At 43.0% G+C, this 288,358-nt stretch overlaps 2 protein-coding genes across 5 annotated transcripts; one reads left to right on the top strand and one right to left on the bottom strand.

The window, feature by feature from the left end:
- The first annotated feature begins 2,458 nt into the window (after positions 1–2,458).
- On the top strand, positions 2,459–71,962 carry RIPOR3 (RIPOR family member 3). Of its 4 annotated transcripts, none has more exons than XM_077832413.1 (22): positions 2,459–2,864; positions 28,365–28,493; positions 32,849–32,995; positions 35,636–35,714; positions 36,523–36,546; positions 36,700–36,753; positions 38,501–38,650; positions 39,700–39,763; positions 40,180–40,223; positions 40,967–41,092; positions 43,840–43,985; positions 53,187–53,316; positions 54,386–54,970; positions 56,862–57,001; positions 57,986–58,109; positions 62,661–62,796; positions 64,154–64,315; positions 65,748–65,906; positions 67,073–67,275; positions 67,668–67,751; positions 68,917–69,007; positions 70,254–71,962. In XM_077832413.1, the coding sequence occupies exons 2-22, from the start codon at positions 28,393–28,395 to the stop codon at positions 70,352–70,354; spliced, it is 2,850 nt and encodes a 949-aa protein (XP_077688539.1). In that variant the 5' UTR covers positions 2,459–2,864; positions 28,365–28,392; the 3' UTR covers positions 70,355–71,962. The 4 variants fall into 4 exon arrangements, with proteins under 4 accessions (XP_077688539.1, XP_077688540.1, XP_077688542.1 ...); XM_077832414.1 differs by having other exon boundaries at positions 2,459–2,860; XM_077832415.1 differs by lacking the exon at positions 2,459–2,864 and adding an exon at positions 3,340–3,353.
- A 1,261-nt stretch (positions 71,963–73,223) lies between these two features.
- PTPN1 (protein tyrosine phosphatase non-receptor type 1) lies at positions 73,224–134,690 on the bottom strand. The gene is made up of 9 exons (XM_077831842.1): positions 134,521–134,690; positions 94,176–94,266; positions 91,832–91,932; positions 87,890–87,988; positions 84,474–84,611; positions 81,113–81,322; positions 80,356–80,517; positions 79,272–79,498; positions 73,224–76,794 (listed from the first exon to the last, which is right to left on the bottom strand). Exons 1-9 carry the CDS (start codon positions 134,677–134,679, stop codon positions 76,587–76,589), a joined length of 1,395 nt encoding a protein of 464 aa, XP_077687968.1. The 5' UTR covers positions 134,680–134,690; the 3' UTR covers positions 73,224–76,586.
- Between the last annotated feature and the right edge of the window lie 153,668 nt (positions 134,691–288,358).

Consider the following 288,358-nt stretch of genomic DNA (forward strand, 5'->3'; position numbering starts at 1 on the left):
AGATTTACTAGGATGAAATCATACATGTAATCTATTCAGAATGAATGTTAAACATATTTGGATTATGTGAGTAGTTATTATGATTGATGTTAAATATAATTTTACTTTGTAATGATAGCATTAGCCTATGTCTATAAAAACAATTGTTTCATTGTACAATAACTAACCTTATAATTAAGATTGTTTAGTAATTTATCTGCTTGTTATTTAAATCATAAGCCAAGGAAGCTAATAACTTTTAAAAAGACTACATAAAACCATGGATTATAAATTTTTAGTTCAGATCTGTGAAGAGTTTATTTCTCAATGTAATTTATAAATATACATCAAAGGTCATACCCATTTTGAAACAAGTAAATTTAAATGTGGGAATACACATTTTTACACTGAAATAAACTTTTACTATTTACTAACCACTTTGTAACCACAATAAATTCTCTCTTTTTCTCCATATGTATCTATATCTATCTCATACAAAACAAAATCCCATTTTCCCCTACAGGTAACTTTTAAGACACATTTGGTTTATGGGAGTTCAGCCATTGTTGCAGCCCCCTTGGGCTTTCAAAAGATATCCTGACCTTCCCTCTGCTCCAACTCATCCCTTTCCATATAGTCCAACTCCCAAGAAAAGACATGAGCATAAAAAGGCTCCGATTCAGGAAGGTACATAAGCAAGTGGGATTTTTCATGTAGTTCTGGATGTGCTTAACTACCTTCCTGGATCTGAAAGTCAGGATCCCTGTCTTTATGTTTAAGATTTGGTACCATCTCCCCTTCTGCCTACATTTCAGCACAAATATCTTCCTCCTACTTTCCATACCCCTTCAGCCCTTGAGCTCTTTTCTCAACCAGAACCTCCTGCCTTTCTGCTTTCTCTTCCCACTCTTATTTCCATGGCTTCCCTCATGCATTTCCTTGTGCCTGAAATGCCCTCCATAGCCAACTTCACAAGAAGAACCACCCCTCTCCTATTTCAATTCCTTCCTCAAAACACACATCTCTCTGCCATAAAGATTGACATGAAGAGAGTATTAATCTTCTCCTCAGGGAAGCTTGTAAGAAAACAAATAACGTTGTCCTACTAGGTTCTTTTTACTGGGCCTGTCCTCACTAGGTGCTTTGAGAGTCTTCCTTGGTGGATTTTTATTTTTTTAAGGTTTTAAACTCTGGGAGACAGGATGAAACATCTCCTGTTTGTTCTGAATGGTGCTGAGCCCACCAGCAGGGCTGAACAAATCAAGAAGGCCCAAACTTGACAGGTACTGAGCAGCCACATCTCCCATGAAAGGCAACTCAGTTACCTCACAGGACCAGGACCAGGACCAGACTTCTGTGGTGACAGTGAAAGGCCTGTTACTTGGCTTCATTGTAAAAATGGTGCAGAAAACCAAGGTGAAAGCAAAATTGCAGCTCCAAAGCCTGGATTTAGATTGGGAGGCGACCTGCAAAGAGGGAAATATTGGTTTGTGTGTTTGGATCTGTTATTTATAGGGTTTTGTTAAAAAGAAAAGGGGTGTGTGTTTGTGTCGGAGTGGTCTGGGGAGAAAGGGTTGGGGATGGGAGATATGCTGTTGGTATTGTATGTTATAAATGCAGGCTTTTAACCGGCGAAGTCTCTATGAGATCTACGAAAGTGTGACATGACAAAAGACAAGAAAGAGTGAAAACTGAGCAAAACTGGCCTGTCTGCAGAAGGAAACTGGCCTGTCTGCAGAAGCAAAGGTGCCTGTTACTGACAATGGGTATAGGCCAGGAGTGGCCAACCTGAGCCTGAGAAGAAGCCAGAATTTACCAACGTACGTTGCCAAAGAGCCACAGTAATACATCAGCAGCCCCCGCATCAGCTCACCCACCCCGCTCCCAGTGCCTCCCACCCACCGGCAGCCCTGCGGATCAGCGCCTCCCACTCCCTCCTTACACCTCAGCACTTTCCTGGCATGCAGGAGGCTTGGGGCGGGAGGGAGAGGAGTGAGGGCACTGCAGGCTCAGGGGAGGGGGCAGGAAGGGGTGGAGTGGGGGCAGGACCTGTGGCAGAGCCAGGGGTTGAGCAGTGAGCACCCTCCGGCACATTGGAAAGTTGGCTCCAGCCCCGGAGTCGGTGCCTATACAAGGAGCTGCAAATTAACTTCTGAAGAGCCGCATGTGGCCCCTGGTATAGGGAATGGGTGCAGTGGAACCTGCCCCAAACATGCGCTAGCTGCAAGGGTAGTGCAGGGCAAACCAGGTTCAGCACCCTTTCAGAAGGGGGGATTAAAACCCAGGGAAAGGAGTGGGGTGGGCCAAGGAGAGGGGAAGAGTGTGAGACTAGGGACAGGGGAGAAGGAGGTGGGAGAGGTAGTGGCTAAGGATGGGGGGAGAAAGGGGAAGAAAAGTTGGGAGAAGAAGGAAATGGGCAGTGAAAGGCAGGGGCCGGGGAGAAGGCGAGGTGGGAAGAGGGGCAGGAACGGGGTGCGGGCGGGCAGGGAGTCCGCCAGGGCCCAGCCTGTTTGCCATTAGCCTGCAGCACGGTGGGGATTGGAGGAGAGAGCGCCTGGGATGCTTCCTGATGAATAGCAGAGGGTCCGGGCCGTGACCGCAGGCTCAGCATGTGCTGGAGTCTCGCTGCACTTTCCCAGCCCCCCTGCCAGGATGGGGGGAGAGAGGGGGAGAGAGGCAGCGAACGGAACAGGGCGATCCGCATCCAGCAGCGCAACCAGCAGCCCGGAGCCGCCGCTTCCTGGAAGGAGAGGCTCGGGGGGCGGACGGGACAGGCAGCCTCGATAAGGCGGCGGCTATCGGGGCGCCAGCTGCGGGGCTGGGCAGCAGACAGCGCGCGCCCGGCGGAAGGTTCGCAGCCCGCGTCCCTCCCGCGCTGAAGGCAGGTAGGAGACACCGCGCCGCGCGGGGGCAGAGCCTGCCGGCGGCTCCCCAGGTGCGCGGGGGGAGGGTGACCCGAGCTCGGGAGGCGCTGCCCGCCGGCGGTGCACCCGCCCCTGTGGAAAGGGGCTAGAGACACCCGGGGGGGGGGGTTTCCGGCAGGGGTCGGTGCACCTGCAGGGCGTGTGCATGCGGCTCCCAGGTGTGTAGCCACTCCGAGATGTGCCGGCCCCTCTGTGTGTGTGTGTGTGGGGGGGGGGTACAGTCACCAGCCACGCTCTTGCATCGAGCTGTAGGAGGGGCACAGGCGCCGAGGGCTGCAGATGCACCTACAGGGGGTGCACAGCCGCGAAGACGCGCAGCTGCCCTTGAGGAGGGTGTAACTGCACGCGCAGGCGAGACCCGAGGAGCCGGAGGAAGCGGGTGGCTGTCTGCGGCAGGTGGACAAGCAGGGCAGAGGCACAGGACCCGGCTTCTTCCGCCGTGTGCTCTGGGTGTGTTGTTGCCTGGGCTGGTTACATTGGAATGACTCTTTTTTGGCTGCATGGAGATTGTTTTATTCACTCATAAATATAGCCTCGGGTGTTGGGTCTCAGGCCGGTTACATTTTCCCGTTGACAATGTTTAGATTCTCTGTAAAAAATGTGTCGATTCAGTTGGGCCATATGGAAATTGAACTGGTCATCGACTAAGGCAGCGCAGGGTTACTGGGGGAAAAATAAAGTTTTGTATTTGTGTTGGAGAGCGTATGGGATGGTGGTCGGAGCACAGGGCTGGCATTCAGCACTCCTGGGGTCCATTCTTGGCCACGGAACCAAGTCTTAAAATCCCTCTGTGTCTCCGTTTCCCCAGGCTGTAAAATGGGGATAATTATCAAACCTATTAATGAGACTTAATTATTTTTTGTAATGCATTAATGAAAGGCTTTATGGGAATGAAAGGAGGATTATATAGAAGGATAACAAACTATGTAAAATTCCCCTTGAGGGATATTTGGTATTGAACATGGTGACACATGTCCTAAAAACAGCTATTTGACAGTGGAGGCTAATGGAACCTGAATCTGAGAACACCTCACACACGAATCTAGTCTTGGTGTTGCTATTGATCCTCCTCATGCTCTTCATGTCACTGCCTCTGCTCTTCATGTCACTTTGCTGAGTGAGTGACACATGTGCTGCATGCAGAGTAGAGAAGAGGCTGCACAATACACACCAGGACAAGATAGACCTGATGTTAATGAATGGCAGCTCAAATCCCACTTGTTTGCCTAAGGGATGGGGAAGTGAGTCACTAAAAATACACACACCCTGCATATGATATGACATTGCACAACTGGCCTGGTATTCAGTGGGGTCTTCTGAAGGATGAAGTATCCAGCCAGCATACTGGATCGGGAGGATTGGTGGACTGTCCTGGGATGGGTTTCAGAGTAGCAGCCGTGTTAGTCTGTATCTGCAAAAAGAAAAGGAGGACTTGTGGCACCTTAGAGACTAACAAATTTATTTGAGCATAAGCTTTCGTGAGCTACAGCTCACTTCATCGGATGCATCAAAGCTTATGCTCAAATAAATTTGTTAGTCTCTAAGGTGCCACAAGTCCTCCTTTTCTTTTTGTCCTGGGATGGCAGCTCCAGTATCCCTATCTTGTGCTCTGCCTTGGAATCGGTTTGTAGCAGAAGCAAAATACTAATATTTCTATGTGGATGACATAGAGTCAAGACCTGGGAATCATAGGCCAAACAGTGGGATGTGTCCAGGGCTTCTCTATGAGGGAATGCAGGAAGAAGAGGATTCCTTTCTGTCAGACAAGAGCCCTCTCTGTTCCCTAAAACTTCCCTCCACAGGGGCAATGGTTAGTGGATCCATGTAGCTGCTGTTCTACCAACCCCACCCCATTTCCCCCCCTTGAAATCTGTCCCTTTGCAAATGCAAGATCTAGTTTCCCAAAAGAGAACCTGGTAGGTGTTTTCTTCTTTTTTGATTGTAAAGCACCTACAAGATCCAGTTTACTTGGAGGGAAGGATGATGGATTACAGGAAATGTGTCCTGTAGAGATGCTTGAAGGGTGAGAGGGTGAAAGTATGGAGGAAAAGGGCAGGATGGGGGTTCCCGTCATATACAGTTGTGTGAAATAAGGCAAGGAGTTAAGTGTGGGAGAAGGACCCAAAAAGAGTTGTTCATTATGAAGTTTGGGTGGAGCAAAGGAGAGGGGAATTGGAAGGAAAGAAGATATTTTATATATATAAAAATGTCAATAAATACATATGTAATATTAGCTTTACTAAACATTTTAAACTAATGTTAAAATTATCTAATACACAGGTTAAAAAAAGAGTTTCTATACATGTGGGTATAATGCTTAAATTATCCCAAAGTCCAAAGTTTGGTTTAAAAAGTCATAAGGCCAAGAGGAAGTGAATAGTCAGAACGTAATTATCCAAACTGTAGTTTGCTCAGTACAAGATTTTGAATGATGACTGTCTGATGACAAACCAAAGTTACACACAGAGTAACTCTTGCAAAAAGCATCAGCAGACCTTTACTCATTACACATCCCTTTACTCATTACACGATCCTGAGTTTCATTTTGATCTGAAGACGGCACTTCCAACAGCACAACAGGGACATACAGAGCCATTTCTGAAATACCAATTTTATCCTCTTTTTCTAACTTTTCCATTTATGTTGCCAGTTTGTTCTCTCCAAGCACCAATATTTAAACCAATATGTCTTCAAAGACAGAAGGCCTATAGCCATGATTTCTGTGGAGTATGGCTGCAAGGGAAAAATTGATATTCAGCCAGTCATTGAATTTGATCATTAGTGATGGAGGGAACTCTGTGATGATTTTGTTCTCTTCATCACCGATCCTGGAAATGCTATAATCATAGTGTACAGATCCAGTTTATCTTTTAATTGAGAAAGAAGTAGGTTCAGCTGTTTCAAGTTAGGTGATAAAATCTGTTTCACAGGGAACTTAAAGTGCTATAATGGTAGTTGTTTTCACCGTGTTTTACTACTGCTACTCCACGCTGAGCCAATGAGTTAAGTGAAAGAGAAACGGATTCTGTTGTGGCTCTTGCATTATGAATTAAGTTCCAACTCCATTAGTTTTTGCCTTGAGGTGTCCATCTCAACTGCAGCCTAACTACATCACTAAAGGGCCTCATTGGGTCATAGTCACTGGTGATAATGTATTAGCCTGAAAGAACCTAGCTTGCCTTTCAAAACCCAAGCTGAATTTGAAGGGCTGGCTGGTAGTTATAAAACACCCCCACCCCTCCATCTCTTTACTTGTTAACTGAGCAAATTTGATCTCAAGGCACTGGGAGACAATAGTTTGACCTAGAGTCATTGGGATGCTATTGTTAGCGACATTTCAGAGCAGAACTATATGGTAAGTATACTTATTGTGAGGTTGCTTAATTATAACAACCAACAGGGAAAGAAGATGGGAAAAGATCAGAATAAATCTCTACCAAGGAAATGTAGCCTTACGGTTAAAGTACATGATTGGGAATCAGGGTTACTGGGTTCTACCCCTAGTTCTGTCCTGCTCTTTCTGTGTAACTTTGAATAAGTTGCTCAGGGTACAACTTCTTAAGTGTTCACCAATTTTGAGTGTCTCAGTTTCTGGTACCTTAGAGACTAACCAATTTATTTGAGCATAAGCTTTCGTGAGCTACAGCTCACTTCATCGGATGAAGTGAGCTGTAGCTGATGAAAGCTTATGCTCAAATAAATTGGTTAGTCTCTAAGGTGCCACAAGTCCTCCTTTTCTTTTTGCAAATACAGACTAACACGGCTGCTACTCTGAAACCTGTCAGTTTCTGGTGGCTCAATATGAGATACACAAGCCATGAGTTTTAGTGGTGCTCAATACCTACAACTCCAGCTAAAATCAGCGGGATCTGTGGATCCTCGGCACCTCAGTAAATCATGCCCTACAGGTGTCAAGATAAGCAACCAAAAATAGAGGCACCCAAAATTAATGGCCACTTTTGAAAATTTTGGCCTAAGCAGTGTGCCTCAGGTTTCTCATCTGTGAAATGGCGATAATACTGCAGTGCAGTAAGGGTTAGTCCATGTTTATATAGCTCTTGGAAGAAGATAAGTACTAAGTATTGTTAATTTCTCCATTATCCAGGAGGACTTTACTCCTGAGAGCATTCTGCACCAAAAAAATTAAAATTCTGCACCAAAAAATTAAAAATTATGTGCACAATATTTTAAAATTCTTCAAAATTCTGCAAATTTTATTTCTCAATTAAATGTGGAGGCTCCAGCATGGCACTGGGGAGCACAGGCCACTGGCTGCATGGTGGTGGAAGAGTACTGTGCAGCTCACCCCCAGGACACAGACTCAGCGGTGAGATGGCACCCAACCCAGAAACAGTGCAAGGACCGTGCCCGCCCCAGAAACATCCCAGGCCCTGCCCCTCCATGCCAGGTGCACAGGTGTGGGCAGGCAGGCTCAGTAAAGCAGGATCCAAGTGTGGAGGGACTTAGTGTGAAGGGTTCCAGCTGTGGGTTGAGAGGGGTCTGTGTGGGGCAATCTGGGTGCAGACGGCTCAGTGGGGAAATCCAGGATGGGAGGGATCTGGATGCACAGGGGCTTGTTGGGGGGTTCTGGATGCAATGGGACTCTGCGGGGGGTGGGTCCAGGTGAAGGTGGTTGGGACTCAGCGGAGGGGGGGTCCGGGGTGGGGGCTCAGTTGGGGGTCCAGATGCTGGGAGAGTGGGACTCAGTGGGGTGGGAATCCAGGTGCAACTGGATGGGACTTGGTGGGCTGGGGATCCAGGTGTGGCTGGCTTATTGGGATGGTCCAGGTGCAGGGGGAGTGGGGCTCATCGGGGAGGTTCTGAGGGCGGAGGAGGTGAGGCTTATTGTGAGGATCTGGGTATGAGGGGGTCTGGACGCATGGGGGTTGGGAGGATGGGGGTGCAGCTCCCTGCACAGGGATCCCTCTCCCCGCAGCTGAGGAGCAATGGGTGCAAGAAATGGGGTGGGGGAAATTGCAGAGCTTCCTGCAGTTGCGGGAGAAATCTGGGGTTGGGTCTGACCTGGCCTTAGATCCCCTGCCCAGCACTGACTAGTAGCTGAGCCCGACACAGGGTAGGAGCCACCAGCCATGTCTTCTTCAGTCCTGCCCCCAGCCCCACAGTGATTTACTTCTCCGCCACCTGCCCTGGTCACCCAAAACATACTGCTGGGGAGGGTTGCATGACCACTCTTGTGGCTTCCCTTTGCTTCCCTGTCATAAAGTCATTTTTCTGTGGGGAAGCAAAGAAATCTGCAGGGGACATAAATTCTGCACATGCGCAGTGGCGCAGAATTCCCCCAGGAGTAGGACTTCTATCTGTGATCAGGAAGAGATCTTTGTTTCTCTCAGCTGTGAAATAACATGAGAGTTTCTCACACACTGAGCAGAAATGGTGATAACTAAATGTTCTTAATTTTGTTTAAAAATACAGTCCCAAAGGATTTTTTTTCCCCCAAACAATCCCAGGAACACTTTCAGCCTTGTTGTTTATAGTGAAGCATGAGAATCAATAGCAAATATTCTATGTCATTGTGGAGGCAGAAGAGGGTATGTGATCACATGTGTCTGCAGAGCTATCTGTGCTTCACATTCTTGCAGACAACAAACAACAACACAGCTCACTCTTCCAAAATAGTTAACATTCTGGCCCAGAGTTACAGTACCAGATGTGTTGCCACAGAAACAATTTAAAGGGAGAAGGACCTTCAAGTGAATAGTCTTTATAGTGGTAAATATAAAAGTTATGTACATATTTCAGAGACTGTAGGGGTTTTTTTTGTATGCGTGTATATGTGAGACAGAAAGAGTAGGGGGGAATTGTACTTTTCCTTTCCTACATCTGTTAGCATTTTAAGATTCTCCATACAGGACTGGAAATTGAAGAATACTCTATTAGGGACATGATTTATGCACCTTAGAGACATTTTTATTAAATCCTGACTGGATTTTATAAACTTTTTTTCCTTGAAAAGCTGTGCATTTTGCTAGCTGATTTATTCAGCCCCATTTGCAACGTGCTTTGGAAGCAATTTCAAATAACAGTTGTTTCTTTGAAAGCAAGGAAGCGTATCTGACTACATAGAACTAGACCAGATTTTGATGCTGACAATTACTAGCACATTCTAACCTACAACAGTTGACATGTTGATGAAAAGAGGGAATCTAGTTGGGAAATAACTTTGTTTTATCTCACATGGGAAGGCTTGGAATATACGTCACTGAGGTCCCTATAACAGTTGCAGCATGGGAAGGATCAGGAGTATGAAAATGGTGTTGGAGGTGGCACGTGCAGAGAGGAAAGGCAGATGTGTGCGAGCATCTCTATGGCACTGGATAGTTGCCACAGGCAACATGCCCTCCTCTCTATTGCCACAAACTCATATTGCAAAATGTGACATAGGTTGCTTAATTCCCTCTGCATGGCTTTTACATGCCACAAAGGGGGCATACGCTTCCAGGAGCGGCACACACTGCCTGGGGTAGCATAGCAAGGAAAATAGCCAGGAAGGCCAAATTTACATTAGGAAAGGTTTGCTGATATAGCTGTGTCAGCAAGCCATGTTAATGTAGACACAGCTTATATTGGCAAAAAAAAGTGCTTTTGCAGGTATAGTTTATATACTGTATAGCTTATACTGGTTTCCTGAATGAAATAAACTATATCAGCAAAAGCACTTATATGTCAGTCTGCAGTAGGGCTTTTGCTGATATAGAAATGTCATAAAAAAAATCACATCCCTAACTGATGTTACTATACTGGCAAAAGTTTCTAGACCTGTAGGCCTGGCCAAAGAGTCTGGAAATAATGTAAACAGGCCAAGCTCCACAAAAAATGGCTCTTTTGTTTTCACATTTATTTGTCATTCTTGCCATTGAAAGGCCTTGCTCCTTGCCAGCTTTGCAACCCTACTATCTCCGCACTGAAGAAAGCAACATCAGTGATTTCCCCACTGAAATCATGGGTGAAATCCTTGCCCCATTGATGTTAATGGCAAAACTCCCATTGACTTCAGTAGGGCAAGAATTTCACACTCTGTACTTTTGGTGATAGGACCTCTCCTTCTGTGTGTCTGGAAGATGTTAGCCTAAAAGCCTTAAACTGAGAATGGTTTATCTCATTTAACTCCCCTCTCCTTAAATTTAAAACCTGACTTTACTTTACTATCATAAACATGTCCCTCAGACATCTCTATACCTCTTAAATATCAGACATTTTAGACCCTAAGTTACCTGGATTGGACGCCATTTTGGTGTTCCCTCACTTTCATTGTTGAAAATTATTTATATCAGAAATAAGGAATCAGGAAACTGAAATTATACTCAGAGTTATTTATGCTTCTGGACAGAATCCTGCATCATTTTAAGCTTCCTGCATGAATAACTTTTTTGGGATCTGTCATTTTTGGGACTGTCACATTCAGTATCACACATTTAGGCCTAGCCAAATTGAAAGGCCTGTACATCACAATGTGAGATCAGCTATAAAGATAAGAAACTGGTCACTACCCTTCATTCCTTATTCAGATAAAAATTTCATTGACTTCTGGGGGAGTTTTAGGTATGCAAAGAATTCAGATTTGGGCCCACAGTTGGTGTCTGCAAGGTTAGAAATAAGTTTGGGGTACAAAATTTGGGTCTAAATCCAGCTCTACACTTCTCCATAAATACAGAGATGTTGGGATTTAGGATTTTGATTCAGCAGCTGCTTGGGACAGAGCCAGTCATGACGTTAGCAAACAGATCCAAACTTCTCACTAGTTTGTTCATATCTCTTTTGTTTGGGCCCTTCAGTAGATGGGATATGTCTTTGTGTATGTGTAGCGCATCCCCACTCAGACGCTATAATTAAATCTTTCTATTGAAAATTTCTATTTCAGGTGCTCATAATTTTCTCAAAAATTGTCCTTTGGGTCTAAAATTTCCTGTGGTTGTTTTCAACCCAAAATATAATATGTTTGGAAAATTTGAACTATGTCCACTCAATTACCTTTTGAGTTATTCAAATGCATTTTTTTAAAAATGCATGTTTTCAATTTACATGTTTTCTATATTTTTCTTTGAATTCACATAACTTTTTGTTTTTATTATTTAAATTGTAACACACTTGAAATATGCTGCACCCCCTCCCTCCCCCCATATGAGTACCCATCCATTCCCCAACACCAGGACTGGACAGATAAACCAAAGAAGGGAGCAACTGAAAGAGCTCAGTGTGCTAAAGGATTTTCATTTAGTGCTCTGGTGATAACATGAATAGGTTTACATTTCCATCAGTGCAGGCGAAATACAATTTAAATAACCTTTAGCTATTTGTGCTCAAGATTTCTGCAATATTTACATTCTATAATTGAAATAGCACAAAAAAGTTCAAAGGGTCACTCCAAATTATAAGAAAGGATTTGTTTTATGAAATCTGTAGAGTTAAAATGAGAGGCCAGCATTTCTGAAAGATTTAGCAAATGGTGTGGAAAATGCACATAATGCTGGATGAGCAATTACCACTGTTGTGTGAACAAATTGGGTAATTGTGTGTGCAAATGTGGTTAAGATGTAGTCTACATACAAAAAGAAAAGGAGTCCTTGTGGCACCTTAGAGACTAACCAATTTATTTGAGCATGAGCTTTCGTGAGCTACAGCTCACTTCATCAGATGCATACCGTGGAAACTGCAGCAGACTTTATATATACACAGAGAATTTATATATAAAGTCTGCTGCAGTTTCCACGGTATGCATCTGATGAAGTGAGCTGTAGCTCACGAAAGCTCATGCTCAAATAAATTGGTTAGTCTCTAAGGTGCCACAAGGACTCCTTTTCTTTTTGCGAATACAGACTAACACGGCTGTTACTCTGAAATCTACATACAAAGTTTCACTGCTTTAAGTAAAGGTGTAAAGTTAAACTGATAATGCAACTTTGTGTCTGGACACTGTTACATTAGTTTAAATTTCGTTGGTTTAGCTTGTACCTTTTCTTTATTACAAGTGAAAGGTAAACCAATATATACCCAGTTTAAACTGATGTAAGAGCGTCCACACATACAGTTGCACCAGATTAACTGCATTGCTTTAATATCAGACCTGAGGCCTGATCTACACCTATAAATGAGATTGACTTACACCTCTCAGGGCTGTCAAAATTTTTTCACCTTGTATGATGCAGTGAGATTGACCTGACCCCCACTATAGACCCAGCTAGGTCAACGGAAGAATTCTTCTGTTGACCTAGCTACTACCTCTCTTGGAAAGGTGGATGTACTACAGCAATGGAAGAACTCCTCCCATCGCTGTTGTAAGTGTCTACACTACAGTGCTACAGCAGCACAGCTGCAGCACTTCTATAAAGAAAAGGAGGACTTGTGGCACCTTAGAGACTAACAAATTTATTTGAGCATAAGCTTTCGTGAGCTACAGCTCACTTCATCGGACGCATTCAGTGTGCTTCTATAGTGTTTCTAGTGTAGACGTGCCCTAAGCTATATGGGTATAGGTACTTTTATACCAGTATAACACAGGGAGCAGGACCTGTAATGTGCAGGGCTCTGAGACCTTTCAAAACTACACTTGTATTGTTAAAGAAACAAAACTTTCTACTGTAGACAAGGTCTAAGAATGGATTCTTAAAAAGCCAAACAGTGACCATACTGTGAATAACTGTTGGTTGCAGTGAGAGTTTTGAGTGCTGAAAGGAGTTAAGAATTGGGTTTATAGATTTTGAAGGACTTGGGGACAAAGGTGCTATTGACTGTGTGCACAAAATTCAAGGCCATTTTGACGTATGTTCCCCTAATAGTTTATGCTGATGATACCCATAATAGTTCAAAGTACATTAAAAATAGTTTCAGCTTTTTAAATAAATGTTTTAGGTGGTTTGATCCTAACTGGTTCCATTGATGAAAACACTGTATCCATTTGCCAGCAACCTCTGTCCAGGACTTCCAGTTATGTTCCTTCCTTCTTTCTCCGTAACTGACTCTCTTGTTTCTTAGACTCTTCTTAAATTGGGTCTTGGGTGATTTATACTGATAAAATGATTAGAAGAGTCTGACACCACTGTGAACTTTCTATCTCTGGCAGTCGCCTTGCTACTGGTAGTCATTGATAAGCAGAAGAGTATGTGCTGGCTGATGAGGCACTATACAGCCAGTTCCTTCCAGTCCAGTTTCCTGTCACAGTGGTTAATGACCCCCAGAAAACCAATTCTTTCACCAGTTTGCTCGGATTTTTTTTTTAAATGATAGTTTATGAGGTCAATTACCATTTCTTTGCTTCTTAAAGGGAATCTGTGGAGGAAATTGTGCCCTCTATTGCTTCTCTTTGATATGTAAAGAAGTCCAAGAAAGTTTTGTAAATAAACTTTTATTTTCATCTCGTTTTATAACCTTGGAAGTATCAGGCACATCAAATCTTGTCTTTCTTGTTTTTATTAGAGGATTCCTTGGAGGACCAGAGAAATAGCATGGGGAACTTTTCTCAGTGCTTAATTGAATATGCAAAGGGCGTTGAATCTTTCACAAAGATATCTTTTCTCCCAACTGTGTGTCAGATGTTTGAGTGAAATAGATATTAACGAAAACAAAACAACCCTGCAAAGAATTATAAAAAGACTGACCACTCACAACTGCTCAGATTTACTCTTTTGGAGCCTGTAATGTCCTTCCAGAAATAACAGACTAGAAAAGGCTTCAGAGTAACAGCCGTGTTAGTCTGTATTCGCAAAAAGAAAAGGAGTACTTGTGGCACCTTAGAGACTTTCCACAGTATGCATCCAATGAAGTGAGCTGTAGCTCACGAAAGCTTATGCTCAAATAAATTGGTTAGTCTCTAAGGTGCCACAAGTACTCCTTTTCTTTTTTAGACAAGGCTTGAATTTCTAGTTAAAAATAAAGAGCAGAATAAAAATATATTAAAAACAAATCTTTCAGGTCTTTTTACTTCAAAAAGAAAAGGCACATTTTTTAAAATAACTTTTTATCTGATTACTGGCCCAACCCAATTCCAGGTCATGCATCCTGGTAGATAATATTCCTTTAGCCGCTGCTTCCCAAGTCACCATGCTTTAAGATCTTGTTAAGTGTATAACCTTTACGATATAATTTATTGTATTTCATTTTGTGTGGATCGTTTGCAATTAAGCATTCTTTCAGGTGGGCCTTGTTTAGCTACATCCATCACAAAAATAAGCTCTGGGGCAAGGAGTAGAAAAAGGGTCTGAGCCAACCAATGTTTATTTTCATTATTAATCATTTACATTATGTTAGCTCCTAGATGCTCCAATCCAGAACCAGGGCCCCATTGTGCTAGACTCTGTTCCCTTCCCATCCTCCCTCTCCTTCACCCTCACAAAGCTGTATATTTCTTTTGCTGTTGTTACATTCTAATGGAGCAGGCAGTATTTCTTGTCAAAGTCCCAGTCTGTAGTATTAGTGAACAGGTCAATAAGAAATTTATAAAGACAGATCCTGGATGGATTTTAGGCAGGCTCTAAACTATGAATCTGAGGGAAAATGGTGATGCATCTTTTCTATAGAAGCCCATAACTAATGCATTTTTCCAGTGTGTAAGCCAGCTTATGATTACAGAGGTCTTCCATTGAAGTTATGGCAAAGCTCCCAGTGACTTTGATGGGAGCAAGATTGGGCAGAGTGGTAGTGTCCTGGAAACCTTACCTGTTGCTGTATTAGAAGCAGAAAATACTTTATAGTTTAAGACACAACTGATGCACAGAAGTAGTTTAAAGAATTTTACATTTGGCCAGATTTCCATAGCCAGTCAGAGTTTTAGTTGCATCTGACCCTAGATGATCTGCTTTGAAATATAGGCTTTAGAGTCCTTGTTTTGCCTGCTAAATGCAAACCAGGTGCAGGGCCAGATCCTCACCTGGTATAAATCAGTGTAGCTCCATTGACTTCAATAAAGCTATGCCAGTTTACACTAGCTGAGGATCTGGCTTACTGAAGTGATGTTCCCCTTAAAAGACCAAGCTTTGCTTCCCTCACTTACGTGAAATATGCCAATGGGATACTTTTGTAAATTAGGTGAGTAGCATTTAGGTCACTGTGGCTGGGCCTGCAGTCTAGTTTAGATGTGATCTATGACTCAGAGGGGCAGATCGTTGAAGTCAATAGAACTGTAACAGTTTGCACAAGCTGGGGATTTGCCACCTAGTCTGGAAGCACCATGCTTGTGCGGCTCTCAGTAATTCAAAATCTGGACAGAACTTTTACTGAATCTGGCATGTTCTTCCCAGACTCCTACCTCATTAGTTCATCTTAGAAGGGGTAAAACATCTGTTTCTAAGTAGAGCTGTGTGGTTACTGACTGTTTTTTTCCCCTGCAAAATCTCTAAATCTGGCCATTTAAAACCAATGGTTTATAAGAGCTGGAGTGGGCCATTTGCAAACTTCATCTCATTAAAAACCAAACCAAACCAAATAAAATCAGGGAGTAACAGCATAAGAGAATATGGGCTACAAATGGCAAAAGCTTGTGTGCCAAGATTGGATAGGAACAATGCTTTGGTGTGCTAGAAATGAAAGGGCAAAAAACACAAACACACCCTTGTATTGGCAGAGATCCTTATTGTCCCCTGTAAGGAAGATACCATGGCTGGGAAGCCTTTGTGTGTCAGCAGAGAAAACAGGTTACACAGAACATAATGGCAGAGATTAGTACTGCAACAGCCAATGACTAGACCTCTCCACCCCTAATTCATTAGAAATCGTAACTTTTCAAGGCTTGCCTGTTTGTCTTAAGAGATATTGGGCCAAATTTGTCCCCAGCAAAATTTCCAAAAATGATTAATGATTTGTGGGACCCTTAACTTCTGGGTGCCCAACTTGACATGCCTTAAATGGACTTAACTCGCAGAGGGTGAGTTTTCAACACTTGCTGAAAATCAGCCCCCTTTAAGGTGCCTCAAGTTGGGCACCCAGAATCACTTGTGAAAATGCTGACCTCTTTTTTGTAACTCCATCATCACTCAGAACTTCACTGGATTGTGCCTTAAGGAAATCATTTAGCTTTAGCTGTCGACAAAGACAAGTTATAGAGTAACTCCATTCCCAGTGACCTGATGTTTTGTATTCATTTCCATTTCTCTGTCTGCCATGTGCTTCTGGAGACTAACCCGGTTTTATCAGACTCATTATTTTCTAGGGAGCAAGAGTGGAATGGCAGAATGTACTGTACATCCCACATCTCCCATGGCCTTACTAGCTGCCCATCACACCAAGTGTCCTGGGGTCCTTGAGGGATTAAAGCCTTGGTCATGTGGCTGTCATAATGGCTAGGATCCAAATTTTTAAAGGTACTTAGGCCTTGCTGCGTTCATCATTGCAATGCCTAAATGATTTAGGAGCCTAAATCTCAATGGCAAAAGGAAGCCAAAATCCCATTGACTATTGAGATTTAGACTCCAAAGTGCCTGCATTACTTTTGAAAATGAGATTTAGGCTTCTAAATCAGTTAGGTATTACGATGTTGAGCGCAACAACTCCTAAATACCTTTAAAAATCTGGACCTGAGTCTTTAGCAAGGGAGGCTAGTTTTATAATGTCAAGACTAAATGAGAAGTATAATGGCTCCTTCTTATATTGCCAGAAGTCTGTCCTGGTAGAAATTCCCATATAGTGTGATTTGCAGAGCTGGCCTTTTGGAGATATTTAAAGGAGAGGCTGAGGGAACTGGGGCTATTTAGTCTGCAGAAGAGAAGAGTGAGGGAGGATAGCAGCCTTCAACTACCTGAAGGGGGGTTCCAAAGAGGATGGAGCTTGGCTGGTCTCAGTGGTGGCAGATGACCGAACAAGGAGCAATGGTCTCAAGTTGCAGTGGAGGAGGTCTAGGTTGGATATTAGGAAACATTTTTTCACTAGGAGGGTAGTGAAGCACGGGAATGGGTTACCTAGGGAGGTGGTGGAATCTCCATTCTTAGAGGCCCGGCTTGACAAAGCCCTGGCTGGGATGATTTAGTTGGTGTTGGTCCTGCTTTGAGCAGGGGATTGGACTACATGACCTCCTGAGGTCCCTTCCAACCCTGATATTCTATGAAAGGCACCTCATGCTGCTGAACATCAAACTTCATTACTGCTTAGGCATACCTACCCACTTTGGCTGCAGTGTGTATGCACATATATGTAGGTGCCCATGGTACATTACATCACCATGGTTTCCAGCAGGGGTTAAAAGAACCAGGAGAGTCTGAGCCCTAAAGCCCCAGGGCTTTCATAGTAGAGCTACAGGGGAAGTTTTGCTCTGAATAAGTAGCAGGCTGTTGTAGCCTCTGGGACCAGCCACTAGAGGGAGACATAATCACATGCACTTAGCCTGTTTATTACATTTGTACAGGCATGCACTTGGGTGGGCTGAGGGGAAAGGAGAAGTGTGTTACAGGAGAGATGTTTGACGGAAATACTCAGGATTTCCCAGTTGACAAAGGGAGCTTATCTGTGGCAGTGGCTGTAGAATTTAGCGCATCAGTGTTAGGCAGACTTTCCTTATCAGAACTAGAAAGGGCTGTTTGTTGCTTGTAAATAGTTCACTTTCTCAACTCCATCTGCTTATTCTCTTGGTAGGATTTTTTTAAAGTATTCATTAGAATCCATCTAACTGCAGTCTCAGATTCTGCCAAAGCAGAACAAGCTATGAGTCAGGCTAGTGTGTAGAGCCTGGTGCATTCCAGAATCCCTGGTTCAGGCTTTAAAGTTTGTCATCAAGCTTGAAATTGAAACCAGAGGCGCAAGCAGCGGGGACTGAGCTCGTAAATCAGCCGGTAATGGATGGATTGTTCCCTGCCTTTCCCTGAGGAAGAAAGCAAAACTCCAGGGAGGGTGCCAGAGCAGCCTCACAGCGACACCTCAGTGCCACGGGTGGAGCCCTGATACAGGCAGGCATGAAGCCACCCCACAAACTGTGGACTCAACATGTGGATGAATGAGCATGCCACATAAGTATGCCAAACACCGGGGAGGGAACTAAACTGCACAGGGCCTGTGGTTAAATCCAAACCGATTCTTGCCATAATATTCCCAAAGCACTTTAAAAATAACAGTGGGATTTACTGCCTGCCCTGATTCTGGCGAACAGTCTGGCTGGAAGAAGTGGGAGCTTTACAGCCAGCATGTGGCCTGTAACTTCTCTTTTCTGCTTCAACCATCTAATATCCTGCCACTAGGGGGAGAGTCAAAGTGAACCTCAAAACTAACAGCTACACCTCCCACTCCTGAAAAATGATTTCCAGATCATGTTCAAATAGGGGTCAAATTCTGCTGTCAGGGAATGCAGTGTACATCTGGAGTAATTCCACTGACTCTGGATTCACACCAGTGTCACAGGCAGAAGAATTTGGCTTTATGTGCTTAGACTGAAGCCAATTAGAAATGCAATGGCATTTTGAATACATTACTTGAAAAGCAGGTCACATTGTACTTGAGAGGCTGGGCCTGAGATCATGGTTGTGCTTTTTCCCTGCAGCAGCTGGTTATCTCACAGATCCATATGCAGCCCAGGGATAGCTGTCTGAGGGGGCTGGTTGTGATGCTATGCACTGGTGCAGGGCAAACAAAGAGCCCTGAATTTGGCTCTTGGAAGTTGTGTAAGGCCCCATCTGCTGTGCCCTCAGAGCTGGGTTTAAACTCTTGAAGCTAGCCAGTGTGGGTGGGGCTCAGCTGTATGATAAACCAGTCTAATGTGTTCTTAAATATGCCTGAGGGAGTGGCATAAAGGAGAAAGTGATTTCAGATATTTGGTCTTAAAATAGATATTTAAGGGTTAAATATATTTTATGGGTAAAATTTTCAAAACTGCCTAAGTCCCATTTGCCAAAGTGAAGTAGGCCCTTAGGGGCCCAACTCAAAGTCAATATGATTTAGGCACTTAGGAGTCTAGGTCACACTGACTTTCAATGACACTTGGGCTTCTACAGACCTAACTCACTTTTGAAAATGGGACTTAGGCTCCTATGTCTCCTAGGCACTACTGAAAATGTTACCTTATACCTAGAAGTCTGTTAGGGCCTGAGTGAAACTGGCATGGGGCAGGGAGTTCCACAGCAGCATGTGTATGGGTATTGGTGTAAAAAAAAATCTTCCCCTTACAGGCTGTGGATCTGTAGCAGAATTGCCCTGTAACCACTGCTCAGCCTCAGGGCATGAAGGGGTGGTTGGCTTGTGAATCTGTGTAGTCACAGAGCCACTGGATACCTTCTCTCTCCAGACAGCTTTAGCTTGGTCATGCCAAGCTGCTGCCAAGCACAGCTCTATGACAGGCTCTCCACATCCTGCACAGCAGACTGCGCCAGTCTGGCTGCCTATGTTGCATTATGCTCCTGGGGAGTGTGGGGTAGAGAAGGTGCAGAGGGGAAGAAGCAGAATTTGATCCTCAACATGTTAGAGGCAAGATGCAAAACTTTGAGTGGATTGGGGTGGGATTTTCTAAAGCTCTCCGTGTTGTGCTAACTCTGCTCCCATTGGCTCCAGGGATTATATCAGTCTTTGATTAAAAACCAAAAACAATAATTAAAAATTGTACATTTTACAAGCTCTTTGTGGAAGTCTGTAAGGATGTCTTACCTCCAGCTTTCTTGGAAACCTGGGTTCATGCTTTGCTTGCCAGTCTGAGACAACAAGCTTCAGTGCCAAAATAATTATGTCTATCAATTAGATCTTTTGGACTAAAACTGAATGGCATGTGACCTTTCTGTACTTGTCCTGCACTTCCTTATATCTGTAAGTTTCCAAGGGCAAGTATACGCTTGAGGAAAGGAAGTCCATTTGTATGCAGTATACATAATGCTGTGTGAAAATGTCCCTATGAGAAAGGATTAAAAAGATGACATTCCCATTCCAGGAGTTAAAATGGCCTTTCCAGCTCTAGAAAAATAACGAGAGAAAGGTTCTTTAGTTCTGACATTAACAATATTATTGCCATGACTGGGTAATAATATAAAAGGAAAGTTGAAAAGTTAAGTTTTTTAATCATAAATTTGGAATGTTTATCCAGTAAAGTATCTAGTGAAGGAGACATTGCTACTGAGGTCAGTGGTCTCTCTAAAGAATGCTTGGGAGCAGAGATTACATATAGTGTGTACTTTCCCAGTGGATTTTACACTATGTTGTATGTAAAATGGAGCCTTAATTTTTTGTTTAGTTTGCTTGCTTCAAAATAACTAACGGCTGATTTCTGAAGCTGTCATACATCAGTAGACATGGGGATTTAGGTGAGGCTACTCATGTGTCCCAGAACTGCAAGACTGGGCCCTAAATCTAAGAATGTGTATTTAGCACCTGATCTGTACTCACTGAAAGTCAATGGCAAAGCTCCCCTTCAACTCAGTGGTGCAGGATCAGGCCTATAGTCTCTCTACAAAATGTGTTGGAGTCCATTGTTCCCAAGCTTTTCAATTAATGAGGGGGAGAAAACAATCTTTGATCATATGAATGTGATGTGAGCAAAACGAAGCATTATTTGCAAAATGAGATGTAGGCCAGGTCTATACTAGAAACTTTTGACAGTAGAATAATATCAGACGGAGGTGTGATTTTTTAATGGCATTTTTATACTAGTGAAAGCCTTAGTGTACATGCAATTATTTGGGGGCAAGGGGATAAGACACACACACACAAAAAGCCTTTTGCTGGTATTTTGTTCTAAAAACTGGTATAAGCTATGCCAGCAAAACCACATTTTTGCCAGAAAAGCTGCACCTCCAGTAGGTCGATTTGCCAGTATAGCTAGCTATATCGGCAAACCTTTTCTAGGTGTAGACTAAATATTACCAGAAGGTAATTCGTTCTCTTTACTTAGTTTTGGTTCCATCTATAATGGAGATTGAGTTTGGTTAAAGATGGTGTAGAAACCATTCCTGCCAGCACAGTTTGTCTGGCCAGCGTGCAGCAGGCATAAGTCTGATCCATGTACTTACTGTAGGCAGATTCATGTGAAGCCCCATTGACAGCCACAAAGCTCCAAATGGGCACAGGGGCTGGCATATGTTGATCCAATTTCAGAATCAGAGACATAGTTCCTTATGTAAAGTGCTGGGCACACTTGAGGCTACTGCATAAAAGGATTAAATTGTGATAAGACAAAATACAATTACTCCCTTTGTCTTTCACAAACCTGAAGAAAGAGAGTGCCTTGTGTATCCTACCCAGTCAATGCCACTACCATACAGCTAAAGCAAAATAATTTATCAGGAATAATAAATACTAGTAGTAATCAAAATAAAGAGAGGGAAAAGTAAGCATTAAGCAGTATATGACAAATTTAGAGTGATCTATGTAGGACCAAAAAAAAAAAAAGTTTTTTGGGTACTATGTGTCTAACAAAGTTAACATCCAAAGTAAAAGACAAAGTACACCAGTGACATAACACATCCTCTGCTCAGTCACTTGTGTCTCATATTACAACATTATGGAAGGATGGCACAGAATGTTCTCAGTCTACACTATTAGGGATCTGAGATGATGTTCATACTTAAGGCCTGATATTCATCTTGAGCTCAATCTGGCCTCCATTTTTGTGGATAGTATTTTGTAGCTGTAGATCGCTGAGGCCCACCTTTTGTTGCATGCAATGAACTGTGGGTGCAAATATTTATTAATTATATAAGTAGCCATCTGATATGTTGGCACAAACAGGTCAGGAGAGATCTAAGTACTAATATATGTATCCACAATTTATTGCAGGAAGCAAAACTCAAGTACAATTGTTTTCAGATATACACTAAATGGAAGCAAGTGTGTTTCTTTTAATGAACAGAAATGGGATGTTTTACTATTTTATACAGGCACTAAAGCCTTCTCTAGCGATAGTATAATGAATGCAAATAAATTTCTTGGAGTCATTTAAAAAACCATAACTACTAGTTTAAAAGGACAAAACATCAGTAGAAATATTTGCAATCAGTCAATGAGTCATATTTTCCTCATAAAATTGTTGAAACTATTGTGCCCAGAAACAAGCAAGAATGTGACTAGGGTCGGAAAAGTTTAGGCATAAACACAAACAGAAACCAGGTTTTTGTTTGCGGGGGATGAGGGTAGTTTGGCTTTAGGAATATCCTAATACTAACAGATTCTGAGTACTGCAGGCAACCTGAGCTGAGTTTTAGTACCTATTGCTGAGTATATTGGAACCTTTGGTCCTGTAGTCTGGTTATATGAGCACGGTGCAGCACAGGGTTAAAGTGACTTTGCGGCATTGCAAGTTGTTAAAATTGGGACAAATTAGCTTATTCCCTTAAATCAAAAAATACAAAATTGATTATGAGGGAATTAGAATCTCAATCCAGCAAAATCAGACACTTAACATTTGACTGAGTTAATCTCTGACAGTTTGGGAGATTTGCTTAAGCCCCAACAAAATGTGGAGACTTAGGCTTTTGTCTACACTACTGGGTTAGGTCGAATTTAGCCGTGTTAGGTCGATTTAAAAATGACTGTGTCCACACAACCAACCCCGTTCCATCAACCTAAAGGGCTCTTAAAATCAACTTCTGTACTCCTCCCCGACGAGGGGAGGAGTGCTAAAATCGACCTTGCTGGGTCAAATTTGGGGTAGTGTGGACGCAAATCAACAGTATTGGCCTCCAGGAGCTATCCCAGAGTGCTCCATTGTGACCGCTGTGGACAGCACTTTGAACTTTGATGCACGAGCCAGATACACAGGAAAAGCCCCGGGAACTTTTGAATTTCATTTCCTGTTTGGTCAGCGTGACGAGCTCAGCAGCACTCAGCAGCACAGAGGACCATGCAGTCCCCCCAGAATCGTAGAGTGTAGAGCATTTCTACGCTCCCCCTATCATCTCCATCCCTGAGGTTATTGCAGATTAGAAGGTGAAAAAAAAAAGCACTCATGATGACATGTTTTCTGAGCTCATGCAGTCCTCCTGCACTGATAAGGTACAGCTTAATGCATGGAGGCATTCAGTGGCAGAGGCCAAGAAAGAATTAAGTGAGCGCGAAGAGCGGAGGCAGGACACGATGCTGAGGCTAATGGAGGAGATGGTATGATGAGATAACATGATTTTGGTAATTAATTGATCTTTAAATATTCATGGTAAATAGGCCTAATGGCCTGTGATGGGATGTTAGATGGGGTGGGATCTGAGTTACCCAGGAAATAATTTTCTGTAGTATCTGGCTGGTGAATCTTGCCCATATGCTCAGGGTTTAGCTGATCACCATATTTGGGGTCAGGAAGGAATTTTCGTCCAGGGCATATTTCCTCCAGGCCCTGGAGGTTTTTCGCCTTCCTCTGTAGCATGGGGCATGGGTCACTTGCTGGAGGATTCTCTGCTCCTTGAAGTCTTTAAACCATGATTTGAGGACTTCAATAGCTCAGACATAGGTGAGAGGTTTTTCGCAGGAGTGGGTGGGTGAGATTCTGTGGCCTGCATTCTGCAGGAGGTCGGACTAGATTATCATAATGGTCCCTTCTGACCTTAGAATCTATGAATCTATGATGAAGCATCTGTTGGGGGAGCAAACGGACATGATGAAACATCTGTTGGAGATGCAGGAAAGCCAACAAGAGCACAGACCCCCGCTGCATCCACTGTATAACCGCCTACCCTCCTTCGCACATTGCATAGCCTCCTCACCCAGATGCCCAAGAACGCGGAGGGGGAGGCTCCGGGCACCCAGCCACTCCACTCCAGAGGATGGCCCAAGCAACAGAAGGCTGTCATTCAAACAGTTTGATTTTTAGTGTGGCTACAATAAGCAATGTGGCCTTCTCCTTCCCTCTTCCCCCACCCCACCTGGGCTACCTTGTCTGTTATCTCATTTTTTTTTAATTAATAAAGAAAGAATGCATGATTTCAAAACAATAGCTACTTTATTTCGAAGGGGGAGGGTGTTTGGTTTACAGGGAATTAAAATCAACAAAGGGGGTGGGTTTGCATCAAGGAGAAACACATACAACTATCACACCGAAGCCTGGCCAGTCATGAAACTGGTTTTCAAAGCCCCTTTGATGTGCAGCACGCCTTGCTGTGCTCTTCTAATTGCCCTGGGGTCTGGCTGCTCAAAATCGGACGCCAAGCGATTTTCCTCAACCTCCCACCCCACCATAAACATCTCCCCCTTACTCTCACAGATATTATGGAGCACACAGCAAGCAGCAATAACAATGGGAATGTTGGTTGCGCTGAGGTCTGACCTAGTCAGCAAACGGCACCAGCGAGATTTTAAACATCCAAAAGCACGTTCTACCACCATTCTGCACTTGCTCAGCCTATAGCTGAACTGCTCCTTACTACTGTCCAGGCTTCATGAGCCATGGGAGCAAGGGGTAGGCTGGGGTAGGTGCAACCGCGTGCTGCTGCCAGCTGGGAAAGCAGCCCAAGGCAGAAGCCTCCAGCTCGCATGATATTCCAGGCAGGACTGAATCTCCATGAGATGAAACTTAAAGAAGAGAATGACCTGGAGTCTCTGGCTCCCATTTGGTGCTCTAAGAGGAGAATAGCCATGCCTGTCCAGGCACCCCGATAGACCTCACTGAGGTCTGCCAGGAGCACCCAGGAGACGTATGTTGGCTATCAGTCCTACTGCACCATCTACTGTGAAGGCAAGGAGCTGCTGCTGTGTAGCAATGCAGTACCGCATCTGCCAGCAGCACCCAGGAGACGTACGATGACAGTGAGCTGAGCGGGCTCCATGTTTGTCGTGGTATGGCGTCTGCACGGGTAACCCAGGAAAAAAGGCACGAAACAATTGTCTGCCATTGCTTTCAGGGAGGGAGGTGGGGCCTGACGACATGTACCCAAAACCACCCATGGCAATGTTTTTGCCCCATCAGGCATTGGGAGCTTAACCCAGAATTCCAATGGCCAGCAGAGACTGCAGGAACTGTGGGATAGCTACCCACAGTGCACCGCTCTGTAAGTTGATGCTAGCCACGGTAGTGAGGACGCACTTCGCCGACTTAATGCGCTTAGTGTGGACATATGCAATCGACTGTATAAAATCGGTTTCTAAAAATGGACTTCTATAAAATTGACCTAATTTTGTAGTGCAGACATACCCTTAGACTCTCAGTCCCTGTCCTTTTTCCTCTCAGCCCAATCCTTCTAGTGCCCTTAGATGTATTCCCCTAACTATTCCATCACCCAGCAGCAGGCTCCTTACATTTGGTCTGATGTCTGGTATTTTACATGTGCTGGGCCCCACTCAGCTGCTGTCATCACATCTTATGCTTTCTGGGACTTCTGTGATTGGAGAAGTACCTCTGAGTCTGACCCCAAGGGTTAACTCCCAAAATTTTGAGATTTGAAGACATTGATCCATCCAGCAGAGATTACCAGGTTAGTAAACTTCTGAGATTGATTTTCAGCTAAGTTTTGCTGGAAGTCCTTGTCTGAGCTACTCCTAACTTAAGGGAAGAACTGGTTTGAGATGTGGCCAGGTGCTTTTTTCCAGGAGCAGTTGTAATGCAGTTCAGCACTTTATATAGACACACTGGCTTGCAAAACTCTGTGAGCCTCTTCTAGAGAACTGTGTTTATAAATCTTCCCTGCTAAAAAAAGATGCTACCATGATATCCTACTTAAGGCCTTGTAGTCAGAAGTGTGAACTGAGCTATGAGGTCTCTGGGTCACCACCAAAAATATGTAAACATTTTTTGTACCATGAGATGATTTGACTTTATCACAGTTATTTCAAAGTAAAAAAATACCCCCCATGATGTTTTCTCTGAGGTTATTTCAGTTCCCCTTCATTCTGATGAGAAAAGCTTCTGTTTTTGCAAGTCCTGCCAGTGATTTTCTTTGAAATATAACTCTAAATGTTGTAACTAAAGGGACATACTCAATCCAGCTGAGAATTGAGCCCATGTGAGTTTAAATAAGCCTGACAGTGTTTCTTTAAGTTCAGGGCTGAGCATGAGTCACAAGGCCTGGTTCTCCTCTCATTTATATCCACTTTGCACCAGTGTAACTCCTTGGAGTTCAATAGTGTCACCTGATTTACACCAGTATAATTGAGAAGAGAATCAGGCCCAAGGTTTTTTGAAGTATAGTTTAGTTACAGCATCAAGTGTGATTTTGTGATCTGTAAGTTTCACACTTCTTAGCCCTTCAAATTTAGGGCTCAGACCTGCAAGTCCTTTCTGCACGGGGCCTCTCACAACCTTCCAACCCCCACAAGTCTCCCTCCTTTTGTCTGTGGTTTATTACCCCCTCCCTCAAAGCTTGCGAATCTCTCTTTAAGAGCTCTTTAATGTCCATTACCAAACCGGCTTGAGAAGTAAATAAAATAAGGCAAGGTTCTCCTCCATACTTCTCCACCCCACTGTCAGACTCCCAATCCCAGGGAGTGGAAGACTGGACCCAGGACTCCAGTCCAGCTTTCATGGGGTATGCAGGCAGTAATCACAAGGCCATTCCTTTTGTTTCTTCCCTAATGACTTGTTAGGCAATGACATTTTTCAGTAAGTTGCATGTTTATTTCAGCCCGATGATCACCATAATTGTTGATTGTTCACAGAGTTATGAGCTTCTGAAAACTGTAGGCAAGAATGAAAGCTGTCATGCAACCTTAAACACAGTGATGGCCACCAGACACCCACTCACAGCCAAAAAAAACAAAACTCCCATGGTGTCTGGTTAAAATGTGAGTGGGGCACACCTAAAGCGGCCATGTGGGAGGGTTTCCATTGACTTCACTAGGAATTGAATGAGACCCTTTGAGATATTGTGGAGCTCAATGTACTAAGAGAAAAGATACTTAGCGCCCAGGCCCTTTTGCCTTGAATGACTCTTGCAAAGCAGGCTATTTGGCCCCGCTGCTTGACTGTTGGATCTTGTTCTAACACCTTTCATCTGCTTTCTATTGGCTTACTCATGAACTCCCCAAAGCCTGGACAAGCCAGTGAAACATGCAGGGACCTAGAAGTCTTAGGACTCAAGTAGTACAGGCAACAATTAGCTGAAAAGCTGCAGGTAAAATGTTCACTTCTCATGCAGGTTCACATGATCAGATGGAAAAATATATATGGGCATGGTTATGTGAACTATTTATATAGTTACTATTGCTGCAGATAATATTTAGAGGCCTAATACTAGGAAGGCCCTTAGCTTAGCCTAGAATTCAGGAGACACATTCAAAATCTCTCATCCCTCCTACGTAAAGCACTTGCGCTTTCCAGGAGGATCAGTATCCTCCTACTCATCCATTGGGAAACTGAGGTTAGGTACCATGCCTGCATTTGCACAGCAAACCACTTGGTAGAGTCAAGAATAGAACCCTGCTCTCTGGACTCCAAGACTGCTGTCCTATTAAGTGAAGCCATGCTGCTGAGGTGGGAGCCACAGCAGAGGCACACTAAGCTTGCGGGATCTTGGCTCTGGAACTCATTCCACAGTGCAAGGCACATACCTCTTCCCCCATGGAGTAATTTGGTCACAAGTCCATGAGGGCATCCTTGTGGTGTTCTCCTCTTTCGCGGATATTTCTGCAGAAGGGAATGCTCTGGCTCTCACATTTTACTCAAGCAAAAATTCCCCACTGACCTCAGTGGGAGTTTTGCCTGAGTAAGGAGAGAGTAAGAATGGAGAGAAGATGTCAAGGTTTGGCCCTCTGCATGGCCCCATTAAAAAAAAGAAAGCAAAGCTGCTAGCTATGGTGTTTACATTACACCAGCCTGGGGGGGGGGGGGCGGGAGGGGAATTCTTCTGTATATTAACTGCCTAGGATGATTTTCTACAGCTGTTTTGTGGATGTGTCTGTTACTTGTATTACAGTATGAATTCTATACATATACAGTGGAGAACATAATTCTCCAGGAAACAAAAGAGTATGACTGATGGGAAACAGAAGTGAGGGATCCCAGGGAAATTAAACTCGCCAGAAAGGGAGAACAAGCCTGAGTTTTACTGATGTAAAAAGTTCTGCCATGGGCTCAAGCACCACAAACGAGGGCTCCGATCCTGCCATTAGCTCCATGCTAGGGTGTGTGTGCACACGCTTCAGCCATGTGGCGCCCCATTGGCTTCCATGGGGCTCTGTATGGATGCAGGGCTCTGTTTTCATGTCCCTGCTTGCAGGACTGGGGCCCGAGTACTGTTCTGGTATCCCAGACTGACTTGGGAGTTCATGGGTTGCATCAACCTCCTTCTTCGACAGTAGGGCTGTTGCAAATTGTAGGAAGTAGTGGATGAGGTACTGGGAGCCCTCCAGCCCCACTGGCTTCTGCAGCAGTTGGCTTCTGATAGGATAAGGTCTAGAGTTTGCTACACCAATCAGCCAATACCTGAGGGTGTGTGTGTGTTTCAGATGACTCCGTTGTTTATTAATTATATTGTGTGAGAGAGAAAAATGTGTTCAGCAGACAGATCTTTTCTTCTAGCCACTCCAGTGCTTGCTGTATTGCTCAGTGGTTTCTCCTCACTGCAGTGCAGCACTGGTTTAATCTGAACTGCCAAGCAGGTTTTGACTCATCTGTTGTTCTGTTTATTTCAGGAGGGGACAGACTTCCTGAGCAGTTATCATGTCAGTGAAATTGACATTTGTCTCTCCCAGCGATGGGGGTGGAATCAGCAGGAGCTGCTCCTTTGCTGGATTCAGCACAGTGCAAAGCAGAAAACTAGCGTAAGTAGAATAAAAAGTGAAAACAAATATATGCACCCTGAGCAGTCAGATATTAGACACAGGTCAACACTTGCCAACCTAAATCCTCCCTGCATAAGGTGTGCCTTACATTTTTTGTCCTAAATGGACAAGTACTGTTGTTGTGCACTGTTAAACAGCTACTTCATCATGCTCTAGAGATGGCTGCACTTCACTGGTGGATGAAGCAACCTCTTCTTAGTTTGCATATCAATTTTAGTCTGCAAACTGCTTTGGGATGGAAGGTGCGTGTAAATTACTATTTATCGTTATCATGTCACCCAACGTTTCTGCAGAGTCAAAAGCAGATCAGACTGTATGGATCATTCTTCCATCTGGCAGGAAGAGCACAGCTGAGTTCCCCTAAAATGGGTCTGGCGTGTTAAGGGCAAAATTGTACTTACAAAGCAATACCTGCAAAATCTATTTGCAAACTTGCCACTAGATACTGATTTAAAGGACATGGATGGAAATTCAAAGGGAGCTGCTCACATCTCACACAAAAAGCAGAGTTGTGACAGATCCATGTTTGGTTGGGATCCCAAAGAGAACACCGAGTGCTGCAAGCATTGGTGTTAGAGGGAAGAACCCCCCTACTGAAGCTCTGAGTCTGTACCGAAGCAACAATTCTCTCCCAGCAGCGTAGTAGTGACTAACATGCTTGTGCCAATGCTATCTATGAGAAGAGACGTAAAACTTCCTGACTCCTTATAGTCATTAAAAATCTCATGGCACTTTTCAGTAGAACAAGGGTGTTAGCTCTAGATCCTGGTTAAAATCTCACTGAGGTAATTACATTCATCATACCTAAATTCCTCCTGGAGTTATTTATATTAAATGGCATCTAGAGGCCCCAGATGAGATTGGGATGCCATTATAATAGGGACAGAGAAGGTCTCTTGCAGCTGAAATAGACAAGACAGACAAAGGGTGTGCAGAGGCACAGAAAAGATTAAAGAAAAGGAGTACTTGTGGCACCTTAGAACTAACAAATGTATCTGAGCATAAGCTTTCGTGAGCTACAGCTCACTTCATCCATCCAATGAAGTGAGCTGTAGCTCACGAAAGCTTATGCTCAAATAAATTGGTTAGTCTCTAAGGTGCCACAAGTACTCCTTTTCTTTTTGCGAATACAGACTAACATGGCTGCTACTCAGAAAAGCTTACGGGAACTGCCCAATGTCACACAGCAATTCAGTGGCACAACTGGGACTAGAACCCAGTTCTCTCAGTCTCAGGACCGTATCATCAGTGTGGTCCAGTAATCTTACTGATTGTTCTAAATTATTGTGTAACATTGCTAGGTAGTGTTAAATAGCTGCCACTTCCACCCAAGAGTGGCTCATGTTCTCGTGCTGAATTAAGTGATTCCTATATAATCTGTGAAATGTTTTTAGGATAATAATGCTATATAAATGGAAGATTGTCATCAGCTCTGGCTGTCAACATATCCCAGAAAAATACCAAAAGGGAACTGATTTGAATCATATAGAAGGGCTGAAAAATATGTCACTAAAAGTATTCCACTTCTTAAAGCAATCCTTGAGAGTAATTGCTTGTATCTCAGTAAAGCACCTGGCACTTCTTATACAATACTTTGTATTTTCAAAGCACTGAACAAACTAATTAACCTTGTCACCAAACACAGCATTTATAAAATTACTAGTTGAAATGAGAACCTGACACAGGTTGGTAATCTAATCTGGAAGTCTTTGCACATGACTTCATAAAATTTATTATGGAACATGCATAATAACAGTCCTAGCACAAGTCAGATGTCTAAAGTCACACTGATAACTAAACTGTCGAGAAAAATACAGACAGTAAATTACATAAACGGATTTGAGCTTGACATACATAGTGGGAGTTCTTACAAGGAAGGAGTCTAGCAGGAAAAGAGTTGAACAGCTGTTTCTATAACCAAATCACCTCCAGCAGGCTAAGAAAGCTCCAAATAAGCAAGTTTAGATTTCCCCTAAGATTACTCTGTTACTTTCGGCTATAAAGCATTTCTAAACAATCAGCCTTTATGCATTTTTTTCCTATTTGCAAAATCCCATTGCCTCTTAACTCTTTCAATAGAGGAAAGTTTTGCTCAGGAATGAGGATTCAGACATTTAAGAAAGTATTTTGAGATGATGCTAAGTGTTAAGAGCAAGACATTGTAAACACCAGAGGACTTTCCCCAGCAAAGTGAACGTATTTGCTCATTGCCTTTCCCTTCATAATCTCTCACTAGCACTTTAGAATGACACAGTAGGAGATCACAGGGAGACTCCCTTCTGAGCACACACTGACCATACATTGCATTTCTATACCAGCTTCCATCTAAAGCTCTCAAAATGCTTTAGGCACGTTAATTAACTTAGCTTCCCAACACCCTGTAAGGGAGATAAATATTGTTATTCCCAACTGTAAAATGGGGAAAATTAAGACACAGAAAGCCCAGCTCCTTGAAAATATTTAGGCACCTAACTGAAGGACCTACCCAAGGATCATAGAGCAAGCCTGTGATACAGATAGAACCAATCCCCAGGCCATCCTTCCTCACACCTTGAGTTTCATGCACATTCTTTATGGTAGCCCATGAATTATAAAATGGGCCACCTCTAGAATCCAGATTTTTGTCATTTCCCCAGGTGCGTCCAATCCAGGATTTACTCAGCACTCTAAAGCTGAGGGAGCCTCAACTCAACCCAATGACACAATATGAATAAATGTCAGGAGTGGGGAATTTCGCTAGAGTAACTTTCTCAAATAAAGGCTTGGTTTAAAGGAGGAAGTTAAAGCAAATAGAAGGGGGAATTAATTAAACCAGCTACAAATAATCAGGGTTTATGAGCCTATAAAGAGAGAGGTAAACCAGCCAGGAATCTATCAACAGGAGATAAGTGTTAGCAGTGGTTTCAAAGCCTATCCTGGGCTCTGCTTACCCATCACAGGTATATGACTAAAGACTACAGATGCTATTGTTCTTCATATTTGCACAGCAGGCCTATTATGTAATGACTTTTTACAGAATTTCTGAGCTAAGTGGGATTTGATTTTGATTTGCTTTAAAAAGATAGCCAGTTTGGGTTAGGAACCCCTTCCCTCCTCTTCCCCCCTCCCCCCTTTTTTTTTAAATCGTTTTATAATCTGGGCCTGGTAGACTGCTGGCATGTTTCAGATTCAAAATATAAATGAGTGACTATTTAAACAGATGTTGAGAGCAGCCAAGCAGCAGCTATTTCTGAAGTCCTTTTATAACATATCTTTGCTAGACTGCCTAATAGCCCAGAACTGATCTGGTCTGTTAACATACTTTTAATCATGTATATGATCCCTAAGTGTTTAATCCAGGGGTTCTCAAACTGGGGGTTGGGACCCCTCAGGGGGCCACTATGTTATTACATGGGGGGGGGGTCATAAGCTGTCAGCCTCCACCCTAAACCCTGCTTTGCATCCAGCATTTATAATGGTGTTAAATATATAAAAAGGTGTTTTTAATTTATAAGTGGGGGGGTCGCACCTAGAGGCTTGCTATGTGAAAGGGGTCACCAGTACAAAAGTTTGAGAACCACTGAATCAGTGATTTAGTGGATACCTTTTAGTTGATGAGAGTGGACCATTTGTCAGGGGATTAGTGAAATTTGGAGAACAGCAGTGCCTGAGATCTAATCCTGACTGTGACCCTACTTCTTTACTGACCTTGAGTAACCCACAAACACCCTGCCTTAGTTTCTCTGGATAATAACAATTGGGTCCCAGTTCTACAAACCTACCTTGTTTGAGTAGCCCTGTTATGTTTAACAGGGCTACTTGTATGAATGTGTTTACAGGATCAGGGCATAAGCATAAGCTATTTTGTGAGCAGACCACAAGGATTAATTACTCAGTGTTTGAATGGCAGTCTGTGAATCAGTAGTATATAATAATGATCCCTTTCTGGTTCCCCAAAATAATGGGACATTGTGTGTTTAATATAAATTAACAACAGAAGAGACACACTTGACTCCTAGTGGTCTCCCTTGAAGCCAGGAAATTCAAAGTTAACACTCATAACCTAATCTTCTCTATCTTCCTTTGGCCTCTCATCCCAGTGAGCTGTAGCCATTTCTTGGCTTTGATGTGTTAAAGACAAACACTGAATGGCTCTCTATTATGGCTCTAATACAGGTCCTGATCCTGCTTTCCCTTACTCACTTAAGTAGTCCCACTGTTTTCAGTGAGACTGCTCCTTTGAGTAAAAGCTTGCAGGAACAGCTCTGTAACTAGCATTGTAGTAGCTATATGTGTGAGACTTTCTTTCAGCTCTGAGGTGGTGCTGATTTTTTTTTTTTCCCCCTTCCCTACAGAAAGTCTCTCAGCAGGAATTCAGTGAGGTCTAAAATGTCTGTGAAATCCTCCAAAATGTATCCGTCCCTGCAGAGAGGGGCTGTTATCTGGGATCCAAAACCACAGCAGGTGAAGAAAATTTTTGAAGCTTTGAAGAAAGGACTTAAGTAAGGACTTTTCAAGTATTAATTTGTTGGAATTTGCTTTCTTTAGTGTCTCTGTTACTGCAAAAACTTTGTTCCTTATACTCTAGCTTAATGGCCCAATACAGTAACCTTTCTAATCAATGGCAAAGCTCCTATTGTCTTAATTAGATACAGAACTGGGCCCTTAGTAAATACACTACCTAGTGGCAAACAAATTTATTTGGGACCAAATCCTCCCTCACGCCAAGGATTTTATCCTGCTTCTATTAATGGTAATAGTTAAACTCCATGATATCCATAGGTCTAGCATGGAGCTCTAGGAACTTCATTAGGTACCTGGCCATTGCTGAATAGACAAAGAGTAAATGAAATCATCATAACCTTCGTGTGGCTTTATAATTCCTCTCAGTGCTTCTAATCTGTGGGAACCATGCTGGCACGCAGCTCCTTCAAATATAACATTGACATCTCCAGGATTTTATTACCATGGGATTTTAAGATAAGAACATCATGAGAAAAAGTACTGAAATTATTTGTCCTAAACGTAAACACCTCAACTTCTTAATTATGTCTCACATAGTTAAAACACACTTGGCTTCCCTCGAGGACTGTAATGTCTTAGTCTTTAAAAGTTTACGCCAGTGACTAGTTAATGGAATTAAATTAACAATAAAAATTCTAAACCTAGAAAAAAGAATAGATTTGACACTGATATTTTATTAGGGCTTGGGGAGACTAAACTGTCAGATGGATTAGAGTTATTGTCCCAATTCTGTGAGGAACATCGCACAGTCAGACTCCTGCAACCTCCTTGCAGAACTGAGTAACTAATTAAAGCTGCCTGCAGAAAACAGCTGCATCCAATAATTTAAAGGCCAAATTTTAAGCAGATTCAAACTAAATCCATTTGTTCTTGCTGGAATGTTTTTTGTTTTAAGGTAGTAACAGCAACTAGCTCTTAAGTCTAATGACCCTTCTGGGTGCCTCCCCACCAACTGAGCATCTTAAAATGCTGCTAAAACCTAAAATGACTTTAAAAAACAAAAACCCAACTCTGACTACCACTGCATTGAGCTGTTATCAGCAAGTGTGGAGAGAAGAAAATTGAATGCTGGAGTCACTTTTTGTGTATTAACAGGAATGTGTTCATAATAGTTAGAAAATAAATGACTCTTCTGGTGTATTTTTGGAAAAGTGCAGGCTGCTTAACATAAACACATCAAGCTGCTCAGGTTCTGTGTCTTGTAAAGCAGCATTTTTCAGAAGGTGATTGTCTACAGCTCTTTAAATACAAAAGAGGAAAATAGACTTACTCAGGTCTGTTCTGAATTAAAACAAAGTTGGAAGAGGTTCAGCTCAGGAGGAGTTTTGTCTTCTGGGAGCTGCCATGGGGCTCACTGAAGCCGATAACTGCTGAGTTCTCAACACTTTGCAGGGTAAGGCCCCTGCTTTTTAATGGGGAAGGGGAAAGCAACGGTAGTATCAGGAAGGAGCCGATGGCTGCTCTAGGGGACAGCAAAGGTGGCATTCAGTCCCCAGCTGCTCAGATAAACAAAGGGCATGTTTAAGAGGTGCTGACTGAGTACTGATTGCTCCCATTGACTTTGGCTGGAGCTGAGGATGCTCAGCACCTCTGAAAATCGGGCCCAGAGGGCTGAAGTGTTCAGTGTCACGATCCTTTGGCCTTGTGAGCTACAGCTGGCTAATGAGCTGCTCAGTTCTCAGTCAGCTCTGCAGCTCCTCCCTCCTCAAATGGCAGCTACTGCTCCAGCCACAAGGGTACAAAGAGCACAGAGCTGCAGAACACCATCTTCCCTACCCCAGTGCTTCTCTGGGAAGCTGAGCAGGAGGCCAGCAGCATGGCCCAAAGCCACCTTCCCCCTCTAAGGGGAGACAGAGGCTGGGAGACGCCTCCCTCTCCCACTTCTTGCTTTCCCACTGTGGGTGGCCAAGCAAAGGGGAGGTAGTGAGACATGGGAGCAGGCCCAGACATGAGGGCTCCTCTGAAGGGATTGTGGCTTGTGCAGGTAAAGGGTTGTCCTGAGGGGAAGAAAGTTAATGCAGGGAGGGTCCTGCTGGGAGAGCAGGGGCACACAGACATACAGTGGGGGCATAAGGAGACGTACTATTTTGTTTCCTACGTACAGCACTTTTCAGCATTAGGAGTCTCCTGGGTCCCGTTCCTCCTTTAAATGCCTCAGAGCAGCCTGTCCCAAGATGGCGGCTGTTGCAGTGAGCTGCATGCTGTGCCTGCTCACTTGCACTTTTGCTGTTTCTTGTTTTACTTAATCTAAAACAAGTCTCTTGGAACGAGGCTCTGGCTGTGTTCTCGGTGTGAGGGAAACAGAACAGGAAGTTCTTGCAGCTTGGAGGGCACATGAGGAAATACCTGGGGATGAGAGGTAGCAAGGAAGAGGGCAACAGTTCCTAACCCACGTGAAGCCCATCTTGTTTTCCAGCTGCCATGGCTCCCCTTCCCATTTCCAACTGTTCCTTCAGCTGCACAAGCTCAGCCCTTCCCAACCTCTGGCTACTTTTGACGTGGGGGCTCAGAAAATCTCTCTCTTCCCTCCCTCCCCCTGGCCCTCTTAAACTTCTCCCTGGGAGTATCCTACTGCACATGCTAGAAGAAAATATCACTTTTGGGTTTTTCCTCTCCAGTGAATACCTGCAAGTGCATCAGGCTGAGTTGGATTATCTGTCTGCTCGACACAAAGATACAAAAAGGAACTCCAGACTGGTAAGATGCTTCTCTGTTTTAATCGCTTAGATGGTTTAAAGAGGGCAGAGTTTTAAAAACAACCACTGTCTCTTGCCTTTGGGACTCAAAGGGGTTTCCATTTGTTAATGCTGAAAGTGAGAGGCTAGTATTATACCTATTTGCTAAATTCACCAAGTAAGTCAAGGCTAGATGTGGGGAAAGAATCCAGGAGTCTTAATTCTCAGTATCCTGCTGTGTTCCCGGCTTGCACTCCTTCCCTTTTGGGATGGTAGCTGCCTGCTGATTATTATCTGGGAAGTAATATACATGCCTGGCTGTGTCTAGAAACTGAGGAGAAATAAAGATTAGGCAAAACTGGTGAAACATTGATAAGTGGGTCCAAGCAACTCTGATTCTGCCACATACAAAAATCCCAACAAAATCTTTGCTATTAGTAGTGCTAAGGTGTATAAAGCACTTCAGACTCAGATTTGGGACTGTCCTTGGGAACACAAAGTAACCTTCCAAGGCTGGATAAAGGATTCAAAAACCTCCCACCTACCTCAACCAATTTTCAAATCCTTACTATTTCTGAAAAATCGTACTTGAGGTGCCTCAGTATGGGCACCCAAAAGTCAAGACACTGAAACGCAGAGGGTACTTTTGAAAATGTTGGCCTTGCTATCTGCCCACTGTATTGTACAATGCTGCTTACAACGTTGTAACTCTCCAAACAAGGACTTGGTGCAGCATGGGCAGTTGTTCTGCAGCAGATTTGGAAATGTCTTCAATATGTGCAAATGAATTCACAGGCAACTTGTCATATTTGTCTTTCATTGTCTTTCAGGCTTTCTATTATGATCTGGATAAGGTAAGTACTCATTCTTTTGGAGGGGTAGGGATGGACATGTCACAGAAAGCAATGAACAGTGAAGTGCAAGCACTGATACTATATGATCACTGAATAATTTAATGCCATATTATGTGAATGTTTAAATAGCTTTTAATCTTTCCCTTTCTAAAGCAAATTCGCTCTGTTGAAAGGTACATCAGAAAACTGGAATTTCATATAAGCAAGGTAAGGGGTGCTCTATTTATATTCTGTGTATAGGAGACTTACACTGCTATATAAAAATTATGATTTAGAAAATACTTTCATGATATCTTGTTTGAGGGGAACTAGCTTTCATAAGAGAAGAGGAGGAGTGGGGTTTTTTTTTTTTTGTTTGGCTCTATTCAGACTGAATCCTGGGCACAGCCCAGCCTCAGCCTGCAGAACCAGTTTCTATATCCTACTAGCTTATTCAGAAGAAAGGTGTTGTTGGGAGGAGTTGTAGAGGGTGATTCTTTTCGTTTTGTGTGGTTTTTTTTTTTGCTTCCTGGAAGCCTACGTGGTGGCACTTAATGGATTCTGCCAATCTCCTGTCTGATTTGAAGGGCTCAAAAATCTCTCTTACATACTTGGAGCTCTGTGTGTGTGTGTGTGTGTGTGTTTTCCAACCCAGAATTCAGTGGCTGCCCCCTACACCCTTAGTCCATCCCCAGATTAAACCATGTCTCCTTTCACCCTCCATGCCTCGTAGCTTAGTTAACAGTAGAACGAACCTGCTTTCTGGATATCCCTGGTTTGAGTCATGCCCTCACTAAACACACACTTGAGAGTCTGATGTATCCTACACACCCATTTAAGGCCATTCTAACATGATTTGGATGTAGGTAAGGATTGGTTAGCTTGAGTAAGCAGAGCCTTTCTCTGGGCTAGCACTGAAGCATCAGTGCCATAGGTCTCCCTATATAGTCACTTTATGAGATTAAACAAATAGAGCAGCCCCATCTTTAGCCACCTCAACATGCTCCCATTGACTCTGTGGATTGCCTCCTCCGTGTAGACTTGGAGATGGGAAGGATGGCCCAGTGGTTATGGTACTAGTCTAGGACCTGGGAGACTGAGGTTTAATTTCCTGTTCTGCCATTAACTTCTTGTGTGACCTTAAGCAAGTTACTTAGCCTTGCTGTACCTCAGTTCACCGTTGGTAAAATGGAGATAATAGCACTGCCCTGCCTCATGGGTATGTTGTGAGGAGAAGAGCATTAAAGATTGCAGGGCCCTCAGATACAAGGCTCACGTTACCACACTGAGTACCTTGGATAGAATTCTAGGTCTACATGTTCTGTGTCTTGTATCTGGTGATGGTGGTTTCCAAAGCCTGGTGCCCTAGCTCTTTAGAAGTAGTGCTGGAAGAAACTTGGCTCTCTGCGCAGATTTTTGGAGTCAGTGGTAGACAAAACAAAGTGAGGTAGGGAAGCCCGTGTAGCTAAAACAGCAGAAAAACAATACCCCCAAGAAACTATTTACCCATAACTTCTAAATGATCAACTGAAGGTTATCTGCAGAACAACTAATTAGAGACTTTCAGGCTCTGTGGTGGATTAGTAGTTTTTGTTGCTGCTGGCTGGAAATGAACTTTTATTTAAGTGTTTGGCCTTAAACCTGGGACAGACTGTTAACAGTGACATGTTTCAAGGTTATGTAGGACCCTCTCATTAGCATGCTTTTCTTGTACTGTATGAAACATCAAAAAATCTTTAGCTGGTGGGATTAATCCTTCACTCACTCTTCTCTCCGTCTGAAATCTTGGATCCACTTGGTTAAAAAGGCTTCTTATAAGAGTAGGGGGTACGAGTCGGTGCTAGAACGATGGGATTTGCTCTCTTACAAGGGGAAACGTCAAACTAAAATTCCTCATGTTACTTCCCTCAACTCACTAAAATTGGAAACCGACACCAGAGTGGTGTAAAACATGGAGTCCTTTTTTCTATTAAAGGTAGAAGAACTATATGAAACTTACTGCATCCAGTGCAGGCTGCGAGATGGGGCCTCTAATATGAAACATGCCTTCTCCTTGACTCCCTCCACTAAAGCCTCCAGAGAGAGCCTGGTAGAACTTTATAAGAACCTCCAAGAATGCACAGAGGTAGGAGAACTCCTCAAGCATGTGACAAAGAACTGACTCTTCTATCTAAACTCAAAGCAGTGGATACTGTACCAAGACATGCTGTTCTGAACTGTTGGCTCTCCTGTGGCCTGGGCTTCGAATGTAACATAAAATTAGATGAAGATGCATAACATCAGCTACAACTCACAGCTTCCTCTATAAAAGTATTTTGCTGTCTAACTTCCCGCTTAATATGCAGTGAAATTCACAGGGTAATGCAGGTTGTTTGCTTACAACCAAATGTGTTAATGAAGGGTGCATATAAAGTCTCTTGAATTTGATCTGTAACATTAGGGCCTAATCTAGCTTTCATAGGAAGTTACTGGGGGTGTGTGTTTGGGGTGTCTTCCCATTGACTTCTAATGGGAGTCATAGTTAGTAACCTACTGTGTGAGTAAGTCTGGGTAGGTCTAGACTTCAAGCTGGAGGTGTAAATGTCGGCTTGAGGAGACATACCCACACTAGGTCTGATGGCGCTAGCATGCTCAAAATAGCATAGCTGTAACAGCGGAAGCAGTGGGAGGGACTACCTGTCTGAGTATGTGCGTAGGGTCTTGGACAAGATTGTTCTTTGGCTGGTTAGCCCACCTTTCTACTTAGACCCTAGCCACAGCAGCAGTACATCCCTTTCCCTCCTTCTCCCCCCCACCCCCCGGGTGCACTAGCTCCATCAGAACTAGCGCGAATGTCTCGTCAATCTGGAATTTACACCTCCAGCTCCATGTCGCTGTACCCTAAATGGGGAAGACTGTGGGAAGCCTATTACTTAAACCACCTTGCTCCTTTGCAGAGCTGGGATATAACTTCCCATCCTGAAAGTGGCATTTAAAAAAAAAATCTGCCTCAGTTTGCAGAAGTGAAAAGTGTTAATGGCATGTTAAATGTATGTTCTTTTGCAAACCGCCCTAAACTGGTCTGTGATGTGTTTTTGTCTTCACGAATGGAGACAAATGGCCGCCACTTTCTCATGGTACCATTTTATTCCGCTCTTCAGTCAATGTCGTCGTTGCTCTGTCTTTGTCTTCCAGGATATGTGTCTGATTGAAGGGGCACTGGAGGTGCACTTGGGAGAATTTCACTTGAAAATGAAAGGTAGCCCACAGCATTCATCACTTGAGCCAAAAGCTTTTCAGCTTTGCTGTATAAAGGCCTGATTCAAAGCTCATGGAAGTCTGGGAGCTGGGCTTTGGATCGGGACCTAAACTGACTCTTAATAAAACTTAGTTTTTTCCCACTGATGTGAAACGAACTTGTCCCTGCTCTGCAGCATTCTTTTATATGTGAGTGTTGAAGCAGGACTTTCCTCTTCCCCGCCCTTATGCAAAGCTTGCAATGTTAAGTAAGACAAATGGCTTGACTTGCTAACAACTCCTCCATAGATTTCGCTGTAAGGGGAAGTTAATCAGAGTGTCACCTGGGTGTTTAATGCAAGCTGAGGTTTGTTAGTAGATATTTTTGAAACTCTCTCAAGCTACAAACATTGGAAGGGGTTTTCCTTCTCTTTTCAGGGTTGGTGGGCTACGCACGTCTCTGCCCAGGGGACCAGTATGAGGTGCAGTACACAGCAATCCATTTTCTCTTACAACTTGCAATTATGGGCTTGCACCTGTAACATGCAGGTGGGGAGTGTGGGGATGTGTAGGCTGAGCAGGAGAGAGTGCAGGGAAACCAGAAGCTTTATGGGTGCTGCACAGCCACTGAGTTATTCCTGCCTCAGTGTGAAGCTGAAGGACTTGGCTAAGTGCCTTGATAGAGGGCAGGGCCCAGGTACCTGGGAGACGGGAGTCTTCCAGAATTGCTCCTTGAGGGACCTGGCTGGAGTCTAAAACCACCTTGAAAGAGGGTAGCAGCAATACTGTTGCCTCTTCATAGGATAGATCCCAATTGGCACAACTGCCCTGAAGGGCACAGGACGGCATAACTGTGTATAAAGCCTATGGCTTTCATCCCAGTAGTTTCAGTTCTAACACACTTTTTTTTTTTTCTTCCTGCTGACAACAAAACTCCAAATCACTTTCAAACATGTCCTGCATCAGAGCAGGACATTACACATCAGTAACTCACTCTCTGCATTACAACAACACGTACGCTTTGGTATCTGACTTAGCCACCCAAGTTCTTCCAGGACAGATGGGGCACAGAACTACTTGGCACCTCCACCCCTGCTTCTTAACAAGCATAGCAATCAAAGGAACAGGCCCCAGCTCTGCAGTATGGGGAGGGAGGGATGGTGCAGTCCCATATGAATCTTGGGATTTGCTGATTCTAGCCTCCTCTTCCCTGTGTGGCTTCTAGGTGTTTGTGCGACTGGGACGCCAGAAGTGGAAGCTGAAGGGCAAGATTGAGACGGATGACAGCCAAACATGGGATGAGGAAGAGAAGGTTTTTATACCCAATCTTCATGAGCAGTTTGAAATAAAGGTAGTTGGCTCCAATCCAGCCACTCAGACATTGGTTAGCAAGTAGCTTGCTTTCCCACTCTGCTCTCTGCCGAGCACACTTTTAAAAAACAACATGAATTTTCACAGCTCCATAGAAACAGCAATTAATCAATGTTCTGCTCGCTGAGCTGGTCTCTGATCTTTGCTTCTGCTTTCTTTCCCAGGACTCTGGGTTAGATGGCAACTGGGTTAATGCTTCTGATTTTCCATATATTAGAATGACCCCTTTTTAAGATCTGCATCCAAGATTTGGTGGTTAGGGGTCCACAGCTTGGATAGAGTAATTATATTGCGTGCAAGATTTTTGGGATTTTCTTACCCTGCTCCAAAAAGTGTGTGTGTGTATATGTATAATATATTTATATAAGCCAAACTTGCCCGTTCTTGGGGTTTCCCTACATGACCTCTTCTGTCTCAAGCCCTAATTACCTCTGCCCCAGAGATACTCAAACCCATGTATATCCTATTGGAGCTAATGAGATCCACCTGCCAGTGTGAGTTGGCCATAATTATTCAGTATCTTTGGGCAGGATTCTGCCACTCGGCATTAGAGTGACTCATTGGAGGACCCCTGTATTCTTTGTAACAGAGTCCTAGACTCTGTTTCCCTGCTATACCGTACGGATGCATCCTGTTGGGATCCAGGAAGTGGGCAGGCCCCCACTGCTAAAGGACCTCCCCACAGCCTCCGGGGATGATCCACAGGTCTGGGATTCCAAATGATTGCGGGGGACAACTAAAAGTATAACAGGAATGGGAGTGAGGTCACAGGGCTAAACAAAGAAACCTAGTAGGTACACCAAGCAGAGAACCCCTGACAGCGCCTACTGCTCCTCGAAGGCATCGACGGAGCCAGCGGATTCCGCCCAGGTGCATGAACAGATTGAGGAGCGGAAATAGGCCCCACAGTCACAGGAAACCTTGTCGGCCAACCGCCTCTCCCTGGTTTTGTAGATGGCCATTTTGGCCAGGGCTAGGAGGAGGTTGACGAGGAGGTCCTGCGACTTTGTGGGGCCACGGATATACAGATGCATTATAGGCACTTTATTCTTTCACTGAGGTAAAAGTTGGATCCTCCTGTTACTATTACTACTGTGGCTTCCACCTGTTTTACATTCCATCCTGACCTGGCTGCTGCTGCTTAGGAGCAAACTCCTGTTGTGATCTGGAATCCTCTGAAGGACAGATCCCGCAGTCATGACTCCCATCAACTTCGATGGGAGTTGGGACTAAATAGACTGCAGGGTTGGGCTGGACCCTTCACTACACGAGTTAAACACATTATTTTGTAGTGCCAACATAGGGCTTTCAATGCCTGGAAAACATGTAAAGTAGCTATTGCAACACCCCATCCTTTCTGGCAGCATGTGAGTTAAATAGGAAAGAATTCCTGACTTCTAGCCAGTAGAGCTTTTAAAAATGTTCTTAATGTTTTTCCCTACTGCACAATGAGAATCAGGAGAGAAGCTAATTCAGATGCATGTTTTCTCATAATATTTGCAAAAACATTAATTGCTCTGTATACCAGTGAAGATGACTTGCCTCAAAGCTCAAGAAAGAGGTTATTTGATTTGGGTTTCATGCCAGTTCATTAAACCTAACTGACTCTCTAGTTTCTTTGCTTTCCCTCTCCAAGTGTGTATTGGGTGAAATTTTCAAAAGTGCCAGAGTCCCACTTCCAAAAGTGACTTAGGCTCCTAATTACCATTAATTCTCAAATGAGACGTACATGCTTCTGAAAACTTTACCTGCTAAATCTTTCCCCTGATCCTAAAGTATGACAGACACCTTGATGCACAAAAGTAGTAATATGCCTTTGTCCAGCAGCATCTTGGTTGGGAGTTTTCCAGCCCCACTTGTCAGGGCTGCAGACAGATTTGAGAACTGGGAAGCTGTCTCTCTGGCATTGATGATCTCAGCTGTGGCTAAAGAAGCTGTGGGTCAGGCTGCAAAGCATGTGTAATGGGCTAGAACTGGGATGAGCGACTGACAAATTACGGGGGTGCTGCTTGTGAACCAAGAGAGGAGGGACGCTGAAGACCTGTAGGCTTTGATTCTGAGCTGCAGCTGAGATCAGCTCGGCCCAGGAGGGAGTGGTAGACAAGGGCTGTGTCCACATTCTGGAGGTAGTTGGGGACTGGAACAGCCTTACATTACTAGGGAGATGGACTAGATAATCTAATGGGTCTCTACCCTAGATGATTTTTGGGTCAAATCCAGGGATGGGGGAGGCTTGCTGTAAAACATATATCTTACAGCAAAATGGGCTCCAGGATTCCAGGTTGTTTGTCTGATACAATTACTTGAATATACACTAAAACTAGAATGTTCAGGGTGCCAGAGTTTAGGCTCCTAAATAAATGGAATGACTTTCACTTTCAGAAGTGCTGAACACTCCTAGCCCCCACTGGTGTGAATGGGAGCTGCATATGGCTCAGCATGTGTGGAAAATCAGCCTATTACTATTTAGGGGCCTAAACGTAGGCACCCAGGCTTGAAAAACTTGGCCTATGACCTCAAAGAGCTGATTCTAGGCTGCTATGTTCAGTGCACACACAAAGTGACATACTGGCCAGTTCCTCATATGGGTGGTAGAGAATCTGTGTGTCACATGGGCATGAACTGGTCTCAGCCAAATCCCATGTGTCCAGCCTCCCTAAACTCCTCAACTATCCTTCATGTGTGTCAGGTATCTGGTAAAATGAAAATGGGTTTGTCCCTCTGTAGGTCACAGAGCTGCGGGGACTGACCACGATTCTAGTTGGCGTGGTAACGTGTGACAGCATCGACTTCTTTACAACCAGGCCTCAGGCGATCATTGTGGATATAACTGAGCTAGGCACCATCAAGTTACAGTTGGAGGTCGTCTGGAAGTGAGTATAACTTCAAATGCTAAACATGGGGGAGAGGACTGTTAACATGGCCTTAGTACTTGTGATGGGTGCCACTTTAACAGCACTCAACACTACAGTCCTCTTTCTGTTCGCATAACAGGTGCAGCCTAGGTAGCAGCAGCGCAAGCCTCCCCACAGCACCCCCAGCCAATGTGCCTGAACCCTGATCTGGAGGGACCAATCCCAGGGAGGAGAGGATAGCCCCTATCTCCATAGCCCTTCAGTTCTTTGCTCTGTGTTGAGGCTGCCAACTATGGAGCCAGCTGCGTCTGGCTTTTATTTAGGGCTCTGCTTTGTCCAGAGTCAGTGTTCAGTTTGTGGTGTAGGCACATCTCTGAAATGCAAAGAATGGACTTAAAGAGGATGAAATGAAGCTGTAAACAGCAGTTAGACACCACCATACAAATATGGTTGAGGTTTAGAGAAATCACTACAGTTAGAGGGGCCAACCCCTCCTTTAAAAATGAGGTTTCCTCAAAGGTTTGACTGCTGTCACACTTGACTTTTTGACATGGTGATCACAGTTGCACGTTCTAGTTTTGCTTGTGCCCGGTTGTGAAACACTATTATGATCCCAGTGTGACTGCTTCTATGGTGCATCGCACACACCCCGCCCCTGAAGAGTTAGGTGGTACCTGTGATTTGATGCATTGTTTTACATTTTAAATTTGTAAAGTTTTATAGTAAATTACCACTACTATTAAAGGAAAAATTTCATTTTATGGGTGCTGCATTGAGAGAGTTCCTGAATTCTTTTCTGCAAGGTGCGCATCAAAATCCTCACTCCAGAAATCTTTTGCATCTTGAGCTTTTATCTGGGGCTCTCTGATGCAGGTGTAGATGCCCGGAAGACAGAAGCTGCATTTGGTATCCTCATATGTGGCTGAGGCTGATCTATACAAGATGTGGCCACATGCTGGTCTTGCCTATCTGACTGTAGGATGGCTGTTTTAACAACTGTTCTCTTCTGATGTCAATTGCTGGCATATTTGAGTTGTTGTAGCTCTCTTCTGCTGAAGAGAAGGAACAAATTATTTTTGTGACCATGGCCACAAAAACAAAAATAATTATTTTGTTTTTAAATAGCCGTGACCTGCTCTTCTGATAGGGCTGAGGGGGTTGGAAAAAGACTGTCACTAATCTATGGATTTTTTCACTAGCACAGGTGCACTCCATAACTCATCTAAACTTGAAATGGAAAACCACATAAAACTGGTGCCCCCAACCAATATGAGAAGGAAATGGCTTGCAAAGCAAGCCAAGGAACAGACCTAGTCCGCATTTAACAGAATGTGGCAGAGCTTCAATTTTCTTGAGAAGCCAAGGCAACCACTGTCATCCTTTGGATCAACAGTTCGGTGTCTGTAATGAATCCAAACTACTCATGCTGGGAGGCAGCTGTGTGTGTGAGAGAGCTAGTCAGTGTCAATGCATTTCATATTTCAGGGGTTGCAGTATATTGCAAATCTTATTTTATACTTGCAAAGTGCTGGGTGCCCCTCTGGTACAGCAGAAAGCTGGGTTTGAGGTAGCGGAGAGTAAGTTAGCAATGTTTGTGAAGTACCCATCAAATCAATGAGAGCAGCACCTTTACTGCTGGTTCTCAGCTCCATCACCATCAGGGCTGGAAAAGGGTCTTGGAATATTTGGTAACAACTCGAACTCTGATGCAAAGTTCAGATCTGAAGGACTTGTGGGTTTAGGCCCTTCTTCAGGAATGGGAAACAACCTGACTCTAATCCTCTTGGGTTCTCAAACCCTAGTTCTATTTCTAAGAATAATTGGAAACCTAGCTTGACTTCTGCTTTGGTGCTGTCTTTGGCTACTGACAAACAGGTGAAATACTGTGAAGCGCCTTCCCATGAGTCTTCCAACCAAAATGTAGCTAAGTAGCTGGCCTTTCAGGTTGCTCTCTGGAACATACAACATTCGTGGAGTATCCTACACTGTTTTCCAATGCCCTTTTGTGAGCAAATGGTTTCTCACACATCCTGCAATTTTCTTCCACACCTGTTTAGCTCAGGGTTGTTGCTGAAGTTCAACAAAATATCAGTCTGGTCAAAAGCATCTGAAGTTTTGTTTTCAAGCACTTGAAGTAAAGGAAAACATGCTTATGTAGCAGAGCTCAAGGCCTGCACCTGTTTATAATGCTCGGGGGGGGGAACCGCTAGCTCATATTATTTTTGGTTGTGTTTTTGTTTTGTTGCATCTGCTCTGAGGTTTTGTGAGGGCCCTAACATTTCTTCTTTGGAAGCTTGAGCTAGTAATTAGCTTGACAGCAAAGCATCATTCCGCAAGCATTGACTACTGTGGTTCTGATTGCTGATCTCTGCATTATCTGTCACCCTGGGATGCTAGAACAATTTTTAGGGGGGTGGGGGGGGGTCTGATCATGGAAACCAGGGTTTTCATCTATTTGGTGTTTTGTTACTATTTCAAACTAGAGAGACACCCCCAGCACCCTTACTTCCAGCATCACTAGTTATACCTATGTTTGGATTTACATGCATGCCAGTTGTAAGCAAAGGCCATCAGGCTAGAATTGGCCAAAATTTTTAATGTGTTTATGACTTTAATGCTAAAAATCCTTTTTGTCAAAATGGAAACTTCCTTGGTAAATGTAGGGTTGGTTTGGTTTGGTGTGTGTGTGTGTGGTTTTTTTTTTTTTTAATTGACAATTTTTTTCAGGTTTTTGCTTGAACACTAAACACATTTATATTTTTAGCAACTGCAAACTAGTTTGAGAGTGCAGGAGCAGCAGCAAGGTATTTTCAGGCTTTCAACAAAAAAGAAGAAAACAACAAAACAACTACTCGCTTGCAAATTTCTTTGCAAGAACAAACACTTCCCTACATACTCTACTTCTGGGCCTAAATGAGTAAGAACCTTGCATTGGAAAAAGTGATCTGAAGCCCTGAGTGCATTGTTGGAAGTGCTTTTGCTATGTTGAATGAGTCTGTAAACCTTCTCTTGCCATAGTATTTCTGTCAAAATCTGGGGGGCACGGTTCTGAGTGTAACTACACAGAGCTGAGCCTGGAAGAGATCTCTTCCAATCTAATTTTCCCTATCACCAAGGGCAAATAACTGCCAAGGATGAACACCATTGCTTTGCGTTTAATCCTGCTAGTGCTGTTTCTATAATTGCGTGCACACAAACTCCTGCGCCTCTGCGGGAAGGAAAGGTGGTAATGCACCTTCTTGTTCTGGGAGTTTGTGTTAATCCCTCAACCTCATGGACTATATTTAAAAACTCCACTAGGCAAATGGCACCTTTGCCTGACTGATCTCCCTGGCATGCTGTTGCTTCTCTTGGCACTTAGCAGCAACTGCAGTGTGCAAATGACATACTAATACCATTCTACATACAAACCCACTCAATTCTGATTAAGGCCAGGTCTACACTGAGAGTGCTTTGCTAACAGAGCTATACCAGTTTTCTGTGTTCCTGGCACAAGAACAGTTTTGCTGGTATAACCATGTTTATGCTAGGGACTTTTGCTAGCCTAGCTACATTGATCAGGGATCATGCCCCTCACTAATGTAGTTATGCTGGCAGAACGTGGTAGAGTAGACCTGGCCTAAGGCTTTCAGTCTGTCTCTACTTACTTCAGACTGTATGAAGCCTCTGAGGATCAAATGCTGCTGTTTTTATGCTGATTGAGGGGGTCTTTTCTTTTTCCCTTATAGCTGTCTACTAACACCTCAGTTCTAAGACAGTGGCCTGAAGAACTGAATGAAAAATACAACCAATAGTCAAGCCTGCCTCTCAGTTTATGAATTGTCTGAGCAGATTCCTAATTTCTCTGATTTATTCTTTATTTAAAATTATTTGCTTAACAATTCCAGCCCAGAATCCCTTTGAGCTGTGTGAATTCAAAACGTGGCTCACTATAGTTGGACACTGAGGTCATATGGTATGGTTTCTGGGCTGTGACTGGAGGAGTAATTCAGAATGGAAGCTGGCAGGGTTTGTGTTTTATGAATTAAAAATTCACTTTCTGCAAATATTTCACAATGGGAAAACTTGCTGTTTTCTACTAACGCTTTTGGCAGCTATTGTAGTGAATGCAGAGTGTGGCATAAACCAACATACAGGAGCCATGAATGTAAGGGAAGTGACTTGATTTTAAAAACTCAAATAATTACCAGGAAATCAGTGGTGCAAGTAGAAATCATTTCTTGCTGGTATACTGCACTCATGGGATGGACACAAAGGCAAGGCACGTGACCTCTTTATGTGACTTTTCCCCATCCCCTTCCCATGATCCACATCCATCCCACGTTACCTGGGGGGGAAGCTCTGTCCTCCCCCTGCTGCACTGGAGACTTCTGCTGTATAGACCCCAGCCAGAAGGACTCGGGAGATGCAGCTGCATCTCCTGGCTGGGGGCGGTACAGCCATGCCAGAGGAGCTGGTGGCATGGGGCCATCTAATTGCCCCACGTTCTCCTCCTTTTGCCACTCGGTTCCTGAGAGATCAGGGCTCTCTGGAACCACAGCAGCAAAAGGAGCAGAAGAACGTGTGGCCGCTGGGCAGCCCCGTGCCGGTAGCTCCTCCCACGCGGCTGCTGTACTGCCCCAGCCCTGTCCTCGGGCAGGGCTGCTCTACAGACCCCAGGAAGGAGGACTCAGGAGATGCAGCTGCGTGGAAAGGCAGGGCTGGGACAGGCTCTTCCTGCGTCTTTCCCGTACGCTGTACCAGCTATAAATATCTGACTGGTACAGCGTACTTGCACCACTGATGGCAATATTTGGCACTATTGGTCCAGCTGTAACACTTTTTTGCCTCCAAGCAACGAAGTTTTCAACGTGGCGACTGCCCAGCTGGGAACAATGTTAATGGTGACATACATCCCCTGTGAGCTAATCCGCACCCCCAGACGGAATCGTGATGCTTACCAGATAATTTCTGCCATATTTCTCTGTGTAAGGTTTGTGCAATACCTTGGTATCCCACCAAGCAGCTTCTCTAGGGCACTTGCGTGTGGAATGGGCCAGCTCCTATTCTTGACAGATTATCTGCTGAAGCTGTTTTTATACAGAGGAATATTTGCACAGTGATAAGATAAGGGTGTTTCCATTTTAAAAAATAAAACCACTCAAAATAACAGCTCTTTTCAGAGCAACAGCAGCTTTCCCCCCTAAAATGATGACTGACTAATCAAGTCCAATTGTGACACCCAAACATCCCTCCTGGGCCAGCTTCCACCCTAGTAGCGGTGGAGTGAGAGGTCTAATGGCACCTTGCTTTTTTTGGTGTTGAACTGTGCATGCTCTTTTAGCCGAGATAGCTCTGATAAACCTCCTCCAGCCTCCTTTGCAGACCCCAGTTGGTTGGGGTATTTCGACACTGCAGTCAGAGGTAGTCAGACCTGTGCTAGTGTTAATCAAGCTAGCATGGCTAAACATGACAGTCAAGCTGCATCATCGAGGGCTTCATGATGGGCTGTACTAGCCCAACCAGAACTAGGGCCTCAACTCTCAACTGGCGTTGCTAGCCCCGGCTAGGATTTACAGCACCTCCTCTTCACTGCTACTTTTAGCTGGGCTAGGCATGCCTGCACTAACTAGATTAAAGTTAGTGCAGGTATGCCTACCTGAGCTGTGCTCACACCTCCAGCTGTGAGAGAGATGTGCCTTAAGAGCTTTGTTTAGGGGAGGAGGATCGGAAGTTTGTGGGGGAGAGAACGCAGATGCTCTGCTGGCTTGGGAAGGGGACCTGGTCACCAGGCCAACCCAAACAGCAACGAGAATCACAAAGGGAACATTCTCCCTCAAGGCTGCACCCCTCACTGGGGTGTCATGGCACCGTCTGGCCCATGACGATTCCCATAATGGCTGCAAGTTTGTTGGAGTGAACCCCGCCAAGGCTGCCTCATTGTTTGAATGGAGTGAAGGGGGCTGGGAGGAGGAGGAATACAACCCTGACAAAAAGCTTTGGTTTGACAATACCTGCCTTTTGGGACATTCCTAATGGCAAATGTGGTTGGGAAAGAGCGAATCGGACTGAACCAAGGATCCAAGCCACCCAGACAGCTCTGGACCTTGGCAAGTAGATGTAAATGTAGCACTGCTTCCCCCTGCAAATGGTAGGGGTACGGTTTAGGGCTGTGGCTGTTTCTGTGCGCTTCAGTACTACATGGGAACGGTAGGGCTAAAACTCAGATCCTGCTGCTCTAAAAGCTCAGGCTCCTACCACTTGAGATAAGGAAAAAATCTGCCTTGTTTGCAATATAGGGTCTGGCCCAGAGGTAGGCAAACTACAGCCCGCAGGCCACATCCGGCCCACAGGACCTTCTGCCCGGCTCCTGGCCCAGGAGGCTAGTCCCTGGCCCCTCCCCTGCTGTTCTCCCTCCCCCACAGCGTCAGCACACCGCGCCACAAGCACAATACTCTGGGGGCCCGGGCAGCGCAGCTGCAGAGCCGCAGCCTGACCCGGTGCTCTGGGCAGCACGGCTGTCGCACCGCCAGCCACTGGTGCTCCAGGCAGTGCAATCAGGGGGAGGAAGGGGGTTGGATAGCGGGGGGGTGGGGGGGTGGTCAGGGGGCAGGGGTGTGGATAGGGGTTGGTGCAGTCAAAGGGCAGGGAACAGGGGGATTGAATGGGGGCAGGGGTCCCAGGGGGTCAGCCAGGAAGGGGGGGTTGGATGGGGCAGGGGTCCCGGGGGGGGGGGGCAAGTCAGGAATGAGACGGGGGTTAGATGAGGAAGCAGGGGCCACTCATGGGTGGTGGAGCAGGGGGTGGTGGATGGGGCAGGAGTCCCGGGGGGGCTGTTGGGGTGAGAAGCGGGGGGGGAGTCAGATAGGAGGTGGGGGCCGGGCCACGCCACGCCACGCCACGCCTGGCTGTTTGGGGAGACACAGCCTCCCCTAACCAGCCCTTCATACAATTTTGGAAACCCGATGTGGACCTCAGGTCAAAAAGTTTGCCTGCCCCTGGTCTGGCTCATAGTTGAGCAGCTCCCATTCTCTCCCATTCAGTATCATGGTCACTCTCTCTCTCTCTCTCTCCCTCTCACTCACATGAGCCATGTCATCAGTTCACCCCTGTACTTCACAGTGTTTTCTGGCTGATACCCTGAGATGTACTCCATAAGGGCAAATGTCTACACTGCACATTAAACCTGGGCCTGTATGACCCAGCCTTATGGACTCAGTGTTTCCAAGTCTGTGCTTGAGAATCCACAGTGCATTGTAAAGCTGGGTTTACACTTACAGGACCTGGGTCTCTCAGCCATGCTAATGTGTCCATACTGCGCTAAGCAGACCCTCTGACTTAGATCTGTAGCTTGAGCTGTGTCCATACTGCAATATGACAGGGCTTGGACCCAAGTCACAGCAGGATTAGGGCTCTGACATAACCCCCTAGCAGGATCCTAGGACCCAAGTCCTTGCTAACCTGAGTCAGACTGATTTGTGTGTAGACGAAGGGGAGCTGGGCTCAAATCTGAGTCAGAGCCTGGTCTTAATGTGCAGTGTAAACATACCCTTAATCTTTTTTTCTTTACTATAGGATTATATCAATCTCCTCACAGGAGGAGAATAGCCGTAGGTTGATATCATTATATCTTTACTCTGTATTCTTTATTTTTACTGCTTTGTTGCTGTATTAAAAACTAAAACTGAAAGTCTTAAATAAAAGGATTCCCCAGCCCCAGCCCTCCTCCTTCTAAGAACAAAATGCCATAGATGAAAGCAATTTGCCTCTGTCAGTAAGTCCATGACGTTCTCTGGATAAAGTGCTCTTGCTGTCAGATACCCGATTTAGTTAATTTGCTGCAAAATGAGAAAGTACAGATGGCTGCTAATCTGGCTCCATAGAACTGGCCTGTTTGACAAACTCCAGCTGTGTGACACTGGTTAATTTAGCTAATTGACATGCATTAGGCTGACACTGTGATAGTGATACTTCCATGGTGGGATGACAACAGCATGTTCCAATGAGGGACACTGCTGTCTGTGCCTGAAATGTTTATATTCAGCCTTCGGCCCTTGCAATAAAAGGGAAGTAGAACTTGGCTTTGAATTGAGGGCAAAAGTCTCCATGGAACTAATTTGTGCCCACTATTGTTTGGATCGTTTCAGAACTCCCAGGGGCTCCAGTTGAGGGCAGACACCTTAGCTTTGTGGTTGGCCTTCATTTAAAATATTGCCTGTGGGATCAGAGATAATATGAATGATACATTCCCCTTGTGCACAAAAGTACACCTGAGAGGGGAACAAATTTAATTAAAAGTGCCCTAGCTCTATCAAGAAGGGGGGAGTCCTTGAATTTTCCTCTCTTCCTCTGCGTTGGAATGCATTGTGGGTGAAGCTTTGACTTAGGGTGCTTCTCTGAGGAAAGAGTTCCCAGCACATGCATCTGCTGGAAAGGGGAAGAGTAGTGATCTTCTCTGGAGAGTTGAGGACAATCGGCAAGTGCTTAGAATAAGGGTTGTTGGGCTCTTTACAGCACAGACAGCATCTTATAGGGATAGGTGTGTGGAAGCTCCCTTCCCTGACACAATTGCATGAACTGCATCTCCTGCCATGCACAATGACATAACATCCCTGTGGCAACTACAACCATTGTGTCTAAGTGTATGTAGGATCAACACTGTATTTAATACCTTTTTACTGGCTTTTCAAGTCACAGTGTTTTGTCCTTTGTGGAAAAAGTTAGTTACACACTCCTTTTATGCTTCATTTAATATCCCCTGCCCATTTCTGGAGCGCCATGAGGTCAATATACCATTCTGCTGGCCACCTGCAAGCACCCTGCCGTTCATGGGCCACAGATGGGGAACTACTGTGTGGGATATAAGACCCCACAGAAAGAGAGGGAGCTCTCATCAGACTCTGATCTGATTCTGGAAGAGAAGCCAGCTCAGATTGCTCTGCATTGATTAGGCTCTGCTGTGATAGCCATGCCTGAAGGATGAGGTTAGTCAGTACTTCTCTCTATGCAAAAGGATGATGCCCCACTATCTCCCTCTTGCAGCTCAGGTGTCAAGGAAATAAGTCAGAGGGGCTGCTTGCCTCCCTCTTCTTTTATCCTAGAGCTGAGTATTATTTAATAAACTTCAGGGACCCGAATGATGCTACGAGGCTCAAATCCCAGTGGCTGTTCCTGTTGCTAAACACCTAAATGCTTCCTGGCCTTTGATAACACTTACCCTTTTGTATTCCCTGCTCATAGCCCATTTGACACAGAGAACCTGTTTCTGTCCCCTGGAACTACTGCCAAGTTTTCTCTGGGTAGTAGGAAAAGCTCCTTATACAACTGGACTCCGCCAAACACTCCAAGCTTCAGGGAGAAATATTATCTCGTAAGTATGATGGGGGAAGTAAAACACTGTGCACAAACAGTGAACTGGGGCTGTGTGTGAGGCATCAGATTGTTGCAGAAGAGAATTGGACAGACCACAGACACAGGGCAGTATGGAGATCATTATGGGGTGTTTTATTTTTTTAATTTAACTCCTGTTGTTTTCAATCCTATTTTAGACTCTTGAAATGCAAACATTTTTTTTCCTGCCAAATATTCCCCATGTGCAGCCAGGCATAAATTAGAGCAGTCTACACTGGGAACTGGCCAATCCCAGGAGCAGTGAACCATAGTGGTGGTTTAAAGGTGGAGTATAAAACATCCCCTTCTCTCCCCCCTCTCCCCAGTCTAGTGCCAAGTGCAGTTCAGTTGGACCAGAGAATCTCCTGTGTTTCGAACAGAATTTACACTTAGTGTTGCTGCTTTGTTCCGTATGCTCCTGCCTCTTATTAGCACAGGCAATATGTAGCAAAGGCATGGTGTGCGTACACTCCCCTAACCTCAACACAGGTTCCCATGTCAGCCTGACAGTCAGGTTTGTGTGCTCCTGCCAAGCCAGCAGAGGGAGTACAAAGCATTGCTTGTAGATAAGTCTTCTGCAAACAGTGGCATTATGGGGCTATGTAGTTATTTAATGTGTGTGCTGTATTTATTAATAACTAATCATGAAAACGTTTTCCAGCCAATTTAATATCATATTGTACTGGGCTGAAGGGGGGTCAGAACCGATTTGTTAGGGCCCCTTTGGAATGAAAAATGTGACAGGCAGTGAGTGGCCTCTTACACTATTTTTTTTAACATTCAGTTTAAAGTTCTTTAAATGTGGAGTCATCTCTGCCTGTCTTCAGCTCTTCCCTGAGGCGAGATCAATGTAAATGTTGGACCCATGCATGGCTTGCCCTGACAGGTCCTCCTGCTCTGGTCTGCATGGGGCTCAGAGATTTCTCTGGCCATTATAGCTGTCTGTCACCCCAAATCTCTGCAGAAGGGCAAGGCTGAGACTCTCCATCTCTGGGTAAATCTTGTATTTATCAAGTAGCTGTACTTACACTTGACCCTGTTTGTTGCAGTCTGTTTCGCAGCAACGAGTTAACCAAGGTGGCATAAATGATGAGGCGCGAGCCCCCTCCATACTGAGCTACTTGGCTGACTGTGACTTTGATGTGCATGTAAGGAATGACAACCACAGCTCTGCAGAGACTGATTCATTCAGCTTCCAGGATCAGAAAGGAACAGAAACCAGAAATGTGACTCCAGCTTCAGACCACAGGACCCTGCCATTGGTTCTTGTACAGGACACCTGTGCAGAAGGAAGACAACACAAGTCTCCAAACCACACAACTCTAGATATCCTGAAAGAGACACCCACCGTGGATGGAGCTCCAAATAGCCCATCCAACCCAAGGGACATTAGCAAAGATGGCAGAGATTCCATCAGCCAGCACTGGAGTCACCAGCCAGTGGAACAAGAAAATGTCCTGTCTGTTGGTCGGAAAAGCTTGAACACTGAAGATGACATAAAACCAGCTGGAAGTGCCAAAGTAGTTGAGAAACTCCTTCAAGAAGTGTTTAATTTGCTGAAATCACAGAATCCAGGGCAAACCCGATTGGAGGAATTGGAGTACCAAGTTTTATGCATCAGGGACAAATTAAAGGTGTGGTGTTATTTTCACCTTTGTGCAATAAGCTGTAGTTTTTGCTGTTCATCATTTTTCCTCTTACTATTCTAAAGGGCTCAAAACCACATGATGAAGTATCGATGGCTTCAAAATTTTCAGTGGCACATTTCCAAAATGTTGGTTTGACCACCAGAGCTCAGGCATTTCTCAGAAATGGCTGGAAGTCAAGAGTGCTAGCTAAGTGCAACAACATTTCAGTCTGTATAACATCTCTCATGCACTTTATCCCAACATGCTTTGCAGAGCTGAATAACAGAGGGAAGGAGAAATTAGAAAGCAGAGTATAATCAAGGCCCTGTGTTCTCTGAGCCAAACTGGACCTAAATTCTGTAGTAAGGTCCCTGCATTGTGGGACACTGGTGTGGGATTCCACAGTCATATCATTTAGATGGAGGTTTTAATGGGGAAAAAAAACCCAAGAAGATTAATAAGGCAATCAGGATATTAGCCACTGTGTTTTATTTTTATATTAAATTCTACATCTGATGATACAGTCTGGGATTAGAGGAAGCACATTTCATGTTTTTTTTTCCTGCTAAAATGATCAGCAGTGAAATTGTTGACAATGTTGGCATGTATGTTGTCATCTATAAGTTTCAGAGTGAACACCCCCTTGATGAATGGGTCAGTCCATAAGAGCTAATGTTTAAGGGCTTCTGCACCCTCAGAAAGATGACAGTTATGCAGATTAAAACTCAGTTTCTGTTTAAGCATGGGCTGCTGGTGGACACTCCCTCAGGCGAGGCTAGCCCCTGGCCCTACTCCTTCTGCACAAGGCCCCTTTCTGTCTCCCCTTGGCAGAGCCCTGAGGGCCCCCCTTTGTTCCCACCTCCCGCGGCTCGCCTGGGCTGTGCTGGCCGACCGACCTGAGCCCTGGGCCAGCCCGAGCAGCCCGTCGCTGGCCAGAGAATGGTAAAGGCTGTGTGCCTCCCACAGCTGTCCATCTCTGGAGTCCAGGGAGATTACTGAGGAACCCGGAAGCTGAATAGCAGATACAGCCTCAGCTGCCCCGGAACCTGCATGACACATAATAATAAGTAAAACCCCACAAATGGCATCCCACGGCTATTATACCCGCCACCCATGTGTTTAAGGATATCTTCACAACCATATGAGACTAGAAACATTTTTCCCCCTACGTGAAAGATTCTGGAGCACAACTATGTGGCAAAGGGTGGATTGCACTTGTAGTCCCACAGCTGTGGAATACATGAGGCCCTGTGTGTAGGCAAGAGAGAGAAGACACTGTAGGATTTCAGCTAGATCTGAGATAAGAATGTCACTGATACTGCTTTCTACTCCTAAATCTTTAGCCCTCAGAAAAATTAAAAGAAAATTAAAAAAACATAAACACCCCCCAAACCAACCCAACCCCTTTCCCAAAACTTCTACCCCAAGCAGAGAAAGGGGAGAAATGCCAGACACCCCATGAAGGGGTAGGAGCACGCTATTGAAGGTGCTCAGATACTATAGTGATGGGTGGTAGTATAAAACTGATAGCTCTAGATCTTAAGAAGGAGAAAGACAGGAAAGTTGTACCAAATGGCAGGAGCTGCAGAGAAGGAGGGTCTTACACTCACACTGGTGAGGTTGTAGGAAACCCAAGGAGAATTTTAAAACTGGATAAACCTTTTGAACTAGTTCCTGAAATGAATTGGCAAAGTTGTTTCAGGGTGGGGGCGATGTGGCTGAAGTGCTTTGTATGTGTGAAAGGACCAGCTCTTCTGGTGTGTTGTGGATGAGCTGATGGGAGCAAACTGTCCCGTGGTTGAATAGATGGTGATTTGTAAATCCGTATGGGTGAACTGCTGGGGGGGACACCAGGATCCTTGCAAAGAACAATAGTTTATTTCCTATCTATCAACAGCTGAAGACATCTCATCAGAAACATTCATCCATGGAGAGTCTGATGGTGGAGATGGTGCTGGAAAGTTTTGACTTTTTAAACACGGACTGCAGTGCTGATGAGCTTTCCTTATTTGGAAGCATAAGGACAGACAGTACCAGGTGAGCAGACCAATGCATCCCATTGAGGGGCTGGAGGGATTGACAAGAGGAAGATTAGGAGTTAAATACACTGAACTCAGTTAGGCAATGACTTTGTAGTGGGGGGAGGTTGGTGCCCAGGGTGTGGACACCCAGGAGAGAGAGGAATTGTTTAGGATACTAAGAAACTTACAACTCAGTCAGAGCAATAAATGGGTTGAAATTTGGGAATGTTTAGGCTGAATATCTGGAAAACCCTTCCTCCTACTAGGCTGAAGAATGGGATAGTTGGGATATTTAAAACTTCAGCAAACAGATGTATGGGTATGATGAGGAACAGTTTTGCAAGGGAACAGGCCAGGAGCAGCTCACAGGTCTCTTCTACTGGGTTATGTTTCATATTTGTAACCCTTGCTCATAACACTCAAACTTACCCTTCGGGGTTGTGGGCCTGATCCTGCGAGGTGCTGAGTAGCCCCAGATAGACCAGACTGTAAAGCATCCTTGTGTTGGAGTTGCTAGAGAACAAGGTGTTTTTATTTTGCTTTTGCAATACGTCATTCCAAATAGGCCAGCCAGTCAACGCACATTATCGATGGCAGTGTCTTGTTTGGATGGTGGTCCTCACAAAAACGAGGTCACAGGATTAGCTGACATACTGTTGCCTTCCTGACATGAGAATTAGAGATTTAAATCCCCATCTTCACCTTTGTAGGAAGTTTACACACAACCAAGATTGTTAACAGGCTTACTGCTTCTATAGAGCATCAGTTATTTGTCAAAAGTGGTGACCACTTTGGTGAGTTTGGGGACTATTATTGAGAAGACAGGAAGAGAAACTTTCACATTCATTTGTTGAAGATATAGGAGTTAATGGCTAGAGGTGCCTTGTGGGTTTTAAACAACTTTTAATGTTTTCTTGGTGTTTTAGATCCTTCTGCTTCACTGCACACAATGGCTGGTTAACATTAACTACTTGTTCCCCTTTCTTAACTTCTCTAACAGCACTTACAATGACAATATACTGGGCTATGACAGGAAAACAGAAACGAAAGAATTAACCACAGGGAATGATGATTTAGACAAACTTCTGATAGTTCATCTGCAGTTGTGCAAAGCTCTCTTGCAGGTAAGGAATGGCGTATGGTGAACCCATTTGCAGTGGATTGATACTGGCCCAGATCCCGGGATGCAGGGCAGGCACTTTGCACTTTGCAACAGGCACAGAGCTGGCATAGCCAGCCCTATGAGAATCCCCCTAGCACAGACTTCTCTGGTAGCATAGTGTGGGAGTAACGGCTTCTATGCCAGACCCTTCTTCTCTGGCTGTTGGTGAAGGGGACATGGTTGGAGTGAAAGCTGGCATGGCTGGGACATACTTCTGCCCCAGCACTTGCTGCTCTATTTGCCTCTCACATCCAAGGGCAGCCTTCAGGCTAGTTTAAGGCAAGCATAAGGCAGGCTTCAGGCTACCCTGATTGATGCTGGAAACCAGCCCTTCACTCAGTTGGTGCAGCATCAGGGAGCGCAACACCCATCTTTTCCGCCATTCCTGAGTTGCACTGTGGACTCCATGGCCATAGCTGAGGATCTGGGTCATCATTTATAACCACCAAGCAAAGACAGAACTGGCGATTTATGAGGTTATGTTATAAAGTAGAATGACTAAGAATGGAACTGCAGATCACTTGAGCCAGATTTTCAAACTACAATGCACAGACCTATGTAAAGGGAAATCAGGTGGGCATAAACGGCTTCTGCAAAACTGGACCTTTTTTGCTGGAGTAGGAATTAATAGCTCTGCACTCAGAAGACTTATGCATGGTGAGCTGGCTATGAATGAAGTAGGACGGGTTTGGATTGAACTGCATCTTGATTGGCAAAAGACCAATTTTTCAGAGAGAAAATTTGGTATCACTGGAATAAAATAGCCAGTATCCAGGGTAAGTAATGATGATTTCTCTAGAACAGTGGTTCTCAAACAGAGTCCCAGGGCCCCCTAGGGAGCCTCGAGCAGGTTTCAGGCGGGCCTCCAAGCAGGGCCAGTATTAGACTCGCTGGAGCCCAGAAATCCGAAGCCCCACCCGGGGCTGAAGCTGAAGACTGAGCAAGGTATCTTAGTGGGGGTCCCGGTGGTGTGGGGTCCCTGGCAGTTGCCCTGCTTGGTACCCCCTAACACTGACTCTGGCTTTTATATGCAGAAAACCAGTTGTTGTGGCACAGGTGGGCTCTGGAGTCTTTATAGCATGTTGGGGGGGGCTCAGAAAGAAAAAGGCTCGGAACCTCTGCTCTTGAACACCTCTGGGAGTCATAGGTGCTGAACAGCCACAGTCCCTATTCGTTTCACTAGGAGTAGTGGGTGTTCAGCATCAGCTAGGATCAGGCCCTGAAGCACAAAAGGCTTTCTACAAGGATTACTCCACACATCAGTACAATACATCAACCTTGGGCTGCTATTGAACCATGTACAGCAATGTTATAACCATTTCAGATGGGAAGAGAAGACTTTCCAGTTCAGAGAGAGATGCAAAATGTAATCATAGAATCATAGGAGCGGAAGGGACCCTCAAGAGGTCATCTAGTCCAGTCCCTTGCACTCAGGGCAGGACTAAGTATTATCGAGACCATCCCCTGCTCTTAAAAATCTCCAATGATGGAGATTCCACAACCTCCCTAGGCAATTTATTCCACTGCTTAACCATCCTGACAGTTAGGAAGTTTTTCCTAATGTCCAACCTAACTAGGGTGACCGTATTTTCCCAAAGGAAAAATGGGACACCCCATGGGGCTGGCCCGAGGCCCTCCTCTCCCCTCATGCATGGGGCAGCCCAAGCCCCCCTGCCACCCACCCACGTGGGACTGGCCTGGCCCAAGACACTGTCCTGAGCCCTCCCTCCTGCATGCTTGCCCCCGAGCATGTTCCTCTGTGCCCCGCTAGGGGTCGCAACCCACTTTTTTTTTTTTTTTTGGCAAAACTGGGCATTTGTCCAGTTTGCTCTTAACAAATAATGATCAGTTGGCAAGAGCAAACTGGACAAATGCCCAATTTTGCCAAAAGAAGTCGGGACGGCCAGGACAAGGCTTAAGAAAGGGACTGTCCTGGCCAAAACAGGATGCATGGTCACTCTAAACCTAACCCATCCTTGCTGCACTTTAAGCCCATTGCTTCTTGTCCTATCTGCAGAGGTTAAGGAGAACAATTTTTCTCCCTCTTCCTTATAACAATCTTTTACATACTTGAAAACTGTTATCATGTCCCCTCTCAGTCTTCTCTTTTCCAGACTACACAAACACAATTTTTTCAATCTTCCCTCATAGGTCATGTTTTCGAGACCTTTAATCATTTGTGTTGTTCTTCTCTGGACTTTCTCCAATTTGTCCACATCTTTCCTGAAATGCGGCGCCCAGAACTGGACACAATACTCCAGCTGAGGCCTAATCAGCATGGAGTAGAAGAATTGCTGCTTGTGTCTTGCTTACAACACTCCTGCTAATACATCACAGAATGACGGGTGGTTTGTTTTTTTTTCCAACAGTGTTACACTGTTGACTCTCATTTAGTTTGTGATCCTCTATGACCCTGCAAATCCCTTTCCACAGTACTCCTTCCTAGGCAGCCATTTCCCATTTTGTATGTGTGCAACTGACAGTGTCTTCCTAAGTGGAGTGCTTTGCATTTGTCCTTATTGAATTTCATCCTATTTACTTCCGACCAGTTCTCCAGTTGGTCCAGATCATTTTGAATTTTAATCCTATTCTCCAAAGGACTTACAACCCCTCCCAGCTTGGTATCATCCGCAGACTTTATAAGTGTACTTTCTAAGCTATTCTCTAAATCATTGATGAAGATATTGAACAGAACTGGACCCAGCACTGATTCCTGCGGGACCCCACTTAATATGTGCTTCCAGCTTGACTGTGATCTACTGATAACTACTCGCTGGGAACAGTTTTCCAACCAGCTATGCATCCATCTTATAGTAGCTCCATCTAGCTTGTATTTCCCTAGTTTGTTTATGAGGAGGTCATGAGAGACCGTATCAAAAACCTTACTAAAGTCAAGATATACCACATCTACCGCTTTTCCTCTATCCACAAGGCTTGTTATCCTGTCAAAGAAAGCTATTAGGTTGGTTTGACACAACTTCTTCTTGACAAATCCATGCTGACTGTTACTTATCACCTTACTGTCTTCTAGGTGTTCGCTGATTATTTGCTCCATTATCTTTCCAGGAACTGAAGTAAAGCTAAGTGGTCTGTAAATCCCTGGGTTGTCCTGATTTCCCTTTTTATAGATTGGCTCTATATTTGCCTTTTTCCAGTCCTCTGGAAACTTTCCCATCTTCGATGACTTTTTGAAGATAATCACTAATGGCTCAGATATCTCCTCAGTCAGCTCCTTGAGTATTCTAGGATGGATTTCTTCAGGCCCTGGTAACTTGAAGACATCTAACTTTAGGTAATTTTTAGCTTGTTTTTTCCCTATTTTAGCCTCTGATGCTACCTCCGCATTCACTATGTTAGATGTCCAATTGCTACTAACCTTTTTGATGAAAACTGAAACAAACAGATCATTTAGCACTTCTGCCATTTCTACATTTTCTGTTTATTGTTCCCCTCTCCCGCCTTTGAGTAATGGGCCTACTCTGTCCTTGGTCTTCCTCTTGCTTCTAATGTATTTGTAGGATGTTACCCTCTATGTCTCTAGCTAGTTTAATCTCGTTTTGTGCCTTGGCCTTTCTAATTTTGTGTCTACATATTTGTGTTATTTGTTTATATTCATCCTTTTTAATTTGACCTAGTTTCCACTTTTGGTAGGACTCTTTTTTTTTTTTTTTTTTTTTTTTTGAGTTTCAGATTATTATAGGTCTGCTGGTTATGCCAGAGTGGTCTCTTGCCATACTTCCTATCTTTCCTACGCAGTGAGATAGTTTGCTCTTGTGCCCTTAATAATGTCTCTTTGAAAAACTGACAACTCTCTTGAACTGTTTTTTTCCGCTTGGACTTGCTTCTCATGGGAATCTTACCTACCAACTCCCTGAGTTTGCTAAAGTCTGCCTTCTTGAAATCCATAACCTTTATTGTGCTGTTTCCCCTCTTATCATTCCTTAGAATCATGAACTCTACCATTTCATGATCATTTTCACCTATGCTGCCTTCCACTTTCAAATTCTCAACCAGTTCCTCCCTATTTGTCAAAATCAAATCTAGAACAGCCTCTCCCCTAGTAGCTTTCTCCACCTTCTGAAATAATTGTCTCCAGTACATTCTAAGAACTTGTTGGATAATCTGTGCCCTGCTGTGTTATTTTCCCAACAGATGTCTGGATAGTTGAAGTCCCGCATCACCACTGAATCCTGTGCTTTGGATGATTTTGTTAGTTTTTTAAAAAAAGCCTCATGCACCTCTTCTTCCTGGTTAGATGGTCTGTAGTAAACCTTACTATGACATCACTCTTGTTTTTTACCCCTTTTATCCTTATCCACAGACTTTCAACAAGTCTGTCTCCTATTTCCATCTCATCCAAGACACAATGCGAAAAATGGATTTCTGTGGGAGGCAGTTGTCTTCCCGACTAGCTGTTGGAGAGTTGAGCGCTGAAAGTCAGGGGGTTCAGCACTTCTTCAGTTTGCTCAATGCTTTAATCTCAGCCACTGAGAAAAAGTACACTTTGTTTCAGAAACTGGTTTCGCCAAACATAGCCCGAATTGTCCAGGAGAGCCTTCTGGAAGAAGTGTCACGGCAGAAACAAGTGCTGGAAACTGTTTCAAAGCTCTGTGTTCTGGAAGCTCTGAGCTTCACCTCTGTTGAAGAGGGTGAGTAATGTGTGTGTGATGCCAAGGCATATGTAGGAGACCAGAGAGGCCCAGGTAACATGGCTCTCACCTCGTATGACAAATCAGGGATTGATTCTGAAGGCTTTTAAATAAATTCTGAGTCAAATCAGCTTTTATGGGTAGGTTATAAACCCTAACAGCTGGGACTCAGCTCTTTCTTGGTTAGAAAGGAAAGGGTTTTTAGAATTGCTGCCCCAGGCAATGATTAACTTGACCCTGTATGTACCAAGTAAATCATAGAGCTTGCATATTTCATGTAAAGGGGCTTCCCCCACCCCATACGAAGGGGGTCATAAGTGTTTTGAATTTTGCATTTGAAGGATTTTCAAAAGTGCTCAACACTGGCTTCACTCAACTCTCTTTAAAATGGATGATAAAACTCCCACTGAGTCCAGGGGGATCAGAGTTAAGCCAACAGTGAGCACTTTTGAAAATCCTAAATCTTTGGTTTCAAGGAAAATGGGTAATTATTTGAGGCCAGTTTAGGCACCTAAACATGCAGATAGGCATCCAGTAGGATTTTCAAAACTAGGTGCATATTTGTATTTTTAGGTGCCTAAATGCCTTTAAAAATCTGGCCCTTGGACATCAACATTATCCCTCCCTAGCAAAAGGGAGTGAGTGAAATAGCAACACAAATGAGATTATTAGATACTGAATGATGCAGGTTTTTATTGTGGTGATCCAAATTAAACTGTTGACCAGCCCCCACAGGACTTACTCAGAAAAACTCCCTTGAAATTTAGGGGAATTTTGCCTAAGCAAGGACTGTTGGATTAGACCCCACATTTGGATTTGAGAAGCAATTAGCCCCTAGGGAAGAGGAGCAGGGGCTTTTTTACTTGCCCTCTAGAACATGGAGGTGATTTTATGATTGTAGGTCTTTGCTCATCCTACCACCTAACACACAATCCTTTTATCTTGCAAAATGCTGTCGTAGGCTGTCTGCAATCCTAATAGGTTGATCATGGTCCAATGAGATAATTTAGGGTGCTAGAGAAGGGGAATCCCTAGTAGAGCACAGTCCATGTCCCTGCAAAGGCATGAGCTAGGAGCATGATAGACCTCTCACTTACACGCTGGTATGAGTGTAGAGCCTAATCCAAAGCTCACTGAAGTTTATGGAAAGACTCCCATTGACTTTAGTGGGCTTTGGATCAGGTCCTCAGTGAGTCTTTAATAAATTGGCAATAAAATTAAGTTGTAAAGAAATCCATCTACGGAATGTAAAAAAAATGACGTTCATACATTTGTTAGCCATCCCAACTGGTGTCTCATGTCTCATTTAAAATGCACTCCAGCTCACTTGCTGACTTTGTAAAACTTTATTCTACAGTTATTCACAAGGCGAAAAAGCACAAGCAGTGTTTGAAAATCTGGAGTGAATTCACAGAGCCAGGAAATATCTTGTTCTGTTCATCGGAAAAATTCCAGAATCCACTGAAATACGTATTAATGTTCAAAGTGAAGGAGAAATATCCAGGACACCTAGAAGCAGGTACCAGTCAATTAGCAGAAGATAAGGCACCTAATTTTATTTGTACACTGAGTTTAAGGTTGTCCCTGTAGGTTTTTTAAAATGACATAGAACTTGTTCTTGGTAAACTATATTTAAAATTCAGGCTCTATCCCCTTGATTTATTACTTATACTATAAAATGACCATAGCACTCTGCACACGCAGCTTGATGAGTCATTACTTCTCTCCCATGACATTATGGACTGTTAGATTAATGTTTTGTAATAATTTTGGGTGGGATTTACCAAATCACATGAGGGGGTTAGGAGTCAATGGGAGTTAGAAACCTGACTCGCTTGGGCACTCTTGAAAATCCCTCCCTTCTATTTGATGTACCAAAGAAGTTACAATCAAAAATTGCAGGCATTTAATCGCTAAGATAATTATGAATGTTGTGCTGTGTTCTATCTTCTGTGTTACACACATCTCAGAAAGTCAACATGGAGTTACTGTTATTTCTTGTATTGGCAGTGGTGTCCAGAGACCCCTGTTGGGATGAGAGCCCTGTTTCGCTAGGTGCTGTACAAACATGAGGCAGACATAGGCCCAGATCTTCAAAGGTATTTAGGTGCCTAACTCCCAGAATCTGGGCCATCATCCATATCCTGAAGAGTTTATCATTTAAGTATTCTGTATGTCACTCAATGGCCTTGTGGTGATGTGTGAACGCTGAAAGTAAAGCTTAGTACAGACTCTGCTGCAGAGGGGTGTGCTCACACGCACCCACACGCACAGTGCCCCCATTGTAGAAGAGAGAAAACAAAATTGATAAAAACTGACTAAAAGACGGACACAAACAACATCTGACATTAGGACTTACATTTTGGATGAGCCCTTTCATTTAGATTTTACCCAGCACTGAATGCACAATATGGCCAAGAATTCCCACAGGACGATCTTTCTAAACAAAGGAATTGCCCTTACACAACCATGGTTTTTCCAAAGGGCTTCTAAACATATGCACAGAGCACTGCTTTGTTTTATATACTAAAATCATGATACTCTGCTTTACAGATGGGGAAACTGAGGCCCAGAAAGGTTTAGTGGCTCTTTCAAGGTCACACAGCTAGTTCCTGAGTCCCTGCATTAATCTTCTTAGACCAGGCTGCCTTGTTTTTGTTACCAACTACAGACCTGATTCAAAGTCTGTTAAGTCAATACAAAAACTCCCGTTGATTTCAGTGGGTGTTGGATGAGGTCTGTTTTGTACTTTGGCTGGAATTTTCAGCAGAGGGTGGGGCCTGCCTTCTACTGAGTTTCAGTGAGATTTAGGCCCCTACTTCCTTATGTTCCTCTGAAAATTCCAGCCTTCAACGTCGTCTTGTTAAAACTGTAAATGAAATGCATGAGTGCAAAGTGTCCTGCTCCTCAGCGGGCCTTCTTTGTTTGCTCTTCTCTGCATGTCTGTTCAGTGCTGCAAAGGCTGCTGGAGCAGATCGTCACCTGCAGCGGGTTGCTCCCCTCTGGGAGCCCCCCTGAAGAACTGCTTACCTTATTCCAGTTTCACAGCTACCTGGAGAAAGAGCATGTTACCAGCCTGGAGAAGCACTTGGCAGAACTCATCAAAGAAGGTAATGGCAGGCTGCCAGGTACTGCACTCAGACAAACAACCCTCAGGCTAGCTAGTTGGCTGCTGGAATGGCTTATGGGGCTGTATCTGTTCCAATCCCCAAGGGATAATTTTTTTAAGTAAGGATACAACCCTACCATAATACAATTCTCCTCACTATGCCCATGCAGTTTTTGCCTTCCCTGCTCTAATTAAATCAGGCTCATAGCTAGACAGGAAAGGAACAGATTTGATGCAAATATTTAGCTCAAGTGTCTGGCTTAGGTCTCAAAGTCTGCAATATAAGGAGAGACCAAACTGGCCGCACAGTAAGCTGCTGTGTTCCACAGCTGAGTAGATGGTTTATGGTATCGCATGATCTTAATGGCAGTGATGAGAGACAGATCAGTGGCATTAAGATTCCAGGAGTAACTAATATGCATTTGCTGAGAGCACTACTGTCATGCTGAAACCCTGTCCACCCAGTACTTTGAAAATCTGACTGTGGCAGATACTGGGGTAATTTCATTTCCTCTGGGCCATTCATGCCTGCTCAGTATGTGAACGCAAAGGCCTAGGAAGTTTGTCTATCGCGTGTAGGGTTTCAAAAGGACAGTGTGCTGCGTTATTTTTAAAACAAGGCATATTATTTTCTCTCTATAGTACAGTTACACTCCTCCTAACCAGTGCAGCCTTATCTTTCACAGATGCTTATTTTAACTTTTCAGTTTCCCCTCTTTTTTAGTAATAGTCAAATTGTCATTCTTCCAAAAGGTTTCAGATTCACCGAATCGGTTTTTATTAATTTAGCACCTATGGACCTTAGTCAAAAATCAGGGCCCTATTTTGCTAGGCACTGTGCATACATATTGTAAAAACATAGCCCCAGCCTCAGGAAGTTTACAAGCTAGGTTTATGCGGAGATGAAAAGGACAAACTGGGGGAAGAAGGGAGGATAAGAGAATGGTAAAACAAGCATGTTTGGTGCAGACTAGCAGTACTTGCAGCTCACCTCTTACCTAGTCATGTACCTCGCAAAGTATTTTCTAAGAGACAGCCTTGCTCAGTAGTGATGTTAATAAGGGGCACATGTCTGAGGTAGGAGACAAAATTGGAAGGGACTTCTCAAAACCAACTCCCTATAGACACTGCACACAGTTGTAGCTGAACTGATTCTTCCATTTGTAGTGATGCTCATTGAGGAGCTACAGTGTCCTGGGCGACTTAAGAAAATCAAGAAACTAAAAGGAAAGCGACTGAGCCAGCTCCAGCCTCTGCCCCAAACTTTACGGCTGCTTGGGATTCTGCAGTTAGATGACAACCGCCACGTCAGCAAAGCAGCAACGGCTTGTCTCTCTCGGGCGGCAACAAATAAGAATTTCAGGGAGAAGGTATTAACTGAATTGGGCCAATTCATGGTTTCTCACCTGTTTTCAGAGTGAGATGCTATAATTCAAGGAATCCAATCTCCCTGAGAGCAGCAGTATTTTGGGGGGAAGGAGTTGTACTTTGCATCCTGCTTCTAGGAAGCTCTCACCCTGCACCCACTGGGGTAGCAGATGTTGAGTTAAGGATCAACACTCTGTTCAGTTCTATCCTGCACTATTGACACCCGCCATGTTCCACCCCAGAGCCTGCTGCCTTTCAGCATCAGAAGTTATTCTTGTGTGTTGTTTGATCAGTTTCAAATAGGTAAAGCAGCACTGGATCTCACTCCACTTGGCATGCAGAACACTCGAGAAGTTATTTGCAGGGTAACCAATCACTCAATCTTATTTTCTAGGCTCTGCTTTTTTACACGGATATTTTAGCCGAGTGTGATGCAAAAATACAGCAAGCTGCATGTCTGGCTCTCAAAAACCTCAGAGTAAGTGTGTTTGACTGGGTAACTGGACTTTTATCATGTGGGGCTGTGTCCAGCTGTATGGCCAAAGGTTCATCTTAATTTTTTCTGGTGGGCATTGTTCAGATTTTTGTTTAAATTACCTCATATACATGAGGAAACTGAGGTTTTCTTTAGCTCTGAATGGTTTTTGCTGCTACTTGAGGCAACCAGCAGAGAGAGTAATGGTCATGTAAATCCTATTCGAACCGGGACAACAACTAGAGTATAGAGTAGACACAATGAACATTCTTAGTTACCACTTCACTCTTAATAGGGAGAAGAGTTGGGTTGGAAAACAGGGGTTCTGATTGGAGAGACTTTAGCTTCTAGCAAGGTACTAACAATGGAATCAAACATAGAATAGAGTTTGTGCTCTTGCTTTAAGATTGGCTGAATACATTTCTAATCCTGCTTTGAGAGTAACTGCTCATCAACAATCCCAGCATGCTCGAGGCTCTCGTCTTTTAAAAAAAGCTGTCCGCTTTCTGTCTTAAGTTACCAGCAGAATTCAACACAAATTAGCAGAACTTTTCCTGCACAGAGGGGAGTCAAATCCTTCCAGTAACTTTCATAGCCAGTTAGTTTGCACACAAGCAACTACTGTCAGCACAACTCTTTGCATTTCCTTATTTTTAAAAAAAAAAAAAATCACAAGATAGACCAAGCCACTAACTCTTACTTTTTAGGAATGACTGATAGAAAGCTGTCTTGGGCCCTTTGTGTCTGCAACTGTGTGATAACTTGGCTGACTCAGTGCTCTTTGGGCCTGGTTCACCATTGCATTACTTCAGTTTTATGCCAGTGTAACTCCATTGAAACTGCAAGTACAATACTGGAGTAATGCAGTGGTAAATCACATCCTAGATCTTCAAAACTTTAATCCTTTGAGTCTAGGCTAGAAGGTGGCAAACTTATGCCTATGCTAAGAAAACCAACCTATAGCCAATTCGGGAGGATGGGGGGGGGGGGGGGAGGGAAAACCACCATATTAGAATTGAGATACAAGAAAAGATGGCAGTTGAACAGCTGGTGCATGTCTGCATATTTATGTAACAGATAGTACCTTGGTGTTAGGGTGGGAAAACTGTTTGAGAGAAATGATCAAAATTAAATAGATAATGCTGCAGTTTTTTCTTATCCCAAACAGGCCATAGAAAGCATTGAGCAGATTGCCAGCCTGTGTCAGTCTGAAGCAGAGGATGTACGGAACGCTGCCAGGGAAACAACGCTGTCATTTGGTAAATGTTTACTGCAGCTTTAAATAAAGATGCTGAAAGGAGAGAGACAGATGAGCTATTAAGAAAACAAAATAGGCCTAAAGTTTTACCAACATGCATCAGCAAAAGAATTTGTTTAAGGCGGAGATAACAGGTTTTATGACACACTGGGTCAGAACATTACAATAATCTTAATACAACATACATGCTAAGTCTTTCAAGGCTTTGTATATATACAGGCCCAGAAGACAGCTTGAGGGGGAAGTGCTGTACAAACTATTAACCATTGTAAAGGGACAGTGAGCATCAAGATAATTTCACGTAACAAACAAGGCATAAAATTAAAGATATTCCAGCATTGCTGTCAACACCATTGTTAGCAAAATATTAGCATTTGGTAGTGTGTCTTTTGGGAGCCATAGATGTAAAAGTCTAACCAGACTGATAACTAGGGTGAAGTCTTATTGAATCTAGGTAGGATTTGATTTTAAAATATGTAGTATGGACATCACTGTTGTAAATAAAGAAGCCAACATAGAGACTGATTCAATTGAGTTACAGCAGTGTAAAACTCAATTGACACAGGGGGTCAAGCTCAGAATGTAACTGCCAAGAATATCAAAGGGGTGTATTCATTAACTTGCATTTTCCAGAGAGAAAAATTAAGCTGTGATCCAGTTGCCATCAAGGAACTGAAATTAGGTTGGCAAAGATGGGATCTGATTCTGTGCAATTACTGTTTGAGTGAGGCAGGATGGGAGCACATATGTAGTAACTAAAGAGATTCCCCAAGTACCTTTGGCATAGATAGTACATATTGGCTTTCTTTTCACTTGTACTACATTTCTTACCACATCTAGATTCATGGCCAGTGATTAGACAATTGCCCCAGGAAACAAGAATGGTTTCATTTTAAGGTATTCCTTTACAACAGTTCATCTACATTCAGGCCAAATTTTCCAACTACTTATGCTTTTGGGTGTCTCTTTTCTGGACACACCAAACTGATGCCTTAAAGGGGCCTGATTTTCAGCAGGTAGCTGCTCAGCCATTTTTTGAAACTGGGTCCCTTTTAAAGGTCTCTCAAGCTGAGCATCCAAAAAACACTAAGGCGGTGATTTTCAAGAGTGACTGAACACCCAAGTTGTAACAAGGTCATAAGAGGAGGTACAGAGCTATGGGGAAACTTTTAACAGATCCTCACCTCATCCGAGCTTCCCTCACAGATTTTTTGTCCTCACTATGATCTGTCTATCTTTATTTGTAGGTGAAAAAGGACGACTAGCCTTTGAAAAAATGGACAGAGTATGCTGTGAGTTGAGAGACACTGTATACCAAGAAGCTGAAATTGAAATCACAATATTTTAACTAAATGAAATGCTGAAGCTGATCTACAACCCAGGTCTGACCTACAGCCCAGGTGGCTACAGAAGGATTTGGTTTGCATGGTATATTTTCCATTTACCAATAGGTGGTTAAATTAGCACACACAGTTATCTAGCAGATTTCAGAATATTGAGTGGGAGCATCCATTTGGGACAGCGCTTCCATTTGGGAGGTTAGGACTAAAAACCACACAGCAGCTAGATCAGAATTCTTCTGACACTGAGCTGAAACCATGAAGTATCACTGTGTGGTGCTAGTGTAAATCCATCAGCCCCTCTCAGGCTGTGTCCACCAGGAAGCACAATAAACCTTGAAAAAACTCAGTCTGCCCACATTAGGAGGCAAAAGGGGAGTCTAACAGGAGATTTAGTAACTTGTTTGTTTTCACTAAGAATCCTGACTCAATTTCACAAACTCATTCTCCTCCTCTTCTGTGGGGATTCATGAGTGGCAAGGGAGCAAAGGTAAAGTGTAGCCTTAGACCTGGCATGTGACAGTACTGCCTCTCTTAGTGCAGAGAGCATGAGCAGAAATAAAGCTTAGTGTGAAGAGATAGAGGTTTCCTTTCTGCTTCGCATGTAGAAACTCTGAACTGATGGCAACGGGCCTGTTCATTATCATCCCGAAGTGTTTTCCCCTCCTTTGACACAAACTACTTAAAAATGAAGGGTCAGCTCCTCAGTTGGTGTGAAAGGAGCATAACTCCACTAGATTACAGCAGCTGAATAGCTGGTCCTAGATGTAGCTTTCCTACAGCCTTAGAGTTTTGACTTTATGGATATAAGACAATGTGGATGTGGACAGCAGCACTCAGGAGCCAGAATACCTATATATACTTAGTCAATGTTAGTTAGATCTGCAGAAAACTAGTCCAAGCTGAAGTTATTAACCAGCACTTGTTCTGTCTGATGTCATAGCAGCTGCCATGCACTTTAAAACATCATTTCTAGGCTGGTCTGTGCTATCTTGTAAATTTGAGTAAGATCTTAAAAGTTAATTGGTTTCTGGAAGCAATGTAAAAATGTACAGTAGACAAATTGGGATTTCAGTGCTTTAAACAAGAGATGTTTGAAATTAACTCTAATCTGAAAACCGTGTAAGCATAGATAGGAAGAAACTATTAAGGGAATATTCCTTCAACCTCACTTGTTTACTTTAAGAATTCAGCACATGCCTATCCTTCACATTTATGGATTAAGTGTATAGAACTGAGTTGTATATGGACAGCTCCAGGCAGAAGTGTCAAGTTTTTAATTTATACACTTAATCATTTAATCTTAGGCTAAGGTTAAAAAAGGGTACCTGAAGTCAGGCTCCTTAATCCATACTTGAGCACCTAGAAGTGGCCTGATTTTCAACAGAAGGTGCTGAATGCTCAGCTCTTAAAATAAGACCACCCACTCTGAGTATTCAAATATGGGTTTAGGAACTTCACGTGAGGCACAATACTTGAACAGTCTTGGTCTTTATGTATATATTATACAGTATATTGTGCTTTGTACTTTTCTATTCAGTATTTATTTCTATGTTGGTTTACGTACAGTTTTCTAAAATTTTAAATAAAACATTAAGTGCTTGCCTTTTTGTAAACAGTCTGTGTGCTGAAAACGTTATGGGGGCAACTATTAAACAGATCCTTTAGAACAAAACTAGTGAAATAAGCCACAGCCAAATATGGGGGAGGATAGATCACATATTTAGTTCTATGGTCACTGCTTATGAAATATGGACCTGAATTTATTTGTTTAGTTACCAGCATTATTTTAGAAACATAAGTTTATATAGCACCTGCTCTGGCTGTTTTGGGGAAATAAACAGAACATAGGCCTGGCATTCAAAGTCAGGCTGAAACTTTTTGCTCTCCTAAATAAAAAAAAAGAGGAATGTTAGGGAGGAGACGTGCTGGCTTGAAAAGCATCTTTCGGTTACTGTTCCACTCCAAACGTAAAACAGGAGAGCTCTTCCTCAGCAGTACACAGAGCTCCACTTAATTTGCAGACATTTACAAGCAGAGGGCATACACACAGTTGTAATATTTGCATATATTATAACTTCATCCTTACAAGAGAACAAGGAAGAGTTTGTTTAAAAGTGAGAGAGGATTACAATACAAGAACGAAGTTGATCCAAGCTGCAGTCTGAGCTAGGTTTTATGCAGTTACACTAACGTGACTCAGTGTCACATCCCATCTCTTCGACACTGGTGTTTCTCATGTCTTTTTAAGGGATTACTGGGATTGGCATCTCCAGGCAGCTTTACTTAAACTATATACACATACAGAGCAGACGAATGTGTACAATCACCACTCTCATAACGGACACTGATCTAACGGTAATCAAAAGGCCCAAAGCTTGTCTCATTAAAAAGTCTATGAAAAAGCACCCAGAATACTTGGAGATGTCATATTTACATCTGCAGGAAACTTTGTTGTACAAGTTGCTGTAGCATATAGTCCCATCCTGAAGAACAAATTTAGCAAGTCAATCCACAGCTAGTAAACTGTTGTAAGAACAATTATAGTGCTTTAGAGATCTTTAATGTTGCAGGTTGCACATCAGAGAGTTTATTGATATGACTGAAACACTACATATTTAAACTCAGTTGAACATCTATGAGCAAGCAGATCTGTAGTGAAAATGCATTTTATTTTACAGCAGACATCTAGTTACTGACCTGAAAGCAAGTTTTCTGCACTAGTGGAAATATTCTTAATATTTCTATTAACGTGAGAAATCACAAAATAATCAGTAGGAGGTGAAATCCTGTTGATAACCTAAAGGTCTAAATTTGTTAGAGTGACTAAATCATCTCTACCTCTGTGATAAAACAGGAAGTGGAAAGACTCATACATCCATTCTTTAAAAAAATTTTATTGTTGCAACTAAAATGAGAACTGAAAACTTGTATGGGAAATTGAAAAACTGTACAGTTACTGAAAACTGAGGTCATTGCAGCGCCTTACACAAAAGACAAGATACCTGAAAATGTATTATACCAAAACATTTAGCTTTTGTTTTTTATTTTTTTATATTTTTTTAAAAAAGTTTATTCTATGGCAATCTGTAAAAAAAGAAAGACCTGATGAGTAAATATTTGCTTAAGGCATATAGCAGAGCAGCTAACTTTCTAACAATTTTAACATGGATATTTGTCCATTTTTCCCAAGAACAGGTTAATCAATACACCCACTTTGAAACACTACTGTATATATACACACACCCAAACTACTACATACATATACAGGACATCAAAACAAAATGCTTACAGTTTAGCATTATAAGCCTTATACACACCTCACGGCTTATAGGGCATTCCACTGTATGTTCCCACTACAGTACAAGGCCTCCCCTTGACTTCAAACAGATGAAAGCCAAGTAGTAAAGTTAGCTGGGAGAAAGGGGCATATTAGCTAGAGCTGCTGTCTCTCTGTACAGTGAGATGTGTCTAAGTTTTAATTTGTGGGAAAGGTTGCAAAATACAGTACAACTGTGGATTCCATACTTTCATCAACCCCAATATTTACATTTGTCCAAACAGAGGAAAATACTGTAAGTTCCATTCAGTTTATAGGCCACTCATTTATTTCACAAGTCTTGATCGCTAGAAACAAACTAAGTAGGGCCTGATGGCACAAAGTACTCACTTGAAACCTTGCTTTATTGGTGACCTTTCCAAAAGCAGAGTTTCCCCAAGTGCAAGTTTCTGAAGGCAGCACAGCAAGTCATTCTGAAATTGTTGAGATATTTGTTGCCAAAATTGACTGGAGGTGAGGTGTGAATATGGCTTAATACACACTTTGGAATGTCTGTATTATACTTACTCAGCTGAAATGAACTATGCTAAACAACCGGGTTACACTGAGTATGCAGAAATTCAATAAAAAATCGTGCCAAATATTAGGCAAGTACGTTACCTGATAAACACCAAATCAATGTATCGCTGAATGAAGACACTTTCAGCAACACCCTTTGAACCACAGCCACTTAAATGATCAGATCATGCAAATATAATTTGGGCACATCAGTAAGCAGAAGTATAAGTTTTTTCATCTTTCAAGCACATGGTATTTAATCAGGACACTAGAAGACTTTACATGCATTCTAATACAAAGGGGGTACAAATGTTGCCTTACAACAATATTCTACCAGATGATGGAGAGAATAACGGGGACAAAGCAATCACATATTGTATCTTAAATACACAAATGATCCATTATATATTATATCATTTTTCTATACTCAAATTTTTCATGTTTCCAATAATATACTAAATACTGACTGCTTACAATATTCCCCCTTTCAAGTACTGGTCTGACCAACAGTCTCACAGGTAAATTTTTAATTCCCAGTACTACCTGAGGATTTATTATTATTGTACTTTTGAGAAGCCCTTGATGCAAGCTTAACATTTAAAAAACCCCAAAACAAATAAAAACAACCCTTCCACCCCAAGTCAACACCTTATGGATTTAAGGAAAGAGCAAGAGCTACTGGCAGCTTTGAAAAAAATAAATATGGAGTGAAAGGACTGTTACACAATATACTCCATAAAGATGTTTACACTGAGAACGGTGGTTAAGTGCTATACAACCAGAATGCATTTTAAAAGCACTGATTAGTAACACTTGCAGATCAGTCATCATGGTTTAGTTATAACCACTACTGCTTTAAGTAGTGAATTTGCTTCTAATCTCTGCCCTATGAGCAAAGATTTTCTCTATTGTTTAAAATGTATGAATTTCGTACTCATGAAAGGAAAAGATTAACAGCATTGATGAGAATTAGGTTTAGTGCAATGCAAGCCTCCAGTCACAGCTCTGCTGATGCACTCCTAACACTATTCAAGTCCTGGGCCTCTCTTGAGTAGGCACAACCAACTGAGCCATTGTTCGGTTGTTTTGTCCTAATCTGTACTCTACACCACCCAGCTCTTTTCTCACTTTGAGCTAGGATAGGAACACCCACATCTGCAGAGCTGCAAGGCCTCAGGCACTTATGCCCCACTACCCCAGTAATCATTTAACAACATAATTTCAAACCAAACTAAAGTCAATTTTGAAATCTTTACTTAAAAGAAGATCACACAATCGCTTGCATCATGATAAGCCAACTGGTATGTTCAAAGACCAACAGGTCTTCTGTTGATCTTTTAAGTTTGTTAAGGAAGCTGCCAAGGCATTAATTGCTCTGGATATATTGAAATGCTTTCCAAATAGTTTCTCACATCATCCTGGAGTACGCTCCTCCTCCCTCTGGTTTGTGCACAAAGCACATTACTCCTTACAAGCCAGGTTTAGAGTGAAACTGCATTTTTACGATCCAAATGATGAAGTTTAAAAACTGGTCCTTCTAAATGCCAGCTGAACAGCTGTAAAATGCTGGTGGACATGTTTTGGTTGAATTTCCCTTCCTGCTTCCCTCCTCCCCCACATCCCAGAATATAAAGGTAAAAACAACTTTACAGAGATTGGTACAATGTAAGTAGGCATAGGTGCAAGTAGAGTGCAACAAAAAAAGTCAATGGGGAAATACTTTTTGTTTTTTTAAAAAACACAATGTTTGACATGTTGGGATACCCTGAGCAAATGCAGAAGCCTGTTTTTATAAAGATATGTAAAAGAAGCTAGTTAAGAACAGTTATGCCATGATTAAATATATCAATACCACAGGCACTGCCCACAACTGAGTCTTTAACAGATGAAGTGAGACCAAAAAGTTTACATTCTTCAGATATGTGGATTCTCTCTCTTTTTGGGAACTCAGTAATAATATAAATCATGTATTTGGTTACAACACTTGGAGAGTACAAGCAAGTTTCACTTGCGCCTAGTTTCTTTCTGAAGTAACACAAGGAAAAAGAACTGGCTTTTAAAAAAGGCTAAAAACAACAATGTGTTGTAATTCTATTATTCCAGAAAAAAGAAAAAAAAAGGAAAAAAAAAAAGACTTATTTGGCATTTTCTCTGCTTACTCCTGAATATTTTAAGGCCCTGAGATTAGAATATTATGTTCTTGGGACCACAGGGCTAAATTAAACCCTAGTGCATCAATTCTCTCTTTAAGCCCTAACCAAAAGTTCCAGCCTTTCAACCTAAGGTATATTTCCACTGAGACAAGGCTCAGATGCCTCAATTAGATTTCTTTCATAGAAGCGGATTACACACTGGTCAAATTGTTGTTGTTCTTTGTATACTCAATCTTGCTGACATGTCCATCAATGAAAACATACCCTGTAACAGAGGTAAGCTCCTGCTGTGAGGACAGTGAACATACAGATATTCACTAGAAATGGCTTCCAAGTTGTCATCATGTTCTCATCATCCTCTTCTATGTTTTCTGACTTCACTGGCTCCTCTTTGTGGGGCGAGGCACACAGATTTTCACCAACAGTTCTCCTCCTCGGTTCAGTGTCTTGACTAGTGCTGAGGGATGAAGAAATAAATATTCAGTATAGTATTCTCCCCTTGAGGGGGAAGGTGTGCAGACACTGAGGCCCAATCCAGACACCTCATGGACACTTACAGATGAAGATGTAGATCAGTTATCAGCAAGAGATTTTACACCTGATGCACAAGATGTATCCTTTTAAAGATTATAGTTAGGGCTTTCAGTTAGAGATTTAAACTGATATTTATTGCCCTAATCAGCTGGGTGTTGCTAGTAAACAAGTTGCTTCTTATCCCAAGTTGATTGCCATATCCCTGATGATACTCAAGCATCTACCCAGTTCAGATTCTCCACTTCAAGGCCACACATCCGGCAATCATCCTTACAAATAGGAATTCCTGACCGTGAATATATTCAAAACTATTCTAGGCCCATAAAAACACACAAGCACTACTTGCACCAAAACGCTGAACCTGTTATCACCAAAGCGTGCGCAATTTTTGGAGCAAGACAGTAGGGCTTCAGCTCTGTATAATTATACACAACATGCTCCTAAATTAAGAGATTAAGGCTGCAAAGTCAAGCACTCAAAAGTAAAGAAACGCCAGAATTAAGTTTGCTTGTTTAACCTTTATTTGGCCCCCTTGTGTGTATGCATTAGGATAGAGTATAATTACAAGATCACATACTGTACTATTTTTCTTAAACTTAAAGTTGTTTTAATTCTATATTTAATTTTGCGCTTAGTTCCCTAGATTTTTTTTAAAGGCAACTAAAATAATAATAATAATAATTAATAATAATAATAAAAAAAAATCAGTAATTCCATCATGTGGCATCACACTGACTCCCACGTAGGTCATCAGCAGGGGGCACTACAGGGCAAGCATGTCCTTTCATAGATAAAAAAAATTATGGAGACCAGCTTAAGGGGAGGAAAATCTACTGAGCGTGCCTCATTTCGTGTCAATACTTACAGCTCTTAGGGTCACTCTCCAGCCAGTTTCACAAGGCGGGGTGGCTCAAGGCACTAAGTTTCCCAGATTTATTTGCCAAAAAAATATCTCCAGAACTTTGTGGGAAATGTTGAAAGTTAGATGCTCCTGTTCCTAGTATTCCCTTGCAAAACTGGGTGCGTCCCAGGTGTGATCATGTGTTTTATTTGCCTGATAGCCAACTGAAAACCCATTCTGGGAGGAAAGGGCAAGGGGTCGACATCAGAGTTTACCAGGAGAACAGCTGAGGGGAGAATTCCAAGGCTATCTTGGACAAGGACTGTCAGAAGTAGATCAATATGCAGTGCATTAAAAACTAAGGATGGTTACAGTAGAATCTACTGGAATCTATGGTAACATAGCATACTATGACAGGTTTCAGAGTAACAGCCGTGTTAGTCTGTATTCACAAAAAGAAAAGGAGTACTTGTGGCACCTTAGAGACTAACCAATTTATTTGAGCATAAGCTTTCGTGAGCTACAGCTCACTTCATTGGATGCATGCTTTGTGTGTATATAAAAAGATCTTCTACACTTTCCACAGTATGCATCCGATGAAGATCTTTTTATATACACACAAAGCATGCATCCAATGAAGTGAGCTGTAGCTCACGAAAGCTTATGCTCAAATAAATTGGTTAGTCTCTAAGGTGCCACAAGTACTCCTTTTCTTATAGCATACTATATTTCAGACCGGTGAAGCAGCAGTGACATCTAGTGGTTAAACACAAAAAACCCTTATTTCCCCACCCCCCAAGTTATAGGTTTATTCTTTAGGCCAAATACTTGAGTCTAGCTAGCCTGAAAGGGAGAATAAAAAAAAAAAAATCTCTTCGGCAGCGAATTTAAATGATCATAATTGATTTGACCTGTAGTAGAAAGCAAAAATAGTTGCCCAGCATGAAAGATACATATGACAAGAGAACTGTAGATTTAAAACAAATTGGATGAACTACATCTTTAAGGCAAACAGGTGCTTTGACACTGAATGAAAGTTATCCACTCCTATATTCTAGCATGAGGACTGAACTGACTTAAAAGGACATTTGAAAATGTCGCAGGATATATCTGATAAAGTATGTAGAGCACCAGATACCTGCACTGATTGGTGTGGTTGAAGCTAGCTGGCTTAACTTCAAGCTGAAGGCCTGACAATCCACCTAACATGTAAAAGAGCCCTGTATAACCAAACCCCTTATGCACCTACATGTGAGGCTAAACCATGTAGTCATTGCTCCTCCTCCATCTTTCATCATGGCCTAGCAAGAGCTGTCAGGTGGCTTTTGTATCCTTTTCACATCTCACCTAAACAAGCACATGGGCCTTTGGAAATAAAGGGCTATAATCCTATTCTAGGAGCGCTGTCACAAGAAAGCGTCAAGTTCTGTCCAACACGCTTTACAGGTGGTGCTAAGTGGCACAAACAAGGGAAATTTCTACATACTTACGGCTGTGAATCTACAGCAGATTTCCTGGAACAGTCAAAAACATCAACACAAACAACTTGACTGAATTACCTGTCTGGACCCAGCTGCACAGATGAGCCATCAGGTACCATCTTCTCCACAGTGCTGACTGCACATCTGATCTCTTCCTCTACCATCTGGTGCTTAGGGAAAAACTCTGTGTGTTCGTGCATCCGCCCGTTGTGCATTTCTGATGTTCGCTTTGGTGGCCTCGGAGGTGGGGGAGTATGTTCTGGTGGAGGGTCTAGGTCTTCATTGGAAAGCTCTTTCCACTGCTCCTACACAGAAGAAAGTGGCTATTAAGCTCCACTATATTATAATATATTTTATATTAAAACCATTGTAATTCTAACATTAACATGACACAGGCTTTACACATCAGTCATTGTTTTACTTTCAGGGTCACTGTTTAGTTGGTGAGAGGGCAGAGGTGAATGCATCTGAACAGTATGCCCACAGCCCAACCACACATATGGGAAACATTAACTGGAGATTTAATTTAGTGCTTCACCTACATGAAAAACTCTTAAGTAGCAACATGAACCCCATTTTGTGCTGTAGGGTTACTTAGCAGTAACTTAAACATGCGTGCTTCAAAGGAGACAACACTGGAAGAATCTACAGCATGTTGGAAAATTGTTAACGGCCTAAACAGAAGACTTAGCAAAACAGCATCATGAGGCTCACACAGCAATGGCTATCTCCCAACTGTTTCCCAGAGGGTCACAAGGAGGAGAACTTTCCATGTGACAGCAGCTATTGTGGGCTATCTGTACTTATACAAACACATCAACATGCATAAAACAATGCATTAGATCCAAGAGCACTGTGCGCTACTCAAGAATTTAAATTACTGAACAATACTCATGCCAAGGATCGTGTGTACTTTAATGATTCATTCAGCCCTCTTAACCTTATTCAACCATGCTAACTTCCCTCATGACATTTGCCTGGCTACATGTAATTATGAGGTTTGTGGATCTTAAATTTACCCTACAACTGATATTTTTGTATGCTGTATTGTAGCTGCGTCGGTCCCAGAATACGAGAGAGACAAGGTAGGGGATGTAATATATTTTATTGAACCAACTCACCCACCTTCTCTATGTTCAAATGATATGCAATCAATACACACCTGCACCGAAGCATCTCCCATAATAAATTTTGCTCCTTCAATAACAGCCAAATAAGAGAAACGAAGTTGATCTGCTGTCTGTATAAGCCCCATTCTGTACTTTCTCATTTCTAAGAGAACTTGCTTAATGTCCACAGAAGAAGGATCTTTCCTTTTGTCCATCTGAAGGTAAAGATTTGAAACTTGCTTTACACAGATACCCACTCTAATGTGTTTCAACACAACGACTCATTTGTTGCATAGGCTTCAAACTGTTCCCATGTTAACGGGTATAGGGATGAAGGTAACATGTGAGACTTCTATCAGGCCCTCACTGCTTTAAAAAAAAAAAAAAAAAATGCAGTTTTACCTCAGGATAACTAATGCATGTGAACTATCCCCAAAGTAAAAAACAAACAGTAAAGATCAGGCACTTTAGTTTTACCTCAAGGTAAATTAGGCAAGGACCACTTTTCTTAGCAGGGAAGACAAAGCCTAACTTTGCGAGTCACTCCAATTGGAACCAGTGATAGTTTTCTTTCATACTCCCACAATGGCCCATTCAAAGTTCAATTTGCTTTAGCTTTAGAATGAAAATATTACCAAAGACAAAAGTAAAAGTTAAGAGACAAATGTCTCAGAGGAATGTGTGTCACTATATACCACAATTCATGAAAGGTGCCATGGCTCGCATGAGCTTCAAATAAGCAATTCCCAGAAGTAACTACACAAAGTTGTAACTCACTCCCTATTCCCATCTAGAGTAAGTGGTTCTTACCAGTAGAAGACATGTATCAACCAAACAAAAAGTTCCCGATCTTCCAATTCCTGCACTGCAATGCACCACAATGGGTCCGTGCTCAGGACTCAGTGAGCCAGACTCTCTCACTTTGAACAGGAAGTTGAGGAACGAAGCAGGAGATTCTGGGACTCCAAAGTCAGGCCATGTGGTATAGTGAAAGTGCAGAATTTCTCTAGTTTCCTGTGCCTGTAAAATATAATGTTTCCAAGCTATAAGAATCTCTAGATACGATTTAAAAAGAGTATTCAAGCACAGCTACTGTCTGCAACAACATACTAATCAGAGGAAGAATACCACTCAACACATATTCATATTCCTAGTAAGTGACCAATTTTCAAAGTATATTACATTCAAAGGGATTTCCAACATCAGTCTTGATGCTGCAAATATACACATCTACATTCTACAGTTCATAAGGAAATGGGCAGGATTTCACTTGTACTGCCCTATATTGCATTCATGCCACGCTGCTTTCTCTTTCCAAATCTTACCTTGAAAAATGATTCCCTTTAAATTTATGATGGACTAATCCTACTCACCATTCTATTACTGTATCCTTCCAGTCTCCATTCTTTAACCGTTCAGCAAGAATACTTGCTTGCTCGCTCATTTGCTGCTTTCCTTTAATCCAGGGGTCGGCAACCTTTGGCACGTGGCCCATCAGGGAAATCCGCTAGCGGTCCAGGACGGTTTATCTGCAGCGTCCGCAGGTTCGGCTGATCGCAGCTCCCACTGGCCGCGGTTCGCCGTCCCCAGCCAATGCGGGAAGCGGCGCAGGCCGAGGAATGTGCTAGCCGCCGCTTCCCACAGCCCCCATTGGCTGGGGACGGCGAACCGCGGCCAGTGAGAGCTGCGATCAGCCGAACCTGCAGACACTGCAGGTAAACAAACCGTCCTGGCCCGCCAGTGGATTTCCCTGACGGGTTGTGTGCCAAAGGTTGCCAATCCCTGCTTTAATCTAACCCAATCCTTTTTCCTATGAAGTTTTCCCATTCTGCATTTAAGAGCTGCTGAACCCAATTCTAAAGCACTACTTGCTTGTAAAATATCATGAATGTCTAAGGAGCTATATAATTTACAAATAATTCTCTCACCATAAAAGCCTTGTGATATTTTGAATGAAGGACACTAGATAAAACTAAATTATACAGCATCATTTTACAGTTTATAGTTCAGCTGTTCATTTTATCCCCATATACAATGGGCACTATGGCCTTCCAATAGATGGGCTGGCTGAACTCTTTGGAAAATGAGGTACCTCAAGTTGCAGGAGCAGCTCAGACCTGTCCAAAGCAAGGACCTTATATTAGCACAGTCTTTTCCTTCACAACCAACGTCTACTAAGCTGAAAGCAATCTCAGAAGACTTAAGACTGATGCTCTCAGCCTCCTGAAATCTTGAACCAAAGCTTTAGAAGTTTGTCTGCTACAGACACTGTAACCTGGGATGTTTTTTCTGACAAATTCTGAGTTCTTGCTAGTATAGTTTGGCTAGTGAAATTTATACCTGACAATGGGCCTATTTTCAGCTTCCTGGCAAGAGGGAGCATAGAAGCAAGGTGCTAAATCTTTAGGAGAGATTATAAATATTAGGTGAGGGGGGACAGAGTGCTTATCCAATAACAGGCAGTACTAGGTTTTAACAAGGTAACTAAAAAGGCAAATTGAAATCAAAGTAGAACTGAAATTAGCATGTCACTAAAACGTATTTGACATTCACTACCTGTCCACATGCACCTGCTCCAACACAGGTTCGGGGTGCTCTGTGGACTTCAATTTTAACTAGATGCAGATGTTAGTTTTGATCAGATGTGCTCACTGTAGCTGCCCCTTTAGCCAATCTCCTCTAGCATAGTTTCAGTGCCCCGCCCCTCCCTCTGCTCTGAATGATTCTGCTATGACTCCTCTCTGCTGTATTTATCCATGTGTGCAGTGTATCCCCAGCATTGCTTTGCACTGTTCCCCACTGCCCCCATTGTAAAATGTTTTATTTTGTCACTGCCAAAAATAGAGAGAGTCCCCTTTTAGCAACTAAGGGCCTGAGCCTCAGTGGGGCTCCATGTAGGCACAGAGTTCCGCCTGCACAGAGCTCATTGCAGGATCAGGGACCAACGCTGCTGGGTGTCAATTTAGCAGAATGAGTAAAGACTAAATCAACGGCAGAGTGCCTCCTGTTGACGCAGCGCAGTGAAAACACTGGGGTAAATCGACATACACCGACTCCAGCTACGTGAATAACAAAGCTGGAGTAGCGTAACTTAGGTAGATTTCCCCTGGTAGTGAAGACAAGCCCTAAGTAAGGAAGGCTGCTGATTCCCTTGCTGAAGGCTTTCAGTGTGAAGAGGTGAAGATTTAAGTCCATGTAGGAGGGGTGATAAGGACACAAATTCCAAGAAAAGGTGTTTTCAGAAGATGTTTTTTAAAAAGCTCCATGTATACATTCCTTAGCAAATTGGTAATGATTGAGTGCTTGGAAGAGCCATTATTTCAGACATTCCTGTACAGAGGTACTGGACTTTTACACAGTGATGTTATAAAGGTAACACTGCCCTAACGTTCCACACTGAATCTAAGACTAGGTCTATACCTGCGGCAGTGAGTTAATACACTGCATGTCCCCCTATAGCAGTGTAGATAGTGAGTGTCTTCACTCTATTCATCTAAGCAACGCCTCCAGAACCTTAGGGTATGTACTCTACAGGGCTCTACACTCCCTGAGCAGTGCCTCCTCTATCTACACTGCTGTGTTTAGCAGAGTAGGGTCACGCTGCCTCTCTGCCGCCAGAGCCTTTCCTGAACACAATGAAAGAGTCTGGCAGTGGGGAAAGGCTCTGGCAGCTCCCTGCTGTCTCTCCCTGGCCAGCCTGCCACACACACACACGTTTAGATGCAGCCTGCTTTTCATTGCAGTGTGTAACTACACATACCCCAGAAGTAGCTGTCACTGTAGAGAAGGCCTAATGCTGAAGACGTCACAATAGAATATCCATTCATTCAAATTGTGTTTTGAATTACAACAGTTAACCTCATAAATGTTAATATATGTTGATTCTTTACACTTTGGAGTTTAACTTCTATGTTGCTGGGGAAAATCAAAGGCTGAAAAAAGTGTTTATCCCCAAAACCAGTACAGTCTAGAGCAAATTGCATTGGCATTCACAGACCAGAGCAACGCTAACATATTGAGAACCTCCTAATTCACTGATGGGCATGTTACCCAATTTCAGCATCCATTCCCTTTGTACTGGAAGCCTTTACAAACCAGGATCAGGAAATACAGCTCCATGATGGCGAATTCAAGGACAACACTATTTGACTGGTATGCTTTCCATACTTACGGTAAGGTTTTCTAATTCTAGCTGTCGTACTGTGTAATATGATTTTATATCTTCAGAAATCAAGGTTAACTTCAAGTTTGTATCCTCAAAGAGCATTTCTTTCTCCTCTTTCTGTGGCCAGTACTGTGCACATTTTATCTAAAAAAGAAAACAGAGGAAAAGCACTAGTCACTTGGGTCTATGCTAAAGGTGAGAAAAAAGGAGTGTTCCTTAATCCAGTATTTTTTAAGTTATTATTAATTACATGTATTAATGTGGCACTAAGGAGCCCTGAGGTCTAGTATATTGCAATAAATTCAAACATACATTTCTAAAAAGAAAGGCTAGTTCTTGCAGGGGGGCGTCCTGCTTCCAGTACATCATGCAAGTACTACCTCAGCACATCTTGGTATCTTTCACACAAAGGCCCAGAGGCTGGTCCTCACTCCACCCCTGGAAAATTCCCAGAGCACAAAGGTGCCTTAGGGTGGATGTAGCTCTTGTACTCATCCCTGGCACAGGGGTGTGCTGGGGTTGGGGGAGGGATCAGGGCTGTGCAACGCTGCTGTACGTCAGAGCAGCCCCCCAGGAAATCTCATTAAAAGCACCCCAGTATTTTTATTTGGACCCTGCATCAGTAGTCCGTATAGTATGAAAAGATTCAATTGGCTCCTATACATTTAAAAGCTGGGGAACTCAGAAGAACTTCAGAGATCGTGATTTTAGGCAGTTTCACTTTGCAACCAACAGGCACATAAGATGAAGTTGGACTGAACATCTCAAGGGAGGATATCACAATAGGAAAATAAGAGTTAATAAAAGACAGCACAATTTAAGTGTGAAAGCTTCTTTATAGAATCCATAATATTCTACATACAGAAAGTTACAGCATTACTAATTTGGAAGTAAAAATGTCAGATGAGATTTTGGGGTATCCATTCACTCCCCACAAGTGTTAAAGTCTTAGGAGATCATTGTGATTCCATATGGCACAGTTTAAAAGTTAGAAAACTTTAATTGAACTAAAAAAAGGAGTCTGCAAATATTCCTGTTACCTAGCTTCTGCCTGCACATAGTAATTTTCTCAGTAATAATTTTCCAGGAAACCGAACGTCTGCACCAATAAACTGTTGACATGCTAGAAACTTAAATGAGTCAGCCAAAAATACAAGTAGTGCATTTTGCTCTGTACAAAGGGGAAATGACACTAAGGGATCTTGTTAGCAGTATACATAAAGTCTGCAACCATGTCTCTGACCTCTAGACCTATATGGATATTATGAACGTTGACAACTAACCTGCTACTTTTCAGAATTTAACAAAGCTCCTCCAAAACAGGATTTTGATCAGTGTTCCAAATCTGTTTGCACAGGAAACGGATTACTGCACATAGCTAATGCTTCTTATATTAAATTGTAAATAAAGTGGCCTTAATTTGGAGTGGAACAAAGTTGAAATAAGAAAACTAGTTATTACATAGTTTATCACCAATGAAAAGGAAATCATTATGATGGGATGGTAATAAAATGTGAGAGCTGTTTCTGTGTAATGGGAGTTGGGACGAAAAGAGTATTTTACCTCTAAGGGAAGTTTGAGACATTTTACAAATGGCTCTTTTTTTTTTTTTGATAGACGGGGAAGGAATCGTAGGACAAATTATCAAGGCCTACAGTGCTTCCAACACTGGTTAAATACTGAGCAGGAGGACAATATGAAGCAAGGATACCTTATAATCTTCTGCAATTTTTTAAAAATTAAATCTCAGAACAGAGCAGTTAGTTTCAGGTCTAATTTCTGCACCAAATGGCTCTGCAAACATTTTGCTTAGTTCCACTGAAAAAAATCTCTCACTGCTGTTTGTTGAGAAGCATTAGCCCTCTGCCCTAAGGGATCTTGATAATTCTTTGCCTTGTTACTTTGGGGGGAGGTGGGGGGGATGGGAGGAGAGGAGAAGAGGGAGAGAGAGTGAGTGCATGTGGTTGGAAAGGGAAGGATGATTAAAACAGAATTACTGCACATCCCCTTTGAAGGTTACATTTCACTATTCCCATTACTAAAAAAAAAGCAAAAAACTCATATCAAGACCAGAGTTAGAACACAGCTCACTTGCACAACTGGTTTCCTGATTACCAGGAATTCTTTCCTGGTTATGCAAGTGTCCAACACTAGATCCCCATTAGTGGACACAACATGCCCACTTACCCTCCTCTGAAATGGCCTTACAGTCAGCAAAGGAACTAAAAACATCTCCTGGGCTAAAACCCACAATGTGAGTTTTAGCCCGCGAAAGCTTATGCCCAAATAAATTTGTTAGTCTCTAAGGTGCCACAAGGACTACTTGTGTTATTTTTTCCTGATACAGACTAACATGGCTACCCCTTTGAAAAAAATCTCAGTGTACAGTTCTATTCAATCTTCAATTACTTTTGAATCAAATCTGCTCCATTGGCAGACCCACTACTGTGATCACACTATGGCAGCTTCCATTAACAAGCAAACTATGGTAATTTCTCCTGAGCCCATGGCTACAGAACAAGTCCTGGACCTAGGGATGGATGTCCCCCACCACCTGCCAGGAAGCTAAACCATCCCTCCCGCTCGCTCATGCGGTGGATAAGAAGTGGTAAGAGCTATTAGTAGATCCTGTGCCCCCACCTGCTTACCAGAAGGGCTCAGCCCTTTTGCACCCCACAAGGACAAGTGGCCAATACGTACAGAGATAGCTGGTGGATTTCCAGATATTTCACTAATTATTTTCTGGTGATCATTCCCTGCGTCTAACTCCCCTCATTCTCTGTCCCAACCTATGGGGAAATTTAGGTATGTAGGGGGAAGGGGTGAATTGATGAGCATAGGAAATATGTAGATCAGATGGAGTGGCACAGGAGAGTTTGAAAGAGAGTTGGAAACAACAAGAAGTTAGCTAACATCACCCTGATCAGTTTCTTTACACATTGCTCTTCTTTCTGTATATTTTGTCTGCCTTTAAATATAGGCTGTAAGATCTTAGGGGCAATAAATTAATCTACAACTACTTTTAAGGCCCCTGGATAGTGCCAAAGTAACGTAAAGGGTCTTAATATAAATGGGAACTAGGGCCCCAGTCTCCAGCCATTACCAAAGAGGAACTACACATAAACATCTAGCTTAGCAGGATTGAAGAGAGAAACCAAGTTAGTGTTCCTGTATGGAAAACTCCAGTTGCACTCAGCCCGTAGTATAGCTGAATTCAGAAGAAATTACAATCTGCTATTTGGAACTGGATAATTTCCACATATCCCTCAGTTAACCAAGATCCATTTTCAGATATTCAGCTTCTGAATCTTAGATATGCTTTGTTGGACAAAATTCTTTATATGCATCTTTCTGCCACCATTATGTTTTGGTTATTTATTTGTTTTTAAATACACGCAGCTAAAAAACACACATATACTTACTGATCCTTTTTCCATCACTCTGTTGAGCATGACAACACCACGGCTTTTCTGTTCCCAAACCATCTCCCAAAAGTGACCACAAGTATTTGGCAGAGGACCCTGCGAAGACAGAGAATCTTCTAAAGTAAGCGACATTTTCTGTGGAAATAGATTAGAGCACTGTACCCTAACTTTACAGCCTAATGCATGCAAGTAACTTCTCATTTTAAGAGTCTGAAATGCAATACAATAGCTTTAAGTTCCATTTTCCAACTATGAAGTCACTAGCTTGTGTGCACTATATCTGTTTCCCCACAGAAAATAGGAAGAGAGAAATGGTCTTATTTACATGAAGGGAACTGGGAGTGGGAAAAAGAAAAAAAACCAAAAACACAGAATTTGCTCAGGAAGGGCAAAAAAGGAATCTAATGGGGGAAATCTCACTCTGACCCAGTCAGCGGGATTTAAGAGTAAGTAGTTTGCAAAACTGGGGCCACCGTGATTGACAGTAAGTATATATTACAGGTAATAAAGACCTTGCTAGTAATAATGTGCCAAAGTTACTGACTGAGGCAGAGCAAACAATGGTCAGTCAAAAGAATGAGCCAACTATTGTGGACTGCTCAAACACTATACAGAATTCATTAGTCTTCTTCAATAGCTCTTCTATCAATTGTTCTTTAAGGGGTAGTCCTCTTCATTAGATCCCAAAGCTATCTACTTTCAAAGCACCTTCGCTTGTGTGTCAAGATTTTCCTTTATCCCTAATCTCTCTGTTAGTTAATCTATGTAGCGGGGAGATATAATACCACCACACATCCTCTGAGGTTGTTGTTTTTTCATTTTTTTTTTTGATAACCTAGACTAACAAAATTGTGCAGCTGTCATTTCTCACACCTCGCATGGCTCAAAGACAAAATAATGTGGCATCGTCCTTGAAAAGACTAACTGGATTCTCAGCGGCCTCATTTCAAATTGATTAAAGAAACACTGGGTTAGAACTGATATAAACTATCAGCTAAGTGTACCTGTTACTTCCTTGCCCTGAATAATAAAACAAGTAGATCTGTACCTACAATTGTTTTTCCTCATTTCCTAGGACATCACAGATCCTAATTAATTCATGTTTTTTTAAAAAAAAGTCTACTTCTGTACTACAGATTGGTGTTGATTTTCTGAAAATGAGGAAGAGCTCTTGACTTCTGCTAAAAAATATTAATCCCAGTTTACCTTCATCTAATAAGCGTAGGACGACGAAATTTGGTGGGTTTGTTTTTTTTTTTTAAACACACACACAAATATTACAGATGACTGTTCCCAGGAAACTGAACCATAAATCTCATTGTCTAAACAACATTAAGGCAAACAAGAACTCTGGCACAGGCTCAGAGTTAACAACTAACAAGTCATGCTATTAAGGTATAATTCAGTCTGATTACATATAAAGATGTAGAAGTTTAGATTCATAGGAAATGTAACTCAATGGTGCTATTTTTTAATATTAAAAAAAATCTTAGATCTGTTTTTCTACACTTTTCCTGACTATTTTAAAATGAAACTTACAAGAGAAAATAGCTCCCAACAGCCTGACCTGAAGGTTTAAACTAAAAGATGCGATTCCTCACTACTTCTAAACAGTACACTGGTGATATAGCCTACACTCAGTGGATAAAATACACACTTTTAAACCTCAGCTAGTGGAGAACTACATTGCTGTGTTGAGGCATCTATATTGAAGTCATAGGAAGGATCTTTCACTAGAGTTACATGTGAATGTGCTGCTGTTTGAGGACTGAGGATTTTAATAGTCCTTAAAAGTATAACTATAAGGGGGGAGTTACTGTACTCAAAGTCCTCTCGCTTAACATTGTTTTGATCTTATGTCCCTGCTCCATTACAGGACATGCTCGTTTAAAGTTGTACAATACTCCCCTATAACGTCATTTGGCCGCCTGATTTGTCCATGGCTGGCAGCCCTCTCCCCCCCAAGCACCTCCCGCCCACCAGCGGACCCTGCGGATCAGCACCTTCCCCCTGCTCCCCCTCCCCCCCCCCCCCCGCGGCAATTAGCTGTCTTGTGGCATTCAGGAGGCTCGGGGGGGGGGGGGGGGAGAGCGAGGATGCGGCGCACAGCCTCCCAGGCCCCTCCCCTGCCTCCTGGATGCCGCAAACCAGCTGACTGCTGCAGGCAAGAGGAGTGGGGGGGGGGGGGAAGGCGCTGATCCGTGGGGTCCGCTGGCAGGCAGGAGGCACTTGGGGGGGGGGGGCATAGGGGAGCTGCCAGCCTATTTAATACCTGTTTTAAATTGCTTAGTTAAAAAATTGTTTAAAAATGTATATAATACCTTGTCTGGTGTAGCGGGGTGGTCACTATATTTAGACTTTCAACATCAGCAAGGATTATGCAAGTAACATTCTATAGAATCGCATGGTCTTCAACAATATTGAAGCATACCAGCTGCTTCAACTAAACTGGGATTAATTTAGATTTAAAATTGCGGGAGGGAGGGATAGCTCAGTGGTTTGAGCATTAGCCTGCTAAAGCCAGGGTTGTGAGTTCAATCCTTGAGGGGGCCATTTAGGGATCTGGGGCTAAAATTGGGGATTAGTCCTGCTTTGAGCAGGGGGTTGGACTAGATGACCTCCTGAGGTCCCTTCCAACCCTGATATTCTATGATTCTATGATTCTATGATGGTGTTTTGAACAAACATGATGATTGCCTGTTCTCTTCATTCCTTTGGCCACTGTCGGAAGACCGGATACTGGCTAGATGGACCTTTGGTCTGATCCAGTATGGCCATTCTTATGATAGCCTCCCCCAAATGTAGCACTAATAAAGGATTTCACCACTAGCAGGAAGTCCCTCTCTACACTGTTCTTTAGCTTGTAATTTTCCAGTTTCATCAGTGAAACGTGCATTTAAAAAACAAATACAAAAGGATAGCCTGTATACGCAGGATGCAATTTCAAATATAAAATATTGCAAAACCAGAATATTAACTGGTACTACACTTAAGAATATAGGCATCTACAGTTAATATTCCTTGTAATATTGTTGTGTAAAGGAGCATGACCAGTTAACCAAAGGGATAGCAAACTGGCAAATATAGCCTAAATGTCAAACCCTTGATGAAAGTGTTAAGGAAGAGAATGGTCAGAGCACCTGACTTTTCATTTCCCAGTGAATCAGGCTGTCCCAAGTATTTGCATAAAAAACAAATTAGTTTGAGATGTAATAACAGAGATGGAGTCTTACGTTGCGAGGAATTTCTGAACTCTCAAATTAACTTTGCATTAATTTAGTTATGGTTTTAATTTGTGACATTTTATATTTTGTGTATGTTGCCTATTGTTGGATTTATTAGAAACCTAGACATGTTACTGTATGGATTTTGGATTTGAGATACAAGTTTCCTTTTCTGCCAAACTCCAGTTACCCTATTGTTTTAGATGTCCCTTAAGAGATCTGGATAATCAGGATTTACCACTAGATGTGTTTAAAGTCCAACAGACTTAAGTTTAACATCTAAAGGATGCAGTCTCTCAAGTGGCGAGACAGATGCACTATTATCTAACACAAGAGCCTCCATTTAATCCAAAGGCCGATCTGGAAACTGTACTGAGGCCATGTCTTAGAAAACAGGTCAGGCCAAATCCTGGTCCCATTAAAAGTCAATAGTGAAATTCCAATACACTTCAGTGGAGCCAAAATTTGGTTCGTGTTTAAAAAGGTGTTCCATCCACACTAGGAAAGTAGGGTGCAGTGTGGATAAAAAGTCACAGGCTAAAAATACAAGGAAGTCAGAATGAACTATTGGAGTCCGTGCTGATGTGCAGCTCAAGTGACAATACAATATTTGCAAAGTCATGTTTAACAAAAACTCTTGGAGCTGCTGGTTTGAGAGAGGGTATAAATTATTCTATCAACTATTCTGCAGTTGTTTTTTTTTTCTAGTAGTTACCTGGGTAAGGATGTAGCTCCTTTGGGCCTCTTCCATTTTTATCAAGCTGGCATTGATATAGTCATTGTCACCTCTGGTTAGCTTAATTCGACTGTGGTCAACTGTAGCACAGACAATCAGAAAACACAGGTTAATGCCTTCATGCATATGTTATGATCCACGACCAATTTCATCAAATGCTAGGACCAAAAATGTAACTTTCTAAAAGAACAAAAAAGTGAAATAGTAACAATAAAGAATTGTTTCTGAATGAAAAGTTCTTTGCACTTGCTGTACTGGGAACAGACAATAATTAGCACTATTTTATTGTGATAATGCAATTAGGGCCCAATTAAAAACAGTTGTGAAGTGTGGAGTATTTTGCACACGCAATGATCACAATTGTATGTGCAAACCGGATAATTTTGCACACAGATTTATATATCAAGCTACTGCTTGTACATGCAATCAGCATGTACAAACTAATTCTACAACTGTATGCATATTTTTGCAGGTCTTTGTGAAAATCAGTTCCTTAAAATCTGGATAATAGATAAATTTGAACAAAGTGGCCTGTATCAGCAGGATAATCATCAAATGGAAACCTTAACCTCTGCTGATAGGTCCTACATTCAACTGAAAATTTTCCTAATCTATCCTCCCCACCTACTGAACAAAAAAATTACTTGACACTTATTTTACTGGACTTCTGTTAGTTCCAAAGCTTGCAGTATTTATGATTCCCCCAATGCATAAGAATTTCCACATTTTACAGGAAAACCAAACTTATTGAAAGGAATATCATCTAAAGGAAAACAAAATTAACAATGGTCAACAAGAAAAAAATAAGACTCCTGAAAGTGATCAGTAAGCAAAGCTATGTGCAACATTATAGTCCCTACTGAATTTCTTGAAAGGCTGAACTGAATTTTAGTCTCTAAAGTGACTGTACAAGTTTTCCAGTATCTGGAAATATTTGTTTAGATGCAATATGTACAGGAATCCTGTGAGTGCAGCATACACTGCAACTGTTCTTTATGTTTGTTCTAAGCAGTGCTAACTACTTATGCTAAACAACCTGTTCCACCTCATATGTAGCTGTGACACCGAGTACATTTCCCAGACTGGAAGAAGAGCTCTGTGTAGCTCAAAAGCTCGTCTCTCAGCAACAGAAGCTGGTCCAATAAGATATTACCTCATCCACCTTGTCTCTCAAAACAGAGGACATAATAAATACACACTTGGGATGAGGGGAAAAGTCTCAAAAGTGCATCACGATTAGGGTTTCTGGTTTATTATAATTTAATTTTTCAGGGTTTATTTTTAACTTTGAGTTTTGTAAGGGTCCAAGTTGGAGCTTTTAAGGGCTTTCTATGAATAATCTCTTTGCAATGTTCCCTAATGTATTTTAACAGAGTGCTCTTGCAAACAGCAATATGCTAAAGTGTACAAGGGAACCTCTAACGAGCACCAGCAGGAACAATTATTGTGCAAGAAATTCACAGAATCACAGAATATCAGGGTTGGAAGGGACCTCAGGAGATCTAGTCCAAACCCCTGCTCAAAGCAGGACCAATCTCCATTTTTTTTAGTGCGCTTTAGAACTCACATCCCTGTAATCCACATTACCAGTCTGTGCAAACAAGCTCCTGGATACAAGTAACCATTTCGGGTGTTTATCCAATAAACGCTGATTGCATTTTTTGTATTAGGGTGTTTTGTCAGTGTTTATCAGTTAAGACTGAAAATCAGAAGCCCTAATCATGACCCACTTTGTGCAGGGAGAAGAGACTTAGAGGACTGAATATAAAGTTTCATCAACAGATATATAGGAAAACAAGGAGATCAGAGTTTCTGAAGTGACTAAGTTAAAAGCTAGCTAGGCTGGTTTCTTTGCTTCCTTTTTTCCTCTCAAACCAACTTCCAATTAAATTGTTTTGGCAAAATTCCTCCTGTCTCTGTACAGCTACAAACATTCTATATTAACTGGTAGCATGCTATATATATATTTATTTTTACATTAATGGAGAGGATAACTGTACATTTAATACTGATAACAGATTTGTGCTATCCTACCCATCCTCTTTCTCTGTCCCTGGGATTTAACCATGAGACAACTACTTTCCCGCAAAGACTTCTGTCCATGAACATTGCAGCTACTGCACACCGCTACAGTGTAATCCCATGACATACCACACTATGGTGTATTGTGACAGATCTCATGTCATGAAGTATATTAATGACAAGATTTAAGTCATGGATGTATAGCCATCCATTCAAAATATACAACCAAGTGCCTTCTGAGACACAAATTCTTAGAGGTTAACAGTCTGTTACAAATAATTGTGAAAAAAAGGATACTTACAGGGGCTGACATCTCTGTACCTGTTTCGGTTTTTGTTTCTGGGATGTTTGGCCACTTTACATGGAAAGTCACTGGCTTCATGCCTGATATCCTAGAACAAAAGAATTAAGATGTTTGAACTTGCCAGCAGTTTGCAAGAAAAGCTTACAGTTCAGTGTGTCTGTGAGGGAGGGGATGTTGATTTTATTTTGTAGTCACCTGCAAGTGTCTGCTTATCATGGCATTTACTTGAGGGTTTTGGACAGCAACTATTTAGAACAAATGTTTGCAGTTTTAGATTAAATACTGAGGTAAGATTATTTCTTGTAGTACAAGACACTGACTTGCTGTTGGCTATGCTAATATGTGATCAGCTTTTCACAAAGGAAGTACTGCAACACATTGTGCTTTTAGATGAACATATTTTACCTGATGTAGAGAATTGTGCAGACATGTGACATTACATAAATATTTCCACAAAGTTATTCATCGCACGCAGATACACATTAAAGAGTTCACTAAGAAAGATGGTTAGAAATGGCTATCATTTAGTATTCTACACGTCACCATTTTATAAGTCTATATTAACAGCCCAAAACTGCAGTCATGTCTAGTTAAGTTAATTTGGATCCTTATCTCGAGTCATCAGCAAGCTGTTCTGGAGCTGCAAATGACAAAAGGGGTTCTTTGCACTCAGTGCATACTCTACATAAAAGCAAGGATGCCATTCCGCAAGGTAATACTGACAGAATCATCCAGCTCTTCCTCCAGCCTTTTTTCAGATGTGGCTAACAGCTCAAGCCTCTGAGAGAAACTCAGAAGAAATAAAGCAGCACAATACTGCCCAACTTGAATATAAACCCTTATTTATAGAAATCAGGCAGACATACATATCATATGCTGCATAAGAGTACAACCTGTATGAACGTTGTTACCAGGACCATCAGAGAAGAGATCATGTCATTCATTGTAGATTATTATTTTTATTGTTTTAAAACACACTGAGGCTGGAACAAAATCTGAATGAAAACTGCCAGAAATGCACTCGCTGCAGAGTTCAGATTTAGCTATTACAAGGCAATTTAAGGAGTCCCAAGACAGACATCTTGTGTCTGTGTGTAAAATGTACAGTTTAGCATGGCTCAAAGGCCATCCAAAAATACTAAAGATATTAGGGCAAATTCATCCCTTTCCACTAGGGTTGAATTTGAGACACTCTGATTTATGTGGTTAATCAAATTAAACTAAATTTTACAGTAAGAAATTTACATTTTTAGGATCATATCCTCAGCTGGTTAAACTGGTGTAGCTCCCTGACATAGAGCAAACATCAATTTATGCCAGCTGAGGATACGGCCCTTTGAATTCGGTCCAAATCAGACTGGTACTCTTTATGATTTTGCAGAACGGTAACCTTAGGCATACAGAGAAGTGCTAAATCATAGGAATGTTTTTGTCCAAAGTGACCTACCAACTGCAAGCATTCAATTCCTTCCCCTCCTTTCCTACTCCTCCCCGTAGATTTAGCAGCAATCTCCGAGTATGTTGTACAGACTATATTGTGTGATGAGTTATATTTTATAACTACTTGCCCCAAATTAGTACAGTGATCTGACACAGCTCCCTGCTGAATAGGGCTGGACATCAGCTACTATCTTTTTATAACTTAACATATGGCTGCCTGTAATTCTGATGGGAGAACGTAGGCTACCAGTATGATGAATATAGTCTCAACTTCAGCAGTACAACATCCCAGGAACATGAAGCCCTGGCAACTTACAGACATCACAGACTGGTCATTTGTTATTTTAGCTTTTGCTACCATGCACAAATTGAAGTATCAAGACCAAAAAGGGAACGGCAAAAAGGGTTTTCTAAATCTACTCCCCACAGAGCCTACATAGTCTTTTTAAGCGTAAAGACGACGACTTGAGGTCCATGTGCAAAGAAATCAACATGTAATGTAAGCAAAAAAGTCTATATGGTTTTATTAATTCAATCCAATATATAAAGCGGAGGCACTAACCTGCCTTGTGCCACTGAAAGCCAGTAATGGCTCCTAAGTATCTAAACTGCTAACATCAGCTTTTTTTTACATTTTATAGAAGAATTGCAATGATGCTTCAGTCACACAAAGGAACTTTAACTGATAGAAGATACTCTCCACCCTCCCCAAGAACTCGTTGCCACAAATACCACTGAAGCCAAGCGTTCAGTAAGGTTGAAAAGTATTAGACATTGATATAGACTAAGAATATTCATAGATATAGGAAAAAATCCTATACAAACGACAAAGCTGCTGCTGCTCACTGGGAGTGGAAGTTTTTTTTTTTTTGCCAGCAGGAGACTCTCTCCTGCCGACAAACAACAGCTACACTGCGCGCCTTTCAGCAGCATGGCTGTTGCGGCACAGCTGTCTCTCTAAAAGGTGCATCATGTAGACAAAGGCTTAATAAAGGCAGTGATCTCTTTTCAATCCCTCAAGGTAGGAAAATATGCTAAATTTGCATTGCCTTAAGAAACTGTATGAAAGCTAGGTCAAACAGATGAGTTTGCTATTTAGATCTGAAGGCAGGAAGTTAGTAGGTGCTCTTGTTTTGCCTGACTGGGTATGTCTATACCCCTGGCTGGCCCATGCCAGCTGACTCAGGTTCATGAAGCTCAGGCTTAAGGGCTGTTTAATTACAGTGTAGATATTTGGGCTCAGACTGCAGCCCAACTGTCTACACTGTAAATTAAACGGCCCTTAAGCCTGAGCCAGCAGGGTGGGTCTAACTGCAGTGTAGACATACCTGTTGTGGTAAATCACTGTCATGGAGGGTAATACTTTCTCTCAGGTAGCTCAAGAAACCCCTGGAGAGCTTTCAAAGTCTGTCCTTACTTTGAACTGGCTTCTATGCTAAATGGGGAGTCAGTGCAGTGAATGGAGCACCGCAGTGAAGTGTCCATAGGGACCTCTGATGCTAATTGTTGTCCTGAAAAAAACCCCAATTAGTCCACGGGGCTTCATTCTAAATCTAGCGAACTGCATAAAATAGTCAATCTTGAAAGTCATGAATGCATGGATCTCAGGAGCCAGATATATTTCTGATGGTAGTGGGTGGTGGTTCTTTTTGTTTGTTTGTTTTTTTTGCAGTGGTAGCTCTTTGTGCAGCCAATGGTAATGAGAAGTCCCGCAGAACACGAAATGACTTAATCATAGCACAGATGCCCTCAGTGGAGGGGGTTATTAAAAGAAGTGTCCTCTTCTGGCAAAGTTATTACACAAAATTGTCCACTCTAGGGTTTCTTGCACGTTCCCCTGAAGCTTCTGGTATTGGCCACTGTCAGGGATCAGTTACCAGATCGGCAATTTCAAAATGTGTCAGTCCTATGGTAGTATAATCTATGTAGGAAGCCACAAGAAAAGAAAAAAAAGTACACTTTCAAAAATTCAAAACATGCAAGTGTCATGTCAGAGTGACTCAAAGTCAATGTCAGTATAATAAATGAAAGGCTGGTAGACGAATACAGGGATTGATAAGGATAATTAACACTTTCTTGAATTACATTTATATGGTGCCTCTACAGTGACACTATCATTTTAAAAGGGAAGCATAACACAATTTAAAATGTCATGCATTATAAAACTTGAGGACTAGAACTGAAAGTCAGTTTTCCGAAGTTAAATCTTCTGGTTCTGAGTATGACTCATTTGATAGCACTCACCTCATGGGTTTAAGTCCTGTACCCACCACAGATATTTCAGGGCAGTAACTTGTAGCTTTGGAAGAAGAAGTCTGTTGAAATGCTGTACTTCAGATGAGACAAATCAATGTTTTTCTGCCCATTTCTGATCTAGATCTATCATAATAATACAGGTAAAAGTTAAAGACCTTTCTGTGCTTTTTCAAGAGGGGAGAGCAGCTCTCAGCTATGTTAGGGGCCAAATGGGCCTCAGGACTCGGTAAGTGGAAAAGTCATTTAGAGTCAACTTTCCCCTTCCTCAAGCTGAGCACATTTTGGTCAGATCAGGGTTTCTGGCCCCTAGTACCATTAGCAGCTTTACAAAATACCATAAAGCTATGTAGCCCCAAACATTGAATTAAGTCACTATGTATAACCAAGTTCAGCTTTTTCCATTTTAGTTTCAGGCCACCTGCTACACTAACTTTATAGTGCCCTTCATCAGAATATATCAAGAGTGCTTTACATGCATCCTTATTTTATAGGCAGGAAACCGAGCCACAGAAAAATTAAGTTCCACATTCACATAGGTATTTAGGGTCCTAACTTCCACCGATTTCAAGTTAGGAGCCTACATACCTTTGTGGATCTGTCAGCAATCATTCAGGTACATTGTATTCATAATCATATGGTGGACATCACCTCCTTGCAAGCATGTGTGTGTCAGTAGTTACAACTCATATTACCATGGCGGGGGGAGGGGGGGGGGGGGGAGAGCTTGGTCCAAAGCCCACTGACTTCAATGGTTTGCATCTGACCTTAAGTCTGCAGATAGCATGATTAATGGGTAAAATGAAAAATATATTTACCCATAAACTCTTTGGGAAAATAATTTCCGTGCAGCATAGGATAAGAGGTCCTCTGTTATATTGTCACTCACTGCCTGTCTATCTCTGGGAAACAGCAGTTGCCAAGTCCCTATGAGCACAGCTACAGTGAGCCATAGTAGTCTGGTATACACTGAAATAATCACATATTTAACATTTAAAGCTTCCTTAATGCTTTTAGTAATCAGCACAACACTAATCTCAAAATGAAAGAATTTTACTTAAAATAATCAATTTCCTAATCTCCATTTACTGATACAGGTGCCACAAAGAATGGCACCACAATAAAATAAATCACAATTAGAAGTTAAGGGAAAGCTGCTACTCTTTGGAATGCTCCTTTGCTAGGTGACGTCATACAGTACATAGCTTTTCCCTCCTGAGATCACAAGAGGGACAAGTGTTGAGGGGTCCTGTAGAAACAAACAGCTGGATTAATCTAGGGGAAAATCCTTTTTAGGCTCAAAGGGAAAACGCAGGACGTCGCAGAACTGAGCGCCAGTGACCCTAGTCCTTCTCTAAAGGGAACACTTGTGAGCCAGAATATGAAGTGAATTATTGTGATAAAGCATTCAGGAACACACTGGATGAAACTGACATTCAACTGGTTGGGGCAACAAGAGTGGCTTTCCCTTTCTATGCAGACACCTGCCTGATAAACGTGTTAACCAGACTTCAGTAGCCCTGATATAAAATTCTTTAGGAATATAGCTTTGGACCACATATGCCAAGCGGTTCATTCATTCATAGATATTAAGGCCAGAAGGAACTATTATGATCATCTAATCTGACCTGTATAAACACAGCTTATAAAATTCCACCCAGATTCATGAAATAAAGTGACAAGCTGTAGAAGTTGTACAATTGAATAAAATGTTCACATCACTTTTGACGACACTGGTTATAGAGATTTGCTTGTTCATATATCTGGGAACTAGGTAAGCCAGTGGGCGTGTACATACATTTCTCAAGAGTTCCGTGTAAGGCTGGCTGAGCAAGTGATTGCTCCATGAGGTTAAGAAATTGTAATCACAGACCTACAACATGGTTTTCCTAGAAAGCCCCTTGCTGATTCAGTACTATGTAGGCAATTTGAAACAGGCTGCAGTGATGCAGTATAAGCAGAACTTCCATGTCTACAGTCAGTTGGCTGCGGTTGCTGAAATGCACAGCCACCAGAATGCATGAGCTAGGCTGGAATGTGCCATTAAATTATGTCAGCATGAAGGAAAGGGCTTTAAAGAAACCTATACCCATTCTGATTACCCTAGCAATCAGACATCCCTAAGCTAGGGCTTTGTTGTGCTCCATGAACAAGGTGCAACTGGTCTAAAAAAAATTGTAGACCCACACTTTAGAGGATCATAATTTACAAAACCTGTATTGCCTGCTGTGATGGGGTGACTACCCCACACATGTGGTGAAAGGGTTCATGTGGGCCTGGCCTAACTAATGATGGAACCCATCTGGGAAGGGGCTGGGTGGTGCTATAAACAAAGGACACATGAAGCAGAAAGGGGCTGCAAGGAGAAACTTTGATGTTACACTCCTGATAGTAGGGAATGGAGAGATCTGTAAGGAACAAGAAGCTCTTACACAGAGTGAGGAGAAAAGCCCAGAGACAGGCTTCATCGAACAAAGTCCAGGGGGGTGGCAGCAAGAGGGTATAGTGTAGAGGATGAACCTGGGTTCCCCTACCTGCCACTGCTAAGGTGATGGGAAGCCCTTAAGATATGGGCTGCTAGAAACTTTGAGAGAAGGTTCCAAAACCCAAGGACGACAGATTAGATGGAAGGACCAGGGTTATTTATTTATGCTAGATTTTGTCAGCCTGAATGGGGTGTGACTAAAACATGAGTCATGAGAAGAGGTGGACCACTGAGGGACCAGCATGACTGTTGGCAAGGGGTGCTAGACAGGAGAGCTACTACACCACACCCATGCTTTAAGGATGCATTCTAGCAGTGAGTTCACTCTTCTACACCGCCAAGGACTGTGTAAATTAGGTAACTAGTTCATCTGAAGACAATCTGAATTTTGATCATTTGGGTGTGCACTTAGCAACACAAATTTAAACTTTTGGGCCAAGATTTAGAAATTGCAATTTGGGAACCTCTAGGTAGTAAGGGCAAAAAGGGGGAAAACAGGACTAACTAGTTTCTACTGAAAGACGCTAGCTGTACAGGAGTCCAATATATGATTGGAAGTAAAAAAAAACAACAACCCTAAGTGCACAACTTTAAAATGAGGGTAGAATTAAAGTTATATGAGCTACCCTAAATCTGGCATTTCCTAACCTTCAGGTGTTTGACTTTGCCACCTAAACAAGATTTTATTTAATCTTAAAAGAGCAAGTTAAGGAGAGACTTGATCACAATCCAAGTATCTACACAGGGAACAGATATTTCATAATGGGCTCTTCAATCTAGTGGAAGAAAATCTAACAAGACCCAATGCCTACAAGTGGAAAATAGACAAATTCAGACTGGAAATAAGGAATAGTTTTTAACAGTGAGGGTAATTAACCATTGGAACAATTTACCAAAGATTTTGGCAGATTCTCCATTATCGGCAATTTGAAAATCAAAAGGGGAGGTTTTTCTAAAAGACTTACTCTAGTTCGAATGGGAATTTTGGGGAAGTTCTGTAGCCTGTGTTACACAGGCAGTCAGACTAGATAATCACAGTGGTCCCTTCTGGCTTTGGAAACTATGAACACTTAAATGTTTTTTGTAAATATATTAAGAGAGATAGCTCAGTGGTTTGAGCATTGCCCTGCTAAACCCAGGGTTGTGAGTTCAATCCTTGTAGGGGGCCATTTAGGGATCTGGGGCAAAAACTGGGGATTGGTCCTGCTTTGAGCAGGGGGTTGAACTAGATGACCTCCTGAGGTCCCTTCCAACCCTGATATTCTATGTTCTGAAAAGAAAGAAAAAGTTGGAGAACTGAAGTCAGTGGAGCTATGTGGACTTTACACCAGCTGAGGATCTGACAATTTGTCAGTCCCTACATATTACCACCTTTCATATTTCTGACTTTTCAACCTTTTTTTTTTTTTAAAAAAAATCAATTACGGTTTTGATCACTTGTAGTGAAGGCTCTTTTTTTGTTTTTAAAAAAAGACAATGTCAATGAAGCTCTAATAGACTAAAAGTTATATGGATGTCTTCAAAATTTAAATAAATTAGAAGGTTAAAACATGAAAAATAAGACTAAGAACATAAGACGTTCACAATAGGTGGCAGGAATACATCGTTCAGCTAGTTCAAAAGGCTCATAATGTGACAGCTGAACAGGAAACAAAACTAAAACAGGAGCATCTTTTTTTTTTTTTTTTTTTTTTAATAAATCTTGCTTCTCCCCTCTTCCTCACTTGCACAACTCTGTTTCCTATTCAGCAACTCTCTTCACTGCTCCTGAAGTGAGCATGAGGGAAAAATATTGGAGGTGGAGACTGAAAAACAAAATGGCTCTTAGACAAGTATTTTTGCAGAGGAAAAGCTTTTACTATTTACAATATCAAGCAAGAATCAGTGCCAGGAAACAAACCACAGTCTTACTACAGCGTCGAGATATAAGTCAGTTAATTCACCACCTATGCAGTTTAGAGAAGGGAAATGAATCGTGAAGATCAGATACAGACCTTAAGTTCCCCAAAGACTGGAGGTTTTCAGATCCAGTATTTTGGCTCAGGCTCACCTCTAGTATACTGGGTACATTTGAAAATCCAGATGTCTATTTAGCTCCTGAGGTAGTTTCTGCATTAGTCTGTACAGCAAATTCAGATCCAGATTTAGAAAAAATTTAGTTTTTACAATTTTTGCACAGTGATGTTTGGATTCCATTAACAACCGTTTTTATATGAACTAAAAATTTTGTTCTCCCTGACCCTCAGGACATTTCAACCTTTTATAGGATGACATTTCAAGAGAGTTGCTACATAACATTTTAACTCCTGGACTGAGAAGTGACAGTGTCAACTTCTTACGGACAGCCTTCGTTGGTACTTATACAAGGACATGACCAAAACCGAATGTTCTCGGATAACATATGTAGCCTTTTTGCAAATCTAAATATTTCTGTGAAAAGTGCTTGAGAGAAGAAAAAAAAGCACCTGACAAGAGGCTTCTCCCAGATCCTTTAAGACAATGAAACCAGATGGTTCTGGCTGCACACTCAGAGTACAATCATCAAAATGGTAATCTTTCCAGAGCTAGGACTCTCATTGTGTATAAGCTATAACAGAACAGTAGATGGCCCTGGAATGAATACAGAGATGCAATTCAGTGGAGAGGTTCTGATGACATAACTGATGGAAGAGGAACTGTGGAGTGACTTCATCTTTTGTGTTCATCCAAGGTCATTATCTTATTACACACACACACACACACACACAATTACTTTACACTGAAGTACGTTTTATACACGTGAAATTAACCTTAAAGGGAAAGTAGGAATTAGAGTGCCAGACTCCACTGTACCTTTAATATTTTATAGGTTTAAAATGGTGTAGCACTGGGGTTCTCAACCTTTTTCTTTCTGAGCCCGCCCCCCCCCCCCCAACATCCTATAAAAGTTCCACAGCCCCACTGTGCCACAACAACTATTTTTCTGCATATAAAAGCCAGGGCCTGCGTCAGGGGGTGGCAAGTAGGGCAGCTGCCCAGTGCCCCACACCACAAGGGGCACCACAATGCTAAGTTGCTCAGACTTCACCTTCAGCCCAGAATGGTGGAGCTCGGGGCCCCGTGTTGCAGTCCCATGTGGTGGGGCTTCGTCTTTCTGCCCTGGATCCTAGCGCATCTAATGCCAACCATGCTTGGGGGACCCCATGAATTCTACTCACAGCCCCACAGGGTAAGGCCCTGGACTGACAGCCCCGGTTGAAAACCGCTGGTATAGAACACATCTATGTATATATAAAATTGGGGCTAATAGTTTGGGACAAGCCAGACTTTAAATTCTCAGATTTCCCAAAGCCCTTCCCCCCCCACCCATGCTATAAAAACCTCTAGCTCATGGCTCTGGCCTCCAGGTTTCAGGCCCACCAGGGGAGGAGCGGGGGAAAGAAGAGGAGCCACCAGGGCTCAGAAATATTTACCAGAGCTCTGCTCTGGCCACATTTAAGCCCTGGGACAAACAGATTTTAGTTTTTAAATCAAATAGTTAATTATCCTTTCCAAAAATCAAATCGATTAGCTAAGAAATATGAGAGCAAGTGACCATTTAAAAAACGTGACAAAGCAGGACTGCTCCCCCTCACTGGCTCTGCAGGAACTCAATATTTGTGAAAATTGAGCGGATGATATTTTTGATAATCAGAAACCTAGAAAAAGTATGTGCATTTTTTAAAGTTAGCAGGGTGGTGGTATTTTATTTGCATTTTGAAACAAATGTTCTGCACAATTGCATCCAACACTGAAGAGAATGAGCCTGGTGTTGAATAAAGCACACTGGAATCTTAATTCTCACTCTGCAAAAATTGACACAACTAACACACTCATACTCAGTTTCTCAGCAAAGATGAAGAGTGGCACAGTGAGGTTCCAAATACACTTACCAGAACACTATCAACCTAGCAAAACTAAACTACATGGTTCACTTGTTTTGTCAAAGATACGTCTTGGGACGTAGTATTTTGTTCGCTAATTCAAAAATCTAATACACAATAGAGGTCTAGTGATTTTTCTATTATACATTTTCAAAACTTGGACTTCAAATGCTTTAAGTTCTCCTACATGGGTCTAAACTTTCTAGAACTGAACTGCACCCTTACAGTATTGATAGACAGACATCTGAATTTTGAGTATTAGAAGTATATTGTATTTAAAAAGCCTGAAAAATTTCATCCTTGCATTATAAAGCTATATAGTGAACTACATAGAATATGGGCTCTTTAAAGGTTAGAGATATGATAATCTTGTTCAAATAGTTTCAAGCATTGTTCTCGAGCAAGGGCAGGAGATTGCAAAGTTGAAAAAATGCTTGATTTGGTTGTGTGCATAGGATTTGCCACTAATCTGTTCACATTAAACAATGTTAGCAAGAATCGCCAACTATTTAAAAATTCTCTTTAAATCTAAAAATCTCAATTACCAACATCTTCCTTTTATACACAAAAAAAATAATAAAAAGAAGAACCCTCTAACTGTATATTCAAATGCACCAGAGTTTGCAGCAGCCAGGGACCAGTTTTTAGCAACAGAAATAACAGAATAAACATAGCACCAACACACTGAAGTGTGGGCTTAATCCAAAATCCACTGAAGTTAATGGAAAGAGATCCTTTGAGGAAAAACAAACTATTGATAACGCAATGCCAACGAACTAGGTTACATGTATATTGTCATAAGAAATGAGAATTGCAGCTGTCAAACTTTATACAAAGAGAACGGTTTCAGAAGCAACTGAATTACAGAAAAGAAGTTAGTATACTCTTTAATAGACAAGTTCTTTCTGAAATCTATAGAAGGTGCCACAAATTGTCACATCTGCTGCCTTGTTCTGAATTAAAGGAGGGATCTAATTTTTTCAATATGTTGGGGCTATCTGTTCTACTCTGAAACAGCACTAAAAAAAAGTAGATAACCTTTTAAAAACCTAGAAACTAAGAGATTTTTTACCTGCCTTAAGATTTCATATGAACTGACACTGCTTTTATCAAATCTATTCTCTTGTGCATACTCAACCAACCATTTACTTCTTTCAGAAGAGAGGGTTATCGGTATTGCCTATAACTTAAACAGAAAATAAGTTCACAAGAATGAAAAAATTCACTTCATGTATCTGTGGTCAATATAGCCATTGTTTCAGTTCCTATGTTCTTTACAGCTTAAGAACAAAAGGTTTTCCTATAATAAGGCCTCAAAACTGATCTTTCATCACACTGAAGTAAACCTGAAACTATAACAGTGAAAGTAAACTACTTTCAATTTTTGGTGCAAAGAATATTCCAAGGTATTTCAAGTGTTTAGACTGAGTTTGATTCATTAAAACAAGGACCACCACACAATAAGCATTGAGCTGTTTTGAAATTCTATTCTATCTGGGTTCTTACACTGAACTCAGTCGCTGAGTGTCTTCCAGAACTGCATTAAGCAACATGACTAAAATCTCTGCTATTTATCTCATGCTCTCCCTGGGGGAGAAGTGTGTGGACTGTTTTGTTTTGCAACATTGTAAAAATTTTCTTTTGCTTACACGTTGCCACATGTTTGTTAGAGAAGGCAAGGCCAAAGAAATTCAGCTTCTACTCAGAGTGGAAGGTGGTGAGCTTTGATGGTCCCCAAAAATCTGGCCACTTATTTTGGTACCTAAGAGGATGCTGACCTATTCTGAAAATCTGGACTGGATTGTGGGTGCCGAGTCCTTTTGAAAATTCTGGCCTAGATAAACAAAACAAAAAAAAAAGCATGGAGTATGCTCATTCCATGTGAACATGAACTAGCTGTACTTTAAGTTAACATTACAGGAATTACACTGTACCATTTCTGTTTGGATTCTAATCTCATACTATTACAAGACTTGATCACAAAGAAATTTAAGAAACCCCCTGAAGGGATTGTGCGAAGATGAAAAATAAAGAAATCACTTATGTTCTGTTGAAGTCACAAGTTTCACCTTGGGCATAAATCAATATGCAGAAAATGAATCAGCCTAGTCTGATTTCTTGTAATTGATTTCAGTATATTGAAACCACTACATACAAGGCTTTGAACCACAAAAGGGTTCCTGTAAATGAACACAAGCACAGTAATTAAATCCTGTTTCACAAGCAGTCTTCCCCTTTCACATGCAACTTACCTAAGTTTTAGGTGTACACAGTACTTTAAAGATACAAAAACAGTAAAGATCTAACACAAGCATTAGGTTGCATGCAAGATAAAAGGTATGTGTAACGCTGTTTAAAAAAAACAAAAACAAAAAAGAGCACACTGCAGTGAGTTTCAGAGCCTGGGGTCAACTGACTCAGGATCCCAGTACAGGGCTAAAAATAGAAGCGTAGACATGACTATTTGGGCTCTGAAACCCGGTGAGGGGAGGTGGGTCTCAGAGCCTGAGCTCCAGTCCAAATGGGAATGTCTACACTGCTATTTTTAGCTTGACAGCACAAGACCAAACCAGTTGATCCGTGCTCTGGGACTGGCTTCCACAGGTTTTTCTTTTTTTAGGAGGGGGTTTGCAGGTGGGGTAAGGAGCAGTGTAGACAAACTCACAGTTGAACGTGTTATTTGTAAAGCTGGTTTTGAGACTTTTCGATGTTATCTCATAAAGGAGTGTAGAACTGCGACATTAGCATACAAACTCTATTCTCGGGTTGCAGCACTTGGGATATTTTATTTCATTAAGAGAATAATTAGCACATCCCCAGTTTCCTATAAAGGCTCCTTATTATTGGCATGCAGCATTTAAAACAGTCACCAGCTCCTGCTCACATAGTAATACCTTGGAGACCTGCTGCAAGTTTCCTTCACCTTACTCCTTCCTGTGAACCAGTGACTCAGACTTCAGTGGTTCAGGAGCCAAATTAGCCTGATGAAACCTCCAGGAATACGTACAACCAGAATTGGCAACTCTCTATATTTTATTCTCATAGCGAAATGACGGACCAAGCATCCTGACTGGTTGTTAATTAAATCACACATAGTGTTTTAATATCATGAGCTGCAAAGAGACACATTAAAAAGCCACTTGTGGGTCACAAGCCTCAGTCTAAGGCCTGGTCTACACTGGGGGGAGGAAGGGGAAATTGATCTAAGATATGCAACTTCAGCTATGAGAATAGCGTAGCTGAAGTCGACGCATCTTAGATCAACTTAGAATCACTTACTTCACGTCCTCGCGCCGCGAGATTGACGGCCGCCGCTCCCCCATCGACTCAGCTTCCGCCTCTCGCCCTGGTGGAGTTCCGGAGTCGACAGCAGGGTGATCGATTCATCGCGTCTACACTGGACGCGGTAAATCGATCCCCGATAGATCGATCACTACCCACTGATTCAGTGGGTAGTGTAGACGTGGCCTGAGCATCATTGCTTTAAATCCTTTGCTCTACATTGGTTTGCCAAGGTTTCCATCCTGGCAAATTGGCTCCTCCACCTTGAAAAATCCTGCAGATGGCGGCCAAACTAGTTGCCCTTTATTGTTTTTGAATCACATCTTCCCAAATGACACAGCAATTGCCTTAAGTTGCAATTGCAGCCCTGTGATTACCTGCATATTACAAAGTTAAACCATGGAAACCCAGGTTTTTGCATTATTGTTTTGGAATTTAAAATAGCCCTGGCATATCTATGACAGTAAGACAAATGTGTCTTGTTCCCTCTGTTGATATTTTGGCTCCAAACAGATTCCTGGGAGCTGGCTTCCACACCATCTCAGCACTCAGCCTCTTCAACTGAGGAACCTCTCTGAAGTAACGTTGTGGACTTTTTCATCTGTAAGCAAAGCAGGAATACTGAAGACTCTTGACTCTGTTTTTGATCTAAACACTTCCAGAAACTTCCCAGCTGAACAACATGCCTTTATGTGAGTATGCAGCCACTCTCCCAATTTTAAAGTCTGTGATGCATGAATATTTAGATTGACTGACTCGCCAATATTTGAAAGAGTAACAATAACTCCAGCTCCCAATCAATTACAAATGCTGATATCCTCAAATTAAGTGATAAAGTGAAACCTAGTAAGAGGCTTCAAGGCAACCAGATCCAGAGAATTAGCTTTGTGGTCTCATCTTTTGCCCTCAAATACACTGAGTTTAAGAGTGCACTATGTTGCACTTAATGAAACAGACAGTCCTCGTATTTTACGGTTTCTCAAGCCTTAGTATAAAGATTGCATTTCACACTAGAATATCTGCTTGAAGTTCGGAAAATGGCAAACGAAACTGATCTGTGGTATGTGTGTCCTTTCACCTTTTCCTGGAAAGTATGCTTGTCTTTTAATCAAGTAGCACAGCAGTTTAACTACATAACAGCCAAACATTGCAACCATTTTCTCAAGACAAATGTTTCAAGAAAATTTCTAAAACGTGTTTTAAGTCATTTAAAAAACAAAAACCCAAAAAACCTACCCCCAGCAACTTCAGCATACACTTCAAAGGAAACATTTCCAGCCCTGACTTTCAGACATCCTTTTCGTTTTCAGTTCCTTATGTCCATATTACTTATCAGTTAGTTTGCCAATCTGATTCAATTTACTTTGCACCTAATAGTACTTCCTGGAATCAACAGTTTATAGCTATTGCAATGAGTAACAGAAGTTATACTACTTCACTCCACAGAAAGGCAGTCAAACCCCTGCATGCTGAAACCTTTCTATAACGGACTGAATTGTGTTCGTTTTTAATACGCTTCATTGTAGTTTGCATGCCAAGAGGACACAGGCAGTACATGTGTGTGCACATGAGCTTGTACTTTTATTCAGGCCTTTATAGAATTTTATTGTAAATAAATGTAAGCATATAACTCATATCCCAAAAATTAAATGGTCTAGTAAGTTTTAAGAGGCAAAAAAACATTAAGTATCTCTGTGCTGGACTTATAAATAAATACATTACACTTGAAGTATAAACACACTGCTATATTATATGGCTGTTCCTGAGACACCTGAATGTCAATTTTTGGAATACGCTGTCACTAGGACCAAATCTGATTAGAATGTTGATGGTTCAGCAATCTGAGTTCCTCGCTATGAAATTGGAAAGCGGGTAGGGAGGTAGGGTTCCTTTCTGGCAAGTCAAAATAACTCTTATGAAGCAACAGTGACCTTTCTAATTAATTTTGCCAATTCACAAAAGGCTTTACCATGATATCATGAGGCTCCTGAAAGCATTAGTTCACCAAATCACCTGTGACTACAGCCAACTGACGCTCCTGAGTTTTTGTTGGCACCATTTGTGCTCTTCAGTTAGATAGACTTTCATCTGTTATTGTCATTAATTCTGTGATTGAGTTTGTGACATGGGAGAGAGAGAGATCTTGATCACCATTACTTTAGAGATCTAGCTACTGTGGGAATGCTCCCTTTTGGTTGACAGCCGCGCAAGAATAATTGTACCCTTCTTTGGTCAGTAGAAGGAGAGGCATTTCTTGGAGTTCTTTTTGGCTCTTGTAGGATGCGTCTTCCTAGGTCTCTTGGGAAAAATAAGAGCTTTAGATTTTATTTTCTTTCTTCCCCTGACCATTAAGGTTATAGAACAGCACTGTCCTTTGCAGTGGCTGTCAGAGTAGAAAATGAAAAGGATGTCTGGAAGTCAGGGCTGGAAATGTTTCCCTTGAAGTGCCTGGAGGATGGGGTGGGGAGGGGTCAGGAAGAGCCTAAGAGTTGCACTTCTTTAAGATTTTAGGTGCTCCTATATCAGAATCCAAACAAGCAGAAACAAAAGGATTACTACTTGTGGGAATCAGAACTGTTTTGTCCTTTGAATATCTTGTTTTCTGGGGCAGGACTAGAAGTCTATTCCTACCATTATGGAGGGGTGCGGTCTAGTATGTTGAGCACATGATTAATCTGTAACTACTGACCTCTGTACCCGATGCCAATTCCCTTTTTGGAAGTTGGTTAAATCGCATCTGCCATTCTATAAGAGAGATAATACGTACTTTGCGGCCTATTATGAAGATTGGAGTGAAGTTTAAACTTCAACTAGATCAGTACTTGTGGCACCTCAGAGACTAACCAATTTATTTGAGCATAAGCTTTTGTGAGCTACAGCTCACTTCATCGGATGCATACTGTGGAAAGCGTAGAAGATCTTTTTATACACATAAAGCATGAAAAAATACCTCCTCCCACCCCACTCTCCTGCTGGTAATAGCTTATCTAAAGTGATCACTCTCCTTACAATGTGTATGATGATCAAGGTGGGCCATTTACTGGATTTTGTGCTGTGGTTGTCAACCTATTTACCATTGTCGGCCATGTATGCAGCTCTTTAAATGTTACTTGGGATGCATCCACACAATATGTATATATACACACACACACTCACTCTACCTGTATGGCCCTGAGGATGTCACATGGACCGCAGCTGTGTGCTGACTGTACTGCAAGCAGTCTGGAGGTTGAGAACCACTTAACTAGATATTTAAAAGTTGCAGCTACGCATGACTTCCGGAAAGTAAGGAAGTTTTAGGACATTCTCTCCCACGTGTTAACTAAGGCATGTTAAAACTATACTTAATTTGTAAAAATTCAAAAGACCTAATGTAGCCGAACATGCGTGAGAGCACACGCACTTAATGATTTATAGTACAGTATGGTTGATAGTCTAATTGTGTGTAAAATATTAAAAGCCAAATATGCCATCAGCTAGCCAGGACTAGTAAAAATATGTTGTGAATTTATTTTTAATGCTAACTTGTTTCTGACTTGACAGTATCAGAAAACTTTTAAACTCTTTACACAAAGGCTAAATCTCAAATTAAATGCCAAAAGCTTTTCCAAGTTCTTAAACTAGTACAGTATAATACTGCACTTTAAAACAGCAGAAAAGATGTTCAAATACCAGGACAGGTGATATTTTACGTTGTTTTAAAATTTGTGCAATCACAGCGGATTTAATATTATTCAGCTTAGAAGGTAACACTACAGAAAAGCATTTTAAAAATAATGTAAATCATTAGCAAGATTTCAAAGGAAGCCTTTTGCACAAGAGGTGTAGGAGTTAAGGTTATCACATGTTTTAGTTCACTCCTCTTCACACACTATTTTAAAACTTAGCAACAAGTCTACACTCCAAATGTTAGTAGCCTCCCATCAGGGGCTTTACTAAGCAAGATTAAGTTTAGTGCATTCATTGTTAAGTTCTCCACTAATATATTTTAATACAAATTAAAAAAACTCTCAAAACAACATTCAGCATAAGGAAAAGAAGGGGGGTGCTATAAATACAATGTTTAAACAACCTGCTGAAGCAATATAAGTTTATAATGGCACTCACACTATGGTATTGAGTACGATATAGTGTCTACTCTAGATAGATGTCTTTCCAACATTCGTGTATACCACCAGATGTGTATAAGGCATTGACGAAGCAAAGGTATGGTCCCTGCTCCACCGAGCTTGGAGTCTAAACTGACCAAACACGAGAGATTCTTCTCTGATCATTTGCCACTGTTGCTGAACAGATGCAAAATCGTCAAGTGAGGAAACACACTTTCGCGGTTTGGACTTTGCTTGTTCTTTATTATTCTCTGCAAAACTGACTGCTGAATCCATGTACCTTTTTTTGCTACTGCTGGCACTATATGCCATTTATGAAATGAAGTATTTTAAATGCTGACATGGAAACGGAGTAAAAACACAAGAACGGGTCAGATCAAAGGTCCATCGAGCACAGTATCCGGTCTTCTGACAGTGGCCAATGCCAGGTGCTTCAGATGGAATGAACAGAGCAGGTAATCATCAAGTGATCCATCCCCTGTTGCACATTCCCAGCTTCTGGCAAACAGAAGCTAGGGACACCATCGCTGCTCATCCTGGCCAATAGCCATTGATGGACCTGTCCTCCATGAACTTATCTAGTTCTTTTTTGAAGCCTGTTATATAGTCTATAGTAGAGTGATGTCAAGGTCATGAATGAAGGGAACAGTAGCTTTTATAAAACCTAAATAAATAAAATCTAAATGAATTCTTTGCATCGGTCTTCACAGCTGAGGACGTGAGGGAGATTCCCAAACCCAAGCCATTCTTTTTAGGTAACAGATCTGAGGAACTGTCCCAGATTGAGGAATCACTGGAGGAGGTTTCGGAACAAATTGATAAATTAAACAGTAATAAGTCACCAGGACAGATGATATTCACCCAAGAGTTCTGAAGGAACTCAAATGTGAAACTGCAGAACTAACAGCTGTAGTCTGTAACCTATCATTTAAATCAGCTTCTGTACCAGATGACTGGAGGATAGCTAATGTAATGCCAATGTTTTAAAAGGGCTCTAGAGGTGATCCCGGCAACTACAGACCAGTAAGTCTAACGTCAATACCAGGCAAATTAGTTGAAACGATAGTAAAGAATAAAATTGTCAGACACATAGAAGAACATAAATTGTTGGGCAAAAGTCAACATGGTTTCTGTAAAGGGAAATCATGTCTTACTAATCTATTACAGTTCTTTGAAGGGGTCAAACAAACATGTGGACAAGGGGGATCCAGTGGACATACAGTATTTTGATTTCCAGAAAGCCTTTGATAAGGTCCCTCACCAAAGGCTCTTATGCAAAGTAAGCTGCCATGGGATAAGAGGGAAGGTGCTCTCATGGATGAGTAACTGGCTAAAAGATAGGAAACAAAGGGTAGGTATAAATGGTCAGTTTTCAGAGTGAGAGAGGTAAATAGTGGTGTCCCCCAAGGGTCAGTTCTGGGACCAGTCCTATTCAACATATTCATAAATGATCTGGAAAAAGGGGTAAAACAGTGAGGTGGCAAAATCTGCAGATGATGCATAACTACTCAAGATAGTTAAGTTCACCCTAGCAAAGAAACCTGGTTCTGTAGTGAATTGTAATCAGTTGCTTACTGACTACAGCACATATTGCAAAATATCTTTCTGTAAGCATAGTGAATTACTTTTGTTATACAAGTACTTTTCCCCCAAGAAACTTTCATTTTCATCTTGTGTAAATCAGACATTTTCAGTCACCATGGCCATGTAAGTGTTTTGATTTGTGCATGCACTGTTTTGGGCTGATAAGTAACAAGCTTGCTGACCTCAAACTTGTCTATTTCTCCCACAGTGATAAATCCTACAGTTATACATTTACAATCAGTTTTAAAAGGTAATTGTGTGGGTACTGTTAAGAACTAAGGACATTCTAAACTAGCTTAGAATAGCAATTTTAGAGTTCCTAGTTTATTCATGGTAGCCTCTCATCAGTTTGCATACTGTAAAGCTCCAGAGGTTACTTCTCTCTCATAAGCTTTTAAAAATCTATTATATTACTAAGTTTTCACAGTATAGTACTGTTATGTAAAATGCCACAGGGTACTTGGACTTTAGAGATTTTAGAAAAAATAGTGGTTAATGTTTCATTTACAAAAGCAACATAAAGCCAATCTTCTCTCTCTGGCACTTCCAAAAGAGCCTGTCTGGAAAGGAAAGAGTTCTGATTCATAGCTATTTGCTTAAGAACATATATTTCTGGTTTGACATGCAAGTGCAAAGTTTCAGTAATGTGCACAGAAGAGTTAGCTACTATACCTATATAGCAGCTAAATTATGAAATTGACGGACACGAGCATACTTTCCATTGCCAAACCATCTAGGATTTGCAGCAAGACTTTCTGCAATCTCCCTCTACATTTCTAAGAAGAAAATAAGTTTTTACTTGGAGGTTCATGGTACTGCATGAGAAACCAAATTATATTCTTTTTAGCCAAACTCCAAATATAAATATTGCATCTGGACCATCTGTCCCAAGTTTCTGCCCAATAAGCTATTGCAGATGCCAATACTCGAAGGGTGTTATTTTCAAAAGTGCTTAGTGTTGACTTAATTCTCCTTCCATTCAAGTTAATAGCAAAACGTCCACTGGTCTCAGTGGAAGCATTAGACCAATGCTGAGCATTTGAAAATCCCAACCTAAATTCTTAAGGAGTATTAAAATGGAAATATTGTTAGTTCCACATGTACTAGATTCATCCTTTATTAATAACCTCTTTTTTTGCAAAATAAGACAACCCAAGAGAAATGGCGCATTATTAAAATTACTTGATGAAGGCTACTCAATGTAAAAAAAGGTGCTATCAGACTGTTGAGCCATCTGGCATCCTCAGAACGGTTTTCCTTTAGTTAAAATGAACTGATGTAGTACATTAATCAGGGTGTTACAAACAGGGCAGGTGGGAGGGGAGAGAGAATAACCAATGCAAACTGCTATATTCTTATCCTCTCCGGGTGGAAAAAAAAAATAAAAATATATAAAACCCACCAATAAAATCTGTGTTAAACCCTTGAAAACATGTTCCATAGAATCTCTACAGATAGTAATTCCATGTTCTAATAAGAATAGAACAGTAGGGATCTATTATCGACCACCTGACCAGGACAGTTATAGTGACGATGAAATGCTAAGGGAGATTAGAGAGGCTATCAAAATAGAGAACTCAATAATAGTGGGGGATTTCAATTATCCTCATATTGACTGGGTACATGTCACCTCAGGACGAAATGCAGAGACAAAATTTCGATACTTTAAATGACTGCCTCTTGGAGCAGCTAGTACAGGAACCCACAAGGGGAGAGGCAACTCTTGATCTAGTCCTGATCTGAGAGCAGGATCTGGTCCAAGAGGTAACTAACGTGGCTGCTTGGAAACGGTGACCAACATTTAACATTCCTGTGATAAGAGGAACACCTCAACAGCCCAACACTGTGGCATTTAATTTCAGAAAGGGGAACTATGCAAAAATGAGGAGGTTAGTTAAACAGAAATTAAAAGGTACAGTGACTAGAGTGAAATCCCTGCACGCTGCATGGACACTTTTCAAAGACACCATAACAGGAGACTCAACTTAAATGTATACCCCAAATTAAAAAACACAGTAAAAAAAAAAAAAAAAAAAAAAAAAGAAAGAGACATCATGGCTTAACCACCATGTAAAAGCAGTGAGAGATAAAAAGGCATCTTTTAAAAAGTGGATGTCAAATCTTAGTGAGGTAAATAGAAAGGAGCATAAACACTGCCAAATTAAATGTCAGAAGAAAAGCCAAAAAGGAGTTTGAAGAACAGCTAGTCAAAAACTCAAAAAGGTAATAACAAAATGTTTTTAAGTACATCAGAAGCAGGAAGCCTGCTAAACAACCAGTGGGGCCCCTGGATGATCGAGATACAAAAGGAGCACTTAAAGACAATAAAGTAATCGCAGGGAAACTAAATTAATTATTTGCTTCAGTCTTTACGGCTGAAGATGTTAGGGAGATTCCCAAACCTGAGCAGTCTTTTGTAGGTGACAAATCTGAGGAATTGTCACAGATTGAAGAGTTGTTAGAGGAGGTTTTGGAATTAATTGAGAAACTTAACAGTAACAAGTCACTAGGACCAAATGGCATTCACCCAAGAATTCTGAAAGAACTCAAATGTGAAATTGCGGAACTATTAACCCTGGTTTGTAATCTGTCCTTTAAATCAGCTACTGTACCCAATAAGTGGAAGATAGCTAATGTAATGCCAATATTTAAGAAGGGCTCTAGAGGTGATCCTGGCAATTACAGACCGGTAAGTCTATCGTCGGTACCGGGCAAATTAGTTGAAACAATAGTAAAGAATAAAGTTGTCAGACACATAGAAGAACAAATCGTTGTGCAAAAGTCAACATGGTTTCTGTAAAGGGAGATCATATCTTACTAATCTATTAGAGTTCTTTGAGGAGTCAAACATGTGGACAAGGGGAATCCAGTGGCTATTTTGTAGCCTATTTCTGCTGATCGTGAAAAATATGGAGCAACATGGGCATCCAATTATTACTTAAATATGCAAGTACTTGTTGCAGGCAGATTTCAAGTTATTGAATGGTGCCCTCTTCCTCGTTACCAAATCACTTATGTAGTTCACACTAAATCTCCTGGGAATAAAAAGGACTGCTGGATTAGGATTACTCCCATTTTCCCATTTGTGCCTTTATACTTTTATATTAGATTAAGGATTTTCATTTAGATTATAATAACAGATAAACTTAAGTTGTGTGCACTTGAAGATGAATATTTAGAGTGCTGTAAACTCTGTTCTAAGAAAAATTAATACTTTTCCTGAAGAGAAACAAAAACGTAAACACTGAATCCTATAAATGGAGATATAAGCACCACAGTTCACATAAGCCTAGTTGAGTGAAGTGATCTAGGGACACATGCACCTGACAGAAGAGAACTAGTTTCTCTTATATGCTTCTAAATACAATATAAATTCTTAATTTCTTTAGGCTAAAATTCTAAGCTTTTTGCTACAGAGAGCAGGCTTCTATTATGCAATGAAAAAAGTCCCCATTTGTGAAAATTGGTGTTTGCTAACATGCACCAAGGAAGTATGTTTATGGAACAGAGACATCATTTGAAGGAATTTGATCATGACTGAAAATTAAATATAAATTCCAGTTCTGTATGAGATTAACAATAGACTCTGAATACCTTAATCCATCTATGACTGACAAGCAGCTTAAGAAATTTCCTTAGAAAGACAAAACCAGCTACCTCACACAAAGTACAATGAAAACAGGCTATATTCTTGCTTCTTATTCTACATTTAATTTAGCATTATTTATGTAATTTACAAAGTGATAAACAACTAGCATGCAAAAATCATAGCAAGAATAAGGCAAAGGTACATCTACTATGGTGATGGCACCATATACATATCCTATATACACACAGACCCTATTCATGTAAGGGTATGTCTACTTTGCTAAGAAAGTGTGTTAATTCAGGTTAAAATAGCAGTGAAGACAAGGAAACTGAACATTTAACTCTGGTTGAACTGGAGCTGCTAACCCCAGGATCCCCTATAGGCTCTGTCTCAACCTGCTAACTTGAGTTAAAAGCTAAGTTGCCTTATCTTCACTGCTATTTTAACCTGAGTTAGCTAACGCAAGCTAAGAACATACTTTTTTTGGGCAATGTAGACATACCCCAAGAGAGAACTGGGCCTTATGCAGTTCTTTCACCTGAAGGATGGAAGCATCCTAGATTCAAAGAATGACTCTGGTGCTAAATAGGGATGTCCTGATGTCAAGAACAGTCTTTCATAGACACACTAATAAATTAGGACACCACTGTAACACTCCAGTACATTAAAGACAAAAACAGGACTAGATAAGTTTCAGAGTAGCAGCCGTGTTAGTCTGCATTCGCAAAAAGAAAAAAGGAGTACTTGTGGCACCTTAGAGACTAAAATTTATTTGAGCATAACCTTTCATGAGCTACAGCTCACTTCATCGGAGGCATTGTAGTGAAAAACACATGCATCCGATGAAGTGAGCTGTAGCTCACGAAAACTTATGCTCAAATAAATTTGTCAGGACCATATAAGCCAACCATGCATGGGATTTTTTTAGTTGTTTTCTTCATGCTAATAATTCAGATTTGTGAGTTGAAAGCAAGTTACACAGGACAGATAGATCATGAAATGAGAAAGTGTTTATCCTATTAGCATGGTGTCCAAAGCAATTTACCAAGGAATGCCACTCTGCAAAGCCAAATGACTATCAACAACTTGTATGTCTCCAAAGAGAGTTCCCTAAATGTAGAGACGCAACTCCTATTACTTCCCTTTACTTTTTTTACAGTTCAGACCACACTGCCATGCCCATTCCACCACACCCTGCAACTTGACTAGTCTCTTGCTCATAAAATTCCACTTCCTGTCAGCATTGGCTGATATCAGCTCCCAAATTATAAAGCATGTTTAAGCAAGATTACTTCAAACTCCCGTTAGCAGTGTTAGTATTTAAAGAAGTTCCCTGAATAAAAAGTACGCAGTACATCCACCTCCAGAAACATCTTACTTAAGAATGCAAACAAAAACAAAAGGAAAAGGAGTACTTGTGGCACCTTAGAGACTTAAATTTATTTGAGCATAAGCTTTCGTGAGGTACAGCTCACTTCATCACATATAGGCAAAAAAAATGCTTAGACATGTTAAATTAAAGACTACCAGGCACACAATAGTGTCCATGGATGATTAACTACTAAGCTTACATATAAGCGCAGTAGCATATTTTGCTAGAAGTGGAGATGGGAGCACTGTGTATTTAATGGCAGATTCAAAGCCTAGAGAACCAAAAGCACAGGAATTTACATATATAAAGTGTCTGATATGGAGAATGCACACTGTAGGGAAGGTTTTACAATTAAGAGCCCTTACAGGACAAGCAAAAGACCTTAAAATTCTGGAGTTTACACAGCACAGGTATCATAGTAACATCTGAGGAAAATTTGAAATTGTTTGTTTTTTTGGATAACTACTGACAGAAGCACCACTAATTTAAGTAGCAGTATTAACTTATTTACTGCTATTAAAGCCATCACAACAGTGGCACATAAGCCTCTGTGAGCAGCACAAGTGACTCATCTTTGCATAGTCCAGAACATAACAGATTCAGAAGAAAAAACTAAGGAACTTCCTTTCCTGTTGAGTCTGGTTTAATCCTAAAAGGGACCATCTTTTTCTGCCTCTGTACAGAGCATAACATAATGGGTCTCTGGTCCATAAATGATACAATATAATTTGGGTGTAATGCGTTGCATCTAGGAAGCTCAGGTATTCTTTTTGATTAAATACACTCATTGCATAAAAAGATTTTTCTTTGCTCTGCATCCTTCTTGACACACTTTCAAAATACAATTATAAAAATAACACTTTCTACAATAATAAGCCTACATAACCTAGTATCAGAACACATTTAAAATCTTAATCTCCCAAAGTATTCCAAATCCTCCATATCTAGGGAAAACATATCGAACTTTGCAACATTCCCTTAAAGTTGATATCTACGGTTACTTCAGACCAGGAACAAGGCAGCAAGTTCAAAAGCTGAGGTGGCTCTCACAGGGTGCCTTGCCACTCTTATGAGTGGCATGCCAGCTGTGGTGGTTGTGTTGATCTCATTTGTGGCAGCATTAGTTTATTGGTTTGGGCTTCAGACTGTGCCATCATTTCGTTGTGGGAAGCATCTGATGATCCCTCCCCTTCTCCAATCCATGGAGCCACTGCTACCTCCACCCCCCTTCTGCCTCAGCATGCCACCTCAAGAAACTACTAGGCACTAACTGAGAAGACAAGTTCTCACTCTTATACAGTATACATACTACATTTTTATGACTTAGCTTTTAGCATGAGTTCATGGTGGCGGAGTCTACAACAACAGCTCTACTAGAGCACACGATGACTAAGAGCAACCACTGTCACAGGCAAACTCTTTGCTTTACACTACTGGCTGGAAACCACCGCCTCTTTGTTCTGAGAAGTCCTCTTGACAACACTCATTGACAAAGATGGGGACTCAGCAGTTGAGTAATATTGGCAGAGCACTTGAATCGCAGAGGTGCAGCTGCTGGATCACAGCAGATATTATCCTTCAGTACTTACTATGCTTGAAGTTTTATGTTACTTATGAAACAGTATCAATAACAGAAGCCTTGAGCTACACTTATGTGATGCTTCTGGAGAAGATCAATATTGCTGATTTAACTAGCACAGTTTTCATCAAGCTCTTCACTACTTCTTGTGAACCTGGCATGCTATGACCACCACTATCTGACACACGCAAGTAGGCAAATTGCAGCTTGTGTGGAAAACTTCCCTTTATCAGAAGTTTAGCAAAGAAATATTGCTCTGTGGTTCAGTCAGCTGTGTAAAGGAGAACAAGGATAGTTTATCGAGACCTTCTAGACCAATGTAGTAGTCGCTGAACTACATTTGTACTTGTCGGTTATAATATTTCCTCCATTTTGAGGACCTTTTTTTATTGGAAAAGAGTGCCCATGTTATGCATGTAGTTTTTATGTTTAAGATGCAATTCAGTATTTGTACAATTCTCCAACTTCATCCTCTTGCTATCCCAGTCAGTGTTTTTGTGTCAAAGGCCATAAGCTTATTTTTCCCTCCACTGGCCTGCACCTTGTACAATCATTTACACCTGCCAGAAGTGGGTGTAAAATGCTACCAGTCAGAATGGTAGCAATTTATACCCATTTCACACTAACTTTACACAGGTGTAAATGACTGTACACTGTGCAGGGCAGCGGAAAAAACAGGCCTCATGTAATAGTGGAATTGAGATCATCTGAACCAATATGGGTTATTTGTCTTGCCAGCAAAAGGAAGTAGAATCTTAGTTGAAAGATTCATTTTAAAAATAGATCTTATCTATTTTCCTTGTGATCACACTTAAAGGTCACACTGTTTATAATACTGGAACCTGTTACTGTGGAATTACAGGATGATATAAACAAGTAATTTTCATTGAAATGTGTATAAGAAAAAGAAAGGGCTATGAGAACATTACTCTATGTCGACCACTTGCTCCTGTTCCACAAAGAATCTGACAAACAGAACGGCTTTTTAGTTAATGCTGAGACATTCTATACTTGGTAAACTAAGCACCGCAGTGGAAATGTGGAGTTCTGAGCTGGAAAGGCAAGAAAAAGCATCTGAAAGATCAAGACCAGAAGAGCATTCATTTTTAACCTAATCAACCTAACCATCAACAACTGTGCTTTAAAAATAAGTGAATCCAATGAGGTAGTAAAAAATGGTACATTTTCTGTTTACCAGTTTTCTTTCTGCCCTTAACTGTACCTGTGCAGCTCCACTAACATTATTGGGGCTATGTTGTGAAACCAATGGCATAATCTGCCTCCAACTTATTTTTAAAAAATGGTGAGATTCAAATTTCTTACACAACAGGGGAAAAACATTGAGCTACACACTCAACCCTGATTAAATCCCTGATGCCTAGGACCAATATCCTCTGAGGTGGGACCTTAACCCTCACTGAACATTTTATCCTCCTGTAGCAAAGGTGCCTTTCTTCTTTTGTCTCTGCAGTGCATTCAGCAGAACCAACAGCTGAGTCAGCTATAGCTTCAGATGGTGGGAGTAGCAGTTGTATGCACAGAAGGAACAAAGATACTGCTATGGAAGGGAGGAGGACAGTGCTATGGAAAACAGTAAGCCGCATGCTCTGCGCAGCAACTATCTCTTGTAGGAGAAATTGGAAAAAAAGAAAATAAAGAGCTACCTTACTGCCTGGCTCTCCTATCAAAGCAGGAAGCAACTGTAAAGAGACAAGATGATGCCCAAATGTTCCAGAGAGGAGGAATACAGCTTTAGTCTGCAAGCATGACAGTCTCTGAAATAGGCTTCCATAATGTAAATACTGACATATTATTAACACTTACATCTAAACCAGGTTATCTGGGTATCTATTGTGGCTGTAAGTTTTCATTAAATCCAGCTCTTAACCCATTTCTCCTCTCCATCCCCAAAATAAGTCTGTCCAGCTAAATAGAAGAACATTGGTCTCACAGTTTTTCCATTCAAAGGATTAACTCTTTGGAAACTGCACGGATATATGTCTTAAACCAGTAATTTAAAAAGACTATTCTTAAAAGGTTAAGACAACATTTGGTTTACCATAATGGAGTGGATAGGAGCAGATAATAGGTAGTTGGTGAAAACGCCATGAACCTCCACATGAGACACAGAACAGTCAGGAGTAATGACAATTTGTCATGGCACTCTTCTTTAGAGCTAAAATCTATTCATTTTTTCAGATATTAAAAAAAAGTGATCAGTCATAGACAGCTCATCAGAGGTTCTGTTAACATTTCCACCAACTCTGATGCCCTTTACCACCTCACTACTCATGAGTGGAAGGGCAATAACAACTCATGGAAATAATCTGGTCAACATTTGATATTTTAGCACTTCAGCTTGTTTGAGGTGGAAAATGGAACTAACTTCCCCAAAGTTAAAAAACAAAAAGGCCCCATTTAAAAACATCTTTTGGAAGATCTTGCAATATGCTGTCTAAACAGATCTTTCACTATCTTCCCCTATTCTCCTTCTCAACATGTTAAGACCTGTCATGCCTGTACAAAGAACCTTCTTTTAAGTTAGTTCTCATATTCTTGAATTTCCCTGCTTTCCTGGCATATCATCAAAGTCAACTGCATCCAATTCTATGATTCCATTTCTTAGAATTAGGTTAATCTTACCAATACTACTTTATAATTTGGTTTTCACAAAGTATCTTCCATAGTTTAGAAAACCAAATACTCCTGTGAACGTAACGATTTTTTGGACAACATATTAATCTACATTGATTTTACTACACAGTCCAGTTAGTTGAGAACGTGGTGTCTGTCAGAATGCTTTCTGCACTTCTCATTTTTAATGAGACAAAGAACAGGTTACCAAACTCTCATCTGTCAAACTGAATTTTTTAGCAGAGTCAAAATCTTTAGATGCCAAATCATTCAAAAGAGGTAGGACTGTGAAGCTATCCTAGCCCTCAGATTTTGAATCTCTTGATTTCTCTTTTTAAAATCTGAATAACTAGGCAGTTCAATGTGGTGTGGAATCCTTCCCCACTGAGCAAGTTAGCTATTTAGTAGTTTTCATTTGCTGTGTACACTGTATGAAATCTTTTCTGTTTTCAGCCACTATACATTATGAAGTTCAATAGCAAAGACTGAAAATAGTAAGTGGCATACAAACTAGTTCAGTAGTTAGCTTTTTGCCCTACATAACTACTTTATGCACAGTCTCCTCTCCTATCTATATTAGTTACTATGTTTGGATTTCTGTCAAGTTCAACTTTGTTGCAAAGTTCTATTATTTATGCCTGACACTGACTATGTAGCTTTCGTCGTTGGGGGTGAGAGAGAGAGAGAAGGGAAAATTAAAATACTTTAAGAATACACAAATAAGCATGGTAATGTCACTGATTTAAAATTAAGCATGGTATAGAAGTCTAAAATTATGTTTTATCAAAGTCAGAGATACTTCATCTCATGCTCTGCCGACAAAACTATACCTCAAAGTAGCACGTCAAGCAGAATTTTAGGTGTTTCACATTTAGTGATTAAAAACTTAGATGAACATAACTATTTTGCTGCCGTTTTCTGCCACAGCCTGTGTGCAGCAACACAGCACATTTGGCAGTATTCAAATTTAAGTTAACCCTTTCTGGTGCACAGAAGCTAGTCACTTAAAACTAACAACCATACCCATATAAAGGAACAAATGTTCATTTGGTTGCAACCCCAGATAATACAAAGCAATTGCTAAAATCTGAAATCCAAGTATGTCTCTCTTCATATTGCTTGTTCCCCCAATGTGAAATTGTTACTCAATTGCTGTAGAAATATAAAATGTGGTAGAGTAGAAAGGAGGGGAGAGCACTAAAAAAGTGATAGTGGGCAAATTTTGAACCTATGAACCTTACTATCTTTCACTTAAATGCACTCAAACTCACTCCTTCAAAGCTTTGAATCATCAGCTGCTGGTGAAGCATCTCTCCAATTCAAACCAGCACTTCATGGGGTTTGTCTTTGAATTAGACTGCAAGATCCTGTTGGATAGGAACTATTTCTTACTATCTGGAAAGCATAAGGAAAGCCCTTTAAAGCATGTACAGAATTTTCCTGGAGCATTCACTACATAAGTTCAGATGAATGCTGCTGGTATACAATTTACTCATAAGTTACGTAATATATTAACATGGAAAATTCTCACCTCTTTTGCCAGTTACTTCTTATACTCCAGCTTAATAATGCTGTGATTTCTGAAACTATAGTCTTCCTAAACAGAATAGCAAAGAGCCTTGTTGGTTAGTATACTGATCTATTTCCAGATGGGTGGTATACATTTTCTATTACCACTGACAGAATCACATAGATTTCTGAGCTGCTTTTATCTTATACTACAAAAAGAGGTTTGGGAGAAGCTGTTGAATCTTCACTTGTGTGTATGGAGAATATATCTAAGTTTCATTATTGATTAAAAAAATGACATTTTTGCATTCTGCCTACCGAAACACCACACACAGGCACTCTGATTCTGTATCATACTGCCTCTCGCGGTAAGCTAGCGAGGGCGTGTCTACTGGCTCGGGAAAGAAACAATGTTTCACAATGATTGGTCAACTCGTTTCCAATGCAAGACACTAAATCCCAATTTTAAATGGCTGTAAACAGTCAATTAAAAAAAATTTTAACACCAAAACCTACAGATTAGATCTATTTTTAATGCATTAGATTGCTCTGAATATTTCTTTACTCATTATGTAATTTCTCTCTCAATTTTTATACTACACTCATACTACAGTATCTTACAAATCAGTATTTACATAGAATAATGCAATTCCTATGTTTTAGATTCCTCTCTCTACTTGATACATCTGGTTCATTGTCTTGTGTGTAGCTGACTCCTTCTTTCCTTGTTGAGAACGTTATGGAAAACTAGGCTAAAGAGAAAAGTAGGGCTGTCAAGTGATTAAAAAAAGTTTATCACGATTAATTACACTGTTAAACAGTAACAGAATACCATTTAAATATTTTTGGAAGTTTTCTACATTTTCAAATAAACGGATTTCAATTACAACAGAACAAAATACAGTGCTCTATAGTTATTTTTATTACAAATATTTGTGCTGTAAAAAAACAAAATAAATAGTATTTTTCAACTCACTTCATACAAGTACTATAATACAATCTCTTTATCATGAAAGCTGAACTTACAAATGTAGAATTATGTACAAGGAAAAAAACCTGCATTCAGAAATAAAACAAAATGTAAAACTTCAGAGCTTACAAGTCCACTCAGTCATACTTCTTGTTCAGCCACTCAGACAAACAAGCTTGTTTACATTTGTAGGAGATAATGCTGCCCACTCCTTGTTTACAACGTCACCTGAAAGTGAGATTTGCATGGCAGTGTTGTAGCTGGAGTTGCAAGATATTTACGTGTGGTAAAGATTCATATGTCCCTTCATGCACCAGTCCAGAGGACGTGTCCATGCTGATGATGGGTTCTGCTCAATAACGATCCAAAGCAGTGCAGACTGACCGACGCATGTTCAATTTCATCCTCCGAGTCAGATAACACCAACAAACGGTTGATTTTCTTTTATTGGTGCCTCAGGTTCTGTAATTTCCGCATCGGAGTTTTGCTCTTTTAAGAATTCTGAAAAAATGCTCCATACCTCGTACTCCTCAGATTTTGGAAGGCAATTCAGATTCTTAAATCTTGGGTCGAGTGCTATAGCTATCTTTAGAAATCTCACACTGGTACCTTCTTTGAGTTTTGTCAAATCTGCTGTGAAAGTGTTCTTAAAACGAACACGTGCTGGGTCATCATCCGAGACTGCTATCACATGAAATATATGGCAGAATGTAGGTAAAACAGTGCAGGAGACATACTATTCTCCCCTAATCAAATTTTGACTTCAATCAAAATTTAATTAATGCCCTTTTTTTTTTTGAGCACGTCATCAGCATGAAAGCATGTCCTATGGAATGGTGGCTGAAGCACAAGGGGCATATGAATGTTTAGCATACCTGACACGTAAATACCTTGCAATGCTGGCTACAAAAGTGCCAGGCCAACGCCTGTTCTCACTTTCAGATGACATTGCAAGTAAGAAGCCGGCAGCATTATCTCCCGTGAACGTAAACCAACTTGCTTGTCTGAGTGACTGGCTGAACAAGAAGTAGGACTGAGTGGACTTGTGGGCTCTCAAGTTTTACATTGTTTTCTTTTTGAATGCAGTTATGTAACAAACAAAACCTACATTTTTAAGTTGCACTTTCACAATAAAGAAATTGCATTAGGGTATTTGTAAAAGGTGAATAATACTATTTCTTTTATCATTTTTACAGTGCAAATATTTGTAATAAAATTATAAAGTGAGCACTGTACACTTTGTATTCTGTGTAATTGAAATCAATATATTTTAAAATGTAGACAAAATCCAAAAATATTTATAATTTCTACTGGTCTTTTATTGTTTAACAGTGCAATTAATCGTGACTAATTTTTTTTTTAAACCATGATTAATTTTGAGTTAATCGCATGAGTTAACTGCGATTTATCGACAGCCCTAGAGAAAAGTGAAATTTACAGTGGCAAGATCTCTGATCACACTCCAGAAGGAAGATCCACAGTGTTGGGCCAGCCACCATGAAAGGTCTGTTCCTCGTCACAAATTTAACCCTTGCAGTTTAAGATTTCATAGTTCATGTAGAATGCTGTTGTTGAGAGAGAATGTGTTCTTAGCTGTCTAAGACTAACGTAATGGAATGTGTAAATACTGTTACACCTGCTAATGACAAAAGTACATTAAACCACTTGAAAAGTGGTCATCTAGTTCCACTGAAACCAATATTTTCAGAGCTTGCCTTGTACAACGACAGTTTAAGACTTCTTGCAGAAAGGCTTTTCAATAATCATGTACATCCTCTACACCTACAGAAGAAAGCAGAAAGGATATTATTTGTCATCTTCCCCAGGTGTCGAAGAGCTGGGTACTTTTTCTTTATTAAACCACAATCATACAAACAGTACTTGAACTTGAAGTGAAGCACAGAACTGAACAGACACTTGTGTACGCATAACAAACTATTCAAGGGGGACAGTGGTCAAGTTGAACTTCAGCAGGTTGTTTTGTTTGTTTTTTTAATTAAAGAGGGATTTTTTTTCTGAATTTCTTCTTAATCTTCACTTATAGATGAGAGAACTGGTTTTATCTTCCAGTATTGGTGATTTTTTTCTTAAGAACAGCAAACATTTAGGGTAGGATGACCAGATAGCAGGTTTGAAAAATCAGGACAGGGATAGAGGGTAATAGGCACCTGTATAAGACAAAGCCCCAAATATTGGGACTGTCCCTATAAAATCAGGACATCTGGTCACCCTAATTTAAGGTAATTGCTAGCATCTGCTTTCCCGTAAGTGACAGGAATAGTACACTGCAATTCTCAACAACTATTACATGAACATGTGCTAACAGTTTTATTTTGAAAATAATGAAGTTTTACATTTATAATTATATAAATGTACACATTTAAAGTGTTTAGAGATGCCAAAATCCCTTGGACAATCCCCATACATGTTTGCTTTTTTTTTTTTTTTTTTTTTTTTTAAATCAGCGTCAGTTTATGGTAACCCCTTTCCTGTGAATGAATGTGTGTGTGTATTATATATATTCCCCCCCAAGAAATAGTCCTTTTAAAATTAGCAGCATAAAGTAAAAAATTGGTATTAAAACAAACCCAGGGACATTTTAACTAGCCATTCAAATTATTTTTAAAAATTCTTTTAAAAATAACACTTGTGTGCCAATGTTTATCAGTCTCAATTTTAATGAGATGTAGCCTCCTACTCAGTCCACATTCTCAAACACTTTCACTCAGTACAGAAAGGCTATTCCTCTAACAGAGACAAAAAGGCCTCTGTTCTGAGAGAAGAAAACTCAGTTGTAAAGCAAGAGACAATGGTCAAAGGAGAAAATCCCTGTATGATGTATAACTCCCACTATTATAGCAGCTCAGCATTACAACAGAATGGTGTTAGGGCTCATGATTACTATTTATAAGTACCTGATATGCCACTCACTTGCAGATTATGCCTACTGCATTATTATGGTCTTGCTTGTATTTTTCTGGCATGAGTAGTAAATGTTCGTGTTTTCTTGGCAAACGTACTGTACAATTCTGTTCCCATTGAAATCCGTGACCAAAGTCCCATTGACTTTAATGGGAGCAGGATCAAAATCTTACTGAAGAGTTGTTTCTTTCTTTCCCGCACTACAGTAATTAGGTCTCAAATCACAGGTGCTTTATAAATCAGTTTCGCCATGGATATCTAGTTACTGAGTATAATTTCATTTTACAAGTGGAAAAAACAGGAGGTACGGCTGTTAATTTGCTTGCCAAAGTACACGAATTTAGCAGCAAAACTGGTGACAGAACTCAGGTCTCCCAACTTTCAACCTTGTGCCCCCTATCCTCTGGGCCATGCTCTTATCCCACTGTGAAAATTACATTTTACATGTACATAAGAACGGCCATACTAGGTCAGACCAACAGTCCATCTAGCCTAGTATCCCATCTTTTGGCAGCAGCCAGTGCCACATGCTTCAGAAAGAATTAACAGAACAGGACAATTATCCAGTGATCATCCCTGGTTGTCCAGTCCGTTACAAATACCCAAGCCTGGTTTGATTCATACGGAGTCCAACATATCAAAGCATTTTGCAACACTTGGACAGTAGCCACTCGTAAATTCAGATACTGGATTGCAACTACTATTCCAAATCATATCCAGTATTATACACCAAATCAACATTCATACTAAAGTCAGAATTGACACTCCCAGTTAGAGTAGCCACCTAGAAAGCAGCAACAGTTTCTCAACTTAAGTGCCAAGGACTAGAAGCCCCAAGTTGCACCCAACCTCTGGGCAAGACAACTTTGATTTATAATTCATGTTAGTTTCATATGCAAGCTGGGTCTTAAGATAAATAAAAGATTTCATTTTCCAAGTCAAACTTCAGTTTAGTTGCCTATGGGTCTTAAAACTAGGTAGGTTAAAGGTATTAAAGCCTAAGCAGCATATTTTAAAAGGTATACTGTCAATTAAAGTAATCTGTCCAAAACCTTTTGATCTACCATTCCTATTATTGAAGGATTAAGGAAAATATTTCTTTCTGCATTTGAGAACAGGTTGTGTGTAGTCAATTTCACTGTCACCCCTTTATAACCAGTCTCTTACAGCAAAGGGAGAAAGAAAAGAATGTAAATAAGAAATCATGGATGTGTGACTGTAAACCCACAAAGAGTAGCATAGGGATTCAGGGGGCAGATATAGTAACTGAAACTAATTTTAACTTTTTTTCTGTTAGATTTTAAGCAGATGGTTCCCTTTTTAAAATTGAATTGCAATGGAAAGACATCAGGCTTTTTGCCTTTTTTGCTTCTTTATTATATGTTTTTTTAGTGGGAATAACATTTATCTTGTAGTGGGCAAATCTGCCAATATTTGAGCATTTCCTTAGACATACCTGATAGAGTTATATATTGGGGCCTACATAAAATCACCCTGCATTTTGAAGGACTACTCCTTGCAGCAATCTCACTAAAATCTTATCTTGCCTATTTTCTTGGAGAACTGTGATGTTTCACTGTCCATTTACTGTTACGGCTGAGTGTCCCCTTTACACACCATCTTCCCTCCCTCAACAGCAAACCTAAACTTTGCTTAGCTTCAGGCTTTTGCTCCTTGTTGGAATATCTGCAGAGGGTGAATTCTCTTCATTCCTATTGACCCTTTGCAGATATTTATGTACTGAACATGTCATTCACCCACCCATACACCACTTATTTTCTAGATTGCATCTCTTTGCCACAGTCTCACATTGCAAAGCTCATATTTGAATGTACTGTCTACCCTTGTCCCTAGCTCTTTCTTGAACTTGCTGTTTTTCATGTATAGGACCCTAATTTGTCTGCGCACTGAAAGGAATACTTACATCATTGTAACTGGTCTAGAACGGCTCCTCACTTTATTCAAGTATTTTCTAAGCAAGAGGTTTTTTTATGACACTGGCATAGGCTAGAAAGCGATTGGGTCCTTTTCCTTGGAAGGATGCCCAAGACAAAATGTCTTATGCTCTACAGTTTTTGTGGCAAACAGAGCTGGTTAAAGTGTTGAGAGGATTTTTTGGTCAAGAAAAATTGAGTGTTTTACAAATGTTTTCCCATTTTTGAGCAACCATTTATGGTGAACCAAAGTAGCTCCACTAAGTACTCAACGCTGGGCCAATTATCTCATCATGTTTTGTAACATACACAAAATATCGAAGTACTTCATTTCAGAAAGACTGTTTCCTTTTGTGGTTTTTTCTTTATACTTTTCCCTGCAAGACTTATTTTTGTTTCTTCACAATGATTATATTCTCTCAGCTGAGCTTAGCTCTCTCCTATCCCACTAAAAAGGTACCTGAGTTTTAGTAGTCACATGGCACCAATGACCAAAGATCTCCTGATCCTGCAGAAGATGATAGATTCCCACTTAGCTTCATCAGCACATATGCTTAGACAGAAGTCATATGGCTATTCCCACCACCTACGAGAGTGATCCAAGCTAGCCACATCTGCTACTGCTTTGAGATCCTTGTAGAATTCATTATCCCCACCCCATACTAAATGCAACTTCGTCTGGCATGTCCAGGAATATGAGCCGATGAATCTGTTTGTTAATTGCTGTTAAGCTTCATTCAGGGCAACATGAAGTGACATGGTATATACATCCTCCTCCTGGACATTTAAGAGTAAGCTTGATACCACCTAGACATTGGAAACTTCTGATAAGGCTAAAGACCTGTTAAACAGGAGGAAGAATATCAGGAAAAAATATAACCGTATCCCTCCAAACTGGCAAAGCTACATACATATGTCTCACTGTAATGCATTAATCTTTGCATGAAGGATGCTATACACAGGAAAGTTGCACTGACAACCCAATAGAGTAATCCATTCTCATGACAGTCAAAGTATGGACTGTAGCAAAGTCCACATGTGAAAGAAAGATGTGCATACTCCCATCCAAATTAGGTTAGAAAAACATGGCTACTGTTGATATTTGGACACCCAGAAGCAACTTGGGCCCCAACAAGAAATTTAGGTTACAAAGAAAACTGTATTAATTGACCTGAAATGTCCTAGTTTTCTTCCTGTTACATTGCTGAGCCTCCAAGCATCATCTCAATGTTACAAGGGTGAATTGAACCTCGCTAGACTATGTTAGAGCAAGTTACTGAACCACACTGGCCAGGTGAGATGGAATCTAAATTTAAAGCTGACTGTTATGGCATACTGAAACGCTTTTTACTTATCCCTCTAACTCCCCCTTAGCGACATTAAAACAGGAGAGGATGACAAGTTGCAACTGATGAAACCCCACGAGACTGCTGTCTCAGCAGAAGAGCCACTGCTCATGACTACACTCCAGGATATTTCAGTAAGAAAGGAGGAGAGCTACTAAAGAATCACTTTCTGCTCCTACTGGGGTCTGCAGTCATATCCCTGCTAACTCATGGCCAATGGTACCAAAGGCAGACGGCAGAGCCAAAAGAATCAGCACAGACATCCAGCCTTCATCCACAGCAGAGTAGAGAACACAAACAAAACCTGCTTCTTGAGCTATCCAGTGAGGACGCCTGCCTAGCTTGGTTTTGTGGTCCCTCCATCACCAACACACACAGTTACTCTTCCACCATGTGTACTTTTAACTGACTGTTTGCAAAATGGGGCAGGAGCAGCACAGGTGTACAACGGGAGGAGTCTTTCACACCACTTGTCTCTTCCACCTAGCTCACCATCTGAGCTTCCTCTTTACTTCCTGTTCCCACCAATTAATTATACGAGAATGATCCCTATTACTAAAGTAATTACCTCATTAGCCCATTATCATCCGGTGTCAGTAATTCCCATGGAAACAGGTTTAGGTTGCTACAGCATACAGAAGGCTACAGCTAGCACTCTGTCACACATACCTAAGCCCCAAATGCCTGAGGTCAGTGGACCACACACACTGCTGGAGTGTTGCTGAGGGGTGACAGCCTTACAGCTGTCAATTCTCTATTTACCCTTCACAGCAAATACAACTGACATTTGTTGTACAAGCATCCCCATGCTGCCCAGCCAACATGCCCCTACTCTGACTTGATACTTAAATTCCATGGCCCTGTTGAGACTGCCAGCAAAAGATGCCAGTTAGTGTTCTTCAGTGACACATGCACGGGAACTAGAACATGATCCACCACTCACTCATTTCACAAAAGCCAAATCAGATTTTCTCTTCTGATCACTGCCAATTCAAATTCAGCACAAGCTGATAACTAAAAGAGCTCAAGTTAAAAAAAGCTATGAACATCCAAAGCAGCCTTTTCGAGGCTGCTTCTACAGCCCAAATCAAATAACTGCTTGCACATACTGTGGCTGTTACCCAATAGGGAGCATAGGATTATGCTGTAAGAACTTCAGTTTGATGACGCAAGTTAAAAGTGGTGCAGCAGCCACAACTGAATTTCTTTATTTCTGCTGTCATAATTCACAACCTTAACATTAGATCAACTTTGTAATACATTAGTCAAAGTTATTTCCTGAGCACTGAGTCTGTGACATCAAATGTTTCAAAAACAGATTAGAAAAAAAACCTAATGTCACAGATTCACGACTTTCAAAGGACATTGAGTTTGGAATGCCACAGAAAGCAAAATACTCAGACCAGTAGTAGATCTTCCTGGAAGTGAACCCAGAACTAAATATTCTTTCACTCTTCATCTCTAATTTTGTGAAGCAAACATCTTCCCCATAGCAGCTCAAAATGTTCCATTAAAGATTTTCTACACTCTGCACACTGTGGATATGAAACAAACTCCATTACGCCACTTTTGTAAAACTCTATGGGGAGAAGTTCAGAGCAAACGAGCAGAGGAGCCCAATTTCACATATTGATCCATTCTGTAGATCATAGCAACCTGGCAACATATGAACTAAAACACTGTCAAACACACATTAAAAGATCTTATAAAACATCAGCTTAAAAAAAGAAAAAAAGGAGAAAAAATAATTTAGAGGTTTGGGAAGAGATAACAACCCAGTCACACACAACATTACCTTTGTAGAGAAACTAGACAGCAAAATAAATTAACAGCAAAAAACTTTGTTACTTTATAATAATGCCACCTGATCTCAACATATTAGGAACTTGAGTTTATCAACCTAGCTATAAGTGTTCCTTATCCTCTCCTGCATCCTGTTTATTTTGGGAATATATTGTCCAGGGAACTTGTTAAAAATACAAGCAATATAAATTAGGACTGCATACTCAAAACCCACCACACTGCCAGTGAAATAACAAAATGTATCTTTTTCTAAAGTCTGCTACTATGAAATTGAAATATTTCTGGGTAAATATAATAGCAAAACAATGTAAAGATATATTTTATATAATACCATTATTGACAAATAACCTCTACCCTGGGGACACCACACAGTTATACACAAATCTATACCTAACCAATTTTACAGTCTTTGTATTATTATAGTGATTCAAAAGCCACATACATGCAACAGCCACCCCACCATCACTCCACTGCGAAAGTGGGCTGGTGTGAGAGTATATGCCTTCATACCCCCTCAGGGCTTAAGAAGAGGTTAAAAGACAGAGAAGGGACTTTATTGCCTCTCCTTAGATTTGGAGAGTGTGTGTGTGATGGTACAAGGATGGTTGAGAAAACATATACCACAAACTCCTTCCCCCATCCACCCTGAGATTGGAGGTGGAGGGTATCAGTTCTCAATTCTGTGCACTGTGTGGGAAAATATATGCATCACTAAGTTCCCCCTCCAGGGAGCTACATTGTAGAGATATATCAATGAAAGAGGACAGAAAAGCTCACCTCAGGGCTTTGTACAAGAGAACTTGTTGCGGGGGGCACACTATTCCCCAAGAACCTTGCAATGCGAAGTGGAGTTTTTGGTTTTTTGGGGTGGGGTGGGGGGGAGCAAGTCTCCTTCCAGCCCGGCGTAGAAGGCTGTGCAAGGGGCAGAACTATGGCCCCAGGAATCATATATGGAGGTTGGTTTTGGAAAGAACCTGGAAGAAAAGGGACGGACCGCCCTCCCACAGGGCCCTCTACAACGAGCTGGCTACTTGCGGGGGAAGAAGATTGCAGCGCTCCCCCTAGAGACCCATGACACGGGAAGGAAACTTCCGAAGAGGACGGGGATGGGAGAGCAGAGCTCGTTCCCCAGAGCCCTACACAGGGCGCAGAGCTCCCCCTCTACAAGGGCCCTGAGAAAGGAGCTACGGGGGGAGCGGGGCGCGGACGTGCACGGGGGGAGAAGGGAGCGAAGGTCCCCACAGAGGCCTGAGCCGGACTGTAGTGGGGGAAATAAATGACGGAGCCTGAGGGCAGAGTTCCCCCACCAGGGCCCTGAGCCAGAGGCTATGAAGGGAACAGAGTTCCCCCCGCCCCCCAGCCGGGGCCCCGGGCCGGAGGGGCGGTCAGGGGGCCACAGCTCCCCCCAGCCGGGGCCCCGGGCCGGAGGGGCGGTCAGGGGGCCACAGCTCCCCCCAGCCGGGGCCCCGGGCCGGAGGGGCGGTCAGGGGGCCACAGCTCCCCCCAGCCGGGGCCCCGGGCCAGTCAGGGAAGGGATGGGGGCAGAGCTCCCCGCCGCCGGGCCCGGGGAAGCGAGGCGGCAGAGCTCCCCGCCGGCGCTGGGGAAGCCGGCTCGGCCCGGCCCCTCACCTGGTAGATGAGGGCCCAGCTGGCGGCCTGGTCGAGCCGGTGGAACTCCTTCTCGATCTCCATGGTGGGGGCCCCCCGCGCCTGGCCCGCCGCCTCCGCTCCCTGCTCCTGCTCCTCCGGCTCCAGCTGCTCGCGGGGCCGCCGCTGCCTGCTCTGCATGTCACCCCCTCCCCGGCCACAGGAACTACGCCGCCAGGCCGGCCACGCCGCTTCCGGGCCCGCCCCCGCTGGGGGAGGCGCGGCTTGGGAGAGGCAGGCAGGGGAGCCGTGCCCCCCCCCCCGGCCTGAGGACTGACAGACAGGGGACCTGACCCTCCCTCCCCGCCCGGGACAGTCAGACACGGGATTTGTGCCTCCCCTCCCGAGGACAGGCAGACAGACGGGGAGCTGTGCCCCCCTCCCCGACCTGAGGACTGACAAACAGACAGGGAAGCTATGCCCCCCTCCAAGGACAGACAGGGGACCTGTGCCCCCCCAGGACAGACAGACAGACGGGAGTTGTGCCCCCCCAGACCTGAGGACTGACGGGAGCTATGCCCACACCCCAGGCCTGAGGACTGACAGAGGGGTGGTACCTGTGCCTTTTTCTCAGGCCCAGAGACAGATGGACAAATTTGGTGACACTGTTGCCTTGGTTATGTCTAATTATACCTGGGCCTGTAAAGATGGATGGGGGTGGGGAAGAGGCTGGGTTTTCCCTATTCCGTTCCTGATCTCTGGAGTCCATCTGCCAGCTCAGACACATAGTTCACACTGCCACTCTCACCACTCCTCCCCTTGCCAGGTGAACATGTGTACCATTCATTATAGGTACCATATGTACCACTTCATGTACATAATTAGTTTTCAAAAGGGTTAACATTTTCCCAGCTCCAATGAACTATGCTTGCTGCCTCCAGCCCCAAATAGAATCCAATAAAAATGTCATTGGGACAATCCAGACTCAGACATTTTATGATGCACAGATCTTTTTCCTGTGAGATAATCTCCAGGTGGCAGCTCTTAATCCACAGGACCCTTCTCAAGGTCAGTCCAGTCAGGCACTGGCAGTTTAGCCAATTACAATTACAATAGTTTACATCTCTCTAGCACTTTTAATCTTGCTAATAAGCGATTGTCACATAAACACCACCCTATACCCGAAACCTATTGACCGCTATACTTTCCTACATGCCTCCAGCTTCCATCCAGGACACACCACATGATCCATTGTGTACAGCCAAGCTTTAAGATACAACTGCATTTGCTCCAATCCCTCAGACAGAGACAAATACCTATAAGATCTCTATCAAGCATTCTTAAAACTACAGGACCCATCTGATGAAGTGAAAAAACAGATTGACAGAGCCAGAAGAGTACCCAGAAGTCACCTACTACAGGACAGGCCCAACAAAAAAAATAACAGAATGCCACTAGCTATCACCTTCAGCCTCCAACTAAAACCGCTCCAGCGCATCACCAAAGATTTACAAGCTATCCTGAAAAATGATCCCTCACTCTCACAGATCTTGGGAGACAGACCAGTCCTTGCTTACAGACAGCCCCCAACCTGAAGCAAATACTCTCCAGCAACTACACAACAAAAACACTAACCCAGGAACCTATCCTTGCAACAAAGCCCGATGCCAACTCTGTCCACATATTTATTCAAGTGACACCATCATAGGACCTAATCACATTAGCCATGCCATCAGGGGCTCATTCACCTGCACATCTACCAATGTGATATATGCCATCATGTGCCAGCAATGCCACTCTGCCATGTACATTGGCCAAACCGGACAGTCTCTACGCAAAAGAATAAATGGACACAAATCTGACATAAGGAATCATAACATTCAAAAACCAGTAGGAGAACACTTCAACCTCTCTGGCCACTCAGTAAAAGATTTAAGGGTGGCAATTTTGCACCAGAAAAGCTTCAAAAACAGACTCCAGTGAGAAACTGCTGAGCTTGAATTAATATGCAAACTAGATACCATTAACTTGGGTTTGAACAGAGACTGGGAGTGGCTGGGTCATTACACATATTGAATCTATTTCCCTAAGTTAAGTATCCTCACACCTTCTTGTCAACTGTATAAATGGACCATCTTGATTATCACTACAAAAGTTTTTTTTCTCCTGCTAATAATAGCTCATCTTAACTAATTAGCCTCTTACAGTTTGTATGGCAACTTCCACCTTCTCTGTATGTATATATATATCTTCTTACTATATGTTCCATTCTGTGCATCCGATGAAGTGGGCTGTAGCCCACGAAAGCTAATACTTTAATAAACTTGTTAGTCTCTAAAGTGCCACAAGTACTCCTGTTCTTTAATCTTGAAGGATTGTTTCACAGATGATATCCATTGGGGAGGTTCCACTGAAATACAACTGACCCTGTAGTGATTTTGATTACATTACCCAACAGTCAAATAATTTTGATCAGATTATGTCTCCGCCTGCAGCAGTCCCTTACAGACCATTTCTGTGGGAAAAGGGCCCATTTTCCCTCAGAATAGCTGTAAAGGCTTCTAGGGACAGAAGCATAGTGGTGGTAGTAGCCACTTTACCTGACCACCTTGTATAATTTAATTACCAAAGGCAGCAGCTTTTAACACCACACCCCTAACATGATTCTGGGCTTTGATTCCATTTAGTCACCAGTAAGAGTTGCTGCAACACACAGATAGCCCTTGGACATTTCCCTTCCAAATACAGGCCTACTTAAGACAGGATCAAAGCCCATGATGCTATAACTGCAGGCAATTGAATTACTGCAGTACAGAAGCTTTTCATAAGGGAAGTTAGCATACAGACTTGTGCATTCATGTCACCTGCTCTGACTTGATAGATAAAATCAGTCAAGGATCCATCAAGAAAAAAAAATTATCGGAGGTACTGTTGTCATAGAATAGTTGCCCCAGGTCACTAAGAGCCATATGCTACCCTGGAGAATTTGGGGATCTGCCACAGACTAAAGATAGCATTCACCCTTCACGGTGTAAAATGAGCTCAAGTAAGAGAAAGAAAGAGTTTTAAAAAATCACTAAGTCTGGAAAAAGAAAAGGAGTTCTTGTGGCACCTTAGAGACTAACAAATTTATTTGAGCATAAATAAGTCTGGACACATTTAAGAGTCTATACAAATATACACATCTGTAATAGCTCTGATTACTTGATAAATATGTAAAAATGGGAGTTTTAAACATATACTGTTAGGTACTTATGAAATAAATGAGGTGACCAAAATGCATGTTCAATTAAATTTATAGTTCAATTAATGATTTGATTAAATCACTGGGAATTTTTTGTTCTGGGGATTCAGCATTAAATTATTGGTATAAATTGGATTATAAAGATTCTCAAACATTTACATGTATATAAATGATACTGTCTTTGGTTGTGGGATAACTAATCACTGCAGTGATGAACATCTTGTCCCAAATTTTCAGAAAATGCACATCTAAATTGTACTTTCAGTCACTGTAATTGCATGTACTGCAGTGCTGTTTCGGCATTAAAACATGTGCACAATTCTAAAAACGTGGGCCCAGATGCATTTTCAGTTAAGGTCCAGGCATTAGGTTTGCAAAAAGTTAGGTGTGCAAATACATTCATAATAGCCTGTGTACTTTCCACATGCAATTACACTTGCAAATTGGATAAATTAGACACTTTTTAGGTGGTACATAGACACAATGGCAAATGCATTAAAAAACTTAAAATACATTATATACAAATGCAATAGTGCTTCTAGTGTTTTAAATCTGAGCCCAGATTTTAAGAATTTTATGTACATAATTTCTGCAAGCAGTTGCAACAACTGTTAGCACAAATCCTTTTAACTGTGGGCACAAATGACCATTTAAATGTCAAGAAGCTGGTGACTTCTACCTTCTACCACCAGAATGGTTCTTGAAATTTCTAAAAATCTGGTCTCAATATGTTAAAATATAGGCAAAGGCATCAGTCTACATTAAAGGAGAACTCGTTAAGTCCCCTTTGTGTTGCTGGAAGAGTGAAAAGGGCACTTAAAGCACCTTATGCTGGTATCAAAGGTATTCCCTGAGTAGGAGAATTCTTGGATTTCTCCTGGTGTATGTGTAGGGCCTCTGATTTTAGGTTTAATTTATAAACACTGATAAAACATCCTGATACAAAACAAAAAAAAAAACAACCCCAAAAAACCAATGAAACCAGTGTTTATCCAATAAATCCTTGAAAAACACTAGAAATGGTTACTTGTATTTAACGGTTGTCGACCAGTGGGTCTCAAACTTTTGTACTGGTGATCCCTTTCACATAGCCAGCCTCTGAGTGTGACCCCCCTAATAAATTAAAAACACTTTTTTATATATTTGACACCATTATAAATGCTGGAGGCAAAGCAGGTTTTGGGGGTGGAGGCTGACAGCTCGCGACCCCCCAGGTAATATCCTCATGACCCCAGTTTGAGAACCCCTAGTTCTCAAAGACTAGGGATTCTAGTTTGAGAACCCCTAGACTACATAGCGCAGTAATGCAGACTATAGGGATGAGCTTTCTGAAAAGCACTAATGGGTTGTACATTAATTGGTCCATGAAAACCCTGCTGGTGTGCACTAAAGGTTCCCTAGTGCATTTTAACATAGTGCTGTTTGAAACTGCACTCTTAAAGCACACCGGGAAACATTACAAAGAGATTACTCATTACAGTATATACAAAAAGAAAGTCCCGAAAAACCCTGATTTTTAGACATCTACATAAATCTCAAAAATTGCTAAAAATAAACCCTGAAAAACGCAATAAATAAATTGCCAAAACCAGACACCCTAACTATGTGTCAGGAAGTGGTGAGGACAGAGTACACAGCACTCTGCCTAATCTTTGGCCTGCACAAGAGTACTTAGGGGTCCCTGGTTAACTTTTACATCTCCCTCGTCGTAGACTGAACTCTAAGCACTTGCAAAATTTCATTTTTTTAAATGAGTCTGTTTCTGAGTTATATCCATTTAAAAAAGCATTTGGAAAAGAGCAAAACAACCAACCAAAACATAAAGAACGTGCTATTTTTTCACCAGTTTGAGACCCAAAAAATGGCTTACTCCATTTCAGCCATTAGGTACAAATTTGCATCTGTGGTCACAATTAGGGTAACCAGATGTCCCGATTTCATAGGGACAGTCCCAATTTTTGGGTCTTTTTATTATATAGGCTCTTATTACCCCCCTACCCCCATGCTGATTTTTCACATTTGCTGTCTGGTCACCCTAGTCACAATATTTCAAATTTCAAGATGACCAAGTTTAAAATAGCCAGCGTAATAAATCCCCATAAAAAATTCTGTAAATAAGATACATGCTGTTCCTGCACTGTGGCATTGTGAATCTAACTCTACAATTACGTTTAATAATAAGTAACAGTTCCAGCAGGCTGGATGTCCATTTACAACTGGAAAGGTTGTCGTCCACATTCAACACACTTCACGCTGTCAAGCTGGACACAGGGTTCCCATTATTCCACATTAACATCTCTGGTTTATTTAACAGGAAGACAGTCTTGTGTTAAACAAAGATGATACTCTATTGGCAGCTTCTGAGATACTCTTTGGGTCTTGAGCCTCAGACATTCTTTGTCCTTATTTACTTACTAACTGGTGACAGTAAGTTAGGCAGTCAGAGCGTTCACTGTGAAGACCCAACCCAGTTCAGTCTTGATTCCCCCCTCCCCCACAGCAATGCTACAGTGTCAAATGAGGCACACACACTGCAGTGATTAAGAGCCAGGCCCTAGGAGTTGAGAGAGTCCAGAATCTCTCAGCACTTGTAGGAGCAAGAACAAAATCTAATACAACTAGACATCTGTGCCTTAAGTTTACATAATACCATGGGCACAAGTTCCTAGGACTAGAAAACAATTAGATGTTCATTAATTGGCTGTTTTGCTTCTTTTTAAAAAGGGAAACTGGTAAAGAATTAAGGACAGAATCACTTTTTTTCTAACACTGAACAAGAACATTTATTAGAATAAGGGATACCGTCCTATCCATACTTAATTTACAGCTTGTACTTTCTCCAGCCCTGCTCCTACTTAGACAATTGCCAGCCCTCTTAACGACCTGGTGTCCAGCTAGCTACAGGTTAGAAAACATAGCAGGTATCCTCATATCACCTCTTCTCCTTTTTCAGTATAAAACAAGAATTTATATTTACCAACAAATTATAGATGCAGATGAGTCATTGACTTCACTACTTACCCAGATCTAGACATATTTTGTGTTTTGTTGCATTCGTTCACTTGCATTTTCAAACCCCAAATGTGTAGAGTCCTCTTCAATAACATTAAGATTCTTCTCAACAATAATATGACTCTCTTCACAGATGCCTCCTGTTCCTTCTGTATGGAGTACCTCGGTAGGTCTCAAGTAGGTATGATTTTGGGATGCAACTACATCCAGTGGCAGTAGCTGATGATGTCTAATAGGTTTCCTCATCCATTTTTATCCTGACTGAATCAGCTGGTTTAAACTTGAGTTAAGTCAGACTGTTAAAGGAGGTGAGGCTCATGGGTGCTTTCTTCTTTCTGCAAGGCCTATGAGACTTATCTCAGACATTGACAGTGTTGTTCTGCTTTATGAACCTGGTGTCTGATGGGGCTGACAATTGCTCTTCAGGGCAGCTCTTTTTTATTGTAGCCATCTCTACTGCTCTCTCCACCATCCCTTTCTGTTCTGAGTGAGGGGGAATGGGAAATATGCTTGAAATCACTTTGTAGCCCACAAGTTTGGCATTCAGTGCTAACAAACTATACCCCAAGATTAGTTACTATGTCTTCGAGAATGGCAAAATGTGAGGGGGAAAAAATCTGTATCTTGTGGGGGCACATGCACAGAGCCCAGTATGTCTGTTACAGCCCTTGCCGGCGTTGCAGTTTCCAGAGAGAGCACATGATGGCAATGAGTCTGGTAAGCAAGCATCATATGCTGGAAGCCAGGGCTACTCAGAGACTTTTGTGGGCCAAGGGCAAAACCTGAAATGGAGTTCCTCTACCATTCCAAAACAATTGCTACTGAGGGGATATCTGGGAGATAGGGAGCTCCAGAGTGACTCTGACCTGCATTCATCCCATAGCAGCAGCTCCTGTCCTGCAGGGTTATGCCAGCTTCCCGCTCTGGGTGTTGCTACCTGACATGCAGGATCACAGCACCACTCACTCAAATTTGGCACAGCCATCCCTCCACTATGACAGAGGAGCAGCCAGGCCAAACCTGAGTGGTGTAGCAACTCCACAAGCCAGTCTGGGCTCTTCTCAAAGGAGAGGCCCGGTGCAAAGTGACGCTTTTGCACCCCACCTTTGGGGGGGCCTTGCTGGAAAGCTGCCAGCTTAGTCTCAGGAAAATGAGGGATGAGGAAAAATTCTGAGGTAAGGAAAGGTCCTTCATGGAACTCTAGTATGTGGTTTGAGGAATGGCTAGGAAAGGCTATCTAACATGTGGTCTCTCTCTTCCCAGCTTGTGGAAAGGAGGATGGGCTTTTGTTACTCAGTGTTGTTGTTATTTTAAGATATTTGCATATGCTGATATTTGTTTATTCTGTTTATTAATAAAGCTGACCTGGAAGAAAGAGCTGAATTTGTGTTTTAGGTCTTGCTTGAGGCCATGCCACCATGCTGGCAGTTGAGCTTGCTTATAACAGTTTGTGAGGTGCTGGTTTATTCTTTCTGATACATTGTCCTTCAGTGACTGGAACTACAATATGAGTACTATAGGTAATCAGACCAGTATCAGTGACTACATAGAAATCATGAGCTGGATGTGGGACCTCTGACAAGCAACTGGGTCAACCATGCCTTTTACAAAACTTAGATACAATTTGCAGTTGTGTATATCAGTGGCTGTTTTAATTAGTCTAATTTCTGTGGCAAGGCAAGCAACACATGCACCTAGAAAGCCACCTGAGTTTCTATATCATCCCTAAAATAAAAGGAGTACTTGTGGCACCTTAGAGACTAACCAATTTATTTGAGCATGAGCTTTCGTGAGCTACAGCTCACTTCATCGGATGCATACCGTGGAAACTGCAGCAGACTTTATATATACACAGAGAATATGAAACAATACCTCCTCCACCCCACTGTCCTGCTGGTGATATTCAAAGTAGTTATAAACAAAGGTGAAGCTGACTGGCCTCATTACACTGTGAAAGCTGAGTGAAGCAGCAAAGGGAAGAAATTGGCATAAACAGTGAAAAGCACATCTGATGTAGATTCTTTCAGTAGGAATTTTGATTAAAAATTACATTTTGATTTACAAACTTGCACTATATGGAACTAACAGGGAACACATTAGATGGATTAAAAATGGCTCTCTGACAGATCTCAAAATGTAGTTGTTAATGAGGAGACATCAGTGATTGCAGCTGTTTCTAACAGGTCCCCCCAGGATCCGATGCTATTCAATATTTTTATCAGCTATCTAGATAGTGATATAAAATTTTTGCTGGTAAAGTTTGCAGATGAGATGAAGATTGGTAGTGTAGTAAATGATGAGGACAGGTCACTGTTAGAAAGTGATCTAAAATCACCTGGTTAAATGGTTACAATCCAGCAAAATGAGTTTTAATACAGCTAAGTGCAAGGTAGACATGTGGGAACAAAGAATGCAGGAGCAGAAACGCTGCCTTGGGAGCCAGAGAAAGATTAAGGGTCATGATACATAGTTGCTTTAATGTGAGCTCTCAGTGCAGTGCTGTGGCAAAAAAAGGGCTAATGCGATCCTTAGCTGTGTGAAAAGGGGAATATCAAGGAGTAGGGAAATGATCTTGTCTCTGTACACAGCAGCGGTAAGACCATGACTAGAATACTGTGTCCAGTTCTGCTGTCTGCTGCTCAAGAAGGATGTGGAAATACTGAAGAGCATTCAAAGGAGGGCTACAAAAATTATCCATAGGCTGAAAAACAAACCTTACAATGTGAGGGTTAAGGAGCTCAAGTTATTCAGCTTATCAGAGAGAATGTTGAGAGTAGGCCTGGCCTGTATTCGGGTTGACAAAAGATTTTGCCCCCTCAAACAGGCATTAAAGTTTGACAAAACTTTTGCTTGCCGGGTTTCCTTGTGGGCGGCTGGCAGTCTGGGTTTCAGGGTCCATAGCTCTGGGGAAGCCCTGCCATCAGGACTTCCTTGGTGCTGGCTCAGTGACCTCAGGGTTACCAGCCTTCCTCCTGGGACTGGAAGTCTGGCAGTCCTGATATTCCCAGCTGGGGCTCTCAGGCAAGGCTCCTAGCTCCATGGCAGGGACCAAGCCAGTCCCGGGCAGGGCTGATGAGAGACAGGGAAAGGGTAGACAATTGTACCAGGGCGCCAAGCTCAGGGCACCCCCAAAATGTTTGCAATGTGTGTGTAAATAAAATTAAATGGGGGGTGGGGGGAGGACAACAAACATGATATACCAAGGCCCTAAATTTCTCTCTATGTGTAAGCAGGGGAATAGTCCCGCTATTGTGGGGAACTTTCCTGGCTTCTGTACTACCCCGGTGAAGTGGGCTAGCGAAAGGATCTGAGTCCTCGCTCCCACTTCCTTTACCCAGTGGCCTCCCTGCCCTTGAGGACTCCCCTTCCACTCTCCTGTCTGGCAGAGTCCTCGTAACCCCGACAAGGCTGGGCCCAGGATTCCGGGGGGCTCAACCCCCAACCCTGCTGTGGTCACCTAGGACAGGGGCTAGGGTGTCCCCACTCCAGGGTACTCTCTCTGCACTGGGCACTTCTCTGACCCACTGACCTTTACGTACAAGTTAAAGCAAATGCAAGTTATTTAATCAACAATTAATTTTAAAAAGAATAAGGAAAAATGGGAAAGGTTAAAGGAAACACTTCAATCCGCTCTGTGGCAGGAAACATCACAGTGTCTCTGGAATGTCAGGGCAGTTCACAGTCTGTTCCTTGTAAGTCCCAGGCCTTCTTCTCAGGCCCTGGCTGTGCTGCAGGGATGCTGTGGGTTGGACACTTGCTCTGGTGGTAGCCACATGCTCTCAGGTTTTAAGTGGTAGGACCCTTCTTCCCAGCGTCGCCCCCGCCCTGTCAGGGTTACGATCCAAGCCTGGCCTGCAGAGCCTCTTGGCTGAGGCGGCTCCCTGTGCTGGGCCCGCTGCCCAGGGTCCTTCTCGGTCTTCCCAGCGGCTCACCGCACCCAGCTCCAGCCCGCTCCAGCTCCAGCTCCACCACTCGGTCTCTGCACTGCTCTGCCTCCAGCTCCCTGGGCTGCTTCTTTGGCCCCTCTGGCTCTGGTTGCTGCAGCTCTGCTCCCAGGACAGGTCTGCTCTGCAGGCTGCTTCTGTGACTCTGCTCATGACCTGCTTCCTGGGCTGCTTTTCTGGCCCCTCTGGCTCTAGTTGCTGCAGCTCTGCTCCCAGGGGAAGTCTGCTCTCTCTGGGCTGTGCCTCTGGCTTTGGGGCTGCAGCTCTGCTCCCAGGACAGGGTCTGGTCCCTCTGGGCTGCTTTTCTGGTCCCTCTGGATCTGGCCCAGCTCTGCTCCCCAACTTAGCCTGGGCCCCAGCTTTCTCCTTTGCTCAGCCCCCCTCTGTCTGACCCAGGCAAATCCACCTCACACAGAGGACGGGACCTCCCTGGCCTCCTGACTCTCTGATTAGCCTGCCTGCCCTGTCATTCAGGCTGACCTGGAGCATTGGCCTCTCCTCATTGCTCCTGGGGGCTGTCAGTCTCAGGTTCCTGATTCCCCATTGATCCTTCCCCCTTTTTAGTAATGGGATCTAGCAACTAAAACACCCCCACTGAATGTTAGTAAGGGGGCAATAGTCCCCTTACATATGGGCCTCCTTCAGGAACCCTGTCTGGAGTCAGGGCTCATAGGGCCCTGCTGTGCAGGGGGAGTCTAGAAGCCCTGGCTTCAGGGCAGCTCAGCCAGGCCAAGGCTTCCAGACTCCCTGCTTGGACAGCCTGAAAGTCTTATGACCAGCTTACAAGATCCAGGGTCTGGGGAGCCCCTCCATGTGGGCTGCCCTGACTTTTGTCCATCTCTAATTGAGAGTGACTTGATTTCTTTGTATAGATACTTACACATAGACAAGACACTTGATAGTGGGAGGCTGTGATGGAGCATGTTCCCCCTCAGAGTTAATGAAATAGTTAAGTTTCAGATTAACAGCCGTGTTAGTCTGTCTTTGCAAAAAGAAAAGGAGTACTTGTGGCACCTTAGAGACTAACCAATTTATTTGAGCATGAGCTTTCGTGAGCTACAGCTCACTTCATCGGATGCATACAGTGGAAACTGCAGAAGACATTATATACACACAGAGACCATGAAACAATACCCCCTCCATCCCACTGTCCTGCTGGTAATAGCTTATCTAAAGTGATCATCAAGTTGGGCCATTTCCAGCAAAAATCCAGGTTTTCTCACCCCCCCCACCCCCAACTCACTCTCCTGCTGGTAATAGTCCATCCAAAGTGACCACTCTCTTCACAATGTGTATGATAATCAAGGTGGGCCATTTCCTGCACAAATCCAGGTTCTCTCACCCCCCTCCAAAAACCACACACACAAACTCAATCTCCTGCTGGTAATAGCTTATCCAAAGTGACCACTCTCCCTACGATGTGCATGATAATCAAGGTGGGCCATTTCCAGCATAAATCCAGGTTTTCTCACCCCCCACCCCCATACACACACAAACTCACTCTCCTGCTGGTAATAGCTCATCCAAAGTGACCACTCTCCCTACAATGTGCATAGTAATCAAGGTGGGTCATTTCCAGCAGAGATCCAGGCTTTCTCAACCCCCCCCGGGGGGAACACACACACACACACACACATAAACTCACTCTCCTGCTGGCAATAGCTCATCCAAACTGACCACTCTCCAAGTTTAAATCCAAGTTTAACCAGAACGTCTTGGGGGGGGGGGGTAGGAAAAAGCAAGGGGAAATAGGCTACCTTGCATAATGACTTAGCCACTCCCAGTCTCTATTTAAGCCTAAATTAATAGTATCCAATTTGCAAATGAATTCCAATTCAGCAGTTTCTCGCTGGAGTCTCGATTTGAAGTTTTTTTGTTGTAAGATAGCGATCTTCATGTCGGTGATTGCGTGACCAGAGAGATTGCAGTGTTCTCCGACTGGTTTATGAATGTTATAATTCTTGACATCTGATTTGTGTCCATTTATTCTTTTACGTAGAGACTGTCCAGTTTGACCAATGTAAATGGCAGAGGAGCATTGTTGGCACATGATGGCATATATCACATTGGTGGATGTGCAGGTGAACGAGCCTCTGATAGTGTGGCTGATGTTATTAGGCCCTGTGATGGTGTCCCCTGAATAGATATGTGGGCACAGTTGGCAACGGGCTTTGTTGCAAGGATAGGTTCCTGGGCTAGTGGTTCTGTTGTGTGGTATGTGGTTGTTGGTGAGTATTTGCTTCAGGTTGCGGGGCTGTCTGTAGGCAAGGACTGGCCTGTCTCTCAAGATTTGTGAGAGTGTTGGGTCATCCTTCAGGATAGGTTGTAGATCCTTAATAATGCGTTGGAAGGGTTTTAGTTGGAGGCTGAAGGTGACGGCTAGTGGCGTTCTGTTATTTTCTTTGTTAGGCCTGTCCTGTAGTAGGTGACTTCTGGGAACTCTTCTGGCTCTATCAATCTGTTTCTTCACTTCCTCAGGTGGGTATTGTAGTTGTAAGAAAGCTTGATAGAGATCTTGTAGGTGTTTGTCTCTGTCTGAGGGGTTGGAGCAAATGCGGTTGTATCGCAGAGCTTGGCTGTAGACGATGGATCGTGTGGTGTGGTCAGGGTGAAAGCTGGAGGCATGTAGGTAGGAATAGCGGTCAGTAGGTTTCCGGTATAGGGTGGTGTTTATGTGACCATTGTTTATTAGCACTGTAGTGTCCAGGAAGTGGATCTCTTGTGTGGACTGGACCAGGCTGAGGTTGATGGTGGGATGGAAATTGTTGAAATCATGGTGGAATTCCTCAAGGGCTTCTTTTCCATGGGTCCAGATGATGAAGATATCATCAATATAGCGCAAGTAGAGTAGGGGCTTTAGGGGACGAGAGCTGAGGAAGCGTTGTTCTAAATCAGCCATAAAAATGTTGGCATACTGTAGGGCCATGCGGGTACCCATAGCAGTGCCGCTGATCTGAAGGTATACATTGTCCCCAAATGTAAAATAGTTATGGGTAAGGAGTGTGTGGTTTTTGGAGGGGGGTGAGGGGGTGAGAGAACCTGGATTTGTGCAGGAAATGGCCCACCTTGATTATCATACACATTGTGAAGAGAGTGGTCACTTTGGATGGGCTATTACCAGCAGGAGAGTGAGTTTGTGTGTGTGGGTGGGGGGGGTGGAGGGTGAGAAAACCTGGATTTGTGCTGGAAATGGCCCAACTTAATGATCACTTTAGATAAGCTATTACCAGCAGGAGAGTGAGTTTGTGTGTGTATGGGGGGGGGGGGGGTGAGAAAACCTGGATTTGTGCTGGAAATGGCCCAACTTGATGATCACTTTAGATAAGCTATTACCAGCAGGACAGTGGGGTGGGAGGGGTTATTGTTTCATGGTCTCTGTGTGTATATAATGTCTTCTGCAGTTTCCACTGTATGCATCCGATGAAGTGAACTGTAGCTCACGAAAGCTCATGCTCAAATAAATTGGTTAGTCTCTAAGGTGCCACAAGTACTCCTTTTCTTTTTGAAATAGTTAACTGATAACAGAGAGCAATTAGTGTATCGGGTTGCACTTGGTGGGTGGGCCAGGCTCAAATGAGGATGAAGCTCTGTTGGGGAGGAGCTGGGTAGTGAGCACAAAAGGAAGAAACCCAGATAAAGAGGAGGTTGGGGGTAGAAGAGCTCTATAGTTACTTTCTGGTTGCCAGAGAGTAGGAAAAAAAGGCCTAAAAAGATAGGCAGATGTATAGTAAGCCCATGAAGGGGCTGTGGGAGGTGCTCGAAGGAGAGCCCAAGAAGGAAAAAGTCCAGGGAAGCAACAAGAAATCTGAGGGAATGGACCTTAGTTACTCGTAACAGGTTTCCGAACTGGAAACCAGAGCAGAGGCTGAGCCTGGGTTGCCTTACTGGTCTACTAGGAAATGGGGTGCAGAAATCCCCGGGCACAAGGAGGGGAAGGACTATTGAGTTTGGAGCTGGGCCTCTAGGAAGAAAGCTCTGCACAAGAGCAGGACAGTCCTGCAGAGCCTGGGAAGGGGTGAAGAGTCTGTAGAGGAGTAAGCCCAGCTGAAGGGGCAAACCGATGACTCCTACCATGACCTAGCTGGAGGGTTATGTCACGAGATGAGGCAGATCATTGGAAGGCCGCAGCAGCTGTCAGGGGAGGGTGCTAAAGAAGGAGAGCCTGCTATGCCACATCCAGCCACAAGGGGGTACACAAGAGGTGAGTCCACTTCTGGACTGGGGCTTTTCAGGATGTCTGACAAAGTTGTAAAATGTTGCAGGGGCTGGAAGCTGAAGTTAGACAATTCCACCTTGAAATAAACTGCATTTTCCTAGCAGTGAGGGTGATTAAACATTGGAGCAATTCCCCAGAGAGCTGGGGGAATTGCCATTGCTTGGAGCCTTTAAAATAAGATTAGATGTCTCTCCAAAAAATTATGCTCTAATCCAGCTTCTGGGAGAGAATCTGTAGCCTGTGTATAGAGGGGCTCAGTCTGGATGGTTGTGGTAATGTCCCCTCTGGCCTTGGAATCTGTGACTCTATGAATTCCTTGTTCATTATCTTTCTTCCTGGGCCATGGGACAACAGGAACCTCTGCATTGTCCTCAATGTGCTCACAAGGCTTGCAGCTTTGCATTAAGACGGTGGGTATAATATAATCTCATGCTTCAGGGCTTCAGACAGTCACTTGCAGGAATCGGGAAGGAATTCTTTTTCTTGATGCATACTTAGATAGAGATGTTGTGGATTTTTTTGGTTTTGTTTAAACCTTCCTCTAAAGATGGGACCAGTGCTTTGAAGTGGTATAGAGAATAATTTCACTTGGATACATGACAGTTTTGCTTACATGCTCAGGGTCACACTCATTGTCAGATTCAGGGTCGGGAAGGAATTTCCCCCCAGGTCAAATTGGCAGGAACTTTTAAGTTTTGTTTTCTTTCCTTCCTCTGCGGCGTGATGTGTAACCATGTGTCTGGAATGGCCTATGACTGTGAGTGCGAACCTCAGGGCAGACTCTCAAAGAGCAGGGCAGACACCCCAAGCTGGTTGTATGTTCTAGAGTTAGATTTCACCTACCGAGTAAAAAGTGTGAACTCCTAAAGCACTATAACAGTCTACTATGGAGTCAGACTGGAATGCGCAAGGGGACTATCTTGCTACCCAGGCAAGATGGACTATGTTATAAATCACAACATCATCCAGGTTACTCCCAGTCCCAAAGGACCGGTTACTTGTACTCGGATCTCAAATCAAAGATAATGCCAGTACCCAATCCTGTAATTAACTAAGGATAATTAAGAAAAGAAATGTTACTTACAAGGTTAAAACAGGAAACAAACACACAAATGTGTTAGTCTTAGATTTAAAAAGGTGATATATAGACCTGCTTATTACAGAACCTTATGTCCTTTAAGGCTGACCCATGCCAAGTACCATGGGGATCTAGTGCTTACGTTTAGGAATCTTTGGCCCTCAGAATCCAGACAGCATAAAGAGACCAAGTTTCAATTTGTCAGGGATTTTTATTTCCTTCATCCCAGAACCCAAGTGGATGGGATGAATTCATGCTCAGGCCTCCATTTCCTGGGGGGAGCGAGGAATGCAATCAACAAGATTTCTGTCCTTTGATACTACACAATGCCTGATTTGCCTTCAATGGGCCATCTTATGTGCAGGGTGAGCACTTTATCTTAATTAATGCTGCTTTTCCTGTTTGCATTGTACACCTCTGTAATTCTGTAACTCAAGTGCTCAACATAACTTAATACCATGGACAAAGATATGATGAGCAGAATTAATACGTGCAGCATTCTTCAAGCATTCCATGAAGTCTAAATACAGTACATACCCACAGGTTAAGCCAGACTGGTTTCCAGCTATGCATTTGTCAGTGTTAATGAGGCCTGGGGCCTTGGCATGAGCTGATCTGCCTGCATCACAATCTGGGCATGTCATCTAATCAATTCCCTGTCATTGCGGGAGCCTTGGACATTGTTGGCAGTGTGGTTTCTCCTGTTGTGTGCCACAGGCAGAGGACTAAAATTCTTTGGTCTAACTAAAGTAATTGGGTTTAATATAGGGTATCTGTATGAAATACAGGGGATTAGACTAGATGACATAATGTTCCTGTCTGGCCTTAAATATTATTATTATTATTACTATTTTTGTATTGGCAAGTGACTTTAATGAATGCAAATAGGTGGCTTGCTGTGGATAATGTTCTACATTTAGGCACAGCTCTAAGCAATGGCTGTGCGACCTCCGGGATAATGCTGGGAAGCATGTTGCCTTACAGATAACCCTCTCAGTCACAATGTCTCCATACCCGCTCCTTGCTTTGGGGGAAAGGAGGAACTTATACCAACAGTAACTGCTAATTACAGCAATCCCTTCCCACCTGCTCAGCTCAGCAGCACAGATCCCATTCACTAGTGGAGTACACAGGCATTCAGTGCTCACTTAACCCTGTGTGCCAGAATTCTTGGTCTGGGTAGCTCATGCAGAGGCATAGGGCTTGTTTACGCTGGCAATTTACAGCGCTGAATCTTTCTGGCTCAGGGGTGTGAAAAAACACCCCCCTGAGCAGAGCAAGTTTCAGTGCTGTAAAGCGCCAGTATAGACAGTGCACCAGCGCTGGGAGCTGTGCTCCTAGTGGAGGTGTGGTGGGTTTTTTTGTTCGTTTTTTTTTTTTTTGTTAAATGCACTGAGATAGTTCTCTCCCAGTGCTCTGATGCGACCACACAGGCCATGTTAGCGTTGCCAGTGTAGACTAGCCCTCAAAGGTTTTTTGTTTTGTGTGATCACAATGATACTGTGCTGGCATGTTGAGACCTGCTGCCCATCTGCTAATCTGTTGGTGCTATTGTGAAGAATTGAGACTCTTCCTCTCCTACTGAATGGTCAAAATATAGGACTTTGATCTGTTTATCATAGGGTTATCTTCTGAGATTATTATTAACATCATATCTGCAACATAGATGGAATTTAATTCAACACAAGGTTATTTAAGTTACAGACTCTGTTCTCACACTAGTGTAACTTTGCTAACTTGGAAGTCGGAAGTAATTCCATCAACCACAGTAAGAAAGATCAGACTTGGTCTGCGAGTGGGGTGGCTTTGTTGTTTGTTTAAATCAGTGTGATTTCCCCCACCCCACTGGAAAAGCTGTTTATCTTTTGTAGCACCAAGGGCCCCCCTCTGAGAGTGGGGTTCTGCCCAAACATGCAGTAAGACAAGTTTGAAAACTAAGTAGACAAGGCAGAGACAAAAGGCTGAAGGGGAAAAAGCGGTGAAGTGACTTGCCCATGGTCTCACAGCAGGTTAGTGGCAGACTCAGGATTAGAACTGAGTTGTTCTGGCACGCAGGCCAGTACCTCACATACTAAACCATACTGCTCCCCCAGCATACAAGGATTCTTTTCTGGCTGACTTTCTTGTTGTTGTCTCTGTTTTGATGTTGGCACAGCAAAGGCAAACAGATGCCAGGAAGAGGGCAGAACACTGACCAATAACCTTGTCATAGAGAAGGTAAATAACAAAGCTAAACGAATAAATGGAGCTCAGCAAAGAAAGTGGCTCTGTGACACAGCAAAAAGGTGTTTGCTGGTGCTGGGTTCTCAAAACCACAAAGGGGCAGCAGGTTTGGTTGATAAAAGCATTTTTAAATGTGGGGTGGAAAGAAAACGAGTCAGATCCCTGCTGTCAACCTGCAGCACTAAATAAATTTCATGGAGAGGAGTCCAACTGCGAGCGAATGGGCAGGGGTGGGGGAAGCAGGCCACTAAATTCTCTGGCTTTACTGGGTCAGTGTACACTGAATTTTGGCTCGGCTTCAACCCATGAGGAAGTCAATGGGAAATGCCTGATGTCTTCAGAGAAAACAAGGAAGCAGGCTGAATTATTTCTGCAACCATCAACAGTATCCTACTGTCCTTTGTAGTTAAGCCTTCAAATGATTTCCTGGTTTGAAGGCTTCTTCTAGCCAGGGACTAAGAGCTTTAGGATTAAAGGTGATAATTGTAAAATACGATTTGATTACATTAGTAATCTATAGTCTGAGAGACCTGTACCTAGAATATTTTCCCTCTGTAGATTCCCAAATATACCAGTGAAATGCTCTTTGCCTTGAGCTTGTTCTCTTGGCTTTACTGCATATTTTTAGAGAGAAGTTAATAAACTATTTAAACATGAGGGTGATGCAGTGTGTAGGAGTGGGAATAAGGCTGTTTTTTTCCCTCCTTAACTGAAGTGCAATGCTGGGGAGGGGGGGGGGGGAATGTAAAGCATTTTTTTAAACAGGACAGCTTGTTTCTAAAACATTTCTGAGGAGGAGACATGGCTGTGCAGAAGAGTAAGCCCTTCTGAGTTCTTTTCCCTTGAAGGGACTTCGTTCACTTGACCTTGTCCAGTAATGAATGCAACTGCTCCTGTGGAGGTGGGGAATTCCATTAGAGAGGAGATAGAAAACTGCCTACTGCAGACACAGAGGCTAGAATTTGTTATCTGGTGTTTGAAGGCTGGAAGCCCTTTCTTCAATGCAAGCAAAGCATTTAAGGGTAGGAATCCTGGGACCATACTGGGGCCCATAATATAGTGAAATCACTGCAAGTGGGTGCGGGGTGTATGGAGAAAAAGAAATGCTGAACCACACAAGGGAGGGCCCCTGGTAGAAGGAGGACCCACTCCATAGGAGTGAAAGACTGTGGCTGGACCATGGATAGAAGGACAGCGCACAGTTTCATTAACTCTGCCGATCCACAGAGAGAATTGTCCTAATCACTGAGTGTACCTCTGTATCCCCTTCCAGTCTAGATTCTCAAAGTGTGTTGCAAATGTGAAGTAACTAGGGTTGCCAACTCTGATTAAAGCTATTCTGGGAGATTCTTCCCCCCCCCCCCCACAGCATGATATAATGTAATTTTTTTAAAATAGCCTATTAAAATCTCCTAGTTGCCTTCAATAGTCACCGGAAGATGAATGCCGATTCCAGGAGACTCCAGGCCAATCCTGGCAACCCTAGAAGTAACTCTGCCTCAATCCCTTGCACCCCATCCCTGAGCTCACTAATACCTTGTGAGATACGTGTGCATTGTCCCTATCATACAGACATAAAAATGAAGTACAGCAAGGCTGGATTACTTGCCTAAGGTCATAAGTCCAGGTTTCCTGATTCACATTCCTGCTTTAACTAAGACCACCATTATCTGGGGATGGAGGGAGAGTAGCAGGCTAATGTGGTGGTGGTGGGAGCTGGGGATAGTCTTATTTCTAATTTGAAAACAAATTAAATCATTTTAAAGAGCACTTTTTGACAAAAATAAAACCAATTATCAGGGGATTTCACATTTGGTGGTGAATATTTTGGACAGCGCCATCCACTGGCAGCCAACAGATAAGATGTTTTCTGTTTATCTCCAGTGGCAAAGGCCTATATTCTCAGAGCAGAAGGTCATAGTGGGTTCTATCTCTGATACCACATGTTTGTGGTTTAGCTGATGAGGACGGTGTTATTTGTTCAGTTTGTGGCCCTGAATCATTTCAGCACCTAATTTAATTTTGGAAGGGTAACTCTCAAATCTACTAAATGATTCCTAATATTCACACCCCCCACCAATTGACCTTAAGCTAACTAGTCTATAACAGCTTCCTGGCTTTCCCTAAATTATGGCACTGCTCTTACCACTCCTTAGACCTTGGCAATTTAACTTGGCCTTGGAAAACAATTCTAATGAATTGCTCTGAGTGGTGAAAATGAATATAGTAAAAGACCTAGTGGGCGAGGTAATATCTCCTATTGGATCAACTTCTGCTGATGAGTGAGACAAGTTTCCAACAGAAGTTGGTCCAATAGAAGGTATTACCTCCTCTACCTTGTGTCTCTCTCTCATATTCTGAAACCGATATGTCTACAACAACACTGCATGTGGGAAAAGACAGTAAGCAAAAATAGACGTAACCACTTGGTGTCACTCTTTTCAAGCTGTTAAAGGTGCATAAGACGGAAAAACAGAGAGAGCTGTCTTTTGGGTTTTTTTTTTTTTTTCCAGCGGGTATCTTGTTGAATAAATATTGTAGTAGAGTTGACTAGAAAGTGTTCAGCATGTTACACATCCAGCCCTTTTCTGCTTCCGATTTGAAATGAGTATACTATAGAACAGTTCTGAATACCGTTTCTTTTATGCTAATTTTAGATACCTGTATTACACTAGACAGTCTAAGTTTCTACCCCATCCTCAGCCGACCATGTAGTCAGGTTAATATAGTGTTCTAACTCTCTCTCTGGGGTTTGGCTTCATTGGTAACTCAAATCACAGCTAGCTACCTATTTATATATTTGTTTATATTTATATTGTGGTAACACACACTTAAGAGCTCCAATCATGGACCAGGGCCCCACAAACCTAGAACAAAGACGCTCCCTGACCCAAGAGCTTAAACTTATTCTTTCAATAACATCTTCTTCTTGAGATTGGCCATCCCTACAACTTCATTTCTGTACTTCCTCTCACCTAGGTATCTAGAGGCCAGGCTTGCAAAGGTATTTAGGTGCTTACAAATGCAGATAGAAGCCTAGTGGCGTTTTCAGAAGTTAGGAGTATCTAAGGAGTTAGGTATCTAAGCACCTTTGCAAATTTGGCCCTAAAGTCTCTCTGTTTCAAGAAAGCCGCTTTAGTTCCATCCTAAATATACAGGAGATCAAACTTCAGTGGCTTTATGCAGGTTTCTTATACCTGCTGAAAGAGTTGCCCCTGTTTCTTATACACACTGTAGTAGTGATGTAGGATTTTTAAAACCTACTTGCTCATTTATGTAGTAACTTGATGTACAAGGAGAACTTTTTGTGAGAAAGCACAGTTCTAGAAGCTTTTCATGACTCATTCATTCTCTTTCTCTTATGCGTGCATGCACACACAGATATAAGAATATAGTATAACAGGGAAAATAGTAACTATTTCTTATGGAGAGATGTAAATGATCTGCAGAAACTTCTGATCAGCTTTAATTTATTTATTTTCTTACTGAAATCATAAACCAAGCCAGTCCTTTAATAGGAACACAATCACCAATAAAGCCAAGCATCACAATTTAAATGAGGACTTAGGATGGGAAGCAGGGGAACCTATTTGTCTTACCTGTCAATGGAAGTGCTTCATAAAGGCCTGAGGTGTTCTCTGTGGTCTTGACTCAATGGGCTAGTTGTCTGTTTGTTTGTGTTAGCCTCAGTAAACAAAATCCTACAAACTTCTGCCCTGGATTTTGCTGAATTGCCAAATCCAAAGATTTAAAAAAATTCATGAGACTATAAAACATAATGAATTTTGGATTTTGTCTTGCTTTTTGTGTTTGAGCCTTAAGGATTCCTGTTTTCAAGCTTTTTCTCCAAACTACAAGGACTAGAAATTTACTGCTTCTCTTAAGTGCAAGCTAAGTCTCATGTAATCACATGATTCCAGTAGCTGGGACTTCAAGACAAAAATCCAGATAAGAGTAGGCAACATTATATTTAGGTTTTCAATTTATTTGGCCCTAAAGAAGCAGAGTTCTGAGAGTGTATAACAAACAGAGCTGGTCAAAATTTTTCTTTCTAGAAGGTTATAAAAAAAAAGTCCTTAATATCAATTTTTCAGGAAACGTTTCATTTTTGAATTTTGAAACAATCAATTTTCCACATTTTTGTGACACTTTTCACAGTATTTGTAACGTTTTAATCAGTCACTTTCAAAACGGTGGCAGAAATTTTTTGTTTACTATACACCATATTTTCTTATAGAAGAAAATTGGGTGTTTAACTGGCTGTTCTAGTAACTAAAAAAACTTGTAAATGATTTTGAAAAACTTGGTAAAAATGTTAATATACGAAATCACAATTTTGTGAAGAGTCAGTTTTGTACCCTGTGAAGTCTAAACAATTTCACATAACACTTTGAGATAGTTTTACCATTTTCTGACTAGCTTGATTTTATAAATGTTTTGATCGTAATTGCTCTTTAAGGAGGTTGGATGTCTTATAGCCTTGGAAATGGAATAGAAGCTTTCTATTACTAGACCACTAATTCAGATTCACACTGGGTACAACTTTTCAGAAGCACCTAAGTCTCATTTCCAAAAAAAGTGTCCTTGAGACTCAGGAGTACAAGATCAATTGACTTTCATTGAGATTTAAGCTCCTTATTACCCAAGCTCCCTTTTGAAAATGAGATGTAGGCTCCTAAATCACATAGGTGTCTTGAAAATTTTACCCTAGATCAAAAGAGATTGAAAGTTGCTAACATCTAATACTTATTTACCAAGAAAATGCACATTCCCCCAAGGGAAAATATTTTAGAGTGAGATATTTCTCCTTGTAAGTCTGACCCTTGCCCATCTTGGCTTGTTTGTGAATGTTTAATGTTTTTCTTGCTGGTATCTGATTTACTTCCTCTCTCCCCCTACTCCCACCCCTGAAGTCTGTGTTCATGCCATCGTGATTTAGCACTAGCACAAATGGAGAGGAAAAATCCCTCTCCCATACCCTTAGCTGAGATTGAAGGACTAGTGATTTCATGGGAAAGCCTAATCTCTTGAGCCCAGGTTTGCAAATCAAGAAGTCAAATTAATCCTGTAAATGGGCAATTTCACCTGAAGTGAGGGGGCTGTATCTGCTTATACTTGACTCAGAAGGCTTCATACTCTAGGACAGTGTTTCCCAATCAGTGTGCTGTGGCACACCAGTATGCTGTCAGGCTCAAACAGATGTGCTATGGAAATTTTTTTGAAAAGCTACATGGGAGAACCAAAAAACCCTTCCTTTGTATTTTAATTAGTGTTGGAACCAGATCGCATTCGGTACTTTGCTCTCTGGGACTAGGTGCCTTTCAAATATTATGCATGTATCACATTCCATCCCCCAAAACCAGGGTAAAATAGCAAATCTGAATCCTGTGGAGTGGGGGCAATGGAGGGGGAAGGAAATGGAGGGAAGCTGCCTTCTGATTGGCCATCTGCCTCACTGCCCCACCTCCTCCAGGGGCAGAGCAACCAATCAATCAATCTCCCTCCCCTCCCCTCCTGTGAACAACAGGTGGTCTCCTCTACCCTCCAGCAGCTGGTGGGGGTGGGGAAAGAGCCCCTGGAGCTGGCCCTCAGCCTGGAAGAAGAGTGGGAACCTTGCTGCAGCCCCACAGTGTTGGGAGGGGGAAGAACCTCAGGAGCAGAGGTGAGGTGTAGGGGCTGAACTCGGGTGGGGGCTGGATGTGGGGTGGGCAGGCAGAACTGGTGGGGTAAGGGAACTGGGGGCACAGAATTGAGGTGGAGAGGCTAGACTGGTGGAGGGTGAGGACAGAATTGATAGGAGCTGGGGGGCAGAACTGATTTGGGCAGAGGATTGATTTGAAGGTCAGGGGCAGAATTCACTGCTGGGCAGGGGACAGACAGATGTGGGGGAGAGGACCCCTGCAGCAGACGCCAAAATCCTCATACCCAATACCGAAAAAATATTATCCCTTTGGTCCCCAAAACATGTGGTTATTTACAATCTCCTGATTCGTTGGAGTCAGACTCATTTATTTTTTGATCTCTTGAGGTTAGCAATACTCTAAGTGTGACTTAATTATATTGCGTTTAAAAACAGCAGAGAGAGTGTTAAACATGCATGACAAGACTATTCTGGGAATGAGAAGAAACGATTTAACTATTAATTGCTTGTCATCCTAAAATATTATTCTCAAGTGCATGTCATTCTCCACTGAGCATGTTTTTGTCCAGAGTTCTTATATTTAGCTTTAATGTTTAGTTTCCACTTTTGACAATATTCTGGCACAAAAGACAGATCATGATCTAATGTTAGATGCCATGGTGGTTTGTTTGTTCATTTATTTATTTTTATTTTAACTCGCTTAGCCTCATCCTAGATTGGCTCATGAATATTCATGAGGTCATTTGGAGACAATATGGTAGTGTGCCTCAAAATAATTAAAGGTATCAAGATGTGCTGTGGCAGAGAACAGGTTGGGAACCACTGCTTTAGGGTGCTTATCCTCGCCGAAACCGAACTCTGAACCTCTTGAGCTTCACCTCTGTCTAGTCTGGGCAGTGAGACCCCATTTGAGTCTAACTATTGGAAAAGGGGGAGATGCCTCAACCAATTTAGTCATCTGCATATGAGAGAGGGGGTCCAGGCTGGATTCAGCCATCTGCTTTCTGAGTTGTCGTCTTGTTCCCCACCTTCAGCTGGCAGCTTGGTGCAGAGAGGTACAGGACTGTGATTGTCAGGAAATAGGCAGTGCCTGTTTCAGGGATAGGCACCGTGGGCAGCTTCCTAGGGCACCAACTTGAGGACAGTGGGCTGCTTGTATCTGGTTGGTGGGCAAGCACTTGGGTTTGTTCTTCAGGCTCTGGGTTTGAGAAGAGGACCTGCAATATGGGCTCTCGTGCTGTGCTGGGGCTAGTTTGGAAGGGTGGTGGACTGGAATTTCTTCACCTTGCTCCATGGCTGGGGTCCCTAAACCTGATGGAGTGGGAGCAACTTTTTTTGTTTTTTTTTTTTTTTTTCCTGCCTAGGACATTAATCTCTTGAGAAGTGGTCTTAGGGAATGGTCTGTCATAACACTGCTAGCTTCGGGGGAAATGAAACTGGCAATATCCATCCATCCAGTTATAATATTTATAGGGTTCCAATCACCAGTAGCAAAGTGCCAAATTGTGCGTAATTTATTTCTCTGGGTTTTTTGCTGCTTTTTGAGACTTCTAATCTTAACCTTGGACACAGCAGAGGGAGGTAGAGACAACAGTAGCAAGTTTTATCTGCAGAAGAATATCTTACCACTGGGTAAAAAGAAAAGGAGTACTTGTGGCACCTTAGAGACTAACCAATTTATTTGAGCATGAGCTTTCGTGAGCTACAGCTCACTTCATCAGATGCATACCGTGGAAACTGCAGCAGACTTTATATATACACAGAGAATATGAAACAATACCTCCTCCCACCCCACTGTCCTGCTGGTAATAGCTTATCTAAAGTAATCATCAGGTTAGGTCATTTCCAGCACAAATCCAGGTTTTCTCACCCTCCACCCCCCCACACAAATTCACTCTCCTGCTGGTGATAGCCCATCCAAAGTGACAACTCTTTACACAATGTGCATGATAATCAAGTTAGGCCATTTCCTGCACAAATCCAGGTTCTCTCACTCCCTCACCCCCCTCCAAAAACCCACCCCCATACACACACAAACTCACTCTCCTGCTGGTAATAGCTCATCGAAACTGATCACTCTCCAAGTTTAAATCCAAGTTAAACCATAACATCTGGGGGGGAGGGGGGTAGGAAAAAACAAGAGGAAATAGGCTACCTTGCATAATGACTTAGCCACTCCCAGTCTCTATTTAAGCCTAAATTAATAGTATCCAATTTGCAAATGAATTCCAATTCAGCAGTTTCTCGCTGGAGTCTGGATTTGAAGTTTTTTTGTTTTAAGATAGCGACCTTCATGTCTGTGATTGCGTGACCAGAGAGATTGAAGTGTTCTCCGACTGGTTTATGAATGTTATAATTCTTGACATCTGATTTGTGTCCATTTATTCTTTTACGTAGAGACTGTCCAGTTTGACCAATGTACATGGCAGAGGGGCATTGCTGGCACATGATGGCATAAATCACATTGGTGGATGTGCAGGTGAACGAGCCTCTGATAGTGTGGCTGATGTTATTAGGCCTTGTGATGGTGTCCCCTGAATAGATATGTGGGCACAATTGGCAACGGGCTTTGTTGCAAGGATAAGTTCCTGGGTTAGTGGTTCTGTTGTGTGGTATGTGGTTGTTGGTGAGTATTTGCTTCAGGTTGCGGGGCTGTCTGTAGGCAAGGACTGGCCTGTCTCCCAAGATTTGTGAGAGTGTTGGGTCATCCTTTAGGATAGGTTGTAGATCCTTAATAATGCGTTGGAGGGGTTTTAGTTGGGGGCTGAAGGTGATGGCTAGTGGCGTTCTGTTATTTTCTGTTACCACTGGGTGGTGCTGTAGTCCATAGTACCACACAGTCTATTTGTGCTGTGTAGGCTGAATAGTTTGACTCCTAATAAAAGCTTTAGGTCAAGCGCCAAATAATAAAGAATAGTAACTAGAGCGATATATATTGCTAGTGGGAAGCAGTGGTAAGTTGTAGAAAATCACATGTATTCTTAAAGGTCTGTCTCTGTTTTTCAGCATCAGATTTTAGAAAGCCCATGTTCAAATTCTGCCAAGGTTGACTCTGTTTTTGAGGTAGAGAAATGAAGTCCGTTGCAGTTTGATGCTCTCAGTTGGGGGCATTAATGATCCCAGGCCATGTTTTGTAACAGTAGGAAACTTACCCCAGTGCCCTTGACTACACTTCTATTCCCTTCTCTCCAACCCATGCAAATGTGCTGTAGGCTGGTTGTTCGCTACTCTACACTCCAGAGGGGGCTGCATTGAAGTCAGACTGTATGAAGTACCCCTGAGGAGATAAAATATTATGGGTGCTCCCTTCCATCTTCCTCTTCTCACTGTTCATGCCAGCAGTGATGACAAATCTGTGAATGAAATCCACTTTGCTGTATTCCTGTAGATTCAGCTAGTGTGTGTGCGTGTGTGTGTGTGTGTGTGTGTGTGTGTGTTTTGTTTTTCCAGGAAGGGTGGGTTTTTCAACCTGCCCTTATAACTGGGCCTACACTCTTGCACGTGCAAATATTTGAGCCTGCAATTAAGGTCAGGTGGATGTTTGTCCCGCACTGGTTTCACATGTCAGTGACTGGAACATCTCTGGCCTACAATAAATGATGGGTGCACACAGAAATAGGGCCACATTTCTTGAGGTTTGTAGCACACATGTGTGTGGATGTAGTCATCAGCGCGTACAATGTCTTGAGCTGCATGTGCAGTGATAATAATGCATGTGAATCGTAGAACTGGAAGGAACCTCGAGAGGTTATCTAGTCCAGTCCCCTGCACTCAAGGCAGGACTAAGTATTATCTAGACCATCCCTGACAGGTGTTTGTCCAACCTGCTCTTAAAAAATCCCCAATGATGGAGATTCCACAACCTCCCTAGGCAATTTATGCCTGTACTTAACCACTCTGACAGTTGGGAAGTTTTTTCCTAATGTCCAACCTAAACTGCCCTTGCTGCAATTTAAGCCCATTGCTTCTTGTCCTATTCTCAGAGGTTAAGAAAAACAATTTTTCTTTCTCCTACTTGTAACAATCTTTTTGTGTACTTGAAAACTGTTATGTCCCCTCTCAGTCTTCTCTTCTCCAGACTAAACAAACCCAATTTTTTCAATCTTCCCTCATAGGTCATGTTTTCTAGACCATCAATCGTTTTTGTTGCTCTTCTCTGGACTTTCTACAATTTGTCCACATCTTTCCTGAAATGTGGCACCCGGAACTGGACACAATACTCCAGTTGAGGCCTAATCAGTGCAGAGAAGAGCAGAATAATTACTTCTCATGTCTTGCTTACAAGACTCCTGCTAATACATCCCAGAATGATGGTTGGGTGTGTGTGTGTGTTTTGTTTTTTTTTTTTTTGCAACAGCATTACACTGACTCATATTTAGCTTGTGATCCACTATGACCCCCAGACCCCTTCGTAGGCAGTCCTTTTCCATTTTGTATGTGTGCAACTGATTGTTCCTTCCTAAGTGGAGTACTCTGCATTTGTCCTTATTGAATTTCATCCTCTTTATTTCAGACCATTTCTCCAGTTTGTCCAGATCATTTTGAATTTTAATCCTATTCTCCAAAGCACTTGCAACCCCTCCCAGCTTGGTATCGTCCGCAGACTTTATAAGTGTACTCTCTATGCCATTATTTAAATCATTGATGAAGATATTGAACAGAACCAGACCGAGAACCAATCTCTGCGGGACCCCACTCATTATGCCCTTCCAGCATGACTGTGAACCCCTGATAACTACTCTCTGGGGATGACTTTCCAACCGGTTATACACCCACCTTATAGTAGCTCCATCTAGGTTGTATTTCCCTAGTTTGTTTATGAGAAGGTTATGCGAGACAGTATCAAAAGCCTTACTAAAATCAAAATATACCACATCTACCGCCTCCCCCCCCACCCCATCCACAAGGCTTGTTAGCTTTCTTTGACAGGGTATCTGGTTGGTTTGACACGATTTGTTCTTGACAAATCCATGCTGACTGTTATTTATCCTCTTATTATTTTGTAGGTGTTTGCAAATTGATTGCTTAATTATTTGCTCCATTATCTTTCCGGGTACAGAAGTTAAGCTGACTGGTCTTTCCCCGGGTTGTCCTTATTTCCCCTTTTTTATAGATGGGCACTATATTTGCCCTTTTCCAGTCTTCTGGAATGTCTCCTGTCTTCCATGACTTTTCAAACATAATTGTTAATGGCCTAGTTGCAGACCTACTTGCACAATTGTATACACTCAAGCCTCTCTTAAAAATGTGGAACTTCTTATAATGAAGTATTGAAAAATCACATAAGCAGGCTTACTTTATGGGGTGGAACTGGCCTTGTAATGAACCTACATGCAGTGTAACTCCACTTACAGGCAGTGGAATGAGTCTTCAGCAACTTCAATGCACCGTGATGTTCTAGTTGTAGGTAAACCTCTGTGTAGAGTGGAGTTGGTGTATGAGAATAAAGATGTCACCTTAACAGGATCCCAACTTAATTGCACCCATCTTTCTTGTATAGATGGCCAGCTGCCTAGGACAAGGGAGCGGGTGGCTCTGTCTCTTCAAGAATTTTTGGAGTGTGGTTCTTGCACCACTCTTTCCCCCCATTATTTCCCCTCCTGAGTCTAGTCTGACCTTTCTTTTAGTCCAAGAAGGGCTGGATGTGGCTCCTTTTGAGTCTAACACACCTCTGGGTTGGTAGGAGGTAGACTCACTCAAGAGCACTGTGTAATGCTCTCCCCCACATTCCTCCCAGCAGCTGTGGGTGCTCCTCCATACTATGCAGTCCAATTACCCCACTCCAGGGATCTAAGCAGGAATCCTTGGTGCCAAAGATTTTTAATTCTATTCCTAATAGATGCTCTAGCTTTAACAGTTTGGTGAATAGGCAAGCAGAGCAATGCTGCTGCCATGAAAAGAAATGTCAGCCCTCGCTTAGCTTCACTCATTGCTGCCTGCCAGGAACCAGTCTTCTACCTGGGATCTGTATAACTATGGCTGAATGCATCACCTAGATCTTATCAACTCAAACACCTCAGAATTCAGGCAAAGAAGCCAAAGTCCATTTTTGCTCACTGTTTAAACCTAAACATAAACTGAGCAAGAGACAGGAACAGTTGAGGCTAGGGTGGAGCAGGGGATAAGTAGTGGGGGTCGAGGGCGTATTGCTAAGCTCCATACTGGTTTAGGTTTAAAGTCTCTGGAGGATCAACTCACCACCTAAACAGGTGGTGGTGAAGTTATGCAATACAGAGCTGTTGTGGGGGAGAGTGGCAGGCAGGCTGCTGGCCAACATACAGGGGCAGATGTTCTATCAGACCTTAAGGGTCACATGTTCCAACACCTAGTATAAAGCTGCCAAGATACAGCCAGAAGAAATTAGATAACACAGTTGTATCCAGCTCTGACTCCACCGGGCCTGAAAACATAACCCTGAAGTATACAAAGCGTGAACTGAACTTCTACGATTATCTGCTACAAACATTCAAAAAACTAAACTCACCTTGCCCCCTCCCTACCAAGTCTGCTCAGCCTTCAGTACTCACAAGCTCCTGGAGTCTTCTGGGCCACTAGTCACCTCCATCCCAATCCCCCAGCACTCTCTTTACCTTTAGGGCTCTCTGAGCTATTGCCTCAAACTACCACTGAGCTCTCTACTACTTGAAGGGACTCTTCTGGATTTCCCCCCTCCCCCCACCATTGACTGACAGCATCCCATTTACAATGCCCCCCACCCCCCTCTGATAGCTGATGAAGCAGCTGATTTCCTCCCCCGACTCCTGACCAGTGTAGTGCGTACTCATCTGTGCAATCAGGCCAGCTCAGAATTAGGATTTCAAACAGAGATAGTAATATTTCATCTGCTTAAAAAATTTTTCATTGTCAGTTAGCTCCTTGTTTATCATGTAATTGTTTATAAAAGCTTCAGTGGCTAATCCCTTCTGGACAAATTTTGCCATTTAGCTATTGGTTTGTGATAGTGGTGATTCAGAGCTGCATTGCCCCAAGAGAGCTCCAGGAAGGACTGTGCCTCAAGAGATGCAATCCCTCTGCAGCTCTGTAGCACATGGGCAAAGTATGTATTTTGCGGCATCATCCCTTATGATGGTGCAGCCTGTCCCTAAGTCTGCTCTGTGGTCATGCAAGGGAGATTGAGGGTAGGTGCTGTTGCTATACCTCCTGTCTTCAGAAGCTTGATGACTTAGAGAATTCATCTGAAATAAACAAGATGAAAGTCAATAAAGAAAAGCACTTTGGAAGGAAAAATCACATGCACAAATACAAACCAGCAAATAACGTCTATAGTGGATCACATAGCTGTTGTGAGAATGGCACGTCGTTCTGGAGTCCACAGGTGCCAGCTTTCTCATTCTTTCCCCCCGGGGTACTTGACCCCCTGCTCTGCCCTAGGCCTCGCGCCCCCCTTCCCCAAGACCCCTCCCTTTCCCTGAGCATGCTCTGTCCTCGCTCTGCATCTTCCTGCCCCCACTCCCTCCACCAGCACCTCCTGCCTGCTGCTGAACAGCTGATCCTCTGTGGGCAGGGTCCGCCAGTGGGCGGGAGGACCTGATTGGCGGGGCCCGCCGGCGGGTGCTGAGCACCCCTTATCCAGTCCTGGAGCACCCACGGTGTCGGCACCTATGCTGGAGTGTGTTAATGGGAGTGTCCTGTGTAAGACCATAGGAGCCAATTATTCTGTTCTACCCATAGGAGGCAATTAATGATCTTCTGATCATTTAGCCCATTTCTCCCAGCTCCCTGTATGAGGCAGGCTTAAGTATACCCCTAGACCATCCCTGACAGGTGTTTTATCTAACCTGTTCTTAACACCTTGAAGGGTGGGGATTCTACAACCTCCTTAAAGACCTTCTGAGGTCTCTTCCAGCCCTACATTTCTGAGTCTGATTCTTTGTCCCCTTTGGGATGGCTTGTGCTCCCAGGGATGCTAGGAGGGAGCAATCAATGCACTTCCTGAGCATAAGAGCTGCAACTGTGCCTGGCCTCTGCCTGGGGAGTGCAAAGAGTTCTCCAGGAAGGCTGTAATGGGATGTGGTGGGACTCTCTCTCTACTGTTTAAGAGCTGTTGAACCTGTCTATTTTATTTGCTTATTATGAAATATAAACCTCTTATTGAAATTCCTGGGTCTTTCTATTACAATTCCCCAGCCTCTGAAGAGCACAATAGTTGGGTCAGCTCATCCCTAGTATTTCAAATGGGAGCAGTATTGAATTTTTATCCCAGGCTGCAACTTAGTGAGCTTTCCAGTCCAGTCTGCTCTGATCCTTCTGATCTTTTTCTTTCTTCCTGTTTTTGGGTACTATTTTGGTTCCCCCCCACCCTTTCAAATATCCATTCTATGCTCCCATTAGAATACTTTCAGATCTAAGATCTGTGCAATGTTCAGATACAGCCTTTTGTGAAGCAAGAAATAGCACAAAACAAACTAGTCTAACTTTTCCAGAGGCTTCTAAATCTAACTGATATGGAAATTTTATTTTATGGCACTTGACACCTTGGTGTTTTATATACCTTTTTAGGGCAAGTCCCCAAACAACACACAGACCTCACAAATGAGGTCATATAAATGCTGCATGAACAGTATTAATGAGCACCCATGTGTTGTCCAGCAGCAGCCAGATTCCTCCTCCTCCTTCGGATTGCTATTGCTAAGAGTATAAAGAATAAATTTGTAGCCGTTATTGCTGGATTAGGGACATGTGCATAAGGCATGCAGACCAATACCTCACATCTAGTTACTGCTTTTCCAGAGGTTTTGGAGGAAGCCAGAATAGGGGCGGAAAACTTCCAGCCTGAAACTTTGCTGGTGTGTACCATACACAGCAGGCAGCCAGAGTTTGACTTCATATTTGTAATACCCTAGTTAGACGTCACCTAAAATTTGGGGTTGTCATTTATTGAGACTTGGTCTACACCACATACTTTGATATAACTACATCGCTCAGGGGTGTGGAAAAATCCACACCCCTGAGCGATGTAGTTATACCGACCTCACCCCCCTATGTAGACAGCGCTATGTTGGCTGGAAAGCTTCTCCTGACAACATATCTATTGGCTCTCACAGAGGTGGAGTTATTAAATCGACAGGAGGGCTCTCTCCCATCAGTTTAGAGCATCTTCACCAGACACAATAAAGTGGCTTAGCTGAACCAGTGTAATGTAATCTGTTCTGATGTAAATTTGTAGTGTAGACCTGCCCAAAATGCATGATTAAACTATGTTAATAGATTTTCAGTCCCTAAGTATTTTTCCTGTGTTCAGTAACAAACATTTTGTGCCTGATTAGTTAGGCATGCAGATGCATGTGAATCAATTTTGCATATATAGTTACCAAGCTTGTTCAAATAAATCTGTAAGCTGCATGGGCACATGGCTAACAAGGCAATAAGCAAGGACATGTGCCAGGCTATCATAGAAGATGTGGAGCAGAATCACACAATTTGCATGTGCAGGCATGGTAAGAAGGAGGGGGCAGGTATGTGCACTTTTTTCCCAACGAAACCAAACATGCAAATGTGTGTGCAAATCAGTCTGTCTGGCCATAGCATTAATAAAAGAGGACACGGTGTGTGAATCACTTATGAATGCTTCCTGCTAGAAGATTAAATTGGAAGATCTCTTTATTTTTAAATGCGGGAAGCTTTGTGCAGCAGCAATGAATGAATCTGTGGCATTTCTTTGTATTTTATTATTCCTGTTCACATTGGATAAAAACAGGAGGAAGTTTAGCCAAAATGATTTACTCTGATTACTGAGAAAAATGTCACTTATAAACATAACGGCTTTTACAAAATGATGAAGCATTCCACTCCTTTCTGCCCGGAGATCAGTGTGAGTAGGTCACTGTAACCTCTTTGAATAGCAGGTCTGAATGACAACAAAATTAATATGTATTTTAGGGCCCACTTCTGCAAACCCTTATTCACATGAGTGATAAAGAAAAGAACCAGAAAACAACCCTATAATCATGTAAAGCTAGGCTTCTGTCTTTTTTTCTATGCTTATCTGAACTGGAAGAGATATCACAAAGTATGTTGAACTAAGCTATAAAAGCTCTACCTTGTTCTTTGTTCTGGGCTTCGCCATATTCCTCTATGTAGGAATTGGTGAGCCCTTCAGCTGTCGTACTTGCTAGCATTAAAGTGCCTCAATTTATCTAAGAGTCCTGACTCTGTGTTTGTTTGGCTAATACAGAAATCCAGGGAAGGCTACCCTCCCAACCCTAGACGGGAGGGAAACCCTTTTTCCCTAACATGAGTAGTCTCTGCTCACAGTGGGAATCACTTCAGGATAGGTCTGTACTTTCCTCTGGAGCAGGGAAAAGGGTCAAGGCACCTGTCAGAGTAGACAATGCAATGAAATGGCAGCATCAGAAGAGAAATCAGTACTAGAGGATCAACATTCTGCCCGCATCCTTTGGGATTACAATTACAGACTTGGAAGTGCTGGGGCAGTTCAGATGGGAAGTGCTGGGGCAGTTCAGATGGGAAGTGCTGGGGCAGTTCAGATGTGAACTGATCAAGCTTAAGGTATTTTGCAAAGATTTTGTCCCTTTGTAGTTTTAAGCAGTTTCATAGTAAAGGAGTTTCACTTGCTACCAATTTCACCTGCTTCTGCGAAACACTGAAGTATGTGCTTAACATTACTCACATGACTAATCCCCTTGAGTTATGTATGTACTTAAGTGTTGTTGAATTAGGCGGGAGAGGTGTCACAATCCTGAAAATCTGTCTGTATTTATTTTAAAACGTAGGAAGTGATACAGTACTGTGAAAGTTCTCCTAGACACTATCTGCCATGCTTTTCTATTACACATTAGGGTGTGTTACATTTGCTAGACTTCACAGTTAAAGGTGCTATAAAATAAAAACTGAAGGCAGACTGGCTTGTGTTTCTTCACATAGTGGTTCTAGTGATTGACTACTGTGCATTCCTAGTATACGACAATATAATCTAATTCCCCGCCAGATTTACTATTGTTGGTGAACTCCTTCAAGTTTATTGACCTGAAAAGGTACGTGAGGCACAAATCTGGCCAAATGTTAGAACTGTATATCTGGATCATTTTTGAGCAGTTCCCATAGAGCATCTTTCAGTCGATGAAACCAAAGTGCTTAACAAACATTAATCTTTGTGCTGAAGAAGAATTCCAAGTGATCTTCTGAGATCCCTCCTGTCCCATGAGCAAAGGAAGATGGATTCTGGAAGTGAACACCTGGCTAGAGAAGTGGTGGAGGGTTTTGGTTTTTGTGGAACATTGGTTCACCGTTTATGGGGAGAAGGGGCTGTATAGTTTGGATGGCCTCCACCTCAGTAGACAGGGGATCAGTCTTCTCATTGAAGCTGGCTAGAGTGGTCAGAAGGGTGTTTACCTCTCCCCTTTTTGTTATTAGTTTAAGATATGAGCACTTGGCACAAAATGGAGAAGTTGAGAACAAAATTTAATCAAAAACCAAGGGGCACAAAGAGAAGAAATTCTTTTATTGGCTACTCACCATGCAAGTAGCCTCGGTTCCAAACAAGGGAAACTGAAATTGCTCATTTCATGAGCATAAATTTGATTTAGTTGGTATCACTGAAACTTAATGGGATTGTTCCCATCATGGAACATCCTAATCATTGGCTATAATCTATTTAGGAAGGATTCAGGGGGCAAAAGGGGAGAGGGAGCAGCACGCTGTCAAAAATGGCATTACCTGTTTCCAAGTCACTGATAACTCAGAAGAAAATGATAAAGCACAAGATGGGGCAGGGGTATTAGTTGGTATTTGCTATAGGACACCGGATCACACTGGGGACCAGGGTGATCAGCTTCTTATGCACCTACCTATAATATGTAGGGGGAAAAGCTGTGTGGTTGTGGAGGACTTCAATCTGAGTGACGCATGCTAGAGGTCTCATGCTGCCAGTACTAAAACATCCGTGGGATTTCTAAATAGTAGATGACAATTTCCTAATTCCAAGCATTGTATCCGACACAGGGGAATTCTATAGTAGACCTTGTCTTGACAGATAAAGAGGAATTGATCACAGAATTAAAAATTAATGGTAACTTAGGTATAAGTGATCATGATTTGATCACATTATAAATGTGATCAAGCAAAAAAGTCCAGACCAGTGATACTGGTCTTTAAAAGGTCCAGTTTTCACAAAGATGAAAACAATTGGGCCAAATCAGCCAGAAGGAAGAATTAATCAGAAATTTGAATAATTAGGAATACTTACTACTTGTCTAGAAAGCCACAATCAAGGAAGGCCATATTGGTTTTAAAAAAAACCAAAAACACACGGCTTGGTTTAGAAGTGAAATGAAGGCAGCTATAAAAACTGAAAGAAAGGGGAAGCTGATAGTAATGAATATAATTCAGAAGTTAGGAATTGTAGAAAATTGATAAGGGAAGCAAAGGGAGAGCACAAGGAGAAATCTATGGCCAGAAGACTTAAGGAGTGGTGTGTGTGTGTTTTGTTTTGTTTTTTTTTAAATATATTAGGAACATAAAGAATCTTGACAATAGTATTGGTCCATTACTAGATAGAAATGGGAAATTATTTACTGAAGAATTCTACCTTTTCTGCAGTAATATTTCTGTTCTGCATTTGGGGAAAAAAACAGAATACATACAGCAGCTGCTAAAGTTAGACTTTTTTTTTAAAATCAGTAGGTCCAGATCACTTCCATCCAATTTTGAAAGAGGTGGGTGAGGAACTCTCTGGGCCGTAACTTTGATGTTCAGTAAGTTTTGGAACACTGGGGAAGTTCCAGAAGACTGGAGGAAAGCTAATGTGCTCATATTTAAAAATGGTAAATGGGATGATCTAGGTAATTAGGCCTGTCAGTCTGACATCAGTCCCGGGTAAATTAATGGAGTGGCTGATATGGGACTTGATTGATCAAGAAACAAATGGAGGTAATATAATTAATGCAAATCAACATGGATTTATGGAAAACAGAGCCTGTCTAACTTGATGTGATAGCATTTTTTTGATAATATGTTTAGCTGATAAAGGGGAGTGTTGATGTAATATACTTTGACTTTGGTACGGCATTTGACTTGGTACCACATGACATTTTGATTAGGACTGTCTATTAATCACAGTTAACTCATGCAATTAACTCAAAATTAACCATGATTAAAAAAATTAATTGCACTGTTAAACAATAGAATGCCAATTGAAATTTATTAAATATTTTGGATGGTTTTTCTCCACTTTCAAATATTTGATTCCAATTTACAACACAACGCAAAGTGTACAGTGCTCACTTTATATTTTTATTACAAATATTTGCACTGTAAAAATGATAAAAGAAATACTGTTTTTCAATTCACCTCACACAAGTACTGTAGTGCAATCTCTTTATCGTGAAAGCGCAACTTAAAAACAATACAAAATTAACACGGCACACATTAAATGCATTACAAGCTGGCTAACTGATAAGTCTCAATGTAATTTGAAATAGGGGAATCATCATAGAGCAGGTGTATTTCTAGTGGAGTGCTGCAGCGATTGGTTCTTGGCCCTACACTATTTAAAATTTCTTAATGAGCTAGAAGAAAACATAAAATCCTCACTGAAGGTTTGCACATGACCCCTATTAAAGGAGTAAAAAAAAATGAAGACATGTCACTGATACATAGTGATATGGATTGTTTGGTAAAGTGGGCCTAAGCAAACAATAAGTTTTTTTAATATAGCTAACGGTATACATCTAGGAACAAATAATGTAGGCCATACTTACAGGATGGGGGACTCTATCCTTAGGAAGCAGTGACTCTGAAAAAGAAATGTGGGATCATGGTGGACAATCAGCTGAACATGAGCTCCCAGTGTGATGCTGTGGCCAAAAGAGTTAATGCAATCCTTAGATGCTTAAGCAGGGGCATCTCAAGTTGGAGTAGCTTATTTTACCTCTGTATTTGGCACTGGTGTGACTGCTGGAATACTGTGTCCAGTACTGGTGTCTACAATTCAGAGGATATGGGAAAAACTGAAGAGGGTTCAGAGAAGAGCCACAAGAATGATAATTATGAGAAAATATACCTTATAACAGACTCAAGGAGCTCAATCTACTTATCTTAACAAAGAGAAGGATAAAGGGTGATCAAGATACCCTTTAAACGTACCTACATGGGGAACAAATTCGATAATGGGCTTTCAGTCTAGCTGAGACAAGTATAATATGATACAATGACTGGAAGCTGAGTCTAGACAAATTCTGACTGAAAGTTAGGTGTGCATTTTTAATAGCGAGTAATTAACCATTGGAACAACTGTCCAAAGTCATGGTGGATTCTCTATCACTGAACTTTTAAATCAAGATTGGATGTTATTCTAACAGACCTGCTCTAGGAGTTGTTTTGGGAAGTTCTCTGGCCTGTTATACAGGAGGTCAGACTAGATCACAATGTGCCCTTCTGGCTCTGGAATGTATGAATAGCTAATAGCCTGGGTAAGGCAGTCATATAGGAAGTAAGAGTCCCTGCTCCAAATCAAATGGGTTGAACCTGGGTCTCCCATGCCAGGTGAGAGTCCTACCCACTTGGCTATTCTGTGTGTCTGACTCTGGCTTTGACTAGAAATTCCATCCCCACAGAAAGTTACTCACTCACAATTGACATGTTCCATCAAAATGAAGCTGTGCTCCCCTCCCTTCCCCCCGACTCAGTGTCTTCAGTGTCTTTTTTACTAACTCCACTCAAGGGTTCTGGCGTCTAGTCCTCTACTCTGACCACTAGACCACACTTACAGTGGTGGGTTAGATTTTCTGTTTGATAGATCATAAAATAGCATGTCCCTTCCAGATCATAAGCTTTTGATGGGTATGTGCTACATCTCAAATGACTTATTGGACCAACTTCAGTTGGTGAGAGAGACAAACTTTATAGCTTATACAGAGTCTGACCTGAAGAAGTCCTCTAAGCTCAAAAGCTTCTCTCTCTATCCAACAGAAGTTGGTCCAAAACAAGATATTACCTCACCCACCTTCCTTCCTGGGGCTAACATGGCTACAACGACTGCATACAACTATTGATGGACAAGCAGACAGTTAACATTTGGAGGATTTTAGTTTGGTACACAACATGATAAAACAAATTGCTGGGCTTCAGTAGTAATGCTGACTTACACCAGTGGAAAATCTAGTGCATAGGTCAGTTCCGCATGTGCATGTTGTCCTGCAACTGTGATAAAGGTATCTCCTTTTTTTTTTTTTTTTTTAACCACTGTGATAGAAAATGATAGTGAGACCCACTCATAAACCAGCAGAATTCTCAGCACAATCAAAAGTTGCTCACAAAATGAGTTATTCCATATGAACTTTCCTTAATCGCTGGAAGGACATTCCCACATGACTGGCTCTAAACATGGTGTTTAATAGTCCATTGACAATAATGGCAAATAGTGTGTTTCTCTTCTCACTGGCTTATGCTGTCATCTTATAACCAGCTCAGCACACTGGTTTATGGCCGCAGTCCTGCACTCTAAAAGTCAGTGGGAACGTTGCCAATTATTTCAATGAGCAGAATCGGGCCCTTAACAGTTGGTTAGATAGAACTATCAACTATTGTCCTTTTCAAAAATCGGATTATACCAGTGACGAATTTGATCCCAGAAGACTGGCAAGAACATCACAAGACAGACAGGTAGGGAAAATGTATTGCAAAGGGTCTTCACATGGCCATGTCTGGTTCTCCAAGACTAACCGAAAAGATGGCAAATTTTTTTTCATAAAATTTCAGGGAAGTAATATTTTCTCCATCTTAACTTCAGACTTTTTTGCAGCACCGAAACTGATTTTTCACAAAATCTTTCTCAAAGGGGCAGTTGTTACAGCAAAACATCAAATTTCAGAATATCTAGTTTTGAGGTGAAAACTGTTGTATGCCAGTATGTAGGTTTCAGTGCTGACAATATCTAGGTTTTCACTGGAAAAACAGAACTCAAACCGATGTTGTTGTTGTTGTTTGCCAAGTTTTCTGTGAAATGGCGTTAGCTCTGCAGCATCACAGTGAAGCACAAAGGCCACCTATATCACCTAGTTAGGCCTACACAGCCACCCCTCTTACAAGCTTTTCTGTACTAGTGTAGAGTCATTTAAATGTAGAGCCCTTTCTTTCTTATGTAAATTTTTCATGCATCTTCTATTTTCACTCTCCTTCTCCTTTAGGTTGCACAGGCTATGTGCTGCATCTCATGCATTGTACAGATGAACAATGTCATGGGATACCTGACCCACTTACTGGCTTGAAACCCTGGCATTGCATCAGTGGTTAAAATAGGTGAGGCTGTGTACACCCAAAACCAAAAAATGTGGGATTAGACACTAGGAGGATGCAGTTGAGGATGGTTTGATTCAGTTTGCAGGCCCTGCATGTGTGTGGCTAGCCTTGAGTGAACAGTGGAGACAGATTCATATTTTTCCAATGGGGTATTTGATGGAACACTTAAAATGAATAATATTCAACCAACTCTATGTATGACACAGCAGTTTCTTAGGCACTAGAGTAAGTTCCAAACCAAGTGGTTCCACGTGGGGTGGATTTAGACTCTAAACTGGGATCTAAATTTTGCATCTGGCCCCATTTTTAGATCAGATTGAAACCCAAATTATGGGGCTTTAAAGATCTGGAACTGAGTATTGCATCTGAACATTAGGTCCATCTCTATAACAATTCATAACCCCTATTTCCCTCACTGCATTTTAATTGCCATAGGCAAATTACAGTGCATGATGGATTATAGGTAGGTCCCTACCAAATTCACGGCTGTGAAAAATGTGCCTTTCCTACTCTGCCCCCTGGCTCCAGTTGGTAGTCCACTCTGGGCTGGGGAGGGACAGGACTCACAGGCGCTGACTTTCCGAAGTGCTGGGGGGTGCTTGATCCTGGCTCTGCCCCAGGCCTTGCCCCCACTCCACCCCTTCCTCCAAGGCCCCACCTCTTCCTGCTCCCACTCCATCCCCACCTCAAGCGTGCCGCGTCCTCGCGCCGCCCCTCCCCTCCCCAGCCTCCTGCAAGCCATGAAACCGCTGATTGCAGCAGGCGGGAGGCTCGGGGAGGGAGGTGCTGATCTGTGGGGCCCACCGGCAGTCGGGAGGTGCTGGGGAAGTGGTAGGGGAAGCTGATGGGGGGCTGCCACAATTTTTTCCCTGTGGGTGCTCCAGCCCCGGAGCACCCACGGAGTTGGTGCCTATGATGGGACTTACTCTTCCCCTGCACAACTGCTCTTGACAGCCGATCAGACCCATCTCTGGGTACCTAACCTGGCTGCAGGAAGCTCCAGAGCTGGGCCACAGCCCCAGAGTTTCCTGCAGCCATAGGAGATTGCCAGAGGTGGAGGTGGGTCTGATCTTCCGCATGCCGCTGGGAGAGCCCTGCAGCCATGGGAGGTACCCAGAGGTGGGTCTGATCTTTCTCCCTCTTCTCGCCCCCTCCCCTGCCAAGAGTAGCCATGCAGGGGAAGAGCAACTCTGGTCCCTCCCCAGCCCAACCGGGGCAAGCAGTTAGGAGCCCCCAGCTGGGGTGCTCTCAGGAGCACATGGGAGATCAGACCCACCTCCAGGAATCTCCTGTGGCTGCAGGAAGCTCCAGGGCTGTACAGTGCCGAAGTGATGGTGGCAACCCCGCAACTGCCTATAATACCTATTGTGACTCCCCCCCCGCACCCCCACAATCCTCTTTTGGGTTGGGGCCCCCACGGTTACAACACCATGAAATTTCAGATGTAAACATCTGAAAGTAGGAAATTTTTAACTCATTTTCAAATCCTGTGGCCCTGAAATTGACCAGAATGGACCATGAATTTGGTAGGGCCCTAATTATAGAATTGGGGACTGCCACACAAACAGTGACAAGGGGAAGCTTAATACCGCCAGGAGAGCATGCTCAGTAATAGTCCTTGCCACACCCACAGAAAAGATGTGGCTTGTGCTCCCCAAGCACTGGCCTCTGAGTCTGAGTTTGTGGCCATGATCTCAGCATCCCTTGGCTTCCCCTTTGCGACTGGAGAGCACTTCTAGCTGTGTTACTCTGTCAGCTGGTTAGCCTTCCATCCCTGTGGGCAAGCTGCTATTATAGGTACTTGGGGGAGGGGGCAGGTGGGATGGGGAGCAGGGGCATTGCCTTCCCTACATAATATTCCTGTGGCATGGATTGTCTCAGTCTATCATTCAGGAACACACTTTCAGATGGGGACTCTCTATATTGGCCTGCACTTCTGTTGCAGCAAACATTCTGGTAGGTCCCATTTGTGCACTTAAATGCATGATTGGATCCATCCAGCCTGCAAAAGTGCTGGGACAAATCAATACTTTGAAAATATGGCCCTTAATATTCAAATTCTTGAAAATGAAACCCCAAAATCTGCCCTCAGAGAATTATGCTTCTGATTTAAGTCAGAGAGGTCAGGAAAGCTGGATTTACAACTCTTATGACACCTTTAACTCTCTCCAGTTGAGAGGATGACCTAATGATAGGACACAGTGTTCTTCAGGACAAGATCTTGAAACGCCAGGCAATGTCATCTACTTTTGGCGACTCCATTTTTTAATTTTATTTAGGAAGATTTAACAAGTTTACAAATTGTTGCCATGTAAACATAAAAAACAAAACAATTGTTAGAACTGTTAGCTTTTATTTAAAGAGACATACAAGTATATACTGATCAATCTCTCTCTAACAGGGTTGTTACCATATTACAGTGAGCATTGTTACAACACCTATAGTATGTCATTTCTAGAGTCTTTATTAAATTGAGTGAAAGCTCTATATACATATTTAACAGACCAGACATCTTTCAAATGTCCAAGTTTTCAAAAAAATTGGACAGGTGTGCTTTTTGTGTGTGTGCAGGTGACTGTCTTTTGACTGAGTTGAATAAAAGGTAACCCACTAGATTTTAATAAATCTGAATTCTCTGTAGAGAGACATTCTATGGAGTCACTCTCAATTAACTGGTTATACAGGTAAAATGACATACGAGAGATTCCTAGGACACTGGTGCCCCTGTTTACGATTTGCATGGAATGGCTTTCTGTGCCACTTTGAGCAGGGTTTCTTCCATGCAGGAGTGGGGTATATTACTCCCCATATTTGTCTAATTTCAGCCTGACTAGTTCCTCTGTGGTGTATTATTGGAATCTGGAACTCTTTCCTGCACACGTGTGTGATGGCTGCAAACGCTCAACTTTTTACAGGGATTTGGACACTGCTTACTAATGCTGTGAGACTGATGGTCATAAGCTGTGCCAAGAAGGAATGGTATGGTGACTGATAAAACCACAGGCTTCTGGAATGTATGCCTCTGCTTGATTGCCTTTTGGCTCCACATTGCAGAGGTATGTCTGGAGCTCTTTCCCAGACCCCATTCCTCTTTTGAACTGAACAGGAACTCTGAGAAACTCCTGCCCTCAAAGAAGCACAGAATTGCTTAGGGCCAGGTCCTGACGGTTGCTGAAGAACCTCAAATTCCTTGGCTTTAAAAGCAGTTGAATGTTCTCTGCAACTTCCCGGTGGAGGCCAGCAGCTCCCAGGATCAGTTCCTTTGTCTAGAACAAGAAATTGTGCTGGCACCTCCAGAAGATGCTTCTTTGGGGACTGCTGTATCAGAGAATTCACTTACATTAGCTTTAGAACGGCCCGTCTGGAAGCTGTATTTCCAGTAATGGGGTCACACTATATGGAAAGGGAAAATGCAAGATATGTGGCTTATTTTTGGAGTTTTTTAGAATCATCAAAGAGTCAATGCCAAAATAAGATGTGGTTGCCTCCAGTTAAATGCCTAAGGCACCTAGGGAGTTAGGCACTCAGATCCCATTGAAAATTAATGGGATTTGAGCACACAACTCTCTTAGGTGCCATTGGAGAGCCCAGTCTGAATCCATACAGGAGCACCTAAGTAAATAATCTTATTTATGAGGCCCTGTGCCCTCCCGGTTCCCAGTGAAGTTACCTGGAGGCTCCTGGCTCTACCTTCTTTATCACCCTACACTCTCTGGGGTTGCCCAGACTCAACACCAAATTTTCTGTTTCAGAGTCTTCTGTGGATCTGCTGCCTAGAACCCTCATTGCATTCTTTAGTGCTGCTATTCAGAATCAGCACTTCATTTTCTTCTCTGGGGAGCCCTGTGAAAAGTATACCAGCCTGCAGAATTAATATCTGCATCAGGATCCAAATGCATTTTGCATTGCTATGAACAATTTTACAGCCCTTAGTGCCAATGATGTGCATGGTGGATTGTAGGATTGGGGACTAGTGGCTGTTTAGATGCAAGGGGATGCTTAATGTCTTCAGGACGCAAGGAGAAGCACACTCCCACTATCCTAATGTACGTTGGATAAAAGTTTCAAAGTTGGGTGCCTAAATCTAGGCACCTAGAGTCACACTTCCAAATCTTAAATAATTGGCCTGATTTACAGAGATCTTGAACATCTATTGACTTTGGTGCTGGGTTTGGGCAACAGACCCAATGACTTCAGAGTGACAGGAAATAGAGAATTGAGTAAGGCTAGCAGCAGTGGTGACATCAGGGCAATAAATAACGGATAGGCACCCTGGGAACTTTGCAGGGTTCTTTAATATTAATAATATGTGCATTTTTAAATTGTGCATCTGATGTCCCTGATGTTTTTAGATCCTGCTTCTGAAGGTTTCTTTGTGGACTTCAGGAATCAGATCTATTTCTGAACTTCACAGGTATGCTACTGATGCGGCCCTTTTAGGGCATCTTCTAGACCTGCTGCTTTGTATGCTGTATGCTTTTAAAAACCATATAGGTAGAACTCTATGTGGATTCCACATAGTGGGGGAAATGAGCAAAGCTGAAGGCTGTCCTTAGAGGCATTATTGGGGGCAGGATGGAAAACGTCACTGCAGTGTCTGGAACAAAACAGTTTTAGTAAGTGAAGCAATTGCAGTCAACAACAAGCCCAAAACCTAGTTGTGTGGGGCTTCTTGATGGTTCATGGGACCAGTAATTGGAAATAGAAGTGGTGACAGTGGGCCTCATTTCCCTGATATCTGGGCCTGGCTTGGTCACTGGTGCAACTTAGCCTCACAGCTGCTCTAATTTGCACCAGCTGATAACACCTGCTAGGGAGTGCCAGAGGACAGTGGTTCTCTGGCCATGCCTCTCAAGTTCCTAGAACTACCCACCCCCACAGAATCAGTACTTGTGTGGGGGCATCCTCAGAAACAAATTTACAACTGCTCTGCTGGAGCTATCCAAAAGTGACTGTTTCAGAACCAATCTTACCAGCTAGTCACTAGTTCAAATCTAGCCCGAGTGGTAGCAACTGAAAGTGTTTACCATATGACAGCTTAGCGATGTGTGCCAGAAGAGTGTGATGGGTCTCAGTCCTGTTCCCAATTGGTGTATCACAAAACAGCACAAACAATATATACATACCTCTTTACATAGCACTTTTCCTCAGTAGATGTCAAAACGCTTTACAAAAGAGGTCATCATTGGCCCCACTTTACAGATGGGGAAACTGAGGTACAGAGATACAATGACTTGTCTAAGGTTACACAGTAGGCCAGATGCTGAGTTGGGCATTGAACCTGGGTCACCCGAGTCCTAGTACAGTGCTCTGTCCACTAGGCCACACTGCTCTGAAGATAAACCATTAAACGATACCTTTTTTGCAGTCTCAGCAGTGAAGCCAAGACCTGATCTGTCTCACCAGTCACTTCATAAGAGGGAAGCTTGCACTTGCCAAATCCATGCTGAGTTGGTGGGTAGTCAAATTGGTGTCGTAAAGTCACATCACCACCCAACTATTTCTTCATCCTTTCTGCCCATTTTTGGTATTTATTTTTTCTCCCCATGCTAGGAGTACCTGAGGGACAAACTACTCTGCAGCTTTTTTTTTTTTTTTCCAACAGCCACTAATTGCAGCTGTGAAAAAGGGACTACAGAAGGCCCCTCTTCCCCGCCCCTCCTCCCCCCCTGCAATCTTCAAACTGGCTTTACTGGCTTTACAGCATTAATTCCGGGCTGCAAACACTGGGCTTTCCCCTCCCTCCTCCCACAAAATCCAGTTAATTTTTAACCCCAATGACCAGAACTTAAAGAACAGCTACTGAGTAAGGGGAAAAAATGCTCTAGGAATACTTGGCTTGAAACGGCTTAAAGAAAAAAGGAATGAAAGAATGGGGCCTTTTCCTTATTAGCTTACTAAACATGGCAAGGAGCAAACGGTGCTTTAAGTAAGCAACTTTCCATTGTTTTGACTGAGCTAGTGTTACAATGTTGGAACTTACCACAATGTCCAGAGGCTTTCATGTGTGTAACTGGCATAAGTGCTCAAACTAAAATGAAAGTGCCCCCCTGTGGGTTTTGGTAGATAAACTTTTCACTTTCTGCCAATCTGCCCCCCACCCCTTTTCTCTATTTAGCTCCCTCTCCCCTGGCTTCTCTGATATGTTTCAACTTGTTACTGTGTTTTTCCATAATAAACGTTTGTCCCAGTGCCAGTACATTATGTTCCTGGTTAAGACGGTGACGTCAAATGGTAGCTGGCTCAGGGCCAAGGAATGTTGCTGGGAAGGAATGAATGAATGGGTGGATTTCCCCCCCCCCCCCCAATTCACATTGTAGTCTTCTCCTTTGGAGCCAGGAATCTTCTCTTAATATTCAGCCCATTGGGGAATCAAAGTCCAGAGTGTTTGCTCATCCAATTAGAAGGGGAGTCTAGGAGGGAGATTGTGCTATTGAAAGCTGTTCAGGACAAAAAATGTAATTTAACATTTAAGGTTTAAGTTCAGAATTCTATGAAGAATAGACATAATTATGACAGAAGCAGGACATGATGCAACACATGGTGGATGCTACTTTTTAAATATAATAAGAGAAAGTTCCCTCAGCCTAGAACTGGTGCTGTCCAGTGTTCAGTAATCGAAAGGAAGATAAACCAAGCACAAAATGTTAGTGATTTGGTTCACTTAAGATATCTTGTTTCTGATAGTCCAAAAAAAAGATGAACCCAGATTAAAACCCACACAAGCCCCTTGGATTTGAGCACTCACAAACCTGAGAGGTCAGAATTTGGATTCAAAATTCACATTTGAAACCATGTTTTCAGTGGGAAGTTCAAAGCACAAACTTTAGATTCAACCCTGTTGTCCCAATCTGGGCTCCTCTCTCTGGCCCATTTCTACCAAAAATGCTCCACTAAAATCTTTGCCTATAGGTCAAGGGCTTATGTTTAGTTTACTGCATATTCTTGATGATTTTCTTGACGTTTAGAATCATCATCCCAGGAGGGCTCACAGCATGTTCATAGGGATGTTCATAGCATTCCCTGTCCTGCTTACAGTCCATGCAATGGCAGATAATCCATTTTGTGTCTCATCCTATCCCTGTTAAAGTCCAGAGAAGTGAAGTGCAGTGGTGGAGACCAATATTATAGTAGATCCTCTGTTGTATCATTATAAAGTTAGGGTTACTGTATTTCAGGTTCCCCAAAAGAGGACACAGCTGGGGGGGTACAGTTGGGTGAGTCATGCCGGATGGGTGTGTGTACTGGGAGGGGTATTTGGTTGTCTGGGAGGGGGTACCTGCAGCAGGCATACTAACTAGAGGTGGGGGACAGTGTTGCTCCCTGTCATGGTGGTAGGGCAGCTTGTGCAAGCCCAGGATGCAATGCCAGTGGTTGGTCAGTGCCTCTCTGCAGGCCTCTTCCCCCTCCCCATGGCTGGGAGTCAGAGGGGAATGGGGGAATCCTGGCAACTGTGGCTGAGGGAAAATGGACCAATGGGGAAGCGGACCAATCGGGACTCTTTCTGAGCTGCAATGTTTGCTCTGCAAACATCCCAGACATTGTCTCTTATTTAAAAAATCCACTCAGATGGAGGGCGGAGGTTCAAAAAAGAGGCAGTGTCTGGGGACTACACAGATGTATGGTAACACTATGCAAAGTGCAAAATCCTAGGTGTAACTGGTTATCTTGGAGTACATGGCATGGGAGACAACCTAAGGATTTTCATTGAATCTCCTCACAGGTCACTCAGTTCCCTGTAGCCACTACGTTCCCCTTTCAGTATTTCTTTAGAGCAGCCACAAACAATAATGCCCCAGGCTCAGCAACTCGTATCCCAAATGTAACTTAAGGAGGATGAAGTATTCCTTTGATTTCTTTTGCACCGCATTGCACAAAAGCCCACTTATACTTTTATTTCTAAGGAAGAGTAAGGAAAAAGGTTAATTGAGTAATGGTTGGATTTATGAAAAGAGCAAATATGGGACTTGTATTCCTAACTGTTTTTGGCACTACTGAAAATTCCACCCACAATGTGTATAGCCCAAAGGAAAGCTGCTAAAGTCAGGCCAGTGTACTAGATACCTTGAAACCTACATATGGGAAAACTGAAGCAAATACTGAGAAAACATTGCTAACTGTGAAGTCAATTAGACAATGGGATAATTTGCTTAAGGAGGCCAGCAGCAGAGGTGTTAAAGAGATTCACTAGACTAAATAAAAATTGCCTTCAACCACTTTGAATAAGGACTGTCTTGCACTGGGGCTTGGGAAGGGTCATGGGTGACCGTAGTAGGTCCTGTCATCTATTGCATGAGTTGCTGTCTGTTTCTGCCCAGTGAACCCCACGTGAATGGGGAAATGTCATATATTGTCACTTTCAGTTTTATTGCACAGAATCTTTCAACAGAGAGGTAGAAGAATATCAGTGTGGGAAACAAACTTGCCTAATGTATGGAATTGGTTAGATGGCACCGCAAAGTTCTTTGGTTTATTACTTTCACTATACTCTTAACACACATGCACAGAAGATATCGTATCAATGAATTATGTCCAAGATCTGTAGACCAAAAGCCCTTAGGGAGGAAATGACATACTACACCTGATAGGCTCTACAGGAGGGGTTGTGGTCTATAGAGCCAAATTCCAGGATTAAGGGCTGTCTAGTACTTCGCGCTCTTACACAAGGCATACTGTGGGGTAGTATTAAATGTCCTAATCCTTAATATACACACATGCAAATACACAGAGAACACTGTGGTAAAAAACCATTTATTCTAGTTCAGAAATTAAAAATACGCTAATCTGCTTTTAAAAAGAAATTTATGAATTTTAATTTTAAAAAAAAAATCTTACTAATAGATGCTGCCACTGGATGAAGATAAAGAAATCTAGAGCACTTGGTAAGGGAAAGCACCAATGATCTTGGCATCCATAAGATCCATAAGGCTTTTTATGAGGTAAACAAAACTATCCTTTTGGCCAATAGCAAAAGATTGGATTTTTGGATGGATTTACTTATTTCATTGAAAGGTCACAGTTTATAGTCCCTGAGCACTTGTTTAATTATATCAAATGTTGTCTGCTCCTTGAGCTTATAGCTTCTGTAAGAAGGTTTATTCATTAATTTCAAGAGTTTGATGGTCGAAGGACAAACCTGAATTAAATGAGTCCTGCAGTGCTATTGCTGGTGTCTAATAACAGGAGGAGAGATGACTTCCAGTTTGTACTTGGGCAACTAAGATAGACTATCTGTGTCGTGTGTGGAATAACTTGCCTGACTAGCCATTGAGGAAACTTCTCTTTCTGGCTTCCTCTTTTGTTTCACTCACTCTCTCAAAATGAGTTATTGTATAAAATGTCAAGTGTTTTGATGACCTATTTTATGTTAAAGGAAGCTAAAGATGCATGATCAAAACTGTAACATTTCAAAAAGGGAGAATTTTTTAGATATTTCCTCTGGATAAGTGTACTGAATATTTTTGCAAAATAAATTGCACAGAAAATTTAAACTGTCCTGTGAGGAATCGTGCCACCTACAGAGACTAAATTCAGTCATTTAAGCACTGATCCTGCAGACACTTACGCATGTGCTTAGCTCTAGTCCTGGGGATAATCCAGCACTAGTAAAGTTAAGTGCATGCATAAGTGTTTCCAAGTTTGAGGCCTAGAGGGTGAAAATAAGTCTTGCTTTAGGTGCAAAGCTAATATTACCTTAGCTATGCAGTTGCTACAAATGCCTCTCTAATATGTGAGTTGCCTGGGTTACAAAGGCGGGAGGAGGGGGTATGTGATCATCTGACTCTGTTATGATTTGAGTAGTAATAAAATAAAGTCTAGACAACAATAACAGCACCAGCCCTGTCAGCCTCTCTGGCATCCAGTAACACCTGTCTGGCATCTTCTTTGGGAAACACTTGAGAGATGAGGTAGATGTTTTCTTGAGACCAAGCCTTTTCTGAGCCACCAAGATCATTTGAAGTTCATTCCCCTACTTAACTTTACCTTCACTGATTTCAATAGTGGGTCTAACAGCGCCAGAGAAAATATACGCATTAAGTGACCCAGGCACTCCTCCTGAGCTGGCTGGCTGTCTTGGGTACCCATATGCATGGAATGTATTAATGTTCACTGCTCAAAGTGCAAAACTAAACATAGGATGGTGGTAATGACTCAGCCATTTGGGAGCCCATAAATAGCATTCAGTGATCTCTGGGGAGCAGTAAGGTACCTCAACCTGAAAATAAATGGTCTGTTTAGCCTTTCATATCAGCAAGGTTTAATGTTGTGTTAGTGCAGATCAAGTGCTGGTAAAAGGAGCTGGATTATTAACAGCCCCAGAGAATGCAAACCTCTGTGCAAGGAACAGGCGCAGTACAGGGCAGCAGCAGTAGGTCAAGCTTCCTTTACACTGACCCAGTCCTCTTCTGAAGTGACTACTGCCAGAACTGAGCGGGGAGTTCAGCCTCCAAGGGTCCATTCAATCCTTGGCCTCTGATGCCACCAGCAAAAGTGCAAGTTAATGTGACCTGTGGTGAAGGCTTCTGGGATGGCTTTGGATGTACTTTATCCCCCTGATTGATGCACCGGGCACCTGGGGCAGCAGAATCAGCACTAGCATCTTCCTCTAGCTCAGGTTTGGCTGAACCAGAGGAACCTGCTGAGCTTGTCAGGCTGGGATGCACAGGAAGGGCCAAGTCTATCTCTTGTGCTTACCCCCTCCCTCTTTTTCATGAGGTTTGACACCTGCACCTGGGTTTTGTTACAAACAACTGACTCCCGCAGCTGGCTGGGGTGTTGTGAGCCTTCACAATGACATGGGCCAAACCCAAAGGAGGTGAATTATGGAAATGAGGAGCATGTTCCAGTGGCTGTGGCTTGCTGAGGTAGCTGACTATGAAGCAGTGAAAGGAAACTGGGGCATATGGTGCTCCAATGTGTCTACCCCTAGACGTTGCCAACAGATTTCTCTCTCCCACAGAAATAAATGGCTCTGCTAGTTATTAGTGCACCAGTAGGTGTCGGAACCTAGAGATGAGTGGACTTGAAAGCTTCAGAGATTTGGTTCAGACTGGCCCCCCCAGAATTTCCATGCTGCTAACCCAAACTGTCCAAGCCTCTTGAGCCTACAAAAAGAGTCAGGGGGGAAAAAAAAAAGTGTGGCCTGTATTTGGCACTTTGCAGTTCTGGCAGAGCCTAGATGCCAAAGTGGCAAATCATGACAAGAAATTAAATGGACTCCCCAAAAGGTACCCTTTTTATTCAAAGGCAAGGGTTCAGAGCAGCTTCTAGTTTTCTTTTTGAACCACTTCACTCATCCTGAAATGAAACCAGCTGCAGACAGTGTCCAATGTACATAACCCCAGGCACTGCAAAACATTCAGATGAAAAGACTTTTCTTTGTCTTATTTATTCACTTGAAGCTAAAGAAACCTGCTAAAATTCCATTCCAACTCTTCACACATTTTACCCCAGGCATAAATTTACCATTTTCTCTGACACAAAGGGTGTTTTTTGTTTGTGTGGGTTTTTTTCCTTCTGCTTCTCATAATTGTCTTTTCTGCTTTTGGGGGGGTGGGGTGGGGGGGAAGCAGCAACGAAACGGAGGTGAAACCACAACATGTCTTCGTTTTCATGCAACCAGCACAGAGCTTTTTCTCTCAAGCGCCACTATGCACCAAATATGGCTAGAAACAGTAAATTATGGTGGCCTTTAGACAAAGAGGAGCCAGGAGAAGAATGAATACAAGTGCTTGCAACGTGCTGAGGAACACAGCCCAAGACAGTGACAGATTCCTTCGTTAATTCTCTGTTTGTGCATAAGTAACTAATGGCAGTAATTAAATAACTACTACTACTTGTCACTTACTATTCTGCTTTTCATTGGTAGATCCCAAACACGTTAGAAGAGTGAATAAGTGTCACTAACTCCATTTTACAGATGTATGCTGTTGCAAAAATGGCACAAACAAAGGGACATGGAAATTAAGACTTTTTTTTTCTTTTTTCAGAAGGGCTCATCTTTGGCTTAATTTTGCTTCCCCTGAAGTCAGTGGGTTGAATTCTGCTCCTCTGAAGTCAGCTATTGATTTCAAAGAGCAGTGTTGGGCCAATGCTGAACATATTACCCTACATATTAAGATGGGACTTTCAAAAGCTCCAAAGAACTAGGCATGCAAATCCCACTTAAATTCAATGGGATTTAGGTAGGTAACCTCCTTAGAAAATTAGACTCCATATATCTGCTATGCAAGATGGGGGGGAAAAATTCTCCGGACAAAACATTAAACCCACTCCAGCTAGTTCCAACTAAAAAACAAGCTGGCCTGCTTCAACTAGCAACTAAATAAGCTACCCAGCAGCAATGGGGTGCTGGATAAGACGGAGGGTCGCTTGCACAATGCCATCCAGGTAGATTTCCTTTCATGTTGCAAAGCAGCATGGACCAGGATGTTTCTTTCGTAATCTTCCAAGGCAAGAAGGAATGTAATCTTGTTCAAGCATCTGTGTAATTATGCTGCCCTCTGGTGGGTAGCTACACTGCCAGATCAGTGTAAAAGAGGCCAGAGTGTAAATGAGAATCAGGCCCATATGGGTGACATAAACGTACCTTGTGCTGGAGTCACCATCCTCAGAAAGCTTCAAGTTGGATGAGATTATTTAGGGATAGTGGGATGCTGACACAGTGCAAGCAGATGGACTAGATGTTTCTTGAGTGGTGGGGCATGATCTGGAAGTGGGTTGCACCTACCAGCAAGGGGGGCAGGGAAGGAAATCACCAGAATCCAAGGGCTACTATGACCCAGTTGGAGTCCATAGAGGGCAGGGAAGGAGCAAATTGCTCTTTCCATTCCCTGCTTCTGTCATTCTGCCTCACCACCTCCTGCTTTCAAACCCAATCACATTAGAGCTCTCTTTCCCTCCTGCCCACGTACCATTTGTTAAGCTCTAAAAGTTACTAGTTCAAATGAATTTGATGTAATTCATCTTGGCAAGTCCTGTTAAAGGCTGAAGCATGAAATGGGCTGTACTCTGCCTTAACAACCCATATGGAGAGAGAGAAAGCAGTAGATACAGGAGCAATTACTTGTATTGCAGGACTTCTACTTGCTTTGTTCGTATGGGTGGTCCCGTTGAATAGAGGCCAATGGGTAAGCTGGGCATTCACCACACTAAGATTTGTTCTCGAGAGACCAAATGCTAAAAGATGTCCAGAAAGATCTGCTTGGATCTTAGGTGAATTTATTTCTCATACCCCCTCAACTAGGATTGCATTGGTTCTCCTTGTTGAAATCAGGATGATCCTGGGGGGTGGGTGGGAGGCTAGGTTAACTCTGAATATACAAGTAATGTTAGGCAATCATGAAAGGTCATGTGTTATGAAGCTTATATTCTCCCTCTAAGGCTTCCTGTTCTAAACAAATGATGCATATTTGATGCCATATTTGAGCCTTTATGAGCTTAATACAAATTTTTATTAATTAAAAAGGCTCCTGTGAAACTCTTGTTCCTAAGTCAGGACTGAGTAATTAAGAATACAAGATTTGGCCTACACACAGGGACACTGAAAAACAGCAGGAATCAGGTGGACAAGGACACTGCTGAAAATTGTCCTATTTAGAGTGATGTTTTGACTTCATGTTGTATTTGGAAAAGTCTACTGTGGTCTGAGGGGCTGACCGTGAAAGCTGATAACCTATGTAAATATGGCATTTTTGGCTTTAGGACATCATGCGTGTGAGCCCAGTGTTGGAGCACGCACATTTGGAATTGGCCTTTGGTTGAATATTTGTAATCTCCCACTCTACAGTACATTTTAAAGCAAATATGTGTATATATTGGTGTAAAACAACCCTATATTGCTTGATTTAAATTTTAGAGTTTATGGTGAAAGAACGTTAATCCAAATTCATAGTTCAGATTTTCACAGCTGTACAATAGCTGGATTAAAAACTGTTTTACACATTTCAAAATGTAACTGTAAACAGGGAGCCATCATTGAGTGGGTGTGTTTCTATTGGGCTTCCATAGGGATCAGCTCTCGACCCTACACTGGTTGTGATTTTTATCAACATAAAATCAGTACTGATAAAGTTTGCAGATGACCCAAAGATTGGGGAATGGTAAATAATGAAGAGGCCAGGTCACTGATACAGAGCTATCTGGATCACTTGTTTGCTGGTGCTCAGCTTACCAATATCCATTTTAATATGGCCAAGTGTAAAGTCATGCATCTAGGAACAAGGGATGCAGGCCTTACTTACAGGATCGGGGATGCTATCATGAGAAGCAGTCACTCTGGAAAGGACTTGGGGTTCATGGTGGATAATCAGGGGAACACAAGTTCCTAGCGAGAGGCTGTGGCCAAAATGGCTAACACAGTCCTTGGATGTCGAGGAAGAGTATGGAGGTTATATTACTTCTGTATTTGGCACTGGTGCAATCACTACTGTAATATTGTATACAATTCTGGGTCAACAGTTCAAGAAGGATGTTGTTAAACTGGAGAGGGTTCAGAGAAGAGCCATGAGAATTATTAAAGGATTGGAAAACATGTCTTATAGTGAAAGACTTAAGGAGTTCAATCGGCTTAACAAAGAGAAGGTTAAAGGGTGACTTGATCCTTGTTTATAAACACCTAATGGGGAATAGAACTTGATTCTAAGGTCTTTTCCATGTATTAGGCAAATATATAACAAGATCCAGTGGCTGGAAGTTGAAGTTAAATCAATTCAGACCAGAAATTAGGTGTAATTTTTTTTAAGTGAGGGTAATTAGCCCTTGGAATAATTGAACAAGAGTTGTGGTGGATTCTCCATCATTGGAAATTCATAAATCAAGATAGGATATTTTTGTACAAGAGAGATTCTAGTTCAAATAGGAACTAATTCAGGGAAGTCCTGTAGCTAGTGGTTTACAGGAGGTCAAACTAGATGATCACAATGGTCCCTTCTGGCCTTATAATATTTGAATATATATGCACAGACTTAAGGTGGGCAATTATCAGGATTGCATGTACAATAATGGTACCTATGCACAAAAAGGACTAGTTACACATCTAACTGGTCATTTGTATGTAAAAATATCAGGAATGCATGTTGGATCACAGTGATTGTATGGGTAAATTACACCTGCATTTTTGAATGTGCGGCTATGAAAGTCTGGCCTGAATTCTGTAAAACTGGAAGTCAGCTAAAGCAGTTAATAGTAGGCAGTCACGTAGGAGGTAGGGATCTAGCCAGTCAAGCAAAGATAGCATTTCAAAACAATGAAAACTAAAAACACCAAATTCCTGTTCTTTCAGGAAATGTTGAAGTCAATACTATGTCATATTTATCAACAAAACATGTGCAGGTTATGGACCTATAATATTAAGGAAGTGCTGTTGTTTTCATTGATATAAGAATACTTTTTGCTTTTCCTAGTTTTGCTTTGTTTAGTTATATGTATGTATTGTAGGAAGTAGTGTCTAGCAATCAGAGCAGGTGGCTGGTAGTCAGAACTCTGAGGTTCTTATTTCCAGCTTGGTCACTGCTTTGCTTTGTGAACTTGGGCAAGCCATTTAGGCCTTGATTCAGCACAGTGGTTAAGCAGATGCTTAACTTTAAACAGATTACTTCAATTAGATTAATAACTTGCTTAAGTGAAGCACTTAAGCATTCTGCTGAATCAGAGACTAACCCCCATGTGCCACAATTTACCCCGCCGCAAAAGGACTATAATACCTACCTTGGAGATGGGTATGTGAGTCTCTCTGGGCTTGAGAACCACAGCTGCTTCTATATGAGTTCAGAAAAGATTTTCCTGGTTATTATGTTTTGTTCTCTCCCCCCACCCTCCCCCCGCCTTACAACCTCTTTAAAATGTTCTTTTGTTTCAGTTTAAAATATATTTTGATACTCGTATTGGTGCCAGTAGAATCATTTCTGTAATGATGATGATTCAAAAAGGCTTGCAGAATGTGCTCCATCAACCCCCCCACACACACACACACAGACACACACTGTATGTCTACACAGTAGCTGGGAGGGCACTTTCCGATGTGGGTAATCAGACATGCACTAGCTTGGCTCTAGCTTGCACTCTAAAAACAGTAATGTGGCCACAGTGGCAAGGGGTGGCAGCTTGGGCTAACTGCCAGAGTACATACCCCGAGGGCTGGGTGGGTTTATACTTGGGCCACTAGCACATGAGGTGGCTTGGGCTACTGCAGCCACGCTGGTATTTTCAGTGCAGTAGCATGAGCAGAGCTAGCACAAGCTAGCCTGCCTGCTCTGGGAAGTCCCCTCCCATCTGCTGTGTAGACACACCCACAGTGAGTACCCAGGCTCCACTGAAGAAAGCCCTGCAAACTGTCAGGATCTTGAGTGAGACAGGAGCTTGGACAAACCCTCCCTTGACCCCAGGGGAGACTATGGAGTATCAAGGAGAGCGTTTGGGTTTTTTTCCCCCTCTTCTCTGCTTGCCCTGCTGTCCTTTATGATACCTTATGTCATGTCACATGCTGTCTGACTTATACATGCAGCAGAACTTATCTTTCCAGAAGCAGAGTGAATAGAGTCATAAGCCTGTTACTGTTCAAAAGCATTGTTAATGATCTTTTGGGTTACCAGTGTCCATACAGTGCAAAATCATGTGTGGATGATAGCACTTCATTTGGCTTCTCTCCAGATCCTTTCCATGCTTGCTTTAACACCTCTTTGAGCGTGCAACAATTGACAGACTGCCATGCCAGCCACAACAAAGAGTCATGATAACACATTTTACAAAGCATCCGATGGCCTCCTTCTAGGAAACCAAGTCACTGGTATTTGCTGCGTTTTTTTCTTTTTTTTCATTCATTGGTAGAGAAGCAAATACAGTTTTGATGTTTTTGTACTTTGCTGAATAGACTTTTCATGTGCACTAGCTGCAAGACCACCACAGCTGGAAACTCAGTGCAACTCAGCCTCAATCAAGGGGACAAAGGCAGTGAGACTTCCATGGCCATCTGCTGAGCTACCATCTTTTGCTATCCATTAATGGATTGTGAAGGTCCGCTATCCTTAGTAGCCATGTATGGCACATGATATGGAGCCACTACTCAGAGGACTGTGGGAGCACGTTCTGAGAGTACCAACCGGAAAGTGTTCCAGGCAATCCAAAGGAACAAAATCTACTTGTACGAGTAAATGAGCTATTGCAGTAACAAAGGTTTTGTCTGAAACCTTACTTATTTCCAGAACCAATCTGTTATAATACCAGTAGTTCTGCTTATTTACTGGGTAAAATCCTGAAGGCCTTCCTCTAGTCTCATGGAGTCACATGACTTCAGTGGAAGTTTTTAACTAGGTAAAGACTGAATAAGAACTCCAGGACTTGGCTTCTTATGCTTAGGGCAAGAGGTTTAAAAAGTATTGCTTCCCAGGTGCAAGAAGTCTTTAAAATGTCAAAGGACTGTACTTGCATGCACCAATTCCCAATTTATACCCACAATTGGGATAATTGTGAGTGGAAATGTAGGTGCACAAAGACACATGGATTGCTGACCCCTTTTCAATAAAATCTGTGTCTTGGAGTCTAATACTATAGATCATTCTATGTTACATAAGAGTTCTGATAATTTATAATAATGAGGATCTGATTTAAAATCTCCAAAGCCAGAAAAGTCAGAGTTAAGACGAAAGCTTGGACTTTTAACTAAGGCTTAGTGAAGTTTTTCACTCTGAAAGACAGAGCAGTGATTTGGGATCCAGGAGGTCTAGGTTCTATTTCTGACTCTAGTAAACTGCAGTGTGACTTTGGGCAAGTTACTTCATCCTTCTGTTTCTCCTCACACCTTTTGCCCAAATATCTGTTTAGATTATAATCTGTTTGGAGCAAGGGCTGTCTTCCATTTTCTGTTTATACTCTGCTTGATACAATGGGGCCTCTAGGTGCTTTATTTTTGTGTGTGTGTGTGTGTTGTGTGTGCATGTGCACTAATAAAAGGCACATGGTTCAAATATGAACTGTAACTGCAAACCAGCAGTATTTGCTGGTGTTTTGGCCCAGATCCTTACAGGTATTTAGGTGTCCAATCCAGCGGATTTTGATGGGAGTTAGGTGTCTAAATAAACACCTTTTTTGAGGATGTGGGCCTTTGTCCATATCTGAACTGTCCACAGAGGCTTTCAGTAAACTGTTTTTGCTCTGTCTGAATAGCTGAAAAATGTTTTAGGCTATTGTTTTGAGGTATGTTTTCAAGTTCTGACCAATTTCATTGGGATAGGTCTAATGGAGAAGTCAGATGGTATCCTCTGTTCCCAATTGGCTGAGCCTTTACCATGTAGGACTTCAATTTCCCAGACATCTGTTGGGAAAATAATACAAACAGGACATGGATTATCCAACAATTTTTGGAATATATTGGAGACAATTCTTTTTATTTCAGAAGGCGGAGAAAGCTACTAGGAGAGAGGCTGTTCTAGATTTGACTTTGACAAATAGGGAGGAAATGGTTGAGAATTTGAAAGTGGAAGGCAGCTTAGGTTAAAGTGATCATGAAATGGTAGAGTCCATGATTCTAAGGAATGGTAGGAGGGAAAATGGCACAATAAAAGTAATGGATTGCAAGAAGGCAGACTTTAGCAAAGTCAGGAAGTTCGTAGGTAAGATCCAATGGGAAGCAAAGGGGAAAAACAGTTCAAGAAAGCTCCTAGTATTTCAAAGAGCTATTATTAAGAGCAAACTATCCCACTGCATAGGAAAGATAGTAAGTATGGCAAGAGACTACCCTGGCTTAACCACAAGATCTTCAATGATCTAAAACTCAGAGTCCTACCAAAAGTGGAAACTAGGTCAAATTAAAAAGGATGAATATAAACAGATACATGTAGAGACCAAATTAGAGAGGCTAAGGCACAAAATGAGATTAAATGAGCTAGAGATATAAAGGGTAACAAGAAAATATTCTACATATACATCAGAAGCAAGAGGAAGACCAAGGACAGGGTTGGCCCATTACTCAATGGGCGTGGGGGAGAGGAAAGAATAACAGAGGGCTGGTCTCCACTTCCGTGGAGATCAACGCTGCTGCAATTGATGCAGCGGAGATCAATTTAGCAGGTCTAGTGAAGACCCACTAAATCGATGGCAGAGTGCTCTCTGGTTGACCCCGGTAGTCCAGCTCTCAAAAAAGAGTAAGGGAAATCAACCGGAGAGCGTCTCCCATTGACTCAGCACAGTGTAGACACAGCAGTCAGTCGATCTAAGCTACGTCGACTCCAGCTATGTTGTTCATGTAGCTGGAGTAGCATAACTTAGGTCGACTTACCCTGGTAGTGAAGACAAGCCTAGACAATGTGAAAATGGCAGAAATGCTTAATGATTTACACTTTTTTTTTTTTTGCTTCAATTTTCACCAAAAAGTTTAGTAGCAATTGGATGTCTAACATAGTGAATGCTGAGGTAGAATCAGAGGCATAAATAGGGAAAGGTCTAAGTAATTAACTTGATAAGTTAGATGTCTTCAAGTCACCAGGGCCCAATGCAATGCATCCTAGAATACTCAAGCAGCTGACTGAGGAGATATCTGAGCCATTAACAATCATGGTCAAAAGTCATGGAAGACGGGAGAGATTCCAGAGGACTGGAAAAAGGCAAATATAATGCCCATCTATAAAAAGGTAAATAAGGACAACCCAGGGAATTACAGACAGCTTTACTTCAGTTCCTGGAAAGATAATGGGGCAAATAATTAAATAATCAATTTGCAAACACCTTGAAAATAAGGTGATAAATAACAGTCAACATGGATTTGTCAAGAACAAATTGTGTCAAACCAACCTAATAGCTTTCTTTGAGACAATAACAAACTTTGTGGATGAGGTGAGGCAGAAGTGGTAGATGTGGCATAGCTTGACTTTTAGTAAGTCTTTTGATACTGTCTCACGTGACCGTGTCATAAACAAACTAGGGGAATATAATAGCTCCATCTAGACTGTAAGGTAGATGCATAACTGTTTGGAAAAGCGTTCCCAGAGTAGTTATCAGTGGTTCACAGCTGGAAGGGCATATCAAGAAGGGTCCTGCAGGGATCAGTTCTGGGTTCTGTTCTGTTCAATATCTTCATCAGTGATTTAGATAATGGCATAGGGAGTATAATAAAATTTGCAGACGATACCAAGATGGGAGGGGGTTGCAAGTGCTTTGGAGGATAGGATTAAAATTCAAAATGGTCTGGGCAAACTGGAGAAATGGTCTGAAGTAAACAGGGTGAAATTCAAGAAGGACAAATACAAAGTACTCCACTTAGGAAGAAACAATCAGTTGCACACATATAAAATGGGAAATGACTGCCTAAGAAGGAGTACTGCAGAAAGCGATCTGGGGGTTATAGTGGATCACAAGCTAAATGAGAGTCAACAGTGTAACACTGGTATGTGCCAAAAAAAAAAAAAATCAAACTGCATTCTAGGATGTATTAGCAGGAGTGTTGTAAGCAAGACCTGAAAAGTATTTATTCTGCTCTATTCTGTGCTGATTAGGCCTCAACTGGAGCATTGTGTCTAGGGTTGCCCGGTTGAAAAGGGACACTGGCAGCTCTGGTCAGCACCTGTGACCAGGCCACTAAAAGTCTGGTTGGCCACCCACAGCGGGATGGGCAGGCAGGCTGCCTGCCCAGCTCTGTGCGGCTCCTGGAAGCGGCCGGCATGTCCCTTTTGGCTCCTAGGCGCAGGGGGGCCACGGGGGCTCTCTGTGCTGCCCCTGCCCCGAGTGCTGGCTCCGCAGCTCCCATTGGCCAGGAACTGTGGTGAATGGCACCTGCAGGGGCGGCACCTGCAGGCAGGGGAGGTACCTGGTGGCACCTGCACCTAGGAGCCAGCCGCTTCCGGGAGCTGCCTAAGGTAAGTGCTGGCTGGAGCCTGCACCCCATACCCCTTCCTGGACCTCAGCCCAGAGGCCACCTCCTGTACCGCAAACCCCTTGGCCCTGGGGACCGCCCTGGAGCCCTTACCCTCTCCCACACCCCAACCCTCAACTGAACCCGGAACTCCCTCCCGTACCCTGAACCCCTCATTTCTGGGACCACTCTGGAGCCCCTCCTGCACTCCAAACTCCTCATCCCTAGACCCACTCCAGAGCCTGCACCTCCCAGCCAGAGCCCTCATCCCTCCCAACCCCCTGCCCCAGCATGGTGAAAATGAGTGAGTGAGGGTAGGGGAGAGCAAGCATCAAGGGATGCAGTGAGCATGGGGCAGGATCTTGGAGAAGGGGTGGGGCATGGCCATGGGGCAAGGGCGTTCTGTTTTTCTACAGATAGAAAGTTGGCAACCCTAATTGTGACCAGTTCTGGGCACCACATTTCAGGAAAGCTGTGGACAAACTGGAGAAAGTCATTGCAACAAAAAAGATTAAAGGTCTAGAAAACATATGAGGGAAGACTGAAAAAATTGAGTTTGTTTAGTCTGGAGAGAGATGACTGAGAGGGGACATAAGTTTTCAAGTACATAAAAGGTTGTTTTAAGAAAGAGGGAGAAAAATGGTTTTCAACCTCTGAGAATAGGACAAGAAGCAATGGGCTTAAATTGCAGCAAAGTCTGTTTAGGTTGGATATTAGGAAAAACTTCCTAACTGTCAGGGTAGTTAAGCACTGGAATAAATTGCTTAGGGAGGTTGTGGAATCTCCATCATTGGAGATTTTTAAAAGCAGGTTAGACAAACACCTGTTGGGGATGGTCTAGATAATACTTAGTCCTGCCTTGGGTGCAGGGGACTGGACTAGAAGACCTCTTGAGGTTCTTTCCAGTCCTACACTCCTCTGATTCTATGTAACAGTCCTCCTCTATTTCTAATTGGCTGAGCTTGTCTATGTTCAGCTCTGCAGAAGGTTTTGTTTCTCAGCAGGAGAGTCGTCTTTTTCTTCAGTTCTTTGGTACAGCTGGGAAAATGAGACCAAACAAATTCTCCTAGCCCTCATGTCTTTTTGACTCAGCAACCCAGTCGCCTAGAACAGTGGTTCTCTGGTGGGAGTATGCTTACCTCTGGGGGTAAACAGAGGTCTTCTAGAGGGTACCTCAACTCCTCTAGATATTTGCCTACTTTTGCAACAGGCTACCTAAAAAGCATTAATGAAGTCAGTGCAAACTAAAATGTGAAACAGATAATGACTTGTTTATACTGCTCTATATACTATACACTGAAATGTAAGCATAATAATTATATTCCAATTGATTAATAAGCATATTGTAAAACCTGAGAAAGTAAGCAAATTTTCAGTAAGTATGATGTGACACTTTTGTATTTGTCTGATTTTTGTAAGCAAGTAGTTTTTAAGTGAGGTGAAACTTGGGGTACGCAAGACAATCAGACTCCTGAAAGGGGAGCCATAGTGTGAAAAGGTTGAGAGCCCCTGGCCTAGAGCAGTGGTCTCCAAAGTGGGGTGTGCAAGACCATCCGTGGGGGTGCGCGACAGTAGGAGTGCTGCTAACACAGTGGCAGCAGCGCTCCTGGACCTTGGATTTTTCGCGGTGCGTCGGCGGCGTGCCGGCTCTCCCCGCTCCGTCTTCGGCGGCGCGCCGGCTCTCCCCGCTCCGTCTTCGGCGGCGCGCCGGCTCTCCCCGCTCCGTCTTCGGCGGCGCGCCGGCTCTCCCCGCTCCGTCTTCGGCGGCGCGCCGGCTCTCCCCGCTCCGTCTTCGGCGGCGCGCCGGCTCTCCCCGCTCCGTCTTCGGCGGCGCGCCGGCTCTCCCCGCTCCGTCTTCGGCGGCGCGCCGGCTCTCCCCGCTCCGTCTTCGGCGGCGCGCTGGCTCTCCCCGCTCCGTCTTCGGCGGCGCGCTGGCTCTCCCCGCTCCGTCTTCGGCGGCGCGCCGGCGGCAGCTCTTCTTCTTTTCTTTCTTTTTTTTTTTGCTTCCCCAGAGCTGGCCTTGGGGGTGCGCAATTCAAAAAGTTTGGAGACCACTGGCCTAGAGCATTGTTACTCTCTGCATCTCTCCAGTTATCAGGAACTGTCTCATTATTTTACATTTTAACATCTAATTGAACCCAATTTTAGAAGTTTGGGGTGAGAGTCCCCTTGTTGCACCACAGTAAAGGTCTAGAAAGAAAGAAGTGGGGGGGGGGGAAGAGGAAGGAAAAAATTGATCAAAATTAAAATTACATCTACATTACAATATCAGTTCTGTTAGGGACCCACTTAATTAAAAACTCAGTTCCATCTTGCAGTGTAGATGGGACCTGACTGTTTAAAACTGTGAAACATGATAACCTTGTTGCAAGTTTTACTGCTCACAGGCTCTGCTTCAAGATAAACCTAATCATGTGTGGTCTACTGAGCCAGAAACACCCAAGCAAAACAATCCTATGGTTCCTGATACAATTATTAGAAGCTGTGGTTCAAATGCAAGTAGCTGAGATGTCTCAGGAGTGTAATGGGGTGGGAACATTATTGCTAGACAGGTCATTCCTCGTAGGTGCTTAATAAGAGAGCACAGAATTGTTAAGGATACATATGAACTCATTTGTCTATCAACAAATGTGTCCAAAATAACTATCCTGAACTGTCAAATCAAGGAGATGCCGTACATTCTGTACTCAGAGAGCTCAGTCACCCAGTGCTTTGGGGCTGTTTACTTTGTATCTCTGAGTTCTGCAGGTGTGTGGCCTGTGGGAAGATAAAAGGGGGCAGGGAGGGAATATTTAACAAGTAGGAAGATAATAAGCATAGTGCTGTGTTCAGGGGATTTGACTGAACTGTAGGTGGAGGATGGTTTCAAAGAGCAGACATATCTAATTACCCGGAGGTGCAGTGCAGTAAAGAACAATCTGTTTAGTTTGAGGGCAGTCATCAGGCCCGGCTTAACAACAGAGATGCCTAAGCATTGGCATTCTTTTCCAGCCTGGGAATGTGGCTGCTTACTGTGTTTCTGCTCAGGGCCGGATTTTGGAAACTGCCCAAGCGACCCCAACTCCCCTGTGGCTTTGTGGCTATCAGTGAGTCTCTGAAAATGCAGCTCTTGGACAATCTGTGCAGTGGACACCTGGCTGAGTGAGGGAGAACTAATAGCTGTGCATGGTGAAGTGAGCCAAGCTAGTCTTAACCAACCACATTCATGTTGCTTAAGCTGCCAGGTATATGGGGCAAAATGTATTGTCCAGGCTGCTTTGTACACCTGCCCTTTCTTTTGAGGTGCCAGCATTCCAACAAGAGAAGAGCCCAAACCAAAATCCTGGCTCAAAACACTCTTGGGATTTGGAGGAATCCAGATGCACGCTTGTGCCTATAATGGCCAAAGCCAGACCCTGGGCTGGACCACCCCAAAACTCTGGGGCAAGCTTGGTTGCAGATCTACATACATTCTAGGACTCTAAGGCAAGAAGGGACCACCACATCTAGTCTGACTCCACAGACCACCAATGCCAGCTACATCTTGCAGCAGTTGTAACAGCTGGCACATTGGACATCATTGCTCAGCCCCGAGGGGGTGTGTCCAACAGCCCTGGAAAGTAGCCTGCTTGCATCTGATGGCAGACACTGCTGGGGAGCACAGAGTGCTTCTTTCGACAGCATGTAGATAAAGCAGCATACAGCCTGCTCCTGATGGTGTTCTGCCTGCATCTGCCTTAGCTGGACAGAATGTCTTAGAACATTTTGCCCAGACCGGTACAGTTCCAAACTCCACCCCATAGTGCTCCACATGGGATCAAGGACACAGCGTAGCTAAAAGGATGCAGAGAATTATATGTATTTACTTTCTCCACAGAACATATTAGAGATAAAGAAAGCTCTTCATCAAAGAGAGAGGGGGTAGGGAAGAGTCGTCTTGTTCTAATAGAGCACATTCTTCTAACCCTAGATACAAAGCGAGATGCTTTACAGAGACGCGATTCACCCCTTAACATTCTACTGGCAACTGAGTATTGCAAGGTGTGAACAACCCCACTGTTCTGCATTAAGTATTAATTTCCATACCAACATGGTTAATTGCAGGTCTGTTTCTGTAGTGTTGTTGGTGCAGTTTAATACCACAATACATCAAAAAATCAGAATGATCATCACACTTTACATTGTTTATTCATTACTTCCCTATAATTTTTAATAAAACATCAGGCTGCCCTCCGAGAACTGTGGAGGACTTAGGTAAACAATAAACTGATTATTTTAGAGCATGCTTGTTAGTCATTTGATAACAGGCTAATTTTCCCAGGAGTCTGGAGTTGCCAAAAGTGGTTGTTTTAAATGCTATCCTTAATGCAAGAATGGAATTCTTCACCATGCAATGACTTTATCTGCTGTCTTTTTTTCCAAGAACTGTCTAAAGTACTCAGTACCAGCCAGTGCTTTCTCAGTTTCAAGGAATCGGAGATAGTTCCTCTTCTCAAGAACCCAAGTAGTGAAGGTTAGGGAGGAGGTTTGAATTTCTCTATCACGTTGGGACGCTCCTGTCTGAATATTCAGCAGATCTCTTTGGTTCTTCCTGTACCATTCTCATTCAGTTAATTTCATGTGATCAGCTAAGGTTTGCCTGACCTGTGCTGCTTTGATTAGATGGTCACACTTTTTTAAGGTTTTCTGGTGCTAATAAATTATTTTGGCCCCAAAAGGCTAGTAGAAAGCCTTTGACGTAAGCTTTGCTCAGAGCACCAGTCTGTTTTGTAGATTTCAGGGGAGAAATGTCTCCCCAAACACAACAACGAAGACTTCTTCAGAGACTTAATAAAAGTAGAAGGGAAAGGAATCACCTCTTGCAGCCGCCGCAACAAAATGCTGCATTTATCAGGCTGGAAGACAAACCTCTTTCTGTCAGTGAAACATCAGCATGGTTTCAGGGTTTGCTTAGACTGTGCGCTGGGAGTGAGTGTTGGCTGCGTTCTGCAGCAATGGACTTATCTGGAAAAATCTAATTGAGGGGAAAGAAAATGGTCCTTAGGTGTCAGGTTCATCCCGAGTGACATTCCAGTGAGATCAGTAATAGCGCCAGGAATGCATTTGGGCTGCTGCACTGCATCAGATCAGCAGGAGGTTTTGTGTATAAGGACCAGGAATTGATAGCAAAACTTGAGAGCAATTAATTCCAATGCAGCTGTTTGCTCCCAGGCTTGCAGCCGGATGTTTCAGAGGAAATGGATCACTGGGATTAGTTGTGCTGTACAGGCACAGCCCAGCATGAGGGTGGTGCAGCGTGGCACTGCCCCTGAAAAAGCTCAGGGTCGGCTGCTCCTGTTCTACAGCAGTGGTTCTCAACCAGCGATACACATATCCCTGGGGGTACGCAGAGGTCTTCCAGGGGGTACATCAACTCATCTAGATACTTGCCTAGTTTTAAAACAGGCTACGTAAAAAGCACTTGCGAAGTCCATACCAACTAAAATTTCATACAGAGAATGACTTGTTTATATTGCTCTATATACTATACACTGAAATGTAAACGTTATATTTATATTCCAATGGATTTGATAATTATATGAAAAAAGGAGTCAGCAAATTTTTCAGTCAGTATGCTGTGACAATTTTGTATTTTTATGTCTGATTTTTGTAAGCAAGGAGTTTTTAAGTGAGGTGAAACTTAGGGGTACATAAGACAAATCAGACTCCTGAAGTTTTTGGAAAGGCTGAGAGTCCCTGTTCTACAGGGTGTGCTGCTCATTGCCCCTCCCCACAGTACAGTCTGGCTTTGTGGGCTGCTACAGAGAGGACATGGGACCATGAACCTGCTGCTCCTTGCTCCCTTTGGGAGCATGGGTGGAAGCTGTCCCTGTGTTCATTTAAGTGTAGGGATCTCAATTAACCCTGATCTTTATTCAGGGCCCTTCTGCCCTCCCTGTACTGCACGTCTGGGTTCAAGCCAAGACATTATTATTATTTATTAGGTATTCTACCATAGGACCTATGAGGCCTGGCTATGCACTAGGACCCCATTCAGCTAGGTGCCGTACAAACATGAGGCATAGTCTGGTCCTTGGTCACCTGGTTTCTTGAGTTAGTCTTAGCTATTTCCCCCATATAGACAAGCCTGAATGTAGAATAGCTATTTCAGCTTTGCCATGTGGACCCTCTTTTTTCCATGCTCCTATTCCCTGTGGAAGTGGACTAACCTAAACGCAGTGTGGAATAAAAGTATCCAAGTAGGCAGTTAGTGTGGAATAGTTACTGTGCTTTCAGGTGACTCCCTAGTTTACTTCACATTAACCTCCTGTGTAGACAGCCCTTAGTGTCCTCTCCTTTTTTAATCCTCCTTGGGTGAGAATCCTTCAAGGGAGCCCTCCACTCAGCATATCTATTTTTGTCATTCCCTGCTGTGCCATTAAATGGGGGCAGCTTTGCATCATGAACTAAAAGGAACTGGACTTGAGCAATTTAGTGGCAGGAGTGCAGGAATAATCACCATGGGGAAAGGCAAAATGGCATATAATTGGCAAGGGTGTGAAATGTTATGCACTATCTTTGGAGAGGAAATCTTTGATTTGGAGATACATTTTCAGCCTCTAAGAGTTGAAGATGGTGCTAAACTCCTTTTCTGGTGCTACAGATTTTCAGAACCATAACTGGGCACGCCGGAGGCAATAAGCAAATGCTCATGCCGCTTTCTGTAACAATTGCTTCATTCAGAGGTTCTCAGTCATTTTCATAGTGTAGTCTTCATCTTAACAAAGACATTGTCTTGTGGACACCTCCCCTCCCATTGGTGACCACGCATCCCTGTGGCAACTATATACTGGCTTACATGGAAAGAAACATGAGGAGATCATGTATGTACTTTTCACAGCTTTTAAAGCAATTTAGCTGCTGCAAACCAGGAGAAGAGCAGCATGCCACTGGACTGCTGAGGGATGTTAGTCTCCGAGCTCTAGGAATATGCTGGGGTGATGCTTTGGGATGCATTGAGTTCTTGCTGTTCTTTGCAGATTGCAGTTGTGGTAGCTTTTCCCCACCTTTCTCACCTTCTCATTTAAACCCTAAAAGAACTTTAGGCTATAGGAGAGCTCTGCTGAAACGGTCCAATGCTGTTCAAGTCAGTGGAAGTTTTGCCACAGACTTCAGTTATCACAAAATCAGAGTCCTAAATCTGCCCTTTTAAAGTAAAAATCTCTTCTTGCCACCCATCTCTTCTCTCTGCCCCATATGTTACAGCTCGAGATGAACTTATATCCAGTGCTTAATTTGTAATGGAAGAGGTACCAGCGCTGAAGCAATTTTTTTACTTTCATAACTGATGCACTAAGCCAGAGCTATGAACTGCCAAGCCTAGAGGCACTGCCTGTGTCTCCCAAAGCTCAGGTATTTTGGGGTCTGGAATTTTGGTTTGGCCCTTTATAGAGATAATGGAAGGCTGCCAGAATTGGATTTGGATTCAGCATTCACTAGGCCTGATGCTTTGGTTTGCGGTCATCTCTGTGAATAACAAAATCACTTTGATGAATGTCCTGCAAACAAAAGCACAACTTGCTTATTGCTGTCTTGGTGTTACCTGGACCGGTGATTGGCTAGGTCACTCCAATCCTTGACTCTGGGAGCTAGCCTTACCCTGCTCTTCTGTGAGAACCCCCACTCCTCGGCTGTTCATGCACAGCCTCTGGCATGTAAACTGCTTGGATTGTGTAACCAAATGACACTAGCTAATATCTCCGGTCCCAGACACAACCCTAGAAACCTCTGTCTTGCAGCTTCCAGTAATGCTCGCTGGATGCTGCAAGCTTATGAGTTCGTCAATTTAACAAAGAAATTGATATGTACCAGGCTTGTTATCCCAAGGGGCGTCTCTGACATGCTTCAAACCAAACGCACTGCTTCAGGTAGAATAAACAAATGTATTAAGTACAAAGATAGATTTTAAGTAATTTATAAGTCAAAGCACAACAAGTCAGATTTGGTCAAACAAAATAAAAGCAAAACACATTCTAAGCTGATCTTAACACTTTCCGTGCCCTTACAAACTTAGGTGCTTCTCACCACAGACTGGCTGGTTGCCCTTCAGCCAGGTTCTCCCCTTTGATCAACACTTCAGTAGCGTGGTGGTGTCTGTAGATGGGGGTGGAAGAGAGGAAGAGCATGGCAAATGTCCCTCCCTTTTATCATATTCGTTCTTCCCTCTTGGCTTTGCGCCCCCCGCCCCCTTCAAAGTTAGGTGAGCATTACCTCATTGCAGTCCCAAACTGACCAAAGGAAGGGAGATGACTCACTCGAGAGTCCAGTCGATCCTTTGTTGCTGCCTTGGCCAGTGTTCTTTGTTCCTGTGAGGCTAGGCTGGGTTTATCCCATACAAGCACTGATGAGGTGTGAACTGCCCCTCTGTTCCTAGAGAGTTTTGCCTGGGCTTGTTTTAAGCCATGAGGACACATTTTCAGCCTCATAACTATATACATGAAATTACAACCTATAACATTACTATAACATAATAACAACAACAACAATGCTCAGTGCATCATGAGCCTTCCAAAGATGCCCGACATGGCAAACTTTGCATTGGATACCACATAATCATATAATAAGGATAAACATGGGGTGCAGGGTGTTCCTCCGAGGCACAGGGTGTTACAGTGAGATAAGAGCTTAAGCACAGTCTTGAACTCAGACTAAATCTTTTCAATTTCTGAATAATTATAACATTTTAGTTCTGGATTTTTTTTTTAACTTTTTTTTTTTTTACTCACTTATACTGGTTTTATACCCATGTAATTTCAGGGGCTAGAGTGGAGCCCATCCTGACTTACACCAGTGAACATGAGGAGAATCTGGTCCTTAGTTTTCTTGGCAACTTACCATGAGGTGGTATGTCCGTCAAAGGAAGATGGAGGGAGGTTAATGAGCAGAAGAAAGTGACTCCCTGGGAGAAGAGTTAAACAGAGCACTGCTAAGCTCTGGCATTATTTTTAGACTAAAGTAGAGCAAAACTGACTTAGCTCTTCTTGCTAACTCCAGTACACATATTAGGCATCCCTAACCCTGGTGAGAAAGTAGGTCACGATGCAGCTGGACACACAACAGAGGATGAGGCTTCTATTTAGGCTGTGTATTGTGAGCATCTGCATTTATGATTATTTATAATTGCATGGAAGAAATGGCAATTAAAATCTGGTGCAATCACTGGACAGAACTTTTTGACCGCTCATAAATGCGTGTGATGGAAACTTTTTTTTCTGAACAAAATCAAAGTGCTAAATGAACTGTTCAGTCATCTGAATGTTTCCATCTTGGATGCAGAATAAAGTCTCGTGTTTCCAGCTCATCAGTTTTTATTGGCACTCGATGAATTTAGCACAAGCATGGACCAGTCCTGAAATCAGCCAAGGCACAACTTGAATAACAGAGAGGTTATTTTCTGCATCAATATCGTGCTTAGCAAGACTTGTGTGTTCTGTCTCTCTCATATGAAAGCCTACTTACTGCTGAGCACCGCTTATCTAAGGAAGCAGTGCTTATGACTTCCACACTCTGGGAATCCTTTTGGAGAAATAAACAAGATGGGTTTTCATCTCTGAAGAAACAATATTGCACTTAAATATCCATCACCTGCTTCTACAAGTGCCCCCAAATCCTACCTGTGATCACTTATGTGATCTATAACTTTTCAATATCTAGAAGTAGAATCTAGCACTAGCAAATGATCAACTGGTATGGACTGAATCATTCACATAAGAAACTGATGTTCTAGATACTTAGCTTCAATAATGGTCACTGCTTATCTCTCTCTCTGGTTACTTGTATGTCCCTCATCTCTGTTTCTATCTGAATATGCTGAGCCTGTACTATTATCTCTGTAATGCTACCTGTCACTCTGTAACATGGTCATTTTGGTGTAGCTTATGTGAATAAATACATGTAATGCTACTAGTGAAGCCAACCATTTCAGAACAGGTGACTACACATAATCAACATCCATAATCATTACAACACTCCCATTTTCCTCTTCATCCAGACCTATTGTACAGAACCTGGGCTGACTCTTGGGTCTAAAGATCTTGTAGAACCGTTCCTCTTTGTGAGCCATTGAGTGCTTCTCCTCTGGACCTTAGATAACTTTTGTGCTCTGAAGCTTCCATGACTAATACTTTAGGTTGGGATTTCCAAAGGTGCCTAAGGGAGCTGGGTGCCCTACTCCCACTGATGTACTATAGGAGTAGTACCATTAGGTACCTTTAGAAAATCCAGCCTTTAAGCTTTTTTGCTTCTCCTCCTTTAAACATTATTAATATGCATACAGATGATTAATTAGCTGATGTTTAAAGCATTGTACAAACAAGTGAAATGCTGTATGAGTGAAAAATTTTTGTAATAACTGGCTAATTCCTGAAGTTGCCACTTAGCATGTACTCAGGCAAAACACTATAGCTTTAATGGGAGCATTACGTGGAGTGCAAGTGTCAATTTGGCTTGTTATTATTCTGCAGCTACCAGTGGATAAATCAGAATGGATTGAGTAGGAGAAATCCTTTCACTCCTCATCTTTTGACAATCGAGTAGAAAGGAAGGAAACAAAAAAGAAGTGAAAAAATAACTTTGATTGTCTGGACTGCATCATCACAACAAGCACACAGTAGGGCTGTTACACAAAACTAAACACAAAAATCACACAAAACAATCAACAGATCATTGACACATTCTGAGGGATTAAGTTTAGGTCAATAGTTTTCATTTTGTAATATAATTAGTGCATAGAAATTCAGTCCAGTAGGTGAGCAATAGTGCATTACATCAGATCACGTTAATGGAGGGAAGTCTGATCCAATTAGCATTGTCCACATTTGAAGCTAGCAGTGCAAAAAACCAAACCAACTCCCAAACCCACCCAACCAACCAAAGCCCCATCCTATTTCTAGGTCTAGGATATTTGTGAATGAATATGTTTTGGCCAGTTTGCGCTCTTTGAGAGTCAGTGTCCCGCAAGTATTTATTCCACCGAGTTTCACTAGCACAAATGCTTTTGGAAACCAAATTTTAACTTGGTTCACTCCATGTCTCGATCCTGCAAGATGCTGAGCCCTCAGACCCTGATCCTGCAAAGCATTTAAACATGTGCTTAACCTTTACGCAAGTGAGTAATCTCATTGACCTGAGATATCTCCAACATGGGAAATCTGCACAAACCTAGCCAGCTACTATTTCTTTAACTAGCTATATGTTTTTAAATTTAGTTTAACGGTACATCTAACTTAAATGTACACGTGTGACCATTTACAGGGAGCCATCGTGAGTTTTAAAGGAGAGATGTATGACCCAAAACAACTTCGGCCATGTTCAGACTTTGTTGACTAAATCAGCCAAGAGCAATTTTTTTTACACTTTATTTTAAGCCCTTGAAATGGAAATGCTACCAGACTACAAACTCTTATGACGCTGGGTCTAAGCAAATGTATGCTGCAAAGTACAAGGTAAAAATGCATAAGGAATGCTGAGCGGTTTCAACGGTTTGAATTCCATGCAAAGTGCAGGCAACAGTCACTGTCCTCATTTGAATAGTAAAAAAAAAAAAAAAGGGCTATTGTGCCTGAATGAAACATCTGGAATTAAAGTTTGGTGCCAGCAAATGTGTCGTTCCCTTCTCTCTTCCTCCCCCCCCCCCCCGGGGTAAAGAGATTGTAAATCTACATTCTTTTGGGGTTAGGCAATTCTTAAGAATGTTCCACCTGAATGTTCCAACCCTTCTTCTAAATACATGGCTCCACATTACAATATAATATAGGCATTCTGGGACCAACTCACAGGGAGTTCTAGGGCCAGATCTGCAGCTGTGCTGAGTTTGTTTGATACAGTTGAGGAGAGCTGGGGGGAGATCACCTTTTCACGGCCCTGGGATAGTCGGGGCCAAAACCGCCCTTGTTGTAATTTAGAGCACCCTAAACTGCAGAGATATCATCATCAGGATTGTTTGTGCTGGGGAATATTATAGCGAGCGGGCTCCACCAAACTCCTGTTGCACACATTCTTGTTGCACTGGCCCCAATATACGCTCTATGTGCAAGACAGAAGGAAGCCAGTGATGTAAAACCAGCTAGGTTGGCTCTGTCACCCAAGGTCTCCTTTGTGTTAGGGAGAATCCTGAGCTGCCCTTAAGGGCAGGTCTCCAACTGTTTTATGCTGCCCCAGCAGCCTGACCCAGGGATGAGAGTCTAGCCCAAAATGTGGGGGTTCTCTCTTGTGCTCTTTGACTGTAGAAACACCCATTATGTAGAAAGCTAGGCCTTTGGCACCTTGCAGGCATAAGTCCTATGTACTCACTTTGTAAGGGATGAATAGCTACTCCTCAAACATTCACTCTGAAACTGTGTCCCCCTGGTTGTAGGTCAAAATGTGGGAGCAAATGTTGTGGGAAAAATTTTTGCAGGTGAAAGGAAAAGCACCCTTTTGAAAATGTAGCCCTAAATGAATATGTTGAAAAATATTTGTTCATGGAAATGGTGGCTTAAAAATAAATTTTAATATGTGCAATTTACAGGGTATCCACTTTCTTTTGGTTTATTTTAATTACTTTTTAATCCAGAAAAAATACACCTGTGTGTGTGTGTGTTAGCTATTACACTTTTCATAAATCATGTAATAAAGATTCTAATGATTGATTGATTAAAAAGCATATGTTACATTTGCACACCTATGTGTGCTGAGTGGATGCACAAAATGAGACTTCAGATAAGGGACCTGAACACTCAAAAGTGCCTTATTAGCTATTTGTATTGGCAGTAACTCCACCTGTTTTGTGCACACAATTGCCTTTGAGCTTAATCAGAAACTATTTAATTTAGCTATTTCTGGGAACTGAAAAGAACAGAAGAACTAACTCTGATCCATGATAAACAGAGGATAAGATTACCTGGCAGGTCATGAGGAGGAGGAACATTTTCATGCAAAGTCATCACATTATCTAAAATGTTTTAAAAATGGGAAGTATTCATTTTAAAACAACAACCTCTTTGCTTCCTCAATGCCTCCCCTCAACATACACCACTTTTAAAAGAATCAGAGAGTGTTTTCCTCCCACAAGCAGACTATTCTAATCATACTCTAGATCAGTGGCTCTCAACCTCTCTAGACTACTATACCCCTTTCAGGAGTCTGGTTTGTCTTTGCATACCCCAAGTTTCACCTCACTTAAAAACTACTTGCTTACAAAATCAGACATAAATACAAAAGGGGCACAGCACACTGTTACTGACAAATTGCTGACTTTCTCATTTTTACCATATAATAAAATAAATCAATTGTTTATAAAGTGCTTATGTTTCAGTGTATATAGTATATAGAGCAGTATAAACAAGTCATTATCTGTATTAAATTTTAGTTTATACTGACTTCTCTGGTGCATTTTATGTAGCTTGTTCGTTAAACTAGGCAGATACCTAGATGAGTTGATGTACCCCTTGGAAGACCTTGTGTACTCTCAGGGGTACGTGTACCCCTGGTTGAGAACCACTGCTCTAGAAGAAAGCTTAGATGCTCAAAGCTTCTCTGTGGATATCTGTACTAGTACACAGATGCAGCTATGTTGCTACAACCTCTCCTCCCCTTTTTGTGATGTAAAATGGGCTTCAAAGTGGGGTAGGTCACAGGAGAGCAGGCCATCTACATTAGGCATTTAGCTCTGGGTGAGCTACAAATATCTCCAGGACAGACAGGCCCTCTGATCTCCCAGGGGTGGTAATAGATTAAGAACCTAAACAGACCAGAATAGGGATTTTCCCCCTTCAGCTGATCTGCCAGAGCTGGGTTTTTTAGTTGTTGGGTTTTTTGTTTTGTTTTTCCCCTTCAGTCAGCTGGACACATTACTGAGGAACATGTGGCCTTGTGTTATACTCTTATCAAAATAAGCCATGTGTGTTTGAATTGTATTAATTCATGGCGGTGTGAGATGAACTCTGGCATGTCTAAAAGTTATACAAGCACCAGGAGATATAAGGAGATGGTTGAGATCTGAGAACAACTCTGTTGTTTGATCATCAAGACATTCATTTTATTACCTTCCTTTTCACTTCTGCAGTGACTACTGCCTGCTTTATCTGGGCATAGGGAGAACCAAGGAAAAACTATAGAAGCACTAAGATCAGTGCCTTTCCCTGAGCCACAGTGCAATCCGTTCTCATGCCTTTTTTCAAATGGCTTGGCTTTTCTTCAGGTTTCTGCCTATTATTTCCCACCTCTGCTTCTATTTTTGGCTGCTTGCTGCTGGTACTGAATGGCAGGCTAAGTATTCCAAGCTAGCTGCCCACAGAGCAAGCCCTGAAAAGTGTCCCATTCTCTGCATGCCTACTGCGAGGGAAATAATGCAGTATCAGCATGGAGCAAAGCCAAACTCTCCTACTCTGCATTTTTCCTCTCTCCAGGAGGCCACTACTCCCAAAGGAGAAAACTCCTTTACTTGTTGCAAGAAATTTGGGCTCTTGCCATTCACAAAGAGTACAGTGCTAGATTAACTGCTAAAGTAATGAGCTGTATTTGGCAGAACCAGTGACCTCCCTGTACAGATGAAAATGCCACCAAAGAAAGAGATGAAGTGTGAGAGCTAATATATTTTATTGGAAGAAGAGCGCTGTGTAGCTAAAAGGTTGTTTCTTTCACCAACAGAAGCTGCTCCAATAAAAGATATTACCTCACCCACCTTGTCTTTCTATCCTGGGACCAAGACAGCTGCTACAACTCTACAAACCCCAAAGAAAGAAGCAAGTGCTGGTAATGTTGCTTTGAAATTCTATTTTGAAAATAAAGTATGGGATAGTAACATAGGGCTCAATCCTGCAGTTGTTACTTGCCCAAAACTCCCATCAGAATTAATGGACCAAATCCTGCAGGGTCTGATGCAGAGCTTACTCAGGCTAAACTCCTACTGCAACCACTGGGAGCAGAACTAAAGACTACGTGATCAAGCCCCCCAAATTCTTATTCAGGTAACATTCCCATTGGCTTTAGTTGCAGCTGATGGCAATCAGTACTGAAGGAGGCACTCCCCATCTTGCAAAATCAGGCTCCCTTTAACTTAAGGACTGCAGGATTTGGCCCTTGGCTTGCTAAATTCAAGCACAGTATGGATAAATAGTCCGTATGGGTGTGCGGGGTGTTGCGGGTATAATTACGAAGAGACATCATTTCTGGTCCATTTAAGACCTTGTCCACACTGGGATTACAGCCATGGGTGCAGCTGGCCCTATTGTAGACAGGGTAAACCTCTATAAACTCAGATTTGCACTGAGGTAAACTGCACCAGTGCAAGTCATGCTGCATTGGTGTAGATTGTCTGTGCTAGGTGTTTGCATGGATACAGCTACAACCAGGTCTGAAATTCTAATGTAGACAAGGCCTAAGTGTATTCAGCGGTCAGGTTATGGGAAATAGCTTGTTTTCTTTTTCCTCTGCAGTGTCCTAATGCAAAGTGCCATGTTATGGAGCTGATAGTGTGATCTGAAACTTAAAACCACAAGGAACGTTTCACTGAGCTTCCTGTTCAGAAGGGAGTGTGTGTTTGACAGTTACTTTCTTTCGAGTCAGACGCTCAGTGTAAGCTCTGTTATCTCAGCACAGGAGCTGTGCATCAGGTGGGGGGTGGGGGGGAAGGTAAGAGGAAGGAAATATTAGATTGCTCTCTCTAGTGAAATGCTACCTTGTCATGAAAGGAGATGATGTGGTTTAGGGGAGACTAAACAGACTCTTCTGCCTATCTCAGATGCCAAGTGTTTAGCCTGGATTTGAAGTCTACCATTTTATTTTTTTAATTAAAGACAATTTTATGGTCTGTTTGCAAATTTCCCTCTTCCGACTACAGTGGTTTCAGTTCATGTGTGAGAATTTCCATAAAAAGCTTTTAGGTATGAGAGAGTCTTCATGGAATAAATCAGTTTTATTAAAACATAGCATTCCTTAGGGACTGGATGGCTCAGTCGGATTGGTAATAGGACACACAACTTTTTGCAGCTAGGTTATGGGTTCTAATCTAGTTGGTGGGTATTGACTAAGTGGTGGTCGTTGCCACTTACTAGCTATTCTGTGGCCTACTAAAAGGGGAATGAATGGTTCTTGATCCTGTTCACTGGGGACAGGTGAGTCCATGTTATGTAAATCACCATTTCCATTATGTCTACGTAGCTAGCTTCTTATATAACCTGCATCACAATGATATCTGATGGTCTTCCCAAATGATGGCCTGATTTGCATGAGCCTAAGGGCACCCACAACCTCTCTTCCCTGCAGGCAGTGGACTTTTTGGGTGAAATCTTGGTCGCACTGAAGTCAATGGGAGTTTTGCTATTGACTTCAGTGGCGCCAGGGTGTCATCCTACGTATTTTAAATGGGAAGTGTCTTTAAAATGCGGTGTTACAGTGGGAAGGGCAGGTCAAAGGAGTGGGTTTAATATTTTGCTTGGAAGATGTGAACTGGGGCCTGTACTTGTTGGTTTCTGGGGTGCCACAGGTGCTCCTGTTGTTTTTGCGGATACAGACTAACACGGCTGCCACTCTGAACCCAGTTAGAGTTGTAGATAGTCAGGGTTTGAGCCTGCATCATTGAGCTTAATTGGAGTTTTTCTATTGATTTTAATGGGAGCAGGAGCAAGCCCTTAGAGTGTACTTGCTAATATATACAAGAATGTGCAAAAATAATTGCGTCCGTTTGACAGTCATTGTGCTTAGAGGTTTTTTATATTTAAAACAAAAATATCTTGAAAATGTTGACTGGGTGTAAGATCTGTTGGGTTTTTTTGTTTTTTTTATAATATATAATAATCTAAATCCTTCTTTTTCCTAACTTTACAGTTACTCTAAAGCCAAAAGTACAACTAGTCTTATGACTTCCTCAGGCCCCTACAATGAATCTGCCACTCATCTTGGATTAAAACCCAGAGCATTGGCCTGCTAAACCCAGGGTTGTGAGTTCAATCCTGGAGGGGGCCATTTAGGGATCTGGGACAAAAATTGGGGATTGGCCCTGCTTTGAGCAAGGGGTTGGACTAGATGACCTCCTGAGGTCCCTTCCAACCCTGATATTCTATGACTCTATCAGTCTCAGAAAAGAGGCCTGGGATTGAATGTGTGCTTGACTACCCCCTCACCTATACAACAGTGTGTAACAAATAGAAAAAAGAGGAAGTGGATAGCTATTGAATATAAATTAGAAGCTAAAAACTGAGAGAGGAAGCCAAAGGACAAAAAGAGAAATCTGTGAAAAGACAGAAGTGTTCAATAAATCTTTCTCTTGGTATTTGGGTGGAAAAGCCCGATGATGTTATCATAGCATATATGATGGTGGAATACTTTCCGTTCCAACAGTAGCTAAGGCTGCTGTCTAACAGCAGCTACTAAAGTTAGACATTTTTTTTAAATCCGCAGGTCTGGAAAACTTGTATCCAAGTGTTTTTAAAAGAGCTGGCCTAGGAGCTCTCTTGGACCATCGATCTTCATTTTTAATGAGACTTGGAACACTGGGGAAGTTCCAGAGGACTAGAAGAAATCTAATGCTGTGGCAATATTTTTAAAAGGGTAAATGAGATGACCTGGGTAATTATAGGCCTGTGAGCCTGTCACTGATCCTGGAAAAGATAATGGAGTGGCTGCAGTGGTGGATTAATGATTTTGCTGTCCCTAGGCCCAGAAATAATTGCTGCCCCCCCCAGCTCACCTCTGCTCCGTCTCCGCCTCCTCCCCTGAGCACGCCGCCGGGTCCTGCTTCTCCCCACTCCCTGCCAGGGCTTGTGCACAAAACAGCTTTGCGAAGGGGGGGGAAACATGGTGTGCTCAGGAGAGGAGGCAGGACTGGGGCAGGGATTTGGGGAAGGGGACCAATAGGGACAGGGAGGGGGCAGGGTATGAGGGTGGGGAAGGGCTGGAGTTGGGGCGGGACTGGGGGCAGAGGGCGCGAACCGGCACTGGGGGAAGCAGCCTCTGGCTGCTAGTATAAATTTGCTGCCCTAGGCCTAGGCATTAATATGCTGCTGAGTGGCTGATATCAGACCACCTTAATCAAGAATTTAAGGAGAGTATTTTTGATTAATACCAATCAACATGGTTTTATAGAAAATAGATCTTGTGAAACTAACCTTGATATCAATTTTTGATGAGCTTACAAATTTGGTTGATAAAGGTAATAACTATTATTGATGTAATTTTGGGGAAGGTTTCTGGCCTGTTATGCAGGAGGTCAGACTAGATGATCACAATGGCCTCTTCTGGCCTTGGAATCTATGAATAAATATGAATGTACTTCTGACGCATTTGACATGGTACTGTGCAACATTTTGACTGGAACATTATAAAATATGGCACATGTGAACTGGATGATGAACTAGCTAACTGAGAGGTCACAAAATATTACAAACAGGGAATTGCAACCAAGCAGGTATGTTTCAGTGGGGTCTCACAGGGACTGCTTCTAGGCCCTACACTAGATATTTTCTTTTAGGCCATTAAAAAAAAAAAACTCAGAAAGTTTGCAGATGAGACACAGATTGGGGGAGTGATCGCTGATATGGAGTGATCTTGATCCCCTGGTAAACTAGGTACAAGTGTAAGGGGACTGTTGCCCCCTTACTAATGTTCAGTGGGGGTGTTTTGGTTGCCTAGCTCCCAGTACTAAAAGGGGAAGGGTCTATGGGAAACCAGGACCCTGAGACTGACAGCCCCCAGGAACAATGGGGAGAGGCCAATGCTCCAGGTCAGCCTGAATGACGGGGCGGGCAGGCTAATCAGGGAGTCAGGAGGCCAGGGAGGTCCCGTCCTCCCTGTGAGCTGGATTTGCCTGGGTCAGACAGAGTGGGTCCGAGCTAGGAGAAAGCAGGGGCCCAAGCTAAGCTGGAGAGCAGAGCTGTGCCAGATCCAGAGGGACCAGAAAAGCAGCCCAGAGAGAGCAGACCCTGTCCTGGGAGCAGAGCTGCAGCCCCAAAGCCAGAGGCACAGCCCAGAGAGAGCAGACTTGCCCTGGGAGCAGAGCTGCAGCCCCAAAGCCAGAGGCACGGCCCAGAGAGAGCAGACTTGCCCTGGGAGCAGAGCTGCAGCAACCAGAGCCAGGGGGGCCAGAAAAGCAGCCCAGGAAGCAGGTCAGTGCTGGGAGCAGAGTCACAGAAGCAGCCTGCAGAGCAGACCTGTCCTGGGAGCAGAGCTGCAGCAACCAGAACCAGAGGGGCCAAAGAAGCAGCCCAGGGAGCTGGAGGCAGAGCAGCAGCAGCAGTGCAGAGACCGAGTGGTGGAGCTGGGGCTGGAGCAGTCTGGCGTTGGGAGACCGAGGAGGACCCTGGGCAGTAGGCCCAGCACAGGGAGACGCCTCAGCCAAGAGGCTCTGCAGGCCAGGCTTGGATCGTAACCCCGACAGGGCGAGGGCGACAATGGGAAGAAGGGTCCTACCACTTAGAGCCTGAGAGCATGTGGCCACCACCAGAGCAAGTGTCCAACCCACGGCATCCCTGCAGCACAGCCAGGGCCTGAGAAGAAGGCCTGGGACTTACAAGAACAGACTGTGAACTGCCCTGACATTCCAGAGATACTGTTTGTGATGTTCCCTGCCACAGAGCGGGTTGATGAGTTTCCTTTAACATTTCCTATTTTTCCTTATTCTTTTTAAAATTAATTGTTGATTAAATAACTTTAACTTGTATGTAATGGTCAGTGGGTCAGAGAAGTACCCAGTGCAGAGAGAGTACCTCGGGGTGGGGACACCCTAGCCCCTGTCCTAGGTGACCACAGCAGGGTTGGGGGTCAAGCCCCCCAGGAATCCTGGGCCCAGCCTTGTTGGGGTTACGAGGACTCTGCCAGACAGGAGAGTGGAAGGGGAGCCCTCAAGGGCAGGGAGGCCACTGGGTAAAGGAAGTGGCAGCAAGGACTCAGATCCTTTCGCTAGCCCACTTCTCCGGATTAGTGCAGAAGCCAGGAAAGTTCCCCACAATAGCAGGACTATTCCCCCGCCTACACAAGCAAACAGACTTCTATTACAGCCCAATGTAGGGTCATACATCTAGGAGCAAAGAATGTAGGCCACACTTATAAGATGGGGAAATCTATCCTGGGAAGCAGTGACTCTGAAAAAGAGTTGCAAGCCCTGCTGGATAATCAGCTGAACACGAGCTTCTGGTGTGAAGCTGGTGCTAAAAGGACTTACGCATTCCTTGGATGTATAAACAGGAGACTATTGAATAACAGCAGGGAGTTATATTACTTCTGCCTTTGGTACTGGTGCCATGCCTCTGGAATACTGTGTCCAGTTCTGGTGTCCATGCTTCAAAAAGGAAGTTGAAAAATTGGAGAGTTCAGAGAGGAGTCATGGAACTGATTTAAAGGATTGGAAAACATGCCTCAGAGAGAGACTCAAGGAGCTCAATTTATTTATCTTATCAAAGAGAAAGTTCAGAGATCCCAGTCTGTAAGTACCTACCTGGGGGAACAGCCCTCTGTTATCAAGCAGACAAACATATAACAAGATCCAATAGCTGAAGCTAGACAAATTTTAGGTTTGAAATGGGGTGCACATTGGGTAATTAACTGGAACAACTTACCAAGGGTTCTGATCGATTTTCCATCACCGGTAAATTAAATTGAGACTGGATGTCTTCCTAAAATATCTGCTCTAGTTCAGCCTATTGAACTGAAGCAGGAATTACTTCTGTATAACCCAGCCACAGGACATCCCTGAAGTCAGACTAGATGATCACAATGGTCCCTTCTAGAGGCTTTTTCATAGATCTTAAGGCCAGAAGTGGTTTCTTCCTATTCAGGATTGTGGCAAACTGATATGCTGGGGAACCCTGTCCTGCCACTCTTGTGCCATGCCTCTTCTATGGATAAGTAGGGGGATCCAGTCTTACAGGGCTTTTAGTCTGGCACCTCTCTTGAACACACACCCGCTTTAAAAAACAAATGCAACACTATAGCCAACCATGCAGAAAAAGAGCTAGAAGAACATTAGAACGGCCATTCTGGGTCAGACCAAGTGTCCATCTAGCTCAATATCCTGTCTTCTAACAGAGGCCTGTGCTAGATGTTTCTGAGGGAATGAGCAGAGCAGAGGAATTTATCAAGTGATCCATCCCCTGTTGTCCATTCCCAGCTTCTGTCAGGCAGAGTTTTAGGGACACTCAGAGCATGGGCTTGTGTCTGTGCCCATTCTGGCTAATCGCCATTAATGGATTTATTCTACATGAATTTACCTAATTCTTTTTTGAACCCAGTTATACTTTTGGCCTTCAACATCAATGAGTTCCACAGGTTGATTGTGTGTTGTGTGAAGAAGTACTTCCTTATGGTTTTTAAATCTGCTGCCCAGTAACTTCATCAGGTGATCCCTCATTCTTGTGTTGCATGAAGGGTTAAATAACACTTTATTTACTTTCTCCACACCATTCATGATTTTATAGACCTCTATCATATTCCCTCCTTTGTCAGCTCTTTCCTAAGTTGATCAGTGCTAGTCTTTTTTTAATCTCTCCTCATGTGGAAGCTGTTCCATACCCCTTATTTTTCTTGCTCTCCTCTCTATATTTTTCCAATTCTAACATCTTTTTTGAGATGGGGTGACCAGAACTGCACACAGTATACAAGGTGTGGGCATAACATGGTTTTATATAGTGTCCCTAAGATATTTTGTTTCATTATCTATCCCTTTCTAATGGCTCCTAACATCCGGTTAGCTTTTTTGACTGCTGCTGCATATTGAGCAGATGTTTTCAGAGAACTATCCATGATGACTCCAAGATCTTTCTTGAGTGGTGACTGCTAATTTAGACCCCATCATTTTGTATGCATAGTTGGGATGATGTTTGCCAACATGTATTACTTTGCATTTATCAACATTGAATTTCATCTGCCATTTTGTTGCCTAGTCACCCAGTTTTGTGAGATCCCTGTGTAACTCTTCAGTCAGTTTTGAGCTTAACTATCCTGAGTAATTTTTGTATCGGCTATAAACTCTGCCACCTCCTTGTTTACCCCTTTTTTTCCAGATAATTTATGAATAGGTGGTGAACAGCATCAGTCCCAGTACAGATCCTTGGGGGACCCGCTATTTACCCATCTCCAGTCTTAAAATAGACCATTTATTCCTACCCTTTGTTTCTTATCTTTTAACTAGTTTCTGATCCACTTGAGAACTTTCCCCTTTAGCCCATGATTCCGTCCTTTGCTGAAGCTCCTTTGGTGAGGGAAGTTGTCAAAGGCTTTCTGAAAGTCCAAGGACACTATATCCACTGGATCACCCTTGTCCACATGTTTGTTGACCCCCCTCAAAGGATTATAATAGATTAGTGAGGCATGATTTCCCTTTACAAAAAGCCAGGTTAACTCTTCCACAACATATCGTGTTCATCTGGGTCTGATAATTCTGTTCTTTACTAGAGTTTCAACCACTTTGCTTAATACTGAAGTTAGGTTTACCAGCCTGTAATTGGCAGGATTGCCTCTGGAGCCTTTTTATTTTAAAAACAGGCATTACATTAGCTATCTGCCAGTCATCTGGTACAGAGGCTGATTTAAGCAATAGATTACATACCACAGTTCTCCAATTTCATATTTGATTTCCTTCATACTCTTTTTGGGTGAATACCATCTGCTTCTGGTGACTTATTACTGTTTAATCTTGTAATTTATCAATTTGTTCCAAAACTTCCTCTATTGACACCTCATTTTGGGACAGCTCCTTAGATCTGTCACCTAAAAAGAATGGCTAAAATGTGAGAATCTTCCTCACATCCTCTGCAGTGAAGACTCAGCCAAATAATTCATTTAGCTTCTCTGTAACAGCCTTGTCTTCCTTGAGTGCTCCTTTACCACCTCAGTCGTCCAGTGGCCCCACTGATTGGCAGGCTTCCTTCTTCTAATGTTCTTACAAAAATTGCTTTTAGTTTTTGTGGGTTTTTTTGCTTGTTGCTCTTCAAATTCTTTTTTGGCCAGCCTAATTATACTTTTATACTTGACTTACCAGAATTTGTTCCTTCCTATTTTTCTCGGTAGGATCTGACTTCCAATTCTTAGTCTTTTTGTCTCTGCCTCTTTTACTCTGTTTAGCCATGGTGGAATTTTTTTGGTCTGCTTACTGTGTGTGTTATTTTTTTTTTTAATTTGGGGTATACATATAGTCTGAGCCTCTATTATGATCCTTTTTTTTTTTTTTTAAAGTTCCCATGCAGACGTTGCAGCTTGCAGGCATTTAATTCTTGTGACTGTTCCTTTTAATTTCCATTTATCTAGCATCCTCATTTTTGTGTTGTTCCCCTTTTTGAAGTTAAATGCTACTGTGGTGGGTTTCTTTGGTATTTCCTCCCCTACAAAGATGTTAAATTTAATTACATTATGGTTGTTATTACTGAGCAGTTCTGCTATATTCATGTCTTGGACCAGATCCTATACACCACTTAGGACTAAATGAAGAATCGCTTCTCCCCTTGTGGGTTCCAGGACTAGCTGCTCCAAGAAGCAGTCCTTAATGGAGTCTAGAAATTTTATCTCTGCATCCCGTCCTGAGATGACATGTTCCCGGTCAATAAGGTGATAGTTGAAATCCCTTATTATTATTGGGTTTTCTGCTTTTGTAGCCTCTCTACTCTCCCCGAAGGTTTTACAGTCATCCTGGTCAGTAGTATATTCCTACTGCTATACTCTTCTAATTCAAGCATGGGATTTCTATCCACAGAGATTCTGTGGTACAGTTTGATTCATTTAGATTTGTATTCTCTTTGACTCTCTCTTTCACATATTATATAATTCCCAAACCAACGTGATCTACTCTGTCATTTCTGTATATTGCGTACCCTGGTATTACCATGTCTCATTAATTATCATTGTTCCACCAAGTTTCTCTGATACCTGTTATATCTAAATGGGCTAAGATGAAAGCAGACTGCAAAACTGATACAGTGAAATGAATTGTTCTGTGTTTCAGAACTTTGTAGCGGTCTTTGCCCTGCAGGGATAGATTTGGGGTGGTGTGGGGGGGGGAGGGGAGGGGGAGTTGTACTGTTTATGCTATTATGCAGACTGGTTTGATACATAAGTGAGGTACAGATCAGATTTGGCTTTTCAGAATTGCTTAGGTATACTTGTATGCACAAACTGCATGTGCGCCTTCGTGACTAATCTGTGACAACAAGTACTAACTTCCACTGCTTTCATGTGTAGGTGCTCAGATTCCAGGGTGTTGGGTTTGGTATGAAAACCTGCAGAGAGTAAAGAATAGAGTGGTAAAGCTATGTATAATTGATATCTAGAAAGCTCCAAATCTGCATTGTTCTGAAACAATTATAATTCTCAAGGCCACAATCTATAAATGCATCACAGGTTTCAGTGAGGATAAAACCCAGGACCCACAGCATTAAAACTGAAGCCCTACAGCTTGATCTAGAAAGGTAGTAGGGACTTGTGGGTCTTGAAGCTCAAAGTTGTGGGATCCTGACGGCTGATAACCATGGGAGTCTGTCGGTATTTCTCCATGGATTAAATTAGAGAATGACACCCCAGTGGGCCTTGAACTGCCATGGACCTCAGACTTGGGTTGAGTCTTGCCCTAGCTAGTGGCTGCCCCACAGCTAAGTAGCAAGCTGTCCCTAGTTGAGTCTTTGGTGCTGAAAGATCCACTAACAACCATGGTGTCTGTATGTACCATTTGCAGTCACAGATTCCTTACACCAGTCTCACTTGAAACCACTGCCAGATTCACTTGAAAGGTCTTTGAACCTTATCAAGCCTTTTTGACAAAGCTGGTCTGATTTTCAAGGTTGTAATGGAAATCAGGTGAATTTTCCAGTTGTGCTCATGTATCATTTCTATTTACTAACTATTACAAGGATTATTATGGTAACATCCAGAGGCCACAATCTGAAATGGGCTCCCATTTTTACGGGTACCATACAAATGTGTGGTGTGTCCCTACCTTAAAGAGCTTACAATCAAAGCAGGTTCCTTAAAGTCCAGTTTCTGCCATAGTTTTGTCAATAAACAATATTAACAGACACTGGTTCAAACCACAGTGTTTAGATCTGGCTTCAGATTTCAAACATCCCTGAAGCTTAGGGCTATTTGAAATCTGGGGGTTTTGATTCAGATCCACTTCCAATTAACATCAGGCTGAATCTTGAGGTCCTTGACTTCAGAGTGTTATCAGAGTAACTGACAACCATGGTGTGTATATGAGCCACAAGGCTTGACCCATAGAGCTTTAACATAATGACTTTACTAACAGTAGTAGAGTTATTTTCAAGTCAAGTCAGTCCTATGGGAAAAGAGGTACAATCATGGGCTACAGTGGAAGTAACAGTAAGAGAGGAAAATGCTCTTCCCAGCCCCAGCTCACTGATCTGGGCCAGGGGGCCTTGAATATTAACAACCTTGCCATAGAATAGGGCCATATCCACTGATTCCAGTGGCCTGTACCACATGACTACCCTAGAACTATCTTGGAACTTGACAACTAGATGGTGCCTCTGCTTAAAGTCACAGCTGACACCAAAAACTAGAAAAAGTTCAGGCAGGTCCTTCTTCTATCCAAACCACTGCACGACCTGACATGTGCTTGGTGCTTTTTAGAAGATCACTTTGATAAGATTTGCCCTAACGTGCACTTGTTGGTTTAACATCAATCATTAACACTGACATGTGATGCTATGACAAAGGAAGAAGCTGGGGGAAAGCCAAGGCAAAGAGAAGTTTCATCCACTAGAGAATACCATGTCTCAGGTGCCTATGGCTGACTCGCCATGCACAGAGCCAACCAACTCGGCAGCTGACTCTTGCTGAGCTTTTCCTTTGTAGCCTGGTTGGAAACCCCTGGTGTTCCCTTTCACTAATGTGATAGCAAGTGACATACAAAGTGTCACGAGTGGCTGAGGTTACCTGCCCAGCTGGAATGCCAGTAGCGATTAACTTGACCCAGGTCCCCCTGTTCTAAGGGCAGTGAACAGAATGGTATTTCCATGCACCTTCTCACTGAATTCAGCAAAACAAACACTACAGTGCAGGCACAAAGCCCTCAGTAGGTTCAAGGAGTTACTTTCATACATTTCCCCCCCCCCCTCCCCAGTTCCTGGGCTGCTTTTTCTCCCATGATACTCTTCTCACCTGCAAGTAGGAAGGAGAAACAAGCCTCCTCCTCTTAAATGTTTGCTGTCTCAGTCTTATCGCTGGTGAGATGAATGCACTTTTGCGCACACAGCAGAAAAAAACAAAAACGACGAGGAGTTCTTGTGGCACCTTAGAGACTAAGTAATTTATTTGGGCATAAGCTTTTGTAGGCTAGAACCCACTTCATAAGATGCATGGAGTGGAAAATACAGGAGCAGGTATAAATACACTGTGCCATTTTGCATAGACTTAAAGGTGTGTGGGGTCAGGTAGAGCTGGGGTGCACTAGAGAGCTGTCAGAGAAAGGTGCCCACAGTATTCCTGGCTCCAGCCAAGAGAGCTGTTCTTTCACATTCCTGAGCTCTACATTTATTTAATAAAAGAAAACAAATATGAATTCCTTCCCCATAGAGAATTACCGATGCGTTTCTATGGATGTAACATCGACCCTATCTTGGAATGCATATGCTGTACAATGGAACATTTCAAAACTGAACTATACAAAATGCTTCACTGTGGCTGCTGTTTGCATTGGTCATGAGCCACTGATGGAAGCTCTGATTGTAACTTTGGGACAGCTTTGGTACAAGTCAGCACGAAGCTGCACGCTCCCAGTGAGAACCCTGGGAGGCGTTCTGGAGCTCTCCAACCTGAAGGAGGGAGGGATATATGCTCTCCACTGTGTCCCATCCCAGTGCAGCTGGGAATTGGTTGGTCATGGCCCCACCTCCTCCTCCCTTTTTGACAGCCTCTGTGACTGGCCCCCTCGCACGGGAGCGGGACACAGAATGAGGCAAGGCATCTTGCATGCTCTCTCCCTTGTGGAAAACTCCTGTACGGATGCAACCTTTTATAGCCACCTGCATCATTGACTGACCTGAACTGCAAGGATCAAGGGTCTGTGGCAGTGTTTGAACTGGATGAACATTTTCTGTCAGCAGTCACCAGGCTGCCATTGATTAAGTTCAGCTATGCAGTACCGTGGGTCACTGTCCCTTGCTCCACAAACTAGAAAATACAGCTGCTTGCTCTCTCTCTCTTTAAAGACCTTTTCTCCACAAGGGCATGAGTAGAAATAATAATTATGGCTGTTTTAAGCACCATGACTGATCCTTCCTAATGGCAGCGACCTCCTGAGTGCCAGCCTCTCTAATTGCACCAGCTGAGAATCTGGCTCTATATTTTAGACAACAGGACTTTCTGAAATTAAAAACTGCTTCATAATAGCTTTCAGCCAGAATTCCCCCCCACCTTCCCCTTTTCTCCTGGACTGTGAGACGTGGGTGTTTGGACACTGCCTACACCAGTGGGGCCCTGAGCCCTGTGCAAGGCCCCTGAGTGCTACTGCTGTATAAATTACACTGATCCAAACCACAGCCAGGATGTACAAGAACTACTTCTGGCTCTGAAATACGGCAGCATTTGGGATACAACTGCTCTGCAGCCATTCTGCACTTGCAACCCCTCACAACATTTTTGGGAGGAAGTGGATAATATCACAACCAGTGGAAACGACCAGAGAAATTTAAGGAGGCAGAATATAAATACCTATACGGGGGTGAACAACCTAACCTTGTGAAATATGCCAAAGGATCTTTAATAGTGATAAGTGGCCAGGGCATTGGATTACCATCTAATACTAAAAGGCACTTGAGTAACAGCACTCCCTAACACCATAGTGGGGCAAGAGTGCAGCATTGACTGACTGGCAGAGGGGAAAATGTTGTCTATGGAGCGACCTACACCATTTCTTACAGCACCTTGGGTCTTTGAGAGCTTCTTATTCTCCAGGCTTCATCCTACTTAGTTTGGAGATCTTATTACATCCTAGGGCAAGGGTGCGCAAACTTTTTGGCCCAAGGGCTATATCTGGGTGGGGAAATTGCATGCAGGACCATGAATGTAGGGCTGGGGCTGGGGCAGGGTGCTGGGGTGCTGGAGGGAGTGCAGGGTGTCGGAGGGGGTGCAGTGTTCAGGAAGGGGCTCAGGGCAAGGGGTTGGGGTGGAGGAGGGGTGCAGGGTGTACGAGGAGGCTAAGGGCAGGGGGTTGAGGTGCAGGAGGGGGTGCAGAGTGTGGGAGGGGGCTTACGGCAGGGGTGTAAGGAAGGGTGCGGGATGAGGAAGGGGGCTCAGGGCAGGGAGTTGGGATGCAGGAGGGATTCGGGGTGTGGCAGGGGGCTCCCCATTCCCGGCCAATGGGAGCTGTGGGGGGGCAGTGCCTGCAGGCAAGGGCAGCGCATGGAGCCCTCTATCTGTCACCAGGGGCCACAGGGACGTGGTGCCTGCCGCTTCCGGGGGCGGTGCAGGGCCTGCGGCACCACGGGGATGGCAATCCCGCGGGCCAGATCCAAAGCCCTGATGGGGCGGATCCAACCCACAGGCCATAGTTTACCCACCCCTGTCCTAGGGCATAGCCAATTCTAGGGCAATGGATGGGCAATAATAGTAGTAATATCTTACATTTGTACAAATCTTTGCCAGCCAAATCATCCCAAAGCTTTTTGGGGACCATCAGGCATCACTTCCCTCACCAGATTTGAAATGTTGCCATCTCCCACCAGAGATCTGGCGCTTGTTGAATAGGGTGGGGCAGAACAATGCAAGAATGATGCCCCTTTTTGACCTGAGCATCTAGCCAAACTCCAGGCTCTGGGGATGTTCCAACTGGGAGTAGAACCTGATGCAATTGAGGTATTTCTCTGATGCAGTTTTGTTGATTTACAAAGAAAGTACAAAGTCCTGTGTCTTGGAACCCAGGAGGAATCAAATAGCAGGAAACTGCTTTTTGCTTGCAGCGCCAATTCTTTTCCTCCTACACTCCTGACCCAAAACGTCTCCCCAGGTTTCTTCCAGGCCAGGGTAAACACAGTACTTTCAGCTGCTCCTTCCAGCTATTTGTCTCTGTGTTCTGTGTCCTGCCTTTGCCCCTGTCTTCCTCCCTCTCCCAAAAGAACCAGTACCCAGCAAAACCCTTCTGCCCATACAGTCCAAAAAATCCTGGGCAGGTTCACAACCCCCTTTTTTCTCTGAGATGAGGCGATCTGATTAACTTATCCTAACAGTTATGTTAACTGAAGGGTCCATTCACGCTCAGTCTCAGAGGTTTATGATCTAAGCAGTCCCCAGTGCCTCTCAGTGTAACACTGGGAAGATGAAGAGGACTTGGAAATTCTTTCTGCAAAGCCTGATCTAATGGGGCCTCAGGCAGAGGAGGCAGTTATAAAACAGCAGAGTAAATGCAACCCCTCTCTAGTCATTGCTGCTGCCTGAAGACTATAATAGCAGCCATGGCCTGTTCCCTGGCCAGACACACAGGGTTTGGGAATAATGAGCCGGTTGTAGTTCATACGCTCGCCCCACACCTTTCTGCCTCTCCAGCCACCACCTTTGCATGTTTTCCCTGGCCTACATCCTATGCAGTAGACTCAAGGTGGCTCCACAAGTGATCAGGCCTTGCTTGCATGCAGAAGAGGCTGAGTGGAAGCTGAATTTTTCCCCTTAAATGCTCACCCGTATTATATTAATGCAGCTTGTATGCAACGAGATTGTGCGTTTGGCAAGTTTCTGCAATATTGCAAAACAGCACTGTCACACCAGGTGCAAGTGGAGCTGTATAGTTGGCTGCTGGTGAAGTCACACTCTCATGGCATAGTTATTAGGTGTCACACACACTGTTCTCACTTTGTGCCTTTTTTAAAATTGCATTTTGCAATAAGATGCTCCTGACAACACCACCCAAAGCATGTTGGTAATAGCCCAGAAATGCAATTTGCCTGTCATGTGTTATTGCTTAATTTTTTATCTTGCTAATTAGCAATATGGATAGTCTAACATAATCTGTTGGGGTATCAAGATAAAGGCAACAACGCCCTGCATTAAGTCACAAGAGAAAACAAGATGAATCCAGAAAAATATGTAAGTCTACCTAATAGGCAGTCCCTGATGCTGTGGAAGTGCTTCCATTCTTTTTTGCCTTTCATGTACTGTTAGCTATTTCCTTACCTTCCCATTCATAGGGAAGAGAAATGGCAAGATACTAGCATCTTTCCAAGTTCAGTTGCATTGCCATCATTATTTCATTGGGCCAAATTCATCTATGGTAAATGTCCATTGATTTTTTTTTAAAGTGTTCAAGGTATAATGAACTCCATGGCTGTAACTGGGCGCTCTGTGTGTGTGTGTGTGTTTGTGTTTGGGGGTGGGGGACAGGGAATTAAAGGGCAGACCCTCCTTGGAAGACCTGAGCCAAGACATTTCTATTCAGAGTAAAGAACTGTTTGTTGTTTCTGAGGGCTGGGGTAAATGAGGTCACAATAAGATGCTTGGGCATTCCTACTCAGAATAATCCAGGTAGGAACAGACAACATCAACAGAGGAAGGTTTTAATATGGCCAAAAATCACTTCAGAACTCAAGATGCTTGGGATTCAAACTCTCTTCTCAGAGGACCTACCAGTATCATGTGGCAATTATACGTTTGTAAATACTGGTGTGTTTAAGCATGTGTAGTCCTTAAGAACCATAAATTAGGCACTCATCAGTTGTGCTCTAGGTTATACCATGTAGTTTCATAGTAATTCCACTGGACTCTGGATTTACATGGGTACAACACAGACCAACTTGGAGCCTGAACTCTGAGGGAAACTGAGAGGTGAGTGTGTGGTGTATGACTGCTGGGACACACTTGATGGTGTAGAAATTATCTTGCTGGTTCATGCTACACGATACTCAGGCCTGACATTTGGAAGTTAACACACGCGTGAGAGTCTAGCTCAGATGGCTTGAGATTTTTTTTAAAAAATTCTACTTAGACTGTGATGGCTTCATAATGAAGGAACATTGACCCATACTAGAATACTGGGCCCTGTTCTGGTGCCCACCTTTTGAAAAGGAGTTGAAAAATTGGAGATGGTGCAGGAAAGAGCCGCAAACATGATTCAAGCGCTGGTGAAAATGAGATGCTTGTAATTCAGTCTGTTTAGATAATCAAAAAGAAGATAGGTGACAGATTACAGTGCATAAACCCTTTGTAGAAAGAAAATCCTGGGTACTAAAAGTCTCTTTAGCCGAGCAAAGAAAGGCATAACAAGAACCAAAGCTTGGAAGTTAAAGCCAGTCAAATTGAAATTTGTTCATAATAAGGCACCAATTTTTATCAGTGAGGGTGATTTGGTCCAGTGGTTAAACTACCAGTTGAAGTGGTGGATTCTCCATCTCTTGATGTCTTCAGATCAAGACTGGGTGTCTTTCTAGAAGGTATAATGTAACTAAACACAAGTTATGCTTTAGTCAAACACAAGTGATAGGGCTCAGTATGGGGGTAACTGGATGACATTTAATGGGCTATGATATACCGAAGGTCAGGCTAGACCAGGGATCGGCAACCTTTGGCAAATGGCCCACCAGCGAAAGCCCCGGGTGGGCCAGGCTGGTTTGTTTACCTGCCGTGTCCGCAGGTTTGGCTGATCGCAGCTCCCACTGGCCCCGGTTTGCCATCCCAGGCCAATGGGGACTGTGGGAAGCGGCGTGGGCTGAGGAATGTGTTGGCTGCCCTTCCCGCAGTCCCCATTGGCCTGGGATGGCGAACCATGGCCAGTGGGAGCTGCGATCAGCCGAACCTGCAGACATGGTAGGTAAACAAACTGGCCTGGCCTGCCACGTGCTTTCCCTGATCGGCCGTGTGCCAAAGGTTGCCGATCACTGGGCTAGATGATCTGATGGCTCCTTCAGGCTTTAAACACAACGAATCTATGAATTTAGTCCAGCCTGGCATTTGTTCATACCAGCCAAACCTGCAGAGAGATTTACACACTGTACAACAAATGTGTAAGTGAGGTGAGCATCAATGTGTATCTAAGGAAATCATACCTGAAAGGGCCACTCAGAGGGCAAGTCACTAGCGGAAATAAATCAAAATTAAATCTGTGGGGCCCGTTAGTGAATAAATGGGTGAATGAGAAGAACAACGTATTTTAATGATTAGTTGGAACTGCAAGTGAAAGCTAGCCAAGTTCTTATAAATCTCCATTAGCAATTCTCAATCTCCAAATTCCCTTGACATAATATTAGAATTCTCTGGGATTATCTATCCGATATAGATTGACCCTGGCATAAATACCACTGAAGAGGCTGGGAGCAGAGTCTAATGATGATAAGGAAGAGAAACAGGGCAAATCCCAAAGTACCTTCCCATAAACCACTTGAAGAAGTTGTCTCACAAGCCTTGACTATTTGTTGTTCCATCTGTACCAGTGTGTGTGTGTGTGTGTGTGTGTGTGTGTGTGTGTGTGTGTTTGCGCGCACTGGGGGGGAAAAAAATCCTTGCCTGGGTCTGCTAGTAGCAGGGAGAAAAAATCACGTGGGAAGCAACAGACTGTTCATGTACCAACAACAGTATAGCCAAGCCCATGAATTCAAAAAGCATGAGCTGGACCTCCCAAAATCCCGAGACTGGTTATAAATCAGAAGATTTTTAAATAATAAATATTGGGGGTGGATGGGTGGTATTGATCTTGTGGCTTTAGGATTCACCTTTTCAAACCTTTTATCTGCCTTCATGAAGGCTAGAAATTACTGTTTTTTAATGAAAGCTGAGATTCTCATGTTCTCTTTTTTGTGTGTTTGTACAGCATCTAGCACAATGGGGTCCTGGTCCATGACTGAGACACCCAGATGCAACCACAATACAACTAATAATAATAATGTAATCAGTGGACTCCAGGAGCTAGGTCTTTAAGACAAACAGCACAATATTGCAAGACTCATGATAAAATCGTGATAGCTAACAACATGAGCATCTCACTAGAGCTAGGTGAATAATATTTCAAAGAGTTTATCTGACTAATTTGTTTCCATCACATGGTAATTTGTGAACTGAGGTTTTGACTATTCATCTGGCTCTATTGCTGGTTGAATAATAGTCATTATATATATTTTTTGACAGTCAGTGAATAATGTATTGCAAGTAATTTTTTGGGCCGACTCTACATTTCACACTGGTAGAACCAGTGATGATGAAATCGCCGTGGCGGCTACTCTACATATTTGAAATAAAAAGTCACTTTTGAGATTCAACACCAGTGCAGTTTATGACTGAGTCCACCCATGGGATGACAATTAATATAATTTCTGCTGTTCCTGAAAACCCACCTACAGCACGGGAGAAAGTGAAACTAGACACAGTTATGCAGAATGCATTTTCCTGCTGTACTTTATTGGATGGTGTTACTATTCGGCCAAAAATATCACAAGCAATCGGGAGTTAGGATCAGATTCTGTTCTCAGTTACACTGAATTTTGGTGTATTTGCTCTGGATTTCCACTGGTTTAATACAGAGCAGAATCTGTGACTTAGAGAATGTAGGAGAGTAAAAAGTAGCATAGATTTCTGGAGCACCATTAGAAATATTTCTGGGTATGGGTTATAAAGCAGATGAATGGGCTTCAGCTCCTTTCTATGTGTTTGTATCATGCCTGGCACAATGGGGCCCTGATCTCAGTTGGGGTCTCGAGATGGTACTATAATAAAAAGACTCTACACATGGCTTGAAACAGTGCTGGCTTACATGGTTTGGGTTCTACATTAGATACGGCCTAAATGATAGCTAATAAAAAATTACTGACAATGGGCTCCTTACAATTGTCAAGATCCTTCTCTTTCTTCTGCAACAGAAAATGAGCTTCTGTAATAGGAGCTGGCAGACAAAGACTTTCAGGTGAAATCCTGGCTTATGGGAAATTATCCTCAAACCACTGTATGTGGCATCTAGCAATTTAAAATGAGCCAAAGCAAGCAGCAGGGAGAAAAACAAGTATTATAATAAACAGGCAGACAAGTTACTGCATTTTATGCATTTCTTTTGTCTTGGGACTCTTTTTTGTGTTTACTTATTTTCTGATAATACTCTGTTTAATTTTTTTATCCCGTATTGGCTCAGTCAGGACAATATCAATGGGCAGCAAGGATATGCTGATGCTCAGGAACATGATACAATGGGCAATGCTACAAGGCATATAATTTAAGTCTAACTGCGAACATCAGTTATTTAGTATCTTTGAGTTAGATCCAAGTCCCTTCTGTGTGGTGAAAGCCAGTGTGGAGGTATTGGAGCAATTACTGAACTTGATTGTCACTGCTTTCCTGAGGCAGGGCAAAGAACTGGCTTCAGGTAAAGAACATGGTTAAAGCGCTGTGCAACGGGGACGAGAGCTGTCAGCTCCAGGTTCTGGGAAAGAGATCACTGTTTAGCCAAGTCAGGGAAGGAGAAGCTGTGCCCTCCCTATTGCCCCTTAACCAGAAACCTGAACCCCCTTCGGGCTCTCTTCTGTGTACACTCTTTTATATGGAAAAGTTCACTAAGCACAACCATCCTCTACAGCAGGGATCGGCAACCTTTGGCATGCGGCCCGTCAGGGAAATCCGCTGGTGGGCTGGGACGGTTTGTTTACCTGCAGGGTCCACGGGTTCGGCCGATCGCAGCTCCCACTGGCCACGGTTTGCCGTTCCAGGCCAATGGGGGCTGCAGGCAGTGGCGGCCAGCACATCCCTTGGCCTGTGCCACTTCCCGCAGTCCCCATTGGCCTGGAATAGCAAACTGTGGCCAGTGGGAGCTGCAATCGGTCAAACCTGCGGATGCTGCAGGTAAACAAACCATCCCGTCCCACCAGCGGATTTCCCTGACTGGCTGCGTGCCAAAGGTTGCCGATCCCTGCTCTACAGCATTACATTTGTTAATTTCCGGTGATATAGAGGCTAAAAGCCACCTTGCTGGAAGCTCAAAGTAAGATCTCCAGTAAGGGAAAGCTCATTGGGAGGTCAATGTTTGTCTCGTTGCCTGGACAGTGTCCCCTTTAAAATACTTTGCTTACGAGCACTGGCACAAAACCTATGAGTTTACTTTCACCTTTGCCTCTGTTACACATTATATAAAACCTGGAGGCAAAGGCAAAGGGATGTGTGTATAATATAGGGCAGCAAAAAGTGTGGATCAAATGATAACGTATGCGGAACCACTCTACTCCCCAGAACAGCTCACCACCCTGTTTGTTTTGTACTGAGCATGTAGCCTCCCATTTTGCGGACTGGTGTCTGTCCTGCAAAGAAGCAGCTGGATTTGGGGGTATGGGCCCAGTCCTACAGCCCTCACGTAGAAAACCTTCTGCTGACATTCATAGGAGAGAGGCTTCAGGACTGGGCCTTATATTTGTTGTGTATGAATGAAAAATTATTTTCTGGACAAAGGGCCTGAGTCTTACACATTACACAGGTGTAAGTCATGAATTACACTGGTCTAAAACTTTTCTGAGATCAGAGTCCAGCTCAAAGTGTGTGCTTATATTGATGACCGCGCTAGAGCTGATGGAAATATTTCACATATGGTTTTATCGGGGGTGGGCAGGAGAGAGAGAGAGACTCAGACTGACTACTGGTGAGTAGGGGTGCTGGCCTAATTGATGATAGACTCAAGTTCAAATCCCTTCTCCACCTGATTCAGAGTGTTTTGGGGTGAAAAATTTTGGTTCGGTCTCAGGTTGAGCAAGGACTTGAACTTGGGTCTCCCGTATCCCTGCCGTGCCCCAGCACACCCATCTGACTCAAAGCTCAGGTTTAATTGAAAAATGGACATTTTGACACAATTACATTTTTTGTGAAAAAGTTTGAAAGGTTTTGTTTTCGTTCCAATGTGGAATGAAAACAAATTCTGAAACCTCAAAAGCTGGCCCAAACCAGAATTGCCCTTCTGTCCGCTCTAGACAGCTCACTTCAGGACAACTGGTACTTTATCTGTAGCTCTTGTTTTCTGACCCATGCTATAGAATCCAGCCACAGAACTTTGGCGTTAAGAGCCTGATTCTGCCAGCTGCTGAGTGCCCTTAACTCCCAATAACTTAGCAGGTGCTCAGAATAGTCAGCACTTTACAGGTTCATGTTCCAAATGCCACCGAATTGTAGGATGTAGTGATAACAATATCCTACACTCCACATCACAAAGGCTCCTGCAATTCTGTATAGGTTATCTGCAAAGGAATCGCTTTACCCACCACTGAAATGCAGCCAAGTTTTGTCATCAACTGTTTAGCAGTGTGAGGTTGACAGTGTAGAAACGTGAAGTGAGAATGAATATTGTGCCCAATTGAAACTGTAGGGGGAAATTTAAGGAGACAGATTGTAATTCCCCAGATTGGAAGTTGGCCAGGACACTAAGCTAGGGACTCACTTTTCATTCTTCTGAAAAAACGCCTTCTCGGCTCAAGCTTAGTTTTTTCTGTAGCACGCTTCACCCCAGCATTTAAGCCCTGGGATCCTTTTATGAGTGAAAATGGTCAGAAGGGACGTTGGCTTTGAGAAGGTGATAACCTCAGATCCTAATATTAAGCCTCTCTGTGTGTGGAAATTTTGCTTCATTAAAACTCAATTAAATATAAAATTTTCCATCTGCTGTCATTGGGTTCAGGAATCGGGAATACCAATTAAGTGTTTGATGCTCAGAGCTGACTCACCATTTTGCTGAGTTAATCCTTGCTCTAATTAGTTTTTTCCTAAATTGGGATATGGTGGTGAAACTCTTTCCCACACATTTAAAAGGACTGCTCTGTGCATCTCTGCATTGCCTTGAGCCTGGGGCCTTATGGCTCAGCACACACCTGGGTGGTGGCTGGATTAAACTCTTTGTCAAAATATAATAAGGCAGAAGGTATTTGTATTTTTCCCTTAAGGTGGCAATTCGAGCCCTCCCCTCCCATCACATAGAAAGTAAGGGGCACTCCTCCAGGGTGGAGCAACTCCTGTGAGCACCTTCTGCAGCCCAACCATCTCCATGCCCTGTATGCAGGGTTTTGGGACCATTTAGACTGAGATTTTTCAAAGGGGCTAAGGGAGTTAAGTACCCAACTCCGCTTGAAATTCAATGGAATTAGGGTGCCTAACTAATTTAGGCCCCTCTGCAAATGCTCACCCTAATCCATGTAGTTGTGAATCCCCTGGTAGGCCATAAACTCCCTCTGCACCAGCATATTCTGTTCAGCCAGCCTCCCTCACACCATCCAAAGTTGTTCCATTCTGTACACCACCTAGCCATGCTGCCATCTGGCATTCCCACGAGGGGGACTAAGTGGAGCAGAGAGTGAGGATGGTGCACTGAGGAGTTTTTCCCTAAATGCTGACAGTAATAGTTAAATAGAGATCTTTTGGAAGTGACAACGTGGGTGAGGTACTATCTTGTATTGGACCAACTTCTGGAAGTATCATTTTGTCCTACATTATTTACCATTAGCCTGAGAAGCCAAAACCCGAGTCCTACATGGGTCAAGGTGTGTGTTAGTGACTCAAATCCCTGATGGGAAACACACCCTACCCATGGTGCTTTATGGTTGGAGGTTGGCTCCAAAACCAGCTCCTTGTGTGCTATGGCTGCTCTCTTTATAGCAGTGTGGGTGAGGGATTTGGAAGTGGGACAGGGAAGACCAGGGTTGTTGCTGGTGGACCCACAAACTATCTGGCTACTTAGATCCACCAGCTGAAATCCTCACCTAGCAGTCTGAGTGTTTGACTGCTTGTGGCACTTCTATGCACAGCCTATTTACTCAACTTTGCTCAGAGGATGAACATGTTTTAAAAGTTTGGACATACACTCTGTCAGTGTGTTTTTAGCTGGTAGGACAATTTTCTGCATGCTGTGCCTTTACATTTCTAAGCAGTCCGCGTGCCTGTTTCCATTTTCCATTTTGCAGAGCAGGTTCAGTTCAAGCGGGCAGCATATTACAAGTGAGACAGCCACATTGTGCTGTGTCTCTTCCTCTGTCTAATGGAGAATATGTATTTGTTTGTTCTTTTGCTGTTTCCCTTAATCTAAAAAAGGAAAGTAATGCGGACTGAAGCTATGAGGATGATCTTTGTGTGTGGAAGAACCTATTGCACAACCCTTAAAGTTACCCAAACCACTGAGTAATTTAGAGGGTTGTATAAGCAAAGAAATGAGAACTGTGAGTATTATTGTGATGGGCTGAAATGGGCAAGAGTCAGGGGAAAGTAACATCGACTTGAAACTAAAATTGTTTAAAATGGGCTAATCAGATTTCCTGTAGTGTGTCACAATTAGTGTATAATCTAGATGTCATCACTAAGAGGTAAGGAAAGGGTTAATGAACATGCAGAACACTGTGCACATCAAAACCCTGACAGCTTAATTGCTGGGCTGATGATGCTTGCTGTTCAGCTGCTTTGATGGTATATTCATCTTTAAAGTGTGTACCAAGTTACAGCAGTGGCTGAGACCAGGGGCACTCCCTCTTAACACACCTGCTGGCAGACAGGATGTGTGTAGGTGGCTTGATCGGTCAGAGGACAAGGAACAAAGAGTAACAAGCTGACGTACCTATCAGATAGTCCAAATCCTTGTGATTCACGAGAGAGAGAGGATCAGGCCGGGATTTCAGGGTATGTGAGAAATAGGGTAAAGTACAAAGGGTAATTGTAAAGGAGAAAAATAAAACAGTTAATCAACACATCTTGGATTTCCTTCTTCCAGAAACAGCTTAAGTTCTTGACACACTTTAAGCCTTGTTGTTCAGAAATTACAGGCATTCAGGGGAAAATCCTGAGTTGGTGTAAATCTGCTCCAATAATGGGCCTGACCTGTGGTGTACTTTAATTGTCTATAGTAAGTGAATTGGCCCATGTGTTCATTTAAGTTTTTATTTAACTTTATGTTGAAATTATTCAGATTCATAGTAACAGAACAAGCAAATACTGAAACACAGGGCTGTTTTTTGTTTTTAATGGTGCATTGTAAACCTAACAGAGAGATGTGGGCTTTGGGTCAGGCCTTAACTGTCCAAAAAAAAAAATCTAGGTGGAGTTCAACCAAGAGTGAAGCAGCAGTGTGTTCAGCTATGTACTCAGTTCATTTAGGGTTGCTGGAATGTGGTCTCTTCAAACAGAAGGTTGCCTAGTTCAGATAGACACAGATCTACAAAGGAGTTTAGGTTCCTGAGGCCTGGTCTACCCTATGAGTTTGTTGGATTTAGCAGCGTTAAATCGAATTAACTCTGCACCCGTCCACACAACGAAGCCATATTTTTTTACATAAACGGCTCTTAAAACCGATTTCTGTACTCCTCCCCAACGAGGGGATTAGCGCTGAAATCGACATCGCCGTTTCGAATTAGGGTTAGTGTGGATGCAATTCAAAGATATTGGCCTCTGGGAGCTATCCCACAGTGCACCATTGTGACCACTCTGGACAGCACCCTGAACTCGGATGCACTGGCCAGGTGTACAGGAAAAGCCACAGGAACTTTTGAATCTCATTTTCTGTTTGGCCAGGTGAGCTCATCAGCACAGGTGACCATGCAGTCCCAGAATCGAAAAAAAGCTCCAGCATGGACCTAACGGGAGGTACTGATCTGATCGCTATCAGAACTACGTTCCAAAAGACGAAATGTCAAAACATTTCAAATCTCTGAGGCCATGAGGGACAGAGGCTACATCAGGGATGCAACACAGTGCCACGTGAAACTTAAGGAGCTCAGACAAGCGTACCAGAAAACCAAAGAATCAAGCGGACGCTCCGGGACAGAGCCCCAGACATGCCGCTTCTATGCTGAGCTGCATGAAATTCTAGGGGGGGCCGTCACCACTACCCAACACCTATCCGTGGACTCAGATGATGGGGTACTCTCCGCCATGCCTGAGGATTTTGCGGACGGGGAAGATGAGGAGGACGAGCTTGAGGAGAGCACACAGCACACTGTTCTCACCCACAGCCAGGATCTTTTTATCACCCTGACTGAAATACCCTCCCAACCCAACGAAGCCAGAGAAGGGACCTCTGGTGAGTGTACCTTTTTAAAATATAATACATGTTATAAAAGCAAGTGTTTTTTAATGATTAAGTAGCCCTGAGGACTTGGGATGCATTTGTGGCCAGTACAGCTACTGGAAAAGTCTGTTGTTGTGTCTGGGGATGGAGCGGAAATCCTTCAGGGACATCTCCATGAAGCTCTCCTGGAGGTACTCTAAAAGCCTTTGCAGAAGGTTTCTGGGGAGAGCAGCCTTATTCTGTCCTCCATGGTAGGACACTTTACCACGCCATGCTTGTAGCAAGTAATCTGGTATCATTGCATGACAAAGCCTGGCAGCGTATGGTCCTGGCGTTTGCTGGCATTCAAGCAACATCCATTCTTTATCTCTCTGTGTTATCCTCAGGAGAGTGATATCGTTCATGGTAACCTGGTTGAAATAGGGGAATTTGATTAAGGGGACATTCAGAGGTGGCCATTCCTACTGGGCTGTTTGCCTGTGGCTGAAAAGAAATCCTCCCTGCAGTTAGCCACAGGGTGGGGGGGGGGGGGAAAGAGGGTTGGCTGGATCTTCCCTGATACCAGCCATGCAGTGGGGGGAGGGGGAAAGCAATCATCTCAGAGAATTGGATGGGGGTGGGGGTCAGTTTGGTTTCTGCTGCTGCACGTTAACAGGAAAACCGCAGCGCTAAATGGCCAACTCAGTGTGCTTTGCTTGGTATGGGAGAGGAGGGCGCTGCTGTTATGAAGGTTGCAGAAGCCGAAAGACTATGGCTTATCATGGCCGTCTGCAAGCCGAATTCTGTTGCCCGGCCCTGCGTGTGTGATCTCTCACACCAAAGCCGCAGGCACTCAATGTAGGATGCAAAATGCGACCTTGTACCAAAATCACACGTGCCATGTAATGTGAATAGCGTTGTTCACTGTGAAAGAGTATAGCCATTGTTCTGTAAAATGCATCTTCACTCCCTTTTTTCCTCCAGCAGCTGCAAACGTTTCAAGCCTCCCTCTTCCGTCCCAAAGGCTATCTCAGATAAAGCGGCGAAAAAAATGCACGCATGATGAAATGTTCTCTGAGCTCATGCAGTCGTCCGGCACTGACAGAGCTCAGCAGAATGTGTGGAGGGACACAATAGCAGAGTACAGGAAAGTGGCCGATGAACGTGAGGAGAGGTGGCGGCAGGAAGATCAGAGGAGGCATAAGGCAACGCTGGGGCTACTGCGGAATCAAACGGACATACTCCGGTGTCTGGTGGAGGTTCATAAACGGCAGCAGGATCAAAGTCTACCGCTGCAGCCCCTGTTTAACCACCCTCTCTCCTCCCCAAGTTCCATAGCCTCCCCACCCAGATGCCCAAGAATGCGGGGACGGGGAGGCTCCGGGTACCCAAGCATTCCACCCCAATGGACAGCCCAAGCAACAGAAGGTTGTCATTCAAGAAGTTTTAAAGTGGCCTTTTCCTTCCCTCCTCCCACACCCCACCCAGGGTGCCTTGTGAGTTATCTCCCTATTTTTATAATCAATTAATAAAGAATACATGTTTTTTAAATGATAGTGACTTTATTTCCTTTGCAAGCAAGCTGTGATCGAAGGGGGGAGGGCAGGTGGCTTTCAGGGAATTTAGAGGCAACCAAGGGGGCGGGTTTTCATCAAGGAGAAACAAACAGAAGTGTCACACCGTACCCTGGCCAGTCATGAAGCTGGTTTTCAAAGCTTCTCTGATACACATCACTTCCTGCTGTGCTCTTCTAACCACCCTGGTGTCTGGCCGCACATATTCAGCGGCCAGGCGATTTGCCTCAACCTCCCACCCCACCATAAACGTCTCCCCCTTACTCTCACAGAGATTGTGGAGCACACAGCAAGCAGCAATAACAATGGGAATATTGATTTCGCTGAGGTCTGAGCATGTCAGTAAACTGCGCCAGCGACCCTTTAAACGTCCAAATGCACACTCTACCACCATTCTGCACTTGCTCAGCCTATAGTTGAACAGCTCCTTACTACTGTCCAGGGTGTCTGTGTACGACTTCATGAGCCATCGTATTAAGGGGTAGGCTACATCCCCAAGGATAGCTATAGGCATTTCAACATCCCCAACAGTAATTTTCTGGTCTGGGAAGTAAGTTCCTTCCTGCAGCTGTTCAAACAGATCAGAGTTCCTGAAGATGCGAGTGTCATGCAGCTTTCCCAGCCATCCCACGTTGATGTCAGTGAAACGTCCCTTGTGATCCACCAGTGCTTGCAGCACCATGGAAAATTCCCCTTTGCGGTTTATGTACTGGCTGCTCTGGTCCCAAGATAGGGATATGCGTTCCATCTATTGCTCCAACACAGTTAGGGAATCCTATTGCAGCAAAGCCATCTAGTATGACTGGCACATTTTCCCAGAGTCGCTACCTTTGATAGCAGCAGCTCAAAGATTGCGCTGGCTACTTGCATCACAGCAACCTCCACAGTAGATTTGCCCACTCCAAATTGATTCCCTACTGACTGGTAGCTGACTGGCGCTGCAAGCTTCCACAGGGCTATTGCAACTCGGTTGTGAACTGTGAGGGCTGCTCTCATCTTGGTATTCTTGCGCTTTAGGGCAGGGGAAAGCAAGTCAAAGTTCCATGAAAGTGCCCTTACATATGTGAAAGTTTCGGAGCCATTGGGAATCATCCCAAACCCGCAACACTATGCGGTCCCACCACTCTGTGCTTGTTTCTCGGGCCCAGAATCGGCGTTCCACGGCATGAGCCTATCCCAGTAACACCATGATCTCCAAATTGCTGGGGACAGCGGTTTTAGAGAAATTGTGTTCATTTCCTCATCACCGCGCTGCCGTCGCATCCTCGCCTGGTTTTTCAGCGGCTGGTTCTGCATAAACAGCATGATAATGCATGAGGTGTTTACAACGGTCATAACTGCTGCGGTGAGCTGAACGGGCTCCATGCTTGCCGTGCTCAGGCAATCCAGGGAAAAGGGCGCAAAATGATTGACTGCTGTTGCTTTCGCTGAGGGAGGGAGGGTTGACTGAAGACATTTACCCATAACCACCCGCGACAAATTTTTGGCCCCATCAGACATTGGGAGCTCAGTCCGGAGTTCCAATGGGCAACGGAGACTGCGGGAACTGTGGGATAGCTACCCACAGTGCACTGCTCAGAATGTCGATGCTTGCCATGGTACTGTGGACACACACCGCTGAATTAATGTGCTTAGTGTGGACGCACTCAACTTTATACATTCTGTAAAATCGGAGTACTTTCGTAGTGTAGACATGGCCTAACTTTTATTGCTTTCAAAGGAATTAAATCAATGGAAGTTAGGAGAGTAAGTACCTTTGTGGTTCTGGGCCCTGGTGGTACTGGTGTAGGCTAAACAGGGTGGCATTAGCACTATCTAATCTAATTTGTATGAATGAGAGAGATTTTTCAGTAGCACCTAGCGCTGGCCTATCTCTGTTCCTACTGAAGTTAATGAATGTTTTTGAAAATCCTACTCATAATACTTTTGGAATTTAGTACATATATCATGCCATGAAATGAGGGATCAAAAAGACTCTTCAAATAGAAAGGAAGCAGACAACAAATTAGTGAAGGCACATGGGTATGTTTCTGGTACTGTCCATTCATAGCTTCTTCACCTGCATATTTGAAATGAAATCAACCTGCTTATTGTCTTGCATAAACCACATCACTTTTTTTATGCTGGTATTTTGAATGCTGTTGCTGTAGAATAATTTTTTGTCTGTTGTAAAGAATGCAGAGAAATCCCCAAATATCAACACATCATTTGTGGTATAAAAATTGAAATGGGTGGGGGAGGGAATCAAATCAGTATCTTAGATGTCTGTATACGAATGTGAGAAGTACGGGGAATAAGTAGGAAGAATTCATAATGCTAGTAAAAAAAACACAACTATGACATAGTTGGCATCGCAAAGACTTGGTGGGATAATGAACATGACTGGAGTGTTGGTATAGAAGGGTACAGCTTGGTCAGGAAGGATCGGCAGGGAAAAATGGGAGGAGATGTTGCCTTATGTATTAAACGTACATGCTTGGACTGAGATTGAGATGGAAATAGGAGACCGACTTGTTGAAAGTCTCTGGGTAAGGATAAAAGGGGTAAAAAAAACCAAGGGTGATGTTATGGCAGGGGTCTACTACAGACCACCTATCCAGGAAGCAGAGGTGGATGAGGCTTTTTTTAAACAGCTAACAAAATCAACCAAAGCACAGGAACTGGTAGTAATAGGGGACTTCAACTACCTAAACATCAATTGGGGAAAATAACACAGCAGGCCACAGATTATCCAGTACATTCTTGGAGACCTTTTTTTATTTCAGAAGGTGGAGACAGCTAGCAAGGGAGAGGCTGTTGTAGATTTGATTTTGACAAATAGGGAGGAACTGGTTGAGAATTTGAAAGTGGAAGGCAGCTTGAATGAAAGTGATTGTGAAATGATAGAGTTCATGATTCTAAGAAATGGTAGAAGGGAGAACAAAAAAATAAAGACAATGGATTTCAAGAAGGCAGACTTAGCAAACTCAGGGAGTTGGTAGGTAAGATCCCACATGCAGCAAGTCTAAGGGGAAAAACAATAGACAGTTGACAGTTTTTCAAAGACGTTATTAAGGGCACAAGAGGAAACTATCCCACTGCATAGGAAAAATAGGAAGTATGGCAAGAGACCACCCTGGCTTACCCAGGAGATCTTCAATAATCTAAAAATCAAAAAAGAGTCCTCCCAAAAGTGGAAACTAGGTCAAATTACAAAGGATGAATATAAACAAATAACACAAGTATGTAGAAAGGCCAAGGCATAAAATGAGATCTGACAAAGTTCCTTCCCCACTCTGAACTCTAGGGTACAGAAATGCACAAAATGGAGTTTGGACACATCTTTCCCCCCAAAATCCTCCCACCCCTTGCACCCCACTTCCTGGGGAAGGTTGGTAAAAATCCTCACCAATTTGCATAGGTGACCACAGACCCAAACCCTTGGATCTTAGAACAATGAAAAAGCATTCAGTTGCCTTACAAGAAGACTTTTAATAGAAGTAAAAAAAAGAATCACCTCTATAAAATCAGGATGGTGAATACCTTACAGGGTAATTAGATTCAAAACATAGAGAATCCCTCTAGGCAAAACCCTAAGTTACAAAAAAGACACACAGACAGGAATATTCATTCTATTCAGCACAGCTATTTTCTCAGCCATTTAAAGAAATCATAATCTAACACATACTTAGCTAGATTACTTACTAAGTTCTAAGACTCCATTCCTGTTCTGTCTCCAGCAAAAGCATCACACAGACAGACACAGACCCTTTGTTTTTCTCCCTCCTCCCAGCTTTTGAAAGTATCTTGTCTCCTCATTGGTCATTTTGGTCAGGTGCCAGCGAGGTTACCTTTAGCTTCTGAACCCTTTACAGGTAAAAGGATTTTTCCTCTGGCCAGGAGGGATTTTAAAGGGGTTTACCCTTCCCTTTATATTTATGACAAGATCAAACTAGCCAGAGACATAAAGGGTAACAAGAAAACATTCTACAAATATATTAGAAGCAAGAAGACGACCAAGGACAGGCTAGACTCATTACTCAAGGAGGTGGGAAGGGTGGGGGGAATAAAAACACAAAATGTGGAAATGGCAGAGGTGCTTAATGAATTTTGTTTAGATTTTCACCAAGCAGGTTGGTGGTGATTGGATGTCTAACGTAGTGAATGCCTGTGAAAATGAGGTAGGATCAGAAGAGGCTAAAATAGGGAAAGAACAAGTTAAAAATTACTTGGACAAGTTAGATGTCTTCAAGTCACTGGAGCCTGACGAAATGCATCCTAGAATACTCAAGAAGCTGACTCAGGAGATGAGTCATTAGTGATTATCTTTGAGAAGTCATGGAAGACGGGAGAGATTCCAGAAGACTGGAAAAGGGCAAATATAGTGCCCATGTATAAAAAGGGAAATAAGGGTAACTCAGGAAATTACAGACCAGTCAGCTTAACTTCTGAACCCGGAAACATAATGGAGCAAATAATTAAACAATCAATTTGCAAACTTCTAGAAGATAATAAGGTGATAAGTAAGTCAGCATGGATTTGTTAAAAGCAAATTGTGTCAAACCAACCTGATAGCTTTCTTTGACAGGGTAACAAGCCTTGTGGATAGGAGGGAAGCGGTAGATGTGGTATATTTTGATTTTAGTAAGGCTTTTTATACTGTCTCGCATAACCTTCTCATAAACTAGGGAAATGCAACCTAGATGGAGTTACTATAAGATGGGTGCAAAACTGGTCGGAAAACTGTTCCCAGAGAGTAGTTATCAGTGATTCACAGTCAGGCTGGAAGGGCATAAGGAATGGAGTACTGCAGGGTCCGGTTCTGTTCAATATCTTCATCAATGATTTAAATAATGGCATATAGAGTACACTTTTAAAGTTTGCAGATGATACCAAGCTGGGAGGGGTTGTAAGTGCTTTGGAGAATAGGATTAAAATTCAAAATGATCTGGACAAACTGGAGAAATGGTCTGAAGTAAATAGGATGAAATTCAATAAGGACAAATGCAGAGTACTCCACTTAGGAAGGAACAATCAGTTGCACACATACAAAATGGGAAATGACTGCCTAGGAAGGAGTAATGCGGAAAGGGATCTGGGGGTCATAGTGGACCACCAGCTAAATATGAATCAACAGTGAACTCTGTGCAAAAAAAGCAAACATCATTCTGGGATGTATTAGCAGGAGTGGCATAAGCAAGACACGAGAAGTAATTCTTCTGCTCTGATTAGGCCTCAGCTGGAGTATTGTGTCCAGGTCTGGGCACCACATTTCAGGAAGGATGTGGACAAATTGGAGCAACAAAAATTATTAAAGATCTAGAAACCATGACCTATGAAGGAAGATTGAAAAAATTGGATTTGTTTAGGGTGGAAAAGAGAAGACTTGAGAGGGGACATAACATTTTTCAAGTATGTAAAAGCTTGTTACGAGGAGGAGGAAGAAAAATTGTTTTTCTTAATCTGAGGATAGGACAAGAAGCAATGGGCTTAAATTGCAGCAAGGGAGGTTTAGGTTGGACATTAGGAAAAACTTCCTAACTGTCAGAATGGTTAAGTGCTGGAATAAATTGCCTAGGGAGATTGTGGAATCTCCATCATTGGAGATTTTTAAGAGCAGGTTAGACAAACACTTGTCAGGGATGGTCTAGATAATTAGTCCTGCCACAAGTGGAGGGGACTGGACTAGATAATCTCTCAAGGTCCCTTCCAGTTCTATGATTCTATGTTAATGAGGTCCACATGAAGACATCTGTGGAAATGAGGTTCTCCTTCACTGAAAGGATGAAGCTGACTTCAACCGAGTGATTTTACTTGGAAGTTTTGTTTTGATTCTGCTCCACTTCCCTTAAAGATGTAAAACCATTTTCAGACTGCAGGTGTAGTAGCAGCTGGGATTTCCAAATGCTGGCTTTGCACTAATATGTAAGAGAAGTCTCATTCTCATGAGTGAGGAGGTAGGGCCTGAACCTACTAACACTGCTAGGAGTAGTGCTCATGGCTGGAAGTAGTCCCATTTTAGTAATAGTAATCATAATAATTAATAAGAAGTCCCTAGGCCCTTCACTTTCAGTTTTCATTTTGTTTCACATTTCCCAGGAATTTATTGGCATTTATTACAAAAATGAATAATGGGTAAAAATTGGTGCAAAAATTAACTTCACAATTTTCTGGGTAAATATTGAGGATTAAAATTGGGGGCTGGGACAAAAGAAAAAAAGCAACAAATAGAGAAAAGTAAAAGTAAAAACAGTTTAATGTTGTGGTTTATTTAATGAACCGTGTTTAGCTGCGTAATACATAGAGCCATTAGTACATACTGTGGCAGAGCTCCAACCTTGTCCCCGTGGGTCCCGCACATCCAGGCAGTTTATGCTAGCTTCAGAGGCTCACTGTAACCATCCACATAGCCCTTCTCTCTCTAGGGCCAAGGATACAGTCTACTGAGCCCTTATCATAAGCCAGCAGTGGAGGTTGGTGAGAGAATTCCCACAGTCTCTGTTGCTCCTACAGCCTCATGCCAAAACAGTTTAGCCTCCTGTCCTGATAGGGGCCTGTTTTCCCCTCCCAGAAGGTGTTTCTGTAGTGGTGGGTTGGGGGGAACCGGTGCCTGCCCTCTACTCCAGGTTCCAGCCCAGGGACCCTAATGGTAGCAGCTGTTGGCAGCCAACCTTTCACTGCCAAAGTTGCTACCTTTCCCTGGGGCACTTCGCCACAGCTCTCCTGCTTCTCCCTTCTTCACCCTTACCTTAGAGCTTCCTTACCAAGGGCTTGAGGGTGTCTTCATTAACCAGCCCTTCAGCCACACTTCCTCTCCTCTGGCTCCCCTCTGCCTGACTGGAGTGAGCCCTTTTATATTATCAGAGGGGCCTTAATTAGAGTCAGGTGGTCACATTAGCTTAATGGCCTCACCTGACTCTTTGCAGGTTAATTGGAGATAGGTGTTCTCATTAGCCTGGAGCAGCCCCTGCTCCGGTCAGTCAGGGAACAGAAAACTGTTAATCCAGTGGCCAGGATATCTGTGTTCTGCTACTCTGCTGTACCTTACCCTCGCATCCCGCCCTAACACAAACTGGCGGGACCTCCTGCCACCTCTAGAGGGTGAGGATCCCCGGTGGGCCAGCCTATATTCCACCTTAGTCCCGAGGCCCTCTGGGGATATCAGTTGCAGCTCCTTCATGGGGCCGTGAGCACGGGCGTGTACTTGGCACGGTTCACCCCAATCCCAGATACCTGCCCATTTTGCGGCATGAGGGAAACCCTGGCGCACGTCTATCTGGAGTGCGCCAGGCTGCAGCCCCTATTCTGGCTCCTCACGAATATTTTGTTAAGGTTTTGGTTGCACTTTTCCCCTCACCTCCTTATCTATGCACTCCCTGTCCATGGCCCCACTAAGTCGCGGGACCTCCTGGTCAACCTCCTCCTGGCCCTGGCTAAAGTGGCCATCTATAAAACCAGGGTGAGGAGGTTGGCTGATGGAGTCTCCTGCGACTGTGGGGCCTATTTCCGATCCTCTGTCCGTTCACGCTTCTGGGCAGAGTCCCTCTGGGTGGCGTCCACTGACTCCCTTGACGCCTTTGAGGAGCAGTGGGCGCTGGCCGGTGTTCTCTGCTCGGTGTCCCCGTCAGGTTCCCTTGGTTTGACCCTTTGACCGCACTCCTGTCCCTGTTGTTCATTAGTTGTCCCCCGTAATTATTTGGTTTTCCAGGTCCTGTGGACCCCTCCCCTTAGGCTTGGGGGGGATCCTTTAGCAGTGGGCGGGCAAAGCCTCCTGTCCTGGATCCCAATACGGCTACTCTGCTGTACCCAACTGGCCTGGGTCTATCACAATACGCGCACGTGTGCACGCACGCACGCACGCGTATCTTCCACTACATTGACTTACTTTAACAGACAGCCTTTTATTTAGACTTAGACTACTTTATAGTAACATAAGCACATCTACCTAATGTAATGGATTTTCTTAACATAATCTGTATTTTCATTTATTTGTATGGTCCAAAATTTGCATGAAAATCAGTTAAAAACTGAATAGTAACTTTTGTAAAACCCAGGCATTTCTTTGGAAAAATCAGTGAGGGGGGAAAAAAATTAAGGGCCTTGATATATTCTAGTTGAAACTGATACTTTCAAAACTGCCTAAGTGAACTGAGTATCCAAATCCCTTAGATTGAAAATTTGAGCTGTAAATCTGCTGTGTAGGAGACTAATGATACACTTGGCTTATTTACCCTTCATAAACAGAATACAGTCATTCTAGAACATGAGGTTCAATAAACATTAAAGCTGGATTTTCAAGGGATCCTATGGGAATGGGAGTCAGGTACCTAATCCCCTTGGGCTTCTTTCAAAATTATGATCTTAGTACTTTGACTCAGGCCATATGTATCTCAGGCTCTTTATGAGCCTAAAGGCTAGTTTTGTGCTAGTTTTTATTGACTGTATAAACAGAGCTCTTTACTGGCATGAAAGACAAAACTTTCATAAAAACAAAACCAAGGCAAGCAGGAATTCCGAGTAGCACAAGAAATCCAGGAGAGCTTGAACAATCGTGCATCTATCCAGATGACGTCACCTCAATGTTTTCTACATCAAACATATCAACAAGAGTGTGAGCAACTTTCAGGCAGCTGTGGGAGCTGGCAAAGAAACACCATGGTGAAGATGTTATGTGTCGCTGGCAGCCAGCCAGTCGTCTTAGCCTATGCGCAATGTGCCTCAGGGGGCACATGACCAGGATCCATCACAAATTTGATCCACTGGTTGGATCATTAGCTTCCCTGGCTCGGGCCAGGCACTGACAGGGAGTGTGACATGAATGCTGATCCATGCCTCCATCTCACAAAGACTGTCTACGAAGCCTTCCAACAGTGTCCAACCCTTAAAGAAACACAGATTTAAAAGAAGCACCACAGCAGGACCTGAGAGGCATAGTGTATTAGATGAGCTGACAGTGTGATCTGTTTTTTTTTCTTTTGTAAAAAAACAACAAAACCCTATGAGTTGGTTTCACTATTAGTCCATGTATGCTAAAGGGCATGATGGTAATTGATACCATCTAGTGTCTGTCCTCCACCAGCAGAAATACACAGTGTCCTTTCCATGCAGCTTGCCCTGTTGATTTATTTGTGAGAACAGGCTGCACTTGTTATAATTTGTCTTTTCCCTGGTGTGGTCTTTGGTGGTTCTCCCTGAACATTCAAATTGAAACTTTGGTGAATAAGAAGAGTCAATAAGAATTTCAACAAATGTGGTTTTGGGGTATTCTTAGTAACCTACCCGTAAGAGGCAGGTCCCAGGCTTCTCATTCAGAATGCAGAAATGCTCTTCAGTAAGTGTTTTGTTGCAGAAAGGAAGTGTGGTGTGACTTTTCGTAATCTCTCTGTGCTGGCCATCTCACTACACACACCATCCGTACATTGGTCAATTTTAAAGATCCAGAGCCAAATCAAACTCTAGTGTAACTCCACGGACCTCTGCCATTGGGTGAATCCTTTATGGTTGGCGCAGTAGGAAGCAAGGTAGGAGTCAGTGCGTATTAATATAACTGTAACAGCATCATCACACCTGATGGGAAATCCTCTGGGTGCAGAGGGGACTATGCTCCATTGACTTTGAAATCCCACAGGGCCTGCCCATAACATAGTCTCCTCCTATTGTACATTCAATCTTGGTTGCTTTAGCTGAACTATTTGCTCCAGTAAGCTTGGATGGAGGATTCCCTATAGGTATCCATGGAAGGAGAGCATTTTGTGGAGCAGTGCTCCCCCCCCCGATGCCAACAGCTGCGATACTAGAGTTTTGTCTCATGTCTGCTTGTGGGATTGGTAGGGGAACCAAGTAGAGTGCAAGATCAGGCTTCATGGAGGCAGGCAACTATCTGGGGAATAGTATGGGGCTATGGACATCAACCCATCAGCTGAGCTACTGGCCACTAAAAAAGAAAGTTGAAAGTTGCAAAAGATAAAGTGGAGGGTGTGAGCTCACCCAGTTTCTACTTACATTTTCCAGGCTCAGTATTTTCAGCTTTTAAAGATGGAAAATGTTTAAATGTTGATGTCCATGTCATAAAAACCACCGTTGACCTCAGACCCATCTGTCCCCTTTTAGCTGTACTGAACCACAAGACAAAGGGCTGAATGTACAACACAAAGAGAATGTGCTTCCCCTTCACATCGGGGCTGAGGCTCTTTGGAGAGACAATGTGGGGAAGCCTGCCCCTCTGCCCAGCATGTGGTCTCTATTCTGTGGACAGAGGCCTTCTCTCTCCCCCAGCTATCAGTCTGGTGCCATCAGCAAGGGCCATCTTTCAGATTTTAAATTCAGACAAAATAATCCTCTCTAGGTTCAACTTCAGAGGGAATTTTGCACAAGAAAGTGTCTTTTTTACTCTAAACCTCAGATCTGCTCCATCATGCCCACTTGTTGTGCTTTACAACGCAGACCATGTATATGTGTGTCATGCTGCTCACTTGTTAATCCCACCAAAAACATTTACTAAAAACAGCCTTAACTTCCCCTGTAGAAAATTGTTTTGCTTTCAGATTGCGCTGACTGTTCGTACTAAGGAGAGAAAAGTCATTGATAACTTATCTCAGTATATCCACAAGACCCATACTCTGCCTATAATTAAGCCCTATAACTGCCATTCTGCCTGATTCTTGCATAAAAATTCTGTTGTTCACCCTCTCTTAACCTCTGTCTGCTTGTCTATCTGTCCTTACACTGAAAGTTCCTCAGGGCATTTTTTTGAGTGCCTGGAAAGCACTAGCACATCCTGGGCACCTCTACATTTTATTCACGGGCATTTTTAGTAAAAGTCATGGACAGGTCACAGGCAGTAAACAAAAATTCATGGCTTTTACTATATATCCCTAACTAAAACTTAGGCCATGGGGCTGTGGATGCTCTGGGGGAGGGGGCAGTCTGGGGGTGCCGTGAGTGTTAGGGGTGGTGGTTTGGGACCCCTGCTGGTGCTGGGCAGGGAGAGAGGGTTGGCGGGGCTGGCAGGCTCCCTACCTGACTCTGACCAGCGTGTCTCTGCAGCTCCTAGGGGAGGGGTGGCCAGGGGGCTCTGCACACTGTTCCCACCACGCGCTGGCTTTGCATCTCCCATTGGCCGGGAACAACAGCCACTGGGAGCTGGGGGGAAGTGCCTGCAGGCGAGGGCAGTGCGCAGAGCCCACTGGCTCCTCCGCCTAGGAGCTGCATGGACATGCTGGTGGGGGCCCACTGAAACTGAGCCCACTGAAAAGGAGGCTGCTTTTTTGGAACTATGGCCCATGGTAATTCAGTTAAATGCCCCAAGTGATTAACATGACAGGACCCTGGTTGTTTTTTGTTGTTGTTGTTGTTTTTTAAGTAACTTACTGTAAAGATATCAGACTGGAGCATCATGGCTGTCACTCTGTTGTACCCCAAAGCCACAGAGCAGCAGAGATAGAACTCAGCTCTTCCTGCTCCAGAATGACAGGACTCCTTTGATTTCCATGGGAGCTTACTTGAGGGCCTGCTCCTACATTTATTGACATTAATTACAATTTGGCTGGTGACTTCAGTGTGTGTAAGAGTAGAAGTAACATCCTTAGCATTTGTTCCATAGGCGTTTACAATTCATACAAGGCTTTGTTTTCATTAATTACATCTTCCCCTTTCCCCTTGCACCTCACTATGCCCCTAATGATCTGTAAGCAAATGCTACCAGCTGGTTCGAAGATCCTATCTAACATTTTAAAAGCACTCTCAGTCAAACAGTGCTACCAAAATCCCTCCACTAGTTTTTTTTCTTTCCCATTCTTGTTTGTTTATTTCTTTCCCTTTTTTTCTTATGATCCTTGGTGTATTTTCTCTCCAATTTCTCTTACACCTTAATTTTTTCTTAAAGAATGTTGTTTCTTGTCGCTACTTTTTAAAGAAATAGAACTAGTTTTACTTATTGCTGACTCAACTGAATAGAACAAGTGGTTGGTTATATTGCTTATAGGTACTCAGATACTGTGGTGATGAGTGCAGTCTAAACACTTAAGTTAGATGAATAAATAGATGCACAGAGAGAGAAAGGGAGAGAGCTTTGCACCTCACTGTGCCCCTTTTTGCCATGTTCTCCGGCTTGTTCAATAGCCCATCAGACTGGTTTATCTGGTGAAAATTATTATATTCTAAGTACCATTACATTCAACAGTAGTTTCATCCATACATATCTAAAAGCAGAAGACTATCCTGTGAACCAAGGGTTCTTTTGGTTTGAGCCTTTGATTTTAGTGAAGCTCAATCTGTGGCAAACCTACATAAAGCAACACTGCTTTCTGTAACTGCGAAGATTTGATTTCCCATCAAATCTGACTTTTGGAAACATCTGCAGCAGAGGAAGTGACCTCCTGCTTTTGCCCAACAGTGTGACCCAGGCAAGACGAGACCACAAGAGTCATGCAGAAGGAAGAAGAGGAAACTTGTTACGCACATTTCAGTAGTGCCAGACATATATTATTTGAGCTAACAAGAGTGCATCTGGGCCATTAACATATGCCTGGGCTGTGTTGAGCGTCAAGAAGCTGAGCACACAGTGACTTCATAGAATCATAGAATATCAGGGTTGGAAGAGACTTCAGGAGGTCATCTAGTCCAACCCCCTGCTAAAAGCAGGACCCATCCCCAATTTTTGGTTCAGATCCCAAATGGCCCCCTCAAGGATTGAGCTCACGTCCCTGGATTTAGCAGGCCAATGCTCAAACCACTGAGCTATTGCTCCCCTTGCTGGTTGCAGCTATCCGGGAGATATATTAATGGCTTATTTGTAATTCCCCTAAAAGCCTTATAGCTATGACATTCCAGACCTTTTATTTTAGCATAGCCTCTCAGAGTGAGATGAGATAAATACAAGATCCAAATCTCGACATCCTTTCTCAGGCAAAACTTTGAGTAAAGTCAAAGGCCCATTGTGTGAGATGCTGAGGCCAACGTGAGTGGCAGAGTTAGGGTTAGTGCAGACACTCAGTGCCTTACAGGATTTGGCCCAATGAGTGTTTTGCTTGAAAAAAACAATTTGGCCCTTTATATTTAGAAATATTAGATTGTTCAGCTCTCATAATTATCAATATTTTTCAATGATAATTTATTATTGTGCCACTAGTGTGTGTAGGAGGAGTTAGACAAGCAGCTATTCAGGCTCCCCTTGAGCCAATTCCTTTGCAACAGTGAAGAAGCTTAGATCCTAGCTTAGACCATATTGTCTAAGGCCCAATTTGTGGTTTGAGAACCACCTAGGCACACCCCTGGTTTTCAATGCAGGGTTGGAGTCTATAGGATGAAGTTGGCAATGAAGATCCCCTAAACACTGGGTGATCACCAGCAGAAGATGCAGTGGTCAAATAAACCTCCTACTGTACTGTTCATGAGTACCCTGAAGAACAGCCACCCTGGTGCCATTTGCTGAAAGAGTCTGTAAAAATTTTTTTAATATTTTGCAATCTTTCTCTGTTGAAAACTGGGATTTTCCAACACAATATGCTAATACGTCACTCACAGGTTCTAGACTAGCCAGAACCAAGGGATTAGCCTATTTTTTCTTGTCACATGAGGAATGGGAGCACATTTTTGTGTCTTAAATGTTTTTCCCAGAAAGCAGCTGGGTAAATGTTTAACACATAGGGATTAATAACTGTGATTATTGTGTTTGCCCTAGGTTAGGAGATACCCAGCCCCCACTCATCTGTTGTGCTCTTATTGCTAATCTTCTGTCAAGATTACATAGATGTCCAGATGTATTAGTTATTTCTTTTGGACTTAGTTATCACAGCCCTCACTTGACTGCTCAGGAGAGCAAGGAGGAGAGACATTACTATGTACAGGTTTCAGAGTAGCAGCCGTGTTAGTCTGTATTCGCAAAAAGAAAAGGAGTACTTGTGGCACCTTAGAGACTAACAGATTTATTTGAGCATAAGCTTTCATGAGCTACAGATCCGATGAAGTGAGCTGTAGCTCACGAAAGCTTATGCTCAAAGAAATTTGTTAGTCTCTAAGGTGCCACAAGTACTCCTTTTCTTATTACTATGTACAGACACTTAAAAATGCAGAATTTGTACAAGACACAGAACCAGCATGGTCCTTGCTCAGAATGAGGTGCTCATAATAGGCTAGAAGGTAACTTTACAATGTGCTCTAAGTAAGGAATGGCCTCTAGTTGACTTCAAAGTCAGGAAAGTTATGAAGGGGACAGGGCTCAGTTAACTGGTAGCTCTGAGGACGGAATAAGATGCAGTGGGCCTTAAGCTGCAACAGAGAACATTCTGGTTATATATTAAACTATTTTGGGACAAAAATTAAACTTTATGTAACCCAACTGAAGTCAATCAAGTTACATGAGAGCTGAATTTGCACCAGTAACTACAACCCAGATCCTGCTCCCATGGCAGTTTGGCCATTGACTTCAAAAGAAGCAGAAGCTGGTCCTAAAAGAATAGATTGATCAGTGAAGCAAGCAGCTCTGGCTATTGGAGAATCACCATCACTGAAGATGGTCAAAGCTTGATAGTCGCATATGGAGGATGCCTTGTGGGATAATTGTGGGGATTGGACTAGAGATGACCTGTTGAAGTCCCTTCTAGTCCTACATTTCTGATTCACTTCTATAATTAAATCAGAATGATTGCCTCCAGCCAAAATAATGAAACAATGAGATCTTTTAAACTGATAAATTATCATAAAAAGCAAAGGATCCTGGAGAACGTGGATAATACATATTTTGACTAAACTCACTCGACAGACTTATATCTCTTCAAGGTTATAGATGTCCCAATATATAGTGTGCTGCATATATATCAGAGTATCAAAGTATCAGAGGGAATTCAGAGATCTGCAACAAAGCCACTTAAACAGCTGGAGGGATTGACTAATAAGCTCAATATGTCTAAGGCTAAAGAGTGACTAAGGGCAAAATACAACTTGCAAATATTTGAATGATGTAAACATCAGGGAGGGAGGTGAAATGTTCATTATGGACTGAGGGGAATAATTTAGGAGTAATGAAAAGAATATGAACAAAGGAAATCTTAAGTTGAATGTCGTAATGGTGAGAGCCTTTAAATTCTGAAATAACCACTGAAAGGAAGTGGCGGCAGCCCCATTATTCCTGTCATTTAGAACTCACTGAGATAAAATACCAAAGAGAATTCTATAGGGCAACAGCTTGCATAGACCCCAGGGGGATGGAGAAGATGGCCTATTGCAATACAGGCCCTTTGCAGCTCTAGTTTGTATGATTCTAAAAAGTGAAAATCCATCCTTTAAGCCTACCACAGTCACTGGAGCTGCACCAGGAATTAGCTTAGCCCAGAACCCCTTCAAAACCAATCACCGCAGTGACTCAGCAACAATACTGGCCATGTTCAATTTTTGTATATCAGTTCAGATTTTGCTCTACTGTGGCATGAAATGTCCATTGTACTTGGTTTGCCATATTTAATTATAACCTGTGAGCCTGAGAGGAAAATGTGGTAAAGAGAGAGTCTTTAAACTTAACACAATTTGAAAACAAATCACTCACATTATCCCAAAAGATTTAAGACATAAAGCTAGTTCAATACTGAACCAATGAAAGCCCTTCTCTATACAAATTTCACTTAAGGAAAGCTGATTACATTCGTTTACACCATGATTCCATTTTAATCATGATACGGACAGAGAAAATAAACAATAGCATTTGGTGTAGAAAAGGGGAAAACGCTTGGTGTTCTAGTATGACATTATTCAGACAGGTGTTGTGAAGGCATTACGCATAATTTTTCACAGTGCTGATGGACGTGTTGGAGAAGGTTTAGTCATGGGTATGTGCCTTTTCTGAATCAATGAGTGAAAGATAATAGATCTAGGGATCAGCAGAGCATTCATGAAATCCCACACACTTTGGACCTGACTCAGGAAAGCACTTAAGCATGTGTTTCTGTCCACCGTATTCAAGACAGCACTAAAGGACATGCTTAATTTTAAGCATGCACTTACATCTCATTGACTTCAGAGGGAGTTATGCACATGAGAGGTGCTTAAGTGCTGTCCTGAATAGGGATGCTTTGCTGAATTGGGGCCTTTACGATCAAAGATACAATGTGCCGAATACTGCACCTACTTACATGGTTGTGATGCTCCTACCTCGACTTCAGGTTTGCATCTGGGTGACTGCAAGCAGAAATTGTTCCAGTCTCTCCAGTTAATTCTTCAGGTAGAAAAAAGAGGTTGATTAGTTGCTAGTATTATAGTTCATATTTCTGTGTGTTTCTGCAGCTGAGATTTGTGTAATCACAAAGGGAGTTTCGTTCTGTGTTAAAATGAGATTTATTTTGGGTGGAGGCAGTCTGCATCCTTTCCGGGAAAAGAAACGCTCCTGCAAAGTTAAGATGTCCAATCACACAGTTTGAATGTTGAGTTGGATGCAGGTGTTGCTCTGCAGGTGCTCTGTGCTATCCATAGAAAGCTGTGATATCAACTTGCTGCCTTAATGTTTCATGTGTATTGACCCGTTTGGCATTAGCACCACCTGATGAAAAATGTTTTCTTTTTCCCTCCGATAAGCTGACTTTGCCTCTTTGTGCCAATTTAATTGACTTCCCTTCTTCTTGAACCAGGATTATTGACATAGGCATATACTACTTCTTTGTTATTGCTGTGTGACTTAGACTCATAGACTTTAAGGTCAGAAGGGATCATTATGATCGTCTAGTCTGAACTCCTGCACAACGCAGGCCACAGAATCTCACCCACCCAAAATATGGCGATCAGCTAAACCCTGAGCATGTGGGCAAGATTCACTAGCCAGACACCCAGAAAAGAATTCTCTGTAGTAACTCAGATCCCACCCCATCGAACATCTCATCATAGACTACTGGGCATATTTACCGTTAATCGTCAAAGATCAATTAATTGCCAAAATGTATGGTATGATGGGATAGCCTAACTCCATAAACTTATCAAGCTTAGTCTTGAAGCTAGATACGTCTTTTTCCCCCACTGCTCCCCTGGAAGGCTGTTCCAGAACTTCACTCCTCTGATGGTTAGAAACCTTCGTCTAATTTCAAGACTAAACTTCCTGATGGCCAGTTTATATCCATTTGTTCTTGTGTCCACATTGGTACTGAGCTTAAATAATTCCTCTCCCTCCCTGGAATTAATCCCTCTGATATATTTATAGAGCGCAATCATATCTCCTCTCAGCCTTCTTTTAGTTAGGCTAAACAAGCCAAGCTCTTTGAGTCTCCTTTCATAAGGCAGGTTTTCCATTCCTCGGATCATCCTAGTAGCCCTTCTCTGTACCTGTTCCAGTTTGAATTCATCCTTCTTAAACATGGGAGACCAGAACTGCACACAGTATTACAGATGAGGTCTCACCAGTGTCTTGTATAACGGTACAAACACCTCCTTATCTCTACTGGAAATACTTCGCCTGATGCATCCCAAGACCGCACTAGCTTTTTTCACAGCCATATCACATTGATGGCTCATAGTCATCCTTATGCTTCCAAGGTACAGCTTCCTAGGTGCATTGGTATGACTTTATCATTGCCCCTTATTATATGCTGCTGCCAATGAATTTGGGGAAGCACAGTTGATTTTATGCACTCAGAGAACTTTTCTTGTAGTCCGGATATTTTTTTCTCAAATGATGAGATTTCAGTTTGACTTGCTATGAGTGATTAAAGAAACAAATGTACACATGTAGGCTCATATCCTCAGCTGGTGTAAATAGTTACTGAACTCTACTGAAGTTAGTGGAGCAATGCCTATTTATACCAGCTGAGGATCTGGTCTGGAAACTATTTAATTTTTCACCCAGTTGCAAGATGCAAAACAGTGGGTCTTTGGAAAGTGGTGCCCTCCATCACTGGTAGACCAAATATGGTCATCTCAATGGAAATCTACAAATCAGCTTCAAGAGCAGAAGAAGAAAATAAAAATGCACTATCAAAATAGTCTGAGTTCCATAACAGCTCCACAGTCCCTCACCTCGGGCCCATCAGCAGCTGCAAAATCTGGATCCAGATCTGTGTTCAGATTTTGAAAGACCTTGAAGTTCGGGGTAGAGGCTGGATCTGGGATTTTTAATCTGGGCCCATCTCCAACCAGAACTTTTAATGACCATTGCATATTGTCTTATTCCCTGGAATCAATGCAGATAACCAAGTGGTGTAGCAATCAGAAATCATAGCCATATGATCACTGGTTGTGAAATACACCAACGCTACTTAGAATGAACTTTGCTTCTGGATATTTATTCTTGTCCACTTTTTCTTTTTTTCAGAATCTAATTTATAACAATCCTTTGCCTGTTTGTCACACCTTCCTTCTGCAGATCTTGATGCACTGTAGAAACATGAATGAAACCTCATTACTGTCCTGTGTGGTAGGGCAGTATTTTTTTAAATCCGTATTACGCAGACGGACAAACTGAAGCACAGTGAGGTTAAAATGACTCACCCAAGGTCACCATAAATGTTTGTGACAGAACCAGGATTACAGCCTATGTCCCCTGACTGACTGTTTTAACCTCTAAACCAAGCTCTCTCTCTGTATGGTGGAATTCCTCTCTGACAAACAGAATGTTGGGCATCATTAAGAAAGGGATAGATAATAAGACCGAAAATATCATATTGCCTCTATATAAATCCATGGTACTCCCACATCTTGAATACCTCGTGCAGATGTGATCGCCCATCTCAAAAAAAAAAAATTGGAATTGGAAAAGGTTCAGAAAAGGGCAACAAAAATGATTAGGGGTATGGAATAGCTTCTGTATGAGGAGAGATTAATAAGACTGGGATTTTTCATCTTAGAAAAGAGATGACTAAGGAGGGATATGATAGAGGTCGATAAAATTATGACTGGTGTGGAGAAAGTAAATAAGCAAGTTAAGTATCAGGGGGTAGCCGTGTTAGTCTGTATCCACAAAAACAACAAGGAGTCTGGTGGCACCTTAAAGACTAACAGATTTATTAGGGCATAAGCTTTCGTGGGCAAAACACTACTGCTTCAGATGCATGGAGTGAAAATTACAGATGCAGACACTATATAATGACACATAAATGGAAGGGAGTTACCTCACAAGTGGAGAACCAGTGTTGACAGGGCCAGTTTGATCAGGGTGGATGTAGTCCATTCCCAGTAATAGATGAGAGGGTGTCAACTCCAGGAGAGGCAAAGCTGCTTTTGTAATGAGCCAGCCACTGCCAGTCCGTATTCAAGCCCAAATTAATGGTGTTAAATTTGCAAATGAATTTTAGTTCTGCTGTTTCTCTTTGAAGTCTGTTTCTGAAGTTTTTTTGTTCAAGTATAGCTACTTTTAAATCTGTTATAGACTGTCCAGGAAGATTGAAGTGTTCTCCTACTGACTTTTGCATGACAGGTTTCAGAGTAACAGCCGTGTTAGTCTGTATTCGAAAAAGAAAAGGAGTACTTGTGGCACCTTAGAGACTAACCAATTTATTTGAGCATAAGCTTTCGTGAGCTACAGCTCACTTCATCAGATGCATACTGTGGAAAGTGTAGAAGATCTTTTTATATACACAAAGCATGAAAAAATACCTCCCCTCACCCCACTCTCCTGCTGGTAATAGCTTATCTAAAGTGATCGCTCTCCTTACAATGTGTATGATAATCAAGGTGGGTCATTTCCAGCACAAATCCAGGGTTTAACAGGAACGTCTGAGGAAGGAGGGGGGGGTTGGAAAACAAGGGGAAATAGGTTACCTTGCATAATGACTTAGCCACTCCCAGTCTGTATTCAAGCCTAAGTTAATTGTATCCAATTTGCAAATGAATTCCAATTCAGCAGTCTCTCTCTGGAGTCTGGATTTGAAGTTTTTTTGTTGTAATATCGCAACTTTCAGGTCTGTAATCGCGTGACCAGAGAGATGGAAATGTTCTCTGACTGGTTTATGAATGTTATAATTCTTGACATCTGATTTGTGTCCATTTATTCTTTTACGTAGAGACTGTCCAGTTTGACCAATGTACATGGCAGAGGGGCATTGCTGGCACATATCACATTGGTGGATGTGCAGGTGAACGAGCCTCTGATAGTGTGGCTGATGTTATTAGGTCCTGTGATGGTGTCCCCTGAATAGATATGTGGGCACAGTTGGCAACGGGCTTTGTTGCAAGGATAGGTTCCTGGGCTAGTGGTTCTGTTGTGTGGTATGTGGTTGCTGGTGAGTATCTGCTTCAGGTTGGGGGCTGTCTGTAGGCAAGGACTGGCCTGTCTCCCAAGATTTGTGAGAGTGTTGGGTCATCCTTCAGGATAGGTTGTAGATCCTTAATAATGCGTTGGAGGGGGTTTAGCTGGGGGCTGAAGGTGACAGCTAGTACTCCTTTTCCTTTTGACTTTTGTATGTTACCATTCCTGATGTCTGATTTGTGTCCATTTATTCTTTTGCATAGAGACTGTCCGGTTTGGCCAATGCACATGGCAGAGGGGCATTGCTGGCACATGATGGCATATATAACATTAGTAGACGTGCAGGTGAATGAGCCTCTGACGGTGTGGCTGATGTGGTTGCGTCCTCTGATGGTGTCACTAGAGTAGATATGGGGACAGAGTAGGCAACGAGGTTTGCTACAGGGAACAATCCCTGTAGCAAACCTCAAACCCAGGAACCAATTCCTGTAGCAAACCTCCATCCAAAGACTACATCCAACCTGATTGAATTGGCCCTGTCAACGCTGGTTCTCCACTTTTGAGGTAACTCCCTTCCCTTCATGCGTCATTATATAATGCCTGCATCTGTAATTTTCACTCCATGCGTCTGAAAAAGTGGTGTTTTACCTACGAAAGCTTATGCCCTAATAAATCTGTTAGTCTTTAAGGTGCCACCAGACTCCTTGTTGTTTTTGTAAATAAGGAAGTGTTATTTACTTCTTCTCATAACACAAGAACTAGGGGTCACCCATGAAATTAATAGGCAGCAGGTTTAAAGCAAACAAAAGGAAGTACTACTTCACACAACACAGTCAACTTGTGGAACTCTTTGCCAGAGGACGTTGTGAAGGCCAAGACTATAACGGAGTTCAAAAAAGAACTAGATAAATTCATGGAGGATAGGTCCATCAATGGCTATTAGCCAGGATGGGCAGGGATGGTGTCCCTAGCCTCTTTTTGCCTGAAGCTGGGTATGAGCGACAGAAAATGGATCATTTGATGATTACCTGTTCTGTTCATTCCCTCTGGGGCACCTGGCAGTGTCCACTGTCAGAAGACAGGATACTGAGCTAGAGGGACCTTTGGTCTGACCCAATGTAGCCATTTTTTATGTTCTTATGACAGAATATTGGGGTGATGAGGAAAAATCTTTCTTTCTTCTTTGGGAAGTATATATGAATAATTTATGGGATTTTCTGTGCTGCTGTACAATGAAGGGAGAAAATAATACTTTAAGCCACTACTTGCCTGTCATGCCATTATTCTCTAAAGAGAGAGAACATTCATTTTGTAAACATGCTGCTTCATGAAAAGTGACAGGCGGACCGTCCCCCTCCCCTCCCCCTCCCCCCCCTCCCCCCCCCCTTCCCGAAGCTTGCATTATGCTTCATTAAGCAGGAGAAAAGGTGATTATTCAAGTTGGGTTACAAAAGGCTATTCATTTTGGCAAGGCAAATACAGTCTGCACACTGTAGGGTGAGCAGGCTGCTTCCTGGGCTACTAGCAATACAGAAAACAGAAACCTTAGGCGTATTAGGCTATGGCTATACCAGAGAGTTTACAACCGCGCAGCTGTGCTCATGCACCTGTGCAGCTGTGAGCTCTCTGTGCAGCTACTCTAAGCTGATGGGAGCGAGCTCTCCTGTTGGCTTACTTACTTCAGCCCCCACAGGCAGCAGTAGCTATGTCACTGGGAGAAGCTCTCCCGCCATCATAGCACTGTCCACACTGGCACTTAAGTCAGCATAAATGATGTTGCTCAGGGGGGTGGCTAATACACACCCCTGAGTGATGTAGCTTATGTTGACTTAAGGTCTAGTGAGGCCATAGCCTTAGTGTCAGTAATTGTGCTATGGTATCTCCTAGAGCTCCCAGCTGAGATCAGGACTCGAAACATGTGATAAGAGAGCGTCTCTGCCTTGAAGAGCTAACAACCTAAATAGACAAGACAGACTCATGGTAGGAGGGGAAATAGAGGCACAGACTGGTGAAGAGACTTGCCCAAGGTCACACAGTCTATCAGTGGCAGAATGGGGAATAGATCTCTTGACTCCTAGTCTGGTGTCCTATACACTAGATCACACCTTCTGACTCTCCACTAGATTACATTGCTTCTACCTAATCTGACCTGTTTGGAGAACATACCAGGAAATCAGAGCATCTGGAAAATTGGAAGAGATGGGATATTGTAATAATCACTAGAATTACCCTCTCAGGCTCTGGCCTAGATTTCAAATGAGAGCTTCTTAAGAGAATAGCCAGCTTCCAAATGGATTCTCAAATTGATGTGCCTCAATGCTGACCACTTGGATGTCCCATTGAACACCTGCATGCTTTAGAATTTCCATGGACATTCCCATTTTAACACAGAGTTCCCTGTGTTTTTCTAAACAGAAGAGAATCTAGGCTTCTTCAGAGCCTTTTACAGAGACCAGCACACCGATGGTATTTAATCAGGGCCAGACTGTGCCACCTTCACTCATGTTGACTAGTATCTTACTTTTCAAATAGCCCCATTGTTTTCAATAGGACTTTTGTGAGGGAATCAGGTTCTACACAAGATAGGTAAGGGTGTCAGGATCTGGCCCCAAGTAAATAAATAAAATAGTATTTTCCTTTACTTTCCGCATGAACTCTGAAAAAAACCAGAACTGCATCTACGCTAATCTCTGTTTGTCTGTCTAATCTATGTATGCTGAGTTACATGGGGGTCAGCTACTTCTCTTCCTTCTCCTGCTGTCACTGCTTTTGCCGGCCTGTGAAAGGACAGAAATCCAGCTACACCACTGGGGATTGATATGCCCATGCAGCCCCACTGATGCTACTGGATCAGGGCACCTGTAGTCTCTCAGTGAGCATTCCATTTCCATCTAAATCTATATTTAATATGATAAAACTGTATCTTTCTTTTAATAAAGTCCTATGAAATGTACGCTATGACGTGCATTCTAAACCATTTATTAGAAACTCAGAGCTGCTTTATCCTCCTGTGTAGCCACATGGATGGCAGAGTCTGGAGCCAAGCTGGTACTGTCGATACTGTTGTTGAAGCCAGGAACATGGCAGGATCATACATTCTGCATATCCAGTAATTACAGGAATTGTGATCTGTCAGCCAAGTGAGGACAGCTTTCAGGAAAATTCCACAACATCCTCTCACTACGGACATTCTGACTACTTGTGTTTGCAAGCTATAACTTGCTTACCTTCTGTTTTTAATTCTGTGGCTCAGTCATCCACATCTGGAAGAAAATATCTATCACGCAAACATCCGGTGGGGTTGGTGTTTAAAGTCTCCCACAGTAATGCAGGCAATTCAGCTTTTGATATATGTAATACCAATGTACTGTCTGTCCAAAGTCCTGAGCACCCTAAGCTTCTTCTGAATTCGTCGTCGTCATCTTTGTTTTGTGGTAGCACTTAGAGGCCTGAGTCTGAGATCAGGACTCCCATTGTACAAGGTGCTTTACATACACATACATTCATATAATAAAAAACACAGCCTCTGCCCCCAAAGAATTTATAATCTAACCATAGAATGAGAGATGGGAGCTGAGGATGAATGTTCCAGTATCAGGCCTTTTTGAGGCGTGGTGCTTCTGGGTTGTTTCTTCTCTGGCACATCCGGAGGAGCTTTAATCTGCAAAGACTTAGCCATATAACTATTCCTTACTCACCTGAGTCGTGTCCTACTGGGCCTAGCCACACAAGGACTTCATGTGTGAGTAAGGATTTGCAGAATGGGCTGCACTTATTTGCACATGAAATTGTTTCTTCAGTTGACTGAAGCTGCCTTCTTTCGGAGCTGATAGACGATTTGGGGATTATTCCACTGCGTGTAGGAAAGAATACATCCGTTCTTCTTGGAGAGAGAAAACAGAGTACAGGAATCTCATGTGAGGTTTGAGCTAATGGGCGACAGTGCCACATTGCAAACAATCCCATCCTTTGGTCCAGACCCAGTAGGGGCTCCCCCCTGCAGAACCTCCAGGGAAGTCAATGGGAGTTCTCTGCACAGGGGAGCTGTAGAACTGAGCCCTTGCTCAGCACAACACACAGGAGCTGACAGAGTTTTGAGGGAGGAACACTAGAAGTTTTTTCTTTGCGTTGGGAAGGTCGGTACAACTTTTTCATATTTCTGCCTCTTATACCCTCACAGCCTAAATCTCCGTGCCCTCCACTTCCATGAGAGGAGTCCTGGAAATGCCAGTTCAGCACTAATAGAGGTGGGTTGTTTTTTTGTTTTGTTTTGTTTTTTTTTCCCCCCAATAGACTAAATCCTGGCATTCTTAGTAAATGCTCAGCTGCTCCATCGTTGTGCAAAGAGGCAGAAGGAAGAGTGCAAGCAGCTCTCCCCTCTTGCAACCTTGGGCAGCTAATAGACAGAGAGCTGTGGTACCTGCACCCCTGGAGGGCAGGGGTTCTCTATTTGAGCCTTTTGGGCTCAAAACGGCACCCAAAGGCACCCAAAATGGAGTATGGAGGGTGGGGATTAGGCAAGACCCTGCACCCCCTAGCTCTGCATGCAATGGCCAGGCAGTTATGCTGTGCAAAGCCTGCTGCTTTCTGTGAAGGCAGAACCAAGTGCTGGTGGACAAGTTTTCTCGCTGCCCCGTTTGTGCTGCAGTTGCTGTGTGTGTGCATGCGAACGCATGCAGAGAGCCACATTCTCTGTGTGATTTCAGAAGGCACTTTGGATGTGGTCCATGAAGTGCATTGTATATAGCAGGGGTGGGCAAACTTTTTGGCTCAAGGGCCACATTGGGGTTCCAAAGCTGTATGGAGGGCCACTTTCCACCCCCTGACTGTCCCCCTCAGAACTTCTGACCCATCCAACCCCCACTGCTCCTTGTCCCCTGACCGCCCCCACCCCTAATCTCCCCCCTGGAACCCCACCCCCATCAAAACCCCTCTGCTCCCTGTGCCCTGACTGTCCTGACCCCTGTCCACACCCCCACCCCCTGACAGGCCCCCCGGGACTCCCACGCTTATCCAACCCCCTCCTCCCCATTCCCCGTCCTCTGACACCCCCCCGAACCTCTGCCCCATCTAACCGCCCCCTGCTCCCTGTCCCCTACTGCCCCCCTGGGACCTCATGCCCTTTATCCAACCCCCAGGTCCTGCCCCGGCCCCCTTACCATGCCTCTCAGAGCAGCCTGTCTGGCAGCCGCGCAGCCCAGCCGGAGCTAGACGCGCTGCCCTGCATGAACGCGCAGCCCCGCTGCCCAGAGCGCTGCCCGCGAGGCAGCACAGTTGCAAGGGAGGGGGGACAGTGGGGGAGGGGGTGGGGGCTAGCCTCCCAGGCCAGGAGCTCAGGGGCCGGGCAGGACGGTCCCGTGGACGGGGTGTGGCCAGTGGGCCGTAGTTTGCCCACCTCTGGTATATAGTACGGTTAATCCAAGTTCTCCCACTGACAACAATCCAATTGTCCTCAATCCTCGATCGCAGCAGGATGACTGTGGCATGCAGAGGGTTAAGTCAAATGAGAACAGAGACCATCCATCAAGCTGCTGCTCATACTCCGAGTGTAGAAGCACCTGCCCCTCCTTTTTCCTGGTGAGGTATAATGGGACTTTGTTTATGGATGAATCAAGGGCTTCATTGTATAGGTTGACAAAGTCTAACTGGGAAAAATCTGGCAAGTATTATTTGTCAGTTTTATGGTATGATGCTTCCTGTCATGCTTTCACCCCAAGGAACTGGACAGTGTCCAAGAGGGATCATTCCTTCTTTTCCCTTTTCATGAAGAGCCCCTTGTTCACAGGGAAAAAAACTCAACCCCCCAAAACAACTCCATTTAAATAAGGTGAAGAATCTGATTTAAACACATAGTGGCAGGGAAATTCTGAACCTACTTCTGATGCACACAGTTTAATTTGTGCTGTTATGCTCAGTCTTACCAACCCAAACATCGGCTACTTCACAGGGAGCATCCTAAGCTACCAGGCATGTCCACCTGCTGTTGTGAGTCAGGCTAACTAGCTGTCCATATAAAAAAAAATTAGTTATGGGAACAGCCTAGATACAAGTCTGTCTTAATTAGCCAGCTTGAAGGGGATCAACATCACTGAGTCAACAACAAATGAATTTGAATGGAGGGATGAAGATGGTGGAACAAACTTATGAGTCAGTTCGTTGCCTGAAACAAGAGTTCCTAGCCGCTAAAATCAAAACTAAAATTGCATGCTGGAATGTGAGAACCATGTGGGACACTGAGAAACTGAGTCAAGTAGAGACATGACTCAGTTCAATATTAGTGTTCTCAGAGTGAACGAAGTGAGATGGACTGGATGCGTAAGACTCCATTCAGACGGTTTCCCTCAGGAAGGCAGGATAATAGTCATGTAGAACACTCCTCAACAAAATGGCAACACAAGCTCTACAGGAATGGGAAGCAGCTGACTCACGAATGATAGAAGTGTGTTTTGTTACAAATCATGATAAAATAATTATCATCCAGTGTTATACACTTGCCAGTGATCATGATGACCAAGCAAAAGATGCAGTCTACAATAAGTTGCAAGCCATGCTAAACCAGGTTTATGCTTGTGATATCAATTTGGGTTTAGGTGATTTTAATGCCCAAGTTGGTGGTAATAACCTCGAAGATGGGCGTTTCATGGGTAAATATGGAATTCAGGAACAGACAAACAATGGTGAAAGAATAATTGAGCTGTGCAGCATGTATAAACTGTGCATAGGGGAAGGGGGAGGACACTCTTCCTTCATCCCAGAAAACACAAACTAACTTGGAAGTCAAATGATGGAATCACTGAGAAACTGGATTCTATTGCCATAAGTAAACAGCAGAGAAGATCCCTGTTAGATACACAATCTTTTACAAAAGCTGAGGTAGGCAGCCATCCCATATTGTCATTGGAACAGTTAGAATAAAGTGAAAAAGACAAGCTAACAAAAAAAAAAAAAGAGAGAGAGATGGTATTTGAAGGGAAGAAACTGTCTGATGTAGGAATCAGGAGGGATTTTAAACTCCAGTTCTTGAACGGATTTCAAGAGCAATGAGTAATGAATGATGATCTAGAAGAACAATGGATTCAGTTAAAGATGTCTGCTGGAAGCTGCCACAACTTCACTTGGACCAAGAGGATCAAGGAAAGAAGAGCAAATGCAGGCACATGCATAGAAATTGACTGAGGAAAGAAAAGTCTTAAAGAGGCCAGCAGAGGCAAAAGGACAAGAAGAAGAACATACGCTGCAATGGGAGTATACCGAGAAAGAAAAAGTAGTAAAGAAGTTCTGTCCAAAAGATAAGAAAGAATGACTTGACAAAAAAGTGAGAGAAGGTGAAGAAGCATCAGTGAGAAAGGTGATGCTAAGAAGCTGCTTCAGGTGTAAGCAATTGTCATCACAGAGTCACAGTGGTGTATTAAAAGCAAAAAAATGGAAAATTGTTAATGACAGAAGTGGAACAAAAGGAATGAGAACATTTTAATGAAATACTCTACCAACCAAAGCCAACAATTCCAATTGATGGAGGCAAAGAAGGTGAAGAAATAAACATTTTGCAGCTAGAAATTTCAGAAGCAGAAATAGAGAAAGCAATTACACAGCTAAAAAATGTCAAAGTGCCTGGTCAAGATCAGATCACTGCTGAAATGTTTAAAGCTGGTGAGGATGTGGTAGTATATGAACTACATAAAGTTTTTGTAATTTGGGAGAAAGAACTCTGCCCATAGGATGGGAAGAAAGGTGTGATCTGTAAATTATCAAAGAAAGGCAACCAACTGGTGTGCAATAATTGGCGAGGAATAACATTACTTTCAGTACCTGGAAAAGTGTTCTGCAGTATACTATTGAACAGAGTCAAACTTTTCATAGATGGAAAAGCTGTGTAATGAGCAAGCAGGTTTTAGATTGAAAAGATTGTGCATAGATCACATCTTTACCCTGAGACAAGTGATTGTGAAAGGGCTCACCTTCTAGAGAAGATTAGTCTGTAACTTCATGGATTTCAGCAAAGCTTTTGCCTGCATTCATAGAGAGTTGCTATGGAAGATATTAGGACAATATGGGCTTCCTAGAAAGATAGTGTCACTGGTCAAGATGCTGCATAAAGGTTCAAAACAGGTGTAAGGACAAACGATTGGTTTGATATAATCACAGGAGTGCGGCAAAGTTGCATCTCATTACCCCTTCTTTTCTTCATCATGACAGACTGTGATGTGAAGAGCAACATCAGAGGAAGATACAGGAGTTATGTGGAGCAGAAGAAAACTTCAAGATCTTGACTTTGAAGATATTGTTCTGTTGGACACCGATGATGGTGCCATGAAAAAGACCACTGTCAATGTCAAATATGAGGCTGCCAAAGTGGGATTAAGAGTCAGCCAAAAGAAAATGAAAGTCATGATCATTGAAAGAGGAGTCAGCAATGATGGTGTGTATGTGACTGAAGGTGAAAAATACAGCATGGTGAATGAGTCTGTATATCTTGGAAGCGAAATCAGTGCAGATGGCCAACTTCAGAAGGAGGTGGAAGCAAGAATTGGGAAGGCAAGTGGAGCTTTTTATAGACTGGCAAATGTTTGGAAAAAGAAGGAGATTCATATAAGAACCAAGATAAAGTTATACAATGTTATTGTGATACCCATATTATTATATGCTTCTGAAATCTGGCAAAGGCTAGAACCCCAAAACAGGAAACTTACTGCATTGCATCAGAGTTGGTTGTGGAGAATATTTGGTGTCCACTAATAAGATAAAGTAACTAACACTCAAGAGTTACAAAGGACTGGCCAACAGACTGTAGGGACAATGATTCAGGAAAGAAGGTGGGAGTGCTGTTTGGTTATTAAAAACCTGTATTCCTAGATAGGCCCTTGACTAGATACCACTTGGTGGGAGATGCGGAAAAATGGAGAACAACAGATGACACATACGTAAATAATTGAAAAAGATGTTATCATGAAAACAGACTACAATGGAGCTGGAAGTGAAAACATTGGGTTGCCTTGCATCTAACAATACTAATGTACCTCAAAGGAGCCACTGTTACTGAGGGGGCTGCAATAACTGGGAGTTTTTCAGCAGGAGCTCAGAGCTACCATGTTTTCTGGGCTGAAACTGATCGGCTCAAAAGGGGTTTAAAAAATGCCCTCTGGCTGGGACAGACCACCTAGCTGTATTGGAGCCATGTCAGGCCTGCTTATCCTTCTGGGCACTTAGACAGCTCCAGTCACTGTGGTATCTGTGGCCAGCCAGTAACTTCATTGTGGGGCTCATGACGGATTTGCTGATTGTTCCTTTTTTTTTTTTTTTTTTTAAAACAGGCGGCATAATCAGCTGAGCAGAAGTGTTGGGATTTTAGTGTTGCAGGATCTCAGGTCTGTGCCCCTTTTTATCCAAATGTCCAAACATCCCTGGGGAAGTCTGGGGGATTAGGGGATAGCATGGGGTGAGGGAGTCGGATGAAAGGTTTACTGGCTTATCTCTAGTCATGGAGAAGTAAACCAAACACCCCCTGTTTTGTGTCTGCCTCTGATATGTGGAAATCCAATCATCAAAGTGATGCAAACGGTGGCTCCACCCCCAACATCTGGAAAATCAATGAAGGTGCTGCATGCAACATGTGGTGCTGCCTTCCCCTGAGCCCCATCACCCATAACTGGTCATGATTTCCTTTAAAATCCCATTACAAAGCACTGCCTTGACAGGGGCTGTCAAGTTGCAGAAATGCCGCCAAGCCTGAAAGGTGAAAATCCTTGTTTTGGCAATGTAAAAACCTCCTGCTTCTGTGCTGACCTAAAATCAGCTCCCCTTTCTCCATTTCCACCACACTCCACCTTTGCTATTCCTTAGCCACCTGGAGTGGTGATTCACTGTTGACCAATCTAAGACACCTCCTCCTCTCCGGAAGCTGAGCACATTTTCTTCATAGCATTCCCACTGCTGTTCTAAGGGAAGAAGAAGAGACACGACTGGGAATGTAATCCAAGTGTTCTGAGTACTATACCCTAGTGCTCTGGGCTGGCCTCCGTATTCCTACTAGTCCCAGCTGCTTCCAGTGGTGGGGCTCAAACCCTTATCTCCTGCATGACAATGCAGAGCACTGTTCCCTAGGGTTTCAGACTGGCTTCCACAGCGCTCTCAGTCTCTGCTGCTCCCGGGAAGATGGGTGGCAATTTAACCTAGTTCTCCTGCATGGCAGAGCCCTCAGCTGTACATGAACACTAATATTACTGTCCTTAGGAACTTTCCATATGTTTTCCATTTCAGTAACACCAGGCTACAAAGTTGGGAAGAAACAGGAATATTTTATTGATGTTTATTTTAATGACATTAATACATTTCAAGGTGAAACAGCTACTGGAGCTTGTCATGTCAGGGCACTCTTTGACCTACAGTTGGTCCTCACATGAAGCAATGTTTATGTGATTTTGTTTGAACTTTCACAGACTGAAGGGAACATACTTAATATGCATTCTTTGCATCCATCTATTTTGTTTTCAGTCAATGTCATAGCAGTGGAATGTGGACACTCTGCTACCTCTCAACTATTTATGATAAGACTGAACGAAAATGCTAATCTCTCTCTCTCTTTTTTTTTTTATGACAATGACAAAATGAGGTGCTGCTCTTCTTATGTCTGATCAGTGGCTGCTCATATAGTCCAAGGTGCATGCGTGTGTAACAGTCCCCATCCCCAGGCCACCCCAGGTCATCAGCCGCTTTTGAATCCAGGACCTTCAGCCCTATACTGAGCGAGTTTAAGTAGTGACTCTGTTAGCTGGTAGCAGTAGCAGGCTTTTATCCTTCAGTAGGGCAGCCAAATTAGTGAGGGACACAGCACACCCTTTGACGGTGTCACATGTACAACTGTGTGCCTAATTTGCATGCACAATTACCTTGCTTGTGTACGTAAATTAGGTAGTTTGTGTATGCCAGGAACCAGAATTAGGTTTGGTATGTACAATCATCATAACTGCGTGCCCCACATATTAGGTACACAATTGTGCATGTGAAATTGAATCTCTAGGCCTATAACGTATAATATTTTTGCAGATGTTTCTAGCTTTTGTAGCCTACAGTTTTGTCAAATTTGCTTGGTAAGTTTAAGAAAACTGATCTGTTATCAGTGCACTTTGAGGATAATCAACTGAACTCAGAATAGGCATTAAAAAGAAAAACCTCACTAGGATCAGTTGGAAAGAGGACATTAACCAAAACCTGCACTGACTCTCAGAACCTACTTCTTGCTTTTAAAGCACATGGTCTTGCCCAAACTCCTTCCACAATCTGCGCTGATGACAGAGAGATTGTCAGAAGTAGGTGTTTGGAAGGGCAGAGGACCAACAGCATAAAACAACCTTTATTTTATGGTGTTGGAGTGATTTTAATGTTGGTGGAAAAGTGCCAGAGAAAATAGTCCTGCAGACTGAACTGTAGCCATTGTAGTAAGTATTTTATATTGTGGGAGCTCTCAAAGATCCCAATCCAGACCTGGCCCTGTTCTGCTGAGTGCTAGACAAACATATAAAAAAGGCAATCCCTGCCCTGAAGGGTTTATTGGTACAGCAAAGAAAGTGGCGGTGAAACCGACCCCGAATTCTTCTCTGCCATGTCCATTTGTGAATCACAGATATTATTACATTGAATAATATGGGAAAGTAAGAATGAAAAGAGAAGTCAAGGAAAGGACAGGAGAGGGCAGTGGTGGCACTTTCCCTGCAGCAGAAAAGGAGCTGAGATCAAACTGGAATCAGACACTACGCAGGGTGGTAGGATTTCTGAATAATCAGTGATTCCAAGGTTGACAACAAGCCGCTCCCCAGTAATAGCTATGATTCCATAGGGACAGTGAGCAGCTCCGTGTGCCAGGTACTCACCTCTTGCTGTCCCAGTCTGCTCAGTGGAGCCTGGCTTTTCCTATCTGTTAAACACACCATTTGCACTTCTCAAGTTACAAATGTTAGCAGCAGCGATTAACAACAATAGTGGAGAGTTTTCAGAGTAACAGCCGTGTTAGTCTGTATTCGCAAAAAGAAAAGGAGTACTTGTGGCACCTTAGAGACTAACCAATTTATTTGAGCATAAGCTTTCGTGAGCTACAGCTCACTTCATCGGAGAGTGTTGCCTCACGCTACAATGCAGAAAATATCAGGTCCCTGGCTTCCTCCTACTCTGCTTTTTTTGATGAGCTATTGGGAAGAAGATCAGAAGAATAGGAAACATTGAACATTAAGAAGGAAGTTAATAAAGGCCCCAAAGTGTTACTGGACTGGAGCTGAAGTAAGAGGGAAGTAGGATTAAGTAACAAACTTGTGGTGGGGAGGTGGGTGCTGGAGAGAGGGAAGTGGATTTAGGTGCAAAGCTTAGGGTCAGTTTGGATACATATTCAAAAGCTCAACTGCCTTATACATACTGTCCTTTCTTCTGGACTAAATTTTTAAAGGGGCCTCAGACTGGCACCCATTTGTGCAGCTGCCTGTGCCAGTCACACACATTATCACTTGTCAGCACAAATGCACATGCAAAAAACCATTTGCTTGTGCTCAATTTATCATTGTGAATGTATTCTTTCATCTGTGCACACAAGCAACCATGCACAGAGTGAGGCCATGGTTTGGAAATTTTAGTCCCTTAAATCAGCAACATTTAGCCAGAAATCTCTCAAGAATAGACACTGGTGAAATTTCTGGGATCCCCTCTTTCTGGTTAGCCTTTAATACTATGAGAAGAATCTATCTCAGATCTTCCCAGAACTTTCAAATCTGGACCTAGCTGAGAAAAGAAATTGCAGAGGCAAATGTCAATTAAGGCTGTTGTTAAATATTATTTGTATTTTGCTAGTGCCAAGGGGCCTAATTCAAGATTGGAGCCCTGTTGTGCTGCGTGCTATGCAAACACATGGTGAGAGATTGTCCCAGACCCAAAAAGCTTACAGTCTAAATTAAAAGTGCCAAACATTTCTGAGCTTTCCAAACTGGTCAGTGCAACTCAAGTTCTAAAAATGGTATGGATTTTGTTCTTGCCTAGAACTGTGTGAGAAAAAACACCAGTCACAGCAGAGCGAGACCCAGGGGAGGGAGCCAAGGACTAAAGAGGATTTCAGCTATTTTGCTGATTATTTGTTGGTTCTTTAAAACAGGCTTTTTTTTAAGCCTAGGAGGTGACTTGCTTAGTGGTTACTGGTTGCTCACTCCCTGGTCTTGATAAGAGTTCCCATGGGACATGCAGTTCTTTTCAGCTTCTCCTGTGTGAGTTTATCTGTGAACATCAGTACAAAGCAAAGGGGAAAGAGGCCAAGTAGGTTTGTTTAATCTCTGCTGTGACTAACAATGGTGTGCCGGGCTGGCTGCTTTATAGCACAACTTGGTACAAACAATCTGACGGGACCTTTGCAGGATCCTTGGAGGAGGCACGATGCTGATAATTGGCCAGACCAGCCAGTGATTTTAAGTGCAAGGCTCAAATAAGTTTTATTAGGACCAGGCTGTGACAGGTGCAGAGTTGTGTGCTATCCAGTTAACAGTGCTACAGACCTCCTTGGCTAGATAGCTACTGACACTGTGTACAGTTCCCCCTTCTTAAGCAGTGGCAGAGTTTTGAAAGGCCCAGTAGGAGCAAGAGTCTCCTCCCAAGGCTCTGTTCTATTCAGTTTCTTATGCCACCTTCATCACTGCAGTAGCCAAGCCCCTTTCAGTGGCCCATGAAGTGATGTAACTAACACCTGTCCTACAGCATCAGGAGTGGGACCCACTGTTCTGAGTGCAGGGGTGGGCCTGTATCTTATGGCAAGCAAAGACAGCTGTGCGCTCCAGAGTGGTGACTCTAACTGTCCTCGTCCAGGCTGTGGCACATTTCCATGGCATTTAAGAATCCTTATCTTTCATCCAAAGATTACAAAGCTGGTGAGGCAGTTTATCACACTGAACATGGTCACCGTGAGTTCCCCCATCTGTTTGTTGTACATACCTGCTGTGTCCCTCATACAGAGGGATTGTCTGCACTGAGGCTGGTACAGCTGCACACCTACAGCCTCTGTAATGCAGTAGCATGGACTCTTTCTACAGTGACGATAGGGATTTTTCCATCACTGTAGGTAATCCACGTCCCCGAGCAGCAGCTGGGTTGACAGAAGCATTCTTCTAGCTATGTTTGCCCTAGGTTAGGTTAGTATAGTAGGTACAGTGTTCAGGGATGTGCGTTTTTCATTCCCTTCAGCACCATAGGTATGCCAGCCTAATTTTTAAGTATAGACCAGGCCTAAGATTGTAAGCTCTTTGGGGCATGGGCCATCTTTTTGCATATGTACAATGCCTAGCACAATGGAGTTAGGATCTCTAGCGGCTACTACAGTACAAATAATAATGGTAGGTGGGCATTATTAATTCTATTTAAATGGGAAAACTAAGGCCCAGAGGGCTTAAACTGACTCATCCAGGATCAGGCAGGCAATTAGTGACTAAGGAGTTGGGAATAGAAGCTAAATCTCCTGGACCCTGTCCTGTGCTTTAACCACTGCAGTTCAACACTGCCTCTCCTCTTCTTCTGCAATCTCAGAAATGAAAGTGTCTGTGTAAGTGAAATGAAAATGTTGATTAGAAATGAAAGTGAAATGATAGTGTCTGTCTGTCAGGCCAGGGCAGCGAGACAGACAACTGCCCTCTCCTCCCAGATGCTTCAGTAAAGAAGTAAAAGGACTCAGGTGGTACAAATCTCTCCAATAGGGTCTATCCCCCTACCTCCCCCCCCATCCCCCACTGAACGACAGTTAAATCCTTGTTATTTCTAATAGGGATTTGAAGGACCCTGAAACCCAATCCCCCATGAGGACAGAACAGGTGGGTTAGGCTGCAGTAAGTGGTGTAACTATGTAGCCATGCAGAAAGAGATAAAATGCTCTACAGAATGAGGTCTAGTGCTGGTGGTTCCTGCAGCACTCAATGACCCATTTCTCTCACCCTAGTTACAGCACAGTCTCGCTGTGGGCTGGATTGTGACAGGCCCTTATGCAGGAGATGGTGGGGATAGCAGAAGGATCCTCTCCAGCCTTGTACGTTCCACATGAGAGCCTCCCAGAACGGCAGTCCCTATGCCAGGGTTACAAAGGCGATGCACTCCTGGGCGCAGAAGACTTCTGTGTAGATCGGGATCCAAGTGCTGATACCTGGGTTGGCTGGATGTCAGGAAAGTTGACACTGTGTTGCCAATTCTTGCCAGATATTTTGCTTTTCATGAAGTTCCAGCTCCTGGAGTCATGTGATTACAAGAATCATTTTTTTAATGTCTCTAGCCCTCATGGTTGCAGAGAAAAGCTTGAAAATGTGAACCCTAAAGGCTCAAACCCAGCTGGGGATGAACGGAGTAGAAAGTTTCTAGGCTGTGGATCAAAGAGTTTGTCCCAAGTGGGTACAGAATAGACAGCATTTGGGAGCCAGTGGCTCACATTTCTTATGCACAGGGGAGTTTTAATCTAATCAGATGCCCTTATGTAGCTGGCAGTAGCAATCTGTGCTGCCCAACTTAGAAGATGCACTTGGTGGTTCGCAGATCTGGTTGAAAAATGGGAAGACTTTTGCAAACTTTTTGCAAAAATTGTATCCCCGTTTGTGTTTTTAAAAAAAAAATAAAATTGAGATTCCAAATTTCTCAAACAGCTTTTGTGTTTAGTTACGTAGTCCCCTGCACATAAGGAATAATCAGATATCAGAAGTGGCTCACTTATTTCCTGCTTTCAGGATCGGTGCTTGGCCAGTGAGATTTGATGCTCCAATGCTTCTCTTGTTTTTCTCATTGCCTTAATATGTTGTCACTCAGTATGCTGCTGGGGAGCAGTATGGCCAGATTTCTTGGACAAGACAGATTGGGCCTGCTCCTGTACTTTGAATTCAGTTTGGATGAATTATTAATGAAAGCAGATGTTTGATTCTTTTTCCTTAACTATACTCCAGACTCTGTTTTGTTCACTCCAAACAGCAGGAGGGCTCGCTGGTCTAGCCACAAAATTGTGGCCTGGATTTCTCCTGAAGTTCAGGGCTTCTCAGATCCAAGTGTGGGTCTTGTTTTATGCAGAGAGTGAGTCACAAGATTAAGATATGGATCTGGATTTCGATTCCAGCTCCCACAAAACTTCTTGAGAATTCATAGCTGGGGTCTTGTTTCAGGACAACCTCCACTCTAGAAACAAGACTAGAATTCTAGTTTGAAATTATAATTAGTCAGGCAAGAAGTCTGAGGAGTCCTGGGATAGGGGCTGAGAATAGGAGTAATGAGGAGAGGGAAGGAAGCTAGAGGATGAGGTACAGAATCAGCAATGTTCCTTTATACAAAACTTCTTCTTTCTGCATGCCGTTCTCACCAGCTCTCCTCCCCAGTCAATGTGGGTCAGTGTTTTTATTTTTAAGTGTCATTGATTCATTGAAAAGGCACGATTATGAAATGTTGGAATCTTCCACCAGGAAGGGGAACCTCCCCCAGTGAGTGACTGTCTGAAATCCTGGACAGGGAAGGGGTTAATCCTTGTGCAGCTTACATCTGGGACTTGCCAGTAACCAGGAAACAGCACAGAATGTAGAAACTATGGGACCAGCTGCAGCCTGCTGGAATTCCATTCATTTGGGGAAAAGTGCCTGTGGTCTCCGGCTCTGACATCACTCCTTTGTGCGTCACATAGAGGAATGCCTCAGCCTTGTCTCTCTTTCTGTTTTTTTTTCTCTCTCTCCTTTCTGTCAGCTCAGTGACTGACTTAGATTTGTGAGCGCTGAAAAGCAGTGAGCAGTGTTTCATGTGCCACATGCTCAGTGATAACATGAGAGGACACCATGTTTCTAAAGCTAAACTCTCTCTTTATTAAGAACTATTGACAGGGGTGCAGCACCTGCAGCTAGTATTCTAGCCATGTGCACACAGACTGACTTCCTGGTGCCTTTTCCAAACTCTTGGCAACCTGTGCTGTTCCCTTTGAGTTCCATGCAAATTGCTACAAGCGGGGGCAGTTCGCACGCACACATGGCTTGGGCTCCTTGCGTCAGCGTCAATGTTAAGTAACTCCACTGAAGCGGATTGGGTTACACCCGTGTAAGACTTTTAGTATGAGAGGAGACCCAAGACCAGGAAGTGAAATATTTCTGTTGTTGACCTGAAGTAGCACAAAGTATGTCTGAAGAGGTAGCCCACTGTGCTGGACTCACATGAGGAAGCATGGTCCTACGGTTAAGGTACTGGATTGTGATTCTGAAGAGCTGGATTCAATTCCCAGCCCTGTCACAGGCTTCCTGTATTATCAACCTACCTCTGCTGTCTCCTTTGCTCTTTACACAACAGAACAATGTGAAGAAACCACATAGGCACAGCTGGGTCCTAAATAATTGTGTTCACTAAATATGTACAACATGCAAGGTCTGGCTACATACATATTGTGGCTCTGACTGGTTTCTGGCAACTTCTAAAACACAGGGAGCACCAGTAGAGGTCTCATAAGCTATTTACAGAGATACTACCCTATTCCTATACCCTACATTCTGTGCCTCAGTTTCTCCCGCTGTAAAATGGGGATAATAATACTTCCATTCTTCTGCCTTTAGTCTGTCTTGTCTGTTTATATAATAAGAAATACTGTCTTTTGTGCTATGTGTATGTCTACAGTACCTAGCACATTGGGCCCTGATCTCAACTGAAGTCTCTACTTGCAACTATGACACACAAAAATAATGAAAATGGATATTTCTCCCTGTTTTTGGTACATCTACAAAGTCCCTCAATTCATAGATTCATAGATACTAAGGTCAGAAGGGACCATTATGATCATCTAGTCTGATCTCCTGCACAATGCAGGCCACAGAATCTCACCCACCCACTCCTGCGAAAAACCTCACCTATGTTTGAGCTATTGAAGTCCTCAAATCGTGGTTTAAGGACTTCTAGGAGCAGAGAATCCTCCAGCAAGTGACCCGTGCCCCATGTTACAGAGGAAGGCGAAAAACCTCCAGGGCCTTTTCCAATCTGCCCTGGAGGAAAATTCCTTCCTGACCCCAAATATGGCGATCAGCTAAACCCTGAGCATATGGGCAAGATTCACCAGCCAAATACAACAGAAAATTCTTTCCTGGGTAACTCAAATCCCACCCCATCTAACATCCCATCACAGGCCATTAGGCCTATTTACCATGAATATTTAAAGATCAATTAATTACCAAAATCATGTTATCCCATCATACCATCTCCTCCATAAACTTATCTAGTTTAATCTTAAAGCCAGATAGATCTTTTTCCCCCACTGCTTCCCTTGGAAGGCTATTCCAAAACTTCACTCCTCTGATGGTTAGAAACCTTCGTCTAATTTCAAGTCTAAACTTCCTGGTGGCCAGTTTATATCCATTTGTTCTTGTGTCCACATTGGTACTGAGCTTAAATAATTCCTCTCCCTCTCCAGTATTTATCCCTCTGATATATTTATAGAGAGCAATCATATCTCCCCTCAACCTTCTTTTAGTTAGGCTAAACAAGTGAAGCTCCTTGAGTCTCCTTTCATAAGACAAGTTTTCCATTCCGCGGATCATCTTAGTAGCCCTTCTCTGTACCTGTTCCAGTTTGAATTCATCCTTCTTAAACGTGGGAGACCAGAACTGCACACAGTATTCCAGGTGAGGTCTCACCAGTGCCTTGTATAATGGTACTAAAACCTCCTTATCCCTACTGGAAATACCTCTCCTGATGCATCCCAAGACCGCATTAGGTTTTTTCACAGCCATATCACATTGGTGGCTCATAGTCATCCTATGATCAACCAATACTCCAAGGTCCTTCTCCTCCTCTGTTACTTCTAATTGATGCATCCCCAGCTTATAACTAAAATTCTTGTTGTTAATCCCTAAATGCATAACCTTACACTTCTCACTATTAAATTTCATCCTATTACTATTACTCCAGTTTACAAGGTCATCCAGATCCTCCTGTATGATATCCCGGTCCTTCTCTAAATTGGCAATACCTCCCAGCTTTGTATCATCCGCAAACTTTATTAGCACACTCCCACTTTTTGTGCCAAGGTCAGTAATAAAAAGATTAAATAAGATTGGTCCCAAAACTGATCCTTGAGAACTCCACTCCAGCCTGACAGTTCACCTTTCAGTAGGACCCGTTGTAGTCTTCCCTTTAACCAATTCCTTATCCACCTTTCAATGTTCATGTTGATCCCCATTTCCAATTCAACTAATAATTCCCCATGTGGCACAGTATCAAATGCCTTACTGAAATCTAGGTAAATTAGATCCACTGCGTTTACTTTGTCTAAAAAATCTGTTACTTTCTCAAAGGAGATCAAGTTGGTTTGGCACGATCTACCTTTTGTAAAACCAAGTTGTATTTTGTCCCATTTACCATTGACTTCAATGTCCTTAACTACTTTCTCCTTCAAAATTTTTTCCAAGACCTTGCATACTACAGATGTCAAACTAACAGGCCTGTAGTTACCCGGATCGCTTTTTTTCCCTTTCTTAAAAATAGGAACTATGCCCTGGTCTACACTAGGACTTCAGGTCGAATTTAGCAGCATTAAATCGATGTAAACCTGCACCCGTCCACACGATGAAGCCCTTTATTTCGACTTAAAGGGCTCTTAAAATCGATTTCCTTACTCCACCCCTGACAAGTGGATTAGCACTTAAATCGGCCTTGCCGGCTCGAATTTGGGGTACTGTGGACACAATTTGACGGTATTGGCCTCCAGGAGCTATCCCAGAGTGCTCCATTGTGACCGCTCTGGACAGCACTCTCAACTCAGATGCACTGGCCAGGTAGACAGGAAAAGAACCACGAACTTTTGAATCTCATTTCCTGTTTGGCCAATGTGGCAAGCTGCAGGTGACCATGCAGAGCTCATCAGCAGAGGTGACCATGATGGAGTCCCAGAATCGCAAAAGAGCTCCAGCATGGACCGAACGGGAGGTACGGGATCTGATCGCTGTATGGGGAGAGGAATCCGTGCTATCAGAACTCCGTTCCAGTTTTCGAAATGCCAAAACCTTTGTCAAAATCTCCCAGGGCATGAAGGACAGAGGCTATAACAGGGACCCGAAGCAGTGCCGCATGAAACTGAAGGAGCTGAGGCAAGCCTAGCAGAAAACCAGAGAGGCGAACGGCCGTTCCGGGTCAGAGCCCCAAACATGCCGCTTCTATGATGAGCTGCATGCCATTTTAGGGGGTTCAGCCACCACTACCCCAGCTGTGTTGTTTGACTCCTTCAATGGAGATGGAGGCAATATGGAAGCAGGTTTTGGGGATGAAGAAGATGATGATGAGGAGGAGGTTGTAGATAGCTCACAGCAAGCAAGCGGAGAAACCGGTTTTCCCGACAGCCAAGAACTGTTTCTCACCCTGGACCTGGAGCCAGTGTCCCCCGAACCCACCCAAGGCTGCCTCCTGGACCCAGCAGGCGGAGAAGGGACCTCCGGTGAGTGTACCTTTTAAAATACTATACATAGTTTAAAAGCAAGCATGTGAAAGGATTACTTTGCCCTGGCATTCGCGGCTCTCCTGGATGTACTCCCAAAGCCTTTGCAAAAGGTTTCTGGGGAGGGCAGCCTTATTGCGTCCTTCATGGTAGGACACTTTACCACTCCAGGCCAGTAACACATACTCGGGAATCATTGTACAACAAAGCATTGCAGTGTATGTTTGCTGGCGTTCAAACAACATCCGTTCTTTATCTCTCTGTGTTATCCTCAGGAGAGTGAGATATAATTCATGGTCACCTGGTTGAAATAGAGTGCTTTTCTTCAGGGGACACTCAGAGGAGCCCATTCCTGCTGGGCTGTTTGCCTGTGGCTAAACAGAAATGTTCCACGCTGTTAGCTACAGGGAGGGGGGAAGGTTGAGGGGGTAGCCACGTGGTGGGGGGAGGCAAAATGTGACCTTGTAATGAAAGCACATGTGCTATGTATGTAATGTTAACAGCAAGGTTTACCCTGAAAGAGTGTAACCACTGTTTTATAAAATGTGTCTTTTTAAATACCGCTGTCCCTTTTTTTTTCTCCACCAGCTGCATGTGTTTCAATGATCACAGGATCTTCTCCTTCCCAGAGTCTAGTGAAGCTTAGAAAGAAAAAAAAAAAAGCACTCGAGATGAAATGTTCTCCGAGCTCATGCTGTCCTCCCGCACTGACAGAGCACAGACGAATGCGTGGAGGCAAATAATGTCAGAGTGTAGGAAAGCACAAAATGACCAGGAGGAAAGGTGGCGGGCTGAAGAGAGTAAGTGGCGGGCTGAAAAGAGTAAGTGGTGGGCTGAAGACAGGGCTGAAGCTCAAATGTGGCGGCAGCGTGATGAGAGGAGGCAGGATTCAGTGCTGAGGCTGCTGGAGGACCAAACCAGTATGCTCCAGTGTATGGTTGAGTTGCAGCAAAGGCAGCTGGAGCACAGACTGCCACTACAGCCCCTGTGTAACCAACCACCCTCCTCCCCAAGTTCCATAGCCTTCACACCCAGACGCCCAAGAACGCGGTGGGGGGGCCACTGGCCAACCAGCCACTCCGCCACAGAGGATTGCCCCAAAAAAAGAAGGCTGGCATTCAATAAATTTTAAAGTTGTAAACTTTTAAAGTGCTGTGTGGCATTTTCCTTCCCTCCTCCACCACCCCTCCTGGGCTACCTTGGTAGTCATCCCCCTATTTGTGTGATGAATGAATAAAGAATGCATGAATGTGAAGCAACAATGACTTTACTGCCTCTGCAAGCGGTGATCGAAGGGAGGAGGGGAGGGTGGTTAGCTTACAGGGAAGTAGAGTGAACCAAGGGGCGGGGGGTTTCATCAAGGAGAAACAAACAGAACTTTCACACCGTAGCCTGCCAGTCATGAAACTGGTTTTCAAAGCTTCTCTGATGCGTACCGCGCCCTCCTGTGCTCTTCTAACCGCCCTGGTGTCTGGCTGCGCGTAACCAGCAGCCAGGCGATTTGCCTCAACCTCCCACCCCGCCATAAACGTCTCCCCCTTACTCTCACAGATATTGTGGAGCACACAGCAAGCAGTAATAACAGTGGGAATATTGGTTTCGCTGAGGTCTAAGCGAGTCAGTAAACTGCACCAGCGCACCTTTAAACGTCCAAATGCACATTCTACCACCATTCTGCACTTGCTCAGCCTGTAGTTGAACAGCTCCTGACTACTGTCCAGGCTGCCTGTGTACGGCTTCATGAGCCATGGCATTAAGGGATAGGCTGGGTCCCCAAGGATACATATAGGCATTTCAACATCCCCAACAGTTATTTTCTGGTCTGGGAATAAAGTCCCTTACTGCAGCTTTTGAAACAGACCAGAGTTCCTGAAGATGCGAGCGTCATGTATCTTTCCCGGCCATCCCACGTTGATGTTGGTGAAACGTCCCTTGTGATCCACCAGAGCTTGCAGCACTATTGAAAAGTACCCCTTGCGGTTTATGTACTTGGCGGCTTGGTGCTCCGGTGCCAAGATAGGGATATGGGTTCCGTCTATGGCCCCACCACAGTTAGGGAATCCCATTGCAGCAAAGCCATCCACTATGACCTGCACATTTCCCAGGGTCACTACCCTTGATATCAGCAGATCTTTGATTGCGTGGGCTACTTGCATCACAGCAGCCCCAACAGTAGATTTGCCCACTCCAAATTGATTCCCAACTAACCGGTAGCTGTCTGGCGTTGCAAGCTTCCACAGGGCTATCGCCACTCGGTTCTCAACTGTGAGGGCTGCTCTCATCTTGGTATTCATGCGCCTCAGGGCAGGGGAAAGCAAGTCACAAAGTTCCATGAAAGTGCCCTTACGCATGCGAAAGTTTCGCAGCCACTGGGAAGCGTCCCAGACCTGCAACACTATGCAGTCCCACCAGTCTGTGCTTGTTTCCCGAGCCCAGAATCGGCTTTCCACAGCATGAACCTGCCGCATTAGCACCATGATGCATGCATTGGCAGGGCCCATGCTTTCAGAGAAATCTGTGTCCATGTCCTGATCACTCACGTGACCACACTGACGTCGCCTCCTCGCCCAGTATCGCTTTGCCAGGTTCTGGTGCTGCATATACTGCTGGATAATGCGTGTGGTCTTTAATGTGCTCCTAATTGCCAAAGTGAGCTGAGTGGCCTCCATGCTTGCCTTGGTATGGCGTCCGCACAGAAAAAAGGCGCGGAACGATTGTCTGCCGTGGCTCTGACGCAGGGAGGGGCGACTGAGGACACGGCTTACAGGGTTGGCTTCAGGGAGCTAAAATCAACAAAGGGGATGGCTTTACATCAAGGAGTATTTCAGGCAGGACTTCACGGAGGGTTCCAATAAGAAATGGTGCACCTAAGTTATTGTTCTTATTGGAACAAGGAGGTTAGCCTGGCCTCTGATTGATACATGGCTAGATTTACCTCGCTGCACCTTCTCTGTGAGTGACTGCAGTGTGACCTAGAGGAATGAGTCCCCTAGACAGGGGAGGGGGGGAAGCAAATGAGTACAAAACAAATCTGGTCTATTTCTTGTTTTGATCCACTCCATCTATCTTTTACGTCTTTGGCTGGCAGCAGACGGTGCAGAAGGACTGTATGCCATCCACATCTCATGGCTGCTCGGCAGAAGATGGTACAGTACGACTGCTAGCCATCCTCATCTCTTGCCTGCCCGGCAGAAGATGGTACAGTACGACTGCTAGCAATCCGTATCGCCTGCCTGCTCACCATAAGACGGTTCAATAGGACTGACTGCAGGACTAAAGAGAATGACCTGGTCAAGTCACTCCAAAATTAGTCCCTGCGCCCATGTCTGCCCAGGCACTCTCAGCCGACGTGGCCAGGAGCACCTCGGACACGACGATGACGGCTACCAGTCGTATTGCACCGTCTGCTGCCAGAAGGCAATGGGTTGCTGCTACTGTGTAGCAATGCCATACCGCGTCTGCCAGCAGCCAGGAGACATACAGTGACAGTTACCTGAGCGGGCTCCATGCTTGCCGTGGTATGGCGTCTGCACAGGTAACTCAGGAAAAAAGGCACGAAACGATTGTCTGCCCTTGCTTTCACGGAGGGAGGGAGGGAGGGAAGGGGAGCCTGACGATATGTACCCAGAACCACCCGCGACAATGTTTTAGCCACATCAGGCATTGGAATCTCAACCCAGAATTCCAATGGGCAGCGGAGACTGCGGGAACTGTGGGATAGCTACCACAGTGCAACGCTCCGGAAGTCGACTCTAGCCTCGGTACTGTGGAAGCACTCTGCCGAGTTAACGCACTTAATGCACTTAGAGCATTTTCTGTGGGGGGACACACACTCGAATATATAAAACCGATTTCTAAAAAAACGACTTCTATAAATTCGACCTTATTCCATAGTGTAGACATACCCTAGTTAGCAATTCTCCAATCATACGGTACAACTCCTGAGTTTACAGATTCATTAAAAATTCTTGCTAATGGGCTTGCAATTTCGGGTGCCATTTCCTTTAATATTCTTGGATGAAGATTATCTGGGCCCCCCGATTTAGTCCCACTAAGCTGTTTGAGTTTCGCTTCTACCTCAGATATGGTAATATCTACCTCCATATCCTCATTCCCATTTGTCATGCTACCATTATCCCTAAGATCTTCTTTAGCCTTATTAAAGACTGAGGCAAAGTATTTGTTTAGCTATTGGGCCATGCCTAGATTATCCTTAACCTCCATTCCATCCTCAGTGTTTAGCGGTCCTACTTCTTTCTTTGTTTTCTTCTTATTTATATGGCTATAGAACCTTTTACTATGGGTTTTAATTCCCTTTGCAAGGGCCAACTCTCCTTGACTTTTAGACTCTCTCACTTTATCCCTACATGTTCTGACCTCAATAAGGTAGCTTTCCTTGCTGATCCCTCCCATCTTCCACTCCCTGTATGCTTTCTGCTTTTTCTTAATCACCTCTCTGAGGTGCTTGCTCATCCAGCTTGGTCTACAACTCCTGCCTATGAATTTTTTCCCCTTTCTTGGGATGCAGGCTTCTGATAGCTTCTGCAGCTTTGATTTAAAGTAATCCCAGGCCTCCTCTACCTTTAGATCCATAAATTCTTCAGTCTGATCCACCTCCCTAACTAATTTCCTTAATTTTTGAAAGTCAGCCCTTTTGAAATCAAAAACCCTAGTTGCAGATTTATTTTTGTTAATCCTTCCATTCAGTTTGAACTGAATTAGCTCATGATCACTTGAACCAAGATTATCCCCTACAACCATTTCTTCTATGAGGTTCTCACTACTCACCAAAACCACATCTAAAATGGCATCCCCTCTAGTCGGTTCAGCAACTACTTGATGAAGGAATCCATCAGCTATCGCATCTAGGAAAATCTGAGCCCTATTATTATTACTAGGACTCGTCCTCCAGTCTATATCTGGGAAGTTAAAGTCTCCCATGATCACACAGTTTCCATTAGTATTTACTTTATTAAAAACATTAAAAAGGGCTCTATCCATATCCAAATTAAATCCCGGCGGTCTATAGCACACCCCAAGCACTATCCCAGGGGAGGCTCTAATAGTTTTCTTCCCTGATGTGATTTTTGCCCAGACGGACTCTGTCTTATCCATTCCATCGCTTCTTATTTCTTTACATTCTACCTCATCATTGATATACAATGCTACTCCACCACCTTTACCTTTATTTCTGTCTTTCCTAAACAGCACATACCCTTCAATACCCGTACTCCAGTCATGACTACTATTCCACCATGTTTCTGTTATCCCTATAATATCTGGTTTCACTTCCTGCACCAGCAGCTCTAGTTCCTCCATTTTGTTACCTAGGCTCCTCGCATTGGTGTACAAACATCTTAATTTTTGCTGTTTGGCCTCACTCACATTCTATACCCTATTAGGCACGGTCATTCTACAACCAGTATAACCTATTAGACTGGTATCCACGCTGCCCTTCCTCCTTATATACATTCTCCTACCCTGAGCTGTAGCTCACGAAAGCTCATGCTCAAATAAATTGGTTAGTCTCTAAGGTGCCACAAGTACTCCTTTTCTTTTTGCGAATACAGACTAACACAGCTGTTACTCTGAAACCTTTCTTACTTTGTTTTCTTCCCTCTCAATGCTAAAATCCGGCTGGGAGATTACCTGGACATCTCCCAACCATCTCCCCCAAATTCCTAGTTTAAAGCTTTCTTAATCAGTTGTGCCAGCCTCCATCCTAGAAGACTATTTCCTTCCCTACTCAGATGAAGTCCATCCCGAGAGAACTGTCCTCTGTCCATGAATGCCTCCCAGTGGCCATACATCCCAAAGCCCTCCTTATAGCACCACTGCCTAAGCCATCTGTTGATAGTCATAATCTTCTCACACCTTTGCTGCCCTTCTCTAGGAACAGACAGAATCCCACTAAAGATTACCTGAGCCTCGATTTCCTTAAGCGTCTTCCCCAGCCTAGCATAGTCTCCCTTAATACTTTCCAGCGAGAATCTAGCCGTATCATTTGTTCCCATATGAAGGATAATTAGGAGATTCTTTCCTGCTCCCTTTAGGATCCTTTTCAACCTCAGGTCTACATCCCATATCTTAGCACCTGGAAGACAGCACACCCTTCTATTCTCTGGATCAGCTCTGGTTACAGGCCCGTCTATTCTTCTCAGTAAAGAGTCCCCGATCACATAGACCTGCCTTTTCCTGGTGACGGTGCTATTCTCCAGTCTATCCCCTGTTCCCTCTGGCTGCAAGTTCTTTCCATTCCTATTCTCCCTTGTAATCCTCTTCAACCCATCCTGTATCCTCCTGGGGCTCATATTTGGTGTAGTCTCCATTGACTCTTCCCCTTTTCCTATAGGACTAGCCGCTCTTCTCTTCTTCCTTGCCCTTCCACCTTCAGCGACTACCTGCTGAGCCCCTTCTTCATTTTCCAACTTTGCAAACCTGTTCTTGAGCTCTATTTCTCCTTCACTAGCTCGTCTTTTCCTCTGCTTGGTTCTTTTAGTCACATGCTTCCACTGACCACTTTCCTCACCCAGTCTCCCCTCAGAATTCCCCAGTCCTGCTTCTATCTGCAAGTCTGAGCTTTTCCCTTCAGATACCTCATGTCTTTGCTCCATAATCTGCTCAAACCCCTTCCTAAACTCAACCAGATTTTCCACCTGCATCTCCAAACCTTGGATCTTTTCCTCCATCAGCTCTATCAGACGGCATTTCATGCAGACAAAACTCTTACCAGGTACCCCCTCCAGGATCATTTACATACCGCAGCTTCCACATCCAGTCATCCTCATTGTGTCTTCCACTACATGGGTCACTCCCACTGCTGCCTCTGTATCTGTCATAGCCTTCCCACCTAAATCCTGTTAATCTAATTAAGTCTTAAGCATACTTTTGATTGAAGAACAGTGTGACAATTTGTGGAATCTGTTTTTGTACAGCTTATGAATTCTGGTTGATATGAAGTTGTTATGAAAATTGTTGTATTGTGGAATGCTCTGTGTGTATGTGGAATCCACTATTTGTTGACATAGGTGAAAGCACCTTGTCTCTTCCAGACTAGATACGAAGGAGAGTCATTAACCTTAATGACTATGTCCTGGATGGAACAATTGGTATGCTAAGGACTTGGAGGTTGAGTGGGGCTGGGAGAAGCTACTTCCCCTAGCTTATCTGCAGGGGGTTGGTGAAATGTAGAGTGGGAAAATGCCCAGCAAGAGATCAAAGGAATCAAGTGTTGACGGGGGACATGTAGGCTTGAGAGACTCATAGGAAGAGGATGCTTTGGGAAGGAGAGAGCAAGAGATGGACAGACTTTCATAGGGGAGGGTGCGATTTAACTGCAGGACCAACCAAGGTCAGAGAAGGCTAGCTGGGTTAGAGAAGGCTCCATGTTTCAGAAAAGAAGTCTTTGGCTGAAAGAGATGGATCCAGGGCAGCCTGGAGGATTCTGTCCATGCCCAGAGAACTCTCCAGAGTGGTGAGGAAACTGAGGCCTAAATCTATGTATCTCTTGTGCTTCTAAGTAAATAGCAATGATGTTTTACAGTCCTGTACTGAGTCTGTTTGCGTGTCCATTGGCTTTTGTTATTGCATGCCCCTGAAGAGGTGAAACTGTAAAGCCGACAGCTCACACCTTCAATGGGTTTCTGGGGAATGTGCAAGAGTGGCTGGGGAGGCTTGGGGGAGATAACACTAGTTTCAGGGCCCAGGCAGTTAGATGGGAGGTGGGTCCCCACTGCCAAGAAGGGTGTCAGATACAGGGTCTGCACTTGACTGCATGCCTACAGGCCCAAAGCCAGGGAGAGTGCCTAAACTTTGCCCAGCCCAACAACAACAACAAAAAGAAGATGAGGGATTCAGTGATTACATTCCTCGCAGCAGACTGGTGAGTGAGCTCAGCTATAGCTGGGACAATCAGCACCTAATCTGATCTAACTGAAAACTTCTATAATTGCTTGTTCTGAAAGGGTTTTTTTTTTTTTTTTTTTTTTAATTCTCCACAGTATCACAAGTTTCATGGGATATGCACGGCCACCAAGAGTAGGGGTGGCACCTTTCTAATGGCTGGTAACCGGACCCACAAGGCCCCACTCCTGCTCTGCCTCTTTCCCCTCTCCTCTCCCGCTCCACCCCGAGATTACAAAAAAAAAATTGACATCTGGGCTTGTCAAATGGCATGCAGACACACAAGCCGAAAACTGGATGGGTGGCAACTCTAGCCAAGAATCCCCCCATCCCACCTCCAGACTAATGGGGACAATGCATTGTTATTAGTATTCACTGGTTATTAACTGATTCTCAGCTAGGTGGGCATGAGCTGTGGTTTAGTAAACTGTGTCTCTAATCAGTTAATCATGGTAAAATGCTGCTGTGTGGATGGAGCCATCACGGGAAAAAGCTGTAGCCTGCAACAGTGTCAGAAACGAATGAAGGGAAAATGGCTTTTGCAGAATTTTGCATTGCCTGTCACTGAGCTAATTTTGGAATAGCCAGAATATTAGATGTCTGCAGTAGTACTCTGCCTTGATATGCAAATGTTAGCCAGAGACGTAATCTATAAGGTAGTTTTTATGCAGATTTTTTCTATACTTATTTAATCTCAGTTTTTCAGAGTGCCTTTCAAATTAGTTCAAAGATTCTCCCTTTCTTTACTTATGTATACACACACACACACATCTTTATCTATATAGAAATAGACCAGCGCATATGCCCATAGCCTCATCATCAGACCCTAGCCTCATTAGCAGACCCTAAGAAGGTTTCCATGCCTACAAAATCCCCAGTAGTGTGTGCACATAGATACGTGGATACACGTCTAGCCATGTGATTGTGCAAATCAGGGCCTTACGGACACCCACAGAGCTGCTGGGACAGCACAGCAATGGTCTGTGAAACGTGTATTTGACCTGTTCAGTGTTTGCCCCTCCAATATGGGTTAATGTGGTAGAAACAGCAGATCACAAAGCCTAGTGAGGAGAGCAGGGAAGGAAAGGCAAATACCAGCACAGCTTGGAATGTAGAACAATACCATCACGAATACTGTGGCACATAGGCTGGATTTTCAGGAAAGCCCAGCTCAGCATTCAGCATACATTCAACGTGCTGAGCTCTTGTGAAACTTTGTCCTTTAGTGGCAAAGTCTTAAGCAAGCTAACAGTGTTAAACTAATAAAATCATTAGACACCTTAGAACAACGGGATTAAGAAAGAACATTTTTTCAACCTAAGTGCTTAAAATCCTAAAGAAGTGGCCAGATTTTTAGGGATTTGGAACACCCACATCAGTCATTGAGTTGACTGAGAGCTGCTAGGTGCTTGGCCACTTATTTAGGTGCCTGCCATTAAGTACACAGAGCCTGAAGATGTTGGTCTTGGTTTTTAAGGTTTGTGAGCAAGTGGCTCCTCATTTCACTGGGCCTCTTTCTGGAGCAGGAGGAGGTGGGTTCTGTCCCTGCTCTTATCCTGAAATTCAAAATGACCTTGAGGGTGCAGCCCAAGGATAGCAGTGAGTTTCCTAAATGGCCATGAACTTCAGATGGGAGGTGGTTGGTAGGCTTTGTCTTTGCAAATCACTTTGGGAGCCTCAGTGGCTGCCCCAGACCTTAGACTACAGCTCAACTGGTGCAAATTGGCATAACTCCATTTGTGTCAATGGCATGGTACCAATTTACACCAGCTGAGGTTCTGGCCCTTGTTTTTAGGTGTCTGGCTTGAACCTCACTGTGAGAGGAAAAAATGAAAGCAACAGAAGAGAAGGGACCAAGTGCAGAAGGGGCGGCAGCTGTCAGTGTTTGTACAGCACCTACCACATTGGGGTCCTGATCTGTGACTAGGGCACCAACGTGCTACTGCAATAGAAATAATAAATAATAGTGATAACAAATGATAACGCTGTGCTGGGTTTGCCTCCCTAGTCACAGATTTTGCCACCTTCCACTGGATGGGGGTGCGCTATCCAAGGGATAAGCATTGTCATCATAGGAGCTAGAACTGGGGAAAAGACTCATTAGCTGTGCAACCTCAAGAACTGGGGTCCCAGGCATAACTACATAATTTGGGAGTCCAGAGTGTCTTCATAGCTGGTGTATGTTCTTAAATAGGCTATTTAAGGCAGATGGAACAGACACCTCCTACGTCTGCTGTCATCATTTAGCAGTGTAGCTTAAAAAAAAAGTCTTCACATTTATATACTGTTCCGTTCTGCCTCTCCTTGGAGCAGTATGAAGGAAGCCACAGCCAGTGGAAGAATGTCTTTAACGTCAATCAGGGGCTGATCAAAAGGCAGCCCCACCCTCTTTCTCACGGTTTGGATGTGTCATCTGGACAATAAACATTAGCCACAACTAGGATTTTTTTTATCAGCATTAATTAAGGGCTCATTTCTCCTTTTCTCCCTTCAAGATCTTTCCCTGTTTATCACTCTATTCATAATCCACTCATACAGGAAAAGCAAGGATTATTCCAGCCCCACAAGTCATCCAGATGCTTGTGATGTTTTCCTGCCTTCTATCCCATCCTCTCTCTCTCTGTCTCCCTCCCCCTCCCCCCTTCTGTCTTCTGCCAAAACTTCCCCCATGACAAACGGCTTTCACAGCTATAGCCCTGATGTTCCATTTGAAATTCCAACACAAACTTAGACCAGCATTATCCCTAGGGGCTACAGCTTACAGCGACTACATCATGTATGGCTAGCTCTGTGTATGAGATTTAGCGTTTAAGGAACTTTTGTGGATGTCCTGAAGTGTGCAGATGGCAAATGATTGAATGTATATTAATTCTCTGGAGCAACAGAACAAACTACTTACCAATTAGGGGTCAGTCCAGCAGTCATTACATGTACACGACTCCCATCAAAGTCAATGGGAGGACTGTAGGATCATGGGTTAACCTTCAGTTATTTTCAAACACAAACCTGCTGAGTTATTGCACTTGTTGTTAACACCCCAATCTGATGTGGCAACAGGATAGCCAATAAACCATTGGCCAAAAATGTTCAAGCTTGGGTGCCCAAAGTTAAGCATCTAAATAAAAGTGGTACTTATGCTCAAATAAATTTGTTAGTCTCTAAGGTGCCACAAGCTTTCGTGAGGCTTCCAAGTGGCTTAATTTTACAGTCAAGTAGGTGCTATAAGAACTCTGCTTGTGTTTGAAAACGAGTTGTGTTTATACAAGTAAAAGCTTTCTCTGGCATGTTGGGGGAAAAGGGGGTACCGGTTAGTCGAAAATTCTGGTTAACTAAGAGTTGAACTTACCAATGGAATACCAATTTTCAAAGAATTAGAATACTATAAAATGAATTAAGTATAAAATAGTATATAGCTACTCACTAATCCAGTAGTCGTACTGCACTGCAGAGTGGTAGG

This window comes from Eretmochelys imbricata, chromosome 13, assembly GCF_965152235.1.
Source record: "Eretmochelys imbricata isolate rEreImb1 chromosome 13, rEreImb1.hap1, whole genome shotgun sequence".
NCBI lineage: Eukaryota > Metazoa > Chordata > Testudines > Cheloniidae > Eretmochelys > Eretmochelys imbricata.

What these genes read in the sequence shown, in the direction of transcription:
- RIPOR3 (XM_077832413.1), top strand. Translation starts at nt 28,393, where the DNA reads ATGTCAGTGAAATTGACATTTGTCTCTCCCAGCGATGGGGGTGGAATC. An exon ending in CTTCACCTCTGTTGAAGAGG is followed by an intron (nt 62,797 to 64,153) that starts GTGAGTAATGTG and finishes TTTATTCTACAG; the next exon opens with TTATTCACAAGGCGAAAAAG. An exon ending in GGAAACAACGCTGTCATTTG is followed by an intron (nt 69,008 to 70,253) that starts GTAAATGTTTAC and finishes CTTTATTTGTAG; the next exon opens with GTGAAAAAGGACGACTAGCC.
- PTPN1 (XM_077831842.1), bottom strand. Translation starts at nt 134,679, where the DNA reads ATGCAGAGCAGGCAGCGGCGGCCCCGCGAGCAGCTGGAGCCGGAGGAG. An exon ending in GGAGCTACATCCTTACCCAG is followed by an intron (nt 87,989 to 91,831) that starts GTAACTACTAGA and finishes CTGTCTTCGCAG; the next exon opens with GGTCCTCTGCCAAATACTTG. An exon ending in GAGTGATGGAAAAAGGATCA is followed by an intron (nt 84,612 to 87,889) that starts GTAAGTATATGT and finishes TTTCTTTTTTAG; the next exon opens with ATAAAATGTGCACAGTACTG.